The following is a 237,747-nucleotide window of genomic DNA, read 5'->3' on the forward strand; positions in this document are numbered from 1 at the left end:
CACAACTCTTCACACTGACATACCCCATGGTGGTTCATGACATGTCCTGACAGTGTAGGAGCACTTTTTCATAAGCAAGCCTAAAATCCCCATGGTCAAGTCATGAATAGCAACAAAATTTATAAGCCTCTTGAACTGAGTCTAGCCATTCCTGTGACAGACACTGAGCGAGTACTCTCATCAATGGCACACATGCCCAGACACCATCTACTCCTGCTTCCTTGAAAACAGACTTCATTTTGACAGCAGATCCTTGCTCCTGCCCAGCCTGCTTCTTCACACATTGTTCCTGCTCATAGGTAGAAGCCGCTGGCATGCATGGTACTTACACATTCATTAAGCCGATAACAACATTGTTGGCACAGGATGCGACATCCACACCTCTGAGACAACGCTATAGAGTTTGATGATGTCTCATCATCTAATCTCAGGGGCTCTGCAAGAGCCCAGAAGCTGTTGTCTATAGCAACAGTCTTGCACACTGCAATTGTGTCACTTACAGCAGGGACAGTGGAATAGTAGCAGCTGGGGGAACCGAGAACTGAGAGATCCATAACTAGACAGAGGAAACAGAGACATGACAATGGGTTGGTCGTATCTGGAAAGTGCTTTGGGGTTAAGGATAAAAGCAGAACATGCCTCCTTTCCCACTGGCTCAGGCTTGCATCTACCAGAAGTCAAGATGATGAGGAAGACCTTGCAATGCTGTGTGGACAGCACTTAACTCATGCTTGATAATGAAACCCAGAAGACAGGAATGTCCTCCAAGAGACAGAGGCTGACTTCACATGGGTTTAACTTTTGCCAGTTCTTGACTTTCTTAGCTTGACTTAGGTCATCTGATTCTTGGCTTTGGAAAATGATCCGAGGTGTGTGCCTATGGCTTCCAACTTTATTCAGTTGCTTGTCTCATTCACTGATACCCCCCACCCCAGGCCTTTCTTTGATTCCATTTGGCACTGTATATTTTAATTATATTCATCTCTGTAGGTAAGACAACACACAAGGAAAAATAGGTAGAACTTGAGCCTAAGACTGCATGTTGTTACTTTTTTCGGTCTTATTTTTCTTGTTTTGTGTCATTATTCTTCTTAGATTTGCTTCTTTTTTTTCCCACTAAATCCAAGTTAAGAGTTTTGTCAGTTCTCAAGAATGAGTAACTCACACTAGCCAAGTAGCAATCTTTATAAGCTAAAATGTATGTCAATTAAAAACTAAATTGTTTTATTTTTGCTAAACTAAATTGTTTAGATTTTTTTAAAAAGGCAATGCAAAGTGTTCTGGCTTTTTTGAGATTGGACAGCACACTGGCTAATTGGTATTGATTTTATCTGCCAATCTAGATATACTCAAATTTAGAAGCAAATTCCTACAGTTTGCCTTTTGGTAAAATGTCACGAATGCATTACATACTTTGACAACGGTCTTTGTAAATCAATTTGCACTTATTAGATTTATTTAAACGATAGCATTAGAATTCCATGCCAAGATTTAATTTGGTTTAAAATAACTCTCTACATGCAGAACATTTCCAGTGGTGGAGAGATTTCCCAATTATTTTCATGTCACCAATGTTAAATATACTTAAATGACTGACTCACCTGCAAGTTGTGGGTTGTGTGAAGGCTCATCTGGTTAGCAGGGCATGTGTTTTACCTGAGGTCAATTACTAAGGAGCAAACAAGGGAAAATGAAGAATTAAAGCCAAATGAAGAGCAAAGGGTCATGGTGAAGGCATTATAAACTTGATCTTGTTGACTGGCCTTTGCTTCAGACCTTATGGAGCCAAAATGCTTTGAATTCATGCAGTGTTCACAGGCTGGGCAAGTATTCCATCTTAAATGTTCTGGGCCACTCACAGGTCTCTTTGCAAGAGTTGATGTCTGATCATCAGCTGCAGATTTGCTGACCCCCACCCCACATGATTCTGAGAACACAGCTTTTGCTCAGGTTGATCTTTGCATAAATTATCTCTTGATTTAGTTCCTCACTCTTGACGACAAACTGAAGCTAACAATTTATGGTGGCTTGGGTAAGAACAGCCCCTGTAGACTGACGTATTTGAATGTGTGATACCAAGTTACTAGAACTATCTGAGAAGGATTAGGAGGTGTGCTCTCAAGGGAGAAGCATGATACTGGAAGTAGACTTTGAGGTTTCAAGACTGTCATCATTCCCAGTGTGTTCTCTCTGACTCCTGCATACTGACTATGATGTATTCTCTCAAGCTGTTCCTGCTCTACCAGTATGGACTCCAATCCTCTGAAACTGTACTCCTAATTAAACAACTTTGTAAGTTGCCTTGGTCATCGTGCTTTGTCACACAGAAACCGCCCTGACCTCGACCTTGTCCAAAGACTAACCGCACCTTCAAAAACCCACACACATCCACCTCTGGTGTCAGAGCAGAACCAGCCAGGGGAGAGGAGAGAGCAGAACCTTCTCTGGTGGGAGCCTTTCTTAGGAGGTTTTCTTGAACCTTTTTGGAGCCTGTTTAAAGTTTCTTTATATCATTGAACGAGTCTCTGTGTTGTCAATCCCCGACACCCTCCGCACGTTCTCGGACACAGGCCGCGCAGCAGACGTGACACTAACCTAAGTCTGTTCATTTTCCCAGTCCTACACTGGCTCAGTTAATGGCTGGGGCTCTACATTAGTCCTGACCGATTGCCTATTTAAAATCTAAGGTTCTCTAAGACCTGGATCCACTGGAACTTTCAGAACTGTGGTAGTAGAAAGAAAGGTAGTTGAAACAACTACCATTTATTTTGCCTCGATTATACCAAGTGTAGACTTTTCATGGAAATATTTCTATTTCATAATTCAATTTCAAATAACAGATGCACAACAGGGTCTTAGTGTATGAAATTCATTCTTTTGGAGGATTTATTGAAACTATTAGAGTAGATGAGATCTCTTAGGTTGAGTGAAAAGGTTGGGGAGGTCCTGAGTGCTTAGTACTGACAATGATGTAGTTCAGTAGAAAGTGTGCCCTGGGGATGTCCCTCTTCAGACCCTAATGTTTGCCAGGAGCGGGCTCAGAAGACTGACTTCTTATTACCCTTCACTTTATTAATTACCAATTTTAACATTAAAGGAAAAATGTGCACTGATGATGACAGAGGCAGGCAATTACTTTTCATGTGGAGGTAGGCTTTAGATAGATTAAAAAATACAAGAATGTGAAATACTAAAATTGTGCTTCTTCATATAAATTATGCATATTTTATTATTTATAAATTATGCAGATTAAAATTAGCATGTTGATGATTTCCTGATGTGGAACAAATTTAACTGTTTTTTTTCTGAGGATTATTATATCAGATCCAATATCAAAATCTAAAAACCAGGACTCTTTCTGTTGCAAACATTTTCCAGTCATGAGGGAATGGAAAAGCATTCCCATTTACAATTAGCTAAAAAATAGAGCTAACAACAATAAATATAAGTAGAAATGCACAAAATACTTAAAGGAAACTTTTAAATGACACTACAGCATACTAATGCTAAAATACACAGAAAGATCAATCTTGATCTTGTCTTTAGAAAAACTTAATTTCAAAACCAGTATATTTTTCTACAATATCACTACAAACCCAAGAAAACACAAATAAACTTATGAGTGGATGGTAACTCAAAAACCTTAGAATGAGGACTGGAGGAAGGTATACACAAAAAATTATGTAAACTAAAACAATTGACTTACCATGGCACTGTGAGTCTGGCATGAAGAAAAAAAAAGACAAAAATATTTTGTGTGGGAAAATGTCACAACATCTTTTGGATACTCTTACACCCACGTTTTAAGAGGTTTAATGATTGGTATGGTTTCTATACAATGAATGACACTAGACTCACCAGTAATTGATAAAAACATACCAATGCAGAATTTTAGTAGGAAAACTGGCAGGAGCATGCCTCCTGGGAAGACTAAAGAAGTAGCTTAAGACACAAATCAGATGAAGGCACTATATCCCCCTCCCAGGTTCCAAACGTTGTAGCAGGTACACCATACAAGTTAAAACACAATTCCACAAAAGTGTTTAATGCTTCCTTGTGCTTTTTAAAGTTGTAGACACTTCTAATCAAACAAAACAACCAGTCAGTAAAATGTAAAACGATTCTGTACATACATACACATGTAAAAAATACAATTCTTACACATGTATAACATGTACATATTATACTTATAAGGGTTATCCTTTTATTCTACTTAGATAATGAAATTAACATAAATGCCATATCAAAATCCAACTAAAGCAAAAATTTAAACTTAAGTGACAATTTCTTTTTCTCTAGAGCTCAGAGGGAAACAAGAGAACTCTAGAAATGGCTTCTGATAGCATGAGAAGAGTTAGGAAATAACATGAGGGAAACCATGACTGGCAAATCAGTCCCTGTCTCAAAACACACAAAACTTTTCAGAGTTAGGCTAAATTTTACAATAGCAATAAGAAAGGCATTTTTCTAAAAGACTTTCCAATTTTCTTATCAGCAATTTTAAGAAGAAACTCCTTTTCTGACTTTTGAGACAACCTTTCACCATTCTGCATCTTTTGCTTGCCCTGACTCTAGAGTCCTTCCATTTAAAGTGGCTGGAAGATGATCTTCTTTAAGCAAAGCTTCTAAGTAGGCATCAACCTGCTGGAGGTCTCCCGCTGGACCGCCCTGGAAGAGAGAAACCACAGTCACTCCAGGGGGAGAAGCTCAGCTGTTACTCCTGTCATCCCGGCAGCCACCTGCAGTCATCCTGGTGATTCATGTAGCAACAGCCCTACATCACATCTGATTGATGCTCTTAACCTTTGCAAATGTTTTCTCTCATTTAATCTCATTTTTTGCCTACAAGTGGTTAAGGATTTGAATAATGTTTTCTTCTTCAGAGGAAGTTAGTATTTTTCTCTTTCAGGAATTGGCTCAAGTGGTGTTGACAGAAGCACAAATACAATTACTATAATGGGAAACTATTCAGCATTAATTATCTTTTTTGCTATTTAATGGTGTAGCTTTTTAAATCGCTTGTCAGATCACTGAAACTAAGGGGGATTTCTCTCCTGGCAGTATGCTAAAAATTAAGGAAGTATCTTCTGTGTCTCATTTTGTATTTGGTATAGAAGGAAATCCTGATAAAAGCTTAAAATGATGGTATCAGAGAAGAACTCCCACATCAGAATTTCATAACAGAGACCCACACAGTCTGGATTAAAATCCATGTTCACCCTACTCTGTTGTAATGCACAGTGAATTTCCCCAGTCCCTTCAAGGACAAAGTAATTCCCAGTCCTCTGGGTTCTCTATGGAGTCTCAGTTCCTGCCTTCTCATGGTTAAGAGAGACTTAACTCATGACCCATATCTAAAGCCAAAGTGCACAGACTCCTTAAACTCATTTCAGATTCCCCATTTATTTCTAGAACTCACAGAAAAACTTCACAACTTTCTACACTACATTTAAATTTTTGATATAGCCAAGATTTCTATGTGCTACATAGAAGCTGGACCTACAGACCTGGAGGGATGTGGGAAAGTGGCATGATACACTTGAAAGACCATGTTTTCATGAAAGCAATCACTATGAACAATCAATATGTGCCAATTAAAAGGAGAGAACCAATCCTTATTACTTCAATTCATCATAGAAGCATACAAACAAAACTGATAATTATTCACATTTATGATCCCTCTTGGGTTTTGTTTAACTTCTCCCTCTAGGATTAAGAGAATTAATCTTTATTTATGTGTGAAGATAAAACTGCACTCACTTTCAAAAAGTTGAAAATATTTAACTACTGGACACATGGTATTGAGAAGCTGATTGGCAGAATGGAGGATTACCTAGGAAACGGAGCTCTGGGCATGACTATGTTAAGTGAGGTGGGAAGACCCTCCCACTGTAAGTCTGGGGATGTAAGTGGATAACAGAACCTAAGCAGCACCGTGTAGTCACTGCTTTCAGCTCTTGACTGTGGATGCAACGTGATCAGCCTCAAGCTCCTTAACTTTCATGAAGCACTACATCCTGGCAAGGTACACCAAAGTACACTCTTCTCTCTCAAGTTCATTTCCTCAAAGTATTTTATCACAGCAAAAGAAAAAAGAAAGACAACCAGCAACTAACAGCACAGACAAAGACTCTGGGGTTTATTTGGAGAAAGAAGTACAGAAGAATCCAAACGTTGTAATCTGTGCCTTGAAAGCTAATTTACTTCTGATGTACATGGTTAGCCAGACCAGATTGCTGCTCAGACCTCAGTGGAGCAGCAGCCCTACCCCCTCACAGAAAAGGTCAGGTATTCTTCTGAAATTATTATTAGGAACTAACCAAATACCAGATTTCCAGGTTCCTAGGTTTCATGCCTGGAGAAGTGAGTTTTTATCAAAGGGCATATATTGATGGCCACACATCCTGTCCCCCATCTCTTTCCCTGCCTGGCCCAAGACTTATACTTTGAAGCACCACTTACCATCCCACTTGTTCAGAGAGATAGATGAGATCCCAACACAGCTATGTTGCATTGCCTAGCTCCTCTTTTCAGAGAACTCACCATACTGCTCTGTAGTAGTGTTAGGGTCTGAACTCTCCCCGGAGCCCTACTCTTGTGTTGTCTGTTGTCTGTCTGTCCCCAACAATCTGTCACGGTATCCCTCTTGAGCCCAGATCTCAGCCCTTCCATATTATGGTACCATAATTAGCAGCAGGGACTGCGCTAGGCAGTTGACCCACAGCACACTGTTAGCAGAGATATCCAGACACAGGCAAGGCTATCCCTACTCCTCACACTGTCACTCACCAGATGAAGCTTCTGCAGCAGCAATACCAGCTTTGCACGAAGGTCGTTGAGTCTCTCCTCAGCCTTTTCCCTCTTCAGTTCACACTGTCCCAGAAAAACTTCATTAAGTAGTCCTCTCCTGTTGGTCTCATAGATAAGGGACTGCATTTTTCTCTTGAGTCTTTTCTCATACTGAGGCATGTAGATAGTCTGGATCTGAGAATGTTTTTAAAGAACACTCAGAATACTTTTAATACACTATTATTTTCCCATAATACCACAAGGAAATTTCACATTCCAACCCTGCACACACTGGCTAAGAATCAACTCTGATACTTGAACTCTCAAGTAGGAGGGGGAAACAGCATTTGGACATAATTATCACAGAAAGAGCAAAGAGGCACAGCACAGTAAGTTTAACGACCTTGGCTTTGGAATCATGAAGAAAGCCCATAGAGGTAGAGCTTGTTCTCTCATCTCAGTATAAAGTCATCTCAGACACGGGTACCTCAGAGGCACTGACAGATAGATGACCAGTTGCATGGAGTGTCTTGATGATGATGTAGTGCTGAACTCATTTGTAGTGTCCAGAGCACAGAGGCTGCAGAATAAGAATTCTACTCTCATGCTCTTAAAGAAAAAAAAATCCTGATGTATTGAAGGGCTCCAAAGCCCCTCAAGGATTTAGGGTCTGGGTTGCTTTCCAAGGTGGCATGCTGCTCCTGCAGGTCCCTCGTCCATTTCAGGATAGTATTATCTACTTGTATCAACATTTCAAGAGGACCAGGGGAAATTTGGAGAAAACAGATACAGGGCAAAACCCATTTTGATGAACATTTAGGTATTTCTATCTTAAGATTTCTGTGTTCTAGTACTGGCTAGGCGACAAGGAACTATAAGGTAGTCTCCTTCACTGTCTAGGCCTATACCCCGAAACTTCACCACTCTCACTCACATAGATTAAAGTGAGCAGAGTTCCCCCACATCATCTGCAGCATGTATCTGCTAGTCACACTGATCTCATGACTTTTTCTTCTATAAAACCAAATGTTTAAAACCTTACCTGCCCATAGCTCTGCTTGATAAATATTTACTAGTAACTTCCTAAGTCAAGGCATTGAACTTAATTATTAGGATGCAAAGATGTATGAGGCAGACTTTGCCCTCAAGCAGGTTTCAGTTGGCAGCAGGTGGTAGTGCAATTATCCAGTAATTCTATCTTCTGTAAGGACTATCTCTGTGCCACCAGCTGGGGCGGGTGTTGTAGTGGAGAGGGTATGTGATTCTATTAAATTAAACAGCTCTATGCTTTGCCATAGCAGGAAAAAGGAATCAGCCTAGGTGTCCAATAATGGATGAGTAGATAATAAAATTATATGTTGATATACAACATATTACATAGCTGGAATGAAAAATGAAATTTACAGGAAAATAGAGGGGAACTAGTGAGCATTACACTGAGATGACTTGGGCTCAGAAAGACAAACACATGTTCTTTCTCATATGAATATCCAGGTGGGAACAAACAGGAAAGGGGCTATGGGAACAGAAAAAAAGGGGTGGAGAAAAGGATGAGATGGAGAAGACAATGGAGTGAAGTAGACATGGAAAATACTGGGGTGAAGGGGTATATGTACTGAGAGGTGAGGTGGGGCAGAACACGGTGAGAATCATCAACATGTATGAAACGTCCGTATGAAACTTGGTACACCATAAGCTACTTTAATCAACAAGTAAATTAAAGTCTCCACCTGTACCACGGTGACTCCGCTGATGTTGGTAATGTTCCCTCTGATTACCTGTGTTTTTCATCAACTCAGCTAAGTGGAGTCTCCCAGAATGCTCCATACTTACAAGCTGAAGCCATGTGTGTACTCATGTAGCATGTTGAAGAGATTTGTTAATTGTTATGTAAACCAACCTTAGACTTTTTTTTCTCAGAAGCTTAAACTGCCTGGGAGCTTGTTTGTTTTGTTGTGATTCCACGACAACTTCTGTTTTAATCTAGTGTTTCAAAGATTCGGAGAATATATTTATTAAAAACTGAGAATTTTATTTCTTGTTCAAACTGAAGTCCTACTCTGGTGCTCCATAAGCTCTAGCTGTGGGAACATTTGCCTTTTCAAACCCAAAAGGATGTCACTTTGTGACATCTCATATACTGCACATTAATCTAAGTCTCGATAAGGACGGGAAAATTTGATTTCTCTCCAAACCTAACATTTGAAAACGTGTATTATTTCCTCTTTGGAACACAGGGTCATTTAGATTTCAGGATATACATGGCTGCATGGAAGAGAAGCTTACCTTGTTGAGACATGTTTTGAGCTTTTTGTTTGTAGACTCTGGGCATTGCTCCAACTGTTTTCATAAGCAATAACGGAAAAGGACATTAACTTTACATAGTGATCTGTTTGGAACATGGTTAGAACATTGTCGTTTCCAGTATAGAAAAGCATCCAAGCTTGGAACCAGCCAACACTGGTCCTAGGGATGTTTTAAGCCTGGACTAATTAAGTTGAGTCACTAAACTAGACCTAACTGACTTTATCATTTTCTTTAAGAACTAAGGCAGCCTACAAAAATAATAAACACAGGATTATTTAGCAATCTACAGATGAAACAAATCAAGGTTAAGAAAAATGAAAGGACAAAGGCTATGTGAAGAAGGTATGTTTTGGATGGAAACAGACTGGGAGTTGGTGGTATATTGGGCAGGATGACAAGAGATTATATGATGTCACCTGGAAATGGCATTTAGCAGAGACTGAAACAGGGACCAGGAAGAAGCCCTCAAACATGGTAGCATCCAGAATTCAAACAGAAAATAGTTACTGCAACAGTGATGGGGTTGTGGGGGAAGAAAGCAAAGAAGTAAGAGATGTATGGCCATGGAGACTAACAAAGGAAACCCTTCAGGGAGGAAGGAGAAAGCTGGGTCGAAGGCCTCTGGGAAGTCAGGCACAAAATAACTACTGCATTTGTCAACCCAGAGACCACCGGAGACCTCGACAGGAAGGAACTCAATTAAGTCATTCAGTGGAGGTCCATGAGAGAGGCTGAGGTGAGAGAAGAAGGGGAAGAAACAGAAGCAATGATTACAGATTAGAACATTAAAGATGTCACTTGGAATCAACTGGGTACATGACACCTCTGTCCTATTAGTAATGTGCTCTTTTTGTTGAGAGCCTTCCCTTGTGCATATGTCAATTCTACAATCAATACCAACCATGGTGGTAGAGAAGAGCATCTCAGACTCCTCTTACAGCCTGGACCAGGGATTCCTCACTCACCATCACCTTCACAGGTAGGATACTAAGCTCCACTGGATTTGGACCAGGGCCTTCATGAGTTTCACCCTCTGTATCTGAAGTAGCTGTCCCATGTTTGCTTTCCCATCTTACAAGGTACTGTCACTGTCACCAAGGGGAACTTTGGTGAATGCATTGTCTTCATCATTCCCCATGGTGTTTAGAAAGAGTGGAACTCTGAGAACCTAACAAGGCTGATCTATGCAATCCTAAACTCAGAATCTCAGTACAAGGGGATGAGGTAAGAAACTATCGTGGGCGAGAGACGGGTTGGTTTGAATGAGAATGGCCACCTTAGGTTCATGGTTGGTCCATGGTAGAACTATTTGGGAAGTATTAGGAGGTGAATCCTTGTTGGTGGACTTGGGCTCCAGACTCAGTTAGATCTCTCTGCCTTGTGCTTGTGGATCAGAATGGACGCTGTCAGCTACCTCTCTGACATCATACCTACCTGCCTGCTGCCATGCTCTCCACCATGATGGTCACAGACTCATCCTCTGAACTGTACCCACAAATGAACTCTTTCTTCTGTGATCTGCCTACCCATGATGTCTTATCACAGAAATAGAAAGGTAACCAAGGCAAGAGGGAAGTTATTCCAAAAAAACCAGTCTCAGTCTGTAAGATTGTCTCTGCCTTACTTGGCCTGTAATCACAATGACTTCTCACATACCTGGTATGGGACCTCTGCCTCCGTCCATTGAAAGCTTCCCTAAGTTCTCTTCTGTGTGAGACTCTAGGCTTTTCTCCACTGAAGACTGAATTCAGGCTATTCTGTCATTCACTCAGTTCCAAAATAGGCAGCTTACCTCAGGACTTGTTATGAGTTCTTCCAGAGATGTGCACTCAGATTCGGATGACAGGTGAAACTCAGGAATGAAATAAAGAAGAATCTCTCTAGGAAGATGATCATAACAGAAACAGAAGTATACCCGGCACAGAGAAGTAGCACCTGCCCATCAGAACATGGTATGTCTCTTAGCAAAGACAGATGTTAGTTCCTAACAAATATTTTGTTTTCACCATTGACATCAAAGTGCTCTTCAGAAAACTGACTGGGTTAGGAACTCTGGTGTGGTTCTATAAGGGCAACAGCAGAGAGTGAGCTTCCCGTGATGGACACGCTCTGAGTCTTGGCTGTGTCAACACTATCTCCTTGATTGTGGTTCTGTTCTGCAGTTTTTAAAGACATTGTCATTAAGATACATCAAGCAAAGGGCATACTTTTATTTTCATATTATTTCTTTAAACCAGACATTTTATTTTATTGTGTATTTCAAAATTAAAAGTTCATTAAAGGAATAAAGAGAAAGGAAAACCAAAAGAGAAAAAAGAGAATAGGAAGGGAGGTGAAGCAATAGAAAAGACTAGAAAAAAGGGGAAAAGGAAAGAAGGGGCTGGGTAGAGGCTTTAGTGGGTAAAAGAGAATTATGGGAACTGGTGTTTTGACCCCCTGCACCCACATAACTGCCAGGTGGACAAGGTGGCCCACCTTAATTCCAATGTTCCAGAAGCATCATATACCCATGTGTACACACACACACACACACACACACCTCCCCCACACAAATACATGCTCACTACATAAACATGCAAACACATATACAAAAGCACACATACCACAGATACATTCCTGCTGACAGGGGGTGGGGGAAGGAGACAGGAGAAACTGAGAGACAGAGACAGAAACAGGAGAAATACTTTAAAAGATAAAAGGATTCACAGTACCTAGAAATCTGCATCTAACCATTCCAGAAAAGTCCTGCACCCATGTGAATATTCTTTTCTATAGACAATTCAGCATTGAAAACCTCCTGGAGGAAAATAACTACCACAGGGTTACTGACTCTATTGACCTCCCACCAAGAATAAAGGTGCTTAACTACCCAAAGCAATTCCCTTCATTAGAGCCTGCAGGGCTAGTCTTAAAATTCACAGATGGGCCCAATGTGGTGGCATAGCCTTTAATCCTAACACTTGGGAAACTGAGGCAGGGAGACAAAGAGTTCAAGAGCATCTTGAGCTGCATAATGAAACCATGTCTCCAAGAACAACAAACAAGAAATCACAAATGGATGCTAGTCTTTCCAGACAGTGGGGTCCCCTCATCTGAAGGTATTTCGTTTTCCTGGAATGCATCAGGTTTTTCTGGGATTAACTACTCATGATAGGAATTTCATTCCTAGGAGAACATGGAATGTAGAATGTCTGCCGGCCTCTGAAAGGTTTTCTTTCTGATGTGTTCCCTGTGTTCAACCTTGTGTGCCATTCTAAAGCAAGTTGCTGCTAAATAGCTCCTCTGTTGGGAATTCTGTCCTTTAAAACTGACTCAAGAGAAATACAGATGATGCTGCAATCTTCAGTCTCCAAATATGTACACCTAAACCTCATTTTTCTGCAAAATTAATTCAACCCCCAAAGTCAAACACTAAAAGAGGATATAACAAGAATTCATACATGTAAGTCTGATTATAACTATTTAACTGTTCCTACAACTTCCTGCAGTTATTGGCGTAGGTCCCTTTCTCCTACATACTCTTTAGGGACAACTTTTGTTCCAAGGTCTATCACTTTTAGCCTCGCTTAGCCTCTCCAATTTCAGGTTTTCTTTACTGCGTACACAACCAGCCACCTCTAAAGGAGGCAGGGCTGGAAACACCCTAGGGATCAGTGCTCATTAAGATGACTTTGTTCTCTAGGCAGATGGTTTCTGGGAATGCTTAGTATTCCATTGTTGCTTAACAGCAGAAGGGGATGCGCTTTAAAGTTTTGGTGCACTCAATCAAAATGTCCCCTTTGATCACATGTAACTCATTAAAATCAACAGTACCAGTCAGTGTTACACTTCCACGAAGAAAAAAAGACTAGCCAAGGGAAAAATAAGAAAGATGATGAATTTATAAAGAATGTTTAAAAAGAAAATTAAATGACAATACATCCAAACTCTGGTACAACACACTGAGTTACAGTGTAGTATGCCGATAAAGATGTCCACCTACCCATGGTCTTAATTCATAATAATTCTTGGGTGGATATCTCAAATATTATAGAGGCACAAAGGTGATAATTATTACTATCAAGAAAGTCTGATTCACTTTCAGCAATGGCCCTATCACTAATTATGTGCTCCTACCCACAAACTTAAAATCATCTTCATATATTTATTCAGATATATACAAGTATACACATATATATCAATATATATAAGTGTAATTGATTGCATACTACAAAAGTCCAAGTAGCCAGTGGATACTCCCGAATCTTAATATCCATAAACAAACCAGGCTAAATCTATGGCCATCTATTCATAAGGCTAAGAACAAAAAAGAAATAATTCTCTGGAAAGAATGAAGAACTATTGAATAACCCCATTTTTTCAGACATTCTGCTGACAGGCATGACAGTAAGATACTGACATCCATCCATCCATCCATCCAACTCACTCCACTAGTGGCCTTTTCTATCTTACATGTACACAGCTGAGTGTATCTTATTTGTCTCCTTTCTGGATGACAACTCAGGCACAGTGTGTGCTTAGCATGAGCTATGAGGGTAGTGCTAAGACTTTACTGCCCTATCAACTACTTGTCTCATTACACAGAACCAAGTACCCTTCAATCCTCTGGGGCAGGACTGATGTTAGGCCTGACTCCTGAAGGAAAGCTTGTATAGCTTCCACATCCAAGAAGACAAAGTCCTTCATCCCCCCAGTGCTGCCACAGGGACTCTGCACATCAGTATATTTGAGTCTATAGTGGCTTTTGCCTCCTTTCCCACACAGGACAGCACCTGGGTTTTAATGGGGGCTGTGGCTAGCTTTTCTTTCTTCTCCTTTCCTTCATCCTTTCCTACTCTGGAAACTCTCCTCTTCAAGGGGATTCATTCAGTCTCTAAGAAAATTAAAGCCTTAAGGGGCAAATGACTCCCGGCAGGATATGTTGCTAGATTTTTCTTTGCCCTGCCAGGTCCCACTGCCACTTTAGCCCCAAATAAACACACAGACGCTATATTAATCATTAAACTGTTGGTCAAAGAATAGGGCTTCTTATTGGCTAGCTCTGTTTTATTATTAACCTATAACTACTAATCCATGTATTTCTACACGGCCTTATCTTACCAGAGAACACCTGGTGCAGCCTATCCTCCTGGTCCCTCCATGGCGTCTCCTTCTGCCTACCTTTCTCAGAATTGTCCTCATCTCCTAGTCCCACCTATTTTCCTGTTCTATTTTCTATTAGCCAAACAGTGTTTTATTCATCAACTAATAAGAGAAACATATATACAGAAGGATATTCCCCCATAAAGAATAGGTTTTGAGTTTTTCCTGGCTCAAAACTCCACACCTCACTCAACAAATCTTTGAATCCAGCAAAATCAATGGTGCCCACTGAGTGAGTGGGTCTCCTCCTCCTTGCCCTCCCCTCCCCTATGTCAGCTCTCTCTGACAGCACAAATCTGAATACAGTCTTCTATGGTATTGATGGTAAAGCCCTCTCCTGTTATCAGTTCCTGTTCAGAAAGACCCAGAATCCCCAATCCTTCCCATTCTCTCCTTAGGAACTGAGCTTAAGACACCTACATTCCTCAAGTGACCATATCTACAAATGTTAACATTCAACTGACCAAAAAGTGAACCAGTTTTCTTCAAGTTCCTTATCAAAAAAAAAACACATAAAAATAGACTTTTAAAGGCCATGAGAATGCCACGCTTGTCTTTGTGAGTAGAAAAGAAATTATGAAATTCAGTAAAACTTCTTTATTACATTCAAAGGAAGAATACCATACAAATGTACAGCCATCATACTGCTGCGCCACATACAAATAGGCAGTTAGTGACCACAAGCATCTTTCAAGGGACTATTAACCTGTGGTATATCTAATTGAAAATAGCGGGAAAGATCATAAAATTATTCCACTGAATGTATTTTTTAAAAAAATCTCCAATTGATAGAAAATCAAAATAAAGCACAACAGCATTGGTCACTGCTTACTTCAAACATCCAACAAAGTATGTGGAAAAACTAGCAATTACTCTTACTTTAAATTAGACATTAGTTTTCTGGCTGTTTCCTTGGCAGGTGTACTTTGAGAAGGCATCGGAGAAGAAGACAACTGATGATCACCATTCTCGGAGCTGACTTTGTGTCCAGAGTGTGGACTGAAATCTTCCATTTGCATCCTGGGCAAGCTGGTGTTTACAAGGTAAAGAATAACCGCATTAGATCACACCCATTTCAGAAACAGTCGTATGCAGCACACGAAATGTCAATACACAACAAACAATAGCACAGGCATCCGTGTCACACTCAGGTTTTCACGTGTGTAATTACATAAAAGTCTTATAGTGATAATCATTTATTTTCATTCATTGCTTCAAGGTTTTAAGATAGCATCAATTAACAAAATTGGTGATAGTTCATTAATTATTTAGGACAGTTTTGAGGCAGTGTCTTATGTAGCCCAGGTCTGCCTTGAACTCATGATGTAGCTGAGATCGCCTTGAACTCTTATCTTCTTGCCACTTCCCAAGTACTTGGGATTATAGGTAAATACTACCACACCAATATCACCTTGGTCAGTAATAGTTTATTCTTGAAGACATATACCACTCAACTCTTTTCTGCAGGAAGAGATATAAAGTTCTAGTTTACACTTACAAAGATACATACCAACAAAACTTAGAAGGGTAAGGGTCATAGGTGGTGAGAAAAATACCTAGTGAAGATCTGGGGGAAGAATGTTCTAGGGGAAGAGTAATGACCCTGGTGTATCTATCAGTCAGTGTGGGCACACATAAAGAGTGCAGTATTACAGAAGACCAAAGCTTTGGGTGTGGCTGGAACCTAACAGTACATGACACCACAGGTGGTAGAATGAGGAGGTGAAGATGGACGGACATGAGATGGGCACAAAGGGCAGATGAGACAGTTTTATTTTCAAGTAGCAAGAAACATATCTTAATCCCTTCACAACAATGTTTAAATTCAAACCTCAGCTTTGGAGAGTTTTATGTGATTACATTGGGAAGGTCTGTAAAAACCGGGTAATAGTTTATATAATAAGGAATGTGCCTCTACCGTCAGCTGTTCTTTGGCATTACTTCAGCTGACCATTTTAAGATGAAGACATTATATAAACGAATACTTAATCATCTGTTAAACAATATGTACACAATGCCTGAATGCTCATTAATTATAGCCTCCCTTATATGGAAATTTTGTTAAGGATTTTTTAAAAAGCATTTTAAAATCACTGGATATTCTCTCTGGTATCAGGAGTGAGGGTAAAATATTTTAGGCCAGCCAGGCAGTGGTGGCATACGCTTTTAATCCCAGCACTCAGGAGACTGATCTCTGTGAGTTCGAGACCAGCCTAGCCTACAGAGTGAGTTCCAGGACAGCCAAAGCTGCACAGAGAAACCCTATCTCAGGGGGAAAAATTTAGGCCAGGGTCCAGGAGAGTATTTCTTCTGTCAACTGTTACAGTACTGGAGACATTGCTCAGTGGTACAGCACCCACCTAGCATTTATAAGCACTATGGAAAACAACTAATAACTGGGTCTATCTCACATTAGTATACTGAGGATTTAATGAAATGTATAACTAGTTTAGTTCAACACTGAGTATTAAGTGATAAGCAAACAGTACCTAATAATTATTGTTATTGTGATCATCTTTATCATCAGTATTACCAGTACTAGATTTGAGCAACTTTTTCTGTTAAGGTTGTTTTAGTTGGATTATAGTTTTAACATTCATTTTATACTAAGTCAACAGTGTTTTTTAGTCTGGTTGGTGGGTTTTTTTTTCTGTTTTGAGATAAGGTTTCTCTGTGTATCCCTGGTTGTTAACCACCCAGCCTGGGTCAACAGTATTAATGAGCTTCAAGAACTAAGTCATACAGATACACACTACACACACACACACACACACACACACACACACCTATGTACATACTAGTATCTGAGACTATCTTAAGTTTTAACTCACATTTTAACAATTCTGTATTAAAGTCATCCATGAAAAGGCCTGGAAACAGCACTAGTGGAAAACTGTATCATTTATTCAAATAAACAGAGTGCCCACTACAGATAGGCATCTTCCTGGCTACTGGAGACACAGGGATAAAAAGGCAGACTTTATTTTTATGGAGTTGGGTTTATTTATATGGAAAAGAGAAGAAACAAGCTGGATGAGAAATGGTAAAGTGTTTAGCAACGAACCTTGGACGCTGAAGGGACTGTCATATCACCTGGTCATTGCAGCAGGGGCTGTGGATACCCACATCTGCCTAGGAGAGCCAGGGAGGCCCCAAGGAGGAGAACATTGATCTAAGACCCAGCTATACTGGGAGGGCAGGGCGGATGGTACTCAGACTGGGCAGAGGGCATACAAGTATCCAATTACAGGAAGTTTGTGTGGACACCGAGGGAAGGATGTCTAAATTTTAAGTCATTTAGAACCCCTGGGGGATGAAGCAGAGGCTAAAAGGAAGAGCACTGTAAAGGCAGTTTGTGTCACGGAGACATTTCAAAGCCACATTCAAAGCAACAGAGCTGTGGAAGGCTTCTAAGTAGCCCGGCAGAGCTGGACATGCACACTGGAGTGACGTCAGAAGAAAACTCTGTTGTCTCCCTTGCCTTTAATTCAAAGGGCTGCAAAGAGTGCAGGACATGGAATCAGCAAAACAACCCAGATGCCTCAGGGAAGCTGAGGTGAGTGCAGAAAGCCTAAGTCCCTGTTTTCTTGAAAGCAGCCTTTAACCCCACTCCATATATCAATAGCATCTAGTTGATGTTCCGAATGGCAGAATTCTCACCTCAAGAAAATTCTAGAACTAGAGGATTATAATAATTACCAGTATGTTTGGCAACAAGTTAATGAGCTACACAGGAAAACATTAGTCCCATGACATCACACCTTGCATGTGTGTGACTCTCACTTCACTGGTGACAGTACAGTAATTTGGTTATCTATTGTGAACAGGAAGTGAAGCCTGCTCCCTTTCATTATTCCCAAAGCCTCACAAAAGAAATGAAAAGCTTTGCAGAAAAAAAGAATTTTTTTTATCCTTTCAGCTCTCTATTGTAAAATTTGGTGTCATTCTTAATTGCCTTTGTTGCTATTATTTTCTTTCTTCTTTTAGTTACACATTGATAATTACTTTTTTCAGCTGTATAATTACACTCACTTGGAATCCGTATGATAATAGTATACACACCTTTCCCAGTTACGTGCTGAAGAGATTCCTTTCATTACCAAAGTTTCATCACACAACTCTTGCTTTTCTTCAAAAGAACACAGACAAAAATCACTCTGATGAGCACACAATAAACTGTACCAAAAAAAAAGCTAGCTCATTACCTATCTGTATAGATTTTGGATATATATTAAACATCTATTTGTAAATTAAGCCAATTTTAAGGCAATGTATAACACATTCTTAAGGTAATTTGTCATCATTTTAATGAAATATATATTGGTGTATATAATAATCTAAGAGCGTCTGCAGCCTTCTTTTCTGTAATTTTTTACTATGCTTGTTACAAGTGTCTAAATACCTGATACAGTCTGCTCAAACTCCATACTCACTCCACCTTCCCCTAAGATGACCCACTGTCTTTCCTCTCACAATGATGGCTCTGGATGAAAACTCAACCTCCAGGAGGGGGCTGAACTTCACAGCAGGAAGAAGCCTGCAGTTTCTAGAAGATCTGCCCTCTCAGGGAACCTCAGACTTATAGTTCGAGAGAGATCAGTGGCTTGTTTGGACTCCACAATTTCTGGATGGAATTGAAGCCTATGGACTAGTCTAACATCTAGCTCTGTATTTCTTTGTAGTGACCCTTCTGATACTTTAGCTTCAAAGAATTTACCACTGTCATGTTTTATTGCTACTAGAGGCACAGAGAATAAGAGAGCAACAGGGGAAGGTTTACAGGGTGGGGAATGCTGAGAACGCAGCAAGTTCCCTCAAGGAAAACTCAAAAGAAATGATTGACAGATTCTGTAAGTGCATGGTTGGCAGTCCTAGCATGGCTTGCTGACTCAGATTCAAAGTAAAACAATTTAACAACAGTCAATCGGCCCATAATTATAATCATTGGAAATACTTCACAGTTCATTCTTGCCAAACCTAGAATGAGTATTTGAAGTTAAATATGAATTTTAAGATCAAAATTATATTAGTAATTTTTCCACCACAAATTGAAACCATACTTGATGACAAAGTAGTAGCTGGAAATATCTATGAAAAACTGGCATTAAAATTTAAATGTTGGCTTGAAAATTAAGAGATTATTACCCAAAAAGTCCTGATTGTAGACTTAAAAATCATCCTAATTAAGATGAAAAAGAAAAGCTATGATTTCTTAGGGCCTCGCTGCTGATTTTAAAGGGGAAGTTGTGAATAAATAGGTGATAAGATTACCTAGGCAACAGAGAATTGGGCCTAGGGGGTGGAGAGGCAACTGAGGAAACTGACCACAAAATGATGGCGTGGATGAACAAAAAAAAAAATGCAAGGAATGACAAAGTCAAGTACATAAACTGATGGTCGCCAAGGAAACTACGAAAGCTTTGAAATTTAGAATGAGGACAATTGCTGAGTGTTGTGTTGCACATCTTTAATCCCACCCCTCAGAGGCAAATAGATCTCTGTAAATCTGAGGCTCCTCTGGTTTCAAAGTTCATTCCAGGCTAGCCAGGAGAGTCTGTCTCAAACAAACAAACAAAAACCAAATGAAACAACAAAAAATAAGGACAATGGCCATGACAAAGTAGAGAGAGAGAGTGTGTGTGTGTGTGTAGTTTCGACCCAATGATGGGCTCTTCAAATAAATAATGCACAATGGCAGCCTTATATAAAGTGCCTGGCTACTAAGAAATATGAGGTTTTCCCTGGGGAAAACTACCACTGGAGACTACTGCCGCCTTGAGCATTGTTAGGTGAGAACTTTCTGCTGTAAGTTAAAATCTGATCTGAAATACACATCCCCCACACAACAAACAAACAATGAATAGATTTATGGGGAAGGGGTCTCAGAACTAGAAGACTGAAATTGGGAAACCATTACACAATTTTAAAGCAGATTTTGAAAATTACAGATCTTACGTCAATCCTTGGCAAAATTCCAAAGAGAACTTAGTGTGGCCTGGCTCAAACCTGTGGGAGTTGAGGCAGCGTGGCATTGCAGGGCACACTGTTCCCAGCCAGAAGGTGTCTCTCTGCTCTGTCAAAAACAATTTCTCTTTCCATCCCTTCCCCTTCTTCTAGAACAAGTTTATTCAAATCCAAACCGCTGAAAGCCTTCTGGTCTCTGTCCAGGCAGTCAAAGATGGTCACACTGGAAACAGTATCACCCTTCCAGCCATCTACTTCCTCTTACCTGTCTTTGGGAGAGGTACTTCTGCTCTTTCTTGTTTCAATGAGACCTTGGTGCTGGTTTTATCCCAAACCTGAAAAAACAAAGTAATTCATTTAAAAACGCAAACACATAGGACATAGCAAAGGTTTGAAAAGCAGCACCCGTGTCTGGGAAGGGAGATCATGATGATACCAGCACCAAGCTATGCACGAGTTTCTGGGGTAGCGAATGGTCACTGGAAACAACTACACTGGTGTGCCCTTCCAGAATGAATGTCTTTGCAATGGCACGTTTTCCATTGTTTCTATAGGGTGTTTTCTAAATGTCCTATTTATTCCCAAAATTGATCTTGTACATGGCAGTAACAGTGTCTCCAGCAAATGAGTCAAGTACTTGATTTACCAGGAATGAATGGGAAACTGAGACAGAGTAGGAGCTCAACGTCAGTGCAGGAAAACCTAGGGGAGTCTGATGGCGGGGTGGGGCCCACCTTTAATTCTAGTATGCTGGAGGCAGATCTCTATGCAGGGCATATGTGTGTGTGTGGGGGGGTACATTCCTTAAATTTGTAAACCGCAGCCATCATCACACTGGGTATTCTCCAGGATCCCCTTTTACAGGACTTGGTGGAATCAAAAGTAAATTTAATTTCCAGAAAATAGTGCCATAGATGAGATGAGGGGCAGGGGAAGGGAGAAATAAATATGAATATGGCCTTCAAGGAAAGAAAACCTCACAATGATGCCTATATGTATGCTGTCAACCTTGTCAAGGTAGAAAAGCAAGCAGTTAAGAATTAATGACTTAAAAAAATGAGAAAGTTGAAATAAGGCAAAGTTCCTCTTTGTCCCCTGTTGAGATATACACTGAGACACTTGTTGGGAGGCATGGGGACAGTTTGTTCTCTGAAGCGTCTTCACAGTGAAAGCTTCTATTTTTGTTGTTGTTGTTGTTTGTTTTTTGAGACAGGATTTCTCGTGTAACTGCTCTCTAGCTCTCCAGGATCTAGCCCTGTAGATCAGACTGGCCTCGAACTCACAGACATCCATCTGACTCTGCCTCCTGAGTGCTGGGTCTAAAGGCGCATGCCACCACCACCTGGCATAGTAAGAGTTTCCTTTGTGCTCCTTACCCATACACACCTGCTAACCAGACAGGGTGAGGACAGGTTAACAAGCCGTTTTCTCCCACTTCCAGGAAACAAATGTGAAGTTGCGAAAACACTTTGGAAACCGCACTGTCTGGAAGCAGGTTAAATGGGCACACCTGTAGCCTAGCAACTGAGTAACTGCAGCTGTCCATCACTGCCCTTTCATATTTCATTCAAACAGAAATAAGAGCCTTCAGGTAGAGGCAAACAGCTACTATGGTCCATTTAAAATTCATTTGTGCTTATACTGTAAGTATCCGAATTCTCCAGGAAAAAAAAAGAAAGAAAAGAAATGCACATTTCTGAAGTTTGTTTTGTGAAAATCTTAAAAGTGACTTCCAGGTGCCCTGCTCAGAGCCTCCTGAAGCCTGGGGACTGGACACCGGGGAACCTGTCCAGGCAGAACAGGCCATCCAGAGTCTGCCAACGTCACAGTGCTAGTCTCGTTCCACCCGCTGGAAGAAAAGAGCAATCAGAGTATTGGACCTGCTTGCACCCACTGGAAGAGAACTGTGGACCCGTACCCACCAGGAGAGGGAGAGACCCCACCAGCACCCACTGGAAGAAGGGATGAGAAGACAATAATATAAGAACACATTCAACAACAGAAAGAGCAATATGATGTCACCAGAGTCTAGGGACTCCGCACTAGTAAGACCTGAACATCCCAACACAGATGAAGCAGAACACAATGACCCTAAAAACCCTCAAAGGGGAAATGAGAAAATCCCTTAAAGAAATGTAAGAATAAAACAAATATTGAAGAAATGGAGGAAAAAGACAAACCAAAAATTTCAAGAAATAAACAAATCTCTTAAAGAAGATAGGGAAAGCCAAGAAAAAGCAACCAAACAAGTGAAGGAAACAATTTAAAAAGTGCAAGGCTGAAAGCTGAAATAGAGACAATAAAACATACACACACATGCACACACACACACACACACACACACACACACACACAGTCTGAGGGAATGATGGAAATAGAAAAGCTGGTTAAAGGACCAGGAGCTACAGATGCAAGCATAACCAACAGCACTGAAGATACATTAGGAGAAACAGATTCTCGAACAAAGAAAAGCTTAAGTCCAACAAATCCCTAACACAAAATATCCAGGAGATATGGGACACTGTGAAAAGGTCAAATCTAAGAATAATAGTTATAGAAGAAGGTGAAGAAAACTGAAAAAGAAAAACCACATGATCATTTCACTAGACACTGAAAAAGCCTTTGACAAAATCCAACAGCCCTTCCTGATAAAGGTCTTGGAGAGATCCAGGGTAACAGGAACATACCTAAACATAATAAAGGCAATATACAGCAAACTGACAGCCAACATCAAACTAAATGAAGAGAAACTCAACACAACTCCTCCAAAATCAGGAACAAGACAAGGCTATCCACCCTCTCCATATCTCTTCAGTATTGTATTTGAAGTTCTAGCTAGAGCAATAAGACAACAAAGGAGATCAAGGGAATACAAATTGGAAAGGAAGAAGTCAAACTTTTACTGTTTGCATATGATACAATAGTTTACATAAGTGACCCGGAAAAACTCGACCAGGGAATTCCTACAGCTGATAAACACCTTCAGAAAAGTAGCAGGATATAATACTAACTAAAAATCAGTAGACGTACTATATACAGACTATATACAGGACAGTTTATGCTGGAGAGGATGTGGAGAAAGGGGAACACTCCTCCACTGCTGGTGGGAGTGCAAACTCATACAGCCACTTTGTAAATCTGTGTGGAGATTCCTCAGGAATTTGGGATTAGTCTACCTCAAGATCCAGCAATTCCACTCTTAGGCATATACCTAAAGGTTGCACATTCATACAACAAGGACATCTGTTCAACTATGTTCTTAGCAGCATTATTTGTAATAGCCAGAACCTGGAAGCAACCTAGATGCCCCTCAACTAAAGGATGAATAAAGAAAATATGGTGCATTTACACAATGGAGTATTACTCAGCCGAGAAAAACAATGGAATCTTGAAATTCCTAGGTAAATGGATGCAGCTAGAAGAAACCACTCTGAGTGAAGTAACCAGTCACAAAAAGACAGGCATGGTATGTACTCACTCATGTATGGATATTAGACATGGAGCAAAGGATTACCAGCCTACAATCCACAGCTCCAGAGAAGCTAGGAAATAAGGAGGACTCAAAGAGAGACATACATGGTCCTCCAGAGAAGGGGAAAGGGACAAGATCTCCTGAGCAAATTGGAAGTACAGGAAGAGGGGAGACAGAGTTAGGAAAAAGGGAAGGGTAGAAGAGGAGGGGCAAGGAAGAGGAGGGACCAGGAAGATTGAGTTGGGGGAAGAATAGAGGAGAGCAAGAAAAGAGATACCTTAATACAGGGAACCATTATAAGTTTAAAGAGAAATCTGGCTCTAGGGAAATGTCCAAACATATACCAGGATGACCCCAACTAAGAATCTAAGCAATAGGTGAGAGGCTATCTTAAATACCCTTCCCCTATGAAACTGATGACTATCTTATATGACAGCATAGAGCCTTAATCCAGTAGCTGATGGAAACAGAAGCAGAGACCCACAGCTAAGCACTGACCCAGATTCCTGGAATCCAGTTGTAGAGAGGGAGGAGTGATGAGCAAAGGGGTCAAGACCATGCTGAAGAAACCCACATAAACAGCTGACCTGAACAAGGGGGAGCTCATGGAGCCCAGACTGACAGCTTGGAAATCAGCATAGGACAGAACCAGGCCTCCTGCACGTGGATTCAGTTAGGAGGCCTGGGCAGTCTAAGGGGCCCCTGGTAATGGAACCTAGAGTAGGAATGGACATCGGGAACTCATTCCCCATAGAGGGATACTCTCTCAGCCTAGATACATGGGTGAGGGCCTAGGCCCTTCCCCAAATGATGTGACAGACTTTGATAATCCCCCATAGAAGGCCTTACCCTTTCTATAAAGCAGATGAGGGATGGGATGGGGGCCAGTGGGGGACATGGGAGAATGGGAGGGAGAGGTAACTGGGATTGATATATAAAATACGGTTGTTTCTAATTTAAATAAAAAGGGAAAAAAACAAATGAAAAAAATTAAAAAGTGACTTACAGATAAATGTTTTTGTATTTCTGCCATCGCATTATAGTATTTGTTTTCTCTGATGGGTAAAGAAAAGCTATGTGATATTAGAGCATCTCTTTTCGGTCTAGATAGCTTTTGATCAGGTTACAAGTAGCATAGTGACTATAAGACAAGCTTAGGAGAATTTTGTATGCCTTTAGTTACCAGTGCTTTATTCTGATGTGTGATGATCCTGTTCACATGTATTGATTGACAAAGACCTTGTCCAACGGAAGCATCCAATCTGAACCAAACTGGCACTATTCCCAGCAAAGAACACTTCCTGTTAGTGTTCTTAACACAGACTCATAAAGTGGTTATTGTTTTCATCCTGTTACTCATTCTGCTAGGAGCGCAGCATTGTTAGGGCTGTCTCCATTAGACAGCCATGTGCCCAGACATATGTTCAGACACTCATTTTATATATATGTGTTTGTTTACTTATTTTGGTTTCTTGAAACAGAATTTCTCTGTGGAACTTACTCTGCATAGTTCAGACTGGCCTTGAACTCAGAGATCCTAAGTATTAGAACAAAAGGCATATGCCACCATGCCTGGTTTATTTTCCTACATCTACTGCTGACCTCTCAAAACCCACCTTAAGGGGAGGCAGCCTGTGTACATGAATATAAAAGCTTGCTTTAATTTATTTGACCGTGATGATTTGAGTCAGTGATCTTTCTCTTTGAATCTTTGGTATTAACCTTTCAGGCCCAGGTTCCCAATGCAACTGAGACTTATGTTTAACAATAATAGCCCCTAACAAAAGAATTCCAAGTGATAAACCCAGTCATCAAATGCCAGCTGCCCAAATGGTTGAACAGAACCTGAAACTGCTTAAAAGAAACGAAAAGCTTCTATTAGACCCTTTGCTTCTTTGTTGAGTTTCTGTCTGGTATTCCTGTCTAGTGGTGAGAGTGGTGTGTTGAAATCTCCCACTATAAGTGTGTGGGGCTTCATATGTGATTTAAGTTTTAGTAATGTTTCTTTTACAAATGAGGATGCCTTTGTATTTGGGGCATAGATGTTCAGGATAGACACTTTATCTTGGTGGATTTCGCCTGTGATGAGTATGTAATGACTTCCTTCATCTCTTTTGATTGATTTTATTTTAAAGTCTATTTGTTAGATATTAGGATTGCTACCCCTGCTTGTTTCTTGGGTCCATTTGATTGGAAAATTTTTCCCAAACTTTAACTGAGCCTTGGGCAGTGGATCAGTACTTATCCCGAGTATACACATGGACTTTGGACTCCCATCCAACAATGTGAGGTGCACTCTCACCCTGAACTCTTGGGGGAGGGTCTAGGCCCTGCCCTGGATGAAATGACAGACTATGGACACCCGCAAGAAGGGCCTCACCCTCCCTGGGGAAATGAGGGGATATTGGGGGGATTGGGGAGAGGGCACAGGAAGAGGGGAGGGAAATGGAGAGGGACCTGGAACTGACTTGTGAAGCAACCTTGTTTCTAATCTAAATTTAAACTTAAAAATAAATAATAAAAAAGAAATAGCCAGAGAGTATTTGATGTTGTTGTTCCATGTAGGTAGATAGGTTGCAGAAAAAGAAGAAAAAAAGATATATTAAAAAAAAAAAGAAAGAAACGGAAAAAAAAAAACCAAGTCTGCAGCATATTGATAATGGAGGAATTTACCAGGGGCCAGACTTTCTTGAGACTCCAAAACAAAGTCTGAAAGTTTGTGCTTTGTTCTGCTTCAACAAGCAGAGGTAGAAGAAAAGAAAAGAAGAGAAAGGAAAAGAAAAGCAGCAGAGTGGATTAAGTGGGAGGATAGGAAAATATCCCTGGAGTAAAAACACTCTAGCAGCTGCTAAGAACGGGCATCTTCCTCTCCAGTTGGGGTCAACCTGCGGTAGGCAACTGATATCCCAAAATGTATTTTTCCTTAGGTTTGGCCACCTTTCTTTCCTCTTCAATAAGCCACCTAAAAGAGCCCAGTTAGTTTAAGAGTGGTCAGGCACGCCTTTCCAGCACGTCACTTGGCAGAGGCAGGAGAATCCAGATGAGTTCTGGTCTAAGGCTACATACATAGATAGGGCCTGTCTCAAAAAACAAAAAGAAACAACAAACTAGAAAAAGTGTGTGTGTGGGGGGGAGCAGGGGACTAAAAGAACAAAAAGCCAAATTAATAGTTAAAAGTAGAAAATAGAAAAAGGAGATGTATTCAATGTGGATGTGGCCACATTATGAAGGAGCACAAAGAGATCTGGTGACACCCCACGTCCATGTCAGTGGAGCTGATGTAAGGGTAGGCTTTAAGACAAGGCAGGAAATGTGTGTAACTGTCTAGCAAGTCCCCGCCTGCCACTGTCTCAGCTCCCAGTCTTTGCTTCGAGGCAATCTGACAAATTTTCAATCTTTGTCCAAGAAGCTCCCCCAGGGGACCACCTAGGGCTTCAGTCACTTCCTCTCCCTGCAGGAGATTTCTCGGGAAATTCAAATTTTCTGGAGTCCGTTCTTTCTGCTGGCCTAGAAGGAAGCATGAGTCTCTCCAGAAGGCATTTACTCCTGCCAGGCGGGCCAGTGACGGTATGGGCTGCTCACTTTGTAAAGTCTCTATGTCAAAAGACAACAGGCCAGGACTAAGTTGGAGGGGAACAAGGGAATGACAGCACAGGCTGTGCAGCTGTGAGCTAGGAAACTCAGGAACTGGACGGCATCATTTTATCTGGTTTCTTTCTTTCTCTTCCTGTGTGCCTTTGCCCCCAGTGGGTACATATAATTGTCCAGGAGTTGAAACAGGCACCGGACTAGTAAACGCCCTTCTGCCAAATTCAAAAGGCCGTTTTTCCTCTTCATAGTCGATTTTTTTTTTATATAGGTCCCGCCCCTTCACACATTCATTTTACCACTGAAGCTGAGTTCCTAATGTGGATCAAGCCCTGCTGTGTGCTACGAAGCTCAAAGTCCTGCCTTTTGGAGCCCATTTTCTACTGTATGGGGAAGATCCTTAATAGACAAAAGAGTCAAATACTCAACATCAGGTGATACAAACTCTGGGAAGAAAAGTAGCAGGTGAGAAGGAAGAATACAGGACGCTATATAATCTGACCCCGTTGACCCATGTTCCCTGCCCCTTTCCCTCCATTTCTCTTTTGTGGTCATTTTCCCACCAATATACCAGCCACCCTCTACTCTCAAGGGCCTTTGGCTTGCTGCCTCTGGGGACCTGTTAGTCCCTCCCACATATGCCTTTTTTTTTTCTAGCATCCACCCACTGCCACCATCCTTGACCACCTACCTAAATTTGCAGCGCATATTGACACACGCAGCAAACGTGCCTATCCCGTCCCTACCTCCATTTTCTCCTGAGCACTAAACATCACCTACAGTGCAACATATTTACTTATCCATCTTATGTACCTTCAGATCCCCGCCCCCACATAATAGGTCCAAAGGGAACCCCAATTCCCCCAAAGCCGTGAGTAATCCCAAAATGACATCTCAACTCTGCTCAAGCTAGACTACGGAAGAACTGCTGGCAAAAAGCTCTCCCACAGAACTACTCAGGAAACTGGGAAGTGAGCTTTCTGTCTGCCAAAAGGAGGCCCTCCCTTACTTTCCCACCCCTACAGATTCCCTATTCACATGTATCTGCTTTGTCTGTCAAAGTCCACGCTACCATTCTGGCCCTTCTCAACTCCTGCTCTATCCTAAACTCTCAGGCTGGTTCAGTTCACAGGCTTCTCTCCTCCCCCAGACTCTCTTTGTGCTCTCTTTAGGATTCTTCTGGTCCTGCCTTCCCACCACCCCAAGATAGCATTGGCAGTTTGGAATAAACCTCTCCTTTTCCATCCTCAGAGTGGTCAATCCAGCGGTTTCTTTACTGTGATGTCCCCTAACATCACAGAATTTCACCTTCACAAGGCAAGGAGTGACTATTGTCACAGAACTGTGTTCTCTGCTGGATCTCCATTATCTAGGTCAATAACTAACAATACACAAAACATTGAAAGGACCTGTGTGCTGTGACAGCGGTGATAGGGACAGTGTGTGAAATAAAGTTCAAGAATTAGAATCCGAAAAGGAGAGCTTGGGTTTACACTATATCTTTTTACCTTTATTTTCTTTCATGGAGCTTACATTATTTTTGTTTCATTAGTATTTATTAGAGTGTTAGAAGACAGGGAAGGGACTGAGTAGAGATGCTGAGAACTCCAAAGATGCTAGCTCAGGTCATCTAGGGCTCTGGGGCCCCAGCAAAGATACTGAATTTTGTCTAAGAATGAGGAGCTATTTGAATCTAAGTCAGGACAGGAGAAAAGCTTAACATGACTTACACTTCAGATGGGACACTCAAGAGTTTCAGACTGTGGATGCCAAGAGGAATATTGAGATTGTTAATGAGGCTTCTGTGGCTGGTGTTGGCCAGAGTAGTCACTGTGAAGGCAGCAAAATAGCAACTACACAAAAGTCTGACTCCACAGGACTGGCAGTGTGCTAAAGCAGGGTCTGAAAGGCGAGACGCTGAGGAAGAGTGCAGACATCTTCCAACTGTCACTGCATGGCGATGTCACTTATGGAGTTCAAGAAACATGAACATTCTCTCAGAATTCGTTCCTCTTTCCAATCCTGAAAGTTCTATGTCTCAACTCTCTCTGGGAAAGTTATTCACTTACTCTACCCTCAGCCTCTCAAACTGCAGAGGGATAAGCTATTGAAAGTTCTATGTCTCAACTCTCTCTGGGAAAGTTATTCACTTACTCTACCCTCAGCCTCTCAAACTGCAGAGGGATAAGCTACTGTATCTAATGTGAACAGTGGCTTGATCAGCACCACCACTGCTCACCTTTCACGTTTGCTTTAGACATTTCCAACATGTCAGGTCCAAAGGAAACTCTGACTCCCAAACCCCAAAAGGCATGGAGTCTCTAACTTCCCAACCCCTCTCAAAGTGATTCTGAGCTAACAGGTCATAGTTCTCTCTTCTGTAGAAAGCATTTCTATTATAACCTAAGGCTCTGCCAGGAATTCCCTAGAAGAATCACAGAAAGTCCTGCTTTCACAACTCTGCCCACATGGAGGTTCCATCACCAATGACCTCTCCCTTTTCCTTTCTTAAAATTTGTATCCATCTTAAAAGACAAACATAGGCCTTGCTTCTTCAAAATTCTTTTCTATTTCTCCAGTATCCAGTCATTGTCCCTTCTTCTCAACAGCTACTATGAATATATACTACTACTACTACCACTATTATTCGTAGCCAAGCAACTATGACTTGGGAAACACTGGACCATACAGAAGCCTTGATTTGTTAATATTATTTATTATAATTTATATACTTTAAATTCTTGTCATGGTATTTCAAAGCAGAATTCACAATTTGGTTGATCCTCCCCAGCAAACAAAACAAAACAATACATCAAAAAAACAAAAAAAAATTAATCTAAGTCTACCAAAAAAAACCCTGAAAATTGTATTAAGAAATAAAGGAAATATTTCCACTTAGCAAAACTATAGGTCAATTTAAAATTGCCACTGAACAGCCAGGCGTTGGTGGCTCACGCCTTTATCCCAGCACTCGGGAGGCAGAGGCAGGCGGATCTCTGTGAGTTCGAGGCCAGCCTGGTCTACAGAGTGAGTCCAGGACAGCCTCCAAAGCAATACAGAGAAAACCCTGTCTCAAAAAACCAAAAAAAAATTGCCACTGAACATCTTCATTGGTATACGCCTGTTGCAGCAGAAGTATGCTGTGTCATTGCTGTCTGACATTTTCCCCATTTAGCCTCCTGGTTTGCAGTTCCAAGATTTATAGCCTCTCGGGTCACCTCCCCAGCCTTATCCCATATTCTCCCTACAGAGTTTTTCTTTCTCTGCTTCCTTCTAGATTACCCAATGAAGGCTGAATCTGGCTTCTCCCAAATTACAGAAGGTGGCTTTAAGAGACACCCTTCATTTGACACAGAAATATTTTCATCTCATCACAACCAATTATCCCATTCGTTCCTGTAGCAACATGACAGCAGGTGATATTATTCTTACTTTATGTACAAAATACAAGTCATAGCAGGTCAAGATTTGATAAAGCTAGCAAGCAGCATAGAGGTCTGAATCTGAAACTGCATCTTCTCTCAGGCTACAGACTGTCATCTTCCCACAATACAATGCTCCTCATGGGATATGGGTAAGAGTGTTTTTTCATTTTCAATGTCCTTTAGGGGCTACAATTATGCACTTTATTAGTTGCCTCTCACAATATCTGGCACAGTACTACTTAGTAAACTTGCCTTGATGATTCGACTCATGGTTGCTGGCGAGTCACTCACAGGTCCCTACTACTTAGCTGTGGACTAAGTCACCCATGAGATTGCATGTTTCCCCTTCATCTTGTGGAGTCTGCCTTGTCTGCTGTTTGATGATGGCTGACTTAGGGGAGGCCGAGTGGAGATAGTTTTCCTCGAAGCCCTCGGTCATCGCTGGACAGTGTGTCATGAAAGGTCCCCAAGGAATGGTTTGGTACTATCTGAAACAACTGGAGGTCTTTCCAGCTTCACATGAAGGTGACCAGAAAGGGTTGACTAAGAAATGCTCTTCTCTTGAAATGAGGTAACTTCAATATTCTAAAATCTTCTCATAGCATTCGGTGTATATGACTACAATACTGATGCTGTTTCTTATGGAAACTTGTGAGGATTCAGGACAAGGACCAGAGTGAATAGTGCAGAGTTAGGAACCTATTAGGTGGGCTCTTTGCTACTCTATTTTCTTTATCTGATTTTGGGTCAGTCACCTTTTAAACTCCTCGTCATATAAAACCGATTGCCCAAATTTAGTTGCAGTTGTCTTGGGTTGTTCTCTGGGCTGGATTTTAATCACCACTAACAAAGGCTAGACTGACACTTGCTGGCTCACCCAGTGTCCTTCAGTGTTCACAGGGTAACTCTGTCACTGATCCTAGGAATTCAGACAGCCCTGGTGCTTTCAAGGGGCTGGTAGTAGCCCCTCAGAGAGAATGACTAAAAATAAAGAGCAAACCAGGTGTCATTGTGAGACCTGGCTTAGCTCTGACACAGAGAGAGGCCTCCACCCACTTGTCCCTTTTTTCACAGATCCTTCTTGGGCCCAAAATGTGTTAACTCTGTTCTGAACACTCGTGGTACATGTCCCCAAATATCTAAGCCTCCGCTGACTCTTAAAGTATTTCTGGCAGAATGACCTGGTCATCAAGCTTTTGAAGATATAGAGAACAGAATTCTGTTGACAGAAATCCTAAATTTGGAAATACTTGAGACAGGAAACAGGTCAGAATATCAAGCATTCATCAAAAGAAAAAAGAAAAAAGGGCTTATCACTGTGTTCAGATGATAAGCCCATATGCCAGTCAGCCTGCAAGACCTGATCCACAGAGGGAGAAGTATCCATAGAGAACAAGAGAGTTACAATCAGTCTGATCAAAATCTGCACAAGGTACTGGAAGAGAGGACTCAGCATCAAGGGAATTCACTGCCTTGACGGCAGCCACATGGCAGCTTCCTACCCTCTAGGACTATAGTTCCAGGGCATCTGATGCCGATTCCGACATTCTCAGACTCCTTTGTACATATGATGCACATATACAACACAAAGATGTATGTGCACATGCACATGTACACACACACACACACACACTCAATCAATGTAAAAAAAGAATCTAAGAACAATTCACATTAGCTGTGAGGACTGCTGACCTAGGGACAACACTTTTTTAAAGGTTGTATGATATCTCATTATTTTAAATCTCAACTATACATGTATAACCATGGCATAGAGATATTTGTTCATGATTTAGCAAACTGCATTTACCTCATACATTCAGACTAGTAACTGAAGATTAATACAGATGGAAACAGATACAAGAAAAGGAAAAAAATTGATTCCTACTAGAATCAGAAAATTGCTTTGTGAATTTGGACTACGGAGCCCAGAAAGGTGAATTAAGGCACACATATGCATATTCAAAATTTGTACTTTTGTCTCTCTTATTTGAGTTCCATAAAATCATTCTCACTCAATTTCTCAAATTTGGAGGTTTTTAATTTGAGTGTTCTTCAAATTCATCATTTGCTTTTGTAACCTTCTGTTGGAGTCTGACAACCCTGTTTGGCCACTGGCATTAGCAAAGGGCCTTTAGGGAGGCAAGTCTGTAGTTACTTCGTATATTTCATCTTATGACAAGACTTGAGAGAGCACTTAACTCCTTGTTAGGCTGCTTGTTATTCTCTTCCCATTGATTCCTTCCATTTCTATTGTTTCTCTTATGCATGATGTAGCAATAGCTACTCAGACCGCCTCACTTTTGAGTGTGACAGTGGGGCGTGGGGTTACTGATTAAAACCGGGTCCAGTTCTGGTTCCTGGATATGGAACCCAAGTCGCAAATTTCTGGCTGGGGTCTGGAGTTGAATTGTCAGTTTATCACACAGCAATGTACAGGAGTTTTTAGTACATTTTAATCAAGTCCTTGACAGAGAAGTAGGACACTGAGCAGTAATGGGAAATACAGTAGTGTTTACTCAGTTGCTGATTCTACTGACAAAAACTGTTATAAGAGATGCAATGAAAGACCTTCTACTTCTTTCTTAACTGGGATGAGGCAGGGAACATTAGGACATTACACCTAAGTTTGGAAATGCTTGAGACAGAAAACAGGTCAGATTATCAAGCACTCATCCATGGATGTGGCAAAGTAATGGATTTTCTGGAGGTCAAAGGTAAGACAACACTAGGTCCTGTGGAACATTAGTGGTAAGTCTATGGCCACAATCGCATTAAAAACAAAAACAAAGAAAAAAAAAGACTCCCTTCTTCCTAAGAGTTAAGATGAGGGGCTGTCCAGAGAGCAATGCTCTGACAGTCATCTGTAAGATGTCTCTACTACAACTCCAGGTTGAGTAGAAAAAATGAACACTGAGAAAAAATAAAGTACATTGTCCACGTCAGATGAAGGGAAACAAGGAGAGAGACAGGATTAAGGAGATTTACAGTAATCTGAGCAAGGAGTCAGTGCTGGATTAAACTTTGTTTAAAGATTTATTTTTATTTCTGTGCAGGAGTATGCTATATGCATGTGTGTCCATGGAGGCCAGAAGAGAGCATCAGATCCCCTGGAGCTGAAGATGTGGGCAACTCACAATGGACATGGGTTCTGGGAATTAAATTTTCATCCTCTGCAGAGGCAGCAAGTGCTAAGCCATCTCTCCAGTGCCGTTTGTTGGTCATTACAAGTTTTTAATTGGCACGTAAGTACTTGTAGTTACCTATCGGTACTGTACTAAGTTCAATACATGTATACAATGTGGAATGGCACATCATGGCTATTAGCATTTCCATCTCCCCAAATATTCTGGGTTGGTAGCCTCTGAACTCTTGCAGTTATTTTAAATTACAGCATGAGTAATTGTTGTGGACTACTATTCCTTTCTGCATTATACATAACCTAAGGCCATTTCTCCTTAGTTTTAGTATCCACATCTTTTCTATCCTTCTACCTTTGCTACTCTGTATTGACGTCTATAAAGTCAACTTTTCAGCTTCCAGAAACGTGTGAGGACATGTGTGGCTTAATGTCCTTCAGTTCTATGCATGTTGCTGTCAATGGCATTCATCTTGGTGTGTGTGTGTGTGTGTGTGTGTGTGTGTGTGTGTGTCATACACACTAGTTCTAGATGACTTTGGCTCTTAACATTGATCCAAGACTCTGGTATGTAGATGTTCATCTATAGAACTTTGGAATCCATCTAGCCTCAAATTCTCAGATGTCTGCTGCATGGGTATTTTTTGTAACCCTCATGTTTGAGTGAAGAAGGTTGGCGTGTCTCAGCTGATTCAAGTGCAAGAGGCTGCTTTGACAACTGGTCAGTTACCACAGTCACAGTGATGACAGATCAAAGAAAATGTCCCAATGAGCCCTTAAAGATGAAGGAGCTGTGGTTGGACAGCAGAGCTCAGTATGACCACCTCCAGCAGTGTGACCATGGGAGACCTTTTAATTTCCTCATCTGTGAAGTGTGAATGAAATGTTCCTCCTCAGGCCATCAAGAAGATTAGATGAAGTACACAGGGGAAGAACAATCTTGGTTTCAACCTGGCCACACAGAAAAGGGAACCGGTTTAGGTAACACACTCAGATGCACACACTCTCAGACCTACATACACGCTTTGCCCTACACACACACACACACACACACACACACCCCAGAACATGAAAGCAATTCAGTTTTCCAGGGACAGAGATGATACACTTGTTTCCCTAAGTTGTTGGAGGATGACTTCTGGGCTAATAGAATTGTGGAGAGCAATGAAAGAATTTGCTGAAATTTGAAGGGCCCCACACCAATTCAACTGGGATGTTACCTAGCACATGGAAGACAATTAACACGCTTTATGTTTTTTTTTAAAGCCTCTCATTATTTTCAGGGCAGTTTTTTAATGTCTAGAAAGTGCCTTAAGCTTAGTGAGTCCCAGTTGGAAATTTCCACGGTGCTGAATAATGCACAAGGACTAACCAAGAACACTTTTATTGCATGGCTTCAGAAAATGAATGGCCCACAATGGCTGAAAGGCTGAGCATAAATTAATATCAAAACTAAAAAAATTGCTGTGGCATTGGCAACAGTCGACATAGCCTGAAGCAACTTCAGACAAGGCAAATGAGCCCAAGATCTTGGCAGTATGTTACATGTGACACATAGCATAAGAAAAGGAGGACATTGAAAATCACTCTTTAGGGCAGGGCAGGGCCCTTGCCCAACAGTAGATGACCAACACGAAACAAACTCAACAGCATGTCTGTAAGTCCTTTGTCTCAAAATGTTGTGTCTGAGCTTGTGGTTTTTTTTAACCTTACAGATCCTTTGGGTATTCATCACGGCTTCTGGTTTTATGTTTTTAAGGGATTCCTGGGTGTGCAGATGTGTGTATCTACATCTGTGTTCTCATGTTTTTTCTTTGGTTCTTTTTTCCTCTGTTAGTTTGTTTAGTCCTCCTCCAATTGATTTTTGTTTTGTCTTAGATGCCTATTGCTTTCTAACTAGAGATAGAAAGGGTGTGGATCTAGATAGAAGGGAAGGTGGGAGGAAGTAGGAGGAGGAGTTTGAGGAGGGAAAAACCATAATCAGAATAGACTGTGTGGGAGAAAAATCCATTTTTAATAAAAAAAAAGAAAAGGAAAAGGAAGATTTCGGGGCAGGAAAGAGGAAGAACGTAGGATAATAGATGAAGCTGTTAGGATACTGAGCCACAGCATCAAGGTGACTTGGAAGAAAAAAAATGATTCCATGGCTGAAATAATAAGCAGTGTGAGATAATAAGCGTTGGTGAAATCAAATATGAATGCAAGAGGCAAGCGATGCTACTATTGAGCTTGGACACCTGTCAATACAAGAGCCAGTGAGGTACCCAAAGCCAGAAAGGAGGAAAACTAAGTGCCCTAAGGTGAACATGCATCTTTTCTAGAGGCAGGTGGGTAGCCATTATTAACACAGTCAAGAAAAAATATGCTAATCAGAATAAAATTGTTCCCAGGCAACATGAAACCAGTACAGTAAAGCATAGCCAGGCATGAGGTAAGGACTCTCCGAGTGAATGGAGCACATCACATATCCTAGTCTATTGTACCTGTGAATAAGGCACTAGGTTCTACATTCAGTTAAGCTCACCAAAATAATGCATAGTAGCATGGCAGGTGAAGGATGGGTGTCTGGTGTTGTAGCTGATTTTTCTTCCTTAAGCAACAACTTCTTGTGACTGCTTTCCTCCTTTATCTCCAACAAGCAGAGCATCCCAATGAAATAGACATAAACACACACACATACACACACACACACACACACATCTGCTACACCACATCCACACACATACAGAGCAATTAAAAAATAACTGTGAAGGATCTTAGGGGTTAAGAAACTGTTTCTTATTTTTGTTTTGTTTTGTTTTACTTTAAGAAAGTATGAACAGATAAGCATTCATAGGTAATTATTTTCTAGTTGAATTATTCCAACTATGGCCAAACAGAAATTAATGTTCATCTCGATAATGCACACTTATGTAAATTAATTACTTATATGAGTTTGAAAACGAATACCCTGCTAAGATCACATCACATTCACACCTACAAAAAGCAGAACCTGACAAATAACCTCACAAAAACAACATAGCTAATTTGTAAATAAGCACTTACTAAAAGCTTGTGCATGGTTTAGAAAGGTGACAATGTGACAACTCCATCAAAAGCACTGATGTCTCTGCAAAACAAGTAGTGATTCCTAACAGTCACGGGTGCAGCTGTGTCAAAGTGTGCATCACAGAGCTCCGTGGTTAAAACGCTGCTGGTAGCTCTCCCTTCCTTTTCAACTTCCGGTTAATTTCGGCTCTCTTTTCTACTTTGAAAGGGCTGTTATGTTTACTTTCTAAATGTCCTGGATTTTAGAATTCCTTATCATTGATATGAAGGGGTTTTTGTTTGTTTGTTTGTTTTGTTTTTGGTGTTGTTGTTTTCCTGCTCCCGTATAGAAATTACTCCTTTTCAATGTGTTTCCTTTCTTTTTCCAATTGCTTCTTAAGACAGCTGCAATGTGCTTGATGTGATGCCTGGAAGTAGCAGGGCCTACACACAAATAGGAGAAAGCCAACTGGCCAAGGTGATCACAGCTGGGGATGGAAAATGGACACATGGGAATTGATGGGGCTCCGTCTGAACTTTTCCATATTTTTCTCCTAAATAAAACCTCCTTACAGTCCTGTTGTATGCCTTACTTCAATAATGTTCTCATGAAGGGACATAAATTCAGAAGAATTTTTTCCCATTGGGCCAATTACACTTTACACATTTCATGAATATAAAGGGATGCTATGTAACATATGGGCAGTATCTTCAACAGTGCCTCACAGGAGAGGAGTCAATGGCTTGGCCAGTTCTTGACTCAATCCTGAACAACAAAGGATTGTCTTTGGCTTAGTGAATAAAGGAGATTCCACAGTTACCGAGATACATAGATGCTTGATGCCAACCATCAGTCAGAATGATGATGCAATATTTGTGCAGTGAGAGGAAAGTGGTTTTGGCTAATCTAGTTTAAGTCAATTCAAAATTATATTTCAGGGACAGATGTTACAACTTAGTGGTCCTGAGCACAACAAACTAGACAGATAGACAGACAATAAATACCGACCAAATATCAAAAAAGAATTACAATTTCTGACAAGAGTCCATATTTAAAATTGCATATGATTTGGATTGAGGTATGGGGATCTGGTATGCTCTTCAAATCTTATGTGGGATTTTTATACATTGACACCTGTGTCAAAGTTCTCTCAGTCTGGTAACGAAGAAGAAAGGAGTCATGGGCTAGAGTTTAGTTACAGATTTACTGGTTCATGCAGCCACACATAACTGCTAATGTCTCTATGACATGCTCCTTCATCTCCAAGTGACTAAATTGTATGTTTCACTACTCACATCTAACAGACCTTCAATTTTTATGAATGTGAAAGCGTCATAAGGTGCATTCATCAATGAAGTTAGTCTTACCAGGATTACTGCTGGATCTCCACTGCTAGTTTCAACTTCCGCGAATGCCTTGCATTCCTGTGCAAGGTTTTCACTCTGCCTGCTCTTTGTTTCCCATGAAGGGACCTAAAATAGCAAAAAAATTATGCAAGGGTTAGAAGCAATCAATGGAATACATTACACAACTTTATTTCATAGAGACTATATCTTCAGGGTAATTCAGGAAAAATTCAACTGATCCTTGCCCTCCAGAAATGTGACTGGCCAGGCATGACAACATACACACATCTACAAGCCCAGCACCTAGAGGGCAGAGGCAAGAGGGATCACAAACCAAGGACAATCTATATAAACAGACCATGCAAAAAAAGCAGCAAGAAATGGAAAGACATAATCATTCAAGTAGGTACATGTAAAGTTCAACTACAATACAATTTTTCAAAAAAAATACCTTTGTTTTAAATACTCATAAAGAATTAATGATCTCCTGATTTGTCTACCCCATGTTTGATTTACATAAATATGTCTTCCAAAACCAAAATAATTTAAGTTTTCAAGAACTGACAAACATCTGCCTCCATCTGAGGATTCTCCATCTGCCAATGGGTCCCAATCTGGCCCCTGCCCTCTTCACTCCACCAGGAGCAACAGCAAGTCTTCCTCATATCATTCCTATGCCTAAGTCCGGTTAAGTAAAAGGATGTTTCTCAGACCTATGGAATTTAGCTCTCTTGACCAGCTCTTTGTGAATCTCATTCCCCACTTGGCTTTAACGATGAAATACATTCCCAGTTCCTCCTCTCATAGCACTAGCAAGTCCTTCACAGTCTGTGCAGTTACCTTCCCAGCCCTGTCTGCCTCCTTCTCATGTACCCTTCACCCCCACTCACTCAAATGTGTCAGCACTTCACAAGCTCACGTGTCCTGTTTAGACCTCAACTCTAAATCTAGGGTCACATGTGCGACTCTTCCCCTTGCAAGTGTCACATTTTAAGCTGAACTCATGTTCCTCTCCACAGGTCATTTGCTCTCTGGCACTTCCTATTTCAATGGATGTCCCCCCTGTAGAGCCAGCTTAAGTAGCTCAAAATTCAGTTGTCATTCTTGTCATATCTCTCTACTCATTCAGTACCACAATATATAATCAGGATGTGACCACCTCCACCACCATCGTTCTAGACCACACTCCCATGATTTCTCCTCTGGTGCAGCCTCTGAACCACTTGGCTCATGACAACTCTATTAATCATAACCATGGAACAGAATCCATGCACCAGTTATCAGTCCCAGAAAGGGACTTCTGCCCATTCCATCCTGGTATTGATATTGGTACACAATGTAGGCAACCGATGGATAGAATACTGCTTTGCCTATATAAAGAAGAGAGAGACCAAAAGCAGCCTCAGTGCTGCGCATCCCTTCCCCACAGCAGTGTGTGTCTCTAGGAGCCAATGCAGGGAAAGGCAGTGCAAGGCTTTCATTTGGCAGAACAATCCCATGTCTTCCCAGAGGAGGTCAGACTTCCCAGAGGAGTTAATCAGATGCTATGTGACATGTGACATGCAGTATAAGCAAAGCAAAGCAGTGCTTCTCCCACGTGGGAGATGAACCCTGCATCTGGCTTTGGCTGAATGGGCTTCTTACCTCTTGACAAGCAAGTGACCCAGGCCCACAGATCATTTTTTTGTGGCCAAAGAGAGTAGAATCCAAGACTTCTCTTACCAACTCTCTACTAACTGTTCTTCTATATTAGGCCAGACTAACCTTTCTGGAAAAAAAAATCTCAACAGCAACTCTTCAGTGTAAAACAAAACAAAAAACAAAACTCTAGTGGGTCCTTGCTACTTTTAGGGCAATGCAACTCTTCCTCAAGACTTCCAAGACTTAACATGGTCATGAGTCCTGTACAGGTCACACTCCCACTCCCTTCCATGACTCCGTGGTACCACTGCTTGTCCCCTTAAAATGCTTGGTATTCATCTGTGGATCAAATGCTCTGCCTCTCTCGTTATCAATTTAATTGAATGGAATTCGAAAAAGCAGGGACATATCCCCCTGGAGACATCCTTGTTATACTCAGTTACATTCCCCGATTGTAAGCACTAGTGCTCTCGGGTCACAAACAGTTGCCGTAACAGAAGCTGCAGAGAAGGCCGGGCAGTTAGGATTCCTTGTTACTCATGGCTAGCACCAGAGTCTGGTTCCCAGCACACATATCCAGTGGCTCACAATTGCCCATAACACCAGTTCCAGGGTATCTGACATCCCCTTCTAGACTGTGGGTACCCACCCACATATGGTATACCTCTACACAGACAAATATGCATCCACACAAATAGAAACACAAATAAATTCCTTAAAATGCTCCAAACATGCTAGGCAGAGGAACATCTGAACCTAGCTACTCTGGAGGCTGAAGATAGTAAAACTCTCCCAAAACAATACAGGCCAAAAGCCTAAGCAGCTGCCACTGACACAGTTGCCATTTGTCTATCAGAGTATTAAACTGTTCTATAGGGAGCCGGATGAGGGCAGAGCCACATGAGGGTGGAGCCACATGAGGGCAGAGCCACATGTGCACTTTGTTGAAAGGTCCACAATAAGATTATACAGAGTAGATAAACACACACACACACACACACACACACACTAAAGCTACAGAAGTGTCTGCGTATATACAAGCAGGAGGAAAATACGTTCATTTCATATTAGCTTTACATACACATACATTTAAGTTAATCTCTATATTTAGGATATAAAATATGTGGTTTTAACGACACAAATGTAAGACCTTTTCCCATCACTTGGTTGAGCTCAACTCTCCACGTTGTGCTGATATTAGCAACCTAGCTTTTCTTCCAAGATAGAGAATTGGTGGGAAAAAATAGAAATTGGGACTCTATCCAGCAAACACAGGTTGCAATGTACATCCCATAATTAGAGTGAGCTAAAGATTTGAAAATGAAGCAAAACCTTTACCAGATGCTATTTCCAGAACAAGGAAGTTATTAAACATTTTGTGAATAGGAGAAAAGAAAGGAAAAAGAAAAAAAAAACCTGCCTGAGATGCCTCCCCAGACTTGAGGTCTTGTGACAGAGCAGGCGCATAACTTGGCTGCTGATGTTTCACTTTCTCCTTCATGGTCCTCTTCGGAGCCTTAGTCATGCAGATAAACTCCACATCAGAGTCAGTATCCTCTGTGCTTCTCTTTTGGCCTCTTTGGCAGGACAAAAGCTCACCAGATGAAGGAGGAGTGCCTTGAATTCGGTCTATCACTGAAGGCCCCCTTCTCCCCAGTTTGGATTTTTCCTTAATGAAAAACAAGAAGACATAATTTTATGAGATGGAGTTTGACTATTTATGATGAGTTACCATTTTCTCCCATAGCACTGAATCATAATTTTATATAATATAATGTAGTTTGATTATATTCACCTCCTATTTCTGACCTCCGATTTCTCCCAGATTTGCCAGTACATGCTGTAGTTGTTGGAATGAGAATGGTCCACATATGGGCATATAGTTCAGTTTTCAAAGCCCACAGCATTCCCAGTTAGCATGTTTTTTTACACTCTCATCTTATTCTTGATCTCTCTTTCTCTCTCTCCTTCCCTCCCTCCTTCTTTACTTCCCTCCCTCCCTCCCTCTCTCCCTCCTTGTGAATCAGACATGAGTTCTCAGCTACTGTCTCAGCCATGCCTCCCTGCCTGTTGCAATGCTCCCTGTGATGAAAGCCATCAACCTCACTATCCTCTGGAACTGCGAACCCCTGAGGGTTCTTTTCCATGTTGCCTTGGTCATGATGCTTTGTCACAGCAGGAGAAAAGTAACTAAGACACACCCCCTTTCCAATCTCATCTTCTGTTTTCCCCTAAATCCACTGAGCCCCACTAATGCTGCCTATATGTGCTGTGTGTGGCACTATCCATAGGACACATCCACACCTCTGAAGAAAAGGACTCTCCTTCCCCTAACAGCCATCTGCTGCTACTAGTGCCTCAGTGTTGGGCTAGCACTCACGTGCCCCTCCCTCATCCATGGCAGAATGCTGGCTGACTAGATCTTGGGCAGGTCATGCATGTAAAACTCAGCTCCTGTGAGTTGATGAGTGCAAGGGTGCCACCATGTTCAGAAGACACGGATTCACAAAGGCACTCCCTTGTTTCTCACTCTTACAATCTTTCTACCACCTCCTCCATGATGTGCTCTGAGCCTCGTGGGGCAGAGGATGGTAGAGATGTCAGTTTGGGCCTGAGAACTTCATAGAAGCTTTTTCTCTGCTCCTCAACCATTTGGGAAGCTCACACTCATAAGAAGTCCGAAGATCAAAGGTTTTGGACAGCCGCTTTAGCGAGTATATACTTCAGTAATGGTTCACTCAAAGGTGGATTCAGAAAGAGTGGCAGAGGGGGGCTGAATGCGGAGACCTGACGCACTTGCCCTTTGTTCCCTGGAGCATGTGAGCTGAGGTAAGTTCCCATTTCTGGGCCAATCCCGCATCTCCCATCCGGAATCCTGCATCCTGCTCCTGCTGTATATTTTTGCAACCTGTGAGTGACATGTGTGCTAAGGGTACTAGAGAGTATGTGCCCCTCCTAGATAGAGTCTGGTCTCTTCTAGAAGACAAAAAGAACTGGGGACCTAGGGGCAGGTAGGATATGGGTAGAGTTCTGTCATTCCAAGTTTCCTTCAGTGACTGACAGGCTACCATCGAGGAAAACCAAATTTAATACAAATAGAACATATCGCTCCCATGCCTGATTCTACAATTCAGCTACAAGTGAGCTGGGTAAATTTCTACGAAAGGAGGGGGTAGGGTTATGAGCTCATGAGCATTCCAACTTATACTGGGTTCATAAGTTTTTGGTTCCTATATGAAATACAGAAAATGGAAGTAACAACAACAAGGACTAACGGGACACTCTGGAAGCAAATGCTTCAATATCTAAAGCAAATGTGAAGAAATACCAAGACATAAAATATATACATCAAGACCCAGAGACTGATATTGGGTTCAAGCTTCAAGCTGAAGATCATAAAAGCAAAGCAGCCGGGCACTAGCTCTTACCTCTACCTCAGACTGAAAGGATATCCTGGCTCCATTAGACCTCAAACTGCAATCCCAGACTGCTATACTCTCCTCAGTATGGCTGGAGAATCCTGAGACTGAGCCAGCTCTAAGACATTGCTCCTGTCTTATTTACCTTCCTACTGCTGGGATTAAAGGCATGTGATTCCAGGTGCTGAGATCAAAGACATGATCTCTGTTAGTCTTCACTCTTGTGTAGGCCATGGTAACCTTGAACAGAGATCAGTTTACCTCTTAATCCTGAGTCCTGGGATTAAAGGTATGTGCCTGATCTCTACAGCTTGAAACTAACTTTGCTTTCTGAATCCTCAGGCAAGCTTAAATAAGTCATAATATATCACCACACATCTATGTTGACTAAGCCGTATGATCAGTTAATAATGGCAGGGGAGAGGGCAAGCAGGAAGGCCTGAGTTTGGATCTACAGCATCCACATAAAAAGGCAGATGCAGTGCTGGGGAGGCAGAAACAGGGGCATCCTTAGGCTTGCTGACCAGATAATTAGCCAAATCAGTAAACTCCAAGTTTAGTGACAGGCCCTGTCTCAGATAATAAAGTAGGAGTGGTTTATCAAGACACATGATGTAGCCTCCTGAATCCATGTGCATGCATGAGCAACTACACACACACACACACACACACACACACACACACACACACACCCATGCCTAATCAGTAGATGAGGGACAGTTTCCCAAAAGACAAACAAACAAACAAAAAACAAAGCAGATAATGTCTGAGAGATAACAACTAGAGCTGTCCCTTGGCCTTTACAAGCATACAGACATTCATATAAGCATGTCTGTACACACATGTATACCCAATAAACACACACTCATACTCAAGAATTATGTATACAGACTACTTCTAGGTAGCTTCATCTCCATAGCTTAAACCATTGTCTCTCCCATAGAAACCATGGAAGAATATCTTAAAGAATTGGAGTTGTCATTGTATCCAACCATTTAAATAATGGGTGATTTACATATTATTTATGTTTTATTTCCTAAGTTTTTGCTAATGAATATGTATCAGTCTAATGAGAAAAGAGTGTCAGCCAAAATATATTAGTGCTTCCTTCTGTGACTGAGGAAGTTCATGTGAGAAATGTAACACAGATGGCTGGAGAGTGCTTCACATATTTATTTAAAACTTTTGAGATTTTTAAAATTTTTGTTTTCATTTTATGTGTATGTATGTCTTGCCTGCTTGTTGTGCAACACATGCATGCAATGCCCTCAGAGGCCAGAAGAGGGCAGAACATCCCCAGAGACTGCTGGGAATTGAACCTGGATCCTCTGGAAGAGTAGCCAGTGCTATCCACAGTTGAACCATCTCTCTGGACCCTGGATCCTATTTTAATTACTTACCTTGGCTGCTGAAGAAAGACTGGAGGACTTGAACTCAGGGATTCTACTCATTGTTATAAGCTGAGGCTTCTATGGAAGAAAATATTAAAGTAAATTTAATAATTAAAAAATCCTTCAGTTGGCATATTACAGAAATTCAGCATTCTTCCTTTCTTAATGAAGTATCTGGATCACACTTCTTACCCATAAACCTTCAGTTCTGCAGCAAAGATGTTATTATGATGGTATCTGGCTAGTGTAAAAGCATCTGATACTTGAGTAAGCACTACAGATTGATTTAATGGACAACTTCAGGATATCACTTGATTAAACCCTGTCTGGGTCCAGCCTCTGCATCCCATAATCTCCTGCCTCTCCTCTCTGGAGACACTCTGCTCTCTGCCTGCGGAGCTCTAGGCATCCTGACCCAGGACATCATTCTGTCTTGCTGGAGCACTGAGTTGAGATTCAGTGGACTGGAAAGGATGAAGTAGCCTTTACTATGCCTCTCATCCCTGAGATGTTGTCTTATGCCCAGTAACCAGAAGCTTCCCATATGCCTGAAGGGGTTAAACTTTCCCACTTTTTACAGCTGAATTTAAGTTCCAGTTCTCTGAGAAGGGCACACAGGTGTCCAACAAAGGGCCATTTATCTATAAGGCCCTTACATTCAGGTTCAAGGAAGAAAACAGAGGGCCTATGTAAGCTTCACAGTGTCTCAAGGGACATGACCCAGCAGCCCCTATACAGATGCATCCAAAAAGCAATAAGACTAAACCTCAGATGCTTGTTTATCCAATTAAATGTGAGATGACCTAATTGCTTCTGAAACTCCCCTTAGCTGTGCTTAAAAGGAACCTAAATGTTCCTCTCAAGGGTCATCATAATGACCCCACATGTATGTGATATAATAAATGCTCTTTGTTCTTACGTACTATTTGAGTCTAGGTCTTCCTTCAGTGTTCCTTCGGGCCCTGCATCCCCAGGCAGGCTAGGGACTGAAGGGGAGCCAGTGTTCTCTCTGAGAAGGGAGCTCCTTTGACAGAAATACTTTGGTTGTTGCTTCTAGATACTGTTTTTGTTGTTATTGCTGCTTTGTTCTGAGAATGGGTACCACAATGTGGTACCACGGTGCCTGACCTGGAACTCACTGCCTGGGATTCAGATGGCTCTGGGCAGAGTACCTTCAAGGCCACCCTTCCTAATGTGAATCTGAATCTGTTACGTTTATGGCACCTTCTGGGGTCTCTCTTGATTGGTAGATTATCAGCACAGACACCCAGGTAAGAGTTTCTGAGCATTCCTGGCTCCTGAACCTTCTCTACTCCCCATTAGTGAACAGGCTATGTAAGTTGCCTCACCTTAATTTTCAGTAAATTCAAAATACATTAGGTTAAGGTTACCACCTGCTTTAGAGGCCCTTTTCACTAAAATACAGAAGAGGCTCTGTGGGTGAAGGTGTTTGTCATCAAGACCTGTGACCCTAGTTCTCTAGTACCCAGGTAGTAGAAGGAGAGAGTCAATCACACTAAGGCATTCTTCTTCCAACTAAATAAACAAATAGATGCAATAATAAATACAATATAAAATACTGGTGAAATGGCTTGGTATATAAAGGTGCTTGCCAAGAAAGCCTGATGACCAGGGTTAGATCCCAAGACCTATGTAAAGGTAGAGGGAGACAATTGACTCCACACAGTTGTCTTCTACTGCCAAAACATGCCATTGCGTTCACATACACACACACATTAAATAAAACTACACTAAAATACAAGTAAAATTAAGACAGGAGAATAAGGAAAAAACATGACAATCAAATGTGCATACATGGTATCAGAATCCTGGAAATAAGGTCACATCCTTACACATGGAATTCTAACTTAACTCTCTGCGGTGGGGACTGGCAGTGTTATTTTAATGTCCTTCGAGTGGTTCGATATGCAGTGAGGATGGAGAACCGTTACCCTGGGTAGTACCATTGCTGAGCCTCTGGTGTCTCCCTGGCATATGGACTTTCAATTCTGATTGAGTAATGCAAACTCACCACAGTCACATGGCTTGTGGTCTGTTTCCTAATGTCTACCCTGGTCTTGAACACTCCCATTCCTTTGTGCACTCAGGGTTCCTCCTGTTTACACGGCCCCCTTTCTTACTGCTGCACCGTTAGGTAAGTCATGTCTTTGGCCTGGATGGTCCTGGCCAGTCTTGTCTTTCCACTAAATCCCACTCATCCTTCTAGTCTCAGTTCAGAAAGCACCCAAGTCCAGGTCTCTGAGGAACAACCTTTCTTACTGCTGCACCATTAGGTAAGTCATGTCTTTGGCCTGGATGGTCCTGGCCAGTCTTGCCTTTCCACTAAATCCCACTCATCCTTCAAGTCTCAGTTCAGAAAGCACCCGAATCCAGGTCTCTGAGGAACAACCTTTCTTACTGCTGCACCGTTAGGTAAGTCATGTCTTTGGCCTGGATGGTCCTGGCCAGTCTTGTCTTTCCACTAAATCCCACTCACCCTTCTAGTCTCAGTTCAGAAAGCACCCGAATCCAGGTCTCTGAGGAACAACCAATTGCTGCTTTTTGGCTCACACAACACTGCAGATAATGGATTTTTACTTTTAATATGTCTTGTTTTAAAGCTACAAAGTAAAAAATCGCTGCATTGGTTCATTTTATAAAAAGACATAGTTATGAGTTAGGTTTTCCAAGATTCCTCTTGGCCAATGTCTTCATAGGAAAAGTAGAGTAGAATGTGAGATTCCAGAAAGTTCTCATAGTCGATCATAACTCCTTAAGTTCTTTTGTGAGCATCCCTGGTATCCTATTTCCAGGAACTGGCATTTGTCCAGAAGGATCCCACATGCCCTCCTACCACTGGAAACAATGGCTATCATTGCTTTTCCGTCTCCACTTTGGCCCTTCCCTGCAGGTGCATATATGCTGATATCCTTCTGTCCTGCTCTGGCTGGGGTCTCTTTAACTGCTTTCTCTTTTTTCCCTTGAAGCTCCTGTTTCATCTTGACTCCTTCAAGCAGCCCTGAGAAATATCTGGAAGAAACTTCCTAGCTTAAATGGAGTCTACATCTTTGTCCTCTGTGTGCCTTACTTTTACAGGACCTCCAGGAAACGGGTGGAAAAGGTGTGTATTTACAGCTACATCCACACCCAAAGTCCCCCATGACACTATCTACATGGTTATATCACACTGTCTTACAGTTACACGTAAAGGATGCATTGCAGTAGACTGGACTTCACACTTGCTTCTGTTATAAGGGGCACAGGGCACAATGCTTAGGGAGTTACAGATGTTCAGTAAAGGTTTGCCCATTGTATGGTAAACTGATGGCCCCAAAGTGCACTGCCTATCTTTCCATGGTTGAAACACTACTCTGAATTCACAGCTTGACAGATTCTGTCTTCCATGCTGGATACTACTTCACTTGCAAGCATTTTCCATGGTGCCATGCCCTTTCATTTCCAGCAAGTGTTAGCAACCCTTTATAATGAAACTGATTCCTGATATGGCAAAATGGACCAAGTCTAGCCTGGCTATAATATATGACTCAATTACATTACTTGGGTTTACAACATTTTTAATAATAACTTAAGGATAATTATTCTTTGCTATACAGTTTTATTGTAATGGGACTGGAACCGAATTACTAACCATGTCGCTAAACAAGAATTGTGAGTGAATGGACACTTTATGAGTCCTATAAATTCTGCTCTTTCGTTTTGACTTCAGGGTTGTTTCTACAAAGGGACAAGAGACACACAAAAGCAAGAAAAACACAGCAGAATTTCCAATAGCATTTTGAGTAAAAAAAAAATAGCACTAATAATTGTGGTCAAACAGAACATTTTCAAGCCCCCAGGAATCCAATAGAAGATACTATACTGGCTTCAAGGAGTAGAATGAAAGTAAAGGGAGCATGCACAGGAGGAGGAGCAGCTGGAGTGAAGCCACGCCCCCTTCTGCACCCAGCAGGCTTGAACAAGGCTGCCTGTCACTTCCTGTCTTTTAGTAAAGGCCCACACAGCCTTGGGAATTTGGGTTGCATTCCTCCTGCTCGCCTGCCTTCTACTCACAATTTTCTTGAATCTTAACCTCCGAGCTTTAATTTCTAATTCCAGGAATGGTGTAACTCTTGTGTGCTATGTGTCTTCAATTTCATTGGCTTTTTTAGAAATAGTTCAGAAACACTGTCAAATCTCTCCCAACCACGAATTTACCACATATATACCAGCATAACCACTGTGTGATTATGTAGGTGTAAGTCTACCTTTATCAGTTTTATGTGCATTTATTTGATTTTCTTACATTTCACTGACCTCTTCTCCTCAACCTACCTGATTTGCATCTAGAATTTTTCTTGTAAAACCCAATGTGACAGAAGTAAATGGACAAAGCCAAAGCCAAATGATAAAAGAGGAGTAAACGTGCTAGCGAGTTAAGATAGAGTAAAGTACATACGCTTTCTTTCTGAAGCATCTTCTACAGAAACAGACACAGACATGTAATTGATACACTAGAAACTTGTTCATGTGCTCAATGCACTAAGTGAAGCTTGTCCTTTGGTCCCAATTAGAAATAGCATTTTACACTAACCAGCAATGGCTTTCAGCATCAGTTGGCAGGTTGCCCTATTATTTTTAAAAATTATCTTTTAAAATCATGTATATTCATTTTTAATTTGAAGAACACATTTTCCCATCTTTGATTGCACTTTTGTAAAACTGAACTCTTTGGCGTAGTTAATCCACTTCTAATTCTGTCTCTGTTACCTAATGAATAGCTGTTTCCTAATGACAGCATCTCTTTATGCTCTTTATCTTTTTAGATTTCAAAAACGAATAATGATAGAAATCTTACAAATATGGCTATTTATTTTTAAATGGTAGTTATAACCTCTACCAGCAAGAGAACTGCATTTCTCTTACAAGTTCAGGGTCTTGCAAACAACAATGCAATCACTGCCTCAGGTGGGTTATCTATGAAAGCAGAAAACAGAGAGACCCTGGGGCAGAAAGAGAGGGGTGAACATCTGTGATGGACACAGCCCAAAATGAAGGTTCCAAGACTTTTGTTTTGTGCACTTGGTGTACACTCCCTCCTGTGTGCATGTGTTGATAGGGTGTATGTGTGTTGATGGGGTGTGGGGGAGAGTGTGGTGTGTGTGCTGTGTGTATATGGTGTGTGTGTTGATGGTGTATGTTGATGGTGTCTATGTGTGTTAATAGTGTGTGCTACTGTTGTGGGGGGGGATTGTTGTGTGTGTATTGATGGTGTGTGTGTGTGTGTGTGTGTTGATGGTGTATGTGTGTGGTCTGTGTGATGTTGTGTTGATGGTGTCTGTATGTGTTTTGATGGTATTGTTAATGGTGTGTAGGACTGTAGAGAAAAGGCTTTCGTGTTTCTGCAGTGACTTTCTGACTAAATTTACTGAACTTGAGATCTGGAAGAAAACAGTACACCACAGAATTTCATTTGTGACTGATCCTTAGTGAGCATTTGAAGAAATTTCCCTCTCAAAGCTGTGATATCTCTGGAGAGTGTGTTTGAATTTGAAAGGGCGCCTTTGTAGCAAAAAGTAATTGAATGTTTTTCTCATATATATTTCTAATTTCTTTCTCCTCTCCTAAGGTCCTCAGAGAGATTCACTTGTACTTCAAACAGGCCAAAATTCTCAGCACCACTTGTTGCTTCCTTTTCCTACTTAAAAAGCTACTAAGGAGGTCTTGTGTGTGTTGTCACAGCCTCTGTGAGCTCGCGTGGATCAGCCCTGTTATGTCTGAATGACATTGCTTTCTTGGAGTCACTCACCACCTCTGGCTCCAACAATCTTCCTGCCTCCTCTTCCATATCCCTGAGCCTTGAGGGGACAGGTCTGATGAAGTCATCCCATTTACGACTGAGTGCTCCAAAGTCTCTCACTCCGAACATCATCCATGTGGGTCTCTGTGTTAATCATGAGAAACAAGCGGCAGCTTCTCCGATGAGGCATGAACAAGGCATTGACCCATGGGTGTAGCAGTATGTCATTAGGAGACAGTTTTCTCCAACGGAATGTCACTAGGCATATTAACTATGGACTCCAGGACAGGTCCCATGCTCCAGAAGTAGTTAGCAAAAACAAAACAAATCCTATGTTTGTTTGTTTCGGTGCAGTTTTTGTTTTGTTTTTTATTGTTGTTATTGTTGTTGTCTTGTAGTTCTGTTTGTTTCTTAGATTTTGGGTTCTTTTTTAGAGAGAGAGAAAGAACATGATTGGGTAGGTAGGGAGATGGGAGGAGTTGGGGGAGAAAGAACATCTATGTAAAAAAAATCTTTCAATAACTAAAATAAGCTCAAGTGATCATTTTGCCTTCCAAATCCACCTAGAACTGACAGAGTCCTCAAACAGAAGTCACTGTTAGCTTGTATTTCCACATGAGGTGGTTCCATTCCTGCAGTGCTGGGTCCTGAGGTGTCAGCAGCCCCTCTCCACATCCTGTGAGGGAGGCTGGGGCTGGTCAGAGAAGATGAGCTAAAGGGTCAAATGCACCTGCTGGTAAAGCCATGGGGTGGAAACAGAACCAGAGTGGGATCCAGTGTGCGTTTTCCTGAGGCTATAGAGTTGGAACAGACCATAGATCAACAAAACACAACGTCGGAGGTTCAACAAGGATTCACAAGCCAGTGGTACTACGTGTAAAAACAAGTTCAAAGTCAACACAACAAGAAAATCCAGATCCTTGAACTGAATTAAAATTTAAATTCAGGTCCTATGTAAGAAGATAAAATAATTCCAAACAAGATGAGAAACAAGATCCCATCTCCCCAGGAAGGACACAGGGACACTGTGCCCAGAGCTGCAGGCTCTGAGGCCTGGGCTTCCCTTAGAGGGGAGCAAGAAGAAGTATGATTCAGAAAGAGACCAAATACCAGCATTTTATGTAGCTGAGCCAGGGAGCAGGCTCCCAAGTACATCCAAGATGCCAGGGAGTCACTGACAGTCCTTGATTAGCCTGTACACTAATTGAGAGCTGGTATTCCATAGGGCTTGGGTGCTTAAGGAAGGCAGAGATCAAACAGGTATATATGTGCCAGAATTTAAATGAGTATTGTCTCCTGTTGAATCATCTGAGGCCGCACACCTGAACCTCTCCTCTCATCCTTACTGAGGTGGACAGGAGTGACTGGCTGGCGTGCAAAGAGAGGAGTGTAGGACAGCATGCCGGCACACAGCTGTCAAGGCTTTTTCTGTCCTCCAAAAGGGGACATATTCCCCTCTGGATTTAAAGTCATCTTAGCCTTCAGTATCATTATTTGGTCACTTCTGGAAATCCCAGTAGCAGACAGCAATAGGTAATGGGCCTTAGTCCCAACCTCCTGGGAAAAAGTTGGGTTATTTATGAATCCAGCAGTTGGGTGTATCCTGGGCTTTGTAAACCACACACCACCACACCACACCGCTAACTTCTCTCAAGCTACCGATCCTCTTTAGGTAGGTTAAGCAAACACAAACTGCTGTTCTGAAAGAAGGTTTAACACCTGCTTCTTCAGAAGATAATTTGAGGGGCTGGACTGCTCTTCCAGAGGTCCTGTGTTCAATTCCCAGCAACTACATAGTGGCTCACAACATCTGTAATGAAATCTGGTGCCCTCTTCTGGCCTGCAGGTATACATTAGGCAGAACCCTGTATACATAATAAATAAATCTTTTTTTTTAATTATCTGAATGAAAAATCTTAAAAAAGAAGATAATTTGACCAGGTCAACTCCAGTTGAGGAGAGAGGACCACCCTCCGATGTTAATCTATCGTACATAACAGTGAGCCAGGCATGGGAGTGAGAAGTGTACCAACACAAAGGTAGCTCACTGTGCCTGCCTTCAGGGGGCTTCTGGATGAAGCTATTCTTCTAACCTCTCATTATTATGCTCGAACTTGGTGCCTACAAATGTGAAAGCATCATTGATTTTCCATGTTGGAAAAGTAATGCAACACCATAGAGAAATGAGATCTTTCTTTGTAACCTGAGTAATAAAGTAAAACATTTCAACTACAATGAGTATAATAGCCTCTTGCAAGACAAGGGTCTTTAGGTGCCATAAATTTTAGAACATGGATGTTTATATAAGGAGGTTGGAAAGTACTCGTGATAAATCAGAACACTTTCTAAGGCATCTGTCACCGTAGCAACACAGATTTGAAATCCGCATCCTACACAATAATGGCACATTAAAAAAGATTAAATTCCAGATGGGAAAATGTGTTCACATTCTCCATTACAAAGTTCTACTCAGATATTTCATTCTAACTTCAAAAACACAGCTAAAAGTCCCGCAAGCCGCCTTTACTCAACATTTATAGTGACAATGACCAACACGGGAACTGCCAGATTATTTAAGTTCAATTTTTTTGTGTATGGCCATAGGAGCTCTTTGAAATAACAGGAAGATATTGCTGCCTTTCCTTTTCAGGAGGCATGGAATTCCATGAGGACTGACCATTTGGCGGGAAGACTATAAAATAGACAAATGGAATATAGATGTGAACTCTACTTCAGTATATATCACCCTACTTTAACCCAGGGTAAGAAAAATTTGGTCCCTGGTAACAGGTAATGCAGAAGTTGGGAAGTTTCACCTGTGTAGGACACTCAGTCTTATCAAATGAACATATCAAATTATTCATTCTGTCCTCCACAACATTTGGTAAATACCAATCACTCAAAAGACCCAGTTTTAGGTGTTGCTGGGAATGTGGACAAGAGAACATGAGACGAGCCCTTTCTTTTAAAGAGCTTGTAATCCAATGAAGGAGGTGGATCTGATATCTGTAATGGCAGGGAGGAGCTGTAGTGTGCTGTAAGAATTACAAGCCAAGGACGAGGAGACTAGAAGAAAAACGGGTGCTTTTCCAGGGCAGGAGTGGACAAAGATTTCACACAGCATTTGGCACCAGTCTGAGATCACCAGGGACTAGAGAAAGGGCACAGGCCACCACGGAAGAGAGCGGCAGACACCAAGCTCGCGGTGCAGTGTGGACATGAGGAGCATGTGAAAATGTGGGATCAGGCAAAGAGGGAGAAACAGATCTAGGAAGGAAGCTGTGTCAGGCCGGACAAATTACTGTCATCGGTCACAAAGCCTCGAGGACACATAAGCAACGCAACATCACTGCACTACCATGGCAGATCACAACCATCTGGGGTTCCAGAGGATCCAATGACCTCTTCCAGCCTCCATGAGCACCCAGTGCAAGTTATGCAGAAACACATGCAGGCAACCCCCCCCAAACACACACATAAAATAAAAATAACTGATACATTTTTTAAGTAAAAGGTAACTATACAGTGGGCTAGTTTACAACATGAAAATGTTATTCATCTTTTAATGGCCAAGGGTATTTTAATGTGGTCCCCAAAAAGGCTGAATCAAATGTAACTAAAACTAAATCTATGTGCAGTCATCCTTGTTATACTGTGGAATATAGAAATTTAAGCTGTGAGTTAAAACTAAGGGAGGCGAAAACTGGAAGATTAGAAACTTCTAAATTGCACAGAATTTGATTCATAGGTCAATGGTATTAAAAGTACTGCCTCAGTATATTAGAAAACAGAAAAATAATTATCCAGTTAATTTGTCAAGCAGCAGCCAATCAAGCAACTCATAACTACTAGAATGCTTCTGTTGGCCAGCAGGTGGCGCCTGTCACTCAGTATAGAAAGCAGGTAACAGGAGACTGAAGCCTATGCTGGAGTTGAGTACAAATTTCTCATTCATCTCTTCAGAAGAAAGACTGCAAAGGATTGCTCCAGCCACACAATTTATAACTAGGGTTTTGGCTGGTCGACACCGATTATCAATTACATGATTTTTTTATTCCGTAAAAATGTACCACCAAAGGTGACAGAACTTGAGTTGGCCTTTCTTTTCAGCTTTATGGAACTTCAGAGTTTCTTTTACCAAATATGATTTGCAACATACCACTCTGTTGCTCTGTAAATGTTTGGGCATCCTTTTCTTCCATAGGTTTTTTTTCCCGTGAACAAAACTGATGCAAAAATCAGGCAGAAAAGCCCTAATGTCACCCTTAGAAGATCGGTGACTTGATTAATTATTTGACTTGAACTTCACTCTCTTCCTGATAATGAATCTAAGCAGCGGAAATGCTGTGGGAAGAGTGTGTAACCACATGGGGATGGAGCTTTGCTGTGAGCTACGCCTTCCACACTAGAGGATAAGGCATGCCATTAGGATGCCTCTTTTCCCACAAGTTTTCTGATTGACTTTGGATACTCTCATAATGTGGGTGGCCTGTGTGTGTGCTGCCAGGAGTAAAATACTGTCACTCTGCACATGTGTAGAATGTGTACACAGTGGGAGAGAAACCAAAGTTGCTGGGGTTGGAGAAGAGTAGTATTAACATTCAACTCTCCTGTTTGTAGATGACAAAACCTAGAACCACAGATCTTGAGATCTGGAATGATCTTGGATCTAGTGTGGTGCTTAGTGCTGACTGCCAACTTGACAGGATGGCTATCACCCCTATGAGACAAGCGCCTGGTGATCGATTACTTAGATAAAGTGAGTCCCTGGCTTGGATAATTCCATCTGGATCTAACCTGAAAACCTCCTTCTTGTCATCTGGCTTTCTACTCGAAGAGACTTATCAGCTGCCAAGGAAGGCAAGCAGTGACTAGTCTTAACCTGATGCAATACCCATGAACCACAACAAAGACCAGCATGGCAAAGATTCCCTAAATGTCCAATAAGTGGTGCACACATGTTGGTGATAGCAGACAGCTGTCTGGTTGTTTTTGAGACCCATTCTGCAGAAAGGAAATCATGCCTGATGCCGAACCTTAGAAAAGAACCTTGCTAGACCAATGTAAGTCCTTACTACATTCTGAATCCTATCCTTACATACCCACAGGGAAGTGAAGCTACCAGCCCTCATCAGAAACCTCTCCTTCCAGAAAATGGTGACCACCACAAGAAACCACAACCAGACACAATGCAGAGATCAATGGATTGTGGGAAGCCTTGACTCCCCTATTATGATGGACTATATCCTTGATTTGTGAACCAAAATATGCCTTGCTTCCTTAAATTGCTTTTGGTCATGGTATTTTATCACAGCAACAGAGAACTAACCAAGATACTTAGTTACCTTCTTTGTTTTCCACATTAGACTACAGTTACCATTGATGCTAAAATGCAGAGGTTAAGGGCTAAATGCTCAGGAGCACGCCATGGCTACACTTGCTCCCCAGGTCTGCTCTGTGGACATGTGATCACTGCTAGTGAGAGGCTAGTGTGAAGAGCAAGGGGGTGGGCAAGCATACAGTTTCTAATTTATGAAAGCCTGACTCCGGGAGGATAGACAGGTGAGTGCCAGTCATGAAACACGCTGAATCATGGTAGTAAATTAGCCTATGCTTGATTTTCTAGCAGTGCTCAGCCTGCACCAGAATGCAGTTTCTTTTGATACTGAGTAGGGCCAATGCTGCTTCCCTGAACTCCCCATCCCCACAACTATCTAACATTGTATGCTGATGGGCTCCAGCCCCCACGGGGTCTCTGTGAGTCGCTGTTCAGTCAACAAGTCCATCCTGTTTTACAGTCTAAGTGCATCCTGTTTTCTAGTCCTGGCTTCCTGCCCTGGCCTTGACCCTCTGACATCAACATCCAGCAGGAGGAAAGCTTACTGTCTTACACCTGGGGTTTTTCCACTGTGCTGTAAACCTGTATATAAGGCTGTTCCCTCCTACAAGAGAGAGAGACCTCTTAGCACTTGCAATAAAGACACACACACTCTCTCTCTCTCTCTCTCTCTCTCTCTCTCTCTATGTATCTCTATCTCTCTCTCGGCAATAAAGGCAGCACATGCATTCTCTTAGTACAATTTTCCTAATACCTTGGACTTGCTTGTGGCATGGGCACCACATTATGTGAAAGGCAGTTACTCTAGGGCAGTGGTTTTCAACCTTCCTAATGCTGCAACCCTTTAATATAGTTCCTCATGGTGTGGCAACCCCAATCATAAGACTATTTTAGATGTTACTTTATAATTTTGTTACTGTTCAGAATTGTAAATATAAATATAAATGTAAATATCTAATATGCAGAATATCTGATATTCAGTGCCCCCAGTGGCCAGCAGACCACAGGTTGAGCACAATTGTTCTAAGAGCAATGAAGAAGATGATTTCACACCGTCTACAGCATGACTTTCAGTCTTGCTTCTGGCCCTGGGTAGATAGCATCAAAGGAGAGTTATTGAACATTCATTTTATTTTCATGGATTATTTTTGTGCATGAAGAATTGAAGTGGTCTTTCAAAATTTTTCTATTCAGCAATTCCCATGTTTTACAAAGATTTTGGCTATTTTGAAAAGATAACTACACTTCACCAAGACCGAGTTTGCTTTTTAAATATCTAAGCTCCCCATGAGGGATCAGGGCAAGGCTCTTTGCCAAGTCCTCATTTATGCCATTCTTGCCTCAAATGCTCTCTGATTCCTTCAATTTACTCTGAGTGGATTTCACGATAGATGTTCAAGGCCACTTCCCCTATGACAGGTACTTAGACTAAAGCGCCCCTCGAGGTCTCCTTAGAATAAGATGCCACCCTATTCCAGGTGTGATCGGGCACTACTGAACTAGCACTGTCTTACTGTAGTTGGTAATTTGTAAGTCATCATTAGACTTGGTCCACAAAGAGACAGTTTGGTAACTGAGGATGTGATTTACTTACTGTTGCAACAATGACCTGTTGTGTGTTCAGTATCCACCGGGCACTGATTTAAGTAATTCTGAGTCATGGTAGGCACAGCTGAGACGTTCCCTGCCTCTGGGAACCCTATGTTCTAATATTCCAGTTAATCTGAACTTCCTACATGGTCTAGTTTGGGACAGCCCCAAAAGCAAGCATTGAAAAGTCAATGACCACTTGAAATTAACCAGCTGCCTGGAGTTGGGTCATTGACGAGCACCGAATACTTGAAAGTATATTATGATTCTAGGACTGTTTTCCCACACAGACTTTTGTGGAAACTCTCCTTTCGGTAAAGGAAAAAGACAGTGAGGATTCTTAGACTCTTTGAACAGGATTTCTACATAAGTGGTGGTAAGTTGCTGTTAGAATCTAAATGAGCTGAATCTATAATCTTGACTTAAATTTGCATGTAGGGAAAAAATCTATCAAGAGAGAATAAGCAGAATGGATGGGTGCCACCTGTTGACTTCATCAGCTTCCATAAACATCTCCCCCTCAGTGATAAATAACACAATCACTTTAAACAAACAATAAGCTAAGTAAGGCTTTGTGAATGGCACTATCAATGTCCAATTGTCAATAGTGACCTCCAAGGAAGAAAAACAATAAATTCAGAGATGCCTAAAAGGTAAAATCAACTCCAATGTGTTGAAGGCCTTCCCAAAACTTCAAGGAGTGAAACAGAAATGATTTTTAAAAAAGAAGAATTTTAGAACAAAACATGTGTATTTATCTATTTCCTGTGGTTAAAATAGCCACAGGTTCTGATACCTTTATTTCTGGTTTCGTTGATCACACCCAAGACTAGAAGCTTTATAAATTAAACAAAATAGTGAGATGTGTTTTAGCACTGGGGAATGCTTCAGGATGTGTTTTCCAAGTAATCCTCAGTATCATTCCCAAACTAATCAAGATGCCAAGCTAAAGATGGAAGGCCAGGCGTGTCACCACCTCAGCTGGTGTCTGACCTGCACTGCAGATCCCTAGCAAAGCAGGAAGGAAGAAGAGAAAATGTTTACATTTTAAGAAACCAAAACTGATGACCTGTTGGATTGAATCCTAGCCCATCACTGGATTTTCCATTCTAATGAATCTTCATTTTTGTTTTCTGGCATCCACGGATGAGTCAATAATTCAGAATATTTACTGTTGACCTTCTCAAATGCTACTGAGCAAACTAGCTGTATACCGTTTAAAATGCTGAATTTGGGCACTGAATCTATAAGCAGAGATGTAACTCTTTGTTAAGAAAATAAGGGTTGTGGGGATGGCTCAGTGGGTAAAGCAATGCTACATGAGTGTGAAGACCCGTGGCAGAGTGGTACACGTCTCTAACCCTAATGCTCTATGTGAGATGGGAGTGAGAATGGAGGACTTTTCCAGAGGTGCTCGGGCAGTTAGCCTGGCAAATGCAGCTTTGAATGACAGAAAGACCCTGCCTCAAGCAATATAGAAGGTGAAAACTGACACCCAAAGTTACCCTCCGACCTCCACATGTGCTGGAGCCTGCCCACGTGCACACACATGCACACACACGCGCACGCATGCACGCACGCACACGCACCAGCAAACAAATCAAAGTTAAAAATTAAGACAAAAATATACTAGAGAAGTGTTAAAAAGAGAAAGGAGGAGAGAAAGTAAGAGGAAGGAAATTATAGAAGTAAGTCATGTATATTACAGAAGTGTCACAAAGATCCCCTTACTTTGGACAGTTGATATATGCTAATAAAAATAAAAGTCAGAGGATTTTTCTGTATGTCACATTTCTATTACTGAAATTCTCATCATTACCTATTCATCCATTATTCTTACTGACTTCTCTTTCAAAAAATGCCTTTGACATTCTATATTAATAGGCCAGGGTTGTCTAAAAAACACTCTTTACCTAAAATGTCCACTTCCAGGAAAGAAGCCTGATGGTGCAGGGGGTGGGGAAGAAGGGTAGCCCAATCTTTGAAGCTGTGCACCTGGTTCCCTGTCTTGAACGCCTGATCTTACACAAGTACACAACTGTACAGCAGAAACAAATACCCTGTTCCCCACATGCCCTGTATAGACAGATGGCCTTAGTGCATAGGTAGATATTGTTATACAACTTCCCCTTCTCCCCAATTACCTTTAAAATAATTCTCAGATGCAAAGCAGTAGAAGAGAAATTAAGAAAAAAAGACTGTGTACACTTTACTTGAGAACATCATATTGGTCCATTTGCATGTAAGATATCAGCAGTTCAAGGGCAATTGCTAAGTTTGGAAGGCAGAGTAAGAGCTCACCTGTGGCTGTGCTACCACCAGCCTGTTCTGGTACCTTTGCACTGACTCTTGAAGTTGCTTCTCTTTCTCATCTTTGGATGGTGCTCTTCGGCTCATGGTGCCCAGTGGGATAGGCGGCAGGTATTCTGGCTGGTTGCAGCTTCACAGTCAACAAGGAACAGACCAGTATCAGAAGGAAGTGTGAAGATATATGCTGACTACAAAAGATGATTTATTTCTCTAAAGTATTATGTTTTGTTTTCTTTTATAAACAGAAAATTCAAATAGAAGGCAGGATTATATGACTTTCCCTTAAATGTTCTGTTGGCATAGGAAAGAGCTACATAGAAAGTGTGAGGCCACATGTGTTTATGAGGAGGGGAGAATATGAATTATTTTGCTAATGGTCCACTTATCCTGCCTTTAAAAAAACTTTTTCTATCATCTCAATTCTGACAAACATTTCTTCACCTTGGCCCCCGGATTTGGTTTAGAAATCTATGCATCACTCTGAATTATAACAAGCATTTCTGTCTCTGAGACACATGGATCTCGTTAGGAATCCCCGAGACAGCAATGACCACCATGTCGTGCAGTATGTCAGGACAGCTTTGGGGTTACAGAGGCTTGCACACAGATCACTATATAGCTCTGAGCAACCCTGATTGGCACATCTTTCCCAAGTGACCTGCTGTCCTCAGTGGTCAAGTACTTGGCAATCATCATGGCTCCAAGCCTAGTGTATTTTTACAACCATGAGAAATTCTCATCATGGTTACAACAAATAACTAAGCCTTTATTTTGGAAACCTTGAGGTCATTTTACTCTAATTTTTTAAAATGCTATGGCTATGTTCTAGAGATCTGAATCCACCATTCTTTAAAATAGTTTAGTTTACCTTGGTATCAAGACTTGATGCAGAAAAGGACCTGAACTCTCTCTGAGTACAATTCTGATTTGGGGTATGCATTAATAGTATGAAATACAGATGTCAATTATTTGGGTCTCTTCCAGGTTAAGAAATTTTCTCTTAAGGATAGAAAGAAGTAGGGGAGAGGGACATCCCATCACTAAAATAGGAAAGGGAGGAGACTGGCAATGGGGAGGGCCTCCTGTCACTGGAGACAGGGAAGAAAATATAAAGCAGATGGAAACCACCAGCTCTGCTTTTCTAGGCTGTGAGCATGCATTTTTCTTGCCCCCTACCAACAGAGACAGTGAAGAACTACCATCAAATTCAAACACTGCTGTGAAAAAACACTTAATTCTACCTTCATGTGGTGCTTGCTGTTATTGTTGTATTCAAAGGAAGGTGCTGCATAAACAAATCCCAAGGATGACTCCTGTACATAGAGCTACTGACAACATGAATCTGAAGATGTCTATGGATAGTACCAACAAACACAGTCTCTGCTGCATTGAGAAAAGAACCTTCCGACCATGTTAACTTTTTATTCAGAACAAAGAAACCTAACTATTTTGTTGAAAGGAAGTGCACTCAACTGTCTCCCTTCAAAGGTTTTTTATCATAAATTTTAATAAGCAATATAACCTCTGTGTATTTTACATCCTTCCCAAAATTCAGGGGTTTCTTGTTCAGCCAAATAACAGGCATCATTTTTACCCTGCTGGTGTTCGTTGATTCCTGCATTCAATACAGATGAACGCATATCATGAATATAATGGAAGTGCGTTAACTAGCTCTTTCTCAGGGGTTGTGATAAAAATGTAGTTTCCCTCTGTGCTCAAACTAGAAAACAAACAAGACGTCAGCAACTTCAACAAGACTGCCTCAATTTTACCTTGTCTATGCTGCTGGTCTTGAATACCATCATGTGTAAGATGGTTTTAATTATTAAATGCATGTAGGTGGACTGCGATCCCTAGGATGTATAAGATGCTTTGTGTCCGACTCTTGGCTTCAGGCTCAGTTTGAAGTGGGAATCCCCAGCATGTCACTGAAGCCTTATGAGTATCTGGGCTTTCTCCTTAGAAATGGGACAAGTTCCCAGGGTTTTTGTAAAGATAAAATGGCATAATGTGTAAATCCTATAGCAGAGAAAGTCATGATATTTCTGTCTCAAGTTCTATTTACACAGACCATTGTTCATTCAAATGCCACCCACTGACATTGACTTTGGGGGCAGCTAGGAAGCAACTTGGAACTTCCAATTGTATTCTCTGTAAGGATAGACAATAGCATGTCTCATTTCAAGCATGTCTCATGTCATGAATCTGCTTATATACTCACAGAACACGCCGTAACACACAACCACATCATTTCTGTTTCTATGAATTTATTTTATATGCTTCTCTCTAAACTTAACAGTGCATGTATACTGGGGGCATATTTCAAGCTCCATCCTTCAGGAAGGCAGGTCCAGACTAAAATACTGAATCTGAGGACTCAGTGAGACCACAGGACAGATCCCCAGTCTCTGCCAAGAGTCATCCTCTCTACACCACTGACCTTGACTTCCCCGAGCAGGAAACGCCTGCTCTCTGTTAGATGCTTTTACATCTCACTGAGCCTCCTGCTGCTGTTTTATGCATATTTTATTATAATCTTTGCAGTGGGAATGAAATACATAGGGTCAATATTGTGTCAGTGTGTTTAAAGGTTCAAAGGCTTCAGGAAACTATACATAGAAGCACTTTCTGGAGTTTGGATTTCAAGGTCCATCAGTTTTCTGTCAACACAACTAAATTTGTCTTACCTCCCCTTGCAAGTGCTATTATTTGGATGTATAAAAGGGACAAAATTAATGTAGTCTTGAAGATGATTCTGAAATGCTCTGTGAAGCATCACTAGTTGCTAAGGGAAGAGGGCAAGAGCATAACAGTTCAGGTTCACTGGAAAATTCAAAGTAAAGAAAGCTGTGAAGGACAGCTTCCCAAGCCCGTGTGCTTTGTTTGCAGAGTTGTATAAAAAAATGCTTCAACAAGAATTATGACCCTCGTGTCATTATTAGCAATAGTGGACCACTTACCCATTAGCCCTAAGGACTTAGAGGAGACTGCACAGAAAGGCAATGAAGGGATGAGGGTGTCTCTGTTAAAAATGAATACTAACTCTTTTTCCCTAGGGACAGACTATTAGTCTAAAAGGGCTTGTAAGAACATTGACAGCCATCAATATTTAATCAGCCCTTTTTCCGGTGTAGTCTGAACTTCTTCCTCCAGCATAGAAAGCAATGAATCAATATATATGACTTAAATAGAAAAAAACGCATGTCTAAGAGTTTAGTGCCCCTGGATGTACCCTCTCAAAAACACTCTGGTAAGATAAACTTGCATGCCCTGTAAACATGAATGGGAAGGTGGAGTCAGGAGGCCAAAGCTTCCTGCCAAGGAAGGATGGAGCCGCACACACCCCAGGGCCTGTGCTTTGTTACAGCAGATCTCTTTTTCAAGACGGAAAAATGCACCAACAAAATAATATTCTCAGAGGTAGCAAGGAGCCAAAGAAGGGTATAAAGAGAAACCACTTCTAAGCTAAAATCTGTCTACAACTAACACGTTCATGGTTTATATAATACACCTTAGGAATTCTAAACTGATAATGAATTTTTCAAAAACTGATCAACACTACCTGTTTCCCAGGTTGTTGGGATTATTAGCACAAATCCACATGTCAGGGAATTCTTCCTCGTAATTAGAAAGGAAAGGCAGGACTCTCCATTTGAGGCAAAGATCTGACCATCAGGAGAAAAACATGAAAGACGTGAATACATCATTAAAATAAAATGTCCGTCCAGATATACCTAAAACGGCAATCCCTTCATCATACACACCCCATGCCTGCCGGACAGCTATTCCAGGCTTCATGAGCTATGTGAGAAGCTCGCCAAGAAATGTGCAGTCACCATTGTTCCAGCTCCCTCCAAGTTGCATGTTATCTATTCCTTTGGAGCAAAAGAAACTTGCTAGGTCTCATTTTCCCTTTTCCTTAGAATTCCAATGACCTGACTCTCACTGTTTCCAGCATATTCTTGTTTGCTCTACTTTCTGAAGATCTGGGAGTCATTCACACACTGCCCTCCTCTCCATTACTCCCCCCACTCTAATTCCACAACCCACTCTGATTTCTTTGCATGGTCTTACAATTCCTCCCTGTTTTTAGGCCCAAGGGACACAGCTATCTTCAGGCTAAGCCCAAGTTTAATCCATAGTTCCCTCCTGACACAGAGGTAAACAATTTGTGCACTCCTGAAGCAGAAGCAGCTTGCAGAGTCGACAAGCACCTGAACCACTTCCTATATATAGCCTGTGGATCTTGGGAAAACGACTTAATTTCTGTTTCAGTACAAACAGCTGTAAAAAATGAGATTTCTACTAGTATTTATATAAAGAGGAGCTGAGGATAAAATGGCTTAGCAGTATTAATGACGATGAAAATCAACACCTCGAAACACTTTCTTGATCATTTAGCACACTTGACACTTATTAGATCATATGTTCGCAACTTTATGACATAACTATAAGCACTAGTCTTGTAAAATAGGCGATTAATTCTCAGAGATAACCAATGGCTGTCCCGATCCCATACAGCCCATTAGCACTGGAGACTGTATGGCGATTAATTCTCAGAGATAACCAATGACTATCCCGATCCCATACAGCCCATTAGCACTGGAGACTGTATTTTAAGCATTTGGCAAGCATCAAAGATACACTCATTATTGGCCACTATAATTGTCACCTGGCAGGCTGTCACATACTGTCATCAATTACCTCAGTCATACTTTCCAAACATGTCATATATGTTCCTTTTATTAAACCTCACTGCCACACATTAGTTCAGGCATTCACATCTCTTCCTGAGGTCTTCTAATACAAGAGACTCTACCATCACAAGTTTGACCTTCCCTCTATTCTGGTCCTGCACCAAATCATCCTTCATGTAGTTGCCTTACTTCAAATCACATCTGACTCATCAATTCCCCTGGGCCACTCCCAGAAGAAAGGCTGGGAGGTAATTTGCTGGCACTTGTCTGTCTTATCTGCTTGATTGTGGGTGACAGAAAGTACGCTGTCCTTAATTCCAAGTCCTTCATACAGTGACTTGAAAGCATATCAAGTGCTCAGCAACTCTTTGTTGCTGTTCTTCTACTGAGAATTTTCCAGTACCTCCTACTGTTTATCAAAGTAAAAGCTAGTCCTGGAATTTAAGACCTCATGAAGGCATTTACCCAAGAAAAGTACTTCCATCTTTCATCATTTTATCATCCTCCACTTATTTTGTTATTAAATTACAGAATCCCCATTAGTCTTAGACACAGTACTACATAAAAGTAGGAAAGTGGCTGTTCCTAGTCCTTCATCACAAATATTTCGAATAAGGCGCATATCTGAGATCAACCATCTTTCCCTGTGCCTTACCTCTACTAAACCATCATAACCACTATCCTGTCTCCATCATGAAATCTTGCCTCTATTTTCCCACTCCACTTTTTCACTGCAAGTTCAAAGAACTATGCATCTAATCCTTCCCTTACCTGACTTCCCCACTATTGTACTTACTTTAAGCTGTTGCCTAGACAACAACCTCTTTGAAGCAAACACAATGTTTTACCCTGTTTTGTCTTCTTATCACCATGACTTGAACATTTAGGAAATCATGAATATCTGGTAGTTTGGTTTCTAGCACTCACCGCATTGTAGGATGAATGGAATAGCCATGGCTTTTCTTCTTCGCCATTGAAGAGACTCTGAAGATCTGTCAAGGTCTTTGCTATGTTGGTATCTGAATTCATCCCAAAACACTGCTAGATTTCTGTTACCTGAAGGCAGGGAAACAGACAGCATATAACACAAAAGAAGTAAGTTAATACAACCAAGGTGATTACTAAAAGAAAGTGTAGATGTAGGCATATATACAATATGTGTGTAGGAGCCTATACATAAATAAGAGATTGATGTGTTGGTTATCTCTAAGTCTGGTCTTTATACATTAAAATATGTTTACTGATTTATATGCTCTTGCATTTTCAAATCACGTACAGTAAATGGGCACCATCCTTACAATGAAAATAAAGACAATAGCAGTTATAAAAAGTTACATTTTTATTGTTGCAATAAAGCACAGTGACATTTAAAGTATTATTCTTAAATATTCCCAGGAAGATCTGTGCTAATTAAACTCTGAAGGCCACTTTCAAAATTATTGCCAGAAATATTTATCACTCCTATCACACAGCTAAAGCTTTCTTGAACCCTTATATCATCTCTGGTTCTGGTTTCTTCCTGGACTGTGTTTTACGTTTCATACTAACCCCACCTTGTACACCCCTCCTTGCATGAAAACAGTTCTCATCTAGGAGACCACTAGAGTTTCATTAAGAAACTGTGTTCTTATCCTTGATCTAGAAACTGCACAGCTGTGAAAACAGTACAGCATTATTAGAATAGCAAAAAATTAAAAACCATATAGAAGTCTATGGAGAACAGTGGAAGAAGCCTAAAAGCACCTTGAAGAAGAAGGAGGAAGAGCTAAATGTAGTATCTTACCAGGCTCTACAAGACACAGCTTTTATTTTTAAAAAGATATAAGGCAACAGCAGATAATAATTTAAAGTTTTTTAACTTATTAAATGTGTACACATATAATATCAGGATAGGCATACTTTTCTCAAAATATGAAGAAGAAGGGCTTACTTTTTAAAAGTTAAAGATTTATTTATTGTTTGAGGCCGGGCTGGACCGACAGCCTCCAAAACAATACAGAGAAACCCTGTCTCATAAAAGCAAAAAAAAAGAGATCCTATTTATTTACTTATTGGTTTTTCAAGACAGGGTTTCTCTGTGTAGCTTTAAAGTCTGTCCTGGAACTCACTCTGTAGACCAAGGCAGAGACACTATATCAACCTCAGGCCTCTGGTTGCATGCTCACAAACATGGCACATATCCATTCATACTACACACATACATACACAGAGAGAGAGAGAGAGAGAGAGAGAGAGAGAGAGAGAGAGATAAAGAGAGAGAAAGAGAGAGAGAGAGAGAATGTGTGTGTGTGTCTATGTGTGTGTGTGTTCCAGAAAGAGGAGAAACATAAACGAAGATCATATAAATAAATAATGACTAATTTTCCCCATATTTGGTTAAAAGCATTAATAAAAATATCATATCCAAGAACCTGAAGAACCTCTCCATAGGACAAACTCAAACATATAGCAACTATAATCAAGTGTTTAAAGACAATGATAGGACTAGAAGAAACCATCCTGAGTGAGGTAACCCAGTCACAAAAAGAGAAACATGGTATGTACTCACTCATTTATGGATTTTAGACATGAATCAGAGGAGTGCCAGCATACAATCCCACTGCCAGAGAGTCTAGGAAACAGAACCTTCATCCAGCGACTGATGAAGCAGAGGCAGATACCCACAGACAAACACTGAACTGAACTCCTGGAATTCAGTGTCAGAAAGAGAGAACTGATGGGCAAAGGAGTTCAGACTGGGCTGGTTTAACCCACAGAAACAGTTGACCTGAACAAGGGGGAACTCTTGGACCCCAGACTGATGGCTGTGTGGAAAGCATGTGACTGACCCAGACCCCCTGAATGTGGGTGTCAGTGAGGAGGCCTAGGTAATCTATGGGGCCTTGGGTAGTATTTATCCCTGGCGTACAAATAGACTTTGAGTGCCCATGCCATATGGGAGGCTGTCTCAGCCGGAACTCTTGGGGGAGGGCCTAGGCCCTGCCCTGGATGAAATGACAGTCACTGGAGATCCACCATGGAGATCCACCATGGAGATCCACCATGGAGATTGGGTGGGGGACTGGAGGACCTGGTGGGAAGGGCGGGGGAGGAGAGGAGGGAGAGGGAGCTGGGATCAACATGTGAAACAAGATTGTTTCTAACCTAAATAAAAAAAATTATAAAAAAGACAATGATAGGAGTATAATGAATAGCTGACGGACAGAGGCTACTGATTGTGGTGTGTGTACATGCATGTTTGTGCTTGTGTGTACATACATATGTGTATATATATAGTTACTGAAAATAGATTTGTTTTCATGTAATAGTCTGATCACACTTTTACCTCCCCTAACTCCTCCCAGATCCTCCCCACCTCCCTACCCACCCAACCCCATGTCCTCGCTCTCTTAAGGAAAAAAACATGCAAACAAAATAAACAAACCAGAATTTTAAAAAAGGAAAAGCATAATAAACACACACAGAAAGAGAGAGATAAAGCTGCTATATATTCAAATTAAAATGTTTGTTAAATATGATGTCCACAAAGAAAATGGCTAAAGAATATATACAATGGAAATTCGGAAATGAAGTCAGGAATGACAGTGCATGCCAATGATTCCAGGGCTCGGAAGCTGGAGGCAGCATTACATGTCTGAGACCAGCCAGGGATGCATAATGAGACGGTGTCTGTAAAAGAATAAACAGGGAAGGAATTTAAATGCTTCACTACAATAATCAAGAAGACACAATGGAAGAAAGTAAAACAAGAGAAGAGGAACAAATAAAAGCTGTAAGGCATCCAGAAGACAGTTAGCACAATGACCCACGCCTCTGTTTATCAGCAATTACTTAGTATAAATACAATGTAGTCTTCATTCAAAAGACACATATTAGAAGAAATTAAAAATATGATTTCCATAAGTGCTGTCTAGATGCAAATTAGGTGCAAATAAGACAATGAAGAAAGATATTTTCTTCGATATAGAGATAGAAACTGGTTACAAATAAAAGTACAAAAGGGGGGGGGCTATTTCTTGCAAAAAGCAACCAAAATAGAACAAGCATGGCTCTGCAAACATTAAACAAAACAGATTTAAAAGCCAAACGGGCCACAAAAGACGACGAAGAATTTTATATGTTAGTAAAGGTTCAAAAGAGCAAGAAGATAAAACAATTACAAGCAGACACTCCTCAAAATAAACTGGAGCAAGAAGGAAGCAAACTGGCAGCGTTCTAATGAAAACGGTTTTACAAAAGACGAAAACTTCGCTGTTAACGTGCTTTTTATGCTATTTATGCGATTCAAGTTCAGAAAGAACTAAGTATAGAGGAACTTACTCATCTCATCTAGGTTTGCCTTTTTGCTGGTGTACAGGTGTTCATAATAATCTAATGATGATCTGTGTGTTTTCTAGTACTGGTTGTAGTTTCATTCCTTCTTCCTTTTCTTGAGGCCTTCTCCCTTTTTTCTTACTCTAACAGAACGCTTGCCCGTATAGCATTTATTACAACCCACTTTTAAAAGAAGACAAACATCTACATCACATTATTAACAAACCTTAAAACTAAGTTCCGAGAGCTCTAAGTAGACAGCAGTCGGCAGCCATGTTGGTGCCACTGTTGAGTACGAGCAATGAAAACCAGTTGTCATGATCACTTTGTCAGTGCTAGTGCAACAAATTTAAATAGGAAAGCTGGACGAGAGAAATCGCAAGGGAGGGACGGGAACCATCCCCAGCTAAAAACATCTCAAGAAGAGAGAGAAGTGAGTTTGTCCTCCTGTCCACATGTGTGAGTTCAGACCGAGGTCGCACAGCATAGATGCAGAGCCTAGAAGCCTTTCTCCAGACACCTCACTGCACCAGGGGACTTTGCAGCCTCTAACACTGCTGGAAAAGGACTTTCTGCTGTCGCCACCTATAGCACGTTTTTACGGCAGCCACACTCAATGACTCACTCTGTCATCTCAGTAACTCCAGACATGCAGCTATGCTTGGTTCCCTCACCTGCAAAGAATTTCAGGCAGCACAGTATATTCTCTGCTTCCCTTTGCCTCTACAATCACTTGTCTAACATGCACCATGGAATACAGTTCAAATGATATGACTTAGAGCTGGGTGTGAGGCCACATACCTATTAATTCCAGCACTCTGCCTGCTGATGCAGAAGGATTGCTATTTGTTTAAAGACAGCTTAGACCATATGGTGAATTTCAGGTGAGCCAAGATTAAAGTGTGTGACCTTTCCCCAAAATAAATAAATAAACTAGTCCATAAGTAATGTTAAATAAATAGAAATAGAGTAAGGGATAAAGTTCAGTGGAAAAGCACTTACTAGCATGAAAAAGGCCCTAGGTCCAAACCCTAGTACCTGCTGCTGCTTCAACAAATTCCTTTTCTGCAACCTTTCTAATGAATTCACTCAGTACCAAGAATAAAATGAGAACTATCTAGTCAGAACTTTCAGGGTAGCCAAGTGGTGGTGATGCATTCCTTTAATCCCAGCACTCAGGAGGCAGAGGCAGGCAGATCTCTGAGTTAGACTAGCCTGGTCTACAGAGTGTGTTCCAGGACAGCAAGGGCTACACAAAGAAACCCTGTCTCAAAAAAACAAACAAATAAACAAACAATGAAAGAACTTTCAGGGTTTCTTCTACTTTCCATCTTTCATTCTAAATTCATCCCATTCCTCTTCCCTGACCTACTACACTTTAGCTATCCTAAACACGCTGAACTGCTCCAAGCCCACAGAAGAAATGAAAATGTGTGGCATAGCATTCTCTCTGACCATACTAAAAATTAATTAGATATCATTTAAAAAACAAAACAAACCCCCACTGAGTCAGACTTGGCGGTGTGAGTGGGGAGAGCATCCCTAAGCCTGGGAGTTTGAAAATAGGAGATGAAAGAGAAGGATTTTTCCATGAATTGGAAGGAGAGTGGGAGGGGTGCATGGAATGGTTGGAATGCAAGGGACAAAAGGGAAAGGAATAGAGTTGTAATTATATCACAATCTCAAAACTAACATTAAAAAATGTGGGTGTGTGATTTCATTTTGGAAAAAAAGGGGAAAATGAAAGTGAAGGAAAAGAAAGAGAAGAATAAAAGAAACAGAAAACCCACAAATTTGTGGGAATTAAACAATGTACTACTAAGCACTGTCCTGTTTTGGTTTCTGTTGCTATAATGAAACACTGATTATGGTGGTTTGAAAGAAAATGGCCCCCAACGGGAGTGGCACTATTAGGAGGTGTGGCCTTGTTGGAGTGGGTGTGGTCTTGTTGGAGGATGTGTTTCACTGTGCAGGTGGGCTTTGAGGTCTCATTTATGCTCAAGATATTGCCCAGAGTCTACAGACTACTTCCTGTTGCCTACGAGGTGTAGAATTCTCAGCTACCATGTCTGCCTGTGTGCTGCCATGCTCCCACCATGATGATAATGGACTAATCCTCTGAAAATGTAAGCCAGCCACCTCAACTGAATGTTTTCCTTTATAAGAGTTGCCATGGTCATGGTGTCTCTTCACAGCAATGGAAACCCTAATTAAGATACCAACCAAATGCAACTTTAGGAGGAAAGTTTATTTAGCTTCCCCTCCTGTGCCATAGTCCAACTCTGAGGGAAATCAAGGCAGGAACTCAAGCAGGAACCTGGAGGCAGGAAATGAAACAGAACCATTGAGGATGTTGTTTACTGGCTGGCTCCCCATGGCTTGCAAGATTTGCTTTCTTATATAATTCATAACCACCTCTCTTGGGGTGGCACTTCCCACAGTAAGCTAGGACCTTCCCTGTCAATCATTAATCAAGAAAATGCCCTATAAACTTGCTTTATAGGCCAGCCTGATGGAGGCAGTTCCTTAAGTGGGGGTCTCTCTTCCCAGATGACTGTAACTTGTATAGGGGTGACAAAAAATAACAGAAGGACCCAATGAATCAAAGATGAAATCATAAAGAAATTAGAAAATACTTATGAACGAATGAAACAAAAAATGCAATATGCTGACATTTCTGACAAGATAAAAGCAATGTTATGAAAGAAATCACAACTACATGTGCTCATGAGAAATTATTATCTCTCCAGGTGGTGGTGGCAGCATATACCTTTAATCTCAGCACTCTGGAGACAGAGGCAAGTGGAGCTCTGTGAGTTCAAGCCAACCTGGTCTACAGAGTAAGTCCCAGAACAGCCAGAGCTATGCAGAGAAATCCTATCTCAGAAAGAAAATAACAATAAATAAAAGACAAACAAGCAAATGATGATTTCAAGTCAAAACTCAAACTTTAAAATACAAAAACTAGAGAAAAGAGTCAACTAAACCTAAATCTGACAGAAAGAAGTAAATAAAGATCAGATAAAAGATGAACTAAATAAATAATAAGAAAGAACATCAATAAAAGTTTTGGTTTCAAAAAATTTAAATGACTGGCCAGTTTGCTAGATGGACTAAGAAAAAAAGAGAAGAGATTCAAGTCATTAACATAACGAATGAAGAAAGGGACATGACTTTCAATTCCATAGAGAAAAAAGGTACTTCTATGAGCAAAGACATAGAAGTAAGTTGGAAATGTACATGTAATAGCCAAATCTCCCAACAGAACATCTGAAGAGACTTATGATGAGTACAAAATTTGAATCTGTAACTAAGAACAGGTCCTGGAACTGGTGCTTGCTTCAAGGTTTCTTTTTCTTTTGCTGTGATAACATACTATGACAAAAGCAACTTTAGGAAGAAAGAGTTTGTTTTAGCCCAAATTTTAAGGTCCTTCATAGCAGAGACATGAAGGCAGCAGGGGCTCAAAATAGCTGGTCACATCACATGCCCATGAAGGTTCTAGAGCAATGAATGCCTGTCTCAATGCAGCATTCTGTTTCCCCCTGGGGAGTCTAGGTTCCTGTGCCCAGAGACTGGTTCCATGCACACTTAATAGAGGTCTTCCATATCAATTAAAGTAATCAAGATAACGCCCCATAGGCATGACCAGAGGTGTATCTCCCAGGGGTTTCTAGATTCTTTCAAGTTGAAAAGTGACATTAACATTAGATTTATTCAAAGAAAAACTAACACGAAGCCTTCTCAAACTTTTCTTTAAAAGCACCAACCATCCTGAAGAGACAGAAAAACTCCTTTGTAATTCATTCTATGAAGGAGGCAGTACCTTGATGCCAATTCTATAACAAAGTACTACAGAAAAGGAAAATTGCAAGCCAATATTCTCCTGTCATAGATGCAAAGATTTTCAATAAAATACCAGCAAACTGAACTGAACAGCATATTAAAAAGGATATATGTCACAATCAAGCAGTATTTATTCCTAATTCATTGTGCAATGTGAATGTACTACAGTAAAATGATGAGGGGGAAATGAATTGCACAATAATTTCAAACAATGCTGCAATCTGTGAAAGATCCAGCATCCATTCATGATTTAAAACAAAAGAAAAAAGTCACTCAAATAACTAGGTTGCATAACCTCAGTGTAATAGTCACATATGAAAAAGCCAAGACAAACATTAATAATGTCAAAAAACCTGCAAGTTTTCTTTAGGATCAGGAATATAGCAAAGGTACTGGCTTTTACACTTCTATTAAATCAAGTACTGGATATCTTAGCTACAACAATTAGGCGAGAAAAAGAATAAAGGTATTCAAGTGGAATGAACAAAGTAAAATGGTCTTTCCATCTGGTATAAACTTAGTATGTAGAATACACTATGTATGCTGGAAACCTATTAGAACAAGTAAACAAACTGAACAAAATACAATAGAAGAAAAAAATCATTGTCCACAAATTGGTTAAAATTTTATAGACAAAGGACAATACCAAAAGGAAGTTAATAGATTCCTGGTCTTCTTCTCCACATGCGTGGCCAGTCACTTCAGGGGAATTCCCACAAGGAGAGGAAGAGGCTCTTTCTACACCCACTGGAAGAAGTGATGGGATAGAGACAATATAATAACACACTCAGCAACAGAAAAACAAATATGACACCACCAGAGTCTAAAGATTCTACACCAGCAATGCCTGAACACCCTAATGCAGATGAAGCAGAAGGGAATTACCTTAAAAACACCTTCATGAAAATGATAGAGGCCCTCAAAGAGGATATGAGAAAATCCCTTAAAGAAATGGAAGAAAAACAAGCCAAATAATCCAACAAATGCAAGAAAGGGAGGAAAACACAAAGCACAAATTACAAGAAACAATTCAAACAGTGCAAGGGTTGAAAGCTGACGGAGAGATAATAAAAAAGCCACAGTCTAAAGGAAAGTTGGAAATAGAAAAACTGGGGAAACGGTCAGGTACTGCAGATGCAAGCATAACCAACAGACTACAAGAGATGGAGGAGAGAATCTCAGGTGTTGAAGACACACTAGGAGAAATACAGTCATCGACCAAAGAAAACTTAAGTCCAATAAATCCCTAACAAAATATCCAGGAAATATGGGACACCATGAAAAGACCAAACCTAAGAATAATAGGTATAAAAGAAGGTGAAGAAACCCATCTCAAAGGGGCAGAAAACATATTCAACAAAATCATAGAAGCCAGCCCAGACTACTATACCCGGCAAAGCTCTCAATTACTACAGATGGAAAAAAAACAAGATATTTCATGACAAAACCATATTTAAACAATACATATCTACTAATGCAGCCCTACAGAAAGTTCTTGAAGGAAACCTCCAATCCAAAAAAGTTAACTACAATCAGAAAAACATAGGCAATTGATAATCCCACTTTACAAACAGCCAAAAGAGAAGAGGTGTGGAAATCCCCATACAATTCCACCAGCAACAACCATTCCAAAAGAAACAAGAATGAGCAATCAAAGGTCATTAATATCCCTCAATATTAATGGTATTAAGTAGCCCATAAAAAGGCACAGGCTAACAGAATGGATTCAAAGACAGAATCCATCCTCCAGCTGCATACAAGAAACACACCTCAGCTTCAAAGACAGACACTACCTCAGAGTTAATGGTTGGGAAAAGATTTTCCAATCAAATGAACCCCAAAACCAAGCATATTCATCACAGAAGAAATCCCCCAAGTTGAAGTCTCAATTCTGAACATCTATGCCCTGAACACAAAGGCATCCACATTCATAAAAGAAACATTACTAAAACTCAAACCACACATTAAATCTCACACAAGTATAGTGGGAGACTTCAACACCCCACACTCACCACTAGACAGGACTACCACACAGAAACTTAACAAAGAAACAAAGGAACTAATAAAAGTTATGCCCTTATTGGATTTGACAGACATCTATAGGACATTCCACCCAAACACTAAAGTATATACCTTCTTATATTAAACCTCAATAGGTACAAAAAATTGAAATAACTCCATGTATCTTATCAGACTACCATGCTTTAAAGTTAGAATTCAACAACAATACAAATTGCAGAAACCCTACAAACTCATGGAAATTGAATAATGCACAATTGCACCACTCCTGAATCAAAGAAGAAAAAAAGAAATTAAAGAATTCCTAGAATACAATGAGAATGAAAACACAACATATCCAAACTTTTGTTTGTTTGTTTGCTTGCTTTGTTTTTGAGACAGGGTTTCTCTGTATTGTTTTGGAGGCTGTCCTGTAGACCATGATGGCCTTGAATTCACAGAGATCTGCCTGCCTCTGCCTCCAGAGTGCTGGGATTAAAGGCGTGTGCCACCATGCCCGGCCATACCCAAACTTATGGGACACTTAGAAAGCAGTGCGAAGAAGAAACTTCATAGCAGTAAGTGCCCACATAAAGAAACTGGATAATAGTCACACTAGAGAATGAAGAGCACAACTGAAAGCTCTAGAACAAAAAGAAGCAAACTCACTCCAGAGAAGTAAGTGCCAGGAAATAATCAAATTGAGGGCTGAACTCAATAAAGCAGAAACTAGGAAAACAACACAAAGAATCAATGTAACAAAGAGTTGGTTCTTTGAGAAAATCAACAAGATAGACAACCTTTATTCAAACTCACAAAACAACAGAATGTGAACATGCAAATCAACAAAACAGAAATGAAAAGGACATAACAACGGACTCTGAGGAAATCCAGAGAATCTTCAGGTCATACTTTGAAAACCTGTACTCCACAAAATTCCAAAATTTACAGGAAATGGACAATTTTCTGGATAGATACCACTTGCCAAAATTAAATCAAGAATAGATGAGCAATTTAACCCCTAAGGAAATAGAAACAGTCATCAAAAGTCTCCCAACCAAAAAAAGCTCAGGTCCAGATGGCCTCAGTGCAGAATTCTACCAGAAATTCAAAGAACAGCTTATACCAATTCTCCTCAAAGTAGTCCATGCTTATACCAATTCTCCTCAAAGTATTCCATGCAATAGAAGGGACTTTTGCCAAACTTTTTTTATGAGGCTTCAATAATGTTGATACCCAAGCCACACAAAGACACAACTAAGAAAGAGAACTTCAGACCAATTTGATTCATGAACATTGATGCAAAAATACTCAATAAAATACTGGCAAATCGGATCCAAGAAAACATCAGAAAAATCATCCACCATGATCAAGTAAGTTTCATCCCAGGTATGCAAGGATGGTTCAACATATGAAAATCCATCAATGTAATCCACCATATAAACAAGCTGAGAAACAAAAATCATATGATCATCTCACTAGATTCTGAAAAAGCCTTTAACAAAATCCAACACCCCTTCATGATAAAGGTCTTGGAGAGATCTGGGATAACAGGAACATACCTAAACATAATAAAAGCTATATACATCAAACCAACAGCCAACATGAATCTAAATGGACAGAAACTCAAAGCAATTCCTCTAAAACCAGGAACAAGACAAGGCTGTGCATTCCCTCCATACCTCTTCAACATTGTACTTGAAGTTCATATGTCATAGCCAGAGCCATATGACAACAAAAGGAGATCAAGGGGATACAAATTGGAAAGGAAGGGGTCAAACTTTGATATGATAGTTTACATAAGTGACCCAAAAAACTCTACCAGGGAACTCCTACAGCTGATAAATACGTTCAGCCAAGTGGCAGAATGCAAGATCAACTCAGTAAAGTACAAGATCATTCAACAGGTAGAAGACAATGTTTTAAATAAATTTTGCTATATATAGTAGGGCTACTGATTTTCTTGAGCTGAGAAAGAAATCAGAGAAACATCACCCTTTACAATTGCCACAAACAACATAAAATACCTTTGGGTAACTCTAACCAAACAAGTGAAAGACCTGTATCACTTTGAGTCTTTAAAGAAAGAAATTAAAAAGACACCAGAAAGTAGAAACATCTCCCATGCTCTTGGATAGGTAGGATCAACATAGTAAAAATGGCAATCTTGCCAAAAGCAATCTACAGATTCAATGCAATCCCCATTAAAATCCCAGCACAATTATTCACCGACCTTGAAAGAATAATTCTCAACTTTATAAGGCAAAACAAAAGACTCAGGATAGACAAAACAACCCTGTTCATCAGGGCAAGATCTGGAGGCATCATCATCCCTGACTTCAAGCTCTATTATAGAGCTATGTTCGTGGAAACAGTTTGGTATTGGCGCAAAAATAGACAGGTACACCAATGGAATCGAATGGAAAACCCTGATATTAACCCACACACCTATGAACACTTGGTTATTGACAAAGAAGCTAAAATTATGCATTGGAAAAATGAAAGCATCTTCAACAAATGGTGCTGGCATAATTGGATGCTGGCATGTGGAACACTGCAGATACAAAGTCTATTGCCATGCACAAAACTTTAGTCCGATTGGGGGCAGAGGGGGAGATAGTGGGGAGTGAGCAGGCGTGGAGGGGAAGGAGAGGGAGCTGGGACTGACATGGGAATCAAGCTTGTTTCTGAATTAAATATATAATAAAAAGTGCTTAAAAAGAAAGTTGAGTGGATAGAGAAAATGTGGTACATTTACACAATGGAGTACTATTCAGCGGAAAAAAAACAATGGAATCTTGAAATTTGCTAGCAAATGGGTGGCACTAGAAGAAACCATCCTGAGTGAGGTAACCCAGTCACAAAAAGACAAACATGGTATGTACTCACTCATATATGGATTTAGATATGAATCAAGGGAGTGCCAGCCTACAATCCCCAGCCAGAAAGTCTGGGAAACAGAACCTTCATCCAGTGACTGATGGAAGCAGAAGCAGATACTCACAGATAAACACTGAACTGAAGTTCTGGAATCCAGTAACAGAAAGGGAGAACTAATGAACAAAGGGGTTAAGACTGGGCTGGTTTAACCCACAGAAACAGTTGACCTAAACAAAGGATAGCTCTTGCACCCCAGATTGATGGCTGTGTGGAAAGCATGGGACTGATCCAGACCCCTCTAAATGTGGGTGTCAGTGGGGAGGCCTCGGTAATCTATGTGGTAGTATTTATCCCTGGCGTACAAATGGACTTTAGCTGCCCATCCCACAATGAGGGATGCTCTCTCAGCCTGGATTCTTGGGGGAAAAGCCTATGCCCTGTCCTGGATGAAATGACAGACTCTGGAGAGCCTCCCTGTATGGCCTCACCCTCCCTGGGGATCAGAATGTAGATTGGGTGTGGAGTGGGAAGGGAGAGGGAGCTGGGATTGACACGTGAAGCAAGCTTGCTTCTATCTTAAATAAAAAAGGAAGAAAAAAAGAAAGTTAATAAACTATCTAATTTATAATAAATAGTATCAAAAAGAGTAAAATATTTAGGAACAGTGAAATATTAAAATCTTTTAAATGAAAGCTATAAAACATTTATAAAGAATTTGAATAAGATATAAGTAGAGAGAGATAATATTTACATACTATGAGATTTAGGAATGATTCCAATATTCTCCCAGAGATCTATATATTATTTAACCCAGTTCCAAAGAAATGCCAATGTCTTCTTTTCCTAAACAGAAAAATCTATCTAGTCAAAATAATCCAGAAAAAGAATAAAGTTGGAGAACTCATACTTCCTAACATCAAGCCTTACTAACACTGAGTAATTTAAACTCTAAACAAATGTAGCATGGACATGAGGATAGACATGTAAGACAACAGAGTCCAAACACTCACACACATGTTCAAATCATTTCTGGTGAAAGTACAAGATCATTCAACAGGGAGAAGACAATGTTTTAAATAAATTTTGCTAAGTAAACTGAAATCTACATGTAACAGAATGACCCTGGACACTGAACATCACACAGAAAAATGAACTCAAGATGGGCATAAATGTGAGGTGTAAAATGATGGCACCATAAGATGAAACTGCATGATAAAACTTCACAACAACAACAAGAACAACAGACTTCACACAACATTGGACTGGGCTTCATCTTAGATATAACACAAAGGTATTGACAACAAAATAAAAAAAACAGACAAAATGGACTTTGTGAAATGTTTCTCAGAAACACTCCCAGTAAGGTAAAAAGGCAGTCAACAGAACACAATAAGATATTTGTGAACATATATCTGAAAATGGACTAATATACCTATTATATATAAAGGTCAAAGTTCAACAAAAGCAAACCCAATTATAAAAAGACAAAAGGAGCAGGATATGGTGGTTCACTTCTGTAATATTGATACCTAAGAGGTTGAATCTAGAGGGTCACTGTAAGCCAGCCTGGGCTCCATAATGTGTTCTCAGCACTTAGACATTTCAAAGAAGGCATACAAATGGTCAATAAACACATTAAAAGAGATTCAATATCTTGATCATCATGGGAATGACAAAATCATGAGACACCTGCCCAAGACTCTATTTCACCCATGAGGGTAGCAACCGAGCAAAACAAAACAAATCTAAAAACCAGTAAGCGTTATAGAGGATGTGGAGAAACTGTAACCCATGCACTGTAGTCAGAATGGAAGATGGTAAATAGCACAAACCATCATGGAAAAAATACACTATGTCTTCTTACAACCCGATAAAATTATCAAATGCCCCAGAGATTGTACTTTTAGACCTATAGGGCAATGTAAGCTAAAACTAACAAGCTGAGATTTATCTCACATCTGCTAGAATAAATACTACCAAGAAAGTGAATGATAGCCAGTGTATACTTTTAAGTTCAGGAGTCAGAGGCAGGTAGATGAGAGTGAGTTAAAAGGCAGACTAATCTACACAGTAAGTTCTAGGCCAGCCATGGATAAATAATAAGAATGTTTTTTTCTTTTTAAGTGAAAGATAACAAGTATTTATGAGAAAGTGTAGAAAGAAGGAAAGCCTGTACATTTTTTGGTGGGAATCCACGCTTTGTACAGCCAATATATAAAATGAAAGAGGTGGCTCAAAAAATTTAAAAATAGAACTATGATATGATCTTAAATCTCACTTCAGAATATATATATGAAATAAATTTAATATCTTGAGTAGTCATTTCCATTCCCACATTTATTACATCATTATTCCCAAAACAGGTATGACATGGAATCAATCTAAGTGTCCACTGACAAAGGAGTGGTTTAAAATACACAGAAAATATACACATTTGACACTGAAAATAAAAGAAGTAAATCTTGTATTTGCAATAGCATTGATATACATTGAGGGCATTAAGACAAATAAACCAGGCACAGAAAGACAGACATCATATGGTCTCATGTATATGTAGATCTACAAGAGTTGAGTTCATGGGAACAAAGGGTAGAATAATGATTGTAAGAGGTTTAGGACGAAGTTGGGAAGATGCTGGCCAAGGCCACAAAACATCAGTCATTAGGAATATGCTCAAGAGGTCTACTGCACATCATGGTGACTATAATAACAAAGGACTTCAGAACTGCTGAGAGAACTTGTACAAATGTCTACAGCAGCATCATTCACAATAGATCAGGTGGAGAAACTCCAGTGTATACAAAGGAGTAAGCAAGACATAAGTATGTAGCCAGTCAGAAAAAATAAAGGACATCCTGACACATGCTCCAGCATACATGAATCTTGAAGATACAGTTAAGTATACGAAAGAAGTCACAAAGGACAAATACTGTAGAGTTGCCTTCATGTTGGACACTGAGACAAACTCACAGAAAGAGAGTAGTAGATAGATGAGAGGGTGGAAGTGAGTTATTGTTTCCTGACAATTGACTTTCAGCTTTAGAATCAGGAGTGTTTGGAAGTGAAAACAGATGGCAGTGGCAGCTACACAGTATTACGTATTTACTGACATTAGCTTGTACATAAAAATGGTAAAGACGATAAATATTGTTACATATATTTTACCATAGTAAAGGGGGGTTATGAAAGAGACTTACAGACACACATGTTACAGTTGTACTGCATCTGTCATCTCTCAAAATGTCACTTTCCCATAACCACCATTCTCGAGGAAAGCTACGCTGTTTAACGCAGCATGGCTTTAGCAGGCAGCTTAGCATCCTGCAGCAATGCTACTGCTGCTGCTCCTGACAAGATACCTTATTAACCTGTTTGAGATAAAATAAAGGTAAAATAAAGTCTCTGCCAGAAAACATTAACAACTAACTTGAAAGATGGATGTCCATGGTGATCTCCACCATAAACCTTGCAAGAGTGGGAAAACCAGGAGGTTAAGGGCACAGAGCAGATGCTCCAGGCTGGGTGACATTCTCTTCCCTGCTCTGTGATCACAGTCACCCTTCAATATTTAACACCTCATGTCTCTTTCACTTTCTGCCTCTGCTCCCTGCTGGATGGTGAAATATTAGAAGATATTGTCTATGCACAGTATCATGACTACAGTACCTGAAATACAGAGCTGAATGGCTTCACATTTTTAAATAGCTACCTGACTTATTCAGATTATTGAATATATAATTAGACAACTGAAGTCCACCTTCCCTAAATGTTTCTTAGGGATTACATCATACTGAATCTATTTATTACTTAAATACAAACTACATAATTACTTCTTAAAAGCTGAAATGGGAATTTCAGTAGCCCAGACATGTGAAGACCGGACCAAACAGAAGACACAGGAATATACAAGGCTGGGATCAGGCCAGTGAAATGGCTCATCAGTAAAAGAGCTGGAGTTTGGTCCCTGTGACCCACATTGTGGAAGGAGAGAAAAGATGCCAGAATTTGTCTCTGACCTTCATCTGTGGCCTGGCCTGGCCTATACAAACATAAGAAAGAGATCAAGGCAAAGAAATCAAGGGGATTTTTGAGGAGTTAAAACAGTTCCCACTAACTCCTGGTGCAGTCTCAACCATTTTCATTACACAAAAGCCATTCCAGCGGAACAACTTGCATCTGTGGCCATCAGAATAAATTCGCTATGGGCTGGATTCTGGAGATGAGGAAAATGTGCTCATAAGCAAGAAGGCCCGGGAGATCACAGGACAGGAAACATCTCATTTTCTGTTTTCTTTAATGCTCACACAGTCCTCAGGGATTTATACAGCTAGTCTGATGCTTTTCTCTTCAAAATCCACATTCTCCAAAGTGATGGTGATAGTTGATGTTAAAAGTTGCACATGTACTGACATTTCCAAACTGTATCTGCAGGTAGCAGGCTCAGAGTTTGCACTTACAGGAATTCTTGTCTAAGCCAGTCTGGCAAGAAATAAGATAAGTAACAATAATGGATGTTCAAATACATGGCTTACTAACTCATATTTATGTTTGTGCATCTTAATGAAAGTGTTAAATTTTCCCTTTGCATGTAACTCAGAGGCTAAAACTAAAATTTCATAATGTAAAAAGTAATTCCTTTCTCAAAATACATTTATTTCCAGCCACCAATGAACTATACCATGTTGATGAATCACAACTGATTGACTACAAAATTATTATCACTTTAGCATAGTTAAACTAGACTGATATAAAACTTCCACTTACTTCTGTGAAGACTAAAAGGCCAAAAGCTCACAACTAACACTCAGAATTACACCACTTTTCTTTGGATATATTTGCTTCCCTGATTGTCTCTAAAATATGAAACTTAAAGTTGTACATTCCTAAGTCAGGCACAATAACACAGATCTACAAATCCCAGTTCTCACACACGCAAAGCAAGAATATCTTGACTTCAAGGCCAACCTGGGCTATATTAGCCCTGCTCCAAAACAGCAGAAGCAGCAACAACAAACGCCTAGACATGATAATTAGTTACTTCCAATTGCTGTGATAGAATATCATGACCCAAAGTGAATTACAGAAGAATTTAGTTTGATTTATGGTTCCAGAGCACTCATAATGGCAACAAGCAGTCAAAGCAAGAAGCTGAGAGACTGCATCTCAACCACACAAAAGAAACAAAGAGAACAAGAACTGGAAAGTGAAGCTATATATAAGCTCTCAAAGTCCACCCTTACTGATGTACTTCCTCTAGCAAGGGCATGAATCGCCTAAAGGTACCATAACTTGTTCCAAACAGCACCACCAAGCAGGCACCAAGTACACCATTACATGAACCTATAAGGACATTTTTCATGACAACAGTGATGATATCCTAAGGCATCTTAGCATCCTATCTTCTAATGGATCTTGTCATGGGTCTTCTTAACTGCACCTGTCTCTCTTTTCCCCACTTAGTAGGTTATTTTTCTAGCAGGACTCTCTTCACATTACTTAGAATACAGGAAACCTGATAAGTGATTTCATAGGCCCACTCACCCAATTAGAAATAACAAGCATCTTGAATTTAATTAGCTCTACCATACTGGTCTCCCTGTGTAAGCCAGTCTGGCTTTGAACTCACAACCCAGCTGCCTCTGCCTTTGGAGTGCTGGCATTATAGGATGACCACCATGCTCAGCTACAAGAATCTAATTTATATTTTTTGTTGATACAATTTAATTCTGACTGAACTGGTTTTTCACCTGACTAGAGAAATTAATATTTTTAAGTAAAGATTTTGTGTTATGTATTTAAGGTATAACAGAATATGATGTGGTGTGCTATATGTAAATAGCATAAAGGTTACTTTGGTGCAACAAATGAAAACAACCAGCATCTCACGTGGATACCCTGGCACTCCTGGCATTCCTTTAAGCTTTATTTTGTAGCAAAAGCAGCTGAAATCTACTCACATAACATGACAAAAAGAGCATAAACCACTTATTTTAGTGCCTATGGTTCCTATGAAGAATATCACATCTGTGATTGTGCTAAGTCCAAAGTCCTTATCTACAACTTGATTTCTTCACTAAGGTGATCATTAGTTAGCAGTTTTGAAGTCTTGATCTGGGCATGGCAGTAAAAAAAAAAATCAGACTTAAAAATCAAGCTATTAAATTCTAGGTAAAACAAGGAGCCAGAATCTTAGTGCTTTGTTTTCAAAGTGAGATCCTCAGATGCAGTTTGTGAGAGGTAGTTTTATTTCACTGAAGAAATGAAAAGAATCACATTTATCATAATGCAAGTTCAGTTGGTGGTGGCAATTCCAGTCACCCAACAAAAGCTGTGCAGTGGTGAGAGGTTAAGGTGTGAGTTTTGCTTGTTTGTTCACTTGTTTAGTTGGGATTTTTTGTTGTTTTTCCAGCAGAAGCCACTCTGGTGAACTCCTGAGTTGTTGTTATTCACTGGAAGCAGAAGTGAAGTTAACAATTGTAGATAGAGTATGCATTCCATTTGGACAATCTACCAGCATGTCCTCTGTCTAGGTATTTTAATTATCTCCTACTGCTCTCACACTGTGTTTTCATTCACAGAAATTTTTAGCAGCAGAAAGTTCTGTTGTTTCTCTGTCAAATAGTAAAATTACCAACTAGTGTGTATCTGACAGGAAGTTAGTTATTTCTTTTTCATTGGCTTTAAAAATCACTATGAAATGTAGTTTGCTCATATTCTTTGCCCTAGCCCAAATCTCCTAGATCTCCTACTCCTTACCACCCACTTCATGTTCTTTTTCTTTATGTTTCTCTCTCAAAGCAACCCAACAATAAAATAATAATAATGATAATAAAAACAAGTCAATCCAGGCCAACCAAACAAAAAAAGCATACAAAAGACATAGAGTCTAGTTCATGTTGGCCAACTACTCCTGAGCACAGTGCCTGACCTAGAGTGTGGCTGATGTACCCAGACTCCATTGGAGAAAACTGATTTTACCTTTCCCCAGAAGTGTCAATTGTAAGTAGATTCTTACTAGGGTAGGACCTTGTGTCTACTTCCCCTTCTTGCTGGGATTTTTGTTTGCTTTGAGCCTATGAAATTTTGTGTATGCTGTCACAGTTTCTGTGCGTCCATATGTCATCAGCCCTGTTAAGTCTAGAAGCTGCTGTTTCTTTGAAGTCATCCATCACTCTGACTCTTCTTTTTGCCTCCTCTTATGCCAAGATCCCTGAGCTACTAGGCAAAGGGTTTGATGAAGACATCTGATTTGGAGCTTAGTGTTCCAAGGTCTCTCATTATCAGCACATTGTCTGCTTGTGGGTTTCTGTGTTAACCACCTGTAAATGTGAGTTTTCTGTCCAGCAAGTCCCACAGTCCTTGAGCCCCAAATAAGCACAAAGACACTATATTAATTATGAAACTGTCGACTGATGGCTTGTTTTTTATTGGTTAGCTCCGTCTTAATTATTAACCCATTTCTATTATTCCGTGTATTTCCACATGGTCTTATCTTACCGGAGAATGCCAGACCTGCAACTCCTTTGCCTGATGCATGATGACTGTTCAGCATCTCTTCAGAGAAGAGAGCGATTTCCTCTTTGTCCCTGCTTATATCCTGATTTTGCCCAGCTACATCACTTCCTGTCTGGCCAATCAGCCAATCAGTGTTTTATTCATTAACCAATAAGAAAAACATACATACAGAAGAACATTCCCCCATCAACCACCATTTGTGGAGGGTTGAGCAAGACACAGAACATTATGTCATTGGAAGTCACTTTGTTGCTATGTTCATTTAGCAGAATAATAAGAATAGCTTTTTCCTTAGGATCATGACCTATTTAGCCTTAGGTTCTAGTTTAGCTGTATCAAGCATTGGTTCTCTCTCATGGAGTGGGACTTAAATCCATTTTTTTTCCCAAAAAGTGCTTGGTTGCTACCATAATATTTATGCCACTGTTATATCTTTCAGACAATTGCTATTATAGGTCACAGGGTTTGTAGCTGAGTTAATATGATTGTTTTTCTTCTCTAATAGCATACAAATTACCCCCAGCACCATAAATGCTAATCGGTATGGGTGAAGCTTCAAATGGCGCACCAGATCTGTTTCTTCATGTTCCATGACATAAGTAAATAGGTGTCTTCAGCAATAGAGGTTAACTGTTAGGTTGTGGGGCCTTTCTCATTGACAATATGGCCTATAATGTATCAGGGTACCTAGGGGACTCCTTTGATTCCTTTGGTCATCAACTCAATGAGATATAACCCATTCCTAGAACTGAGGATTTTATTTGGTAGCATAAGACTGGAGACTGTGAGTGAATGATAGTGAGTGACTCCATTTAAATCAGGAAGATTTTTGATAGAATTATTAGAGTTAATAAAATATAAAATATGATAGAATTAGAATGTGTATTGCTTGGAATTCTATGTAATTTGAGATTAATCATACACTACTAGTATCTTTAAATGAGAAACAAAAAGGAAAAAAAAAGAGACAAGTAAGTACACATTCCTGCCTCTCAATATAAGATGGGGTCTAATAATGCCAGGTTGTCTGAAGACGACCTTGAGCTTCCTGATTTTCTTGCCTTTACTTCCTAAGTGCTAAAATTACAGGTGTGAGCCATCTTACCTAGTTCATGCAATACAAGGGATTGAAACCAGGTCTTTGTTCTAAGGTATTCTATTACTGAGCAACATGTTTCTAGGAAGAGCCCTCTTAACGGAGTAAAACACATCTAAATCACATCTGATTGCGCTTCTGGTTCAAAGACTGCCACTTTACAAAAACAAAGCAAAACTGGAATAGAAAAGAATATCAAATAGGAACACTGTGAGCAAATTCTACACTCTGTGAAAACCACAACAGAACAAAACAAGTTCTATCTGGAAACAAACTTCAAGGATAAATAAAGGGGTAGAAGCAGGTGTAAAAGGGGAAGAGTCCTAATGATTATACTAAGATAGAAAATAATTTATAAATATGGATAGTGTGTTGGACAGCTTATCATACTGTGAAAGTACTGAAATTTTCTGGTATGGTATCTGCACTGTGGTTTTAAAGGACACTTATTATTAGAAATACATGCTAGAGTACTCATGGATATAATTACAGAATTTCCTGAATTATGCTTTTCACAATCCAAATGGTTGAAGAGATTAAAATAGAGTTGAAATCAATTTCTCCACCAGTTGATCATTGTCAAGGCTAAATGAGAGGTTTATTGAATTTCCGTGTAATTATCCTTATCCTACTTTTGAAATTCTCCTGGTTTTCCTTGGCCTCCCATAGCTACTGGGACTCACAGACTGGCTTCTAAACAATGCATTCTCATTCTCTTCTGAGGTACCCTGCCTTACTTGCAGAAGGCCACTTTCTTGATGCATTGTCCCATGGCCTTTGTGTGCACCTGTCCCTGTGGTCTCTGCCTTTTTGCAGATGGCCACCTTCTGGTGTATTCTTCCACAGTCTTTTCTTTTACTGTGTCTGTCCCTGGAGTCTCTTTGTGTGACTAAACTTCTTACAAAGACCCTGGGCCTGTTAGCATAGAATAGAGTCTATGCTAACAATTCCATCTTAACCTAAGTATTTTTTAAAGGCTCCATCTTCAAAAACAGTCACACACTCAGGTACTACGAGGAAGACTTCAAAATATGAATTTTAGAAGGACACAATTTAACCCACAACAGTATATTAAAAATTAAAGATATTAATAGAATACAATAAAGTCAAAATAAACATGTAAATCTCATAACTTCATAAAGAAAATTCCAAAGATATGAATTGTTTCTTGGCTTAGTTCTTAAAATTGTCTCATGTTTTCACATTTTTTGTTTATACAGGCCTTCTCACTATACATGTCCCAGAAGGTTATAGCAGTTCATTTTCCTTGTAGTGAGGTTCCAACATCTCAGAAACTAAATTGCATTAATAGTGACAGCTATGCCCAGGTAGGAGAGTATCTATGTTTTAAGAAAATATTCACCCCTAAGGATATTACACTTCACTTTCAAAATTAAGCAGAGTTTGGAAATTGTTCTGATTTATGCCACAACCTAATTATGAAAATTTGTAATTGAAGTCAGCACCCCATATGTCTGTTTTCACCTCAATGGAGACCATTTGTCAAGGCCCTAATGCTTGTCTTTTTCCATCTTATGCAAGAGGATTTACATGAAATCATACAGAATATTGTAAGATGATGCTCCAGCTATAAGTCAGCAATAGATAAAACCCCTAACAATTCAAATGAATGTGGCCAAGTAAGGGGATAAAGTTTAATGGTAGTAAATGTACAACTGTATGCTGGGCACTAAAAATGCTTACTTTCAGAAAGATGAAAATATATGTAACCCTGGCTTTATATGAACTCACATTAATTTTTTGTTAAATTTTTCAGTTGGCAATAAATACACTGAGGGTCACGAATGGGCTTACCAATAGTTAACACAACAACCACTTCAAAGAAACAAATGATCCTGCTTCAGTCAAGTCTGTGTCTACTTCCTCTAAACCATATTCTTCCACGTGGTACTTCACAATGTAAGTGCCAGAATGATAGAACTATTGAGTTCTGTCCACATGAAGAATAACAATGGATTTGGAGCCATTGGTAAAGGCAAAACAAGGCTAAAGAGAGATGCGATTTGTCTTCAAGGATCTTAAAGGCTGACAAGTGATAAGACATTAAGCCTATCTCCCACGGCTTAAAATGGGAAGAGTCAATTTAGTCTGTCCACTCTTATTTGTCCTTCAGAAATAATCACTTCCTGGGGGAAGCATTTCCTAGCCTAAAGACTGGAACTTTCCAGACACTGGCTGTGGCTTCCCTTTTCATTCTTCTGTACTAGGCAACAATTCTGTTTCTAATTGTTTGACAGAGCAGGTTAGTCCTGTGTCTTAGTCGATCTGGGTTGTATAGACTGGGTGACTTCTAAGCATTGGAAATTTGTTTTTTTCAGAGTATCGAAGGCTGCCAAGCCCGAGAACAATGCACTGAGAGATTTGGAGCTGTGGTCTCACCTCCTGGCCCAGGCAGGGTGCCTTCCCACTCTACCGTCACTTGCTTCTTTTTATAATATTAATCATAATCCTGGGGCCTCTGCTCTCATGACCCTAAAGTGCCCTCCTCCCAATCCCATCCTCTTGGGGAGTCAGGGTTTCAACTTATTAATGTGGGGTGGCTGCAATATTCAGACCACATCAACCTACTAGATTAGAGGTTACTAGACAAGAGTAGACCACGTTTGATTGGTCAGCTCTAGAACACTCACCTCTAACATGGAAGATTAAATGAAAATAAACACTAGAAAACTGAAAAAGTATACACACATTTCAAATACTTTGATACTGAGATTCACAGGCAGCCTGAAGAAGTAACACGTTTGCTTCAGTAGAGGTCATGTCTCAGGGCTAAGTAACAGTGAGGTTGAGGGGATGAATGTGACTAGACTATGCAATTTTCAGGTTCTTTATTAACTAAGAATGTATTGAATTTTGTTGGGAAAGATTTTGTTTATCACATAATAGATTGTATTTTAACAATCCGTTCCATTCTTATCTATTTTAGAGATGTAATAACACATTCTACATAATAGATTCCATCCGACCTCAAATGTCATTTGATGTTTCACCCCGTGATTCCTAACTTCCTCTCTCCCTACACAGAGCTGATGAGTAACAATAGCACTATTAGGATACAGAAGACTTCAGGAAACAGCAGCCAACAGTGAGGTGAGGTCAGCCTTGGAGAAAGCTGTTTTTGATATCCTTAGGATCCACTGTGCCAAAAGCAAATGCAGATTTGGTAAATGACACAAAGTCATTCCCTCTGCATGCCTCTTTCTGCTGATTTGAATCTTTCACAAGGGCCCAATTTTCCATAGGAACAGATCAGATTTACAGCAAACACAAAGATTGCATCTTTTATTTATAAGTTTAAAAAAACCCTCTCAAATACTTTTCATTAAAACTGTGTGCCCTGTTGTACTGGGTCTAAGAGTATTAGTCAAGCATTACATGACTTTTGCTATTCTGGTGAAGGTCAGAGTGCTCTTAAGTTACCGAAACTATCAGGTCAGACCTCAGTGACTGAATTCCAGTTTATGATGGAATTTAGGGGACTATATAATACAGAAACCACTGCCCATGTTGGCTACCATTCTCCTGTTCTGTCTACCTTCCAGGAAGCCTTTTTCCTTATAAAAGTATCCTCCAAGCATGGGGTTACAGTGGGGGCTCTGCAGGCTCTCCCATGTATTAGCTGTACGGCCGTGGACAGCTGCCAGCTGCCTTTTGTTCTCAGGGTGATGATGGCAACAGCAGCAGGTTTAAAGCTTCGGAAGCACATGCATGTCAGAATAAACATGGTCACTACTGGCAAAAATAATAATAATAATAATAATAATCGGCAATTTACAAAAATGCCGTCTGCCTATGTCAGTGATCATGAGATGGAAGTGCGTTTGGGAATTTTTTTATGATTTTTTTAATTTAAATTAGAAACAAGCTTGTTTAACATGTCAGTCCCAGTTCCCTCTTCCTCCTCTCCTTACCTGCTCCCACCGACCCCCTAACCCATCCCCTTTCTTCTCCCCAGGGAGGGTGAGGCCTTCCATGGGGGATCTTCAAAGTCTGTCACATCATTTGGAGCAGGGTCTAGGCCCTCTCCGTGTGTCTAGGCATTTGAGAATTTTACAAACAAGATCACACTTAAATTTTTTATTTAATTAAAATATAATTATATATTTTATCTTCCTTTTTTCATGTTATGTACCATCCCAACTCCCTCCTAAATCTGCAGGGTCTCCTCTTCTTTAGCTATTTTTGTTATATACAGATGAATAAATATATAAATACAACCTGTTGAGTCCTTTCAGTGTCGCTTGCATATACATGTATATGTTTCTAGAGCTGATCACTTGGTATTGAGCAAACAACTCTGTATTGTTTTTCTATCTTATTTCAGTGTTCTACATATCTGTTTTTGTGTGAATACCATGTTATCATTATAGCTCTATATCTTAATATGATATACTAATTATATTATAAATATAATGCAATAAATCTAGGACAACAAAAGATAAACAATAAATCTATCCCTAAATTAATTCAGACTGTCATAGAATTAGAAAAACAATGCTACTAACTAATATTAATAAAAACAGATACATTATTTTGAACCATATTACATCACTTGAGAGGATTTTGAAGGAAAGTGGGGGACAGATAGAATAGGGACGGAATAACAGAGTTGATGAGGAGAAGTGACAAGTGACAGCAAGACAGGACTGTTGAGAGTGCATACACACGCCAGGCCAAGAAGTGGAGGGAGTGCCACACTCAACAGGACCAGAACAACCCACATATGCTGGTGAAGATATCTCTATGACCTTTCAATGTATGCTAGTTCCTTCTGAGAACTTCATCCCTTACTACAAGGCTAGGGGGCTAAGGGCTGTATCACTGAGAGGATATGAAGAGAACAAGAGCCCCACAATTTCAAATGTTCACTGCTTTCATTTTGTATGCTGTTAACACTTGAAAACCAAGGAGCACATGCTTGACTTCTATTTCACTCCATTTATAATGATGATTACATTTGTATTTATATCTTTCTATGTTTTCTAAAGTGTTAAGAAGAACATGTCGTTCAGTGTAGTGATGCCTGTGTCTAGTAGAACTTTAAGCATGTCTTTGAGAGAGAGAGATGTATGATATGGATGCTGCATAGACCGACTATGACACTAAGACACCTAGTTAGGGCGCCAGTCAGTTCTGTTGTCCTATGAATTCCCGCATCCTTACCTCTGTTTCATTGGCGAGGAATTTTCAATGCGATCACAGTGAGTACACAAGAAAAGAAAACACTCTAAAAAGTAGAAAACACTCTATTTCAAGTGGAGTAATAATGACATCTTAAGATGTCCCGAGGGTAGAAGATGATTTGATATCCTTTTATTATTTATACTTCAAACCAATCACTGAACAGATTCACAGTAGCTAATGTGTTTCCTTCTCATAAATGAAGCGCTGTCTGCCGAACTTAAAAAGCATTTGTGTAATTAACAGCAAGTCACTGTCCAAATATCTCTAGGAAGCGAGGTGATACAGGTGAAATTTTCAAGATGACTGGTGTGTGCCTTTTAAGTTTCCAAACATTATTTTTAAGTGAAATGTTTGCAGTATTAGTATTCTCAGCAAGCATTGGATCTACAGAATACCATGTGACACATCTACAGTCACGCAGATTGATGTGTATTATTCCATGGTATGAGATAACAAGAGATTATCAGGTCTATGTGTGATTATGTGCTCCCAGACAATGGAGCCTCAGGGGACCCTCTGAGGGTTTCCCAATCTCTTGGGAGCTGTCTTCTGCCTCCCTCTGCCATGATCCGCTACCACAGCACACTGATTGCCCTCCTCTTGCAATTTCTAATCTGATTTTATGTACATATGTGGGGGGGGGAGGGAGGGAGAGGGAGAGAGTGACTGTGTGTGCGTGTGTGTGTGAGAGAGAGAGAGAGAGAGAGAGAGAGAGAGAGAGAGAGAGAGAGAGAGAGAGAGAGAGAGAGAGAGAGAGAGAGGGTTTCATTATTTAGCCATGGGTTACCAGCAATGGGCTGGACTAGATGTCAAAGAGATCCACTTGCCTCTGCCTTCCAAGTGCTGGAACTAAAGGTATGAGCCATGATGACCACAGGTGTTCTGTTTTTCATGTGATACTCTGTGGAAGATAATGCAACTGGCTGCCTTTTCACTTCTATTTATTTTGATTTTAGACTGCCAAGGATGGAACTAATAGCTAAGCAAGGGTTTCATCACTGAGTCACACCCCCAGTCTTTCTCTTATGTTTTGAAAGCAGAAGCCCTTTGCCACACTTTGGGTTACTGGCTACTTAAATCAATATAATATTTTCAGCTGCAAAGAAAAACACAAGTTGAGCCCTCTTACAATAACCACGGAATACTCACTGATCCCGGTGTCCTTACAGTACTGGACCAAGTACTGTCCCATGACCTTTAGTAGATGGTTATATGCCTGGACATTGAGGAATTCTTGTTTATTATGGGATGGCTCCATGATCTCCAATGGGATGTTCACAATTCCAATCACGCCTGCACCAAGTCTGAAGGAGTAAATACATGTATGAACTCTGTAAAGTTTGGCTAAAGAAAGAGAAAAGGTAAACATCAAATCTTCCACAAATAAATCCATTGCCTTGGTATGGACCATATCAAACTTATTAAGTGATCTCAAAGATATTTCATTCATGGTGATTTCTGATGAGTTTGCTGGTGTCCTACAATGCCACCTTAGTACGTTATTGATCTATTGACAATATTCTTTCCACACCTCTTACTTACATGGAGAGTCAGAGTTGGCAGAAAAGGACAAATTTTTAGCTAAAACATCGGTAACACTAGTGTCTTCTTGCAGTGACCTGGGCTGGTCCTCTTATGCTTGATACTGGACAGAGAGAACCACTTTCTTTGTCTCCACTGCATCTGTTGGGTTACGTGTCTCATCATTACAGTGGTCCTTGGGGTGTTCACTGAATTCTACCAAGGGAACACAACAGGCCCAGAGGGTGATGACAGGTATCTAATTATTAATCTGACATGCAAAGGTTTCTTGGTTCTTTTCTTCTGTTTTTCTATGGCCATAGGATATACATCCTCATGGGATATTTTGATTCTTGACATCACCGGATTTGGGGATAAGCTTCCCATGTTACAGAACACCACAGATTGGTTCCCCCTGCTCTTGCTGTAGCACATATCATACTTTCCCAAACTGAGACCACTAACAACTTTGTGTTTCACAACTTTCTTCACCTACCCTGTCTCCCTTCATTCCTCATTCTGTAAATCTCAATTCGTTTCGCACAGAAGGCCTGATGTGACTTCCTTGTTTAGTTTCCTGCCCTTTTCACGCAACACTCCTTTATTCATTTATCCATATATTCATCCACAAGGTTATTCAAAGTTAGCACCTGAGCCTGCTCCAGAAACTAGGAACTTTTACAAGAGCAAGAAAGACAAGGTCCCTGATTCTTGTTCACTGAAGAATGGCGAGCATGGCATTAGTCAATAGACAAATGTGCAGGACCATTTCACATGGTGGTAAGTGGTTTTAGGAAAATAAAGTGGGTGCTAAATTATGTGAAAAGTGACAGGTGGGTGTGACAGTAGGGCCCAATTTCACTTTGGTACTCAAGGAAGGAACTTTAGCACTTATGCCTGAACAGCATGCCCGAGGCCAACAGTCAGAAGATCTAAAGACAGTGTGTTTAGTAATACCAACTGCTAAGCTTACTGCTTTAGGATTTTAAGCAAAAAAGCCAACTAAGTTGAATTTTAAAAAATCATTCTGCAAGTTAAAAAAAGAACTTAACTATCCCTACTAGCAGATGACACAATCCTGTGCTTCAAGGAATCCAAAGATTCCACCAGAAAACTCGCAGGCCTTAGAAATCCTTCCAGCAATACACCAAGATACAAAGTTGACCATACCAAAACAAAAAACAAAAAAAAACAAAAAAAACCAGTAGCTTGTGTTTGCATCTTTTAATGTTTTATTTGCACATATTAATTATACATAATGACTTAATACCTTTTTTAAATGCCAATAATGGGGAGGGATCCCATTTACAGTATCAAAAAATTAGAATAAACCTAATATCTAAAACAGGAAATAAAAGACTTCTACAATGAAGTCTTTCAGACACTGAAGAAAGAAACTAGAGAGCAAATATCCCATGTTCATGGACAAGGATAGTTAATATTTGGAAAATGGTTACATTACTAAATATACAGATGCAATGTAATCCCTATCAAAATTCCAATAATATTTCACACTAAACTAGAAATTCATATGGAAGCAAAAATATCCCCCCAAATTACTAAAACAATCCTTAGCAAAAAAAAAGTGTAAGAAGATCACAACGCTGAGGTATTACAGCACCATACTCAAAAACAGCATGGTACTAATACAAAAAACAGACCTGTGGACCAACAGGATAGAATGGAGGATCCAGAAACAAGCTCACACAATCACAGCTATCTCACTTATGGCAAAGCTGTAAAAAAATGCATGCTTCACAAAAGAATCGTGCCCAGAAATTTGGATTAAAGATTGAAACTAGATCCATACATCCCACATGACCTCAAAATTAATTAAAAATGGGTCAAAGATCATAATCTAAGGCCTGAAACTTTACAACTGCTAGAGAAAACCAGAGAAAAACTCCTCAAAATATAAGCAAAGGAGTGGATTTTTCTGATTAGGGTTCCAATAGCATGGGAAATAACCCCAAGATTTTAAGTGGAAATACAAAACTAAAAAGCTTCTGCACACGAAGGCAACAATCATGAGAGTATAAAGAGACCACCTACATAGCAAAAGAAATATTTGCCAGTTGCATATCAAACAGGGGATTGACATCCAGGACACATAGCTGCAAAAACCAAACAGCATAAAACCAAATCATACTGTCAATAATTGAATGAATGAAGCTGAAAAGAATAAAGTCAAATAACCAAAACATATTTGAAAAGGTGTTCGGCATCATTAGCCACCAGGGAAATAGAAATTAAAACTGTTTGAGATTTTATCTCACTCCAGTCAGAGTGTCCATCATCAAGAAAGGGAAGGACAGCAAACACTGATAAGGATGTGCACAAAGAAGACGTTATTCACTGCTGGCAGAAACGCAACCTTGTGCAGCCATAATGGAATTCTGCACAGAGGTTCCTCATGACATCGAAAGCAGGGCTATCACATGACCCTGCTCTCTCATTCTTGGGTATCTACCTAAGAGTCACTGTCAACGTACCCCACAGATGCTTATACATCCATGTTTACTACTATACTGGTCAATACAACAGGAAATGGAGTCAGCCTAGCTGTCCATCAATAGACTAGTGGACATAGAAAATGTCAACCATAGGAAAGATGAAAATATGACATGGGAAGGAAAAAAGTCCATGCAACCAGAAACCATTATGCTAAGAGAAGCAAGTCAGGCTCAGAACAACAAATAGAGCCTATATTCTCTATTTTTAATTTGAATTTACATATAGGTTATGTGTGTGTGTGTGTGTGTGTATGTGTGTGTGTGTGTGTGTACAGATGAATGTACTTATAGGTCACAGAACTAGAAGAAGCATCATGAGAAGCCAGGAAGAGATCTTAAGAAAAGAATGAAATAGAACGGGGTGCTGGAATACATGTGATAAGAAAGGAAAAAGACAGACTCACTAGGTGGTGGTGGGGAGAAAAGGAGTTAGCTGAAAGGGGAAGAAAGCATGGCATAGGGGGAAGGGGATGAAAGAAAACAAAATATAATGACACACAAGTATGAAGATGCCATGATGAAACTGGTTACTTCGTATGTTAACCTTAAAACTAATAAGAAAGAAATATTGTTCTCACTGCTAGTGCACAGTTTTGAAGGGCACTCATGATCCCCCTGGACCTTGCTGTCTGCAGAGCTTAGTGCAACCCAGGCACATGATACTGCCACACACCTGCTTTTGCCTGAGCAACGAATAAAGAGCTAGTTCCCTGAGCATGATGAAGCAAGAAAACCAAAGCCCCATGACTCATTCCACCACTCTTGAACATCTTGACTGACTGTCCTTTTCTACAGTGTCTCTGTCTTTTGTCTTTTTGATTGTGAGACTGGCCTTTAATAGCTGGACCAACTCTCCATTTCTCTATGATGTCTCTGTAATATTCCACATAACTGTCAAAGCAATGGTACTTTAGCACCAGAATACATTATTCTAGAATCTAAACAAACTGGAGATGCTTAATAATATATATCCATGCAGGTAACTGACAAGAGCTGCAAAATCTGTAATAGGTTTCCCTACAAAATTAGAGTTTGGGCTTTTCCCCCTCTGCTAACATTTCTTTAATTTGTATTATTTTTTAATTGTTAAAATACTAGAAACCTGAAAAGATGACATAAGGGATTGAAAGACACAAGAAAATGCATTGGAAAAAGTATCTTTCCCAAAATGTGAGTTTCTTCTGAGATTCAGCACACAGGGTCATGTGATTATAAACTAGGCAGATTAATTCTTGCATGGGAGGAAGGGTAAGTGGCACACAGGACACCTGCTTGTGTCATGATGCATCACTCATTGAGCACCACAGACAGGAACGGATTGTGGCCTCTCTGTGCCGCTTCTGAATTGAGAAACAAGCTTACTTACAGGGACTTCATTTTCAGCTGAGGACCAACCTTCTCGTGCATTTTGATCAACCGGTTATTGCTGTAAATGAACATTCCAGCTTGGTTTTGGTCTTCTACATGCACTCCAAAGAACAGGGAGAGTGTTTTTGCTTTCCTTAATGCACTAGAATTGTATTTAGAAAGGCAGTTCAGAAGTGTCCTCTTAAGGCAAAATATAAAATTTATAAAGGCATCTAATAACTAAACTCAGAATACAGATAGCAAAAGAATGACCTATAACATGCTGGATATTTTACAAAACCTGGTGGATGTAGCTGATATTTATATATATCCAAGTATTATATATATGCAAATTACTATACAGGTCAAGCACAAGCATTCATTCAAATATAAGTCTTCTCATTTAAACCTAAAAGGGCCAGAAAGATCTCTGTGTTCTCTGGTCTAACTCATGTATGACAGTTGTAGTAGTTAGGTTTCTTTGAAGGAACAGAATTTATAGGATGGTTAGAAAGGTGATGTCAGCTGAGGAAGAATTCAATAATCAAGTAGATACAATGACCTGTTTCGTGAGGAGTCAGCCTCTTTCCCTAGTCACCCCATCATTAACTGGTGGACCCATGAACAAAGCAGTCATGGTGGCAGAGATGGAGGTTATGTATGGGCTCAACAACATGGTCTTTCACTTACCAAAGTTGACCTGGCTACAGCTGCTGCTGAGTGCCATATCCGTCAACAGCAGAGACAAGCACTGAGCACCAGACATAGCACCATTCTTCAGAGTGACCAGGCAGCAACCTGATAGCCCCCTGAACGTGGGTGTCAGTTAGGAGGCCCTGGACAGTCTATGGGGCCTCTGGCAGTGGAACCAGTATTTATCTCTAGTGCATGAATGGACTTTGGGAGCCCATTCCCTATGGAGGGATACTCTCTCAGCTTAGATACATGGTTGAGGCCTAGATCCTGCCCCAAATGATGTGACAGACTTTGATGATCCCCCATACGAGGCCTCATCCTCCCTGAGGATAAGATGGAGGGTAGGATGGGGAGTTGGTATGGAAATGGGAGGATGGGAGAGAGAGGGAACTGAGATTGATATGTAACATAAGATTGTTTTTAATTTAAATAAAAATTAAATTAAAAAAGGAAGATGATAACTTGGCTCTTCAAAATAAAATCTTGACACTTCATGTGTTTCCTACTTGCAGCATATTCTCAAATTCCCAAAGAACCTATGTAGATTAAACTGTGCCAAAAAAAAAAAACAAAAAAAAACCCCACATTCTCTAGCTTTCTCTCTAACGTTTGCCAGCACTCAAGAGATAAAGGAAAGCTAATAAAGTGAATTTACATGGCAACAGATAGGCTAGGTACTACTGGTTTTTTTGTTTGTTTGTTTGTTTGTTTGATTGATTGATTGATTTCTTGAATTTTTTTACTCTATCCCTCTATATTATATTTTTGTGACTTTTCTGTTAAGTGTTAAAACAAAAAATGAGAAATGGCGGGATGTGATGAAGACAGCTGTGGTACAAGGAGACTGCTGGAGCTGGGGAAACCACCTGGATGTGAGAAGCCGACTTGTTCACATTCACAGTATCCGGGTAACCAAGAGCTACTTGAACATTGTCACACCTGTCACCTGGGAAAAATGTCTGCAGAGACACAGGATATGGTGAAGACTACGACATGATTTTAGAAATGAATTTGGGAATGATTAGAGGTATAACAAATCTTCCTTTCTCAGCCCCAAATGGCAACAAATAGGATCTTTCCTCTGTTCTCACAGGTTGACCTGCTGACAGGGGTTAATGTATTATGTAATGCCAAATGCCTACATATAACTAATATATAAATCAAAGCTTTTTGCAAAATCCTTAACTATGAGATCCCAATTCTGCAGCAAACTAGAATACTGACAGTGCAAGGGGGTCCCAAAACAGAGCACTAAAAGATATGTCATCATCATTCTATGGTAAGGGACAATCTGATTATCTACAGAGTTAAAAGCACAGGTGCGGTAGTACACATCTTTAATCCTAGCATTGGAGAAACAGAAGCCAATGAATCCCTATGGGTTCAAGATCAGCCTCATCCACATAGTGAGTTCTAGGACAGCCACAACTACATAGTAAGACCCTTTCTAAAACAAAATGAGAAATCATGGCATTTTTGTGGCATAATGCCATTACTTTGTATGCTAACTTTAAAAATTAGCACTCTCCAATAAAACCATTCAAGGGATCTGCCAGCATCTCTGGTACTGGTTAATTTTAATACAGTTCACTATGGCTAAAAACAATTTATCAAACTTTTTCTTTCTGAAGACTAGGAATCTTAGTTTTCAACAGAAATTTCTATGAAATTTAGATACTTTTTTATAAATGCATAACATCTTAAATTTACTTTTGATACTTGCAAAATTAGCATTTAAGCTAATACTTAAAGTTATAAATATATAACCAAAATCATGCTGAAAATTAATCATCATTCCCTAAAAGGAAGTTTCTCAAAGCTGTCACTTTTCAAAGTTTGACTTGGTTTGCATAGCAGTAATTTTTTGTTTAACTTGCTAAAAGTCAGGCTTACAAACATAAATAGTTGGTTTTTGGATAGCCTTGCCATTTTTATTTTGTGGTATGAATAATATAAATCCAGAGATAGATACTGGGGTTCAGCTGAAGATCAGGAAAGAAAGCAGCTAAATCACTAGAGAGCTCTTACCTCTGCGAAGGCTTGGGCAATCCTGTGCTCAACATGTTTGGAGATTAATTGCTCAAGACCAAATGCCAGCTCTGACATTGCTACTGTCTTATATACCTCTCTAGTGCTGGGATTAAAAGAGTGAGCTCTGTTTCTCTTTTAGACTAACTCACTCTCATGTAGTCCTGGGTAGCCTTGAACTCACAGAGATCCATCTGCCTCTTTCTCCTGAGTCCTGGGATTAAAGATGTATACCACCACTTCCTGGCCTCTATGGCCGTGGCTACCTTTGCATTCTGATCTCCAGGTAAGCTTTCTTAGGCCATAAACAATATACCACCACAACATTTTAAATACACGTAAGTGACACATTCCTCCAAGTGTCATTTCTCATTTTAAATTTTAAGCTCTCTAAAGCAATGAGTGGGGCGCTACTCCTTTGGGGGTACAATGACTCTTTCACATGGGTTGCCTAAGACCATCAGAAATATTTACATTGCGATTCACAACAGTAGCAAAATTAAGGTTATGAAGTAGCAATGGAAATAGTTTTATGGCTGGGGTCACCACAACATGAGTAACTGTGTTAAAGTGTCACAGCATGGAAAGGTTGAGAACCACTGGAGTAGTGAAGGACAGATGACAGAGGGACAGTGAAGCCGTCCTATGATTGCCTGTTGTGTCTCTTCATATAGACATCGCCACAAAGTCTACACTGCCAAAATCTGAGAGGGTTTCTGGCAATAAAAACTTCATCTGTTTTACAATGTGTGTCTTGGTTGGGAAGTATCATCACATTAAGATTTATTATCATAATCTATCACATGCTAATAAAGAGAAATTGTCATAACTACCAAATCTGCCCATTTAGAAAGAAGAACTTGATACAGCATGGGAGGGCCTCACAAACAGAAAGCCTTAAGCCTTACCTCTGTTTCTCTCGAAGATGTTTATGCTTTGTTTCCTCATCTTCCTGAGCTTTCTGTAATTCACCCTGGAGAAGGACATTTTAGTTGAGAAGAAACATAAGGACATTGAATTGATACAAACTGAGGTGACACCCGGTTCTCTGCAGGTTCCGAGCCAGCAGTGACAGCTCATCTTGTCTAATGCAGTTCACATGGCAGGAACTCAACAGACACAGAAACAGGTTTCAATCCAGTGTTTCCACACTGAGCCCAAACCTATCATCTTCTTTGAACACATTCTAAGATCCCTCATTTTACTCACTATTTGGTCGAAGGGTTTTGACACAAACCACACAAAAACTTGAAAAAGTTATTCAGTGCATATAGGCTCTGACTTTCTTCTAAGGGAATAGGAAACCTGGATGTTGCAGTCACTGAGCCATTTCGGGGGGGGGGTGGAGTAGTAATAACTTTTGCTAGTAACCCTCCTAATATGTCTCCTCCTTATCAAATTCTGGACTGATACTTGCCAAATGATTCTCAGGTTTTTTTCTTTTAGGGTGCTCTAAAGCCATCAACAGCCTGTCTTTCTTTTCATCTGATACACTGGATTACCACCCCCATTATCGCTAGTGTATTTCCATTCCCTCTAATTAGTCTGAAAAGGAAGAGTTCGTTATTACTGTTCTCACAGCTAAGAATAAGCTTTTATGGAGACTAGTTGGGAAGAGAAAGATCAGCAGGAGGCAGGAGGACAAAAGAGGGTAAGGAGGTGAACTGATAAAAATGCATTATACGCATGTATGCAAATGTCATAATGAGACTCATAATGTGTAGCATATGCTAACAAGAGACTGATGGAAGCAGAGGCAGACACCCACAGCTAAACACTGCACTGAACTCCTGGAAGCCAGTGACAGAAAGGGAGAAATGATGAGCAAAGGAGTTAAGACTGGGCTGGTTTAACCCACAGAAACAGTTACTTGAACAAGGGGAAGCTCTTGGACTCCAGATTGATGGCTGTGTAGAAAGCATGGGACTGACCCAGACCCCCTGAATGTGGGTGTCAGTGAGGAGGCCTCGGTAGTCTATGTGGCCTTGGTTAGTATTTATCCCTGGCGTACAAATGGACTTTGGCTGCCCATCCCACATTGAGGGATGCTCTCTCAGCCTAGACTCTTGGGAGAGGGCCTAGGCCCTGCCCTGGATGAAATGACAGGCTCTGGAGATCCACCATGAAGGGCCTCACCCTCAATGGGGATCAGAGTGGAGATTGGGTTGGGGACTAGGGGGCCTGGTCAGGAGGGTGGGGGAGGAAGGAAGGGAGAGGGAGCTGGGATTGACATGTGAAACAAGCTTGTTTCTAACTTAAATTGAAAAAAAAAGATCAAAAAAAATAAATAAAAAAGAAGAGACATTGCTGTCTTTAATCTCAGCACTTGGAAAGTAGAGCCAGGCAGATCTCCATGAGTTTGAAGGCAGCCTGGTCTACAGAGATAGTTCTAGGGCAAGAAAGGAAACACACACACACACACACACACACACACACACACACACACACACACACACAAATCCCTGTCTTGAAAACCCAAAAAAAAAAGTAGAGATTTAAAGAGCTTCACTTATCACATGACCGATGGTACCTCTTGGTGATGGCACTCTTTTGATGACTGCATCACTGCTAAAACACCACTTCCCTATCTTTCAAGTTAAAACTAGTGTGTGTGGGGGGGGGTAGAGTGCACAGAATTCATATTAAGCTCCTTGGAAGCATGTGAGAGGCCAACAGTTCAGGTCACTCTGCTTTGCTGTCTTCTCTACACTAAAGTATCCAGGACACTTCAGAGCTACAAAGCAAGCTGGTCCAAGAGAGACTGTTCCACACAGAGCACTCAGCCCAGAGAAAAGGACAGAAGCAAGACCCTGGCCCACAAGTGTCCATGGCTCTCAGCATAGGCAAAGGGCACTGATGCTCTTAGAAACAAAATAAAAAACTTTAAATTACAAAAAAAATAATAATATAGGTCTACTTTTTCCTTAAAAGTGAAAGCAAGAGTGTAACTCGGTTGAGCAAGCCACGGTTTTGCTTTGCTTGAGGCAATAACACATGCCCATCTCTGTCTTCACCTCTTCTGCATGACAGATAGGCTGGAGACTTTATTAGACAGATCCCCAGCTCATAAAGTTAAGGCCAAACCATTGCACAGATTTATTTATTTAATCTGTAGAAAGCGATAGAGAAAGTGAAAGGCAGTGATGGCCCTCCCCACTCCTGCTCATCTCTGCACGAAAGCAAACAGAAATGGTGCCTCGTGAATCACCACAGGGGAAGCATTATACCAAGGGTTTGGGAAAAGCAGACTTGCAGTACATATCTTGCAGTGATACTCCTTTTTCCGTTCGCTGCAGTATGCTGTAATTAATAATTATAGTTCTTTATAATGTGCCTTACTCGTGGGCATATTACATGGATTACAGAGATTGTTTATGAACTCTGCAAACCAACTCACAAGAAAAGAGCTTTGTAAGCTAGAAGCACTGTGATTAATATTCATAATTATGGTCTATGATTTCTAGGACTGGGAAGAAGGATTGCTTATTAGCCCTCTTCTTGCTTTCCCCATTTATCTGGGTCCACAGAGAGCTATAATTTGAATAGATATTTCTGAGGATGCTTCATAGGCTAGATATTTTTCTGTTATCTTCTCATTATTTCCTCTTTTCCCTGTATTGCTTTCCTTTTCATTTTAAACAAATCGGTGCTAAAGCTCTTTTGCCCTATTCCAAATTCACGCTAGATTTTGTTCAATTTTGCTCACCTCAGCCTTCCCCCTTCTCTCTGGGTTTCCTCTCCTCTGCACACACCTCATCTGTTTACCTGCGCTAAAACTGTATCCATCTTTTGAGTTTGTCCGTATTTGAGTTTAGAAAACACAAGAGGAGAGACAGCAGTGCACAGGAAAAAAAGTAAGTGGCATTCCTCGCCTTTGAGGATGACTTTTTGCATGTCATACCTTGGCAGAAGACAAAGAATTTGTGTTGGGCTGGTTGACTTTGACTTGCAGTTCTTTAAACCTGAGTTCAGCTGGAAACAGAAACACAATGGTTACAATACAGAGAGATTCTTCTAAGCATGTGTTTTCTATACTTGTAGCTATGGCCATCATGGACAGCACAGAGACTACAATCTGAAAATCAACTGTTCCTCTCAGAGATGTTACTCATTTTAACTCTTCTACTGGCAAGCATGAGGAGCTGAGTTTGACTCCCAACCACCAACATAAAAAGCATGGGAAACTGCATGTTTATACAACCCCAGCATTGTGGGGTACAGTCAAACAGAGCCAGAAAGCTCACTGGCCAGTCAAGTTCAAATGGAAGGGCAAACGTACTTCTCCAAATAGAGGAAATGTTCACCTTTGACATGAACTAACACAGCATCATGGCAGCCAGTTTCAAACATATCAATTAATCAATAATTTGATGGGGATTGTGCTAGTTAGCTTTATGCCAACAAGGCACAAGCTATAGTTATCTGAGATGCAGGAAGCTCAACTGAGAAAATGCCTCCAGAAGATCTGGCTTCAGAAGAGCCTGTAGGGCATTTTCTAAATTAGTAGTTGATGTGAAAGGGCCTAGTCTATTGTGAGCAAGGCTACTCTGGTGGGGCTCAGTTATATAACAAAGTGGGTTGAGCAAGCCATGGTAGCAAGTCAGTAAGCAGCATCCCCCAGGTACTCTACATCAGCTTCTGCCTCCCCCAGAGACTCTACATCAGCTTCTGCCTCCAGGTTTCTTCCCTGCTTGAGTTCCTGCCCTCAGGGATTTTGATGACGGAGCTGTTATATGGAAAAGTAGATGAAACAAACCCTTTGTTCCCAGAGTTGTTTTTCGTGTTTCATCATAAGAATAGGAACCCTATCTAGTAGAGTGATCATACTTAAGATGCTAAATTATGTATAGCTCAATAAAAAATGGCAAAAAATAAAAGCTAGGATTTGTACTAAAAAAAAAGATGCTAAATTACAGTTCAGTGAGATGGCTTAGCAGGTAAAGGTGTCTGCAACCAAGCTAGACACTCTGAGCTGATGCCTGAACCTGCACCATGGAAGGAAAAAACTGACTCCTGAAACTTGTTCTCTGACCTACACACACACACACACACACACACACACACACACACACACACACACACACACGCACACACGCACACACGCACGCACACAGGGTGGCAGGTAAATGTATAAAGGATACTAAATTATATCATAATTAAACCAGAGATATAAAGTACACTTTAAGTTCTAGAGATGGGAGCTACATTTGACTGACAGTGACAGTACCCACAATGCCTGGAGCAGTGTTTTCCTGAGAATTAGTGCTCACTTAACATTTGCTAAGTGGGTGAACCATAATGATTTGAATGTAGAAACTGATATACCCATTTTTACAGCTTCTTCTGCCTCCTTAACTTCAGTTTTAAACTTCCCTTTGAAAGAAGATGTCGCATACTGGTACTTTCTGGAAAAAAGAATAGAACATAATCAAGTCAGATTATCATTTTAAAGTGCATTAATAAGAGAATATTCTTCAGTAAGACTATATACTTCAGAGATTTGCAGTTGTTAAGAAAGAAATATTCATTGAGTAAGTTCAATCCAGCTGGTGCATTAGCAGACTTTATATTTTATATGAAAAATTACTTGCCTTTTAATGTGTGGTACTCTTACTTCAGGAAAATTCATAGTCAGGAAACTATGAGTCAAGAATGAGATAAAATCTCTTCCCACACATGTGTTCACTTACACATGTAAAACAGAACTCCCAAAAAAAGGAAGGCAAGATCACCCAACTGCTCCATTGTCAAAGTTTCTGGTTAATATACATAGTCCTCTCACTCGAATCATCATTGACACTGGATAAATGGCTTCTTTCAGTCCCCAAGCAATTATCTGGGCCTGACATGCTCACAAAAACACATAAAAATTCATTTGACCTACCAAAAGCCCCACTTTCTGCTGTTTGGATGAAAAATCCTATCTTTAAGGTCAATTAGTTCAGAACAGCAAGCAGATTCTAGAATAACCAAGGATAATGCAATATACGTATGTGCCCATGTATTTACTAACTCAACGAAAACAAAACAGGGGTAAGACGTGTGTTGAGGAGCATCTTCCCAACATCTGTTGATCAAGGAGGCTCCAGAGACCCCCAAAAGAATTACAGGCAATTGCTCTTGCTGTTGCATTCCTACAAAAACAAGTTGCTTAGAACCTATTGCTAAAGATGACACATGCTTTAGTTACAGGACATCAAGAAAGCAAGCTGTAACTGGTCTGGAAGCTTCCTCCCTGCTGGGTAGCCTTCAGTGTGGCAGAAGGTGTTAAACAGGCTTCTGGGAAAAATGATCACCAACATTCACACAGCTGTGGACTCCAGCCAAGCAAGATGAGCCCACTTGTGCCACTGTGGTGACTCTGTTATGGGAGTAACTAACTGCTTTCTTACTGGACTTTATGACTGCTCCATGGTAGAGAATTCACATCCAGTAGCATAAACCTGGCCAAAAGCCTACAGCTTGGGGCAGTCATAGGCCCTAATGGGGGAGCTGATGTTGTTATTTTGCTAAATGAACGCAAAGCGCCTGTCAAACTGTCTTCTAAATAGCTGTGTTTATGCTCACAGAATAGTGCTGTCTGCTGTGCCCAGGGTTGCTATTCCACAGTGGTCAGCAGAGACCACAGAAACTCATAACTTGTCAAAGCACAGAGAATAAATAACTTTGAATGACAAGACACACACAAATAGCCTATCTATAATCCTATCTCCAAAACTCCAGGAACAGGGCAGAAGAATCAGAAAGATTGTAAACTACAAAAGAAATAGAGTGGAGGAAAGGGGTAAAAAGCTAAGTTCTGAGCATGACACTGCTGCTGCAATCTTGAATGCAAGCAGCTGTGGTTAAAAGCTAAGACCTGCACCAGATCAGATCCATCGGCATCCAGCCATGGAAGTGGGAGGGGCTCATGGGGATACACCCCTCCTTGAGGATTTATACACAGATTACAGCTGATGGAGGAGTGATCATGTCTGTGATATATATTTCAGACTAGTGACTGATGTGGGAGGACCCAGCACACTGTGGCTGGTGCCACCCCTGGGCTGTGGTCCTGCTTAGTGTAAGAAAGCAGATGAGCAAGCCAGTGAGCAGCCTTCCTCCTTGGCCCCTGCTTCAGTTCTTGTCTCCAGGTTCCTGCCCTCAGTTCCTGCACTGACTTCCCTTCATGGTGCCACTAGAAGTATGAACCCTTTCTTCCCTGCGGTGATGGTATTTATCACAGCAATTATAGAGAGAACTAGGACAGGAAATACATTTTCATCAGTGGTATAAACAAGTTCTCACACACGGTCCTGCAAATAACCCTAATGAAATTCACTCGCACGCACAAGCATCCCTGCACGCACGCACACACACACACACACACACACACACACACACACACACACACAAAGATAGGAGTGGCTGCTTGGGAAATGAACGAGGATTAACAGAGAACAGGAGAAAGTAATGAGACTCAAATACATCATGTCCATGTATGAAGATTTCCTAATGAAATCCATTATTATTACAAATAATATATGCTAATAAAAACTCAAAAGAAGCTAGGCGGTGGTGGTGCATGCTATTAATACCAGCACTCAGGAAGCAGAAGCAGGTGGAATTCTGTGAGTTCAAGACCAGCCTGATCTACAAAACTACACAGAGAAACCCTGTCTCAAAAGACAAACAAACAAGATTAAAAAAACAAAAAATAAAAAACTTCAAAGAGGCAAAGTGTTGTGGAATAGGTCACCCTGGTGTTGTGGTCACCCTGATGTGGTTAAAGCCACAGATATTTATAGAGGATCCATGAAACCTGGTTCTTAGATCTTGGGTTAAATCGTCATAGAAAGAAACATTCTAAAACAGTAGACCTGCGAAAGCCCAAATCACTGCAAGCCTCACTCTGTGCTTTTGCCTCACACTCTTATTGACTCGGGAGCTCATCAGTCACTCAATATCTCGTTTACAAAAGCATAGGACAGCATTTTCAACATGACAGAGCTACAGGCTGCCCAGAGAGCTAGTAAAATGTTTCTCCTAAGCTAATCTGTGAATGTGTTCCTGGAGGAGATGACCCTTTCAAGGGGTAAATCAGCAAGGATAACCATTGTTTGCCTTTGCACTAAGTGTGCATTGCACTAAGTGTGCACCAGGGTGGTCAAACTACTGCCCATGGGCCAGACTGAGAGTCAATGGCTTCTTCCAAGACAGTCTCACATCTAATACACCATTTCTGGTTTTTTTAATTAAAGGAGGGGAAAAGAGTATACAAATGTGTCTATGTACTCACTAACATGCTTCCTACAGAAACAGTCTAGCAACCCATTGGCAAAGCCTTTAAATTATGGCCTCATCTAGAAATGCCTTTATATGTTCTGACTTTTTAAAAGTTTTTTTAAAGATTTGTTTTTATTTACTGGTGTGGGCCAATGCATATGTCACATGTGGGCAGGTACATGCAGAGACCCAAAGAGGGTATCAGAGTTCCTGAAGTTAGTTAACAAGCTGTTGTGAGTGTTTCACCAGGTCCTCTGGAATAACAGCAAGAGCTATTACCCACCAAGTCATCTATCCGGCCCTATACAGTAGCTTTTAACAATGTAAGCACTAATGCAACTTCTTCACTAATTGCTAATACAAACAAATCATACATCAATTAAGTGGTTGGTAGCTGGAGTCTGTTTATAGTTTATTGACATTATCTTATATTATCTAAACAGATACAGTACAGACATACACAAGACATAACACCTTCATGATCAAATGCTGAGCTGGTTTTCCTGGAGTCTTTCTACCTGTGTTCAGGTCAATATGTACCCCTTATAGGAGTGTAAGGTTGAGCCAATCACATTTGTAGCCATTCCATTTCATCTGTAGTTGAACGATAGTAATGGTACCAATCTCACAAGGTTGTTACAAGAAGCAAAATTTTAACACATCAAAAAACTTGAAGCAATGTTGGTTCACAGTATATGTTTTTCTTGTATAATCCCTCTAGTGTGTGTTTCAGAGAAAAAATACATTGGGGATTAAAAATGAATTGCTTTTCTTCTCATAATGTGAAAAATATGTAAAACTTGATGAGGGAATAACATGAAAAAGCAAATATTTTTAAAGTAACTAAATGTTTGGACTATGTGCTTGCTAGTATTTTGTTACCTTGACACAAGGTAATCTGAGAGGGCAAACTTCAGGGAGAACATACCTCCTAAAGACTAGGTGAACTGGCCTACAGGCATTCGCTTAATTAGTGGTTGATGTGGGAGGGCTCAGCCCATGTGGGTAGTACCACCCTTGTGTTGGTAGTCCTGGGTGCTGTAAGAAAGCATGCTGACCAAACCATGAGGAACCTGGCAGTAACAGCACCCCTCTGTGGCTTCCACATCAGTTCCTGCCTCCAGGTTCCTGCCCTGTTTGAGTTCCAGTCCCTGTTTGAGTCCCCCCCCAGTGATGGATGGCTCCCTAGATTCATAAATGAAACAATCTCTTTCCTTCCCAATTTGCTTTTGGCCAAGGCATTTTTTCATAGCAACAGAAACCCTAAGTATGAGAGATGGTTGTGTGGCTCAGGGGGAGAATTCTTACTTAGACTGTGCAAGGACCTGGGCTCTCACTCTAGCACAGCAACAGCAAAACCAAATGGCATCCTATATTCTTGCACTGAAATGTGTCAATGGGCAGTTATCCTAAGATTTAACTTGTAGTTCTCATTACTAACCTCCATGTCCATTTTGAGAGAAGCTAAGATTGGCCACAGATAAGAAACACCAATAAAATCTAAGGTGAAGTGATAATCAGTCTGTTCCTTTGATTTCTTTTTTATACTGAATATTGCTCATTCAAATCATAACCTTGGTGTAGTCCAAATTAGTCTCTACTATACTGGGAGAACAGCAAACCTAAGTTTGAAGGCATACAATTATTGGTGACCGTATCCTGAAATTATCATTTGCTTTTAAAACTCAGGTTCTAATCATATACTTTATCTGGTTTGAATCATTCATTTTAGGTCAGATTATATTTCAGAATCAAAATGAAATTAAGGGGATATTGTTTAAACAATGAAGCAATTTTTCAAAGAATGTGAATTGAACTATTCGAGCATTTTTTTTCTTTTGTACAAAGTAAAGGTGGCACTAGAGGTAGCAACTCTGCATTGGTGCTTTATTTACAGTAACAGGCAGAAAATTGGGTGAAACAAACTGATCCCAGATGATCTGCATACTGGTCTACAACTGCAACTTTAGAACTGTTTATGACAACTTAGACACACTCTTTGCATGCATTTCTAAAATTTTGAGGTGGCAAATCTGTCCTTTCTCATAGACAAATAAATTGTCGTTCAAATCTCCATTCCAGAGATGGAAGCCTCCAGCACGCCAGTAATTCTTGATGCTTCCCTCCACTCCATGCTAATGAAGTCTCAGGGAAAAAGAGCTGGAGTAATGTGCACGCACTGGAGGACAGGGAAAGTACTCCCCCAGCTCTTAGTATCTTAGTCCCTCATCTGAGGCCACAGGATATATGTATGTCCTGGGTCAGGCCTCTTAGCTCAGTGGCTAGGGCTGTCCTAACAAACACCCACCTCTTCTAGGGTGAGGAGAAGGTGCAGCAGCTGTAAGGGATTCCTCTACTTGATTCTCAGAAAACCGGTGTACAAGCAGTGATGGAGAAAGGTCAGATGTGCATCCCTTCTCTGTGAAAACAGCCTAACGATGTCATGCTGGACTAGCTCTGTCTTCTGTTCAACTGTTCCAGGTCTGCATCCCAGAATTCTATCAATGGCATGGCAGCCTTTCATGTTCACACACAACAGTGTTCTCCCCTCCACCCACAGGCCTATCAATGGTCTCTTCCAGATAGCTACTCTCCATTAAAGAGATGTATCTCAGTGGCATGTGTCCCTCCAAAAGGATCTGACTCTGGACATCTCCCTGTAGGCATGGTTGACTGGCTCTATGACTATCCTGTTGTACGACTAAGTTCCACAACCACATTTAGATATGAAATAAAACCAACATTATGGGTCGATTACACCATCTATTCACTATTTCACACCAAGTTTCTGGTATTGCTTTTATGATCTATTGTTGGGGGAAGTCCTGTGTGGTTATTTGGGGACTACAATGCAGCAGAGCCCAGGCGGCTGGCAAAGGGATAAACCAAAGCAGCTAGCAAAGAAAAAGCTTCTCTTTACAGAATGGGGATCAGGAGTGGGATCATAAATTTCCACGCAAAATAACAAAAGCTTTAAAGGAATTTTAGAAACAGAAGAACAGAGAGAAGCACAGATTTTGGTAGCAACATTTTTCTCAGGTGTGCTCTGTTTTGCTAGCCACAAGCTGAGATTCACGCAGCTCGCTTACTGGAGTCTTCCTGACTCGGCATAAAAAGAAAACAAAAACAAAAACAAAAACAAAAACAAAAACAACAAGGTTGTTTTAAGAGACTATGCTAACGATTGAAAGGTGTGTACATACAGCTGGAAGTGACAGCTTTTGCTGGATGTCGGCATGGACTGAGGCAGTAAGCTGGAGTCACGCTTACGCCCGCCATCTTGAAACGGCAGTTTAAAACAGCCACGGTTTTACAGATAAGACACGTGGCCAGAAAAACATAAAGATTTATAGTAAAGTCAGACTTGGATGAACAAAACCTCTAAAGGTTTACAGTGTGTTTAAAAATATACGTGAGATTGAGAGAGAAAATGAAACGGCAAAGTAGTAAATAAATACAAAAGCTGGCATTGTGGTGGCACACGCCGGTAGGATTTACTCCAGAGGCAGAGGTAGGCGGACTTCCAAAGAGAAACCCTGTCTCAGAGAAAAATAAATAAAAGTAAAATAAATAAAGTAATAATAGATAAATAAATAAGCCACGTAAAGATGGAAAATACAGAGAAAGTCTGGATACTGTATGCTATTGTGTTTTTGAGTTTTTTCATTACTAAGGAAGGAACAACTAAAGTACACTTGATTATAAATGCTGCTGAATTAATCCAACTTCTATCTTTTAAAAATGCCTTGACTTCAAAATTTAAGTATAAGGATATGTTACTGGAAAAAGGAGTTTTAGTTTATGTTTCCACAGAAAATGAAAAGCTGAGGATTCCTTCCAGTCTTCTGTGGTTTGACGAACCAAGACCCCCGGAAGCAGTGGATCAGATGTTCCAACAATTGAAACAGCTAAGATGATGCAGTCTTACAGACCCCGAAAATATGGACTTATACAGGTTTCTGAGTTTTGTCATGATCCCCATGGTATGAACAGTGCCCCCTTCCAGCAGGAAGCAGTTTGGAATGAGCGACGTCCTAATTCCCATCTTGTTTATAAATCTTTGTTTTCATTTAAATGGGGTTGTTTATAATTGGCTAGTGATCACAGCCAATCTTTTTTAATGGTAAAAAAGGGAATTATGGCATAGGTATTGTTTTTCATTTATTGATATAAATTCAAGGTCAATTTTGTGATGTGTATATTTCTCCTCTTGATTAAGTATTGTGCTTATACTGATCTTTTAAAACATAATGCATAATTGAATACAGACTATAGATAGTTACTTAGAATTTATAGTTAGGTAAGTTAGGTTTTCTAGATATACAGAAATATATTTGAGATAGATAAACAGTCTTCAAACCTCTCAAAGACCTTCAGAAAATGGCATTTAAAATGGTTTAGGGTTTTTCTTGACAATGAGAAATGTCTGTTCCTGGCAGCACCAATTACGTCTGAGAGGAAGATGGGCATCGACAAAACTCATATGGAGTTTGCTTTCAACATGGCAAGATTAGCCATTTGGGCAAGAAACTGCTCTTGCCTAGACTGACTGTTGCTGTATAAACTGGACATGCAGGACCCACAGAAAAGTGACTGCTGAACTCAGTCTTACAGGGTTCCTGCTTCATGGAAGATTCTACCAGACTTTCTGCAGGACACAGAAAAATGACTGACAGACTGCCAATGCAGATGGACAGTTTGAAATTTCCTGCTTTGCTGAGAAGTGTTCCAGACACACTGTGGCCTATGGGCTGAATATGGATGCCCCAACGTTACAGAGGAACTTTGGGTGACTGTCCAGGTGGCAAGATGTCTCTGTCATTTCTAGTGTTTATATATTATCCTTCTGTGGTCTTTGATGAAGTTGAAGATAGATAGTTATAATTATAGTTTTCCTTAGTTATGATAAAAGATACATATAGAACTTTGGACTCACAAGGATGGGATGGATGATATTTTCTTTAAATCTTGCTAAAATATTGTAATTATGTTCTTATTTGATAACTGTTCTGTTATACACAATTTGACTGTGTTAAAGTTAAGACCTTTCTTTTTGTTTAAACAGAAAAGAGGAGATGTTGGGGGAAGTCCTGTGCATTTGTCAATAAAGTACTGTTGAGCCTATAGGGAACCAAGATAGGAGGGACTAGGAGTCCAGGAGAACTCTGGGAAGGAGAAACACAGAGAGTCGAGATGTAACGCCATTGGGGTAGGAAGCCCGGAAACCTCTCCGGTAAGAGACATACTTAGATTAACAATTATGGGGTAATTACCTAAGTCAGAGCTAGCCAGTAAGAAACAAGCAAGGCCAACAGCTTCATAATTAATATATAGCCTCCTGTGTGTTTATTTGGGACTGATGCGGATCTGGAACCAGGCGGGCGGGAAGGCTCCTCACAAGGAAAAAGCTTCTCTTAACAATCTATCTCCACTAGGCCAGAGTCAACTATGAACTGAAGAAGTATTCATTCTTGGCTTTTTAATCAAGTTACTAATGAAAATATTGAGAGAGTATGATGAAGGAAAGAAGCTAGTGACACAGACACACACAGATTTGCAAAATGCCTGCTTCCTGGCAGTATAGAGCTAAAAACGTCACTTCAGAAGGTAAATGCAAACATACTGGGATGGGAACGGCAACTGTTTCACAAAAGTAATTCAGGCTGCAAAACTCTGCTTACTAAAATGTCCTTAAATCCATTTTCCAATGGTCTGAACATTTTTCTTAACCAAACTCACTAAGAGGAATAATTTGAAAAGACTAGCTGATTGATCCAGGAGACCCTGGGTACCTCCCACAAGAATGAAACTGATAGAAAGGAAAAACTGTCTGATATTTACCAGGGAATGAACAGCCTGATGAGGTCTCAGCCTGTGCACACTTTACTTTTAAAAGATGATCTTCAGTATAAACAGAAATCCACTGGTGTTTAGTGAGGGCACAGAATCATCAAAGTGATCTGTATTTTTAATATCACATCTCTGTGAGGAATTTTAAAGCCCCAGGCTAGAAGCTGATTTTTCGTGACACCATGACAACATAATAGATGGTGAAGGTCTTTTATCAAAAGTTAATGTGATATAGGGGAAGGAGCACCAAATTTGGATTAGAAAAAAAATAACCAGGAGATTGTGTTCTGTGAATATCTCTAACATCAATGATGATTTAAAACAAAATGAAACCCCAAAGAATCACTGCAGAAAATAATACAGGTAAAAAGTACATCTTTAGCCAGCATGCAAGCGTTGTCTCTGCCAGTGGATGGTAAGGCTCTTAAGCGAGAATTACTCTTCCTTTCTATCTCTCCAGTCTGACTCTCAGATTATGTTAATCTCTTGTACAAATTAATGACAACCCAGAAAATACAGCAGAAGTAACAAAAGATCATTGTGACTGCATGAATAGTTGGGTAAGACCAATTCCATATCGTGAAAATGCAAGCTTAACTTTTACATTAAAATATATCAAATAAGGGGCTGGAGAAATGGCTAAGTGGTTAAGAGCATTGTCTGGTTCAATTGCCAGCACCCACATGGCAGCAGCTTGCAACTGTCTCTAACTCCAGTTCTAGGGATCCGATGTCTTCTTCTGACCCCAGTGGGTCCTACTGGCAAGTGGTACATATCCATCCATACATGCAGTAAAACTACCCACACACATAAAATAATAAAATAAAAATAACTAAAATGAAGAAAACATTTAATACATATAAATATTATAAATGGATCCAATGTTTTTTGTGTTTTTTTAAGACAGGGTTTATCTGTAGCTTTGGAGGTTGTCCTATAACTCACTCTGTAGACCAGGCTGGCCTAAAACTCACAGAGATCTGCCTGCCTCTGCCTCCCGAGTGCTGGGATTAAAGGTGTGTGCCACCCAACGCCTGGCTGACCAGATATTTTTTGTCTGCTCATTCTATATGTATACCATGCATAAATGTATGTCATGCGTTGCTTAATGATAGGGATACTGTATACTAGTCTGGGAACTGTGTCATTAGCCATAGAGCGTACTTACAACATTAAGACACATGTGTCACCATTAAGTGGTAAAAATCCTGTGGTATCACTATCATATAAACCCATCCTGAGAACATCATTGTATGTAACAATAGCGTATGAAGCTTACTAGTTCAAATATTCTATGTAAACAGAAAACACACCCAACTGTGTTCTCTGCATGTAAACAATCAAAACTAACACACTACAGTGAACAAGCAATTTCTGTTAAGGGCCCTTACCATGCTTAGCTTGTTCCCTGCAGTGTTCAGTCTTCCCTGAGAACGATGTGAAATGCTTACCATCCATCAGTGACTCCATTTTGAGAATCTTAGGCATTTTATCAATTTTATATGTAAAAACTCTAAGAGAATAATCCAAAGGAAATGTGTTACCTGGGTTTGTAAAGAGAATAACATAAGTGCTTTGTCTGAACTCTTTTGGCTTGAATAAATATTCTCATCCGAGGATCAAAGTACAGAACAGCTGTGTAGGCTCTGAAAGACCGTCTCTCTGGAAGCCTGAAACAGAGAATGCCAAAGGTCACAAGGTGGAGGGTACACTTCTCTCTGGAAGGAAAAATAATCAAATGTTCATCTACTAAGCTCTGTCTTAGTTATTTCTCTGCTGTTGTGATAAAACACTATGACCAAGGTAATTTACTTAAGGAAGAAGTTACAGAGAGATAAGGATCCAAAATAGCGGGGCAGTGTGGCACCAAGCAGCAGACACCATGGCTGCAGTAACAGTTAAGAGATTACATCGTCAAACCACAAAAGGAAAGCAGAGAGAGCTAACTGGGAATGGCCTGAGCTTTTGAAACCTCAAAGTCCCAGTGACACGGCTCTTCTAACAAGGTCACACCTCTTTCTCCTTCCCAAACAGCTCTACCAACTGGGCACCATGTATTCACACATATTAGTCTATGGGACTCATTCTCATTCATATAACCTGCATGCTCTGAGAAGCATTGTTCTAGAACTAACGATGCTGCCAAAACCAGCAAATCTTACAACACTCACTGCACTAAGCCTCTCAACAGCAGACAACCATAGATAACATGCTTTGCTTAAAACTAAAATTTGTTGGCAACTAACCAATTCTAAGAAGACATATCAGTCACAGAAAATATATTTTTGGGGGGGGGTTCAAGACAGAGGTTTCCCTGTTTTGTTTTGGAGGCTGTCCTGGAACTCGCTCTGTAGACCAGGGTGGCCTCGAACTCACAGAGATCCGCTTGCCTCTGCCTCCCAAGTGAGTACTGGGATTAAAGGCGTGAGCTACCAACACCTGGCTCACAGAAAATATACTTTAAGTGACCCAGAAGAACAAAATTAAGAAAATAAACAATGTAATCTTCATTCTTAAACATATGAGATTGTAGGCTCACACAAACAAAAGGAATTCCCACTAAGCAGTTGTGAACAGAGAAATACAATGAGAAAATATCTCGTTTGCTTTCAGAATTATGAAAGGGACATAGAAAACTGAATTCCCCGTGTACAACAAGTATTAGAGTAAGTATTTATGGTCAGCTGAGAGGAGGCTAACATTATGTGTGAAAGAAGGGAAACAGAAAAATAAAAAAAAAGATAGAAAGACAGCAAGGCAAGAGCAAAAACAGTTTCAGCAGCCTGGGGAAAACTCCTGTGGCAAAGTGCATGCTGCTGGGAAGCACCTGTGCCTGTTAGCAGATCTTAAGTATTAGATCTGCTACTTGTGAGCTGTAAATATTCTCCAGTTAGACAAGAAACAGACAAAAGCAAGCTGAGCCAGGGTTAAGGGGTGGGCATTCCATGATTCTAAACCACAGAAAAGACTCCAAGGTTAAAGAGAGAACAGGGAGCCATTCTCCCTGGTCCAGACGGAGGCAGAGATGATGAGATGGGGAGGTATGAGTCTATCTGAAGAACCTGCTCAGCAGGTTCTCAGTCCAAGGGCAGAACTCCAAGGGATTCTGGAAACTGAAGGTGAAGCCCTAAGTAACCCACGGTTTTTCTGGTAAGACATAATTTCCTTTGGAAGCCATCTGAAGCTCAATAAAAGATAGGTAATTCCTTTCAATTGTTCAAATTTTCTGACATAAGTTATTTCAAAGTATCTAATATGCGGCTGTTATGCCATAAATATCAATGCACTTTTTAATTTATTTTTAAGTTAGCATACGAAGTAATGGCTTTATTACAGCATTTTCATGCATATATATACACATATGTATATCACCACTAATACACTTTTAATGTAATGAGAGAAACTATCTGCATTACAGTATTGCACTATGATAATGCAGTTTCATGTAGTTCCGCAGGGGTTAGATAATGAAGTCTCTCTTCCGTTGGGCAAGAAAAGTAGTAGTTCTTGTGATGCTATAAACATTCCAAGGTATCCTGCCATTGTTGAAATCCTTTCTGTGTGATTTGAAATTGCCCAGAAGCTGGGAACTCCTTATTTGTACACTTCTCAAAATGACGGTTGTCATTTGATGGTTAAAGTCAAGAATGATTCAGAGAGATTGTGGATGTTGATCAGAGGTGGAGTGCTTGCCAAGCAAGCACAAAGTCCTTGGTTCAATTCCCAGCAAAAACAACGGCATCATTTAGAACAGAGTTTGTGAACTACAGAAGTATGGTGAGAATTCAAAGTGATTAAACAAGTTCTGGTATACACAGATACCTACCCCTCACTTTCTACACACACGCGTGCGCGCGCGCGCGCGCGCACACACACACACACACACACACACACACGGAGCGTTCATATATATATATATATATGAACAATACATATGAACAGTAATACTTCTGTTTTGAGGCCCAGGATGACTTTTTTTTTAGACAGAATCTCTGTGTGGTCCTGCCACTTGCTCAAACCTGGCCTTCCTCAAACCCACAGAGATCCTTCTGCCTCCACCTCCTGGGTGCTAGGGTTAAACGTGTACACCACCACTCCAGTCCTCGGGACAACTTTAGTTCTGTACTCTTCTTGTCTCCTCCTCTTTAGGACTGGGATTACAGATGTGTCACTATGCCTAGATAACACTTCTACCTGTTGGTGCTGTATTTATTAATTCAGTAAATATTTACAGCTAAATACTCACACCATGCCTGTCAGGGGTCATCAAGACCTGCCTTCTGTGAGACAAGCCACAGGAAGGACTCGTGACTAAGATTTATCACAGATCTCTAATAAGGAAACTCATCAGTGCTGAGAAGAAAGTCGGGAAGTCTGGAGCAATCCACTGGCCAGCTTTCTTACATTTTTTTCATTTACATCAGTTCTTCATTTCTATGACCAGATAATCTGACAGAAATAACTTAAATGAGGAAGGATTTATTTGGGCTCCTGATTCCAGAGACATCACTCCATGATCACTAGGCCCCAAACACTTAGAAAAAGCAAAATGGTGGCAGGAGCATGTGGCTTTCCACTTCATGGCTGATCAGGTAGCAGAGAGCTAAACAGGACATACCTCCAAGAACCCCTTCACAATGACCTACTTCCTCCAGTGAGACTTCATTTCCTAGAGTTTACATGACCTCCCAAAATACTGCTTCATGTTGGAAAGCAATGATTCAATACATGTGCATTCTGTGAACACAGTGTCCAAAGCCAACATCTTCCTTTCTTGAAGGTCCACACAGTACCATCATCCCCAGCTATGAGAGTGCAGCACATATGCACTGTGTCCCATCTGAGGGAAATTCCTCAACAACTCAGTATACAAGGTCTGGGTTTGTAGGGATCTGGTAGAATGAGCACCTGCTACCTATGGCATGTCTAAGTTCCAGAATGCCAGAGGAAAACAGGTTTTTGGTGTAAGTCATTATTACCCCAGCATTATTTCTGTTGCTTCGAGAAAGATCCTGACCAGAAAGCAACTTAGGGAAGACAGACATTTTGAGGCTGATATCTCCAGGTTACTTTATTATTTCAGGGAAGTCATGGCAGGGACTTAAAGCTTTGCATCCACTGTCAAGACCAGAGTAAGGATATAACACATGAATCTTTGCTTGCCTGCTTCCTCTTAAGCTAGCTTTTCCCTGTCTCATATGCTTTGGGAATCTCTGCCTGGGAAATGGTGCTGCCTGCAATGAGCTGGGTTTCCCTACATCAACTAGCAATCAAGATAGTTCTCCCGGGACATGCATCCAGGCCAACCAGCTATAGATAATTCGAAATTAAGACTCTTCCTGAGTGATTCTAGTTTGTGACAAGTGGGCAGTTAAAACTGAGCAGCAAAATCAGGTTGTTTTCACAGTCTAGCCAGAGCAAGGCACCTTCATCAGTTCAATTAAAGGTTTCTATCAGTGCTGGGAACTTGAGTTATCAAAAGCCAGCCCTGGGCCAACCTTACTAGCCAGCTCTTCTGAAGATCAGTGCAGCCTTATTGCTTTTCCACGCTCATGTTTTCTTCAGTTCCTGTTTGTGACGAGCAGAACAGTGATACTTCTAATGTTTGCAGTCTGCAGTATGAAGAAAACAGCTAAATACAGGTTGCAAAGATTTTCATGTTCTAGATCAGTTAACCCTGTAGCCTCACCTCTTCCCAGCTTGGATAGCCTTTTAGAACTACTCTCAGTTCCCAAACATGGCTCACACTGTCTCATCTCCAGCCCATGACATGTGTCTTTCTTGTTCACTCTTAGCTAGCTCCTGTGGACCTCTCCAGATGCATCCTTGAAATGTCACCTCGTTTGAGTCCTTCCTGACCCTCCAGAGTGGTAAGACCCTCGCCTTTGCACTTCCCTCCTTCTGCACCTCCTGTCTCAGCAACTGACACTTAGAATTGTCACTGCTTGTGTGTTTTTGCCTCTCCATCAGGCTGTAAATTCCATAAGGTTGGTGACCTCATGCATTAAATAAATGTTGGCTGTATGAATGATCACTCGAGATTTCCCTTGTTTAATTCAGAATGGGCAGCAGAGCATTCCTTGTATCACGAGGTCTTTGCATGGAAAATCATCTTCAGTGGTGATGCTATAAAATTATATGAATAAAACCATGTACTTGAGGGGCTGGCATACAAACGCCCAGTTGTCAGGATACCTTCAGAAGAACGGCTTTGTTAGTCTCTGTAAGGACCTGCATTGCACATGTCTTCAAGGGCTTTTCTTGCCTCATTTCCACACAAATGCCCTTGCTTTCTGTCTCCTCAGGCTTTGCCAGGGGAGTCTATATCTCTATCACTGTGTGTTTTTCTTTCTTCAATTTCTATTTAATTGACTCTGATAAGAAACTGAAGAGAGTCACTCTCCCCCATCTCTAGCCCTCCCCACACAGAGTCATGTGGCAAACAGGAGTAAAGAGATGGCTATTTTAAGACTGAACCTGCCACAGAGTCTGAGAAATACAATGGGGAAGGTGCAGATTAGAACCAATGTTCTTTTCTCTTGAAAATAATTTCTCTTTTAGACTTGAGTCTGTCTGCGATTTGGCTTCTGCTGGCATAGTATAGCTGCTCAAGAGTAATAAGAACAGGAGACGCACATGGATGATAGGCAGAGATGCTGCAGCCAGGTCTCGCCTTTATATTTATCCACTGATTCAGATCCCCTGGAAGTGGAATTTGAGAACATAGGCTCTTTAACGCTGCTCCCAGACTCCTTCCCTCTATGAAGTTTTGAAGTCACTACCTGGCAGACCTAGCTGCCAGGTGATAAGTAAAGGAGAGGAACATGAGAGAGGGAGAACCGGTTCACCAGTGTTTAGAAATAGAAAGCTAATCCCTACAAACAGCCACAAAGGAAACCAGCTAACAGACTCCCTTTTCAGGCTATCAACTGAGCTATGCCTGCGCTACAGTATGAATGGCCCCATAAAAACTCACATTAAAATTTAAAGTTCATTGGGTGGCATTAAGAAATGTGACACCATGGAATCTACAAGAAACAACTAGGTCATCACAATCCATTCATATGTTCGTATATGAATGGCTTAACAGGCTAATGGTTATCTCTAGAGTGGGTCTGTTATAGAAACACTTTTGGCTCTGTCTCTTTCACTATGTGGTATCACCTGATTCTTTGGGACCCAGTAGAAAGATCCCAAAAGAAAGAAGGCCTTTACCAGATATGGGCCCATGATCCCAGGTCTCCCAACTTCCAAAACCATGAGTTAAGTAAACCTATTCCAAATAAATAAGGCAGCCTTATGTATTCTGCTATAGCAAAACAGAAACTAGACTAAGATTCCTCATTCCAGGCACAACACTAACTGATATTATTACTTCAGAGTTGCCGTCTGTCATGTATAAAATAGTTACATATCACAACCAAAATTGTGTTCCCTCAAAATCTCAGACAAGTTGTTATACTTCACATTTACAAGTCTATATCATCATGAACACAAAAAGTTCCAGGAATATGTTTAACTAGTCAAATTCTGAACTTTGAACAGACTTACTGAATGTAATGTTAGGGTAGATTATACCTAAGAGAAATGTCTATTGCAAGAGGCAGTTTCAAAGAAAAATCCTAAGCTCAATGGGGTAATGAAAGCACTTCTCTTGAGATCACCACAGGGTGGCGGGCAACATGTTAGAACAATCTGGAGCTGGAGCTCTGATCTGTTCCTGCCAGCTTGGTGAAGATGTAAACTAACATCATTATGGAACACTGCCTAATTGACTGTCAATTTAAAAACTGCTGGCAATTTTTGGCACCTAATTTCAAAACATGGCAGAGGACACTCTATTTCTCTGTATTATGTCATCAGTCTGGAAGCTGGTGTTTGGATGGAGTTCTTCAGCTGTCTGAGAGCCTCAGCCATGTGGGTTCTAAGGATGAGATGGACCTTTATCAAAGACAGTCAATTCCACAAGCCTCCTCCTCCTCCTCCTTCTCCTCCTCCTCCTCCTTCTCCTCCTCCTTCTTCTTCTTCTCTTCCTCCTCCTCCTCCTTCTCCTCTTCCTCTTCCTCCTCCTCCTCCTTCTCCTTCTCTTAGGGTCAGTTCTTTCAGCCAGTGTCCTAACTTTTTGGGATATTTAATGATGTCTACAAGATACTAAGTCATTGAAGGTACTATCTGCACAAGAAACCCACATGTAAACCAAAATGGCTGCAATGGATCATGTGATCCAAGCAAGCATTAGGAAAGATGCCTTAGAGGTGATCAGACCTTCAGAGTCTGAAATGGAAGAGTTTGCAATGGTAACACAGTTCCTCTCACATTCTAATAAAGATCCCCAGTGATCTTCAGGGACAGAAGGCAGCTACCACTAAGGCTCCTGCCTTCCTGCCTTGGTATCTACCATATCCTTAGAGAACTACTCAGACAATGGAATGCCCATTAATCACCTAAGTAATCCATCTGTTGCCTGCCATGTACCAGACACTGGCTTACTTTCCTAGTGTAAAAACGAAGCTTGTGATAGCAAATGCCAGAAAGAGGTTCAGGATGGGGGGAGTGCAATGCAAGAGTGGAAGTAAAAGGCACTGGGATTTCCCACACATCAGGTGCTGTGTCTATTTTATCTCCACAACATTCATAAACCAGATGCTGTGCAGCTTTGTTTTAGACATAAAAACACAGAAGTTTAGAACTACAGGTAACTTGTCACCAGATCGATAGCTCTCCCAAACCACCTATGGGCACATAAACTCCAGTCTCAACCTGTGCATACAGACTGGGATTTAATGATCTGGCAGCCCCATTTTCTGATCCTGTCTATCACTATACATAGAACAAATTATACATCATTAGGCAACCAACATCTCCTAGACATCCAATTAACCCTAATGTCTCTACTGGCAGGCCAGACCATTAGGTCGAGGAATAGTTTTTTGAAAAATGAAGATATAAAATCAGGTTGTCAGAGTGAGCACATATATTAGATTCCTGATGAAACCCACAGAAGACTGCTAGTGAGGCCTGAGAGCCTAGGGGTCGGGGCTGGCCTGACAGATTGGGGCAGCTACAGAACAATCTGCTTTCTCTCAGAGTTTTATGGGAAGCCACAGAAGATGTTTTGTTTTGTTTTAAAGGTTGAAAAAGATTGGACTAATGGCTATTTCGGCAGCATGGGACAGATTTAGAGGAGCAAGGGCAAATGTTGAGAGTCCAGGTGACAATGGGAGTTTGCAGCAATGATGCAAGCCAGATATGATGAAGGGGAGTGGACCAGGAGATGATTGACTGGGTGCACGAGGATCTTTCCTGAACATGGAACCAATGTAAATTAACTGAGTATTAAGAATAAAACACATATCACCCACAGATTATATATAGTGGGGATTATAAAAGGTCCAGAAAAAGGCTTATAGATACCTGAGGTAGAGGAGAAAATGGTGATTTTAAAAAGCTTAATTACTTAATTATAATTACTGATGATGGTAGTGCTTCTTTAATCTCAGCACTCAGGAAGCAGAGGTGGGTGGTTCTCTGAGCTGAAGGCCAGCCTAGTCCACATAGAAAGATCCAGGCCAGTCAGGGCTACACAGAAAGTCCTTGTCTTAATAAAGAAAGGGGAGAAGATCTCAATAATCACACCTGCCAGAAATTTCTCACTAACTTGGTTCCAGAAAATTAAAAGAAAGCTAACTTTTAATGTATGCCATTTTTGAGGAAACATTTTCATTTAAATAAATTTCGTAGTGAGAAGAAAAGGACGCTTTTAGGAAAGCAGATGTCCAAACGTTTACTTCTAACAAATGAACAATAAACAAAAGAATGCAGATGATGACATGGAAGAGGCAGAGGGATGCAGAAAGAAGTAATAAGTCATGTAATTAAGCCTAAATAATTGTTTATTCATGATTTGATAAACACTGTAAAAAATGTGCAACTACAATCCTAGACAATTCCAAAAGCCTGGGATGTGAGAGCATTCTATACCTTTGAAATGACATCAATAAAAAAATGAAGTCTACCATCAGATAATAGAATGTCAAGTTTAGGCCTGTTTGTTGAATGCAAAGGCAAACCACTGAAATAATAAACAGAGCAGCTCATTTGCAAACCTTTGGGACAGGATAAGTGTTCTCCTTTGGAGAAACAAACGAACAAACAAAAAACTACTATGTTTTTACAAAAGGGAAGACAGGAAAGTAAGGCAGAACAAAAATAACAATTAAAATAAACGAAGATTGTAAAAACTATGAAAGGGGTACAGTACATGTGAAATGTAAACCCAAGCATAGCCAGGCCACAGTAAATGTGAATTACATGGAATGCTAGCACCACAAGAAACAGCAAAAAAGGCTAGTTTCTGGCTGTTTTTAAGTGGTAAGCCAAACAAACAAAAGCCTTGATGAGAAACATCATCATACAAGACATAGGAAGCAGGGATAGTCAGAAAGCAGTGGTATTGAAAGGCTGGCTGGTATCTAACAAACTGAAACAGAGTAGAAGCATCTGCTGATAAGCAATGATATTAATTTTAATAAAAGGTTCACTTTAAGTTGTATAAATCTGAAACAAATATAACTTATTACTCAGAAACATAGCAAACATTTGCAGAAGTCATAAAACCTAAACTTGTCCATATATGTTGTAGAGGGTTCTAACTGCTCTCAGAAATTGCATTACTAGGGACAAGACATATTTGTGTAACCAAAAGATGGCTTCAAATAAAAATTAAAGAGTAAAAGTGATTAATTAAATCTAATCTAAACTGACACATACTGAAAAACAAGAGATACACTCCAAGGTTCGAGTTGCAAAGGGGAGCATGGTAGCGTATGCCTGTCACCCAGCACTCACTCCTGTGTGCTGGTTAGTATTTTCACAACTTGACACAAAGTCGAGTCAGCTGAGAGCATGGAACCTTAGCTGAGAGAATGCTGCCATGAAATGGGCCTAGAGGCAAGCCTGTGGGCCAGTTCCTTGATTGGTCCATGTGGTAGGTCACAGGCCATTGTGGGTAGCGTTAGCCCTAAATAGGTCTTTCTGAAATACCTAAGAAGGCAGCTGAGCAGGCCACGAGGAGCAAGCCAGGAAGCGGCACTGCTTCACGGCCTCTGCTTCAGCTCCTTTCTCTTGGTTCCTGCCCTGCCTTGAGTTTCTGCCCTTGAGTAGACTGTGATATGGAACTGTACACTGAAATAAACCCTTTCTTCCACATTGCTTCTGTTCATGATTTTACCACAGCAATGAAAACCCTAAGACAACTATGGAGACTGAGACAGGGTGATCTTGTGTTCAAAGTCAGCCTAGGCTGTAGAGTGAGACTCTGTCTCAAGAGAATATAAAGGAAAGAACAAAGAAAACCCCAAGTTACTGAACAACTTCTACAGTAGAAGGGAGGCTGGGAGAGCTGGTGTGAGAAGAAAGAAACACTTTTCATTACTTTATATATTTACACAGATTCAAATATTTTTGAATAAATTATATCTGTATACTAACTGAAACAACTCCTTCCATTCCTGTCCCACCTTCTGCCTCAAGGCTAAAGACCCTGGGACAGGTTACAGACAACCAGGTGAGGAAAAAGAAGATGGTGTAAAAGACAATGAAGAAACCTAATGCTTAGATCCAGTGTTCAGTGGCGTATCCCATCATCTACTTCAAATGCACATGACAAAACCGAATTCCACCCTCATCCTCACAGAAAGGATTCTGCATCCTTTAAGGGAAAACATCTGAACTGTGAGGCTATAATTCCGTATCTGGTAGCTACACAGAACTTTGCATGAAGGGTATTGAAACAAAAACGTGATGCTGTAGATCTGGTAGGTGACAATCCACACAAACCACACACTTGGGAACAAGTGGCACTGGATATAAGTAAGCACCTCTATTAGCTGGTCATCTTCCATTTACTTAGTCTTACTGTTCCTAGTCAGTGCAGCATCTTTGGAAATGACACTAAGTTTTAATTATCTGTAACTGAGACCAAAGGCTACTAACAGCTAGCAAGGAGAAGGAGATGAGACTTACTAAATACTTGCTTTGCACAAATGGAGCACTTCAGAAGAGGAAAAATCACATGTGTACTACTTGATATGGAATGACGGTCTACAAAAGTGGTTTGAGATATGGAACCTGGTCTAGACTTCCAAAAGTAACCCCCAATGTTAATTAGTGAATACAGTCCAACACAGCAGAGAAACCTTAATTTCTATTCTTTAACAGTTTTGGCACTATCTTCCTTCTATCTAACTCTTCACTTCTTTCTTTCAAATTTTTATAGATTTTTTGTGTGTGTGTGTTTGTATACGTGCACACGTGTGTTTGTGGGTATGTATATGTATGTGGAAGTCAGAAGTAGAAGTTAGGTATCTCCTCTCTGTACTCTCCACCTTATTTATTGCTTGCTTGTTTTTGAGACACAGTCTCACTGAGTCTGGCCACTGCCAGTTGATGGGACAGACTGGCCAGCCAGCTGTGGGATCCACTTGCTCTTGTCCCCCCAAGTGTTCGGGTCCTGCCACCACTAGCTTTCTTACACAGGTTCTGTGTAAAACTCTGAACCTAAGTGTCATATGTGGGCAGCAGGCACTTTGCCAAGTGAACCATTTCCCTAATTCCTATGAAGATTTTTTTTCATGTCTCCTTCTTTCAGAGAACATTGCTTAAAGTTAATGTGATTACACTAACACAACTGTTATGGCCCATTTTCTGCTCATCACTTAGAACTTATGTCTAATTCCTTTTCTCCCTTAATATATTCTACTAACAGTTTTAAAGTCTAAGTTAATGTGTGGTAGATAAAATGCAAACCTCTTCATCACCTATATTCTGAAACTCTGCTCAGTACATAGATAGATATAGATTAGATTAGATGTATATCAACAATGTCATTTAAATTTTAATCCAAACACTCAGGATGCAGAGGCAGGTGGATCTCTTTGAGTTACAGATCAACCTGGTCTACATAGTGAGTTCTGGGACTGCCAGAGCTTTGTAGAGAGTTCCTATCTCAAAAAAAACAAACAATAACAACAACAAAAATTTAAGTGATTGCAGTGTTGTGATGGGTGCTTTTAATCCTACTGCCCAGAAGGCAGAGGCTAGCAGATCTCTAAGGCCAATCAGGGCCATGTAGTGAGATCTTGTCTCAAAACAAAAACAAAAGAATAGGGCTAGAGAGATGATTAAGTGGTTAAAAACCAAGGCTACTCTTCCAAAGGATATGAGTTAGATTTCCAGCATTCACATGATACCCCATAACTGTCTATAACTTCAGCTTAGTGAGATCTGACACCCTCTTTTATACTCTGGACAACAGTCAGAGTACAAAACACCCAACACATAAAATAACTTTTAAAGATTAAAAACTAGTATAGATATATATTATTTATATATATAATATTATATGCACTGAGAAGGTTATATTTATATGTTTAGAAGTACACAGATGCAGGTGCACACACACATCCATGAATTTGAGAGAGAGCAAGAGGAGGTACATGGGAGGGACTAGAAGGTAAAAAGGAAAGGTTAAATGATGTACTTACATTATAATGTCAAAAAATTATAGGATTAAAAATTTAAGTGAAAATTAGTCATCTTCAGAGTGATGTCACGAAGTCACTGGACACCACAGATGGCAGGTCAACCCCATTGGTAAAGGACATCTTGTGAGGTTACTGTCATCATGGAACAAATATCTACTGCTGCCTCACTGTTGCTGTTGCAGACTCGATCCACAGAAAAAGGATAAAGACTCTGATTCCTACACTGAAAATCAGCATGAAATAGTCACAAAAACAGCACACACATTCAAACTCTTTGGCCAAGTAATTGTCTACCTGAGTAGACAATTTAAGAAAATAATTGAACAGAAAGGGAGGCAAGGCAAGTTAAATATATGATATACATTAAAAAAATTTTTTAAACCTATCAGCACAAATAGGTTTATTTTGGCATTATCTGTAAATAGCATGCCATGCTGGTACTAATACCATTATCCATAGGTTCAACTGTACAGTCTGGCAACTCAAATAAATATGGACTCTTAAATACTTTGAGTGGAGAAATCATTATTAAATCTTTCTTGCCAATACCACATAATAGCTTACCAATGCAGTTTATTAACAGGGTGTTAATTTAATAATGAAAAGTAACTCCATAAAACACTTGAATCCAATACTAAAAATTCAATCTGCACATGTAAATTTATCCGTTTTCTTAAAATTTTAAGAACGTTGTTTCACAACAGATTTTATAATGAATTAAAATGGAAACCCAATTCTGGGTGGTGATGGTGCACACCTTTAATCCCAGCACTCAGGAGGCAGAGGCAGGCAGATCGCTGTGAGTTTAAGACCAGCCTGGTCTACAAGAGCTAGTTCCAGGACAGCCTCCAAAGCCACAGAGAAACCCTGTCTCAAAAAAACCAAAAATAAATAAATAAAATAAAAAGGAAACCCAGACTCAGCGGGACATGCTTGCAATCCTAACAGTTGGGAGGTGGATGGAGGAGGATTTTGAGTTTAAGGTCATTATCAACTACATAGTGAAGTAAAGACCAGCCTGGGCTACATGACAAATAAACAAAAAATGAAGGAAAGTACATAATGGGGAAAAGCCTGTTCTCCGAGTCTAATAGGAGCTTAAAAGTTTAAATTTTCAAATTCTACATAAAAAATTAAATTATTTTCAAAATCAGCCAGCTTTCTGAAACTGAAAGTTCCATAGTTCTGAGATTTGACTGTTAATTTGGACAGGTGCGTAAAGCTGTCCAGCAGCTGAAGTGGGATGTCGTGATTAGTAAGCACAGAGAAAGAAATGTAAATGAATAGCTGTACCGCAGACCACTTGTTCTCCAAAGCAGGATGGAACCCCCACTTAGTAGGATGTTTTTCAGAAGCCATAAGTGATGGCTCAGGAGGAAACCTTCATGACTGCTCTTCTGGTCCTGCTGTTTTCTAGCCTGCCAAGCGGCATTTGGCATTAATTGTGAGAACCCACTGAGCACCCCCACTACCTCTTAAGCTTTGTGGCAAACACAGTTAACAAATTAAGCATATGCGTTCTTTAAATTTAAACTCTTAGAGGAGGGAACGGCAGCATTACAGATAAAGAGCCAGTGCTGTTGTCCCTTCTCAGAGCCACCACTAGGGTCCATCTACCTATGGAGCATTGCATCCTGGGTACAGAAATCATGTCTGCTCTTTGCAGTAGCCTTTCTTCACAAAATCCCATCTTAGAAAAGTTTCTTGTGATTGAATTATGAAAAAATTGCTCAAACAAGAAAAAAAACATAAAATTTTAAAACTCTCGTCAGTTTCCCTACACGAAACCATATGGTATCCTAGGTTGATTCATTTTCTTTGTTTTGTAATTAACTGCATAAATGCCTTGAGAAGCTTCAGGCATCACTAGACAATCTGGAAACAGCAAGAACTTTCTCCCTAAACTTAGGCTGACAAATTATTCCTCTAATAATGTATTGTCTTCTGGCATTAATGTTGAAATGCCAAGGCACTCTGACAGATAACTATTTGAAAATCTGTATTCAAAGCTTTTAAATAGCATGAAATATCAGTTTTGGAAGCAACTGTTAAACAGAAGGGCAGGGGAGGCGGGAGGTAGGGAGAGTGGTGTAATGCCAGTAACAACTCTGGCCTCTGGCCTGATATTGGCTTATTAATGCTGGCAATGGGGTTCCCAGCACAACAGCAATTAGACTGGATGTGTTTTACCCTAAATGAACAAGATCCTCCCTATTTGTGTTTATCCAGAAGTCCACCTGTTGGGAACTGAGAAAAAATATACAGTGGAAGAATTACAAAAACAACCCAAATATGTGTTATCAAACATTAAACTAAAAGAGAGAGACCTCAAAGGCAAAGGAAAAGATGCTGTCTGCTAATCTGATGTGTTTGTATGAGTCACATGGTCTCAGTCTAAAACCACTCTACTGAGTACAGTAACTACGGGCTCCTACCGCTATGGGACGCCACTCCAAATTCCTGTGTGCTGTATATGAAGACACACTCCAGAATAAAAGACTTTGTATGGAAGGGAAGAGTAGAAGGTATCCCATGAGTTTTTTTTTTCATATTGAGACTGGAACTGTATTATTTGGGATAAAGTGGATTAAACAGAACTACTAAATGTGCTTTCATGTATTTCCTTGGACTTAACCCAGCTAGTAAGAAATTTAAGTTTAGATTAGGTAACAATAACACATAAATTGAATTGTAATAAATTATTTTGTTTTTTAAAAGATTTATTTCATTTCGTGTTATACATGTGAGTGTGTGTGTGTGTGTGTGTGTGTGTGTGTGTGTGTGTGTGTGTGTATCTGTGTGTGCATGCTCATGGAGAAGTCAGAAGAGAGCATTGGATAGCCTGGAGCCAGAGTGATCCACAGCTGTGAGTTGCCCAACTTGGGTTCAGGGAATCAAATTCAGGTCCTCTGGAAGAGCAACAAGCCCTCTTAACCATGGAGCCAACACTCCAGCCCCTTAAGTTGCTTTCCAAGTCTCTTCTAGTCTTAAGTCTGACACTGAAAAGTTGCATAACCCAGTTAGCGAGCCTTGGTAAGTTACTTCATAGCAACCTTGCTCTCCTAGGACTTTTCTTTTCCACACGTACCTTCTTTTCCACATGTATGTTCTCTGTGTACCCTCTCATTCTGTTTACCTTGGTTCCTTAGTGGGCAAGAATGATTATGCTAATTGATTTTTCTTGTGCAAAGGGAAGTTCATACAATGTCATCTTGGGCATAAAAACTCTCAATTGCCTTCTCATCATATTTATTTCAATTTGGGTTATATTCTTTTTTGCTCCCCACTCTATTTGCAGACCCACGAATATCTACCCATCCTTGTTGATTTGTGATTAACAATGAACTCTGATCATTACTTTGATATATGTGAAACAGGGTATAGTATTAAGGAACTTCCTAAGTCTTATCTGATGAGCCCCACATTGCCTGAACAACATCTGGAATGTATTGTTTTCCAGCCCTGCTATCCAGAGAGTCTGAATATGACAGTCTTTATGTGGTCTAAGGTCATGTACTCAAGAAGCTGCCCAGGTCATTGGGAGGCTCAAGCATTGTTTGGGGACCACCTGTCTTGACTAATTTCCTTTTGTATTTTATATAAAACAAATTGTCACTGTGGTGAGGCTAGTGCCTCAGGCCTGAGTCAGGATGCAGTGCTGCCAGCTCCAGCCCACAACCTCTGGGAACGATGCTTTCCAGACACACATATTACTCACTCCTCCAGAGTATCGGCCATTAGTATATCTTCTTTGTCAGTTGTGACATCCAACTCTGGTTCTCCACTCAGCAGAAGCTTTAAGTTATAAATAACTAGCAAAGTTCCTGGAAGATTAAAAAAAAAAGGAAATATTGACTTGTCAGTACTGCAAGTGCACTAAATTCTAGGCATTTCTAATCACTTCATCTGTAGAATTCGGTCCACTCTAGAGCAAATTTCCCTGTTTTTGATTCAGCAAAGTATGCTTGGCTAAAATGCAAGCTATGCCTTATGGAAAATTACACTCTCTGTCCGAGACTGCTGTGTTTCCACAATACACTGCTCTTGATACTATTTTGCCCACTCTCAGTCTTTCAAACTTGGGCAGACTTTTCATAATTTGCATTATGACAATTGCTAAAAGCCTGAACCAAGGTTGTAACACAGGTGAAGCTCTCACTGGAAAAACTGAATCCAATGAATAGAAGAAAAATTAGTTTAAAACAGAGTACTGAGTATTGCTTTTAGATTCTAGAGCTGGCACTGACAAACTATCCTGTAAAAAAGGCAACCAATAAACATTTTAGGCTTTGTAGTTCATATTTCTGCTGTCATAGCTACTCACAACTAAACTTGGTCACTATACCATAAAAAAGGCTAGAGAAAAGCCATAAAGGAATGTATGCGTTTATGTTCCAATAAAATTTATTTATAAGTACAGGATGTTGAGAAAACCAAATAGGCTACCTGCAGATCTTCTCCTCTCTCTCTGTTACCCCAGATCCAACAACCCAGTCTCATCCCCAGCTCTGCAGAGCACCGTGTAGCCTTCCCTACCTGCTCCCGTCATTCCCATCTCCTGTGAAAACCACAGATCTTCCCCTTCTAACCACCCTCCACCCACTCACTGCTCTGTCCCAGCACCCAACCCCAGCTGGCACCCCCTGCTCACCCAAGGGCCAGTCCTGCCAGGGCAGCAAGTAGGTTGAGAGCAGATCCACACCTTTACTTCTGCTCCCACAGTCTTATCAGCAGCTCTATAGCAGGAAACCTGCTGCAGTCTCCCTTTCCACAAAGACCCTCTCCCCAAAGCTTCCCTCCTCCAAATTATCCCAGTATCCCAGCCTCCAACACTACCAGGAAAACCTTGGGAACATACCAGCTGAACAGGGAAATGGGACCATAGGGAACTTCCTACCAGGCAGCACCATACTCTCCTAAAGTCCAGGAAGGAAGCAGGAACCAAGGAACAAAATACCCCCAACAGGGACAAAACCAGATATCAACCACCAGTCCTATCACCATCCCGAATCCAGAAGCCTAGATGTCACCATAAATACAATCAGTAACAGTCAGGACAGTATGTCTTCATTGGCTCACAGCTATCCTACCACAGCAGACACTGATTATTCCCACACAGTTGAATCCCAAGAAAAAGACCTGTGAACAGCCTATATGTATATGATGGGGGTCTGTAAAGAGGAACATAATAAATCCCTAAAGAAAACGAGCAGTATGAGGAAATGAATAAATCCCTTGAAGAAATCCAGGAAAATATAAACAATGCAAATAAGTGAATAAAATTGTTCAAGCCCTGAAGATGGACATACAATGAACCAATGAAGAAAACACAAACTGAGAGAAGTCTGGATATGAAAATTTTGGGAATTTGAACAAAACTACAGAGGCAAGCTCCACCACCAGATTACAAGAGATGGAAAAATCTCAGGTATTGAAGACATGATAGAAAAAATTGGTTACACTGATCAAAGAAAATGTTAACTCTAAAAATTTCCTCAGACAAAACATCCAGGGAATCTGGGACACTATAAAAAGGCCAAATCTAAAAATAAGAGGAAGAAGAAAATTTTCCTCACTTAAGAAGGGCATGCCTGAAGGATTGCCACAAATTCAAGGTCAGTCAGGTCTGCATAGTGAGTTCCAAATCATCTAGAGCAACGTAAGGTATCATTGTCTCAAATAAAATACAATTAACTAAACCCGAGATATTCCATAAAATATATTCAGATTATATACACCCCCAACAACTCTCAGTTCCTCTCCGCCTTCCTTCCTGTCTGGATCCACTCACTTTCTGTATTTCATTAGAAAACAAGCTCACATGTAAGGATTAATAATAAAATGGATAAATAAAAACAAGCAAATCAGAATATGACAAAACAGCCAAACAAGAAAAGGAACCAAAGAAAATGCACAAGAAACATATATCGATACAGAAACACACTCGTTCACACACATAGGAATCCACAAAAACACAAAATAGGAAACCATAAATACCGTGAGGTTAAAAAAGAAAAAAAGAGCCCTGGCCAAAAAAAAAAAAAAAAAAGAAGAAGAACATGCCTATAAAGGTAGAGGAAACATACAGAACACCTAGTAGATTGGACCAGAAAAGAAATTCCCCTTGCCACAGAATAATCAAAACACTGAATGTATACAGCAAAGGAAGAATATTAAAAGCTGCAAAATAAAAAGATCAAGTAACACATAAAGGCAGACCTATTAGAATTATATCTGACTTCTCAACGAAGACTCTAAAAGTCTGGACAGATATGCTGCAGACCCTAAGAGACAACAGATGCCAGCCCAGACTACTATACCCTATAAAACTCTCAACAAAATATTCTATGATAAAATCAAATTTAAACAATATCTATCTACAAATCTAGCCCTACAGATGGTGCTAAGGGGAAGATTCTAATCTAAGGAGATTAACAACAACAACAAAAACCCAGGGAATAAATAATCCCAGACCATGAAAATCAAAGGAAGGGAACTACATACCACCACCATCAACAACAACAAAGTAACAGGAGTCAACAATCCCCAATCAAAAGACACCCATTGCTTTTGTTGCATTCAATAAACACACTTCAAAATCAAAAATAAACATTACCTCAGGGTAAATGGCTAGAAAAAGATATTCCAAACAAATTCACCTAAGAAACAAGCTGGTGTAGCTGTTTTAATATTTAACAAAATAAACTTCAAACCAAAACCAATCAGAAGCGATAGGGAACGACACCACATACTCATCAAAGGGGAAAAAATCCACCCAGATGCCATTTCAATTCTTAACATCTATTTTCCAAACCATATTTCCACCAGGGAAACCACATTTGTAAATGAAACACTTTTATAGCATAAGTCATATATTGACCTTTACACACTAATAGTGGGAGATTTCAATAACCCCCCACTCAACAATAGACAGGTCATCTGAACAAAAACTAAATAGAGAAATAATGGAGCTAACAAACATTATAAACCAAATGAAGCTAATAGATATTTACAAAACATTACCTTCAAACATTAAAAAATATAACTTCTTCTCACTATCTCACGGGACTCTCTCCAAAATTGACCACATACTTGAACATAAATTACTCCCTGCATCCTATCTGACCATCACAGATTAAAGCTACATATCAACAGCCTCAGGAGAACAAGGCCCTCTGAAACAACTGAGCAAAGCACATAAGAACTCACAGAGACTGAAGCAGCATGCACTGGGCTTCCATTGCTCTGTGTCAGGTCCTCCACACATATACTATCACTTTCAGTTTCACACTTTTATGAGACTCCTGAATGTTTAAATGAGTGGATGCTGATTCTTGTGCCTTCTCTTGGGGCCCTTTTACTTTTCTGTTGGCCTGTCTTGTCCAATTTTGATATGGATGATTTTTGTTTTATCTTACTATATTTTATTTTGCTTCAAAATAAATAAATAGATAAACAAATACAGAATGTCAGATTTGGACTGTGGTTATGACTTGCTGACCCTTGCTCCAAGGCATGGTTAACTAAAAATGTGCAAACTATTGACAAAATTAATTGTAATATGAAGACAAATGTGATTTTTCAGAGAAATTAAAAAGGGAAACTAATTATACTTCTTTTGGTAGGGAGAACGGCATAGGAGCTAATAACAAGAACTTTGTAATCAAAATGAGAATACTGATATCAATACTGCATAACTGAACAATGTGGTAACCTGAGGTACCCCCTCTCTGTGTTTATGTGTGTATGTGTGTGTTCTTTTTATATCTAAGACCTGCACTCACACATAAAGACGTACAAGTGGGAGGGGACTAGTTGGAAGAATGGAGCCCACGAGAGTAAGAGGGGGACAAAAGAGGGCAATGTGGGAATGAAGATGATCCCGATACCATGTACACACATATGAAACTAACAAAACCACCAATTCTGTAATCTACCCAAGGAACTCATAAGCATAATAAAATAAGCAAAAATAAAACCACGCTGGCGGGACCAGATACAACAGGCCCTGAATCCGGACCTGCGTTCCAGTGGGGATTGCCTGGGAACTGCACAGAGCTTCCAATCCCCGCAGGAGCCAAGCACCCCAGATTCCTGGTCTTCTCCTCCACCCACAGGACCAGAAAGAGGACGAGGAATAGAAGAACTACCAGATTATTGGACTTGCTAGCACCCACCAAAAGGGAACTCTGGTCCCCTAACCACCAGACCAGTAAGAGGCTCTTTCTGCACCCACTAGAGGAAGAGATGGGAAAGAGAGAATACAAAACCATACTCAGCAACAGAACAAATATGACACCGCCAGATTCTAGAGACTCCACACCAGCAAGACTCCAACATTCCAATGCAAATGAAGCAGAAGAGAATGACCTTAAAACCACCTTCATGAAAATGATAGAGGCCCTAAAAGAGGACATAGGAAAATCCCTCAAAGAAATGGATGAAAAAACAAACCAAAAAATGCAAGAAATGGAAGAAAAAACAAAGCAAAAAAATGCAATGAATGGAAGAAGAAACAAACCAAAAAAGGCAGGAAACAGAAGAAAAAAACAAACCAAAAAATACAAGAACTAGAAGAAAAAGCAAACCAAAAAATGCAAGAAATGGAAGAAAAAACAAACCGAAAAATTCATAAAATGCAACAAGTGGACAAAAAGATAAACCGAAAATTGCAAGAAACAATGCAAAGAGTGCAAGGGTTGAAAACTGAAATAGAGAAAATAAAAAAACACAATCTGAAGAAAGGCTGGAAATAGAAAAGCTGGGCAAATGGTCAGATACTACTGATACAAGCATTACCAACAGAATAGAAGAGATGGAAGAGAGAATCTCAGGTGGTGAAGATACACTAGGAGAAATGGATTCATCAACCAAAGAAAATCTTAAGTCCAACGAATCCTTAACACAAAACATCCAGGAAGTGTGGGACACCATGAAAATACCAAACCTAAGAATAATGGGTATACCCGGGTGTTGGTGGCACATGCCTTTAATCCCAGCACTTGGGAGGCAGAGGCAGGCGGATCTCTGTGATTTCGAGGCCAGCCTGGTCTACAAGAGCTAGTTGCAGGACAGCCTCCAAAGCCACAGAGAAACCCTGTCTCAAAAAACCAAAAAAAAAAAAAAAAAAAAGAATAATAGGTATAGAAGAAGGGGAAGAAAACCACCTCAAAGGGGCAGAAAACATATTCAACAAAATCATAGAAGAAAACTTTCCCAACCTAAAGAAAGACAGGCCAATGAAGGTACAAGAAGCTTACAGAACACCAAATAGAGTGGATCACAAAAAAAAGTCCCCTCGCCACATAATAATCAAGACCCCAAATATACAGAATAAAAGAGAATATTAAGAGCAGCTAAGGAAAAAGGCCAAGTAACAAATAAAGGCAAACCTTTCAGAATTACACATGACTTCTCCATGGAAACTCTAAAAGCCAGAAGGTCCTGGATAGATATTCTACCAACACTAAGAGACCATGGATGCCAGCCAAGACTACTATACCCGGCAAAGCTCTCTTTACTATACATGGAGAAAACAAGATATTCCATGACAAAACTGGATTCAAGCAATACATATCCACTAACCCAGCCCTATAGAAAATTTTGGAAGGAAAACTCCAACCCAAGGAAGTTAACTACAAACTGAAAAACATAGGCATTAGAGAATCCCTCTCTACCAACAACCAAAAGAACAAAGGGGTAAGATTCCACACATAATTCGACCAACAACAACCATTCCAAATCAAAGAAGAATCAGCTATCAATGGTCATTAATATCCCTCAACATCAATGGCCTTAACTCACCCATAAAAAGATACAGGCTAGCAGAATGGATTCGAAGACTGAACCCATCCTTCTGCTACATACAAGAAACACACCTCACCCTCAAAGACAGACATTACCTGAGAGTTAAAGGTTGGGAAAAATTTTCCAATCAAATGGACCCAAGAAACAAGCAGGGGTAGCAATCCTAATATCTAACCAATTAGACTTTAAAATAAAATCAATCAAAAGAGATGAAGGAGGTCACTACATACTCATCACAGGAAAAATCCGCCAAGATGAAGTGTCTATCCTGAACATCTATGCCCCAAATACAAAGGTATCCATATTCCTAAAAGAAACATTACTAAAACTTAAATCACATATAAAGCCCCACACACTTATAGTGGGAGATTTCAACACACAACTCTCACCACTAGACAGGAATACCAGACAGAAACTCAACAAAGAAGAAAAGGGTCTAATAGAAGTAATGACCCAACTGGGATGAACAGACATTCATAGAACATTTCATCCACATAAAAAAGAAAATACACTCTTCTTACCACCACAGGAAACCGTCTCAAAAATCGACCACATATTTGGTAACATATTAAACCTCAGCAGCTACAAAAAACTTGGAATAACTCCATGCATCTTATCAGACCACCATGCTTTAAAATTAGAATTCAACAACACAAATTGCAGAAAACCAACAAACTCATGGAAATTGAATAATGCTCAACTGCATCATTCCTGGGTCAAAGAAGAAACAAAAAAAGAAATTAAAGACTTCCTAGAATTCAATGAGAATGAAGACACAACATACCCAAAACTATGGGACACTTTGCAAGCAGTGCTATGGGGGAAGTTCATAGCACTAAGTGCCCACATGAAGAAACTGGAGAATAGTTTACTAGAGAATTACCAGCACAGCTGAAAGCTCTAAAACACAAAGAAGCAAACTCCCTCAGGAAGAGTAGACACCAGGAAATAAGCAAATTGAGGGTTGAAATCAATAAAGTAGAAACTAGGAAAACAATACAAAGAATCAATGCAACGAAAAGTTGGTTCTTCGAGAAAATCAACAAGATAGACAAACCTTTGTCCAAACTTAGCAAACAGCAGAGCGTGAACATGCAAATTAACAAAATCAGAAATGAAAAGGGGGACATAGCAACGGACTCTGAGGAAATTCAAAGAATCATCAGGCCATACTTTGAAAACCTGTACTCCAAAAAATTCAAAAATTTAAAGGAAATGGATGCCTTCCTGGATAGCTATCACTTGCCAAAATTAAATCAAGAACAGATAAGCAATTTAAATAGACCTATAGCCCCTATGGAAATAGAAGAGTCATCAAAAGTCTCCCAACCAAAAAAAGCCCAGGTCCAGATGGCCTCAGTGTAGAATTCTACCAGAAATTCAAAGAACAGCTTATACCAATTCTCCTCAAAGTATTTCATGCAATAGAAGCAGAAGGGTCTTTGCCAAACTCTTTCTATGACGCTTCAATAACCTTGATCCCCAAGCCACACAAAGACACAACTAAGAAAGAGAACTTCAGACCAATATCCCTCATGAACATTGATGCAAAAATACTCAATAAAATACTGGCAAATCGGATCTAAGAACACATCAAAACAATCATTCACCACGATCCAGTAGGTTTCATCCCAGGGATGCAGAGATGGTTCAACATACAAAAATCCATCAATGTAATCCACCATATAAACAAGCTGAAAAACAAAAATCATATGATCATCTCACTAGATGCTGAAAAAGCCTTTGACAAAATCCAACGCCCCTTCATAATAAAGGTCTTGGAGAGATCTGGGATAACAGGAACATACCTGAACAGAATAAAAGCTATATACAGCAAACCAACAGCCAACATCAAACTAAATGGACAGAAACTCAACACAATTCCTCTAAAATCAGGAACAAGACAAGGCTGTCCACTCTCTTCATACCTTTTCAACATTGTACTTGAAGTTCTAGCCAGAGCCATACAACAACAAAAGGAGAATAAGGGGATACAAATTGGGAAGGAAGAGGTCAAACTTTCACTGTTTGCAGACGATATGATAGTTTACATCAATGACCCAAAGAACTCTACCAGGGAACTCTTACAGCTGATTAACACCTTCAGCAAAGTGGCAGGCTACAAGATCAACTCAAGAAAATCAGTAGCCCTACTATATACAGATGATAAAGGGCTGAGAAAGAAATCAGAGAAACATCACCCTTAACAATTGCCACAAACAACATAAAATACCTTGGGGTAACGTTAACCAAACAAGTGAAAGACCTGTATCGCAAGAACTTTGAATCTTTAAAGAAAGAAATTAAAGAAGCCCCCAGAAAATGAAAAGATCTCCTATGCACTTGGATAGGTAGGATCAATGTAGTAAAAACGGCAATCCTGTCAAAAGTAATCTATACATTCAGTGCAATCCCCATTAAAATCCCAGCACAATTCTTTACAGACCTTGAAAGAACAATAATCAGTTTTGTATGGAAAAACAAAAGACCCAGGATAGCCAAAACAATCCTGTTCAACAAGGCAACGTCCAGAGGCATTACCATCCCTGACTTCAAGCTCTATTATAGAGCTATAGTCCTGAAAACAGCTTGGTATTGGCACAAAAATAGACAGGTAGACCAATGGAATCGAATTGAAAACCCTGATATTAACCCACACACATATGAACATCTGATCTTTGACAAAGAAGCTAAAAATATACAATGGAAAAAAAGAAAGCATCTTCAACAAATAGTGCTGGCATGTAGAAGAATGTGGATTGATCCATGTTTATTGCCATGCACAAAATTTAAGTCCAAACGGATCAAAGACCTGGACAAAACGGCAGCCCACAGAATGGGAAAAAAAAATTCACTAACCCCACATCTGACAGAGTGCTGATCTCCAAAATTTACAAAGAACTCAAGAAGCAAGTCTCCAAACACCAAAGGATCCAATTAAAAAGTGGGCTGCAGAACTAAATAGAGAATTTTCAATAGAGAAGTCTATAATGGCTGAGAGGCACTTGAGAAAGTACTCAACATCCTTAGCCATCAGGGAAATGCAAATCAAAACAACTCTGAGATACCATCTCACTCCTGTCAGAATGGCTAAAATCAAAAACATCAATGACAGTTTATGCTGAAGAGGATGTGGTAAAAAGGGGAACACTCCTACATTGCTGGTGGGAGTGCCAACTTGTTCAGCCACTTTGGAAATCAGTATGGAGATTCCTCAGAAAAATGGGAATAAACCTACCACAAGACCCAGCAACTCCACTCTTAGGCATATATCCAAAAGATGCCCATTCATACAACAAGGATGTCTGTTCCACTATGTTCATAGCAGCATTATTTGTAATAGCCAGAACTTGGAAGCAACCTAGATTCCCCTCAACCGAAGAGTGGATAGAGAAAATGTGGTACATTTACACAATGGAGTACTATTCAGAAGAAAAAAAAAAACAATGGAATCCTGAGATTTGCAGGCAAACGGATGGCACTAGAAGAAACCATCCTGAGCGTGATAACCCAGTCAAAAAAGACAAACATGGCGTGTACTCTCTCATATATGGATTTTAGACATAGATCTGGGAAGTGCCAGCCTACAATCCCATGGCCAGAGAGTCTGGGAAACAGAACCTTCATTCAGTGGCTGATGGAAGAAGAGGCAGACCCCCCACGGCTAGGCACTGAGCTGAACTCAAGAAAGCCAGTAACAGAGAGGGAGGACTGATGACCAAAGGGATTAAGACTGGGCTGGTTTAACCCCCAGAAACAGCTGACCTGACAAGGGTTAGCTCTTGAATCCCAGGCATCAGCCTGGGAATCCAGCATGGGACTGATCAAGACCCCCTGAATGTGGGTGTCATTGAGGAGGCCTATGTAATCTATTGTGCCTTGGACAGTAGATCAGTATTTATCCCGGGTATACAAATGGACTTTGGACTCCCATCCAATAATATGAGATGTACTCTCACCCTGAACTCTTGGGGGAGAGTCTAGGCCCTGCTCTGGATGAAATGACAGACTATGGACACCCCCATGGAGGGCCTCACCCTCCCTGGGGAAATGAGGGGATATTGTGGGGGTTGGGGGAGGGCACGGGAGGAGGGGAGGGAAACAGAGAGGGACCTGGAACTGACTTGTGAAGCAACCTTGTTTCTAATTTAAATTTAAATTTAAAAATAAATTAAAAAAAGAAAAGAAAAACCACTTTACTAAAATTTATACAAGGACTTCACAATTAGAAGATAAAATGGTCATTAAGTTACATAAATGCTGCTTGTTTTCTCCCTCATTTGGAGAACCTAGATTTAGCATTATACATTTGTGTGTGTGTGCAAGTATTTATAATGTGGAAGGGTCACAGTTTTGAAAAGGAAATCATGATGGATGGAAGCATCTTAAGGGAGGGGAGAAAGCAGAGAGTGTAATGGAGTCTAATAACAGGAAATCAGAAGTGGGGGCTAAGTCTGGGAAGGAAAGGGACCAGCTGGAGTGGAGGGTGTTAAAGAAGGGAATAACAAGAAGAAAATATAAGGGCACATCTGAAGATACCATGAAAACACTTACTTCATAGTCTAACCTAAAACATTAAGACTGTAATGTTTATATTAACTTATACATACTAATCTAATTACCACCAGTTTTTCTCAATGAAAGAAGGGAAGAATCAACATTTTTAAAATACAAAGCCACAGGTTATTATAGAAGGTATCTCAGGGATAAAGCAGGCCAAGTTGGAAATGAAATTACCAAAGTCTTGCTGCAAATATGTTAATCAAAGTGTTGCTAAGAGCAGGACACGCAGAGCTTCCTCTAGAGCAAAGTTGTTTTTGAGTTTCAAGAGACAAAAATGGGGAATATAGAAAGACTGACACAAGGCAATTCCAGTAGCTAGTGTGGTCTAGGCACCAGGAGGACAATAGAAGCTGCAAGAAACGAGGGAAGATCTGTCCATCTGGGAGAAGGATGTTGATGAAGCGCTGCTTACTCCCCACAGACACGAAGGCATTGTTGCATCCCTTGGTAACTCTCTTAACAAGGTAGCACCACATAGACTGAGAACCTGCGGTAATGGCTAACTCTGCTATGAAGTTCAGGGCTGAGGACACCTGCAGGACAAACCTTTGGCATCCTCTGCTCATTCAGAAGCTCAAGCCTGAACCTTTCTCCTGGTGTCAAGGATTTACAGTAACTCATATCTGGATTCTCTTATGATAAAACCCATATGGATAGAATGAATGGTGGCCCCTTCATGTGAAACTACACCTGAGATCAGTAATACACAAAATATGAAAATAAATGCTTCCATCAAAATTTTACTTTTGATGCCCTTACCACATCTCCCATAGATCATATCAAATTGCTGCATCAATTCAGCTTCAGTTTTAAATGGGGAGTATTTATAAATGATGGACAATTCTGTGAAGAACTTCTGGGGATCGTCCGTGATACTCTTTCTTGTTCTTGTTGTCCATGAAGGTATTGGAACTACAACCTGGTTTTTTAAAACATATCAATTTATTATGAAACACACATACACAAATAACATTCATTTGTTTTATCCCCATTTATTCTATTCTTCTTCCAAATTGCAAAACACAAAGTTCAAAGTTTCTCTTTCTTCTGAAGCTTAGATTTATAAGGAAGAGACAGACAATAAGTATGCCCTCGGGTTTTGTTTTTACAGTTTCCATTGTCAGGGCTGACGCAATGGTCAGTGTGTAATGGCACACATGGTAGAAGGAAAGAACCAATTCCTACAAGTTGTCCTCTGACATTCACACACGTGCCATGGCAGAAAAGGCCAACACACACACACACACACACACACACACACACACACACACAAATGAAAATAAGTAGAGTTCCCCATTTGAAAAGCTAGATTACAACACTCACAGATGCCTGCCAAGTCCCACCCACAATCTCAGAGCTTTCAATAGGTTAACCTTTGAAGTATTCAGGATTCATATGCACAAAAACTCTTTGATATAACAGAGAAAATAAAGTTAGGTGGAAAGGGAGGTGGGGAGGATCTGGGAGGAGCTCAGATGAAGGGAATAAATATGATCAAAATATATTATGGGAAATTCTCAAAGAATAAATAAAAACTTTTTAAAGCTGCTGATATGATAAATAGAAACCAAGTTTAAAAAATTCTGTGGAAACAGAAGCCATCTGAGGAAGATAAAAACTTCAAGGAGAAAAAACACTGTTAAAATCTTCAGAGTAAGGTGGGCTTGTGGTAAATACCTATAAAAACCTCTATTCAGGAAGAAGAGGCAGGAAGGTCACAAGTTCAAAGCTTATCTTGGCAACTTAATGAGATCCTGTGTCAAAATAATTTTTTTAATTAAGCTGAAGATGAATCCAGCAAGACAAACATGGCATGTACTCATTCTTAAGTAGATATTAGCTGTAAAGGCTAGGCAGGCTACAATCCACAGACCTAGAGAGGTTAGGTAACAAGGAGGGCCCAGGGGAGGGGACACATTAATCTTCCTGGGAAAGGGAAATTGAAGAGATCCCCTGGGTGAACTAGGGGTAGTGGGGATGGAAACTTTAGGGATCGGGTGGAGGGGTGGATGGAAGAGGAGAGTACTGAAAGAGATTACTGCAAATGGGGGCATTTCAGGGTCAGGTAAAACCCTGATGCAAGGGAAACTCCTACACATCTACAAGAATGACCCCAGCCTCGACTCCCAACAATAGTGGATACATATCCTGAACTATCCATGTTCTGTGACCATTTGGTGACTACCCTAATTATCATCAGACAGCCTTCATCCAGTAACTGATGGAAACAGATGCAGAGACTCCCAGTCAAATACTAGGCTGAGCTTGGAATCCTGCTGAAGAGAGAAAAGAATGATTTTAGGAGCCAGAGGGGTCAAGGACATCACAGAAAACCAACCAACAAAAGCAACTATCACAGAGACGGTACCAACATAGGCCCTCTGCATATATGTGACAGTAGTGTAGCTTGGTCTAATTGTGGGACTCCTAACGGTGGAAGTATAGGCTGTCCCTAATGCTTTGGCTGGCTCTTGGGAACCTATTCCTCACTCTGGATTGCCTTGCCCAGCCTAAATACAACGGGAGGTGCTTAGTCTTACTGCAATTTGATATGCCATGCTTTGTTGAAACCCATGGAGACCTGTCCCTTTCTGAACAGAAACAGAGTAGGAGTGGATTGGGGCAGGGAGGAGGAAAGGAGAATCATGGGAGGAGAGGAGGAAGAGGGAACTGTGGTCAGGATGTAAAATAAATAAATTAATTTTTTAAAATTAAGCTGAGGATGTATCTCAGTGATAGAGCATTTGTGCTGGATTCATTCTCCAATATGTATAAAAACAAAAAAATCATGAAAATAATTAAAACAACCTAAGTAATTGTTTTCGGTTAGAAAAAACTATGTCCTTGAAGGAAAAACTGGATCATTTTTTAGAAAGAAACAATGAACAAATAAGAAATACTTCTTAGAAATTAAGAATACAATTACAGGGGGAAAAGACATAAAGGAATTGGAAGATAAGAATATTGAAAACCTCCTGGAAAACAAACCAAAAATATGAAGACAGAAAATATAAGAGGAAACCAAAGAAAAAGATTTCAATTCATAAGTCTGTATTGAAAACAGGAGCTGTAGGTGGAGACAAAGAGAATCTGAATTGAAAAGAAAAATCACCAGTGTGACGGGAACCATCCAGAACTGAAGCCTATGAGTTTCCAGAATGGACAGATGCTACTGTGTCCAGCACAATGGCTGCAAATAAACCATCCACAGAAAACACTGAAATCAGAAGTAGAGACAAAGAGGGTTCTCTCAGTGAGAAGGAGAAAGAGAAAAAAAGAATAATCCCATTTGAGAAGACAGAACAAAGTTAAGTGGCTTCAGATTTTTCCATCACTATACCAGAAACCTGGCAACAGAGAAGTGCCTTCCAAACCTTGAAGACTGATGTCTACCTTAGAAAAGACATCAAGCCAAACTGTGACCAAGCGTGAAAATTAGGAGGGGAAGATGTTTGTGAATATGGAGTCTCACTTGCTCCTGACTCAGGACCCAAATACAGAGTGTTACACCAAGAGAGATCACACACACACACACACACACACACACACACACACACACACACACACACACGAGTTAGGAGCTGAGAGCTGACACAGGAAAGGAATGACACACAGGATGGAAGCAAGGCAGATCCCCAGCATGGCAACTGAATGCCAGCCTTGACAAGCAGAGGCACTAGTCACAGCAAGGGGAGGGCTCAAAGCAGTTTACTGGGGAAGATGGAGCTCTGGATGCAGTCTGAAGCTGGGGTTAGCCAAGTGATACAATCATGGAAAACTGAGCACATTATCAGTGACAGCAGTAAGCAAATGCAACCCTAAGTAATTGTTCATTCTAGATAAAACAAAAGGTGCATCAGAGAAAAGCAATTGTGGTGTGGCATCAGAGAAAAAGGTGACATGGTGTGACCTTGGAATGTAAAGCCTGAACACAGGCAGAGCCTGAGTATTTTGGAGCTGGGTCTGTGTGCAAAACTAAGAGAAAAGAAATTACTTGATTGACATGTGAAACAAGCTTGTTTCTAACTTAAATAAAAAAAAAAGAAATTACTTAAGTCCTCTTGTACAATGGGAGGTTCACAGAGAATGCCTAAATATCCATGTGCTGGCAATTCAATGAGGCATCTTAGAGTATCTTTAAGTAAATATCAAAACAACACACATACTTGGAAGAGGGAGCCTTTGTGAATGTACAAATGCTAAATGAGTGAGTGTGTGTGTGTGTGTGTGTGTGTGTGTGTGTGTGTGTGTGAAGTCCTCTTTGCCTAAAGGCTGTTGTTAAGTGTGTGTGTCTGTGTGTGTGTGTGTGTGTGTGTGAAGTCCTCTTTGCCTAAAGGCTGTTGTTAAGTGTGTGTGTGTGTGTGTGTGTGTGTGTGTGTGTGTGTGTGTGTGTGTGTGTGTGAAGTCCTCTTTGCCTAAAGGCTATTGCTGTGACCCAGACCCAACCTAAGTGGCAGGTTCACACTGCCACACTGTTCACACCATCCCCACAGACCAGCCTGCCCAGATGCAAGTCATACTGTCACCATAAAATCCTCACTGGCTTCTCGAGACTCTCTAATCTCTCCCTCCACACTTCTGCTTTTTAACATTTTGCTAATAGCAGTCATGCATACTCTCTGAGCAGGATTCTTTTACAACACTCCAGTTTTGTTATTTAACCAATTTCTATGTGTCTGACTTTTCTTCAGCTGTTGTGCTGGTTTGTTATCTTCCACAGAATCTAACCATTGCCGTGCTGATAGTATTTGTAATGTGCATATGGTGCACTGAATTACAACTGACATTCAAAGCAGAACTCAAACATTGTAAATTAATCAAATGTCTGAAGTTCAGCTAAGGAAGTTTAAAAAATGTGATCACCAGAATTAGCAACTTAAGTCTATTTTGCATTCAGCTTCTTTATGGAATGCGCTCTAAGTCTTTGACCTCAACAGTCTATTTATTTAAAAATAAATAAACTGTGTGTGACACAAATGGTGGCAAGGTCTCAGAAGGCTTCTCCAAGAAATATCACTGTGCCAAAAGCAGCTTCTTATTTTGAGAAATTTGGGCACAAGGAGAACAAAATTAAGTTCTCCAAAAAGCCCTCCAGTGACCCCAGAGTGCACAGACACCTTCTGTCCATTCCTCAAACATATGCCCAGATTTCTAAGTCATAATCTGTGAGGGAGTTAGAGCAGACTTCGCCTTGTGAGAGGGTAAATGAAAACTGCACTGTTGCCATGGAAATGGAAAGAAAGCCCCATCTCTTACCTCAGTGAGACCTTCTTTTTCACAGAAAGTCTGAGAAAAGAACAGACAGGTCATGGTCTCTTCCTTCTTTGTGAAAAGAATGAAGTCCCTGCCAATCCTCATGGCTCCGCTATATTAAAAATGGAGAGCACAACAGATTTACATACAGACACCAATAAAGAAGAAGCAAGAGGCATGATTTCATTTATGGTAACAGGTTGTTCTTTTCCATAACCCATCTGCTTGACTCACCCCCCGGAGTGCACAAGTACTGTGTCACTTCTCCAAGCACAGCAGATGAATTTGAGCAGATACAGCCTGGCAGTTTTGCTAGAGCTCGAACTGCCTGAAAGAAGTTCCCGCTAAGGCTCAAAAGAACAACTCCTGGGTCCAGGAAGGAACCACACGTGTCTCGCTTACATTGAGACAAACCAAAGAAAGCTGCAGCTACCACACAAGGCTCAACTACGCTTTGAGACACAACAGAATGTAAAGATTGATGACACCTGACTGTTTCAGGGTGCCCGGGACAGACCAGGCTTATTCCACACGAGAAGAAGCGTTTCAGTGTTGTAAAGATCTGCTTCAGCTATGGATATAAAGATTCCAATGCACGTTTAGATGCTTGGTAAAATAAAACTTCAGCTGCCTGCCTGTGCCCGCTTGTGAGATTGTTTCAATATCGTTTACAGTATCAGCAAATGATTTACATCTTAAGGGGTACAATTCTCACCTCTTAAGCCCGTTGCCGTATTGCCCAATGAACTTCAAGGTTGATAACCGTTTCTTGGATGTTCCAAAATAAATGATGTCTGGAGCTTCATCTGTAATCAATAAAGAGTTCTTAAGGTGGCTAGGAATAATCTGATGTTAGCATTGGGTCTAGCTGTCAGGAGTTCACTATTGGGCCTAAAAAAGGCTCGGATGTGAGGCCCAGTGTAAGCTCCTGAGCCTGACTTGGGTTTAGGGCTCGGATGTGAGGCCCAGTGTAACCTCCTGAGCCTGACTAGAGTTTGGCGACCTGTCTCTGACCTGAAACCTCCACATGGGGGTGACTCAGTCAGACCTGATGTAAGGTTGCCCCCTGCCTAGCTACCTGTCTGGTTGGTGGAATACTATTGGCCCTTACTCCTCACGTCACCTTACCCTATCCTACCTCAGCCCTACATAAGTTCCTGCCTGTTGAAATAAATGGAGATCCTGCTTCGACAGACTCCCGAATCGGTGTGTAGTTTTTCTCCCCAGGAACTAATGGGGGGAGGGTCTGAGTCGTCAACACTCACCATCCTGCTCAGCCCTGGGAAGAGACCAGCTGGACTGGCCCTTTCCCCGCTCTACCTGCTGGGAGGACCCTGCAGTTCACCATGCCACAGGACATTAGGACAAGTCCATAGCTTTTGAGACAGACCACGGCCAGGGCTTTGTCAGAATGACAAAGATCTTCACGGTAATGTAATGAACATCAGACAGTGTGACCTTAGGTACAGTTTAAAAGTATAAGTCTTAATTTCATTGTTTCTAAAAGGAAAGTGCTAATACCACAGTTATGATACAGATAAGGAAAACAAATTAAATGAGCCGACATATGTATAAAATGCTTCACACACCACCTGGAGCTTAAGTGTTACTGTAAATGTTGCAGGTGTCTGCGAGATAGTAACTATCTCCTGGTGTTGGCCCTAGTTCCAGTTCATGTGACACTGAGGACAGAGAAATTTCCCTGCTGCTGCTCTGGGGAGGAAGGAGATCATTTCAGATTTGTAGATTCGTTGTCCTCATCTATCCAAAGCATTCAGGAACCCGGGAAGGAAACCTTTGGACTTCAGAATATGTGATCTTCTAACTACGAATGTTCTTCCTATTAGCCTGCCAAGTACAGCTTAAAAGTATGTGGGGGACCCCATGTCCATCTGGGCACAAACATGTTATAGCTCAGCGTCAAATGATGTGAGATATTTAAAGGCCCCTAACAGGATGTTAGTCTGAAGCTAAAGACATTTGATCTCATGTCATGTTCTCATAGGGGAGTACACCGTAGGTAAAGTGTCCATGATAATATTAACCAGCATGTATTGACAGTTTCACATGTATTAGGAATGCTATATACACTATGTCACTTTCTACATTTACAATACACTTACAGGAAGACTTTAAGATCTGTATTAGTGTAGTGGTGGGAAAAAGTGAAAGAAATACAAGATCATCTCCAAGAGGATTAAGTGAGGGAAGCAGGTGATGTGACAGAAAACCAAAGAGCTGTGCCCTTCAGATACAATAGTTAGGAAATGTCACTGAGGAAGGTCAACACCTGAAAGGAAAAGTCAAGTGCTCAGGGTCCATCCAGGTGTGGCTGGAGTTTAAGAAAAGTCTGAGGGGTGGGTGGGAGTGAGTGAAACACTGATGGGGGAGGGAGGGAAGCTCACTCTGAAGCACTGGGCACCACTGGGTGTCTTCAGTCAGAAAGTGATAGTAATATTTACATCAAAGTCCTTAAAAGCCAGGCGTGGTGGCACACGCCTTTAATCTCAGCACTCGGGAGACAGAGGCAGGCGGATCTCTGAATTTGAGACTAGCCTGGTCTACAAGACCTAGTTCCAGGACACCCTCCAAAGCCACAGCCACAGAGAAACCCTGTCTCGAAAAACCAAAAAAAAAAAAAAAAAAAAGTCCTTATCACAGAGGGTAACATTTTCACTGCACGGTATTTAAACTGAGAGCATCCATTCTGTGTGTGTGTGTGTGTGTGTGTGTGTGTGTGTGTGTGTGTGTGTGTGTGTGAGAGAGAGAGAGAGAGAGAGAGAGAGAGACAGAGACAGAGACAGAGACAGAGACAGACAGAGAGAGACAGAGAGAGAGACAGAGAGAGAGACAGAGAGAGAGCACAGGGAGAGACAAAGTCATACAACATAGTGCAGATGCATTTGATATGGAAGACTGGTAGAAGGAAGGAACATCTGAGAAATCACATCAGCAATCTTCTATGGGTCAGGAGGGATCTAGCCTACTTTAGACCACAGATAAGTGGTCTTTTCAGTCATACAAGATAAATTCTTTCCAATGTGTTACTTGATTTCCAACTTCCTTAGTTAGGGTATCTATTGCTGGGATAAAACACCGTAACTAGAAGCACCTTGGAGTGGGGTTTACTTTGCTTACACTTCCACACCAGTGCATCATCAAAGAAAGTGAGGGCAGGAACTCAGGGCAGGAACCTGGAGGCAGGAGCTGTAGCAGACGCCTTGGGGAAAAGCTTGCTACTGACATGCTCATCCTGCTTTCTTTACCATCTAGGACCACCTGCCTATGTGTGGCACCACTCCCAGTGGTCTGGGACCTCCCACATGAGTCATTCATCAAGAAAGCACCCTATAGTAACATCTACAGGCAAGGTGATGGAGGCAATCTCACAATTAAGTTCCCTCTTCCCTCATGTGTCAGGGTTGGTGTCAAGCTAACAAAACCCAACCGGCATACTACGGGTGTACACCTGTCTCTGTTCTCTCTCATATGTAGAACCCCGCTTTAAACACATACATGTACACACGTAATTACATAAAATCATGTGGGTGCAGTATAGAGGAAGGAAAAGGACCAACTGGAGGGAGGAAGGAAGATAACTGAAGATGTTGGGGAGGCAAAGTACAAATACAAAATGATATCCATGCATGGAAATGTCACTAAGAAACACACTTTCCCAAATAAGTCAGTAAAAAATAAATATAAGAAAACAACCATTTTTAAAAGAGTTGTTCTTTCAACAATACTGTGTTTTTTCTCCTATGTACAGATGCTCCTTGATTCCCACTAGAGAGTTACACATATCCCAGTAAACCCGGGATAAACAGAAAACATCGAAAGGAGAATGTGTGTTTAATATGCCTGTCTGCTGATAAACATAGCTTAGCCACACAGACCACACTAGAGTATGCTTCATTCACAAGGTGATCGGCGATATACCAGGAGCTGGGGTCTGCTGGCAGTGCCCAGGATCCTAAGAGGATAACCTGGAACACACTCCCAGGCCCAGCAAAGATCACAACTCAAAATTCGTTCTGAATACACACTGCTGTACCACAACATAAAAAATCAAGAATTCCTCAGAGACAGACAGCATCTGTGCCAACTGAGGTGAAGTTTTCTTTTGAAGACTGATTCTTTATGGTTTGTCCATCCTATAAATGACCCATTAGGAAGGAGGGGCTTTCTCTTGTAGGTGCTCAGACCACACCACATGCACCCTGCTGCTTATGAATTCAGGAAAATGAACTTGCAACTCTTGCTAGACATGAGTAGAGACTCTCTTCACTACAATTTCCTACAGCCTCTTTACCACCTCATACTGAAAATTCACTATTTTAATCAAAAGAGGCCAGGAAAAACTATCCCAACAAAGGAAGAGCAAGGAGCTGAGAAGGGCAATGGGGCATTTTCTAAACTTGCCCATTGGCTACTGGGAACAAGAGATGACATCAAAACTAAAGGGAAGTCTTTCTCCTCACGATGGCCATCCTTTCCTCACATGTGTGACTGACCAGTCTGCTTGGACTTCTTCACCATTTTCTAAGCAGAGTGATCAGAACCCTAGCTTAACACACCTAAATCAATATAAGAAGTCCAGTTTAGATCCAAAGCAACAAACAGCCAGGACCAGAGGGAGCATCGTTTCACTTGCCTGAAGTCTGCACTGTGGCACTCACGATGTGTCAACTGGGGCTACCCTTAAATATACACAGATAAGCCCTAAGATACAGTATGGATGTATTTGCTATGATGGGAACATTCAGTCGAAGTAGCTAACCTTTTGAACAAGAGGAGGAAAAATACCCAAAACTGTTAAAAAAAAAAAAACAAGGAGAAACAACCTCTCTCTCAAGGTTATGCAGAAAATTAATAATAGCCTACAGGCATCAGAAATTGCCTCAGGGCTCCTGCAACTAATAGGTAAAAGAGGAGCAACAAAAAGATGTCAGAATCTATTCAGTTACTATTTGCAGTCCGTTCACTCCCAAGTGCTTTTGTCTTGCAATCAGTATTTGTCTTTCATGTGCTTTGACTATAGTATGTATAGTCATTTTCTGTCTTGGTTTAGATGGTTAAAAAGAATTTATTTTGCCTGCTAGAATATTTAAACCTGAAAAATTCCAAAACAAGTTGTCCGAGATATATTTGCCTTAATTGCTCCATATCTCTGTTTGGAATAGATAGTTCAATTTATTTTTTATTTATTTCGTGAATTTGCAAATTGCTGCCTTCCACAGCCAGTTAGGTATCTAGATAATTAACTTACCAGGGCTCATGCCACATCCATCATCCAGGAAACACAACATGAATCCTCCCTGTAGTGTTTCATTAGCCACTGTAAGAGAAAGAAGTTATTCCTAATAAATATTGAGCTTAATTTGTTCATCAGAAAATCATGCTGCTCCCATAATTATTTGTCCTCCTCCATGGCAGGCATGGAGCCCCAGGTATGGAATGGGCTTGGAATGGAGTCTTGGCTATGGTTTCCTGAGAAACTGCAGGGGGAAAACATTCACATAGCAAAGAGGATTTAAATTAACACAAAGCATCTGCAGGTGAGTAAATTATGCATACAGCAGGACAGGACCTGCCCAGGACCTGGACTGGTCCTTTAAACTTCAGGTAATTTTCCCCTGGAAAAGGGAAGAACAGTAACCATCAGAGGTGACCCTAGGATCTCTCTATCAACCTGGTCATCCCTTATGCCTTTCCAGCAATGCAGCAATTCTATAACAAATCAGGGCCATTCTTCCTAAATTCATCAGGCTCCCTTCTAAGTAGTTAATTCCCCTGAAAGCCTTTATGGTGTTTCTTTGTGGCTGCAGATATTTACTTCTTGATGTTGCTTTTGATTTCTGGAAAAGGTTGAAGTCAATTTTAATGAAAGAGAGATACCATGAAATTACATAATCTAAGCTACAGCTGAAAATGTTAAAGGTGTAACTAAAATAATGAAACTAATTTTAGCACACAGGCTGGAAACCAGCTCTGAAACTAATTTCAGCAGCTTGGTATGAGTATCACACATTTCCTTTTTAAATAACAGTGCTATTGATGAGTACCATACCACAACAAGTAACATAATCTTAAAGCATATAGCTGGATTAATTTTGAGGTATGTGAGAAAATATCACAATCCAAGCAGAGAACACATCCAGCACCCCAAATATTTCCTCCTGGCCTTCTGTTATTCCTCCCCTTCTATACTTGAATCACCCTGACCTAGTCCTCAGACAATCGTTGATACCATATGTTCTGTTACCATGAATTATGTTTTCTAGAATATTTAAACCACCGTGTATATTCAAAGTTCTGTTAGAACTCTTATTCCAAATTGAGGTGATGCTCAAGATAGCCAATGGGAAAAAAACTATCTAAAACATGCACCTACTTGTATTAACCCACTTCTGTTTCTTTAACAAAATACTCGAGGCTGGATAATTTATGAGGAGAAAAGTATTTAGCTCATGATTCTGCAGGTCTAAGAGCATGGTGCCATTTTCTACTCAGCCCTGTAAGGACTTCAGGGTATAACCAAATACCAGTGGGAAGACTGAATGCAAACACGTGTGACAGAGTGACCAAACAGCAAGGCAGGCAGCCAGAGCACAGAGTCAAACTAATGACAATCTTCTTAGAACAACATCAGTCTCTTTTGAGGACAGAGATCCTCAATGCTCTAGTCACCCCCCACTAGGCTTGCCCTTCAGAGTCCCATCATCTCTCAGTGTCATCCACTGGGGACTAGATGTCTAAGCCTGGACCATTCAGAGGACAAACCACATTCAACCGTAAAACTGATTTGGGGAGATTCTCTGGGACCAGAGAGATGTCTCAGCAATTCAGAGCATATACTGTTCTTACAGAGGACCTATGTCTGGTTCCCAGCATCTACATCAGGAAGCCCACAATTGTCCATAACCCCAGATCTAGGGGAATGCAACACTCATTTCTGGATTCTGCAGGCACCTTCACTCACATGCACAAACCCACACAGGAAGAGACATGCATAGAAACATTAACTAAGAAACAATAAAAAATAAACCTTTCTGAGTGAGGCAACCCAGACCCAGGAAGACATAGTATGTGGATATCCCAGAGAACACAACCCCAGAGAACCTAGGCAACAAAGAGGACCCTAAGAGAGACATACATGGATTCGCATAGGAATAAGGAAAGAGACAAGATCTCCTGAGTAAATTGGGAGCATGGGGAGGGGGGCAGGGTAAGAGGGAAAAGGGGAGGAGGGAAGGGGAGTGGAAAATGTGTAGCTCAATAAAAGCAAGGTAAAAGAAAACAAGTCTTTCTTTAAAAGATATGGACTCAGATTCCTATCACCTGTTAAACATATATTTTCCATCCTTACTACCACAAGACTTACTCCTTCCTCTACTGTTTCCTGTTTGTACTGGGCTTTTATCCAAGTCAAAACTTCAGGACTATCGAGCTTTACATTCCTCCCCAACCTGGGCATTCTTCCACTGTGTCCTGGTCCTCTCTTCCTCACTGGGATTAGCTGACTCTATTTTGATGTATTGATTTCACTCAGACAATCGCCATCTCTTTTCTGGGCGACAGCAAATGGCTCCCTAACTTCTTCCTCCCTTAAATACAATGTGCAGCCCAATTTTAGCCCGCTGTTCGTGTCATTACTCGTGTTAAAATCCTACGCTGACTTCCCACAACTCTCCAGAAAAAAGTTGAAGCCACTGAATGAATCATGCTTCTCTGTCATACCCTAGCTCTCCAACCTTTGTCACCCCTCAGCAGACCACAGTGTCACACAAATGTGTTCCCTGAACTAATCTTGAATACCCTCTGAGTCAATGTGTGTCACACACCCTCCACAAGCTGGTGTCTACTCCTCTTTCAGCTGAGTTAGTGGAAGGTTTCTCTAGGAGTTTTCTTCATACCTCTATGTCATTAGGTACCTTATTATTGTTTCCCACTGTGATCATCTAACTCTGGCGTTGGACCTGCGAGTGCACTTACTCTTTGAAAAAACTACACATTCCATCCTAATATCATGTCTCAGAGACAGAGACTCATATTTTCATTTATTTCTCAAACCTTTCATAATATGAACTGGAAGACTGAAGAGAGTATCATTTATTATGTCTTGGGGCTTCAATGTCTATATATCTCATGAACCCTAAGCACTCATTTTAACATTTTCAGATAAGAGAAGTAATATGAGGCACCTTTTGCACAGAGATGGAATCACACTATGGACAATATCCTCTCCCATGTGGGTTGGCATAGGAAGGCAGCATTAACTGCATCACAGAAACTAATGTCATTAGCATCGTAATCTACTAAGACTAACTAATAAAAGCACAAAACACTGAGGAACCATAAATGAAGTCAATAAAGAAAGTACAGTTGGTTTGTGTTTTGTAGCAGTTAGATAATTATCTGTACCACATACCCACTTATGCATTTTAAACTGTGGTAAGAAAGAAATGATGTATGCTTAATTATGAACAACTATTATGCTAATGTGATTTTTTAAATAAAACTGCCTTCCATGGCAAACAAATTCACCACCCCAAATCACTCAGATGTTTCCACAAAGCTCTAGAAGACATCATTTTGTAAACGGGCCTTGGGGTAAGTGAGCAATTTGACCCTCAGAGTATACATTTCTCAATCTGGCTCCCCACAGGGACACAGTGTTCACAGAACACTTAGATTACATTAAAATCTATAGAATGTGCTATGATTTGATGAAATAAAATAAAGGCAAAGTAGCTACAGGCTTTTCCTTAGAAGAAAAAACGAGAAAGGAAATGTGTGCTCACCTGAAAACACATCAAGTCTCATAGCCCCAGCATCTCTGCAAACAATACAAAAATAACATTACTTCACAGGAAAAAAATGTGCCTTAAAAATAACATTAATCACAATAGCTTAGGTGAGGTGAAACCTATTATCAGATATCAAACAATACAAAAATCATAAATCACTTAAGATCAATTTCTAAGACGGTTCACTGTACATTTATATAGAAAGAAATGTCATCACCCATAATTTGGGGATATTACAAAAGCTAAGACTTAGTAACTTAAAAGACTAGAGAAGGAATTTAGTGGTAGTTATTTTTTAAAAGGTTCCAAAAGAATATAAATATAGTGTTTATATTTTAAAGACTTCCTGGAGAATAATACAAAGCCATAGGAAGATTTTCATGATATATCCCAATTCAAAAACTGAAAAGAAAGGGGAAATTACTATGTCATTTGTACAAATGAAATGTGTTTCTTTGCAATGGTGGAGGTGGGGCCGCATGCCTCACATGTGCAGGAAAAATATTTTACCCAACCCTCAAAGCGTTAATAAAGGTTTTCTCTAGGTTGGAAGCAGGCAAACTATGAACCATGGACTAAGTCTGGCTCACCAACTGTCTTATAATAAAGCTTTATTGGAACACAATTGTACCTGTTCATGTAAAGTACTGGCTATGGTTTTCTTAGCCCTAACTCAGCAGAACGGAGTCACTTTGGCAGAAACTGGACAGCTTTTAGAGACAGATAAATTTACTTTTTGATGTTTCACAGAAAAGTATTCTGAATGCTGCTCCATGAGATGTGCTTACCAATGATTCTCTGCTCTTTTCCCCCTTATTTTCAAAATGCTGTTAATACACAGCTATTTCTTGTATTTCAAGATTTATAAAAGTAAAAAATGATACAGCAAAGGAGGAAGGGCCCCAAGACCCAGGCTTGCAATGAGGAATGAGGTCTCGGCTGCTGAGGAAGAATTAGTGCTGGAGGAAGAGAGGGTCTGTGAGGAAGAGAGGGTCTGTGAGGAAGAGAGGGTCTGTGAGGAAGGAGAGGGTGTGTGGGGAAGAGAGGGTCTTGAGGAAGAGAGGGTCTGTGAGGAAGGAGAGGGTCTGTGAGGAAGGAGAGGGTGTGTGGGGAAGAGAGGGTCTGTGAGGAAGGAGAGGGTCTGTAAGGAAGAGAGGGTCTGTGAGGAAGAGAGGGTCTGTGAGGAAGGAGAGGGTGTGTGGGGAAGAGAGGGTCTGTGAGGAAGGAGAGGGTCTGTAAGGAAGAGAGGGTCTGTGAGGAAGAGAGGGTCTGTGAGGAAGGAGAGGGTCTGTGAGGAAGGAGAGGGTCTGTGAGGAAGAGAGGGTCTGTGAGGAAGGAGAGGGTGTGTGGGGAAGAGAGGGTCTGTGAGGAAGAGAGGGTCTGTGAGGAAGGAGAGGGTCTGTGAGGAAGAGAGGGTCTGTGAGGAAGGACGGGCTGGACCAGCTGGTGCAGATGCTCTTATCCACATACAAGTCAAAGACCAGACTGAGTACCGAAGCTGGTATAACCAGTGGCAGGTCTCTCCAGAAATATTCATCAGTCTCAAACTGTAAACCACACCAATAAAACAGAGGTGGCACACTGCATTCAGTCGGCTAGCCTGGAAGTGAGCCACTTTTGCTTTTTCCTGGAGCTAAAATTACCTTAAAGTTCTCATTATATAGAAATTCTGAAAGAATCCCTGCCAGTTCTCAAGTATTTCCCACTAGTTCAGCAAGCACTGAGTGGGATATTGAGTTCTGAAAATTCTCTGACAGTCCTTAACTACAGTCTGGTATGCAGTTATCAGTGTTTCCACTATACCATTGTGCCTTTTACTAAGAACCATGGACATATAAGGTGCTCAGTAAATGCCACTGTACTGAAGTCAAAAGTTTTCTGAGTTTGTTGTGTGTTTGTTGCCTTTTTGTGTGTTAGATATCTACTAAAAGGCCAAGCACATGAAAACAAACACTCTACCACTGACTGAGCCATACTACCAGAAGAAAATGAAGACTTTAAAGACGTGGTTTGTTTATACAGGATGTCTGCTAGATGGTTTATATAGCATTGCTGCCTCAGCACAGGAAAGAGTCTCTTTTAGATCATCATTGTAGTAGGACACCTCCAGCCGTCTCTTCCTACGTTACCACCCTTTATACCATACTCTCTTTACACGATATTCTTTTATAATATGCAAATCCTAGTCTTTATACCCACAGGAAATCAACAGTCTTGAATATAATATAAAATAACTTATTAGAGTAACAGGGAAGCACACAAAAACCATCAGAAGGATGACTGGGCATCGTAAATAAAACGTTAAACATACATTTTCTTTTGATGAAAAATATCAGCTCTAAGCAAGGGTGGAAAACATCAGTGTCTGCCAAAGCCAGAAAAAGATTGGTGTGGAGTGTCTGGGGAAACAGGGAATAGAGCGAGGGTGAAACACAGTCCAACCCTAAGAAGACACCTGTCACCTACTCTTCTCCACCAGAGGAATGGAGTCTAAAGGGAGCCACTTCTCCCATTGCTGCAAGGCAAGTAGGAGATTTTTTAAAGATATCTGGTTGCCTTCCCCAGTATCTCTTAGGGAGAGGGAGGACGGGGGGGGGGATTGCGAATGTCGTGTTCACGTGTGTGAGGCATGTAAACCTTGGAGGAAACCTCACATGTCATCTTCAACAACATTTATCTTTTTCAAGAAAGAGACTCATCACCGATTAGCCTAGACTGACTAGCCAGTGAGCACAGGAACCCTGCAGGTTCCACCTCCTTAGCACTGGAATTACAAGCCCACCATGGAGCCTGGCATTTTTATATGGACTCTGGAATCCTCATGCTCACAGGCAAGTCCTTTATTGAACAAGCTCCCTGCACCCCCAACCTGCCTATTGCCCCATGAACCTTCCTGTCTTCCTTTTCTTTCTAAACTCTTGTACAAAGTTTCAGTCGAGGCAAACAAACAAGACATCGGCTAGAGGTGGCCAAGGTGCCGGAGGTTCACAAATGCAACTGGGAACTACTTCTCCATCACGTCTCTCACCCCGGAGCCCAGGCCAGTCCTTCTCTCCCCCAGTCACAGCAACCGTCCTCTGCTGTGTGGAGCGTTCTCACCGTTGCCTTCCTGCTACAGTCTGTTTTTAGTCACCCTTCCCACTCAGACCAACATGTGAAACACGGGAGAAGAGAGATCTGGGAAAGCTCTCTGAGTAGCATGCCTATGTATGGGGAACTGATATAATGATGCCCACCTCAGGGTGACACTGAAGAAAACGCATGAGTTATGTAATGGCAAATCTTGATTAACAACTTGACACACCTGGGAAAAGGGGCCCTCAGCTGAGGAACTCCTTCTATCAGATGGGCCTGTGGGCATGTCTTTGGGAGACATTTCTTGATGATTAATTAGTGTGCCAGGGCCCAGCCCACTGCTGGGAGCACATCGCTAGGCAGATGGGCCTCCACATACGAACAGCTAGCAGAGCAAGCCTGTAGACAGCATCTCTCCATGGTCTCTGATTCATTTCCTGCCTCCAGATTCCTGCCTCAGTTTCCTGCAGTGAGGGACTATGACTTGGAAGTGGAAGCCAAATAAACACCCTTTCCCCTCAAGTTGCTTTTGGTCAGTGTTTGTCACAGCAACAGAAAGCCAACTGGGACAAGTTGAGACACATACATAAAGTGTATATAAACATATGACATACAGGAAGAGAGAAGCTCACAAGTACAGTGGGCTTCAAAACAAAATTAAGACACGGCATGCACGGATATATGACTCAAAACTAACCACAGGACTATCTGCTCTGCACAGCTACTAACAGAAGCAGACATCCAGGTTCCCAGAGCTTCAAATATGGCACCAAAAATTAAAGGTGAGCAATTCTCATTTGTTCTTTTCTTATAGAACTTGGATTGTATAGGAAAGCAAATTACAGTACATTACACATGGGAGATAATAGCTGTTATCTCAAACCCAAGACAAATGGCTCACCGAAACGCCGATTAACGTAGCAAAATGGACTCCGGCTGCCAGCTTCCCTCAGTTCCTACCTGTTGTTACAGGGTCCTCCTGGCTAGCATACCCCAGGCCCTACCCTCATCCGGGCTGCTCTTCCTATAGCTCCTTTTCCCATATAACCCAGTCATTTTGGCTACCCTGTTCTTTTGGTCTGCTGGCCTCTTGGCTCCTGGCTCTCTCCCTCACCTCTCCCCCATCTCCTCACATGTCTGGGTTCAATCTGCCAGTTGTGCTCACTTTGGATTCTCCTAGAAGTCTCTGCCTCCGCCTGTGCTCTTCTTTGCAACTACAACTTAAAAAAATAATACTTTAACCCCTTAGGAGAAGTCACATCCTCCTTTATTTCTGTTTTTTTTCTTTCAGCTGCACTACAGTTTCATTGCAAAAATATATAGATTATAGTTGGTTGTAGAAATTTCCTCCATGATCTTTGTCACAGACATGTCTTACCTTGCGTTGTCCAGCAACTCTGCCAGCGCTCCAAAGAGGAAACTGTGAGTTGTGCTGATGAGGAAATAAGAAGAGAACAAAAAGGTGATGTGGGTATGTAATCAGAGTAAGGTTCAAGATACAGGCAAACGTTCTCCAGCTCTGGACAGCTCACCAATTAAGAGGGGATGGGGGATTTAATTATGGACAGGGGAGGGAGAATACAGGAGAGGCAGGTAGGAAGGATAAATGATACTAAGGAGCTTCAAAAAGACATAGGGGATAATTACATTTACCTAAAAACACATATAGTACATAGGAGCGTGCATCACATGTATGATTAATTATATTTTAATTCAATTTAGTCAAAAATATTTTTAAACAACTTGCTAAGCACAGTCAAGACTAAAGTAGAACCTGCATGTTTTATGTGTACAGATGTTTTGTATACATGTAAGTGTGTGTACCAAGTGAATGTCTGGTGCCTGTAAAGACCAGAAGAATGTGTGGGATTCCCCTGGAATGGCATTGCAAATGGCTGTGAGTCACCATGTAGGAGCTGGGAATTGAACCCTGGTACTCTGGAAGATCAGTGTTTTTAACTGCTGAGCCATCTCTACAGCCCCTTAGTTTGTTTACTGTTAACAAACTAGCATACAAAGAAATAGGCTTCATTGCAAAGTTTTCATACATTCATATCTTTAGATTTTGTTCTATAAGCACGTTTTTACCGAAATATCCAAAAAAGGGAGAATCCAAGGAATGTATTCTTGCTACAGAGCACTTTCACCTTTTAAATTTGCATCATAAATATTTATTCAATGGTTTCTTTTTCTATAAAATTTTTCATTAAGTAAGGTATGAACAAATTATTTGGGGAGGATTTTTATTAAAACCTGTGGATACAGAAGTTAGCAGGTGCCATCTTTACTCCACATCTATAAATCTGTGTGGAGTTTTGCCAGAGTTGGGGAAGTGATCTTAAAATAAGCTTCCCATCTACCTATGGTCTCTGTCCTGAGCCCCAAAGCCGGGTTCTCTCCAGAACATGATGGATTTCCACCATGTTCTCTACTTTCAACACTGGCAGGGCTAAAGGGTGATCTGTGGGTGAAATTGGGCTCCCTTCAGGGTCAGGGGCTGGCTTTCCATTTCCTGATGGGGACATTTCAGACATCAAACTTTGCACACCATGAGGGGAAATCCAGCATGCAATTTGTCTTTATGTATAAAACTTGGTTCCCAATACCCACAATGGGTACTGTAACTGACAGTAATTTTAGTTTTAAGGGGTCTGCCACCCTCATCTGCAGACACACACAAACACACAAATTATATATATATATATATATATATATATATATATATATATAGAGAGAGAGAGAGAGAGAGAGAGAGAGAGAGAGAGAGAGAGATGGTTTCTCTGTGTAGCCCTGGATGTCAGGGAGCTAACTCACTCTGTTGAACAGAATGGCCTTGAACTCAGAGATCCGCCTGCCTCTGCCTCCTGAGTATTGGGATTAAAGGTGTGCGCCATCGCCACTTGGCTATTTGTATTGTCAGGAAATGACAGTAATTCAGGCAAACATTATAACACTAAGCTAACACTAAGCTACGTCCCTGACTCTTGAAAGTGTAAAACTTCTGACCCAAACTGCCGTGTGATTTCTGTGCTAGCTCATTCAAAAGAATTTTATAAACATTTGCCATGTTTGCCCACGGGATCTTTGCTGCTTGGAATTCAAGTCACAATCTAGAGGGAGAATACACACAAGTAAGCACATGAAGATGAGGACAGCCTTCCAGATCTTGGGCATAATGACCTTCATAGCAGTGACAGGGAAAGAGTGACGGCAAAGGGGGAGGGGCAGATGGTCACTGAAGACACCCCTGATAGATGATACCTCATTAACCCTGAAGATGAGAACTCTATCTATCCTGAAGCTCCAGAGTGGAAACTCTCCAGACAGGCAAAGATCCCAAAGCAGAAAAGAATGATGGAGACCACACTAAACCTTTGATGGATACAGAGACCAGGCTAAAGTGAGGGTATGTCTGGGTCATATGGGAACTCTACCCTCAGTGCAGAAGGGCTTCTATAGGCCTGCACACAGGAGGAAACCACTGAAGTATTTTCTGGTGAATGGCATTTCTGTCTGAATCACTTTTCAAAAGCTCAGCCTGGAAGCTTTAGGAAACCCGCGCCTAGGAGGAGCTGGGGTCGGAAGCATAGCACCTAGTTATGAAGCTATGTGTGTGTGGGGGGGGGGTTCAGAAGAGATACGATGTGGCTTGGGCCGAAGTCAATGGCAGCAAGGAGAAAGGAAGAGAAAGCATGTGCTTGATTGTAGGGTATGGTTCTAGGGTATGTAGACTGGATATTGGTTATAGTCATCCCAGAACTTCAGAGGCTGAGTGAGGACAATTGAGATCACTCCGGGTTACATAGCAAAACTCTATTTCAAAAAGCCGTAAGCAAAGTGCTTTACTCCTGTATTTGTGGGTGAAGGTCTACCAAGGAGCTGAGATGCCAGCCTGTTTCAGAGTTTGGGTGGCATTGTGCTGTTATCCTCTTCATTATTATACCACCAGCAGAAAACTGAGCTGCAGATGTTGGCATCACAGTGCAGGGTGTGGGAAAGCGGAACTGGGACTTCACAGCAAAGCCAACAACAAAAAAACTGCACACAATGGAGGTGGGGTGCTTCTCTACCATAAAATCCACAGTCCTGTCAGCACTGGCTCACCCTTTCTCTTCAACTCACTCAAAACTGTCGCATTTGTTTTTAAGCTACCAGATCCATCCTTCCAGCTTAAAACCGTTCTCCACGGCAGGCAAATATCTGCTTGACATCAGCCAGTCTTCTCTGCTACCTTAGAATCAAGCAGATTGTCCTACACATCACGGCCACCCTTCCCCAGCTTCCTTTACACCTCCATTCCTGTGCTTCGAGCATGTTCCATCCATCGTATCAGTTGGTACTTTCAGTGAATACAAATTACTAAGTAATTACCAAACACCAAGGCACCGTATGAACTGCACATTCAAGTGACAGATGACACAAAGAAATACAAATCACTCGCCTCTGCAATCTGACTTCGGTAGCCTACCCTTATCCATGGTTTCACTTTCTGTGGGTTTTTATTACCCTTAGTATCACTCCAAAAAATATTAATTGGAAAGTTCCAGAAATAAGTATACCATAATTTAAGTGGTATGCCAATCTAAGTCGCATAGTGACCTTGTTCTACCCAACTTCAACTTGGTGTATGGTTGTAACTGGTCTATATTATTTTTGTTCTTCTGTCTCCTTCATCGACTGTATAACAGGCATACAAATACATGCATCGGAAGAGCTAAAGATATAGAAACACGAGAAGATTTTTAATCTTCATCTGTAGTTCCATATCTCCCCAAGTTTTAAGCATGCACTTGGGGTATCCTCATCAATAGTCATGGTTAAGAATGGGCTGTACTGGAGAGGAGGCTGGGAGTACAGGGAAGTAGCTGTCCCTCTGGCATCATCAGGTAAACAGGCCAGCTTCCAGGCCTGTGTTCCAGAGCCTGCAGATCGCCTGGGAACTGCACAGAGCTCCCAATCCCGGCGGGAGCATCAGGTAAACAGGCCAGCTTCCCAGCCTGTGTTCCAGAGCCTGCAGATCGCCTGGGAACTGCACAGAGCTCCCAATCCCGGCGGGAGCCAAGCACCCCAGACTCCAGATCTTCTCTCCCACCAACGATTCCAGGAAAGGAGAGGAGGCTGGGCGCACAGGGAAGTAGCTGTCCCTCTGGCATCATCAGGTAAACAGGCCAGCTTCCAGGCCTGTGTTCCAGAGCCTGCAGATCGCCTGGGAACTGCACAGAGCTCCCAATCCCGGCGGGAGCATCAGGTAAACAGGCCAGCTTCCCGGCCTGTGTTCCAGAGCCTGCAGATCGCCTGGGAACTGCACAGAGCTCCCAATCCCGGCGGGAGCCAAGCACCCCAGACTCCAGATCTTCTCTCCCACCAACGATTCCAGGAAAGGAGAGGAGGCTGGGCGCACAGGGAAGTAGCTGTCCCTCTGGCATCATCAGGTAAACAGGCCAGCTTCCCGGCCTGTGTTCCAGAGCCTACAGATCGCCTGGGAACTGCACAGAGCTCCCAATCCCGGCGGGAGCATCAGGTAAACAGGCCAGCTTCCCAGCCTGTGTTCCAGAGCCTGCAGATCGCCTGGGAACTGCACAGAGCTCCCAATCCCGGCGGGAGCCAAGCACCCCAGACTCCAGATCTTCTCTCCCACCAACGATTCCAGGAAAGGAGAGGAGGCTGGGCGCACAGGGAAGTAGCTGTCCCTCTGGCATCATCAGGTAAACAGGCCAGCTTCCAGGCCTGTGTTCCAGAGCCTGCAGATCGCCTGGGAACTGCACAGAGCTCCCAATCCCGGCGGGAGCATCAGGTAAACAGGCCAGCTTCCAGGCCTGTGTTCCAGAGCCTGCAGATCGCCTGGGAACTGCACAGAGCTCCCAATCCCGGCGGGAGCATCAGGTAAACAGGCCAGCTTCCCGGCCTGTGTTCCAGAGCCTGCAGATCGCCTGGGAACTGCACAGAGCTCCCAATCCCGGCGGGAGCCAAGCACCCCAGACTCCAGATCTTCTCTCCCACCAAAGAGACCAGGAAACTACAGGACCCAGGGAGACCAGGGGAGTAGCTGTTCCGGATCAGGTACAACAGGACCCAGCATAGGGTCCAGGGGACCAGGTAGGAGGCTAAGCGCGCCAGATTCCTGTTCTTCTTCTCTACCCACGGACCAGCATTTGGACAAGGCATAGAAGAACCACCAGATTACTGGACTTACTAGCACCCACCAAAAGGGAACTCTGGTCCCCAGACCAGGAAGGGGTTCTTTCTGCACCCACTAAAAGACGAGATGGGAAAGAGACAATACAAAAACACAGTCAGCAACAGAAAAACAAATATGACACCGCCAGATTCTAGAGACTCCACACCAGCAAGACCCCAATATTCCAACGCGAAGGAAGCAGAAGAGAACGACCCTAAAAGCACTTTCATGAAAATGATAGAGGCCCTAAAAGAGGATATTGGAAAATCCCTCAAAGAAATGGAAGAAAAAACAAACCAAAAAATGCAAGAAATGGAAGAAAAAACAAACCAAAAAATGCAAGAATTGGAAGAAAAAACAAAGCAAAAAAGGCACGAAATGGAAGAAGAAATGAAGCAAAAAATGCAAGAAATGGAAGAAAAAGCAAAGCAAAAAATGCAAGAATTAGAAGAAGAAACATACCAAATAAGGCAGGAAATGGAAGAAGAAACAAAGCAAAAAATGCAAGAAATGGTAGAAAAAACAAAGCAAAAAATGAAAAAAATGGAGGAAGAAACAAACCAAAAAAGGCAGGAAATGGAAGAAGAAACAAAGCACAAAATCCAAGAAATGGAACAAAAAGCAAACCAAAAAATGCAAGAAATGGAAGAAAGAACAAACCAAAAAATTCATAAAAGGCAACAAACGGACGAACAGATAAACAGAAAATTGCAAGAAGCAATGCAAACGCTGCAAGGGTTGAAAACTGAAATAGAGACACTAAAAAAAACACAATCTGAAGAAAGGCAGAAAATAGAAAAGCTGGACAAACAGTCAGGCACTACCAATACAAGCATTACCAACAGAATAGAAGAGATGGAAGAGAGAATCTCAAGTGTTGAAGATACATTAGGAGAAATGGATTTATCAACCAAAGAAAACCTTAAATCCAACAAATCCTTAACACAAAACATCCAGGAAATATGGGACACCATGAAAAGACCAAACCTAAGAATAATAGGTATAGAAGAAGGAGAAGAAATCCACCTCAAAGGGGCAGAAGGCATATTCAACAAAATCATAGAAGAAAACTTTCCCAACCTTAAGAAAGACATGCCAATGAAGGTACAAGAAGCCTACAGAACACCAAATAGAGTGGACCACAAAAAAATCCCCTCGCCACATAATAATCAAGACCCCAAACATACAGAATAAAGAAAGAATATTAAGAGCAGCTAAGGAAAAAGGTCAAGTAACATATAAAGGCAGACCTATCAGAATTACACCTGATTTCTCCATGGAAACTCTGAAAGCCAGAAGGTCCTGGATAGATATTCTACCTACACTAAGAGACCATGGATGCCAGCCCAGACTACTATACCCGGCAAAGCTCTCAATCACTATAGACGGAGAAAACAAGATATTCCATGACAAAACTAGATTCAACCAATATGTGTCCACTAACCCAGCCCTACAGAAAATTTTGGAAGGAAAACTCCAACCCAAGGAAGCTAACTACAAACTGAAAAACATAAGCATTAGAGAATCCCTCTCTACCAACAGCCAAAAGAACAAAGGGGCGAAATTCCACCCATAATTCCACCAACAACAACCATCGCAAATCGAAGAAGGATGAGCAATCAATGGTCATTAATATCCCTCAATATTAACGGCCTTAACTCACCCATAAAAAGACACAGACTAGCAGAATGGATTCGAACACAGAACCCTTCCTTCTGCTGCATACCTCACCCTCAAAGACAGACATTACTTGAGAGTTAAAGGTTGGGAAAAAATTTTTCAATCAAATGGACCCAAGAAACAAGCAGGGGTAGCAATCCTAATATCTAACAAACTAGACTTTAAAATAAAATCAATCAAAAGAGATGAAGGAGGTCATTACATACTCATCACAGGTGAAACCCACCAAGACGAAGTGTCTATCCTGAACATCTATGCCCCCAATACAAAGGCATCCACATTCGTTAAAGAAACATTATTAGAACTTAAATCTCATCTAAAGCCCCACACAGTTATAGTGGGAGATTTCAACACACCACTCTCACCACTAGACAAGAATACCAGACAGGAACTCAACAAAGAAGCAAAGGGTCTAATAGAAGTAATGACCCAACTGGGATTAACAGATATCTATAGAACATTTCATCCACATAAAAAAGAATATACCTTCTTCTCACCACCACATGGAACCTTCTCAAAAATCGACCACATACTTGGCAACACATCAAACCTCAGCAGCTACAAAAAAATTGGAATAACTCCATGCATCTTATCAGACCACCATGCCTTAAAATTAGAATTCAACAACAACACAAACTGCAGAAAACCTACAAACTCATGGAAATTGAATAATGCTCAACTGCACCATCCCTGGGTCAAAGAGGAAATAAAAAAAGAAATTAAAGACTTCCTCGAATTCAATGAGAATGAAGACACAACATACCCAAACCTATGGGACACTTTGAAAGCAGTGCTACGTGGGAAGTTCATAGCACTAAGTGCTCACATGAAGAAACAGGAAAACAGTTATACCAGAGAATTAACATCACAGCTAAAAGCTCTAGAACACAAAGAAGCAAACTCCCCCAGGAGGAGTAGACGCCAGGAAATAATCAAATTGAGGGCTGAAATCAACAAAGTAGAAACCAGGAAAACAATACAAAGAATCAATGCAACGAAGAGTTGGTTCTTTGAGAAAATCAACAAGATAGACAAACCTTTGTCCAAACTTACCAAACAGCAGAGAGTGAACACGCAAATTAACAAAATCAGAAATGAAAAGGGGGACATAACAACAGACTCTGAGGAAATCCAGAGAATCATTAGGTCATACTTTGAAAACCTGTACTCCACAAAATTCGAAAATTTAAAGGAAATGGATGACTTCCTGGACAGCTATCATTTGCCAAAACTAAATCAAGAACAGATAAGCAATTTAAATAGACCTATAACCCCTATGGAAATAGAAGCTGTCATCAAAAGTCTCCCAACCAAAAAAAGTCCAGGTCCAGATGGCCTCAGTGCAGAATTCTACCACAAATTCAAAGAACAGCTTATACCAATTCTTCTCAAAGTGTTCCACACAATAGAAGCAGAAGGGTCTTTGCCAAACTCTTTCTATGAGGCTTCAATAACCTTGATCCCCAAGCCACACAAAGATACAACCAAGAAAGAGAACTTCAGACCAATATCCCTCATGAACATTGATGCAAAAATACTCAATAAAATACTGGCAAATCGGATCCAAGAACACATCAAAACAATCATTCACCACGATCAAGTAGGTTTCATCCCAGGGATGCAGGGATGGTTCAACATACGAAAATCCATCAACGTAATCCACCATATAAACAAGCTGAAAAACAAAAATCACATGATCATCTCACTAGATGCTGAAAAAGCCTTTGACAAAATCCAACACCCCTTCATGATAAAGGTCTTGGAGAGATCTGGGATAACAGGGACATACTTAAACATAATAAAAGCCATATACAGTAAACCAACAGCCAACATCAAACTAAATGGACAGAAACTCAACGCAATTCCTCTAAAATCAGGAACAAAACAAGGCTGTCCACTCTCTCCATACCTTTTCAACATGGTACTTGAAGTTCTAGCTATAGCCATACGACAACAAAGGGGGATCAAGGGGATACAAATTGGGAAGGAAGAAGTCAAACTTTCACTGTTTGCAGACGATATGATAGCTTACATCAATGACCCAAAGAACTCTACCAGGGAACTCTTACAGCTGATTAACACCTTCAGCAAAGTGGCAGGTTACAAGATCAACTCAAGAAAGTCAGTAGCCCTACTATATACAGATGATAAAAGGGCTGAAAGAGAAATCAGAGAAACATCACCCTTTACAATTGCCACAAACAACATAAAATACCTTGGGGTAACGCTAACCAAACAAGTGAAAGACCTGTATCGTAAGAACTTTGAATCTTTAAAGAAAGAAATTAAAGAAGCCCTCAGAAAATGGAAAGATCTCCCATGCTCTTGGATAGGTAGGATCAATGTAGTAAAAATGGCAATCCTGCCAAAAGCAATCTACAGATTCAATGCTATCCCCATTAAAATCCCAGCACAATTCTTCACAGACCTTGAAGGAACAATAATCAATTTTGTATGGAAAAACAAAAGACCCAGGATAGCCAAAACAATCCTGTTCAACAAGGCAACATCCGGAGGCATCACTATCCCTGACCTCAAGCTCTATTATAGAGCTATAGTCCTGAAAACAGCTTGGTATTGGCACAAAAATAGACAGGCAGACCAATGGAATCGAATTGAAAATCCGGGTATTAACCCACACACGTACGAACATCTGATCTTTGACAAAGAAGCTAAAAATATACAATGGAATAAAGAAAGCATCTTCAACAAATGGTGCTGGCATAACTGGAGACTGGCATGTAGAAGACTGCAGATCGATCCATGTTTATCATCATGCACAAAGTTAAGTCCAAATGGATCTAAGACCTCAACATAAATCAAGCCACACTGAACCTCATAGAAGAGAAAGTGGGAGGTACACTTGAACGAATTGGTACAGGAGACAGCTTCCTGAACATAACACCAGTAGCACAGACAGTGAGATCAACAATTAATAAATGGGACCTACTGAAACTGAGAAGCTTCTGTAAGGCAAAGGACACAGTCAGCAAGACAAAAAGGCAGCCCACAGAATGGGAAAAAATATTCACTAATCCCACATCTGACAGTGGGTTGATCTCCAAAATTTACAAAGAGCTCAAGAAGCAAGTCTCCAAAACACCAAAGGACCCTATTAAAAAGTGGGCTGCAGAACTAAATAGAGAGTTTTCAATAGAGGAGTCTAAAATGGCTGAGAGGCACTTGAGAAAGTGCTCAACATCCTTAGCCATCCGGGAAATGCAAATCAAAACAACTCTGAGATACCATCTCACTCCTGTCAGAATGGCTAAAATCAAAAACACCAATGACAATTTATGCTGGAGAGGATGTGGTGAAAGGGGGACACTCCTCCATTGCTGGTGGGAGTGCCAACTGGTTCAGCCACTTTGGAAAGCAGTATGGAGATTCCTCAGAAAAATGGGAATAAACCTACCACAAGACCCAGCAACTGCACTCTTAGGCATATATCCAAAAGATGCCCATTCATATAACAAAGATGTCTGTTCCACTATGTTCATAGCAGCTTTATTTGTAATAGCCAGAACTTGGATGCAACCTAGATGTCCCTCACCCGAAGAATGGATAGAGAAAATGTTGTACATCTACACAATGGAGTACTATTCAGCACAAAAAATAATGGAATCATGAGATTCGCAGGCAAATGGATGACACTAGAAGAAACCATCCTGAGTGAGGTAACCCAGTCACAAAAAGAGAAACATGGCATGTACTCTCTCATATATGGATTTTAGACATAGATCTGGGGAGTGCCAGCCTACAATCCTATTGCCAGAGAGTCTGGGAAACAGAAACTTCATTTACTGGCTGGTTAAGTACTGAGCTGAACTCAAGAAAGCCAGTATCAGAGAGGGAGGACTGATGATCAAAGGGATTAAGACTGGGCTGGTTGAACCCCCAGAAACAGCTGACCAGACAAAGGTTAACTTTGAATCCCAGGCATCAGCCTGGGAATCCAGCATGGGACCGATCAAGACCCCCTGAATCTGGGTGTCAGTGAGGAGGCCTAGGTAATCTATTGAGCCTTGGACAGCAGATCAGTACCCATCCCAAGTATACACACGGTCTCTGGACTCCCATAGAACAATGTGAGGTGCACTCTCACCCTGAACTCTTGGGGAAGGGTCTAGGCCCTGCCCTATATGAAATGACAGACTATGGACACCCCCATGGAGGGCCTCACCCTCCCTGGGGGAATGAGGGGATAACGGGGGGGATGGGGGGGAGAGCACGGGAGGAGGGGAGGGAAAGGGAGAGGGACCTCGTACTGACTTGTGAAGCAACCTTGTTTCTTATCTAAATTTAAAATGGAAAATAAAAAATATTAATATAAATAAATAAATAAATAAATAAATAAATAAATAAATAAATAAAAAAGAATGGGCTGTACTATTTCGTTTCTACTTTTAATTTTGTGTGTAAAGGTGTTTTGCTGCATGTACGTCTGAGTACCACAGTGTGTGCCTGGTGTTCAGGAAGGACAGAAGATAGTGTTAGGAGTTGCAGGCATCCTAGGTTTGGAGTTACAGAGAGGTGCGAGCCACCCTGTAGATGCTTCAAATGGAGCCCTGGTCCGTCGGAAGAGCAGCCGATCCTCTGGAAGAGCCGCTAGTCCTCTCAACTGCGGAGTCATCTCTCTAGACAGACTGTACTATTTCAATTAACAGCTAGTTAAGAGGACCCCAAAGACATCTGACCCTGGCAATGAAGGATAACTACCAGATTGCTGCCCACGGCTATTGAAATCTACACACTCGAATTACTCTGTAAAGCAACATGAATTTTTACAGCATCTTCCGGTGTGTCGGAAAAAGGATAGAAAGGATGGGGAGTAGTTCTAATCTGCTGGACAACATTTAAATAGATTTGCTAAGTGATAAATGTGGGACCATCTTTCCACTTGGTTTAACTAAAGAGCATCAAAATGATTCAGTCCCCAGGTATAGCGTTATTTCTTTCCCAAAAAGAACTCACACGCAGCAAATACATTCTTAAAACCGTCCTAGCAAATTCATTAGGCTTTTGTTTTCCAACTGAATAGGGTGGAAGCACGTGGAAAAACTACCCCATTCCGATCCCTCCTGGAAACTCCCCCATTCCAACCTGTCCTGGAAACTCACGAGTTTGCGTGGATGAAATCCAGATGCAGTTTAGCCCTCTGCAGCAAGGCATATCTGTCCATGTTCTCAAACACGATCTCTGAACACCAGAAGATACTGAAGCCTGGTGGAAAACTATACGCCCACGCACACGCATACGTCCATGCCCACGCCCACACACGCTCTGGCTCGCTCGCAGCGTAGGAGATCAACAGACGCATGCGCCCCCTGGAGTCCTCAGTAAGAAGCTAACTTTACGCTGTGGCTCCTCACCTGGAGGTTTGGTTTGGTGATTTGGTTTGGTTTGGTTTGGTTTGGTTTGGTTTGGTTTGGTTTGGTGACAGAGTCTCACTTCATAGTTCTAAGAATCCTGGAACTCACTATGTAGACCAGGCTGGCCTCGAACTCAGTGAGATCCACTTGCCTCTGTCTCCCGGTGCTGGAATTAATGGCCACCATTCTAGGCCCTTCTGAGAGGTTCTTGATCTTTTTAGCCATAAGGTTTCTATTGTAGGGAAAAGGGGCCAGTCAAAGAAACACACCCTGAGCAGAGCCAAAGACACTCACTTTGGCCCTGCAACCAGAACCAAAGAAATGCACCCTGTCCCTGAAACCAGTGACAAAGAAACACACTTTGTCCCTGGAATCAGAGCCAGTGAAAAAAATACACCCTGGCCCTAAAATTAGAGCCAAAAGGCTAAAAAGGGCCAGTGAAAGAAACACACTTTGGCCCTGAAACCAGAGGCAAATCTGACCCTAAACCTGTGCAGAAAACTAACCAATCCCTGAGCAGGAGATCTAGTCATCCTATGCTCAGGGATTGAAATCTGACCAATCCCCACCCTGGAAATCTCCCTGGAAAAACTCTGCCAGCTAAGGATTCCCTATATAAACGCTGTGTCTGTTCAGCTTGTAGCTGTTTTGTTGCCTCTTTCCACAGAGGCAGAGTTAGTCAGTCACTCTCCTGGATTCTCCCTTCCCAATAAATCTCTTGAATGAGGAGGTTTGGGTGAGACCTTCCTTCATAGAACATCTTTTCTACCAAGCCAGAGCTGAGCGAGCAGAGCAGGGCTGTAACACTTTTGCTGGGGAAACCTTTCCCTAGCTAAGTGGAGTTGTTATACTACACTCCCGGGGACCTGAGGCACACTGTAACAACTTTGCTAGGGAAGCCGTCTCCTGCCTGTGTAGGGCTGATACACTGGGATGCCTTCCCTAAAGCAAGGCAGTAAGCTGTTATGCTTACTGTGACCTGTGGTGTTCCTTGACTCCAGAGTGACAGAATACCTTTCCATCCCAGCTGTAACACTCAGTATTCTGAGACTCCCGAGTGCCAGAATCCTTATTCATCCCATCCGATCTGCTGCAATGCTTACATCTGTAACCTTAGTTTTTTCCACTTCCTGGCAGTTTCTGTCACTATCCATCTGAAAAATGGGAGATTGGAACTGGATCAGAACTGGGAGCTGTTAGCCCTGCCCCTCTCCTTTCCTCCCTCCCCCTCCCCCAAATCTGATTGAGTTCATGGTATGAGACCTGGGGAGGTAAAGTAGCTTCTTCTTGCTTGAGTGGTTCACTTGCATTCTTGGGTATCATGGGTATAAAAATGTTTTCTGCATTTGGAGGGAGAAGAGGGCAAACAAAGGGGAAAACCAATAACAAAGAGCAGAATTTAGACTGGCTGCAATGTGCAGGCGGTCCCGCCATGTTAACAGCTGTGGCCACCTGGAGGAGTCACAACCAATTTCTATTCATCACACCGGCAAGCAACTATTTGGTGTGCAGCCAGTGTTCAAATTCTGTGAGTATACTCAACAGAGCTCTGAATTCCCAGTCACCAAAACCTAAGAGGAAGTGGCATTTGTCAAGGACTCTGGAAGGACAGGATTGAGAGGCTAGGAGTTGACTTGACCTCTGACTTCTGTGATCTATTCAGACTGATTCAGAGGCCAAGGCTATTTGGCGTAGAGACTAACATGGTTCGGTTCTACTCAGCAAATATTTCACGTACTGTTCTCAAAGTCAGAAAGACAAGTCTATAGAGCAGAGAGTCTCAAGTAGATGTTTTGTGATTTCAAAGTGTCATACGGGCAATAAAGCCCTCAGAAAATAGAAACAAAAATGTTAAATGTGGAGCAGTCATTCTGCTTAGAAGAAAGGAATTCTTTTTCAGCTGCTATGTTTATAGGAATCGGGGGAGGAAGAGAGAATTTGAATTGCAACCCAGAGGAACACGATGCTCGGCTTTAATTTGAGACTGGAAGTGAGCGTAAACATTTCAAGTAATTTCTCCTGATTGCATTTTTTGTTTTAACAGTGACTAGTGTGGTTGGTGCTGTTTTAATAGCCACATTCTCTTTACTAAGCAACCTAAATTATCTTCCCAAAGTTTTCTTCAATAGAACTTTACAAATGATATTTTGTTTTCTTTTTATGGGAAAGAAAACCTTGACAAACCTCTTCCAGATTTGTTTTACAATTCCGATTTTCAACTGCTATCTCAGAGCAAATTTCTTGGCCGGAGGGGCGGGGGCAGAGCCACCAGACTGTAATTACTAAAGTCTGTAATTCTTTTGGAGTAAAAGATACAATTGTCTCAGCAACAGTCCTTCTAATGATCTAAGCAGAGCCTTCCTGCTGCCAGTGTCCAGTCTCAAAAACTAGGCCCCACTGGTTGGTATGATGGCAGTGGGGTTGGGGTGGGCACTTGAATCTGTTAAGTTATGCTAAATAAGAAGTCTAGAGTCACAGCTCACTGTCCCCAAAAGCCTTCCTCCTCCCTCATTCCAGCTCTATCCATCACCTTTGCGCCATCTAAGCTAAGCATACTATTCTTCCAGACTTATACAAGGAATTTCTTGTTTTGCTTATTTCCCTCAATCCTGCTTCAAGATTCATTTTAACATCATTTCATGATGGAAACAATGACATAAAGGCAGGGAGAGGAGATGAAGTGAGACTGTCATTTGAACCTCTTGTGTTTGATCCTGATTTTAAGGAAAATTGCTTCAGCTTTCTGTAACTGAACAGTTTGCATTTGTAAAGACACACGCTACACAAAATGTCACTGTCTTTATCTTTTAAATAAGTGCAGATGACCCAGCACTTCATTACTTTTGAGGAACATACTTAAATTCAGAATTCAGTTGATAAACTTGAAAGTTTGCATTGGCATCTAGTTGACAACCTAGAAGTTTGAATTGGCATCCAGAATGGACTGCCACATCATAAGAACTACAAATAATAGCATTAGCCTATTCTAATAAACTTAGAAGGAGACTACTGTAAAGCTGACAACATTTAAAAGTCAATGACGCTCAGCTGAGACAAGTCCAGTGACTCTGAAATGGTGTATAGCATTTTTGCTGTGTTTCTTACATTCCCTCACGTCTGAAGCTCCTCATTGTGCCTTCATCTCTCCCAGTGAACTCCATGTCAAACAATGATGATGTCATCACATCAGTTCTGAGTGACCTGTGTTACCAGCAATCACAACCCTGGCACAATGACAAGTGTGTCTGGGCACTGTGGGAAAATAAGAGGCCTGCAGCATTCCCAAGAATAGCCAAGCTGTTAGGGTTGGAACCACAGTGCTTGCTGTGAGTAAGTCAGCCCAAGAACCATTCTCAACTCTTCTCTCCATCCCAATGCTGAAACCTTGCTTTCTTGGGCTACCTTGCCACTAGAGATGCTCACCTGGACCAGGCATGAATGACACAGAAGCAGAAAGACCACTAACTGATTTCTGAGATCTCCTTTGCTCTCCTGATAAAAACTGACTCCAAACTCCTTCTTTGAGGAAACCAGAAGCATTGCTCCTGGGTCTTTGGGTATCTGCATCCATGATTCAAGTCAGGAGACAGACATGAAACTGCCCCAAACACTGGACACTTGCCTGCAGTAACTCATCTCGAGGGTTCTGTTGTTAAACTAAACCTGCTGTCCATCCTTACTCAGTTAATTGGATTTTTTATTTTATTTTTATTTCTGTATGTGGGTGTGTGTGAGAGAGAGAGAGATGTGCGTGAAGGTGCCTTTGGAGGCCAGAAGAGGGCATCAGATCCTCTAAAGCTAGAGTCACAGTGGTTGTGAGCCACCCAGTACACACTATTAACCATTTCTCCAGACTCAGTAATTGAATTTTCCTGTACATATAATCCAACACTACTCGTAAGTTGATGGGGGAAGTCCTGTGTATATGTCAATAAAGCACTGTTGGCCAATAGGGATGTAAGATAGGAGAAACACAGGGAGTCAATATGTAGCTGCCATAGAGATAAGAAGCCCGGAAACTTCTCCTGTAAGAGACATACTTAGATTAACAATTATGGGATAAATACTTAAGTCAGAGCTAGCCAGTAAGAAACAAGCAAGGCCAACAGCTTCATAATTAATATAGCCTCCTGTGTGTTTATTTGGGACTGATGCGGCTCTGGAACCAGACTGGCAGGAAGGCTTCTCTTTACACTAAGTGACTCTCAGAAGGCACTGGAACCACACTTTCTTACATCACTGGACAAAACCAGCAGAGTATCTACTACTGGAAGGGTTACTTCAGGCTTTCCTTTCTACCTGTACTCAGTATGTATGATGGATCAGAAAGTACTATACATGTGAGCAGCCATCAGCCTGAAAGGACAGCAGAGACAAGACATGAGAAGCCAGAACTTAGCAACTCTAGTCATCAGAGTGAAGTGCTGCCTGGGAAGGGCAGGGCATGAGGAGAGCAGACTGTGCAGAGGGGCGATGCTCCTGTGTAGTGTGGTACTTAGTGTGGAAATGCTATGGGCTCATTATGCAAATCAGACATTATTTCAGGGGAGTTTTTCATTATAACAATATAAAAACCAAGTCACCTTGTACTTTCAAAGGGGTACAATATATCATTGTAGGCATTAGAAACCATTCGATTTACTCACAGTATGAAAAATATAGTGCTGGGAAATGACTGTTCATAATATGCTAAGAAAGATATAGGGGTCTAAGCTAAAGGCCACCACTGGACAAGTGGATTCCATCTACTAACTACAAAGCTGCATTGTAACAGTTGCTTCCAGGTACCCATGAGCATAGCCTCCAGCTTGCAGGATGAGGAGGATTTCTGACCTCAGCTCCAGTGAAAATAGAGTTAGTCAACCACCCTCAGACACACACACACACACACACACACACACACACATACACACACTTCACATCTTGAGCTTAGCTACAAAGGCATCTGTGGTGGTTTGGATGAGATATATTCCCCCATGGGCTCACAAGTATTTGAGTACTTGACCCCCGAAATTAATTGGGAAGATTGTGGAACTGTTTGGAGGAACAGAATTGCTGGAGAAAGTATGCCACTGGGGGCAGGTCCTGAGGGTTTATAGCCTCACCCCACTTCCAGTTTGCTCTCTGCTTCTTGTGTGTAGCTGAAGATGTGGTCCCTTGGTGTCCTACTTGGCTTTGGGTCATGCTGTTTTATCACAGTGGGAGAAGAGTCACTGGCACAGCATCTAAGTACTCCTTCTCATTTACCTGTCTCTCTAACAAGATTGGAGGGAACAAGCCCAGATACAAGGCCCAGGAACAAGGCTCTTAAGTATCGGTTAGGGACCAAAAGTGTAGAGAGGCCTCTGGGGAGGAAGTAAAGTCTCTACCACATAAAGAAAATTAGGAAAAATGAAGGAAGCTTTGAAAATTGTACATTGGAACAGCACCTTGAAAAATAAGTTTACACTTTAAGAAACAGAAATAAGCTTACACTTAAAAAAAAAGTCAAGTGGTGGTGAACACCTTAATTTCAGGAGGCAGAGGCAGGTGGGTCTCTGGAGGGCCTCTGTGAGTTCTAGGCCAACCTCATCTACAGAGTGAGTTCCAGAACAGCCAGCGCTACAGAGAAACCCTGTCTCTAAAAATTGGGCGGGGAGGGGAGTGTACTTATGAGTTAAATAAAATAGGGATAAGCATTTTAGGCAGAGGAGTCATTTGGGGGGGAGCGAAATTTCTGGCCATTCAGTAAGAAGTTTATATCCAGAGTGTGATTCATGCAGTAAGGCAGGCAGAGAGTGGTGTGACAGTCGAGAGGTCTTGGGAAGGGAGCAGCTATCAGAACCTGGCATGTTGGATGCCCAGTTGACAGCTAAGATTTTACATAGGATAAGACAGAGTAAATAAATGAAGGAAACACATGTGCATGGAGTGACTTGGTTCTTCTCAGGTATGACAGAAGCAGAGAAGAAAACAGGAACTAATTTCATTCCGTGTTTTAGGTTTTCTCTCCCATAGATATGGTCTTGTGGTTAGTAGCATTGGACAAGTCAAACGAGAGTGCATGTGTGTACACACACACATACAATTATCAGATTCAGAGATTAGGAAAGAATGAGTTCATTTGGACCATGGTAAAATGTGTCATTAAGCAGAACAGCCAAATAGAGTGAGATTGTCAATGCAGCTAAAATAAATATATGCCTCTTCTGTCTGTAATGGAAGCAGATTACAGGTTGTCATTTGTTTAATAAAATATAATTCTGTTTTATGAAAAATATTAGTGAAGCTGTTAGCCCAAGTCCCTCTCAAATCAAAAGCTAGGAATCCAGAGGAAATTGAAGAAGTCAGCTAATGGTAGTAGGGAAGGAAGCTCATTATTTTGCTAACTAAAACTCTGTGTGTGTGTGTGTGTTACAAGAGAAGAGGGAGAGATAGACAATGAAACACAAATTTTGTAGATATAATGATATAATTTATCATTTCAAGATTTGCCAAAAATGTGTATGAAGAATATTTTCAGCATTGGAGGTATAGCTCAGTGGTAGAGTATTTGTTTAGCATATGTAAGACACTGAGTCCCATCTGCTCACACACACACACACACACACACACACACACACACACACACAGGAAAAGAAAAAACGGAGGTGGAAGACAGCCACCAGCTGCCAAGAGGCCCATGGGGCAGAAACCACTACAATGACCAGGTATGTAGTGGAGACATGGGAGAGGAGAAGCAGAGCAATTGTGTGTGCTGTGGAGAGGAGAGAAGACGAACTGAAGATGAGATGACTGGCAGTGAGGAACAGGCTGATATGGGTGGCCCACACTGCCACCTGGGACCATGTGATGTCCCAGCCTGTGCTGCTACTGAGGGCCATGTCTAGGTCTGTGGCCCTACCACAGCTAAGTTCTGTGATAATGTCTGTGTTACCACTGGGGACCGTGGAAGAGATGGCCCTGGAAGCCTGGATACCAAAGAGCTTGTCCCACGGTTGCTAGTACCTCAGAAGGAGAGATCCGTGCCTCCTTGGAGAGCTGTCCCTGAGAACCTTGATGTCCTTTCGAAAACTGCTCTCCCCCTTGATGAACACCACAACAGCAGAACTGGCCCTGGTCTTGGAATAGTTAGACCCACACCCTTCACCATCTGTTCAGAAGAGCTGGCCCTGAAGACATCACTGAGGAAAGTTGGCATTGGCCCTGTCTGAAGGGGGTGGTCCCATTGCAGGCCTAGACTGACCAACTCAGCTATCACCCAGGCCCATATCCAGGGTTTGTGTTGGCCTATCCCAGCATCTACCTGATCTATGACCTTCTGTAGCATGTGAAGGGACTGACCCTGCTGAACCATAGCCTCAGGATCTTCATGATTCGGGCAACTGCAAGATGTCTGAAAGAAGTTTCAGTTAGGGTCAAATGTTGATGGCGTAGCAGATGTCAGAGGTCTTGAGGCAGACCAATAACTCATGGCAATGATCCTTTGCAAGTAAAGCTGTTTGGGAAAAAGTGTATACTCTTGTAGAGCAGCAAGTGGAAGACCACTTCCTCTGGTAAGGAGCTTTCCTCCCTTAAACTTCTAAACACACAGAAATAAAATGGGGAAAAGGAAATAGAGAAACTGGACTATGTGACATACCACAGCTCCCAAGGCCACAATGACAAATGAATATGTGATGGAGAAGTGGAAATATGGAAGGCCAAATTGGTTTTTTCTATTACTTTTCTTTATGGGGGGCAGGCTACAAGGGTAGAGGGCAGACAAGGAAGGACTGGGAAATGAGTGGGATTGGCGTGCATGATGTTAAATCTCCAAAGAATCAATAAAACAATATGCTAATAAAAATTGGTAATAATAAAAATAACAAAAGTCTGTTGAGCCAAAAAAGAAAGAAAAAGGAAAACATTCTGTGCAGAACCTTCATTTAAATACAATGCCTAACTCTGAATTGAAACAGTATGTCAACTTCATGAGTCTCTAACAATCAGGTACAAGCCTGGATCTGAAAAGACAATATAGGGATTTCTGTAATTCCATTTCCTGGAACTGTTTCCTTGGAGATAATGGGCGGTGTTGCAAATCTTATTCGAACTCACAGGAATTTCAGCAAACTGTTTTAAAAACTAGTGCAAGCAGCCAACTTTGGACCACTATTAGCATGCAGAGTGATAAAACAAGAGGGTTGAACTTTGGAGCACTCTGTAATGAAAATCTTTTTAAAAGTGCAAAGGTGGGAAAAAGCCTCACACATGTAAGGGAGACTGATACCTTGGCCTTTGGACTCAGCACTTAACAACATGTGATGAGTCAGTGGCAATTGCCAAGGAGAGGTAAACACATTTTTTCCTGCTGTGACAAAAAGTATCACCTCCTAAGATGTCTTTCCTAACTCAAATTGCAGAGCTCTAAAATGAATCCAATTGTCCCGTATGCTCTCCAAGGGATCATTTTCAGTCTAGAGACCATAATTACTATAATTGTACTGTCTTCCTGTCATATGGCACAACAATACCCAGAAGTTGTCTGTTTTTTAAAAAACTTACATTTTTAATGTAAGACATTCAAAAAACTACTTTTATAATATTAACTTGCTTACTATCTGAATTTCTTTTTCATATCTCTCTAATATCAAAGTACTAGGCCTCTACAACTTGACAAGATCAAATAGGTTGACCTAAAAGAGTTGCAGGGCATACAGAGCCTAGACCAACAATGCTTTGAGAATAGTTTTGTTGGATTTATTATATTGTTGAGCTATAATTATCTCTGATCCACCATAATCATCACATGGTAAATAAAGTAGTGAAAAGAAACATACAATGTGCAGAAATAAAAGAAGCCTGTTCTGTGGTATCAGAGGTCCTATACCTTCAGCCTCACGCTCCAGTATCCTTTGATTTGGAGCCTGAAATTTCTTCAACAAGCCTTCAAACCTTTCGTTTTACAGCAGAGGGAAACAGTAGGGTATGGCAGAGGAGAGGCACCATGGTTCCAAGTTGGAACATGGATCTGATTCTATCCTTCTTGCTCAGAGGGGCTGGCCTGAGAGCCCCAGTTTGTACCAGGCCTGTCCAGAAGGCTTCCTCTGCAATCATGTCTCAATGTTATGATCAACAACAGAATGTCTTTCTAACTCTCCAACTGGAAAACATGAAAGACTATTGGAAAACAGCAAGTCAAAAAAATGTAAAACACAACTAACAGGACAAGGGCTGGAAAGATAGCTTTGTAATTAAGAGGACTGACTGATCTATCTTCCAGAGGACCCAGGTTTGATTCACAGCACCCACATGGCAGCTCACAACTGTCAGTAACTCCAGTTCCAGGGGACCCGACATCCATGGCAAAACACCAATGTAGATAAAATGTACAAAAACAACAACAAAAAAAAAGATAAAACTAGCAGGTCATAAGGTGGGGAGCACATGTTAGGACTGAGACTCTATAGCATCACTTGGCCTTCCTAATTCTTTTTTCCAAAGATTTATTTTTATTCGTGTGTGTGTGTGTGTGTGTGTGTGTGTGTGTGTGTGTGAGCGCGCGCACATGTGCTAGTAGTGGGTGTCCACAGAGGTTAGAAGATGTTGGTTCCCTGCTGGCACAGGGGCCACAGGCGAATGTGCATCATCCAGTGTAGGTGCTGGAGAGTGAACTCTGCTTCTCTACAGGAGCAGCAAGCACTCTCAACCACTGATCCTGATTTCCAGACCCCAGATCATCAATTCTAGTGCAGAGAGGGCAGACTGAGGGTAGGAAGTGAGTCTACTCACCCCAGTGGTCTCATATGCATCATTCTTCACAAAGCCTAGTCTCATCTCTCTTTTCTTGAGTGGATGCCTATCTCTTTAAGGTCCTACTTATCTTTGTCATTCCTAGAAGTGCCTTAATGCTCTATCAGTTAACACTAAATAGATAAGTTGACTTTTTGTTGCTGTTCAGACCAACACTCCTTCCCAAAGCTCATCACCACAGAAATGATAATGGGTGTGGGTGTCACCATGCTTAAGGTACCATTTCCTTTGTTTGTTACTTACTTTTGAATTTTTGCATATGTATATACATGTGTACACGTGGTGTATCCTTGCACACAGAGGCCTAAAAGTGATATCCTGTGTCTTTCTTGATTACTTTTTATTTAATAGAGTCAGGATCTCTGTCTGAATCTGGATTTTAGCCCCTCTAGTTAGCCAGGTTGCTCCAGGGATTCCCTTTTTCTGTCTACTGCATGCTGGGATACAGGTGACCTCCCTTAGATGTTAAGCTTTCTGTGTGGGTTCTGGGAACTCAAACACCTTCACACTTGCACAGCAAGTACCTTGTCTTCTGAGCTATCCCTCCAGACCCCATTCATTGTTGCTAATACCTAATCCATACAAATAAAACTATCCCTAAATACCACAGGTTATGAATATCAATTATTTTCAAGTCCTACTGGTACTCATCTTCCTGAACCAGAAACCAGTATGCCATGATATATATACCAAGTAGTCTGCCATGATATCTATACCAAGTAGTCCATTGCACCAAGCTCATTAAATGTGCCTTCATTTATTAAACTTTATCCATTTAGTTCAACACTTCCTGCAAAGAAGTTTTCACCAGATAAACTGAACATGATAATTACCTGTAGTTTTAGCACTTAAGAGGCCAAGGCAAGAGGATTGGTGTGAGTTGGGGGTTAACCTAGGCTACAAATCTAGACAGTGTAGAAACAAAACAGAGACAGAGAGAGAGAGAGAGAGAGACAGACAGACAGACAGACAGAGACAGACAGACAGAGAGAGAGAGAGAGAGAGAGAGAGAGAGAGAGAGAGAGAGAGAGAGAGAGAGAGCTAGGTGCATGATCATATAGTATGTGGTTGATCTTATAACTGGCCCATCTTCTGTCTTTCATCTTTTCTTGGTACATGAAACAAACACGACTTTATCATATTCTTGCCTGTGTGCCTGTATCTAACTAGACCACTCAGTGGCTTTCTGTTGTTTATTTCCGGGTTTGTCATTTCTTTTGCTCATTCTCCTTTACAAAACTAACATTCCATGCCTGTCCCCGCTGAAAGCTTTCTTATTTATAGTATCATAATTCCCATCTACAATAATCAAATGATTGTTGTTTCTTTGTAGACTCTCTCATGGTAGCAGAAGGCACCCCTCTTCCATAAAGGATACTGAGGCACCAAAAAGGCCTAGAGCCATCAGTAATCCATTAAAAGTTACAGTGCTAAATAAATGTCCCTTGCAGGTATTCTCTGGAGATTATCATAATTTGAAGAGCCATGTAATATGGACTAAATTTGATTTTCTGGCTCCAAAGAATAAGTTTTTTTGACTGGCTTGAGAAGTGTGTTACAACTGATAGCAAAGAAAAATGACTATAATGATGCATTTAATCCTTATTCCATAGCCGGGAATGAACCAAATAATCTGGTTTGGGGAAAACACCACACACACACACACACACACACACACAGACACACACACACAATTGAGGCTCCTGAGCAAACCCCTAGGGGTTAAAGCATCCCACCCTAGATCCCCAGCTCACCAGTGCCCATTTACACCTGCCCTATTTGATCTTCATTCTACCAGAAGGAATATCCAGACTGATTGGCCAACCCAGACAGGAATACTAACTAAAACTGTACATTGGTTCGAAGCCAGCTTAGTCTACGTAGTGAGTTCCAGGACAGGCTCCAAAGCAATACAGAGAAACCCTGTCTCAGAAAAAAAACAAGCTGTACATTGACTTTGACCTGTTAACAGAGGACAGAGACACAGACAATTTAACCACCTTGGAATGTGTAAGGAAGAAACTGAATTAGAACGATTAAGGGAGAAGATGGTGGGACAGTGATTGCTGTCTTTCTCAATGCTAGGTTCTGGCCACAAAGGAACAGCAGTTTCACATAGAAAGCCCACTGCATCATAGACAGCTGGAGCATGCCATCAATCAGACAGCTCAGCTACCTTCCAGGAACTCTCAATTCCTACGTGAAAATGGCAACTGGGAGGAGCAAAGCTACCTGCATTTGAAGGGTCTTCTCTTTGCTACTGTTACAGACGGAAAATTGTTACCAGAAGAAAGTTGAAGGAAGGAATTCAGCCAAAGGGCAAACAATTAGAACTGAGATTAGCAAAGCGAAGCTTTGAATACTACAAGCCAGGAGCCAGCAGACCTGAAGGGGTTTTGCACTGTGAAACTCTAAGTGTCTTTTATGAGGACTTAGGAGGTGGGTGGCATATTCTTGGGAGGTAAGGTGACCTCTCCTCCCCTCCAAAACCAAGGGGAACTGACCTCCCTTTTAGGGCACTTTTCTGATCATTTTGGAAAAGGTCAGAAGTGATCATAACCACAGTACGAATGATATTACAATGCAGCTGGACTCCTTTGAGGATGCAGACCCTTGTTCGTTTGCCTGTGTGTCGATTTGGAAGGCGCCTGGTGCCCCTCTGCTTCTATATAATGTGAGGAACCTAAGTGCAGCTGGGATGTTTAACTACAAAGGTGCATTTTAACTTAGGAGACACAGCAACCAAAATACACCCATGGTTTCCTTGATCCCTCGAATGTAATGCTTTGATTGCCAGATCTCAAAGTGTCCCTTCAAAATTCATACATCAAATAGGGCATTGAGGCACACAACTATTATCCCAGGACTCAGGAGGCCAAAGCAGGAGTCCCATGAAGGTTTGAAGATACCCTGATCTACATAGATCCAGGCTAGCCAGAGTTCCATAGTGAAACCTATCTCAAAAAGAAAAGAAAAAATGTCATAGGTTGAATACTAAATCAGAACTCCAAAACCCAGAATGTAGCTCTATTTGACGAGAGAGCTTCTAATGAGGTAATTATTTTATAATGGGATTGTTAGAATGGGTTCTGTTCAATCTGACCTGTTCCCTTTAAAAAGAGGTCCTTAGGACATAGACAGACATCAGGGATGCATATACCCTTGCACAGAGAAAACCATCACATGAAGACACAGCAGGAAAGTGACCAACAAGATCTTCGAGGAGACAAAGCCTACAGAAACAATGCGCCTAGACTTGGATCTCCTGGCACTGTGTGGAATACCAGTCTTGTTTTTTAACCACACAGTCTTTGGCATTTTACTACTAGGGCAGCCCTGGCAAATAATACCACTACCCAACATCGATCAGTAAGAATAAACAGGAAGTGATTTCTGCCTTTTTTAAATGTCCTCCACCCCCACCTTTTGAAATAGTGTCTTTCTACACACCCCTGGCTGGCTTCTAACTGGTCATCCTCCTGCCTCTACCTCACAGGTGCAGGAATTACAGCATGGGTCACCAAGCAAGACGTCTGCTATCTACCCCTTTAACTTTCTATACCTTTCTGCCAGTTGGGAACTCTCTGTTTGCTTCCCCCAACCCTTCTCCCCATCTGCAGCATCTGATTTTGATACAGCTCTCCCATGTCCTCCGTTGTACCTTATGTCTCCTATCTATTCCATGGGGAGATTCAAGCAATACTTTAAATCATTTAAAGCTGTGCCTTTCCCTGGAGAATTCAAACATTGTCCTTACATGCATGAAGCCAAAATATATGCTCTGTACTTACTTAGTCTAAGTCATGCTGTTGCTGTTGAAGGCTCAACAACAGATTGCAGGAGGAAAGGGGCCATCATAAAGTAACAGCATAGCCCTTATTTCAAGTCTATCCACCATTATCAAATTTATCTTGTGAGATTGCCTGAGCCGTGGGAGCAAATTGCCTCCCCACAGAACTAATACTAATGGCCAAGGGGATCCTACAGAGAAAATCCGGTCCTATTCACTTCTACCCTGAATCTCCAGCAATGTTTTCTTTGCTTTTGGCTTAGTGAAGCATGAATGACTTAGCAAATGATAGGCTGCGACTTGGTAGTGAGCCAAACGAACAGCAACCCCTGATAGTTCCGTGCTCTGTGAACTATATAGCACATTGCTGATGCTTAATAAATGTCACATTTGCCAACTATCAATTATTCAGTGTGTAATGAGGAAAACGCCTTAGCTAGCATTACCTCAAAACTTAACCGAGAAGCTGTAGAATTCCAACACCACATCAGAGAACAGATTGCCACTTTGCCTTAAACTGCAAGACTGTATACATTTGTATTAATGATGCATCTTTAAATGACTCTAATTTGTTTATAGTGACAATTGACAGAAGACACCAAGTTATTAAGCGTCAGTAATAGGGAAATATTTCCCACACTTTTTATGTTGTTATTTTATTGTTTTAAGACAGTGTCATAGGTTAGCACGCTGCTCAGTAGGTTAAAGTACTTGCAACATAAGCCCGAGTTCGTACCTAGAACCCATGGTAAGAGGGAGCCAACTCCTGAATTTGTACTCTACCTCCACAGGTCCATAAAAACTCACACCCTCCACATAAAATTTTATTCACAGATAATAATAATAAATAATAAAAATAATTCATTAAAAATGTTAAAAGACCATGTCTTATTTTGTAGCCCAGGCTGTCCTTATATTTGCTGGGTAGTTTGGGCTAGCTTCAAATTCACCATTCTCCTGTCTCAACTTCCCATGATCTGAAATTGCACATGTGGGCAACCATGCTTAGCTAACGAGAATTTTATTGTTGTTGTTTTAGTTGTATGTGTGTAACAAGAGATTTTTTTTAATTACACCAGCAGACCAACCACAAATGCTATTATGAATACTACAGGGTATGCTCTGCTAACATGTAGGGTACACATGTAAGCCTCTCTGATCCAATATCTTTCTTTATAGTGGTCTTTCCTTCCCTGAAATCCTCTCCCAACTTTCCACCCAACTCAGTTTGTCTTCAGGGAATATTCAACCAACTGCAGGTCCCTCAAATTTCCATTAAGGCATTTTCTTCTTCCTTGGGAACAGTTTTATTGTCCTTTTGTAACTCTAGAACTTGAAACAAATGCATGTGAAATACTTCTAGTATAGATAGGTTTTGAAAATTACATAAAACATGGGAAATGCGGACTGATGACCAAAGGGATTAAGACTGGGCTGGTTTAACCCCCAGAAACAGCTGACCTGACAAGGGTTAGCTCTTGAATCCCAGGCTGATGCCTGGAAATCCAGCATGGGACTGATCAAGACCCCCTGACTGGGGATGTCAGTGAGGAGGCCTAGGTAATCTATTGAGCCTTGGGCAGTATATCAGTATTTATCCCGTGTATACAAATGGACTTTGGACTCCCATCCAACAATGTGAGATGCACTCTCACCCTGAACTCTTGGGGGGAGGGTCTAGGCCCTGCCCTGGATGAAATGACAGACTATGGACACCCCCACGGAGGGCCTCACCCTCCCTGGGGAAATGAGGGGATATTGGGAGGGGTTGGGGGGAGGGCACGGGAGGAGGGGAGGGAAACGGAGAGGGACCTGGAACTAACTTGTGAAGCAGCCTTGTTTCTAATCTAAATTTAAACTTAAAAATAAATAATAAAAAAATGGGAAATGCACATGAAATAACTGTTGAATGGATAGATGATCAGACTATTAGATTCCCACTTTCTATACTTTGATACTCAGTTTTGGGCATACAAGTTAGCACACAAAACTAGGTGTGGTGTTGCATGCCTTCAGTCCCAGCACTGGGGGAGACAGAAGCAGGCGTATCTCTGTGAGTTTGAGGCCTACCTGGTCTACAGAGCAAGCTCTAAGACAGCCAGGGCTACACAGAGGAACCCTGTCCTGAAAAACCAAAAATTAAATAAGAAAAAAGTAAGTTAGTGCATAAATGGGGGAAAAGAAGAGAAAAATCCTAGACAACACACACCCAAGGATGACTCCTATGTCATCTCCACATCAGTTCCAATCAGCACAGTATTTCAAAGACAATGAGTGACTTACATCTCCTAAGAGAAGTTCATTATTCATGTTTTTAAAGTCATTTCCAGATGGGGTTAAACCTTAGACCTCTTAGGCTTTAACAGATTTTTAAATCTGTACCAAGAATACCAAAAATGGATACAAGGTCAGAATGCATCTCTCCAGGATTATAGCTAATTTTCTTCAAATTAATCTCGTTTCCACTCTTAGCATATGGTTGGGTATGCCCCACTGTTGTAAGTGCAGAAATGAAATCCTCGTGGACATGTAGTGATGAGAATGTCGTATGCTTCAGTGGGAAAGGACTGAAGAGAAGCAGTGTCTGCCATTTGTCACAATTCAGATTGTGAATAAGATGAGAAAAAAATCCACCTTCCCAGACAAAAGCATATTCTATATGGTAATTCAATACTAACTTCTGCATTAAGCAGGTGGGCCTAAATCTGACCGTGAGCCTCATTGAAGAGTTGTTCTGCATGGAACATGGCTTTACAGAAACCCTTATTCATTTGTTGCTGTGTCATTTGCCGCCTAAATTTCAGCGAGTAATTCCTGGTGTAATGGGACCTGCACAGAGTTGGGTGCTTCTTCCTGGGCACCAGATTAGGCACAGACCACACCCAAATACCTATTATCCCAAAGAGATCCTTTATCATTAAGTGGGAGGGGGAGGAATAAAGTGACTGACTTCTGACTCAGGCAGAAAAACGGCAAGAAATGACCTTGCAGGTGTGATTTTTAAGAGGACAAAGGCAGAGGTCTGTGTTATGAATGGGCTGGGCTGTGGAGCATGTTAATTAGGGTAGCCAAAAAGGGGCTTTTGATTGATGGACTTCAATACTTTGATAGTTGGGCCTTGGTGGTCAGCCTCAGGGAGGAAATTTCCAAATAAGGGAATAGACCTTGGTTTTAGGGAGGTAATCTAGGTTTACAAGGAAGAGGGAAGGGGGAAGGGCAAGTCCTGCCAGCTCCGAGTTTGTCATGATCCAGCCTGCTAGAGCCCTTCACCCTCAGTGGGTGAATATAAATATGGCAAGACTATACCTGCTGCCAAGCTGGTTTGCAGATGACACCTTAGCAGGTGCTGTGAGAAAGCACTCTCCTCCTATAGCTGCTCTGAGAACCTCAGCTAATTTCACAGAGAAAAGGCCATCAGCAGCTCCTTTACCAGAGGTCAACTACAGTTCAAAGTTCAGTGCAACGTCCAGTGAGGTTCTCATCTTCTTGGACTCAGGCTGTCTCTTACCTTTCAACAATGCTGAGGCCCCGCCCTTCACTCAATACCAGAACTTTGTAAAGGAGCACTGCGTTCTCCAAGGCTTTACGGTCTGTGGAATGCGATGGCATTGGTCGCTCTGCAGTCTGTGGACACTGGTGGCGTAACTCAGCATATTCACCAATTTTATCTTCTTCCATGGTAGAAGAAACATTTTTCTCCTTTGTTTTTCCTCTTTAAAAAAAATCATTTTGATGACATTGGATGTGATTTCTCCCTCTTCTCTTTTCACATTTACATGTTGTTGGTTTGCAAGAGACTTTGGGAGCTGACGGGCCTGTCCTATCATATAAAAGCAGCCATTTCCAAGTGGGAAGATTCAGTTATAAACAGCCCGTGGATGGGCTTCATTAATCCATGCTACTTGATCTTTCTATTTTTTCAAAGATAGATGTTTCAATTTCATTTCAAAGAACATTTCAGTTTCTTTAGAATTAAGGTTGCCAATTTTCATGGATTCTGCCCTCTTTCATTCAGAGATCACAGGAGAAGACAAGCTCTGAAGAAAAGTATTTAAAAACCCAAGCCTCATCATAAAAACAGAAGAGCTTGTTACATGATACTTATCTTGTGCAGCCAGCCGGAAACTGCAAACTGACAGACCTGTCCTGGAAAATCCTGACTGGATTTAAGGCAGTTTAATTAAGTTTGAATCAATAGATTCCGTTAGCTTTGGTAATGCTTAGTAAGGACTAGTGTATGTAGTAAAGACTGCTGTATGAAGACACCAGCGGAAAGGTGAGATGCAGCAACAGCCTTCAGAAGGCTTGACAATTACTTGGGAATATCACAGTGCAGGGAAGCCTGGCCTGAGTACTACAGGGAGGCAGATATTAGAAAGAGAAGCCCTGTTGCACTTGAATCTCAAGGAAGGCATCGCTTACAGGAAGAACCCTATTTTCTGGCCTGTAGCATGAGTCCTAATTGATCTTAATAATGAAGGCCCAGAATCAGATATTAGGGAGTGAAAGCTGAAAAATCAGAGAAGCAGAGCAGCCAGCCACCAGAGTTCTTACCTCTATGAAATCCTCAGACAGAAAAGAGACCGAGCTCCCTTATCCTCCCAACTTATATTCATTCCTCTCTCTGCCCAGCCATGTAACTTTTTGTCTGTCTGTACAGACCTCCAGACCTCTATGGTTAACTAGTGGCTACCTCCTCCCTCTGATCTTCAAGCAAGCTTTATGTGTTAGAGTACAAATAAGATATCACCACACTGGTCCATGAAGGGTTCTCTATTATATCCATGTGCGCACTAGGTGCTCTGTGGAGATTCATCCTGAATTCCTGGACACTTCGTGGATGAGCATGGAAATGTCTATGAGCCTAAGTTCACTCTTCTGTAGCAGGATGATGTACTTAGGATTTTCTACATTCCACCCAACAGAGATGAATAGCAATTTGTTATGTGAGAATAATATAAGAGGCAAAACAACCCTACCCCATTTCTCTTCTACAAAAGCCTTTTTTTGATTCATAAATGGAAAAAATATGAAATTGGTAGGAGGGTTCTTGTATTTTTTTTCATTCTATAACTTTATTGTTAAGTATTTTCCCAAGATTCCAGAATACAGCACACAACTAAGAATCTTACCTCTCCTTGGAGTCAAACAAGGCAAAGAAGGCCAATAGAGTTGTGAAGGTAGAGAAGATGCCTAGGAAGTGTGGTATAAATGGACCCTTGGGAAGTGTGGTGTAGATGGGAACCTGGGAAGTGTGGTGCAGATGGACACCTGGGAAGTGTGGTGTAGATGGACCCCTGGGAAGTGTGGTGTAGATACACACCTGGGAAGTGTGGTGTAGATACACACCTGGGAAGTGTGGTGTAGATGATGGACCCCTGGGAAGTGTGGTGTAGATACACACCTGGGAAGTGTGGTGTAGATACACACCTGGGAAGTGTGGTGTAGATACACACCTGGGAAGTGTGGTGTAGATAAACACCTGGGAAGTGTGGTACAGATGGACCCCTGGGAAGTGTGGTGTAGATACACACCTGGGAAGTGTGGTGTAGATGGACACCTGGGAAGTATGGTGCCGATGGACACCTGGGAAGTGTGGTGTAGACGCACACCTGGGAAGTGTGGTGTAGATGCACACCTGGGAAGTGTGGTGTAGATACACACCTGGGAAGTGTGGTGTAGATGGACCCCTGGGAAGTGTGGTGTAGATACACACCAGGGAAGTGTGGTGTAGATGGACCCCTGGGAAGTGTGGTGTAGATGCACACCTGGGAAGTGTGGTGTAGATGGACCCCTGGGAAGTGTGGTGTAGATACACACCTGGGAAGTGTGGTGTAGATGCACCCCTGGGAAGTGTGGTGTAGACGCACACCTGGGAAGTGTGCTGTAGATGGACACCTGGGAAGTGTGGTGTAGATACACACCTGGGAAGTGTGGTGTAGATGGACCCCTGGGAAGTGTGGTGTAGACGCACACCTGGGAAGTGTGGTGTAGATGATGGACCCCTGGAAAGTGTGGTGTAGATACACACCTGGGAAGTGTGGTGTAGACGCACACCTGGGAAGTGTGGTGTAGACGCACACCTGGGAAGTGTGGTGTAGATACACACCTGGGAAGTGTGGTGTAGATGGACACCTGGGAAGTGTGGTGTAGATACACACCTGGGAAGTGTGGTGTAGATGGGCACCTGGGAAGTGTGGTGTAGATACACACCTGGGAAGTGTGGTGTAGATACACACCTGGGAAGTGTGGTGTAGATAAACACCTGGGAAGTGTGGTACAGATGGACCCCTGGGAAGTGTGGTGTAGATGGACCCCTGGGAAGTGTGGTGTAGATACACACCTGGGAAGTGTGGTGTAGATGCACCCCTGGGAAGTGTGGTGTAGACGCACACCTGGGAAGTGTGCTGTAGATGGACACCTGGGAAGTGTGGTGTAGATACACACCTGGGAAGTGTGATGTAGATGGATCCCTGGGAAGTGTGGTGTAGATACACACCTGGGAAGTGTGGTGTAGATACACACCTGGGAAGTGTGATGTAGATGGATCCCTGGAAAGTGTGGTGTAGATGTACACCTGGGAAGTGTGGTGTAGATACACACCTGGGAAGTGTGGTGCAGATGGACCCCTGGGAAGTGTGGTGTAGATGGACCCCTGGGAAGTGTGGTGTAGACGCACACCTGGGAAGTGTGGTGTAGACGCACACCTGGGAAGTGTGGTGTAGATGCACACCTGGGAAGTGTGGTGTAGACGGACCCCTGGGAAGTGTGGTGTAGATACACACCTGGGAAGTGTGGTGTAGATACACACCTGGGAAGTGTGGTGTAGACGGACACCTGGGAAGTGTGGTGTAGACGGACACCTGGAAAGTGTGGTGTAGATGGACACCTGGGAAGTGTGGTGTAGATGGACCCCTGGGAAGTGTGGTGTAGACGCACACCTGGGAAGTGTGGTGTAGACGCACACCTGGGAAGTGTGGTGTAGACGGACACCTGGAAAGTGTGGTGTAGATGGACACCTGGGAAGTGTGGTGTAGACGCACACCTGGAAAGTGTGGTGTAGATACACACCTGGGAAGTGTGGTGTAGATACACACCTGGGAAGTGTGGTGTAGATACACACCTGGGAAGTGTGGTGTAGATGGACCCCTGGGAAGTGTGGTGTAGATGGACCCCTGGGAAGTGTGGTGTACATACACACCTGGGAAGTGTGGTGTAGATACACACCTGGGAAGTGTGGTGTAGATACACACCTGGGAAGTGTGGTGTAGATGGACCCCTGGGAAGTGTGGTGTAGACGCACACCTGGGAAGTGTGGTGTAGATACACACCTGGGAAGTGTGGTGTAGATACACACCTGGGAAGTGTGGTGTAGATACACACCTGGGAAGTGTGGTGTAGATGGATCCCTGGGAAGTGTGGTGTAGACGTACACCTGGGAAGTGTGGTGTAGATGGACACCTGGGAAGTGTGGTGTAGACACACACCTGGGAAGTGTGGTGTAGATGGACCCCTGGGAAGTGTGGTGTAGATGTACACCTGGGAAGTGTGGTGTAGATGCACACCTGGGAAGTGTGGTGTAGATGGACACCTGGGAAGTGTGGTGTAGATACACACCTGGGAAGTGTGGTGTAGACGCACACCTGGGAAGTGTGGTGTAGACGCACACCTGGTAAGTGTGGTGTAGACGCACACCTGGGAAGTGTGATGTAGACGGACACCTGGGAAGTGTGGTGTAGATACACACCTGGGAAGTGTGGTGTAGATGATGGACCCCTGGGAAGTGTGGTGTAGATACACACCTGGGAAGTGTGGTGTAGACAGACACCTGGGAAGTGTGGTGTAGACGCACACCTGGGAAGTGTGGTGTAGACGGACCCCTGGGAAGTGTGGTGTAGATGATGGACACCTGGGAAGTGTGGTGTAGATACACACCTGGGAAGTGTGGTGTAGATACACACCTGGGAAGTGTGGTGTAGATACACACCTGGGAAGTGTGGTGTAGACGGACACCTGGGAAGTGTGCTGTAGATGGACACCTGGGAACTGTGGTGTAGATGGACACCTGGGAAGTGTGCTGTAGACGCACACCTGGGAAGTGTGGTGTAGATGATGGACCCCTGGGAAGTGTGGTGTAGACGCACACCTGGGAAGTGTGGTGTAGATGATGGACCCCTGGGAAGTGTGGTGTAGACGCACACCTGGGACCAAAGTCACCATGACTGTTTTCAAATCTAGTTCTTCCAAGCCTTTTATTCACAACTTCATGGTGACACAATCCCAGCCAGAGATCCAGGTATTTAAATACCGTGCCCAATCCAGATGGCCATCAAAGAGGTGTTTTCACCACTATTGCATCTTTATTCATATTCCAGATTGCAGCTCTTGGTGAGACTGGGTAACAGATGTACGATTTGCCATTCAGAACAAATTGTATCCATTGATGAATTCACTTAGCTAACTGTTCATCACACCAGGGGAAAAACAATTGTTGGAGACATGAAAGTGGGGTGCTGGTTTAACTCCTGCATTCTTTCATTGTAAACAGATATTACAGTGCAGTCAGACACTTTGTTCTTAATTAAGGTTTATTTTGAGATGTGTAGATTTGCACACACTCATAAGAAATAACACAAAGAGGCCCCATGTGCCCTTTACCAAGCTTCCTCCCATAGGAGCATCTTGCAAAAGTAGAGTTCAGTCTAACACAGAGAAGGGTGTTAACATGTGTTTAATCTGTTATCTCACAGATCTCGATGGTTCTGAATGGACCCATTTGTGTGGTGAATAGTCCATTCCCTTTAACTTGATCACATTTTTATGTTCATGTCCTCACCACAGTCCAGATACAGAGATCTACCAACGCATTTCCCATTTGTAATCCACATTAGCCACTTTCTCCCTCTTCATCCCTAATCTCTCAAAACCATTATTCCATCCTGAATATCCATAATTTTGTCTTATTCAAGAAGATTAAACAAATGAACCATAAAGAATATAACCATTTCACTGCCACTGAATTCCCTGTATTTCACTCAGTTGCTGTATCTACAAATTATACTTTTTACTGGTGGTAGAAATCCAAGATATGTATGTACTATAACTTAACATTCAGTATTGAATAGCATCTGTTCTGTTTCATGGCTTTGTGTCTTACTAGCAAAGCATTGTAGGCTTGAGTGTTTATCTCCGAGATACATGTCCAGTCATGAAATCGTTGTGTTGAATGTTTACTATGTGGTGTGACTTTTAAGGAATTGCCATACTATGTTTTCTGACATAATTGTACTTTTTAAAGTGTTTCCACTAAGAGTGGATGAGTGATCTTAGTTTCCTATCTTTTTTTGATATATTATGTAAATGCATGTGGATGATTAAATCAGTAAATAAATAAAAAAAGGCTTACGTAAGTACAGCCTATAAAGTCAGTTAAAAAAGTCCAAAGGTAAAAAGGAAGGAGGTATATAAAAATGCTATGTCATGCAGAGGCCCCTCCCTGACGTCTTTCATACATCCAGGTACACAGTAAATGCTTTATACACCTGGAAAAAAACTATCTAGTATACCCTAAAGCTTTATCTGGGCTAGACTAAAATAAATACACCTTTTTCTTTCTAAAACAGAATCATGGCCTATAAATTGCTTCAAGCAGCTGTATGCTCCACCTTGCTAATAACAGGTAAGAGATGGCTTTTCTTGTTTGTCATGTCTTTTACAACTATCAGGGTGATAACTCCCTTTAGCTTTGTAAAGATAGGAACAAGACTTGTCTCCTCTATAGACCTCTACACGGAGCTAAGAAATTGTGTCGTGCTGTGGGTTTGAAACTGTTAGTGTAGTGAGTGTGTTATTGCTTTATTTCCAATTATACATGGACATATTAACATGCTGGTTTAATTGTTTGTTTCTTCCAAAGAAGTGTTCTAGCGCCCTTGAACAAAGGAAAGATTAAAATATCTTTTCAAAATTGTACCACTCACACAGTAGCAGTGTAAGGAGACCTTGAAGTACTTTGGAAGCATGAACTCATTGACCTTCTCTGAGCTCCATATTTTAGAGACAGATCAAGGAAGGCACCAGAGTCCAGGCGATTTGCTGCCAAACTGACTCAGGAAGTTTGTAACTTACATCAGAATTTAAGTAAATAGTCATTTGTTTTCCTTCTAACCAAACCTGAAAATAACTTAACAGTTAAGTCTGTGTGATTTATATGTATTTCTGATAAAAATCCTTAAATTTGTTTTTTTCATAAGTTAAAGACTTATGCAAAAAAATTATCTTTTGCATAAAGCTCCTCCCATGGATGAAAGCAACTCTTCATGTCTTTCCATGTGTATATTTAGCCATTAATTTATAAGCCCTGAAATTCAAACACTACTCTCTGCACGACAACTGATTTGGCTGACCTTGCTTTAACAAAAGTGAAAACGAAGTTGCAAAACTAAAGCTCCAGAGAAAAGCCATCTGAAAGCTGGAAAGTAAGACTAGAGCATCATTGGCTGCTCCTTCAGACCTCTAGGGAGGTGCTTACTGAAAGCTGTAGACTCCGCTCATCATTAGAATTACACTCATTCATGGCACAAACGACTAGCTTAAATGACATCTTCTAAATTGGGCTGCTTTGGAGTGGGAAGCAGGTGTGGAGTCAACTTTCATTGCTTCTGCTTGACTTTCTTGTTCCTGTAAGGACAAAGCCGTTTCACCTATGCTATAGAACAATCTTTGTACATGTGCACAGGAATTTCCACATTGTATATACATATTGCTCTCATTGTTAATAAAAAGCCGAATAGCTGCTGGCTCGGCAGAGAAAATGCTGGGAAGGAGGAGGGTGGAGTCAGAAGAGTCGCCACCTAGATGGAAAGGAACCAGAACCTGTGGGAGAAGTAAAAATCAGGAGCCTTGGGGTAGCACGTAAATTAATCTAAGTTATAAGAGCTAGCAAAAAACAATCTAAGCTATCGGTCAAACATTTATAGTATAGATTGGCAGTCTATACGAAAAACTGCCTACACACCTGTACTTCCCAGGAGCCCTTCTTATCATTAAATAAATAAATTATTTGTACATTTATTTTTATCATTTACAGTTTTCTTCATAACAGATTAGATATGCAACGAATGACTTCTCCCCTGGAACTTAAGGTGGGGAGGGAGAAAGCCTCATTATCCATTTTCAAAAATGATGGCAGGCTTCAGTTAAGCCATTAAACTCCAGAGCAGTGTTCCCCAAGTGTCTTAGTGATTCTGTTTTCAAAGGAGTAACATAGACACTCCCTGGATAGGGAATACAAGTGTTAGTGCCATAATTTGATTTAAAAAATAATTATACCTCCTTTGAACATGTAGGTCAAGAACTGCCTTCTCCTAAATTAAAGTCAGCAACTATTAACTCTACCATCTAAGTTCCTTTTATGTGTCAGGGACTTTCCATATTATTGTAGTTCTCTGCTCCTAACCACTCTGAAAATCATTCCCATGTCCCCATTTTGTCAAAAGAAAACTGGGATCTTTGAGAAGCATTTGAGCAAACCACACAGCTAATCCCAGGTGGGACTCTGCAGCCTGTTTCACACTTTGTGTGATGTGATGATATATTATTTATGACCTAATAAAGCCACTGGTTTCAAAATGAAAGTTACCCACAGCCACAGAACCAGGCAGTAGTGACACACACCTTTAATCCCAGGAGTCATACTAGCTAGGTGATACATGCCTTTAATCCCAGGACTCAGAAGACAGAGATGCCCGGATCTCTGTGCTACATGAGAGTGAATCAGTCTAAAAGAGAAACAGAGCTCATGCCTTTAATCCCAGAATAAGGAAGGAATAAAAGGTGCAAAGAGTTTCATATGAGATTTAGTTTCCACACAGGGAAAGATTTGCACTCTGGGGATTTTCAGGATCACCCATTTTGGTCTGAGGTAGACATAAGAGCTAGTGGCTTGGCTGCTTTGCTTTTCTGATCTTCAACTTGAACCCCAATATCTATCTCTGAATCTTATTATTCATGCTACAGTGTGAAAGCAAACTCTTTATCCTGCTACATGCCTCATTCATGGCAACACTGCAGTCAGGCTTGAGACAGGCATCAGAACACAGGCAAGTCCTTGTCTTGGACAACTAGACCCACTAAATTGGCCACTGGTTTCTCACCAAAAGAACAGGAATTAGCAAGCTGGGCAACAATATCTAACAAGGTAACATGGCCCAGTCAGCAGCTTTTCTAGGCAGTTCCTCGTTCTAGCACTAGTCAGAGTAGTGCTAAATTCAATGTGTATCTATCTCAGCAGGGCATCTATTAAAATCAAACATAAAGAATGAATATGCAATCTATGGCCATACCATGCTGAACGCACCAAATCTTGTCTGATCTCAGAAGCTAAGCAGGGTCAGGCCTGTTAGTACTTGGATGGGAGACCTCCTGGGAATACTGTGTATTATTGGCAGAAAAAAAAAGAGTAAATGTGGGGACTGAGACTATAGCTCAATTGGTGGAGTGTTTGTCTAATATGCCCTGAAGCCCATCACTATATAAACCTGATATTGTAGTCCATGTCTATAATCCCAACACTTACAAAAAGATCTAAAGAAGTTCACAGTCATCCTTGGCTACAAAGTGAGCTGATGGCCAGCCTGCTCTTCAATGGACTCTGTGGAAAATAAATGTATTTGAAATTAATTTCCCTGATAAGACAATCTTTGGACATTATTAAGAAATAAACAGAGTAGGGAGTGACAGTGCCTATCTGTCATCCCAAAACTCATGAGGCTGAGGCAGGAGGATCATGAGTAGGGGGCTAGCCTGAGCTACCTGGTGCAATCTTATCTGAAACAAAGCAATGACTGTAAGAGTATTTGGTTGATGATTTTAGTTGTTTCTAGTTTGCCTTTTAAAAGATAGTTTTCACTGCTGTTTGCAAAAATAAAAACCATATTTCTTTCCCTCAACATTTACGCTTTTCTGGTTTGATTTAACAACTGGAGTTGACACACATGTTAAACAACTTAGAAGTCCATGTCCATGTTGTTGACCTGTGATCATCCATGAAGTACAAGAATGTCTGCTAGTTGTTGACAGGGAGGAAAATCAAACTCCTTTGGCCTGTTTCTCTTTGGCCATTCCAGCCCTTAGTTCTCACTCCACAGTTAGTAAGCCATGACAATCTGTGTTGAAAGACTTTCTATTTTCTTTTTGTTTTGTTTTGTTGTGTAGTGTGTTGGTTTTTGACAAGGCTCACACGGTCTTCTTCAGGTCTTCGTCTGCACCTTTAGTCCCTCTCTGTCAGCCTCCCTCCTGTTCATAAAAGTAGCTCTTTACAGAAACCCCATGGAAGGCTGTCATTCTTAGAAGAGTTGATATTTTCTGATGCAACTTTTATTTTATGAGATTTTTATTATTATAACCTTACCTGCTTAATTGTGTTTGAGTGAAATGGTGTTGCCTTATGTATCTCAGGGTGGTGTGGAATTCCCTATAAAACTCAGGAGATCTGCCTGCCTCAGCCTTCCAAACACTTGGAATACAGGTGTGGCCCTGAACTGATAGATTGACTGATACTTTTAAGGACATGCATAGTGACAATAAGTAACAGTGACAGGAAATAATTCAACTGGAGAAAAGAGTGTCATTCTAAAGACCAGGTTCATTAAGTAGTCTGAATGGTACAAAGAACCTGTTTTCCTGTTCATGTGTCACCATTTGTTGTCACCCTGAAAATATGGATTCCATCAACACTGTCGTATTGTATGAAATGCCACTTCTCGTGGGTTTTCAACTGTCCTGCCCATGTAAGTAAAAACTAATGAAAGCATTGCCACTCCCAAGACATATCTAAGCAACTGTACAGTATGTCTGCCTGCATGTGGGCGTCACCTTATGCGTGCCGAGAGCTGGAAGAGACTTGAACTAAGCTCAGGTGGTACTACTTTGCAAAATTCTTCATATAATACCACCATCAGTAAGCTGCAACAGGGCCATGGCAGTGTATTTGAGGCCATGGTGGGCTACATCAACAATTCTCAGGTCAATAAAGCTGAAGTTTCTCAGCTAAAGGTTCAGATGTGAAGAATCCCACTAGGTATTTTAACACACCACAATTGGAAACCCAGTCTGTAATTTAGTCTACCTTTCTGTTTTCCCGGATCTCTTCTTCCCATCCTTAGTGTCCTCCCCCACCCCCATGGGCCCTGTTCCTTTGTCCCATGGCTTGCCACCTTTTATGTTCTTCTGTCATTCATTGTCTCACTTTTTCTTCAGTTTTGCCTCTTTCCTTTGATTCCTTTTGATTCTTTCATTCTGTTTTTTTAATTATTTTTATCCCTTTGAAATGGGGTCTTATGTGTCCCAAGCTAAGACCATTCCCCCGCATACACTTCATTTTCCAAGTTCTGGGAATACACACACACACACACACACACACACACACACACACACACACACACACACACACACACGGTCACCAGGCTCTTAGATTTTTCACAAATTTTCACTCTTTAGCCCAGGCTGGTCTGAAAATTTTAGTCTTCCTGCTCCCACCTTGGTGCTGGTATTAGAGACACATGTGACCAACTCAGGATGGTTTCTTCCTCTGTTTTCTTTCTAGCTTCCTGTCTCTCCTTCATTTGTTCTCTCATGACACAAATCACGTCAGTTCTCCCATACTCATTAATCCCTTCTGGGAGTATTTGTTGTACTAAATACAAGTCTTCCATCCCCCGACTGCAAATGTTTGAACAGCTGGCCAAAGAGTGAGAAGGGAATGAAATAAGTAGTCTTATTATGCTCTAAGAAAAGAATTTCGCAGGGCAGATTAAGGTGCACACCTTTAATCTCAGCACCCAGGAGGCAGAGGCAGGAGGACCTCTGAGTTTGAGGCCACCCCGGGTCTACAGAGCGAGTTCTGGCACAGCCAGGGCTACACAGAGATCCTGTCTCAAAAGTCAATCAGTCAAGCTGGGCGTTGGTGCCTCACACCTTTAATCCCAGCACTCGGGAGGCAGAGGCAGGTGGATCTCTGTGAGTTTGAGGCCAGTCTGGTCTACAAGAGCTAGTTCCAGGACAGCCTCCAAAACAATACAGAGAAACCCTGTCTCGAAAAACCCAAAAAAAAATCAATCAGTCAATCAAACAAAAACAAGAAAAGAAAGGAATGAAGGAAGAAAGAGAGAAAAGAACTTAAAGCTAAGCTAAACATGGTGGCTTGTGGTTATAATACCAACCCTGAAAGCTGAGGCGGAGACATAGCAGTGAATTGAGGCCACCTTGAGTTACAAAGCAAGATCCTGTAGCAAAGTGGAGGGGGGGAGGGAATGAGAGAGATGGAAATAAAAACTTAACAGAATATCTGATCTTTGTTCCTACATTTATAGAGATTTAAAATTTTTAGCATTATTGATATATTTGTATATCGTTTTCACAATATCCTTTTTCTTTAGAACCATTTCTACTTTGTTCCAGTACATCTTAGAGAGTATGCAACTCAACCTCCCTTGACAACAGAAATGAGGCTCTATGAGGAGAAGTGGCTCTAGGAGGGATGTAGGCTGTCACAAGAAAACATGGGTCCCTTGAGCCTGGTAACTGAAGTGCTGTCCAATGTGAAGTCTCTGCCCTTAGCGTTTTCTTTGGAGAGTATTTGAGAACATCTAGGCAGAACATCAACAGAACTTATTAATTCTGACTAACAAGGAATGAGGAATGAACTATAAAGAGCTATAATTGTTTTATGGCTTATGAAGATTTTAAGGAAGGTGTTAACCTGCCTGATATTAACTACATTCAGAAAACAAAAACACAAAATACCCTTGTAAAAACCCACAAAGCAATAAAACTCAGGGTTTAATTTCCAGAACCCAGAAATGTTAAATAGACCTGCAAACTCAAAACCCTGCTCTTGCTTTCACTAACTTTCAAGGTTGATCAAGCAAAATGAAAAAGGGAGGAGAAATTTCTCAAGCAGAGAGGGTAATAGCATGCCCCACTATATTACTTAGGTTTTATTTCCCAGCCTGGCCACTGACTTCAGATGTGACCTTGAGTGAGTCGTTTCATCCCCTGGTGTCATTTTTCCCATTTGTAATGCCAGATAATAAATAACACTTGCTGCCTCTCGATCCTGGGTGATGTTATTATCACCATCAATTAATATTTATTGGCTGCCTGTTGGGCCCATTATGCTGAGGTGGGTGCTTTGCCCTGAGAAGCAAGAGAGGGTTGTATCAGTAAAACATTTTCCATGAGGAAAAAGAGAACAGAGTTCCAAAGATAGGGTTATTAAAGCTTAAAATAGCAATGACATACATTCTAAATCACACTTCTCTACTGAGGCCTATGTAATAGCTCCTTTGTTCTCAGAGGTTGTACCAGGGTAATCATGCTTTAGAATACCCATTTTACTTCTGGTTGATCTGAAGTAACACATGTGAAGGAGCTACTACACTTTCTTCTTCTACCTGGAAATTATAACCTAAGCACCGTTATTTAGAAATATTATTATTCACTTGTAATATTTTGTCCTCTTTGCATTGTAACTCACCTTGTTTAGAAAAAAACAACTTTTTCAACAGGATTATAGGCTCAGGGAATGTAACATCATGACTTAACTCCTTTTCTTCAGGAAGAATAAATGAGAAACCTGAGGAGCCCCCCACCAAGCACCTCTTAACTAAACAGAAACTTCAGCGCTGGTTTGTCCAAACTCTGAATGAATGAGGGCCCTGCTGAGTTTCTTTAAATCTGTGATGACTTCCCATCTCCACTGTCATTACCACTCACCTGACACTTAGAAGAGGCTCAACCTTGTGTCTTTGGACCTGCTCTCTCCTTTTCCCATCTGAGCCTCTCACCACCAAGAAAGCAGAACCGTGAATGGGAAGATAGATATGGCATGTTTATATAGTGTTGTTCAGCCTTATGAAGAATGGTATGCTGGCCCTTCACAGCATGGGTGGACCATGAATATATTTTGCCAAGTGAAATAAAGCTTGAATCCTGGATCATCGCATCCACCCTCTCTTAGAGCAAGTGAGTCAATAAAGAACACAGCAGAAGCCATACACTAGTCACAGAAGAATCACATGCCTTCATTTTGGCAGTGTCCTGAGCTACACAGGACAGCCCTGTGTGCAAAAAGAAGGGAACATACAGGGGGTATGAGCATTGGGAGGCAGAAGGGTATGGGACTCATGGGAGAGGATCCCATGGATATTCCAGTTGGGCTGCATGAAATTGGATTAACTACATTTAAGACAGCATTACTCTGGCACCTGTCACTACAGGATTCTGAAATTAAATATTAACAGTTATGACTCTTTCTTCTACCTATTTCTAATCACTGTTTTCAGACATAGACCTTGTAAACTCCCGTTAAAACTCTTTTTCCACACACCATTCCTCTAATCTCAACCAGCCTCTTCTGCCATCCTCCTGAACTAAGCTTTTCTTCCTAAATGACCATGGAAATAGCTGTTTGTGCCCTCAGCTCTGATCTTCAAGAACAGTGTAAGTGGACCTCGTGCTGCCCCACTCTGCTGTGTATCATTGACCTTTGACACCAACTAACCAGCAAGCCTTACAGGAAAGAATGCTGTATCTCACTATAACTTGGCTCCAAAGTATTGTTCATTAGCCCTGCTAATTATGAGACTGGATAACTTGTAATATAGCATTCCTTAGCATTGCATTATGTAAGAAACATTTCTTTTTTATTTTTAAATTCAAATTTAAATTAGAAACAAGGTTGCTTCACATGTCAATTCCAGGTCTCTCTCTGCTTCCCTCCCCTCCTCCCATGCCCTCCCACCAACCCCCCACAATATCCCCTCATTTCCCCAGGGAGCGTGAGGCCCTCCATGGGGGTGTCCACAGTCTGTCATTTCATCCAGGGCAGGGACTAGACCCTCCCCCAAGAGTTCAGGGTGAGAGTGCATCTCTCATTGTTGGATGGGAGTCCAAAATCCATTTGTATACCCGAGATAAATACTGATCTACTACCCAAGGCTCAATAGATTACCTAGGCCTCCTCACTGACACCCACATTCAGGGGGTCTTGATCAGTCCCATGCTGGATTCCCAGGCATCAGCCTGGGATTCAAGAACTAACCCTTGTCAGGTTAGCTGTTTCTGGGGGTTAAACCTGCCCAGTCTTAATCCCTTTGGTCATCAGTCCTCCCTCTCTGTCACTGGATTTCTTGAGTTCAGCTCAGTGCTTAGCCGTGGGAGTCTGCCTCTTCTTCCATCAGCCACTGAATGAAGATTCTGTTTCCCAGACTCTCTGGCCATGGGATTGTCACTGTCACTCCCCAGATCTATGTCTAAAATCCATATATGAGAGAGTACATGCCATGTTTCTCTTTTTGTGACTGTGTTACCTCGCTCAGGATGGTTTCTTCTAGTGCCATCCATTTGCCTGTAAATCTCAGGATTCCATTGTTTTTTTTCTGCTGAATAGTAGTCCATTGTGTAAATGTATCACATTTTCTCTATCCACTCTTCGGTTGAGGGGCATCTAGGTTACTTCCAAGTTCTGGCTATTACAAATAATGCTGCTATGAACATAGTGGAACAGACATCTTTGTTGTATGGATGGGCATCTTTTGGATATATGCCTAAGAATGGAGTTGCTGGATCTTGTGGTAGGTTTATTCCCATTTTTCTGAGGAATCTCCATACTGATTTCCAAAGTGGCTGAACCAGTTGGCACTCCCACCAGCAATGGAGGAGTGTTCCCCCTTCACCACATCCTCTCCAGCATAAATTGTCGTTGGTGTTTTTGATTTTAGCCATTCTGACAGGAGTAAGATGATATCTCAGAGTTGTTTTGATTTCATTTCCCAGATGGCTAAGGATGTTGAGCACTTTCTCAAGTGCCTCTCAGCCATTTTAGACTCCTCAATTGAAAATTCTCTATTTAGTTCTGCAACCCACTTTTTAATTGGATCCTTTGGTGTTTTGGAGACTTGCATCTTGAGTGTAAGAAACACTTCTTTATCAAAAATGGGGCAGAGATTATTGCTACAGAGATAAGGAGTGGTTCCATTCTTTTCTCCACGTTGACTACATTGTGCTGCATTTCTGATTAACTTTGTTATACTTGAAACAAAAGATAACGGTACTGTCAGCATAAAGATTTCAAGATGTTGACCTCATAGGACTTCACCTCTAGATGAAGAACTACATGCAAATCATGACTTCTGAGAGAGAGAGAGAGAGAGAGAGAGAGAGAGAGAGAGAGAGAGAGAGAGAGAGAGAGAGAGAGAATCAATATTTTACAGGGAGGAACCCCAGATAGGTTAACCAATCCCTTATCAATTATAAACACATGTACATATGAGCAATGCTAAATGAACTTGAGAGGAAGTGGGGGCACAGGAGCTGGAGGGGCAGAAGGGGAGGTAAAAATGAAAATAATGTGAACACCATTCACATGTAGGAAATTCTCAAAAAGAAAGGCAATAAAAGTAATAAAAAAGATTCTAACAGTCTGGTTTTAGTTTTTGTTAATGTGTATGGGTAGGAAGGACAGTCAGTGATCTTACCCACTAAACCATCTCTCTAGCCTCTTGAGTGTTGGGTGTGTGTGTGTGTGTGTGTGTGTGTGTGTGTGTTCTTGTTTAATTTTTAAGACAGGATCTTATGTGGGACCCGTTGGCAGGATGCAAACATTGACTGGTTTAAGACAGTGAGCCCATATCTATTGTGTTGTTACTAGAGTCCTTTAACTACAATAAAACTAGAGCTTAGAATAATTAATCAATTTCTGTTAAAAAAAACAATATGGCTAGAATTTTAATCCAGCCTTTGAGGTTCCCATACGTGTACCACAACTCGGCAATACTTTTCTAGCCACCTGTAGGTTATAATGATGGCATTACAGAGGTTACAAAGGGTCACATCCCTCACGGCTTAGTTTTCTCAGAGTACCCACCTCAGAAACCTGGTTACCCAAACACCAGAGCAGTGCCAGTTTTAGAGGAAGCACAGACATGTGATGCATTGTCCTAAGAGATTCTGTGACCTTGGTCTAATTGCAGAAGTATTGGGAGCCCCATTTTTGGTGGAGGACCCAGCAAACCAGTTCTTACACCTGAAAAGACAAGTAGTTCACTTGCAAGATCTCTGGAATACAGATTACAACCCAGATGGGAGGGGAATTGCACTGGCTGATGAGGTACTGGTATTTGATACAAGTGTCCCTTTGCTGTCATCTTTTTAAACTGGCATTTCACTGGCTGGCATTCTGATGATACCAGCCTTGCTTCACGCTTTCCTTTTTAGCTTCTCTGAGCTGTAATCTCTCTCTCTCTCTCTCTCTCTCTCTCTCTCTCTCTCTCTCTCTCTCTCTCTCTCCATAAAAGGCTTTTATTGATAAATGCCACATTTTGCTTAAAGATTGAGCTCAAATGTACTTTCCTCTCTGATACCCCCTCTTAATTCCAAGGGGACATTTGTGTTTCCTTCTCCTTCCCCTTTGCATATGTGAACAGTTCTCACAGTATCATGTGGGGACTATTAGTTTCATATGCCCAACCTCACTCAATTACAAAAGCCAAGCACATGCCTTATCCATCCAGGTAATTAGTCTTTGGCTTAATGCGTTGTTGAAGGCTTGGGTAGGTGGATAAGTGGATTGAGTGACTGACTGATGGATTGATGGATGAATGGAATGGATGGATGGATGGATGGATCAATCAATTTAAGTCAAATTCAGTCTACTCTCAGTTTTTCAGTGCCTACCTTTCCTCTGTGATCATCATTGTGCCTTTGATGTCCTTTCATTTGCTTATCTTTTGTGCATTTTCCTATTCATTTGTTCCCACTCCTCAATAAATAAGGATCAACATGCATTAAGCAGCTGGATCTCATGTTTGCTTTCCTGATAGAAGAATAACATGAAACTCTGAGCCCAGTAAAATTGCTAAATTACCTGAGGGTGCCTGTATTCTGTGATTCCCCCTTTACAATTTAAAGACTTCAAAAAATAAATCTATGGCAAGGTATTGGCCTTTCTTCCCTCCCTCCTTCCCTCCTTCCCTCTCTCCCCCACTCACTCCTTCCTTCTCCCTTCCTTCCTTCCTTCCTTCCTTCCTTCCTTTCTGTACCAGACTGTCTCTGTCACCAGGCATGAGAGCATTATAAAAAACATTAAAAAGTGGAATGTCCTGGTTTTCATATAGCCCCAACCCTAGCTTTGCTCTGCATGATGAGGTCTTTTTTTAAAAAAAAAATTTAGAAACAAGCTTGTTTCATATGTCAATCCCAGCTCCCTCTCCCTCCCCTCTCCCCCATCCCTCCCCCACCAGGCCACCCAGTCCCCCACCCAATCTCCACTCCTATCCACAGGGAGGGTGAGGGCTTCCATGGTGGATCTCCAGAGTCAGTCATTTCATCCAGGACAGGGTTTAGACCCTCCCCCAAGAGACCAGGCTGAGAGAGCATCCCTCATTGTCGGATGGGCACTCAAAGTCTATTTGTACGGCAGACGAGGTCTTAACTGGTCTACCAGCATCGCTTTGCCTCTGCTTAGCAACTGCTGATGGAAATCACCAACCAGACAATGCATCTAGTTTTGTGCTCGCTTTTCCCCAACTGGCGTCCTTTACAATTATTAAAACAAGACATTGTTTATTTGGCAAATGAAATTATTACATAGGCTTGATAAACTGTGCCTTCTTTATGCCATGTGGAAATTTTCAAGTGCACTCCTGCCTGAACTGCAGACTGGCTCTGTAATCAACAGATAGATTCTGTAATGCAACAAGACTGCCACATTGATTCACACCGTCCCTCATAAATGCCGTAACACATCTGAGCATTAGAATAAACACATAAGTACACGTATTAAGTAATGAGAATAACTAATGCTGCTCATGTCCCTCCTTCTTGGCAGTGCTGACTTGTGTGTTTCCTTTGCAGGTTCGGGAAGTGTGGACTGTTCTGAAAGCAAGTGTACATCGCTATTTTGACAGGAACAATTTGGCCTTTGATATATCTGCTGCCTAGTAAATGTACTTGAGCCCTGAAAGGGAAGGAACATATATGCTAGGAGTTAGCACAACAGTGTGGCAAACCACAGGCTTGGAGACATGGGGGTAGATTCAGTGTAGCCTTTGCTACATTATTATGTCTATCTTAAGGAAATGCTGAAAGGCACAATTATGAAAACCCTTGCAGACACCTGGAATTGGAAGGTCTCCATAAATGCCCAGTCTTGTGAATGAACATAAAGACTACAGTGAAAGCATTTACCCAAGTGGAGGGGTGCATTTCTGAGAGATAGGATGTAAAATCAAAACAGCAGTGTCATTAAAACATTGTACTCATGGCTCTGGGTTTTGTTGCCTCTTCTTTGAGGGAGTTAGTTCGTTTTAATTTATTAATTCAAAAAGCATAGTCCTGTCATACAGAGCTTGTGTCTGCCCCATTTTTCCTAATACTTTTCATTTCCTAAAGTCAAACTATTTTTATTTATCCTACTGTTTTTAGATTAGCATGCAAGGTAACACGTTCCAGCCACAACATCTCCATACATACATGTATGTCCCTATACTTTATTGCCATTGTCCCCATCCCTTGTACTCCCCCTGCCCTCTATCTGGTTGTCTTTCCTCCTCCAGTAGGGTCACCCTTTCTACTTTCTTATCATATGTACCCATTACCCTGTCTGCTTCACCTCTCATCCAAGATTTCTTCCCATACTCTTCTGATCCTCCTTCCAGCTTGGAGATACACACACACACAAACACACACACACACACCTAAAATTTTAAATCTGGTTTTTACACATAGGAGAAAACACCCAATCCTTTGTCTTTCCAGTCTGGTTTATTTCATTGAACATAATGATTTCCAGTTCTATCCATTTTCCTGCAAATGTCATGATATTTTTGCCGATATGTGAGATTCCATTGTGTATTTGTACTACATTTTCTTTACCCGCTCATCTGCTCACGCATTTGAAACTTTTTTTCATCAAAGGCATCCTGCTGAGGGCAGAGGCAAATATAATACTGACTGACATTAGTGGTTAGGAACCTCCTAGAAGCCACTCATTTACGGAAGTCTTGGAAAAGGTGAAAGTTTTGTACTCTGTTCCCAAACATATTTATGTTTGTTTTAGTAAGAAATAACAGTTTAATATGCTCACTGAGAATGTTATTAATCTTTCTCAATGGTGCAGAAAATTTAACTCAAGAGAAAAGTGGACTGCTTTTTTTCTTATGACCTCGAATGTATCTCCGGGATGCCTCACTTAGACAAGATGCTGTAGCTAGTTGCTGAGATTGCTTCCCCAAATCATAGATAAGTAAGATGGTTGTCTCCAGAAGTCAATTTGTCTCTGTATTCTTAGGTCAGTTGTTTCCTGGGGCAATTTCTTTTGGACTTTCCAGGTCAACTGATCCTTTGAAGACTATAGTTGGTCTTCTGGTCTAACAGCCACCCTAAGCAGTTGCTGAGTGGCATAAAAAAAAATCAGAACAGAGCACCCAGATGGCAAGAAGCTACCAGGTAAGACTTTCCCCGGGTATGGAAGACACTGGCAGCTGCTCACTGCATCCCACACTTGCCCATGAATTGCCCAGGGCCTGAGTGCAGGCACCCTCTGTGAGAAACCTGAGGCTGATTTGTAAGTTACTATGGCAACTGCTGTACCTGTTCAATGCACACAACAGAACGGGGCTCAAGGCATAGCTCTGTGGTATAACCCTTTCCTACCATGAGCAAGGTACAGCCATAGGTCCATTCCCCGGCACCACAAAGAACGAAAAATAAAAAGCAAAAGAAAAACTGAATTGACAAAGCAAAGAATCCAAATGTTAGTTTTACTACAAGTAATAAATTTGGAAATTCCCAGGAGCATATCTTCAGTGTTTTAATAATTTTCTTTGATGAGTTTAATAGAAACTTATAAAATGCTAGGGAATTAAAGTTCTTTAGAAAAATAGAACCAATAGGAGTGTGTGGTTGTGTTTGTTTGTTGACTTCTGTAATTATAGAGGGAGGCCAGCAAGGTCAAAAGCACAGGGTGTGCTGGAAATATAGGAGAAGGGAGGAGCCAGGGATTCGAGGCAACTTGTAAGACTGTATGCTGGCAGAACCCCCTTTAGCCAGAGAGGCTCAGTCTTTCCTATTCACAACCTCTGATTGGATGAAGTCCATTGTATTATATAGGATAGTCTACATTACTTAAATAGCAATGGTTTCAAAGTAAATTCCACCCCAAGATATCTCTCTCTGTCTCTCTGTCTCTCTGTCTCTCTCTGTCTCTGTCTCTCTCTCTCACACACACACACACACACACACACACACACACACACACACACACAAAATCCAGAAAATAGTTCACTCCCATATCTAGGCAACTGTCACTCAATCAAGTTAATACATAAAATTAACCATTACAACCTAATATTTAGAGCCTGCATACAAGATTTGCTTACACAGCTGTAGTGGTGGAGAAAGAGAAAAGGACTCTAAGTTACTCATTTTTTTGGTGAAAGTTGAGTGAATTGCAGATCACCAAGGAAGTGAAAATGTGAGTTGGCTGCCAAGTTGACTGGGACTTAAATAACACCAAGAAGCAACTCTGCAATTAGATCTCTATCAAACAGGCATGCTGAGAAGATTTCTTACCCAAATGTAATTTTGTGAGAATTTTTTTTTGGAAACTTAGAGGGCAACAGAAAATAAATAAAGCAAAGCAAATGAAAGCAACCTAGGCATAGTAAAAAATAATGTTCCTAGCAGTCTAACGGACAATTGTGTCAGAGCCTAGTAGAAAGTGAAGCGTGTCCAGATTTTTAGACAGGATGTGAGAAACACCCAGACCTATGTGGCACATCTCAAAATCCAGTGCTCAGGCCACTGAATGCCTTGAGTAATCAGTATCTGTCTGAGTGAATTTTATGGATCATCTTCAAGGGGACATGTGAGATGAAATCAGTGATATTTTTGAGCCTTTGGTTTGTTTTCTGACAGAAATGTATAAATCCTATGTATAAATTGCCTGAGGAGAAGCAGAGAAGGCCAGCAATTAAGAACCTAGTTGTCATGCCAGGCGGTGGTGGCACATGCCTTTAATGCCAGCACTAGGGAGGCAGAGGCAGGCATATCTATGTACATTCAAGGCCAGCCTGGTCTACAGAGTGAGTTTCAGGTTAGCAAGGACTGTTTTACAGAGAAACCCTGTTTCAGAAAAAAAAAGGGCCTAGTTGTCACTTTGATTGTGGCCTCTGTTCTGGAGATGGTGTATTATGCTGTGTCATTCAGACTGTAAATATCACAGCCATTGAATTCTTCTAAAATAGAAGGCGTCCATTCTAAGATCTTCATGGAATCATGTTGGCTTGATCTACTCATACAATTAATTAAAGAAGCCTGCTATTTCAGTAGATGTGACTGAGTGTGACAACCCCCACTAAGTCAAAGTCCTCAACACCTTCTGTCGAAATTTGAGGCTCACCAGACTTCCTTTTATTTTATGCCCAGCATTTTGCCTGTTTCTCCACATTTTCTATAGGGCAAGTAGACAAATACGCCAAAGTTTATGTTGACTCTTAATGTGTCTTGGACTTTCCACCTTCTAAAATTCCTGTACTGCTGAGTCACACTGTCACTGATTGGATGTTCCAATGGTAAACAAATCCAAGAGAACAATTCCACATCTTCCATTAATCATACATGGTTCCCATGTTAGTTATTACATAACGTGTTCAAAACTTGTTTCCTTTAAGGGCCTTTGACTGATGAAAAGTGAAGAACTGGCTGTGTGGTAATGGTGGTGCACACCTTTAATCCCAGTACTCAGGAGGCAGAGACAGGTGGATCTCTGTGAGTTCAAGACCAGCCTGGTCTACAAGGTTGGTTCCAGGACCGCCAGGGCTGTTACACAGAGAAACCCTGTCTCGAAACAAAGAAACAAGAAAGAAAAAGAAAAGTGAATAAATATTTATGAAGATATAGATTTTGCTATACAGTATACCAACCAATGTATATGTTCTAGCTTCTTAAGCAAAAGTTAAGACTAAGATAGTCAATGTATGGCCATAATATTTATGAATCTGAGTCCTAGACCACTTGCCAAACTATCTGCACTCTTTTTCATACACATGTACAATGTATCTTGATCATAGCAATACTCAACTTCCCTCCAACTACCCCTACACACCCCAATATGTAACCCTCTCACCTTTATGGTCTTATGATTCTTATAATGACCCACCAAATCCAGTTAGTGCTGCTTTCATGAAAATGGAAAATGTACCAGTGTCCACATTCCAGAAGAAAAATGACTCCCCTTCCAGAGAATTAGTGTCAACGGTGTATTCAGTCATAAATGGGACGTCTATATCACACACACACACACACACACACACACACACACACACACACACACACACCAAGACTCAGGGTTCATCTCAGAAGACAGGGTGGGAAAAGTCTGAGGGCCAGAGGTAAGAGAAGATCAGATTGAATAATGTCTTCTAGACAAAACAACTATGCTCAGGGACTTGCAGCAGCTGTGGTTGCCTGCACAAGACATATATAGGATAAAGCCAGTCAATATCCTACCATTGATGGGAAGGAGCACTTAAATCCCACCCTAGCTGAGCAGTTATTGGTAGGTAGTGGCTTCTGGGAGAGGGAGAATCAGTAGCCTCTGATAGGCTGCCCGTGCTCCAGTGAGTGGCCAAATATCCATGCTCATTTGGGCAGCTTTTACTGGACTCAGTAGGTTATAAAGTAAAAGAGCTGCAGAACTAAATAGAGAGTTTTCAATAGAGGAGTCTAAAATGGCTGAGAGGCACTTGAGAAAGTGCTCAACATCCTTAGCCATCCGGGAAATGCAAATCAAAACAACTCTCAGATACCATCTCACTCCTGTCAGAATGGCTAAAATCAAAAACACCAATGACAATTTATGCTGGAGAGGATGTGGTGAAAGGGGAACACTCCTCCATTGCTGGTGGGAGTGCCAACTGGTTCAGCCACTTTGGAAATCAGTATGGAGATTCCTCAGAAAAATGGGAATAAACCTACCACAAGACCCAGCAACTCCACTCTTAGGCATATATCCAAAAGATGCCCATTCATACAACAAAGATGTCTGTTCCACTATGTTCATAGCAGCTTTATTTGTAATAGCCAGAACTTGGAAGCAAATTAGATGCCCCTCAACCCAAGAGCGGATAGAGAAAATGTGGTACATTTACACAATGGAGTACTATTTAGCAGAAAAAAACAATGGAATCCTGAGATTCGCAGGCAAATGGATGACACTAGAAGAAATGATCCTGAGTGAGGTAACCCAGTCACAAAAAGAGAAACATGGCATGTACTCTCTCATATATGGATTTTAGACATAGATCTGGGGAGGGCCAGCCTACAATCCCATGGCCAGAGAGTCTGGGAAACAGAAACTTCATTTAGTGGCTGATCGAAGAAGAGGCAGACTCCCTCGGTTAAGTACTGAGCTGAACTCAAGAAAGCCAGTAACAGAGAGGGAGGATTGATGACCAAAGGGATTAAGACTGGGCTGGTTTAACCCCCAGAAACAGCTGACCTGACAAAGGTTAACTCTTGAATCCCAGACATCAGCCTGGGAATCCAGTATGGGACTGATCAAGACCCCCTGAATATGAGTGTCAGTGAGGAGGCCTAGGTAATCTATTGAGCCTTGGGCAGCAGATCAGTACCCATCCCGAGTATACACACGGACTTTGGACTCCCATCCAACAACGTGAGGTGCACTCTCACCCTGAACTCTTGGGGAAGGGTCTAGGCCCTGCCCTATATGAAATGACAGACTATGGACACCCTCATGGAGGGCCTCACCCTCCCTGGGGAAATGAGGGGATAATGGGGGGGTTGGGGGGAGGACACAGGAGGAGGGGAGGGAATGGGAGAGGGACCTGGAACTGATTTGTGAAGCAACCTTGTTTCTTATCTAAATTTAAACTGAAAAATAAATTAAAAATATTTAGATAATGAAAAATAAATAAAGTAAAAGAGTGGAGTATGTAAATTCAGGAAGTGGAGGTAGGGAGTCTTGGAGAAATTGGAGGGATAAAAGTATGATAATGATCAAGATAACATTGTATACACACTGGAAGTCCTTGAAGAAGAGAAAGCATTTTAATTATAGGAAGGTAAGAAGGGGGCTAGGGAGGTAACTCAGTGGTTAAGAGCACTGGCTGTTCTGCATTCAATTCCCAGCAACCACATGGTGGCTCACAACCATTGACAGTGGGAACTGATGCCCTCTGCTGGCATGCATTAAGACAGAGCACTCATATATGTAAATAAAAAGGGAGAGAAGTAAAGGGGAGAGGATGGAAGAGAGGGGAGGGGAAGGAAGGGAAAGCTTTCTGAAAACAGGGATGAGCTAGAAAACTAAGGGTAAAGCCTCCGATTGTCCTATGTCACATGGCTTGTGACACTTTCTGGAGTATTTACATAGAGCCTGCTCCTCTTAATTGCACATTATGGATTTTTCTTGTGCATGCTCTGTTTATTACAAGGAACCTGGGTAAGAACGGGCTTCTGGTCTTTCTCCGACAATTTGTTTATTTTATCTACTAATCTCGATGTAGATTTTTTTCGGCCTGCCACATTGCTAGCTAGTAATTAAGGGTATCCAGGCTTGAACCACAGCTTTACCACCACCATCTGTATAATTTAATACAAGGACAGTTGCCTCTCTGTGTCTCAGGTTACTCAAGTCAAACAGAAATAATTTAATTTACTCATTATTGGAAATAAATGACATGCCATCAGTAAGTCATTGAGTAAAGCAGTTAAGGAAGGAAAGCCTTTCCTGAACATCCAACTAATGTTGCTAGCTTTCCACAACTCACATGGAAGTCTGCATTCTTTTCACTTCTTCAAGGTGTAGAATTCTGTTTTCTGCTATTCATCACTCCCTGACCTCTGATTCTTTTCCTTTTTTTATTTTACTTTCTTGAGACAGGGTTTCTCAGTGTAGCCATGGCTGTCATGGAACTCACATGGGTTGGCCTCAAACTCAGAGATCCTTTTGCCTCTGCCCTCCCAAGTGCTATGATTAAAGGCAAACACCATCACACCTGGCTCTGTTTCTTTTTCTGTCGCCTCATCTACTCCTGTAAGATGGTCTGTGTACTATACAACACTTTTGATTCATTTATTCACTTATCAAGCAAACAGCATTGCCATCTTTGTCTGACACAGGCATGGTGAAGATCTAAAGAGGACTGAGCCACTTCCCTTCTCCAGAGAGTCTTAATTCCGTAAAACAGACAACCATGCACTTGTCTACACTAGTGAAAATCAAATAAGCTCCAGTTACTAATCTTGGTTCAGAGAAACAATTTCTCAGCTAAGGGACTTAGGAGGCTTCACTGGGGTTTTAAAGGACATGTAAGAGTCATGGATGCAATTGCTGTAATATAGCTTTCTATGTCATATATTTAATTCTTACAGTGTGCTTACAGATTTAAAGTTATACTACTATAGTATACATGCACATATTTTTACGTTTGGGGTATAATGTTTCTCAGGTTAAGATTTAATTGAAATCTGTGTTTGTAACTCCAGCAACATCCAGAACAGTGTCCAACAGAGAGTGAGTATTTGATGGGTGTTTGATGAGTTGATGATACTGATGTAGAGGATGTTCATGTAGAAGCAGTATTTACAAGATTCCACTATTACCTTTCTGTTTGTTACTAACAGGATGAATAAATAAGATGAGATAGCTTTTACCATGCAGTTCAGTGAATCCATAAGAGACATGAATAGAAATGCAAAGGTATTTTCTTATTTCTGGTCTTTAGTTGTATCTGCACAGCAGATCCAGTTTCAGGAGATATTCATCCCTCTATGCCAATTCATTATAATTTAAATAGAGTAACTAATGGGTGGGAGCTACTATACACATAGCACAAATTAAATAGGAGGTATTTGCTTTCACATATTGATTTTAGTCATTCTATTTATTTACCTCAGATTGATCTAAACATCTCGGACAATTGAAGCAGGCAAGGATGTGTGTGGGAGAAGGCTCTGTGCATATTTGAGTGTATCTCACACCACTATCTACAGTGAAAAATTATCTGGAAGGATGCACACCAAGCTTGTTGGTAGTTGTCTGTTTTATGAAGGGGAGAAGCCGGGATTGGAGGTGGACTCAAGAAGATCTTTAACTTAAAATCCTAAGAAGGCTCTACGTTGCAGGTTAATCATGAAATAAAAGTTATTTTAATTAAAAACAGGTGCCAAATTGGAGGCGTTTGGACTTGTTTTATTTTCTGTATATTCTGCTTTCATTTTCAACTGTATGAGCTCATGAGTCTGTGAGTGGGTATGTGTGTATGAGTGTAGGTGCCTGCAGAGGCCAGAAGCATTGAATCGCAGTTGTGAACTGCCAGATGTGGGTGTGAGAATTGAACTCGCAGTTCTCATGACTGCTAAACCAACTGTCTTGATCAATGTTCTATTGCTGTGAAGAGACACCATGACCATGGCAACTCTTATAAAAGAAAACAAATAATTGGGGATTGCTTACATTTTCAGAGGTTTAATCCATTATCAGGAAGCATGGTGTCACACAGGCAGACACTGTGCTGGAAAAGTAACTTGGAGCTCTTCATCTGGATCTGTAGGCAGCAGGAAGAAAAAGACACTGGGACCCGGCTGGGTTTTTTAAACCCTGAGAGCCCATCCCTGGAAACACATGTCCCCAACAAGGCCACACTTGTTAACCCTTTTAAATAGTGTCACTCCCTGATGACTAAACATTCAAATATATGAGCCTAGGGGATCCATTCTTGTTCAGACCACCACATTCCACTCCCTTCCCCTGATAGGCATGTAGCCATATCATAACGTAGCAACAACAAAAATGCATTCAGTCCAACTTCAAAGTCCCCATAATCTGAACATTGTTTGAAAGTTCAAAGTTTAAAGTCTCCTCTGAGACTCTTTAATGCAACACACAGTAAAATCAAAATCAAAAGGCAGATCACATATTTCCAATATACAGGATATATATTACCATTTCATCAGTGAGGAAAGGGAGATAGTGAGAAAATACAGGACCAAACCAAGACTGAACACCAGTAGGGCAAACTCCAAACTCTGCATCTCCATGTGTAATGTCAAATGGTTCTTCAGATCTCCAACTCCATTCAACTTTGTTGACTGTAACATACTACCCTCTCTTGGCCTGGTTCCACACCCAGTCTGCAGCTTTCCTTGGCAGGTATCCCATGACTCTGGCATCTCCAACATCCAAAGGAACCGGGCTTCACCTCATGGCTTCATGGGCCTCCATGCAGGGACACGTGCCTGGCCTCAGTGGGTTTTTTAGCCATGGAGAGTGTTTCCACAACCCCTTTCTTCTATCCTTGACCCTAAAGCCAAAACCATGTGGCCAAAGCTGCCAAGAGCTGCTGATTCCTGAAGCTGAAACATGACCCCCTTGTTCAAATACATTTTCACCAACTTTCTGTTTTTGACAGTTTCCTTTAATTATTTGTCTTTAGTTTCTTTGCTTAAGGGGTTCTTTAATTCTTTTCTACAAGTTGGAAGCTTAGCTGGGTGGGGCCTTGCCCTGAGGCAACCACTTCCTTTATTCCATTTAGTATCAGGCTTTTCTTTAAACTTTTTATCCTCAAACTGTACGTTTTGCATTGTTCTTTGCTCAGCTTGATCCTTTTCGTTATAGACTTCATATGAGTGGCCACGAATAGCCAAATAACAGAGTTGACACTAGGCTGTTTTGAAATCTCTTCTGCCAAGATCAGTAATCCAAAAGTCTTCAATTTAGCTTCAGGAGGATTTTTTTTGACAAGGTCAGAAAGCAGACCCATTCTTCACCAACATCAGTCTCTGGTCCTCTTCTGAGCACTCACCTCCTCTGACACCTCTTGAGCCAAGCCATCATAACCGACAATACTCTCAGCACCATGGTCTTCCACACTCCTACTAGTATGGCTCATTAAATCCTACTTAAAATGCTCAACTGATTTCCTAACCCAAAGTCCCAAGGTTCACAATTCTGCCATCAAACAGCATGGTCAGGCCTGTCACAGCAATACCCTGCTCCCTGCTACCAACTTCTTTCTTAGTTGGTGTTCTATTGCTGTGAAGAGACAACATTACCATGGCAATCCTTACAAAAGAAAGCATTTAATTGGGGCTTGCTTGCTGTTTCAGAGGTTTAGTTCATTATCGGCATGGCTGGCAGCATGGTGGCACACAGGCAGACTTAGTGCTGAAGAAGCAGCTCAGGGTTCCACATCCAGATAAGCAGGCAGCATGAGAGTGGTATTGGGACCTGGCTTGGCCTTTTGAACCCTCAAAGCCCACCCCCAGCAACACACTTCCTCCAACAAGGCCATACTTCCTAAACCTTTTAAATAGTGCCACGCATGACCAAGCATTCGAACTATGAATCTATGGGGCCCAAGCATATTCAAACCACCACACCATCTTTTCAGCTCCCATACTTGGCTTCTAATCAAAGACTTTGACATGAAAGGCAGCTAGCTAGTATTACTTTAGCAACAACAATGCAGATAAAATATTAAACAAACCAAACTATTTCACAAATCACAATGTCTCTTCTGATCATTTTTCTCATTTCCATACTGAAAATTTTTACAAGATTTTAATGAGACATGAAATACTATTGACTTTCCAGTTTCAAAGAAAATATATTTCAAAATAATAGTTCATACAAAATACTGTTTTATGCAATCCTATATCTTACCCAAGACAGTTGCAGCAGCCTGACTCATTGTTGGTTCCTGTCCTAGTTAGGGTTACAATTGCTATGCTGAAACACCATGACCAAAGCAACTTGAGAAGTAAAAGGCTTTTTTTTACTCACAGATCCATATAACCTCTCATCATCAAAAGAGGTGGGGGCAGGGACCTGGAGGCAGGAGCTGATACAGAGGCCTGTGATGGAGTGTTGCTTACTGACTTGCTCCCAATGGCTTGCTCAGCCTGTTTTCTCATAGACCCGAGGACCACCAGCTCAGTGTTGGCACCACTCATACTGGGCTGGACCCTCCCCCATCAATCACTAACCAAGAAAATGCCCTACACACATGCCTGCGGCCTGATCTTATGGAAACATTTTCTTCCTTTTTTCCCTTGATATATAATTTATTATTTTACTTTTTTCTTCTCTCGTGCAATCCATCCTGTAGCCTCTCATCATGCCCCTCACTCTCCTCCTCCTGGTCTCCCCCACCTCCCCTGTCCCCCAGATCCACTGCTCCTCTGTTTCCCTTCAGAAAAGAACAGGTATCCCAGTCATATCAACCCAACATGGCATAGCAAGATGCAATAAGGCTAGACATAAACCCTGAAGACTGGATGAGGCAATACAGTAGAAAGAAAAAGGTCCCACATGCAGTCAAAATAATCAGAGATACCCCCATTCCCATTTTTAGGAGTCCAACAAAAACCCCAAGCTAAAGAGCCACAGCATGTATGTAGAGGGCCTGGTACAGACCCATATGGACACAGTTTCTTAACTGGGCTTCCCTCCTCTCTGATGACTTTGCCTTGTGTCAAGTTGACATAAAGCTAGCCAGTGTAGTTAGTATTCAAGGCAATCTGTTGGTTAATCACAATGGCTGCACATCAGGGAACTTGCAGTAAGGTAGTGACATAGCAGTCACAACACAAGCACAGAATGACTGGAAGGATTAGAAGTGTCTAGCTGCACACTGAGGCATACATGAAGCATAAACAATCTCCAGACACAAAAAGACTACACAAAACAAAACCTGCCAATATCAAATGCTGGCATGGATGCAGAGCAACAAAAATGCTTATTGGCTGCTGGTGAAAGTACCAAATAGTATAGCTACTCTGAAGGACAATTTGCAAGATTTTGACAAAGCATATGCACAGACTTACCATAAAATCCATCAACCACCCTCCTGAGTCTTTATCCAACTATGCTGAAAACTTAGGTCAGCATAAAAACCTGTGTATGAGTGTTTATAGCAGTCTTTCATCATTGCCCAGAACTGGAGGCATTCAAGATATTCTTCAATGAGCAAAGATAAAAAAAAAAATAAACAAACTAAACCATGGTCCATTCACACAGTGTGATGTTATTCAGCAATAAAAAGAAAGGAGCTCTCATGCCATGAAAAGCATGGAAGAACGTTAGATGTACCCTGCTAAATAAGAGAAGCCAGTAGAAAAGCCTGAGTGTTATATGATTCTAAGTATACGACACTTTAGGAAATTAGGCGCAGTTCTAGAAGATATAAGATTAACCAGGTCTCTGAAATCAGGGAGTTGGGAACTGAGAGGGAAGAACAGGTGGGACACCGGGGATGAAATTAAGGAAGGGATCTATTTGATATAAACAATTTCTAATGTGATACCGACTGCAGAATTTATGCACCTACAGAACTGTACAACACACACAGTGAATCTTACTACAACCTGTAGGCTTTGGTTAGTGATAGTAGAACAACATTGGCTTATTAGTTACAACAAACACACAGTACTAATATAACATGTTGATAAGGGGCACTATTATATATATGTGATAGCATATGTAAACCATCTTCTTGGTTTCTATAAAATTTTCATTATTTGATGTCTAACTGAAAAAAGAAACTGAAGAAGATACATTACAACATAAGGACTGTGCATGCTCAGAACTATTACTGTGAAATGGCGATGTAACCAAAAGTAATCTCAGATTCAAACAATTCCCATCAAAATTCCAAAGACATTCTTCAGAGAACTATAAAAAAATAAAATCCATAAGCTATAGAAAATTGAGGGAGAAACACAAAAATCCACACATAGCCTAAATAATCCTAAGCAGAATACAAAAAACCAGCAATGACAACAACAACAACAGCGAAAAGACACTGCTGGAGGTATCACAGTATTTGACTTTGAATACTACTACAAAGCCAAAGTAGTAAAGACAGGAAGGTACTAGCATAGAAACAGATGTGCAAATCAGTGGAGGAAAGTAGAGACCCCAAAATAAACCTATACCTACAACCATGGTCACTTAATTTTCTACAAAAGCATCAAAAACTTACACTGGAAAACAGTCAGCCTATTCAACAAGTGATACTGGCAAACTTGATAAACACCTGAAAAAAATGAAATTAGATCCATATTTCTCACCCTGCATAGAAATCAATCTAATATGGATCAAATGCCTCAATTTAAAGGTAAAACGCTGAAAGTGCTAAAGGAAAACATAAGAAATGACTTCAAGATAGAGATATAAGCAAGACCTTTCTGCACCGACTTTGATAGCACAGGAAATAGCCCCAAGAATGAACGAATGGAGCTGTATGAAATTTAAAAGCTTTTACACGGCAAAGGAAACTATCAGTAGAGTGAACAGATAGCCTACAGAATGGGAGAGAAACATTGCCAGCTGTTCTCAGATAGGGAATTAATATTTAGAATATAAAGGAACTGAAAAAAATTTGAAAGGAACTGAAAATGTTAAAACAAAAATATTGCCAATCAATAAACAGCTAGTGAAATGAACAGTTCCCAAATGAAGAAACAAGAATTGCCAATAATATTTGTATTAGTTACTTGTCACACCTACTCCAACAAGGGCACACCTCTTAATGGTACCACTCTCTTTGGGGAGCCATTTTCTTTCAAACCACCTCACCCAAGTTGGCCTAGAATTTGCTATATAGCTGCTGGGCGCGGCGGGGGGGGGGGGAGGGGGCGACGACTAGAAATTGTTACATAGCTCAGGTCAATCTTGATCTTGAGACAGTCTTTCTGCCCTAGTCTCCTGTTAGGATTACAAGTATGTGCCTCCACATCTGGCTTTAATGGCTGGATTTGAATACAACATACTGTACTACACTCTTTTTGTACTTAGCCTTCTAAAAGCCTCACAAAATCATCATAAAGACAATTCTCTTTTCTTACATTTTAGAGGAGAAAATGGAAAGGAGAGACTATGATACTGTCTCAAGTCCATACAATTCTACACTGGCAGAACTTACAGCCAGATATTGCTTCCATAATCAAAGCTATGGAGACATGACTCCACCCCCAGCTTTCAGGAAGATGCCTCTACAGCTTCTCAGGAGACAGGCTGGGAGGGGGTTATCATGGCCCCAATCCGCTCCTCAATTTTCCTTTTCCACCAATATGTACTAGTTTGGCTATTTGAGAAAGATAGTTTCATTTTTATCTGGGTATGCCAGAAAATTGACTCTCCAGGAAGGAAAAAATAATACTTTCTTCCTAGAGTTTTCTGACAGTATAGAATAAATACTCCAATGAAGGACAATTTCAAGCTACCCATATCATGTTTCTAAAATCCAAGTTGGGAAAAGAAACCAACAGTGAACCCTGGTTTGACTGGTTTCCATCCCACAGTTGGTTCTAGCCAACTACTTTGATGGTATCAAGTTCAAGTCTCTACCTACCTGGCTCTCTTAAAGTTCACTCAACAACTCACCCCATTTCATTGCCCAATACCCTCAGCTAGTCAATATCTTCGGTTACCAAGATTAGACCCTGCTACTTTAACCTTTGTGCTTTAGCTAAACTGGACACATTTTGTTCCTAAAACATTTCTTTTGTCAATTTGCCCACACAGGCCAGAAGAGGATATCGGAATCCTTGGAACTGGAATTGTGGATGATTATGAGCCACCAAGTGGGTTCTGGGAATCAAACTTTGCTCTTCTACAAGAACAAGTTCTCTGATCCACTTAGCCATTCTCTCCAGCTCATTATCCAACTTTTAATTAACAAACCCAACTTTATTCCTCCATAAAATTTCTTTAAACAGCTAAAAATATCAATCATGTCTCTTCTGTAAATTCAGAAAACATTAAAGAACAATATTTAATCTTATTGGCGGCAGTATTGATTATCCAAAGGATACTTATATGATGTGTTGAATAGCCTAGGACTCAGTCGCTCTCAACTTTCCTAATGCTGAAACCCTGTAACACAGTTCCTCATGTTGTGGTGACCCACACACAACCATAAAGTTATTTTCATTGCTCCTTCATAACTGCAATTTTGGTATAGTTGTTAATTGTAATGTAAATATCTGTGTTTTTGGTGGTCCTTGGTGACCCCTGTATAAGAGTCATTTGATTCCCCCAAGGGGAAATGACCCACATGAGCCACTGAAATACAGAGACCTGAATTTCTCAATGGGCCATTGATATCCCAAGAAGTCAGCAGCAAATCACCTAGGTGTTCTGAGCCCAGGTTTACTCATTTGCAAAATGAAAGTAATGAACTTATGATCCCAGAGTCTACTTTCCATCCTTAGATTTCATTATCCCATGAGAAATGGACACAAATCACGGAAACTAGTCTCATTCTTAGACACAGGTGTTTGAACACACAAATATCACAAGGAGACCTATCAGTTTGTAAAATCAAGTTATGCTAATAGATAAAAGCAACATGTAAGTTCTAGATGAGTGGTTAAATGAAAATCGAACACAATGATTTTTGCCTAATTCTGTAAGTCGTGATTCAGAGACTTAAAAGCATATAAAAATGCATAACAAAAACTCCTTTTAAATGAAAGTTTGTGGTTTTTAATGCTTCTGGTGATGTGTTTTTGATAAGATCATACATTCAAGGTCCAAAAGAAGCCACCAACAAGAGCACGATTTGAGGAATTCTATATGCAGCCTTATAAGAATTACATAATGCAGGGCCAGTGAGATGCCTCAATGGCTACAAGTGCTTAGTTGCAAGTCTAATGCCCCAAGTTCAATTCCAAGAGCGCAGTGTAGAAGATGAGAACGGACTCCTGGAAGTTGTCCTCTGACCTCCACACATGTGCATACACAATAACATTAATACATTCTTTTAAAGTTTTAAAAGTAATTGCATGCTGTGGTGTAATTCAATTTTATATTCTATCAGCAAGTCAAGCTATATTCTTTATCCATTAGTAAAGCCTGGAGTTCTCCCCTTTGTATCTTTCTAGAGATCCCAAAGGTATCTCCCTGCCTACCTCAGCTCCACCTAGTCCTAACCTTTTTAGAACTTGGTGCTTATTTTCTCCTTGCTCCCACAAATCTAGTGTGTAGCAAGATTGCTGCAAGGAAACAGGCTGTATGCAACCCTTTCTGCATAGTTTGTCATGGTGTTCTAGAATTCAGTTTCTCAAGTAAGACAAGCAGAATAGCTTGAGCTGGTATTGGATGTAAATTTTTGCTCTGTTGTTTTTCAACATGATAGCAATAAAATCAAAGAAGTGGACAGGTTGTAAGCAGCATTAGAGGTCATTCATTTCCTTACAAGTCACAGTGCAGGTGGAGACCCGCATAATCAGCTTGTTTGAAATATAGAACTTCAAGCCTTGTCTTAGACTTGCTAAATCAGACTCTGTGTTGTACCAAAATCTCTGAGTTGTTTACTTATTTGCAATATGCCTCTTCAAGCCAAGTGACAGCCCACCTGTACTGGATGCTGTAATCACAGGTGTTCACCATCTCATAAGGCAGCTCTCTCTAATTATTTTTAAGCATCCAACTCATTATTATTTTCAGTCTTTGTGTATGTATATGGAATATGTGTGAACACATGCATGTGTATTCATATGTGGCAGCAGACATCCACATGCCATGGTGTGCGTGTGGTCAGAGACAACCTCAGGTGTCAGTCCCTGCCTTTTACTAATTGAGACAGGTACTTTTGTTCAGTGCTATGAATAAGAGACTAACTTCCCTATGAGCAGCTGGCCATCCTCCTGTTTCCTCCTCCCTTCTTACTGCAGAAGCATTAGGAGGGAGAGAGAGAGAGAGAGAGAGAGAGAGAGAGAGAGAGAGAGAGAGAGAGAGAGAGAATGAGAATATGAACAGGAAATGGTTGGGCCTGGCTTTAAAATCCATACCCAGTGATATACTTGCCCTGGTAGGTCTCCTATTCCCTAAATGGTGGTGCTCCCCAAACAGCTCTATCACTGGGGAACAATGTTTAAAGACATGAGCCTATAGGGCATGTGGTGGTTTGTATTATGGAATGTTCCTTTACACTGTGTGAAGATATGTCACTGTGATTGGTTTGATTAAAAAAGTAAATAAGTAAATGACCAATAGCTAGGCAGGATTTTCAAGGCAGAGAGAATGGTGGGAAGAAGAAAGTGGAGTCCCAAGATATGTCGAGAGACTGAGAACAAGTAAGACAGGCAGGAGGTGGGGTAACAAGCCAGGAGCCATGTGGCCACATGCAGATTAATAGAAATGTATTAATTTAAGTTATAAGAAGGAGCTAGGAACAAGCCCACGCATTGGGAAAACTTTCATAATTAATAAGAAGCCTCTATGTGGTTATTTGAGAACTGGCAGGCAGGACCAAGAGGCTTGCTTATACCTTTCAGTAGGAATGGTCACCATAGGCTCATATATTTACATGTGTGGTCATTAGCAAGTGATATTTCTTGACAGGGACTAGGAAGTGTGGCCTTGGCAAAGGAAGTGTGTCACTGGGGGTGGGCTGTGGGGTTCCCAGTGTTTCTCTCTCTTCCTGCTGCCTGAGATCTTGATGTAGAACTATCAACTCCTTCTCCAACACCATGTCTGCCTGCATGTCTCATGCTCCCCACAATGATGATAATGAACTAAACCTCTGAACCTGTAAGCCAGCCCCAATTAAATGCTTTTCTTTATAAGAATCGCCATGGTCAGAGCATCTCTTCACAGCAATAGAACACTGAGTAAGACAGGGAGTTTTTCTCATACATGGGGAAACAAACTCGGGTGCTGAGGCTGAACCCTCTTCCAACCCCCCAAATCACTCTCCATTTGTTTGAGATGGGGATCTCATGTAACTCAAGCTGTCTTCAAACTTGGTATGTATCCAAGGATGACATTAAACTCCTGATCCTCCTGCTCTTCCATGTAAACTCTAGGGTTATAGGCAACCACCACCACACTTGACTTCCAAACCACCACTTAAGATTATGTTAATGCTTTATTTTGCTCAAATGAATCAGTCAATATCCAGACTCATTCACAGTCCATGGATTGTGACCAACTGTGATCTAGATTTTTCCAACCTTATTTGGTAGTGTTCCCTACACAGCAGCGGTAGCCCAACAAAATTGACCTAGCTGTGTTGCATAATAGCCTTTGTGGAAGACTTTATCCTTATTTTCTGCTTCTGTTGACCCTTGACCCTTACCTTATGTAGTTACCAGTCATCATAATATGCGTTCCTTTCCTATATTAATCAGCTTTATTTCTTTTTTATTTTTTTCTCTTCTTTCTTTTTTTATTATTATTTTAATTTTAAATAGCTTATTTTACATGTCAATCCCAGTTCCCTCTCCCTCCCCTCCTCCCGCACCCCCCACCATCCTCCCCAGCCTCCCACCCTATTGCTATTTCCTTCCACATAGAGGATATCTGGAGTCTGTCATTTCACTCAGGGTAGGGTCCAGGCACTCCCCTAAGAGTCCAGGCTGAGAGAGCATCCCTCTTTGTGTTATGAACACACGATGTCTGTTTGTATTCCAGGGATAAACACTGATCCACTGCTCAGGGCCCCATAGGTTGCCCAGGCCTCCTCACTGACTCTCACATTCAGGGGGTCTGGATCAGTCCCATGCTGGCCTCCCAGTTGTCGGTCTGGGGTCCAAGAGCTCTCCCTTGTTCAGATCAAATCAGCTTTATTTCAATTTAAGTATGATAAGGCCAGCAGACTAAAGGAAGTTTGCCCCTGGAAAGCTAGTTTGTGGATCATAATTCCCTAAAGGCACCAGGGCCTGTGAGAAAGGACTGAATCAGAGGTGGGGGGGGGAACCTTTAGGCAATAGCCTTTGATGAGGTTGCTGTGGGGAAGGAGCCAGTGAGGCTGAGTAAGCAGACTTGGAATTGGCTAGTTTGAGCAACTTTACTCAGTTCTGTAGGCTATGAAGGATGTACCATGGTGTCTGGTACCTGGTTCTAAAATTATATGTTCCAAGGCAGATGAGTACCTGCTTGAAGTAGGAAAGCCCGATAAAGGGGTCCCCTCTGGGACCAGCAAAACATCAGATGTCAAACCATCAGAAAGTAGAAAATAAAGGACTTGGTCAATACACTCCTCTAAGAACTTAGGAGTGCTCCTGTCTTGACCTATGGTGAGAATATTTGTCTTGTACTTGCTACAAATTTGACACAATTCTTTTTTTAACAAGATTTATTTCTTTTATTTTATGGGTACTTTGTCTGTGTTCATGTACGTATGCCATATTCATGTCTAGTACTCCAAACGAGGCCATTGATTTCCTGAAATTGCAGTTATGAATGGTTGTGAGTGCTCAGAATCAAGCCCAGGTCCTTTGCAAGAGCAGCAAATGCTCTAAAGCACCAAGCCAACTCCAGATAATTCAGCCCTCTCAAATGGTACTTCGGCTCACACTCTCTATGGTAACGATGTGTAGGGTACAATAGGTTCTGAGAAGATTGATGGGAGGAGCTGTAGCGATCACAAAAACGCCCTCCCCAAGCCTGCACCCCAACCCCATCTTTAAGCTAGCAATGCTCTCTAGACATTAGATCTAGGTTTTAATTCATCAACCAAAATGTTCTGTGATGACAAAATTAGTGAGCTCCAGTTGAAAAGTCACATGATTCTAAGTTCTGCAAATAGTGTCTCTTCAGGGACTCTAACTACTTTGATAAATTCTTTTCCTCTGGGAGAAAATCCAGGTCACATGATCTGCATGGTGCATGACTTTGCCAAAAGCATGGCAAGCATTCACTGCCATGCTGTGGAACATGATATATGTGACCACTCCCATAGGTACACACTCATGCACTCACATTTATAGGTACATACAAGCTTATATACATAGATACACACACACACATAGATGTGCTCACATTCTTAGGCATACACACAAAGATACATACATATAAGTGTGTGCTGACACCCATAGGTACACACATAGATGCGTGCACACACCTGTGCTCACATTTATAGGTGTACACAAATGCTCACACGCATACATGCATTGTACTCATAGATTTACACACACACGTGTGCTCACATTTATAGGTGTACACAGATGCTCACACGCATACATGCATTGTACCCATAGGTTTACATACACACACACACACACACACACACACAGATATGCACATGTATGTTCACATTCATTTGTATACACACAGTTCAGGCACATAGACCCATGTACATTCTCGTGATTCTCCTGCCTCTGCCTCCTTCAGCAAATCCTACCGGCGTGCGCCACCACAACTGGCCCATGTACATTCTCTATATCAACTCCATGAAGGCTGTGGGAATATCACAGAAGAAGAGGTGAAAAGAATGTATGAGTTGGAGGGAGCTGGGGAGGCAGTGTGGAATGCTCATCTCTAGGCATGACTTGGCTATAACACTCTTAAATTCCCAGTGGCAGTGATTAGCCTCAATATTTGTACAACATCAACATCTTTTCTCAGTGTGGAGGAGCTCAGGGGACCCCACCTCTCCCTAGAGATATACATAGAGCTAATGGGAAAAAGAAGACATTTTCTTGAACGCTGTAGCCGCTAGTAAACTGTCCATATTCCTGTAAACAACCTTAATGAAACTCCTTGGATCACATACCCAAAGTAAACAAAACACGGAAGCAGAAGGAGGAGTAGATGGGAATAGAGAGGGGAATCAGTGAGATAGAGAGAAGGACAAGACAGGATCGAGGGTGAGAATATGATTGAAATACATTATTATGTGTAAGAAAATGTCACAATGAAACCCACCATTACATATAATTAGTATATGCCAATAAAAAATTTTTTTTGGTTTTTCGAGACAGGGTTTCTCTGTCTTGTTTTGGAGGCTGTCCTGGAACTCACTCTGTAGACCAGGCTGGCCTCGAACTCACAGATATCTGCCTGCTTCTGTCTCCCGAGTGCTGGGATTAAAGGTTTGCACCACCAATGCCCGGCTTCAATAAAAATATTTTTGAAAAAAGAATAACCTTGTAGTTGAAAAACCAAAAGGCAACTAATATAAAACTTTGGGTTGTTTATGATCATCCGCCATTTAGAAGTTTTTTCTACCTAGTGTGCACTTGGTGGCAGGCCCAGTACATCTCAGGTAAATGCTCATATTCTTTCAGAAAATTTATATTTAAAATACAGCATCAGGGCCGGCCGTTGTTGGCACACGCCTTTAATCCCAGCACTCGGGAGGCAGAGGCAGGCGGATCTCTGCGAGTTCCAGGCCAGCCTGGTCTACAGAGCCAGTTCCAGGACAGCCTCCAAAACAATACAGAGAAACCTTGTCTCAAAAAAAATACAACATCAGGGGCTGAAAAGGATAGGATGGTGATTAAGAGCCCTGGCTGCTCTTACAGAGAGTATCCAGGTTCAATTCCCAGTACCTACAATCCTCTGTAAACTTAGTCTCGTGGGATCTGATGCCCTCTTCTGGCCTCTGTAGGCATTGCATTCATGTGGTGATCAACAAGCAGGCAAGACATAACATACCCACGTAAAAATTAATACATTAAATAAAGTACTGCAGCTTGTCTCCTTTTGTTTATTTCTTTGGTTGGTTGGGGTTTTTTGTTTTTTTATTTTGTCTTGTTTTGTTTTGAGAGTGACTCTCTCTGTATAACCCTGGATGTCTTGGAACTCACTGTTGTCAGTGAACCCATAGAAATGTGCCTACCTCTATCTCCTAAGGCTGGAATTGCAAGCAAGTACTACCACACCTGGCTGAAACATTTTCCACCAAAGAATAATAAAATATTCCATAGACATTATCTTATGCTTTCTTTAAAAGATTTATGAGAAGGATAAATAATAACAAATTGATGTTGTTTTTTAAAGATTTTTCTTTTTTTATGTACGTGTATGTGTGTGCCTGCTTGTGTGTATGTACATCACAAGTGTTCAGGTGCCCAAGAGAGTGTCAAACCTTCTGAAACTGGAGCTATAGCCAATTACAGGCTACTGAATCTTGGTTCGAGGAACTAAACCTGGGTTCACTTCCATCTCTCCAAGCCTTCATACTGTGTTTTCCAAGGAAAGAAACAGAGGCTTGGAAGAGGAGATCAGCTTATGAAAGACTATACAGAAGCAGTAGCAGTGGATGACTTGGCGTCAGAACTTCTCAGCATGACTGTACTGCTGAAGACACCACACACTTTGGTCACATGGCATGGAGAAACCCAATTGCCACTGGCTAGAGAGTTTCTCCCCTGCTGGCCAGCTTTCATGGTGCTGGAAGATGCTGTGTAAGCTCCTAGCAAGGAAAAAAGTCACCAAAAGTCCTACCCAGCTGAGAATGCTGTGAAATGCAAAAGATGCCAGAGTGGCAAGATGCACCCATGGTGTAATAGTGGCTTGAACGTTATGGGGGTAACTAAGCACTTTATGATGGGATCTATAGTCTACTGTACAGGAGAAAATGCTAATCTGAAAAATATAACCCTCCTCAAATACCAACAGTTGTGGAGCTCACAGACCCCCATGGGTGAACGTATTATTGTTATTCTGCTAACTGAATATAGTATCAGACTGCCTATTCTAAATTTGTGTCTTTCTACCCATAGATTACTGCAACTCTTGGACCTAACTGAAGAAGTTTTTTGTTGTTGTTGTTGTTCAGCGGATGGCGGTTAATGCAGACGGTTAGCAACTGGTCAAAGTTTAGAGGATAAATGCCAGTGAGGTGCTCAGTCACAAAAAGATACAGCTGTATAATACCTCCTCCCCAAAGCTCAAGGGCCAAAAAGATCAGAAGAACCAGAGATTGGGGCTGTCTGGAGACGTGAAAGGACCGCCTTATTCACACGTTCATAGCAGCTGCGGTTTCCTGAAGACCTGCACAGGGCAAGCCAATCAGCAGTCTAGGATGCAGTGAGAAGCGGTTCCTAAGCCCCACCCTAAACTAAGGAGCTATAGACGGTAGATGAAATCTGAGGGAAAGAGGGTCAGTTTTCTCTAAGGATGTGCTCCTCCTGGTAGTTTGACCTCCGTTCACTGGAACAGCACAAGGAGTCTGTGGCAGAGGGTTCCGGGTGCCTGGGATGAGCTAAAGCGAGCTTTGCGTGAAAGAGCCGTAATGAAATCTAACACTTTGCAGTCTAATTTTCAAAGCTTTTAAAGAAAAGGATTTCAGGCACTCTGGAGGCAGAGACAGGTCGACCTCTATGAGTTCAAGGTTGCCCTGATCTACAGAGCGAATTCCAGGACAGCCAGAGCTACAGAGAGAAACCTCGTCTTGAAAAACTGAGAGGGGGAGGAGTGGAGGGAGGGAAGAGAAGGGAGGGAAGGGAAAGATAGAAGTATTTCATATACAAAAACAAAACAAACAAAGCAAAACAAAACAACCCAGTCATTACTTTATTGCTACTTTTAATTGATGCCTGGACAACAGGTGTGGGTGATCAGCTCAAAGGAGCAAATGACCAGCCGCACCTGAGAGGCTCGTGCTGTTATTCTGGCACCTTCAAGTAGTTCCTGGCATATGTAACCTTTATCTACCAAGGCTGAGCTAGACAACAGCCAGCTGAAAAGGGCACAGCAATTTATATCTCAAAGGAAAATAAGATATGCGCTGAAAATAACCACCCTCTCATTTCCAATTTTTTATTACGTTTTACGTTTACTTCGAGGCTGGAAGAAAGGCTATTTGCACCAAAGAGGAAGTGTGTGTGTGTGTGTGTGTGTGTGCGTGTGCGTGCGTGTGCGCGCGCGCCGCCATTCTAAGCCAAGTAGATATAAAAATTAAGCAAACCCCTTGAACTACTCTCACATGTGGTGAGGCCTCCATTTGAGTTCAAGGTGTGTTCACTCGGAGATCCAGTCATCTCTCAGTGGAAGCGAAGAACTGGAGACCCAACACTTGGTAAGAGTCTCCCTGCACACGACACTATAGACCACTCTCCTGGAGCAGGAGTGCCCTCCAAAGACGCCAGAGACAAAATCCTCTCATTTGGTTAGAGTAACAAGACAGGATGCGGGGAAACGGCAAGGGCATATCCCTCAAGGGCAGAGCCAGACACAAACGCTAGCAGCAGCATCAGGCCGCATGGTTGGAGGCAGAGCCACCATCTTCTGTGGTCATGTTATGTCATTATGTGAAGACGCTGACGTTTCTATGGTGGCCATTGTCATATAACCTGCAAGATTTTCACATAGATGCATGACAAAGAAAACTGACTTGCCCTTTAAAATTTCACAGTCCACATTTCACAGTCTTATTTCCAATAAACACATTTTGCTTTCTTGCTACGACAACGGTATGCCCACCTCTGTATAGGAGGAATGTGCCCTCTCAGTTTTGCTTTGCTTTGTGGTGGTTTTGGAGACAAGGTCTCATGTAGCCTAGGCTGGCCCAGAACTCATTATGTAGCTGAGGATAATCTTGAGCTCCTGATTCCCTGCCTCTGCCTTTCTGGCACTGGGCTCGCAGTCAAGCACCACCGTGCCTGGTTTAAGCAATGCTCAGGACACAGCTGGGGGCTTCGTGTGTGCTAGGCGAGCGCTCTACCAACTGTGCTACCTCCCTAGCCCTCACAGACTCTGTGGAAAGGGCTATAAATGTGTTGATGTTTTATGTCATATGGGTCTCTGTGGCATATTTTTAGTTGTCTTTTAAACAACTTTGTTATTTATTGCCCAATTTATTTGTCTTGTTTATTTTTAAGTGTGTGTGTGTGTGTGTGTGTACTTAAGTACACTGGCGTGCAGGTGCCTCCAGAGTCCAGCAGAGGGTGTTGGATTCCTTGGAACTGAAGCTACAGATGGTTATGAGCCATGTGACATGGGGACTAGGAACCAAACTCCCATACTCTGTAAAAAGCAGTATGGCCTCTTAACTGCTGAGCTGTATCTCCAACCCCACCACTCTTTAAATATTTGAAACTGTTTTAGTATGTTAATCAACTATAAAAGGACCACAGCAACCTATTCTAGAAGACATTGGTGAAATACTAATTTGGGGAGAATGCTTTGACTGGGTGGAGAGACTTGGTCCCCATCCCCTCCCCACTTTCTTTTGCCCCAGGGATGACCTTTTTTCATCAATCATAAGTATTCAAGATCTGATACATGGAGCTGTGATTACAGTGGATGGAGAAGCCTGCTTCACTTTAGGGGTCCCAGTATTCTGTGATCTGCCATCCAGAATGAGATGCTGGAGTTGGGGAAATAAAGGGTATTTTCCCAATGTCAGGTAACCACGGGTGCATGGGTCTGACACATTGGCTCCTGAACAGTGCACTCATGGAAATGCTAAAGGGAAATACAGGACACTACATGGATATTTGTACTTAGTACTACCTGAGAATTTGATTGCTTCGGGAGTCTGAGGTTCTACAGGTGTGCTGTGCGGTGGACTGTGGATAGTCTACTAGAAACTCAAGTGGAAGAAATGTCACGATGGATGTCAGGTGGGAATGGGCAGGAATGTGCTCCCAATCACCTGTGACACTGGTAAAGGCAGGGAAGGGCTCAGGGGAAGGGAACGCAGAGTTGAAGTCCTACCCGGCATTTCCTGATTCTTGTCTCCATAGAAGGCAAAATCCAGAGACGAGACACAGTAAGAAATGGAAAGAAGTTTGTTATAGTATGCACACTCGAATGATAGGTTGAAGAGATGGTGGGTGGGGAGGGAGAGAGATCCTGTGATTTTAGACTGCTCATTTTGTGAACAAAACTGTAGGGGAGGGGAGAATCACTTGCATGTTGGGAAGAGGCAGGGAAATCCAGGAATGGGTTGGCAGTTTTTGTGGAATAGGCTCTGCTCTCCTTTCTATCCCTGTATGTGGCTTTGTGATATAGCATCAGATGCATGATGGGAGCAGGAAGGTTTATAAGGCTGATGATTCGGAGATGCAGTACCATGAAAAGAAGGATGTTGATCTGCCTTGGTTGGCTGGGTTGGTTTCAGCAGCTTTAGGATGGGCTTCACTGGTTGAGTGGTCCTGTGATATCCTGTTTTGTTCTAGCTCCTGGCTGCATCAGCCTTGTGAGAAACAGACCCTGGAAGGAAACTGTGTTTGCAAAGAATGATCAGCTGATTAGAACTGCAGGGATGGAGAGACTGGAATGTTGCAGGTCCACAATCTAATCACTTCTTATCTTGGGTTAGTTTTAACCCTTAATAGCCATTCCTTGGCCATCTCTGTGTCAAGTCTGTTATCCTGTGACTAAAAGATAGAAACCTTTGGAATCTACTGACTTAGCAGACCACTAGGTTCCACCAGTCCAGAGATTATTTTAGGCCTACAGGAGAAATTCCCCCATCATGCTGTAACTCTCCTCTCTCTTGTTTCCACCTATGTACTTTTAAAATGCCTTGATTTATAACATCCTAATTTCTTTTATATAAACTCCATGGAACTGTTTCTACATTGAAACATTATATTTGGGGAGAACCTCATGTATTATCCTGGGTCATGATGATACATGACCTATTTGCTTTAGAATAAACTATGACTTTTATTCTTTTGAGGTGAGGGTTGTTTTTTTCAAAGATAGCCTGCAACCACAAAGTAGTCTGCCTCTTCCCCACTATGACTTCCTAGCACACCTCCACAGGACCTGGCCCCGGGAATAAAGTAGAAGGAAAATTGATGGTGGGGACCAAGCCAGAGGAGTACTATTTCCTATTGTTACAATGGGCAACTCCAGAAAAGGGCCTGGAGAAACATAGCTCCCACAGGTTTGTTCTTTTTGTCCTGGTACTGTTTTCCTCTCACATAAATCAAAATCACTTCCAAATCAGAGAATGATGCTATGTGATCAGGAGACCAACACGCAGGTTCTAGCCAGGCTCCCTGAGAGAGGTATGACCTTGGGAGAGTCGCTTAGCCCCCTGACCTCAGCTTGATCTTCCTCTGTTTTCTGAATTAAAAGAGAAAATGTAAGTGTGTTGTATACTAACTATATTAAAACTGTTCATTTGTAGGGGAGTGGGGCATGTTTTTAATCCCAGTACTCAAGAGGCAGGTGGATCTCTGAGCTTAAAGTGAGCCTGGTCTAGATAGGGAATTCCAGGCCAGCCAGGACTACGTAGTGACAGTCTGTCTCTATTTTCTTTTAAGTTATTAATTAACTAGTAGTTATTTTAATGTTTCCTGATCATGGAACCACGTCTTCTGAAGGGAGCTGTGGTGAAGGTAAACCAGCAGTCACAGAACAGGTCGTTAAGAGACTAGGTTGTGAGATGATTCGACAGACTTATTAGACTTCCTAGGGGAGGCCTTACCCTCTCCAAGGAGCAGATGGGAGTGGGGAGGGAGAGGATAAGAGAGAGGAGGAATGTTAAAAAATAAATTAATACAAAAATAATTGATGATAAAAAGGGAGAGAGAAAAGAAACTGGGTTGCCATGAGACTGCAAAGGACTGACATTTCCATAAAGATGAGAACCTAGATCACAGCTCCATGTAAATACAATTCATCAAGCAGAGGGGAGAATGTGCTCAGGGGTTCTTGTCCCTCTCCCCTTCTTCGGGGGATCATGTGTTCTTCTCTTGAGGAGGGGGGAGGAGAACTGAGACAGGGATGGAATAGAGGAGGGCAAGAAAGGAGATGCCTTGATAGAGGGAGCCAGTATAGGTTTGGAGAGAGGTCTGGCACAGGGGAAATGTTAGGGGATCCACAGGGATGACCCCAACTAAGAATCTAGGCAGTGATGGAGAGGCTGCCTTTGATGCCTCTCCCCTATAATGAGATTGATGACTACCTTGGTTGCCATTCCTAGAGCCTTCATCCAGTAGCTGATCAAAGCAGAAACAGGCACCCACAATAAACACTGAGCCATGTTCCTGGAATCCAGTTGTGGAGAGGGAGGAGGGATGAGCAAAGGAGCCAAGATGGTGCTGGAGAAACCTGTAGAAACAGTTGACTTGACCTAGTGAGAGCACAGAGACCCTAGTCATAAAACTGGGGAACCAGCATTGGACCTAACCAAGCCCTCTGAATGTGGGTGCCAGCTAGGAGGCCAGGGCAGTCTATGGGACCTCTAACAGTTGAGTCAGTGTTTATCCCTAGAGCACAAATGGACTTTGGTAGCTCATTCCCTATGGAGGAATACTATTGCAGCCCAGATATGGCAAGGAGGGCCTGCGCCCTCCCTCAAATGATGTGACAGACTTTGATGGTCCCCCGTAGAGAGCCTCACTATCCCTGGCGAATGGGTGGGAGGTGGGTTGAGGGGTTGGTGTGGAGCATGGGAGGATGGGAGGATGGGAGGGCTAGGCAATGGGGGGAGTGATGTGTAAATAAGAGTGCTTCTAAAAGAAGAAGGAGGAGGAGGAGGAGGAGAAGGAGGAGGACAAGGAGGAGGAGAAGGAGGAGGAGGTGAAGGAGGAGGAGAAGGAGAAGGGAGAAAAAAAAGCAAAGCTGGGACATCAGTAATTCAACCCAATTCGTTTCTTGGTGACACTGGACCTCCCTACTCCTTAATGAGTTGTACAGGCCCTCTGTGTCTCAAAATTACCCGTGAAAGGTGGTTATGGAGCACAGGGAGGGAAAAAAATGGAACATGCCTGACTGTCATTGGTCAAAGTTAATATTGCAGAAGTTTGTATTCCCAAGGTTTGGGGAAAGCAAAGCCCAGTGCCCCCACCTACCCTCCATCTCCGCCCAGTGCCCCCACCTACCCTCCATCTCCGCCCAGTGCCCCCACCTACCCTCCATCTCCCCCCAGTGCTTTACATAATGCCACTGAGCTGGGTTGTGATGGATACAATGGGTTCATAGCCAGTTACCAAGGTCTTTACAGTCCTAATGGGTAAAACAGACCTATGCCAAAGGGCAGTCCCCACTGACAAGGGCTGAAAAGTTGCCAATGATAAGGTAGGAGTTTTCTCTTCACTGAACAAGTACCAAGTTCCAGAAGAAGCCTGACAATGTATAAAAGCAGAAGCAAAGCAACTGCTGTTGGAAAAAAGAAGGAATTTCCAGATAGACAAGCAGGAACATGAGTGTGAGCTATCGGGGGTGACTAAGAAAGGACAACAAATGATTTTCAGAGTAGGAATAGTATTGTCAAAGGGAAGGTGTATAAAATAATCAGTCTAGGGAGTGGAAAGCATCACCTTGCAAGGAATTGTGGAACAAACACACAGTGGTCTCCACCATAACCACCCAAACACTATATGCAGCACATTGGGAGAGATTTTACTATACGCATATACACAAACATCATAATGGAGAGATGGCTAATTGCATCATTTACTTATTTATTCAATTAACTGAACAAATACTTGTGTGTGTGTGTGTGTGTGTGTGTGTGTGTGTGTGTGTTAATTGTCATCAAGAGTTAAACTGCAGAAGATAGGCCCTTGGCCTTTGATGAAGCTGCTTTCCTTGGCTTTTGCTACACAGGGATGTTTTAGAAGCTGCTCCTAGGTCCCTGTCAGTTCCTCTAAGTTTACAGTTTGGTTAGAAGGGAACCTATACTTATAAGTATATATTTAATTCCTGTGTTCCTCCAAACATGGATCCATTAATTCTTATTCCATACATACACCTCTCACATGTGCCATCTGTGAAGTCAGCATGGGAATTTGTTAATTAAATATTGACTCTTGGAACATTTTTAAACACTAACAAACTTAGTCATAAACAGACAACTGCCCGTTTCCTGACTCCAGGCAATGCTAATGCTCATTCAGCTGCTCCTCCTGTGAGGAAAGGAAATGTGTGGGAGGATTCTATAATTTTGCCTATCATCAGTTGAACTCTCGTGAGTGCAAGGGATTCTCGTGAGCCTTTGGATTTGACAAAGCCAGTTTGTCCCAGTGGGTTTACACAAGGGAAGGAAGAGGAGAGACCATGTGGAGATGAAGTAGAGTCACCCCAGTGGGCTCTTGCTTTCCCAGCTCAGGACCTCTAGTGCAAGTTGACAAATTCTTTGACCCTGGCCAAAGAGTCTGCAATCTGGAGTCCTCCTCCCCACTTCATTGTCCTCCCACCACTCAGATCCTTTCTACCCTCTTTTCTGGGTAGAAGGGGAGGGGGGCTTGGGTGGAACTTCCACCATAATTGTCCAGATTCTTTGAGTATATGGATGCCAGGAGCTTTCACCCTAACACAGACTGCCTTTGAACTTGTGATCCTTCTATCTCAGCCTCGAAAGTGGGGGGATTACAGGCAGGATTACACCTGGCAAGAGTTATGTCCTAATGCCCTATATCACAGCATGGTGTCTATAGCTCACAGTAACCTAATATACACTTTATAATATACAACTAGTGGAGAGAAATTCAAGGTTTTCCAATACAAAGAAATAGCAGAAACTGAAGGCAATGGAAACAGTAATTAACCTAATCTGATCGTTACCCATTGTGTATGTGTATTATTTATTCAACCACAGCCTATGAGCACATACAGTTATACATCAATTCAAAATGAACCGATAAGAACAGGGGGGTGGTCAAGAGCATCACAGGGAAACCCACAGAGACAGCTGACTCTCAGGAGAGTTCACTGAGA

At 41.3% G+C, this 237,747-nt stretch overlaps 2 protein-coding genes across 2 annotated transcripts; one reads left to right on the forward strand and one right to left on the reverse strand.

The window, feature by feature from the left end:
• Nucleotides 1-4,199: 4,199 nt before the first annotated feature.
• Nucleotides 4,200-171,568, reverse strand: Morc1 (MORC family CW-type zinc finger 1). The gene is made up of 27 exons (XM_040750317.1): nt 171,485-171,568; nt 159,885-159,938; nt 155,426-155,460; nt 151,891-151,959; nt 147,337-147,427; nt 146,625-146,733; nt 142,128-142,287; nt 130,717-130,822; nt 114,999-115,124; nt 104,665-104,744; nt 103,241-103,311; nt 100,248-100,312; nt 96,635-96,778; nt 92,384-92,538; nt 65,308-65,436; nt 63,246-63,348; nt 59,675-59,813; nt 44,658-44,726; nt 41,259-41,507; nt 38,219-38,323; nt 20,468-20,537; nt 18,301-18,367; nt 15,118-15,267; nt 10,889-10,976; nt 9,076-9,129; nt 6,790-6,984; nt 4,200-4,668 (listed from the first exon to the last, which is right to left on the reverse strand). The coding sequence occupies exons 1-27, from the start codon at nt 171,544-171,546 to the stop codon at nt 4,540-4,542; spliced, it is 2,874 nt and encodes a 957-aa protein (XP_040606251.1). The 5' UTR covers nt 171,547-171,568; the 3' UTR covers nt 4,200-4,539.
• Nucleotides 171,569-194,792: 23,224 nt separating this feature from the next.
• Nucleotides 194,793-207,624, forward strand: CUNH3orf85 (chromosome unknown C3orf85 homolog). The gene is made up of 4 exons (XM_040750740.1): nt 194,793-194,818; nt 194,924-194,979; nt 205,334-205,470; nt 207,216-207,624. Exons 2-4 carry the CDS (start codon nt 194,928-194,930, stop codon nt 207,300-207,302), a joined length of 276 nt encoding a protein of 91 aa, XP_040606674.1. The 5' UTR covers nt 194,793-194,818; nt 194,924-194,927; the 3' UTR covers nt 207,303-207,624.
• The last annotated feature ends 30,123 nt before the right edge of the window (nt 207,625-237,747 follow it).

Source organism: Mesocricetus auratus, unplaced genomic scaffold (assembly GCF_017639785.1).
Source record: "Mesocricetus auratus isolate SY011 unplaced genomic scaffold, BCM_Maur_2.0 Super-Scaffold_100008, whole genome shotgun sequence".
Lineage (NCBI taxonomy): Eukaryota > Metazoa > Chordata > Mammalia > Rodentia > Cricetidae > Mesocricetus > Mesocricetus auratus.

What these genes read in the sequence shown, in the direction of transcription:
- Morc1 (XM_040750317.1), bottom strand. Translation starts at nt 171,546, where the DNA reads ATGGACAGATATGCCTTGCTGCAGAGGGCTAAACTGCATCTGGATTTC. An exon ending in ATTCTTTGTCTTCTGCCAAG is followed by an intron (nt 100,313 to 103,240) that starts GTATGACATGCA and finishes GTCCTTCTCCAG; the next exon opens with GGTGAATTACAGAAAGCTCA. An exon ending in CCCAACAACCTGGGAAACAG is followed by an intron (nt 59,814 to 63,245) that starts GTAGTGTTGATC and finishes TTGACTGTGAAG; the next exon opens with CTGCAACCAGCCAGAATACC.
- CUNH3orf85 (XM_040750740.1), top strand. Translation starts at nt 194,928, where the DNA reads ATGGCCTATAAATTGCTTCAAGCAGCTGTATGCTCCACCTTGCTAATA. An exon ending in CTCCACCTTGCTAATAACAG is followed by an intron (nt 194,980 to 205,333) that starts GTAAGAGATGGC and finishes GTCTAATTGCAG; the next exon opens with AAGTATTGGGAGCCCCATTT. An exon ending in GAATTGCACTGGCTGATGAG is followed by an intron (nt 205,471 to 207,215) that starts GTACTGGTATTT and finishes TTTCCTTTGCAG; the next exon opens with GTTCGGGAAGTGTGGACTGT.